The sequence below is a fragment of the Mus caroli genome, unplaced genomic scaffold (genome assembly GCF_978045245.1).
Source record: "Mus caroli unplaced genomic scaffold, Mus_caroli_1 scaffold_17, whole genome shotgun sequence".
NCBI lineage: Eukaryota > Metazoa > Chordata > Mammalia > Rodentia > Muridae > Mus > Mus caroli.
Window position 1 is genome coordinate 22628994 of NW_028227272.1, and position 240801 is coordinate 22869794.

A 240801-nucleotide genomic window follows, 5' to 3' on the forward strand; every position below is an offset into this window, starting at 1 on the left:
TTCCATTACTATCTGGAGAAACAGAATAATTAACACACACTCCCCAGCTTCCCCCCTCCCACACACACACACACTTTTCAAATGGTGAAAATATCACCAGTGGTTCTTTTTTTTTTTAATATTTTTATTACATATTTTCCTCAATTACATTTCCAATGCTATCCCAAAAGTCCCCCATAGCGCCCCCCCCACTTCCCTACCCACCCATTCCCATTCTTTTGGCCCTGGCATTCCCCTATATTGGGGCATATAAAGTTTGCAAGTCCAATGGGCCTCTCTTTCCAGTGATGGCCGACTAGGCCATCTTTCGATACATATGCAGCTAGAGACAAGAGCTCCGGGGTTCTGGTTAGTACATCATGTTGTTCCAACAATAGGGTTGTAGATCCCTTTAGCTCCTTGGGTACTTTCTCTAGCTTCTCCATTGGGAGCCCTGTGATACATCCAATAGCTGACTGTGAACATCCACTCCTGTGTTTGCTAGGCCCTGGCATCGTCTCACAAGAGACAGCTATATTTGGGTCCTTTCAGCAAAATCTTGCTAGTGTATGCAATGGTGTCAGCGTTTAGAAGCTGATTATGGGATGGATTCCTGGATATGGCAGTCTCTAAATTGTCCATCCTTTCATCACAGCTACGAACTTTGTCTCTGTAACTCCTTCCCTGGGTGTTTTGTTCCCAATTCTAAGAAGGGGCAGGACCTGAGACTGCTTTGGTTGGGGAGGCAGAAATCCGGCCTGAGTAGGGCCACAAGCCTCTTCCAGTCAGAAAAGCACCGGGGTAGCTAGGGCACAGGGTCAGCTGACACTCGCCAGCTACCCACAACACCCACCACAGGATCTTAAGACTTCTGGTGAGTGGAACACAGCTTCTGCTCCAATCCAATTGTGCGCGGGACCTCAGACTGCATTAGTTAGGGAAGCAGAAAACCGGCCTGAGTAGGACCACAGGTCTCTTCCAGCTGGACCAGTACCGGGGTACCGCCAGCTACCCACGACCCCCGCCACAGGATTTTGAGACTGCTGGTGAGTGGAACACAGCTTCTGCTCCAATTTTTAAACAGTGACAACAACAACAACTAACCCCAGAGATTACCAGATGGCGAAAGGTAAACGTAATAATCTTACTAACAGAAACCAAGACCACTCACCATCATCAGAACCCAGCACTCCCACTTCGCCCAGTCCAGGGCACCCCAACACACCGGAAAAGCTAGACACGGATCTAAAAGCATATCTCCTGATGATGGTAGAGGACTTCAAGAAGGACTTTAATAACACACTTAAAGAAATACAAAGGAACACTGGTAAACAGGTAGAAGACAGTAAAGAGGAAGCACAAAAATCCCTTAAAGAATTGCAGGAGAACACTGCTAAAGAGTTACAAATCCTTAAAGAAAAACAGGATAACATAATCAAACAGGTAGAAGTCCTTAATGAAAAACAGGAAAACACATCCAAACAGATGATGGAAATGAACAAAACCATACTAGACCTAAAAAGGGAAGTAGACACAATAAAGAAAACCCAAAATGAGGCAACACTGGAGATAGAAACCCTAGGAAAGAAATCTGGAACCATAGATACCAGCATCAGCAACAGAATACAAGAGATGGAAGAGAGAATCTCAGGTGCAGAAGACACCAGTGGTTCTTAGCATTCCCTTAAATAGGCAGTGAACATAAAGTATTTAGTAAACTACACTGGGTTTGTTTACCTTTATGTTGCAAGTATAGAAGGACAGGGTATACTATCAAGAATATTTTTCGTGGGCATTTAAGTAATACTATTTTCCAGAATAGATGGTCTCGAGTCTGGGTCGATTATAGGCCAGGATGACTAGTGATGATTAGAGGATATGATTTTGAGATTGATTTCTACTCTGATTCTTGGTTTTCTCAAGTGACACAGAGTTCATGTTCCCACTTGTCTCTGCTTCAACTTCGATAAAACATCACAAGGCTGAAATAAGCCAACATCCTAGAGGGTGTCCTAGAAAATGTAAACTACCATAGAAAGTTTTATCATTTTTTTAAATTTATTTTTTATTAGGTATTTTCCTTGTTTACATTTTCAATGCTATCCCAAAAGTCCCCCTTACCCACCCCCCAATCCCCGACCCACCCACTCCCCCTTTTTGGCCCTGGGGTTCCCCTGTACTGGGGCATATAAAGTTTGCAAGTCCAATGGGCCTCTCTTTGCAGTGATGGCCGACTAGGCCATCTTTTGATACATATGCAGCTAGAGACAAGAGATCCGGGGTACTGGTTAGTTCATATTGTTGTTCCACCTATAGTATTGCAGTTCCCTTTAGCTCCTTGGGTAATTTCTCTAGCTCCTCCATTGGGGGCCGTGTGATCCATCCAATAGCTGAGTGTGATCATCCACTTCTGTGTTTGCTAGGCCCCCGACATAGTCTCACAAGAGACAGCTATATCTGGGTCCTTTCAGCAAAAACTTGCTCGTATATGCAATGGTGTCAGAGTTTGGAAGCTGATTATGGGATGGATCCCTGCATATGGCAATCAATAGATGGTCCATCATTTCGTCACAGCTCCAAATTTTGTCTCTGTAACTTTTTCCATGGGTGTTTTGTTCCCATTTCTAAGAAGGGGCAAAGTGTCCACACTTTGGTCTTCATTCTTCTTGAATTTCATGCGTTTACCAAATTGTATCTTATATCTTGGGTATCCTAAGTTTCTGGGCTAATATCCACTTATCAGTGAGTACATATTGTGCGAGTTCCTTTGTGATTGGGTTACCTCACTCAGGATGATGCCCTCCAGGTCCATCCATTTGGCTAGGAATTTCATAAATTCATTCTTTTTAATAGCTGAGTAGTACTCCATTGTGTAAATGTACCACATTTTCTGTATCCATTCCTCTGTTGAGGGGCATCTGGGTTCTTTCCAGCTTCTGGCTATTATAAATAAGGCTGCTATGAACATAGTGGAAGATGTGTCCTTCTTACCGGTTGGAACATCTTCTGGATATATGCCCAGCAGAGGTATTGCGGGATCCTCCGGTAGTACTATGTCCAATTTTCTGAGGAACCGCCAGACTGATTTCCAGAGTGGTTGTACAAGCTTGCAATCCCACCAACAATGGAGGAGTGTTCCTCTTTCTCCACATCCTCGCCAGCATCTGCTGTCACCTGAATTTTTTATCTTAGCCATTCTGACTGGAGTGAAGTGGAATCTCAGGGTTGTTTTGATTTGCATTTCCCTGATGATTAAGGATGTTGAACATTTTTTCAGGTGCTTCTCAGCCATTCGGTATTCCTCAGGTGAGAATTCTTTGTTCAGCTCTTAGCCCCATTTTTTAATGGGGTTATTTGATTTTCTGGAGTCCACCTTCTTGAGTTCTTTATATATATTGGATATTAGTCCCCTATCCGATTTGGGATAGGTAAAGATCCTTTCCCAATCTGTTGGTGGTCTTTTTGTCTTATTGACGGTGTCTTTTGCCTTGTAGAAGCTTTGCAATTTTATGAGGTCCCATTTATCGATTCTCGATCTTACAGCACAAGCCATTGCTGTTCTATTCAGGAATTTTTCCCCTGTACCCATATCTTCGAGGCTTTTCCCTACTTTATCCTCTATAAGTTTCAGTGTCTCTGGTTTTATGTGGAGTTCCTTGATCCACTTAGATTTCACCTTAGTACAAGGAGATAGAAATGGATCAATTTGCATTTTTCTACATGATAACTGACAGTTGTGCCAGCACCATTTGTTGAAAATGCTGTCTTTTTTCTACTGGATGGTTTTAGCTCCCTTGTCAAAGATCAAGTGACCATAGGTGTGTGGGTTCATCTCTGGGTCTTCAATTTTGTTCCACTGTCTACTTGTCTGTCACTATACCAATACCATGCAGTTTTTATCACAATTGCTCTGTAGTACAGCTTTAGGTCCAGCATGGTGATTCCACCAGAGGTTCTTTTATCCTTGAGAAGAGTTTTTGCTATCCTAGGTTTTTTGTTATTCCAGATGAATCTGCTGATTGCCCTTTCTAATTCGTTGAAGAATTCAGTTGGAATTTTGATGGGGATTGCATTGAATCTGTAGATTGCTTTTGGCAAGATAGCCATTTTTACAATGTTGATCCTGCCAATCCATGGGCATGGGAGATCTTTCCATCTTCTGAGATCTTCTTTAATTTCTTTCTTCAGAGACTTGAAGTTCTTATCATAGAGATCTTTCACTTCCTTAGTTATAGTCACGGCAAGGTATTTTATATTATTTGTGACTATTGAGAAGGGTGTTGTTTCCCTAATTTCTTTCTCAGCCTGTTTATCCTTTGTGTAGAGAAAGGCCATTGACTTGTTTGAGTTAATTTTATATCCAGCTACTTCATTGAAGCTGTTTATCAGGCTTAGGAGTTCTCTGGTGGAATTTTTAGGGTCACTTATATATACTATCATATCATCTGCAAAAAGTGATATTTTGACTTCATCTTTTCCAATTTGTATCCCTTTGATCTCCTTTTGTTGTCTAATTGCTCTGGCTAGGACTTCAAGTACAATGTTGAATAGGTAGGGCGAGAGTGGACAGCCTTGTCTAGTCCCTGATTTTAGTGGGATTGTTTCCAGCTTCTCACCATTTACTTTGATGTTGGCTACTGGTTTGCTGTAGATTGCTTTTATCATGTTTAGGTATGGGCCTTGAATTCCTGATCTTTCCAAGACTTTTATCATGAATGGGTGTTGGATTTTGTCAAATGCTTTCTCAGCATCTAAGGAGATGATCATGTGGTTTTTGTCTTTGAGTTTGTTTATATACTGGATTACGTTGATGGATTTCCGTATATTGAACCATCCCTGCATCCCTGGGATGAAACCTACTTGGTCAGGATGGAGGATTGTTTTAATGTTCCCACTTGTCTCTGCTTCAACTTCGATAAAACATCACAAGGCTGAAATAAGCCAACATCCTAGAGGGTGTCCTAGAAAATGTAAACTACCATAGAAAGTTTTATCATTTTAAAATTATTCTGCTTTCTGGAGATTTTTTGTCTCCTTATGATACTTATCTCTAAATTCCTTTAAACTTTGAATACAAGTAATTTTCAAAAATAGGAATTTAGAAATGTTTCTTGTCCTTTGTTTATTTTTATTTATTTATTTTATTTACTTACATTCCAAATGTTTCTCTGCACCCCAGTCCCTACTGCCAACCTTCATTTTTTTTTTAACTTTTTAAAAACTTTTTATTAGATATTTTCTTTATTTACATTTGAAATGCTATTCCTTTCCTAGTTTCCCCTCCGAAAATCCCCTATCCTCTCTCCCCTCCCCCTGCTCCTTAACCCACCCACTCCTGCTTCCTGTCCCAGGCATTCCCCTATACTGGGGCATAGAACCTTCATAGGACCAAGGACTTCTCCTCCCATTGATGATGGACTAGGCCATCCTCAGCTACATATGCAGCTAGAGCCATGAGTCTCTCCTTGTGTTTTCTTTGATTGGTGGTTTAGTCCCAGTGAGCTCTGGGGTTACTAGTTAGTTCATATTGTTGTTCCTCCTAGGGGGCTGCAAATACTCCCAACCTTCTTATCCCATCCTCCTCCCCTTTGCTTCTGAGAGGCTGCCCTTCCCTACCCCCATCTGTCTTCTCTAGGCCATCAAGTCTCTATAGGATTAGGTAAATTCTCTCCCACTGGGGCCAGTCTGCTATATATGTGGAGGGGAGGTGGCTCTAAGACCAGCCCCTATATGCTCTTTTGTTCCTGTATTAGTCTCTGGAAGCTCCCCAGAGTCCAGTTTAATTGACATTGTTAGTCTTCCTATGGGGTTGACATCCCCTTCAGCTCCTTCAATCCTTCCCCTAACTCTTCCATGGGGGGTCCCAATCTTAGTTCAATGGCTGGCTGTAAGTATGTATATCTGTCTCAGTCTGCTGCTGGTGAAGCTTCTCAGAGGATAGCCATGCTAGGCTCCTGTCTGTAAGCACAACATAGCGTCAGTAACAGTGTCAGGGGTTGGTGCCCACCTGTGGGATAGGTCCCAAGTGGCCTGGTCACTGGTGGGCCATTCCTTCAGTCTTTGCTCCATTTTTGTCCTTGCACTTCTTTTACACAGAAGTAATTCTAGGTCAAAAAATTTGAAGGTAAGTCGGTGTCCCGATTCCTCTACTGGGGGTCCTGTCTAACTGCTGGAGGGAGCTATTCAGGTTCCATCTCTGCACTGTTGGGCATTGCGATTAAAGTCATTGAGCTCTGGGAGCCTCTCACATCCCAGGTCTCTAGGAGTTTCTAGAGGTTCCCCTGACCTCCAAATCCTAAGCCCTGGCAGCTTCATTTTTCCATTCATTCTGGACCTCTGGCCTTCTTACCTGTCTGCCCCATATCTGATCCTGCCCCCCTTTCTCCTGCCCCTCTCCTCTCGCACTCACATCCTTCCCTTGATTATTTCCCCCCTTTTAAGTGGGATTGAAACATCCTTATATGAGCTTTTTTTCTTGTTTAACTTTTTATGGTTTGTGGGTTGTATCCTGGGTATTCTGTTTTTTTTGGCTAATATCCACTTATCAGTGAGTACATACCATGCATGCCCTTTTGGGTCTGGGTTATGTCACTCAGGATGACACTTTCTAATTCCACCCATTTGCCTACAGAAATCAGTATGTCCTCATTTTTAATAGCTAAATAGTATTCCATCATGTAAATGAACCACCTTTACTGTATCCATTTTTCAGTTGAGGGCCATCAGGGTTGCTTCCAGTTTCCAGCTATTATAAATAAGGCTCCTATGAACATAGTGGAGCACACATCCTTGTGGTAGGTGAACTATATTTTGAGTATATGTCCAGGAGCGGTATGGCAAAGGTCTTCATGTAGAACTATTTCCAGTTTTGTGAGGAACCACCAGATTGATTTTCAGAGTGATCATAGCAGTTAGCAATCCCACCAGCAAAGGAGAAGTGTTCTTTCTCTGCATCCTCGCCAGCATGTGTTGTCACTCGAGTTTTATTTTATATTTTAGCCATTCTGATTGGTGTAAGGTGTAATCTCTGGGTTGTTTTGATTTACATTTCCCTGATGACTAAGCATGTTTGAGATTCCTCTGTTGAGAATTCTGTTTATCTCTGTATCTCATTTTATAATTGGGTCCTTTGCTTTGCTGGAGTCTAACTTCTTGAGTTCTTTATATATTTTGGATACTAGCCTTCTATCAGATGCAAGGCTAGTGAAGATCTTTTTCCAATCTGTACGTTGATGTTTGGTCCTACTGACTATGTCCTTTGCCTTCCAGAAGTTTTCCAGTTTCAAGAGGTCCTTTTTATCAATTTTTTTATCTTCGAACCTCAGTTGTTGGTGTTCTGTTCAAGACTTGTCCTTTTTTGACAGTTATCTCTATAGATACATACTGTTTTTCAGGACTCCATATACTAGAGACATAATATTGCCACAGGCTTTGTAATACTCAAATCTTAGCTCATACCTATCTTTCTCCTGGGCAGAAATACTAGCCTTTATGATTCCACCCAAGAACGATACTGAAGCAACAGGTACAAATGAATGTCTATCTGGAGTGAGGACCTGCTCCAGTGGTCTCTTGGTTTCACAAAGACAATTAACAAATCTGCATTCTCTTCCTACCAACAGCTGAGCTTCATGGATGCTAGCAAACACCTTCTTACCTCATAAGTACTAATCAGGCACCATTTGCCCCAGACCAAAATCCCAGCAGGCAAATTGGCCATCATTCACTCAGAGGGCTGTGCCACAGCTAGTCCTCCTTATTCACTCACTTTTAATGACTTATTGATTTTTAATTCATGTGCATTCCTATTTTGCCTATATGTATGTGTGTATGTGGGTACTGGATCTCTTAGAACTGGAGCTACAGACAATTGTGAGCTATCATATGGATGGTAGAACTGAATCTTCCAGAAGAGCACCCAAGGGATCTTAATCACTTCACTGAGCCATTTCTGTCTGGCCCTTTTCAGTTTTTCTTTTTCCTTCATGAACATTTATTAGAAAATACATTGCAAGGGAGATATAACACAAATGCAGTGACAAAGACAGGAGCACTACAATATGTGGATAGTTTACCTATATATAAATGGGCCATGGAGGACACCAATGTATAAAGATAATACGTTCCATTCCTTTGACTTCAAAGCTTAAGCTATATAAAGGAAAAGAAAGTCATTCTCCAGTGCTCTGGGAAGCACTTAGAGACAAGGGTTGGCTCTTAGTGATCTGGCTGCTCTTAGCAGCTCCCAACACACTGATGCACACATAGAGGAGACCCTCAAGAAATATTTATCCTGGTGGTATGAACTGGCTGTTAAATAAATGAGCACCCAATCTGAGGGAGGCACATAAGAACCCCACTGAAATTCATGTCATATCATGACATCATCCATGGTTAGTGATATACAGTGAGCAAACTGATAAGCACTAGAAACTAGATTAGATTCAGAAACTAGAAGTTCAGCTCCTTAGGGTAGGAATGATTACTTTCAAAGTCTTTTCAGCAGATTCTGTGTATGTGCACTTGTATGTGTGTGTATACCTGTGCACACATGTGTGTGAAGGCTCAGGTGGCACTTCTCAGGTGCTGTCCACTCCCCACCCCACCCCACCCCTTTTTAGAGTGAATCTCTGGCCTGGAGCTCACCCAGTAAACTAGGCTGTCTGCCAATGAGTCCTACAGATCATCTTGTCTCCAGATCTTTAGTATTGGGGTTACAAATGTCTACATTCATGCTCAATACTGGGTTCTGAAGACCAAACTCAGGACTTCATAACTGCTAAGCGAACCTGACTGAGACATCCCCATATCCTGCAGTCAGGTTTTGCCTAACCTAGCACATGTTATACATAGCAAAAGCCTAATATATTACTTTGATACAAAATCTTGTAAAAACCCACTTAGTAGATCACAAATTCAAGACACATACAGACATTCATGTTGAATATTTCAGAAGAACTACTCTCTGATTTTCTTTTATGTTTCTTACCTATGCTGCTTATGTGGACTATTGATTTAAGCACTTACCTATGCATATTTTTAATTTTTCAAATATAACATACAAAATTATATAGACTGTTTACTGCCTTAATTGTTTTTCCATGTACAGTTCAGTCAAGCTAAATATAGATACAGTATCATATAACCAATCACAAGATTTTCATCTTGCAAAACTGAAACCCAATACATGTTAAACAACCACTTCCAACCCACCCCTCCTCCCCAGATTCTGGTAGCACTGTAAATGTATTTTTGCAATCTCTAAGTATTTTATAAGTTCCATTTTCTAAGGCAGTGATGTTAAATAGCTAGATATACACATGGGTCAAACATCTAAATAGACTATTCAGAAATTAATAGCCATAGAATCTTGGACTCCTGAAGTTGAAAAGAAGCTTTCATAGGCTTTTCTGCTATTGTGTCAACTGGAAATTCAGCAGACAACCCTAATGTTTGTGGCTCCTCACAGGGTTTGTGTGCCTATGTCACCCAAAATTAAGATAATCTCTAGTCTACATGTTCTTCTCAAAACAACTATATCATATATAGCATATGCATAATTGTTCATTTATATTATACATACATATATTATATATACTGAATATACATTATATGTATTGTGTATATATATGTGTAAATATTTATACGTATATATGGTGATAGAAAACAATTTGAGTTTTAAGTAAATATTGAAGCCACTGATTTTCCTGTACTATTTTGTACTCCTGATTAAGTAGCCCATCGATATTTCCCCACCAATTCCTAAAGTGAACATCAGCCTGAGCCTACAGTGACACCACACAGGGGGACCTTGTTCAGCACTCATTCATTACACCAGGAGGAACTGCAGTACTTTAAATATCACAAGCAAAACTGAAAACTGCTTGTATGGGTCTTTTTGACCCTAATCTAAAATTCACCCTCTTCAAATTGCCATAGTGTGAGTCTTCAAAACCCATCCCCTGGCCTTTTTCAGGACCACAAGGGAGGAGAGAGAGGATGATGTGGAAACAAAGTAGAAAGGGACAACAATGTAAAACGATGAGAATTCAAATATTTCACAAGTATATACTGCATAGAAGTATATGACATTATAAACAACCTATAGAGGAACTTCCTGACATCTTGGAAGTTACTGTGAAATTTTTAAAATGATCTGCTTCTCAGAGCTTTAAATTTGGAGAAAATTCACTGGAGGGATTTTAAAAGCCACACAATTCACGATGAGTGTGATGTATTGAGCCCCGTTTTCATACCGTTTCTGCCCAAATCAAGTAACTGAATCTACTCAGGAGGAAATATCCACCAAAAATTAAACTAAGAAACTGGCCTGCCATCTTTCCAAATAACCGCGTCTCAAAGCAGCTGAAGAACCTGTTCCCAATGAGAAAATGACTAAACAGGGAAATGTGTGAATCAGGATTTTCTGTCACTCTACAGGCATAATTGGCAAAACAGGCAACTTGAAATGGACGCAGAGTAGATATTTTGTGGATGTGCATTTTGTGGTTTCTATGGTTGAAGCGTGATTATGTAAGAGACTGCTTCCTTTAGGAAACACAGAGAAATGTATAGAGGAAAGCTACATCTTGTTTTGGATCTAACAGATGCTTCCGGAAAAACAAATCTGGGCAGTACCAAATAAGGACTTCCTGTGTTTCCTTATTTATCTCCCACTCACGTGGACTTTGAGCAAAGGACTGGTGGGAGTGAAGAGCGTCCCCCACACAGCTGTTCGGGTATGTCTGGAAGAGAAGCCCACCCACATTGCTTTTGGACACTGGGTGTGACTTCGAGGGTATCAGGTTTGTCTGTTAGGGAACCTGCCAACCTTTTCCCTGCCTAACTGGCTTCTGTGTTTCCTTACATGCTCCTGAATCAAAACTCCCCCATTCATTGGGACAAACCCCTGAACCCCTTTTTTTCTCTTCTGAATAGACTCTGTTCATTAGTTTAGCTATAAATGTTTCCATGTGATGGATTGCAGGGCCTGCAAGAAGCTCAAGGTCAGATCAAGAGACCATAGCTAAGTCTGCAATGTATATGCTTCTTCAGGAAATTATCACTCCCTCACTACCAGTACATGAATTCTGGTTCTCCCTTCACCCTACCTAGATGTCAGCACCTTGTGCCCCATACTTCTTATAATTATTACAGTCTGACATCTAGGTAGAATAAAAGTAGAGCCAGAATTGATGTCTACTGATAGTACGACCCTCTTCCAAGGCAAACTTCAGTTTCATCCTCGATGAATAGAAACTGTGGTCAAAATGAGTTCGGTGCTGAAGAATGTTAAATTCAACTGTGCCTTTTTAGTGCGCAATATTTGGTACATTTACTACCTTATATTCTAGAAGGTTCCATTTTGGTTTGTATAATCGGGAGTGGTATAAGCCATATTGAGCTAAACAAGATGGGGCCTAAGGTCCAGTTGCCCTGAACTCAGCTTCTCTGATAAATAGTGACCACAGTCACAAACTGTAATGGCTGAGGGAACACACAGGTCATGAACTGTTCATAGTAACATCTGTTTTACATCACCCTACACTTCCTGTTCTCTTCTCGAATGGTAGAATTCTTTCCCTATCCAAAGCAGGAAAATGATGATAAAAGTTTGCAGTCTAGACCAAAAAGTGCATAAATAATAGCAGTTGTGTGATACATGTCCCCGATTTCAGGGAGAATTTCTGTGCTGAATACTTGAGTCAGGCTAAGCATGTTGACTGCTCAAAGTGGAGAAAGAAGGCATATTTCTTCCTGGGACATTATGCCAAGAGCTCTACATACTAACCATTATCGTTTCTCTGAAGTCTTATTTCCTGCTTCCTACAAAGCAAGTATGTTCACAAGCATCTTTCAGACTTGTAGGTTGGAAAGGTCATTACCTTCTCCCGCATGTCCATGTTAGTGATTCTACAATACTTTCTGACCAAGAGACTTAAAACGCTCAGAAAAATGTCCAACTAGTATCTCAAAAGAATAATGTACACACTTGAGAAGTAACTTGAGTGGCTCAGAGCGGTAGGATGCAGCTATGAAGCAGGTAGAGTCGTTGCCACTCATTTTCCCAGGTCATGGATGCTCACATGCTCTAATGTGTTTGTCATCCCGAGGAGTTTGATTTTCTCCTTTAAGTCAAGTTAACTCTGTTTATTAACTAAGTAGTGGGAACCAATAACATTCATAATTAATCCATTGCCACCTAATAATCTGCCTTCTGTAATATATATATATATTATTTTCTATAACAACTGCTGATATAATGGCATATGCTCTAAATTATTTTAAACTTAAGCCCTTTAAATTAAATTCTAAAACTTGTAAGTGAAAATATGTATGAAGAGTACTTGAAGACTGATTGTGTGGAAGTCCATGACGTTGAACCATGATATAAAATACTTTGACAAGTTCTTTCTTCTTTTCAGCAAGCACTTAATTATAAATACAAGGCGAAAGGTGAGCTCAGATCTTACCACTTCAGATCTGGTACTTGGGCCAGCCATCCTGGCAGAGTCATCCCAGGGTTAGAAATGTAATCTCAAACCCCACCCTGGAAATAACCAACCAGATTTTGCACGGACAAGAATTTCAAGTGACTCGCGGGTTTATTAAAATTTAGGACACTCTCCACTAGAGATCCTAGTCCTAGTCTTTCTTAATTTTTCACGATTGAGGACTGAACGCAGGGCCTTTTCCACATGAAACATGTGCTTTGGCACTAACTCTATACCCCATTCTTGTGTTTTGGGGGACAGCTTAAGCTGCCTTTGGCTAGGAGATCATTCTTTCTATGCCTTCAGAGATTCATCTCACAACTAAGAGTAGACAGGCCCTGTGTGATGAAACTCCCCCAAGTCCATGGCCATAAGAAATTGATTATTCTCAATTTAAGAACTTTGTAATCAGGTCATCTGTATTTGCTCAGAGGAAGAAAGCCAAACACTTGATTCCAATGAGCAAATCTATAATTAATTAGTGAAATGATCTTTGCTCAAGTTTAACATTTTTTTAGAGCAAGCTGTCAGATTTGGCTCAAGCTCAGGCCGGCATGTGTGTGAGTTTCACAATTCACAGATGTTAGACACGCTCAGTCTGAGTTAAGGAAGAGAATGTCAAGTTTTAAATAGCTTCTCCCTGGCTGGAACAACAAATAAAACATCTTTATGAACACATTTTGAACCAGAATTTCTTACAGGAAAATGTCAGATTTCTCTTCAGCTTGTCTCACAACTTTGACATTTTCTGATGTCACTAGTTTGCAGGTGTCTATGGCTGCGGCATGAATGGAGATATGTACGTACCATGTCAGTGACACTTGGGCACACAGCTCTAGTTCCCTCTTGGACTCTATTCTAATTTAGCTTCTGAATCATATTTCATTCAATTTCTAAATCCACAGAACCAGGATTGGTTTACAGCCTACATTCAGAAAGGAAGCAAATTCATTATCATGGAGACTTTGCCTGATAATATATAATTCTTTACAATATAAAGAATGTCAGATTTTATAGTAAAGTAGGTAGGAAACTAAAAGCAGTTAAAAGTGAGGCATAATAGAATGAGATAGAATGATAAGAGTTTGAAATAAACTTTATTTTTCCCCATTGACAGGCCATCTGAAATAATTTTAAATAAATATGAAAACAATAAAACAATTAGGAAACATTGTAAAAGAAAGTATTAACTCCTATTTTTATATCACTTAAAAATCCTATTACTTATATCTGTATGGTTAAAAAAATCATTGCAGGCTATTTTCTATTATTTGGGACAGAAACTATTTCTAAATACATAAACAGGAGATATTCTCTCTCTCTCTCTCTCTCTCTCTCTCTCTCTCTCTCTCTCTCTCTCTCTCTTTCTCTCATTGAAATGAAGAGTGAGTTCTAGGTTAAATATAATCAAGGAATTTCCCTGTCTTTGCTATTTGAGATTGTGACCACAACAGGCGGTTGGCTGAAAGGGAGGCAGAAGGGGGTGGGGGTAGGGCAGAGAGAAGCCGGAAAAAAAAAAAAAAGTCTCCTAAGCGTCTCTGCAAAACATTCTAGCCACAGCAGCACTGACAGGAGCTCTCAAATCAAGTCAGAATACAGATACAAGGAGATGTTATTCAGTTGGAACAAGGAGGACATTTATTAGCTCAGTGACAAGTCCTGGCTTCTGTGATTAAACTCTGATGCCATTCATACCAGCACCCAATCACGAGCAAGATCAGAAGTTCAGAGATGCCTACAAATTGCCAACAAGTGTGGCCACTCTACGTCAAGGGCTCTAAAACTGTGGCAGAGAGGAAGAACAGCTTTACAGAGGATGCCCAACTGGTAAGAATCGACGGTTTATGATGCTCTGATCACTTGAAGACTCTCATTGGCTGAAAGGAAGAAACGCCCCGCCTCTTTGCAAATCTGTGTAAAGGGGGGAAGTGTCTAAACTTCTATGTCTGATGGCATTTGACCCTATTGCTTTCAGCCTCCTGGCTACATACCTAGATATCCTCAGGTGTATATGTATATTTTATAGAATTGCTTCCCATCTGTTGGTATCAAAGAGAGTTGAAGGAAATGAATTTTGAAACTTCACGGTGTGCCACCCTACAGTACTGCCCCGACCCTTACATCCAGCGGTGAGTTTAAATCTGACCTGGCGTCTGTCAAAACTGAACTGGTGTGCCTGTGTATTCTGAGTGTTTCTGCTGTGTACTAAAGAAGCCCTCCTTGTTTAGCGAGCATAATAATACTACTTTGGACTTTGTATGGACTTAACGTGGTTTGTAGATATCTTTTCTACAGTTATCTTATTATTTCTTGAGTTACTAAGTGACAAAGTTTGAAGACATCCATTTTTTAAAATTTGTCACACTACTGTACTCTATAAGGAGAGAGAGAGAGAGAGAGAGAGAGAGCATATAGCAGGGGTAGAAGATGTGGGAGGGTCAGGGAGATGTTGGAGGTTGGAGGAGGGGGATGAGATTATCAGAGAATTAATTAAAATATTACTTAAAAATTGTCACACCATTTTAAAATGTTAAAAAATATTAAAGTGTACCACTTGCCATGCTCAGTCCCCACCCACCCAAGAAAAAGAAATTTCATTGGACAGGGATATAATAATCTATTGGGCAATTTTCAAGTCAAAAGAAACATTGGGAATTTTGATTTTTGTCTTAAAACTAGATAGCCATTGTTATGTGAAGCAGATTGTGGCTTGTCATTTTAGCTCTAAAGAATATTTTCTCTTTGATTTGTTTCTAAACAAACATCATCTTTTGACAAATATGACTTCTAAAACCTGTGATGAAACTGAATTTTGCTTGTGTTTGTAGAAAAATATTTACCTTGCACTGAGAAGGAATCTTAGCAAGAGTTCACAATAGTATGCCTCTGTCAGGGGAGGAGACTGTTTCAAATTAGAGTTTGCTATTTTTAAACTGGTAAATGAAATCCGAAGAGCGTTTCCCGTGTAAAGTTATGGGAGACATTCACACCATACAAAGTACTGTGATGTTGTTAATTTAACGGCATGAGATTTGAATCTGGAATTTGGTACTTTGTAAGACTTATGAAAACGGCATGGTTAGAAAGGGGTTAAAGTGACACTTGCCACCTGTGCCTACTGGAGGCTCACACTAGAATCTGAGCCCTGGCTCTGGGCAGGACTAGGTTAGCATAGCATTGCCTTGGATTGTGAAAGGCTATTTATTTTCATCAGTATAATTCACTCTCTTGTTGGCCTGACTCTTCCTCTTCCTGTGAGGTTTCTGGTGGGAAAAACAGACGAGGAAAGATACATGAAATGGGGAATACAGAAAGAGAAGACAGACTACAAATTCAAAGGAGAGCGACCCAGCCAGATTGTTAATATCTCCCAGGTTGAAGTGTGAAATGTGAATGGTCTCTTAACTCGTTCGTCCCTTGTTTTCTCTACAAGTGTCCGTCTTAGGCAAAACAAATGGACCCAGAATCTATCTTCTTAGATGACCTAAACAAGAAATTTAGTTGGAGCTGTGGACAGGAATGACAGACAATAAAGTCCAAGTATTGAAATCTCAAAGACCTTCCTGCAATCACGAAAATCACTCGTTCCATTCACCAGCTTCGGAATCAACATTTCTAAGAACCCAGCTGTGACTCAGCAGCAGCCCTTACCATGTCTCCTCCTGGCCCTCTCCTGAGGACTGCATTGGATTCACAGCAGCATTACAGATTCCTAGCTTATGGACTAGTGAGCTCCTTCCCTCCTATACACATCCTTCTGCAGGCATTTCTGGTGGTGGACCACACACACACATGTGTATGTATGTATGTATGTATATATGTATATGAATGATTTATAAATTTATAAATATATATGTATAAATTTATATATATATACATATATATATTTAAATGATTTTAAATTTTAGAGTGCCTTTATTTCAGGAGCCTTCCCAACTTGGGAGAAGTCACAAGAATAAGTACAGAGCTGTGAGACTGGTTTAACATGGTCTTGGAAGATTGATAAAAAAATATTTTCTGTAGCCTAAACTGTCTCCTCACTTATAATAAAAATGTAACCATAAAACAGCACAGAAAGAAGGAAATGCAGATACGAACCCTCCTTTGGAAAGGTGCATGCATTCAAAAGTTCATGAGAATGAGAATGTGGTGGCTCATGCTTGTATTCCCAGTGCTCAAGAGGCTGAGGCAGGAGAATTGCAAATTCTGGGCCAGTTAAAGAGATGCTGTCTGAAAAGAAAAACTATCCATTGTGTTCATTATTGACATCTGATTATCAAATTTACATATTTGATATTCAATGACTCCTTAGGCATTTTAACTTTTATATAGATTAGCTTCTCACAGGTTACTATTACTTCTTAGTGAATCAAAAAGGAAGTGAAATATTACTGGGGAGAGAGGAATTGGAAAAGGGGGAAACATAATCAAAATACACTGCATGAATATGTTTCTTCAATAAAAAAAGAAAACCATATATCAGCACATGGAACCCAGCACTGTTCTCTCTGCTGTCCAATGGGTGAATACTGTGAGTTGATTTTTTTTTCTAAGCAGACAACGCTGGTAGTTCTCAGTTTACAAAATCTATTTTAAGAAAGACCAAATTTAATCATTCCATAATCATAGTCATCTACATACTTACACTTGTCTTTGCTGACCTTGCCTTTGAGAGAAGCTCAAAGAAGACTTTGGATGTTATTGTTGTATTAAGGATAGGGTAGGCTGATACTTTTAACTCCATGCTATGGTAATTCATGAATTTCTTTTTTGTATAGAATAGAGCCCACAGCATGCTTTTATGGCTAATTGATGAGTACCAAAAAAGAACTGTTTAAATATACATTTTATAGTACTATAGTCTACTAACAATTTCTCAGGTTTTTTTTTCTTTACATCAGAACATATTAAGGACTTGGTTGTGTTCTGAATCAATTTTAATTTACATCAGTCTTTGCAAAAACTCTTCTGAAAAAAAAAAAGGCATCCATTCATCCATGGGACTTATTATATTTGCATTTGGAGATATTGGTGATTACAAAAAACAAGAAAAGGTGGATTAAAGGACAAAGTCTGTCATTTCATTCTCCATCCAATTTTTAAAAAGATCCTAGAGCAAGAATAAATGGTGCACAATCAGCAAATAAGTCAGTGGATTAATTTCCTAATAAACAAACCTTCGCACAGTAAGTCTGTCTGCTATTTTTCAGATGAAGACTCAAGACAAATGTAAAAGCCAATATCTACACTCGAAGTTGCTGTTTGTGGTATAAATTGTGTCCCTCACGTTTACTTTTTCTAATAATTAGCATCTAGCTTGTTAAATACACTTTGATTCCACTCTGTGACACATTCGTTTCTTTTGAAATATCTTTTCAAAATTTAAGCCTGTGACAATTAAAATAAATAAATAAAGACTACATTTTGAAATATTGTGATAATTGAAGTAAAAAGAGGTAGACATCATTACAATATGATCCATTTATACAATATTTGTACTCCTTCTCTCAGTCTCTATTCAAAGGCTGAGGCTAAAACATCAGAAGAGTGTTTCTCATATAAATCAGTCTTTTGTTTGTTTGTTTGTTTATTTGTTTGTTTCTGCTTAAAGGTTAACTTTATTAACCCTGCTTTATAATAGATCCTAAGTGGAAGGGTGGTGACAGAGCAGGAACAGAGGAAGACCACTTCCTTTGTGTGAGAAAACTCATATAAAGGCAGAAGTGTTTCTCGCACAGGCATCGCCATTTGGCCTCTTCTTGCACGGGCACCCTTCTTACTCTGTGACCAGGCAAGCTGGCTTCCACGGATGGCATTGACACTTCCTCTGCCCTCAGGCATTTGTATTAATATCAAGCAATGAGAACATCAGGAGGAGAGTCAGAAATCAGAGTGGACCTAGGCTATACTTTCTCTGATGTACTTCTTGTTGAGCTTCCTACTAAAGCATGCAGGCCTTGTAAGAAGATCTTCCCACAGGCTCACATTTTTGAAGCCAACGGCTGTCGCCTTTTCTTGAGTGTTTCATGTAATGAGTAGTTGTAGTCACTGCTAATTCCAGGGAGTCACAACAGAGCCATTACTTCTAATTACAGTTAGATTTAAAAACAAAGATGAAAAACTCTTTGTGTGTTCTTAGGAAGACTGCCTAAATAAATAATACATAATATAGTTTCTAGTGTTGGATAACAAATATGTCTGTATCTTTTGATGGGGAAATCAGACTTGGGCTTCTCTAATGATTAGCTTTATCTTGCTGACAGTCTGTAAGAAGTTCAGCATGTTGCAGTTTGCTTATATTGTCCAAATTCAGTTCTTATACAAAGTGAGACCTAGGACAGGAACAAATAGACACACTTCAGTTGAAACCTAATATCAGGTACAGTTAAGAAGAAGTACTACAGTTGCTTACCACCATGCTATTATAATTCCCTGTGTTGCTTTTTCTGGCACATTTGAATGTTCTGGGGACAGGGAAATTTATCAGCAAAGTGTGTATATACCATGTGTGAAAGATCTGATTTATAGCTCCACCTTTAAGATCATCTTATTATATGACTGTCATGAATTTCTTAAACTGTCTGTATTACAACTTCTGGGAGTTGAGACTGTGACCTTCAATCTATAGCTCCCAAGGACTCTAAACTAAGCATAAGCCAGTTCAACTCTAAAAAGCACCTCATTCCTGCACGGTTCACTTCTGCTATCTTGTGTGTAGTGATAGACTGTTCCTGTCCCACAAACGCGTGTGTCCTCATCATGGACACAATTCAATGTATAGTAACAATCAAGGACATTATACTTCACATGTCATTTTCCTCCTTATCAAGTGTAAATTAAGAACAAGGATCAGGATCATTATAGGTCTTAACATTGTCTCATCCCTCTGAATGTTTACACTTTAGAATGAAGTACACGGACCTTAGAGGGGCTGAGTTGCCTGTCCCCAACAAAACACTAGCAAAGACAAGATGAAAATGTAATAATATTTTGTTCAAATTTAAAGCTTTCAGATCAAAACCATATCTACCAATAACAAGATCATAGTATTAGATTCATATAAAATCTTACAGTTGACTGGTTTCTCAGTGTATCTGATCCACTTGGAAGGTGGCAGGGTGATGGCCTCTATAAGAAGCTATATCCTAATCTCTAGAATATATGAGTAGACTATATTATATGTCCAAAGGGAATAAGACAGCTACTAATTAGGGATTCCAATTAGCCAACTTTGAAAGAAAGACTAATTTGGATTACCTATGTGCATACAGTGTGATCATAAGAGTCATCAAAGGTAGAAGACTCAATGTGATATAATATGAAAAAGACAACATAACATAAGCTAATCGATGGCTTTGAACGTGGAAAAAGAGTCATAAGGAAAGATAGACAGGCTGCTTCTGAAGGCTGGAAAAATAAGGAAACAAATTTTTTGCCAGTGGGAACTGAGCCTTGCCAAGACCTTGAATTCTAGTCAATATGTAAGGCTTCTGACCCACCAACTATAACATAAAATTTGTGTTGCTTTCCATTGCTAAGTTTGGAGTAACTTGCTACAACAGCTAGAAGAAATGAATCTACCAACTTCCAGATATTTTCCTCAAACCATAGATAATGAAACCATGTGTTGCTTTGGCTTACTTGACTAATGTAGTCTCTTTGTGTCAGTGTTTTTGCTGCAGAGTCAGGGAGGCAGAAGATCAATGAGACGCCTTGCCAGACTTCAGGGTACTTCAAGTAGGATGACCTGTGTGGAAACAATACAATAATAACAACAGAATCACATGTGTTTAAGGGCAGTTGAATGGCTGTCAAAGGGCAGAATATGAAGCAGCCATCTTTAAGAAGGACCAAATTGGAGTAGTGATTTTTCTTAACAGTGTTTGTTAATGTTTCCCAAATTGTTTTATGTGAAGCCAGACTTGACTTTTTGACAGTACTACGAATACTCTGAGGCCCAAATGTAGATTCAGGAAACACGGGGATATATGTGTTTACTTCTGATTTTCCCAAGAATGGAGAGAAATGTACCACCCATGCTTGGTGGCTGTGATGCTTAGGTTTGGCTGGAATCTTGAAATTGTTTACTAAGCCAAAATGATTTGACTTGCATAGTTATCAGGTCACACTTGAAGAAACAGCTCTAGCCCTTCCTGTGCTCTGAGGCTCCTCACTCATTTTAGATTTGAGATAGAGAAATTGAGCATGCATTAAAGGAATGCGAAATCGGCATTTTTATCAAGTACTTCAGATGCTTCTCTTGTTTGCACAGAACTACCTAAGGGGAAGAACCTGAGACCCAATTCCCTCAAAGAACCATATAGCCTGGGATGAATCTCCCCAGAGCCAGACTTCATGGTCTCACTTTATTTGAAAGGCAAAAAATGCAGTGTAAGATTAAAGCGGCAGTTTCAATCTGTGATGCAGGACAAGAAAGCAACGTTTCTGATTAGCTGGTTTGAAGCTCAAATTTGTCCCGACAGGGCTTCCAGCTCCTTTAAAGAGTTCATAAGGACTAGTCCTCCAGCAACAGTGATGGATGGATAAAGCACTGTAATTATGATCAAAGGCCACCAGCTCCTGCCTGGGTAATTACGCATTTCCCCGGCTTCTGAAAGTCACTTTGTTCCATTCAAAAGAAGATGAGAAACGGACACAAGTGATATGTGCTTATTGGTTAGTCAAGGTTTTGGAAATGACAGTTATTAAATTTTTTTTACCTTAAGCCATAAAAATTAGGGGAATAATTTAGATGGGAGAAAATAATTATGACTTCATTCTAATGCTTATTGGTGTTATTTACCTTCTCCAATCTCACTTATCTCTCCTTCTAATTATAATTTGACTTTCTGGAAATGAGATTGAAGCCACTATGGCTGAGAAAGAAGAATCTGAGGACTCACATTTTCCTGCCACTTTCCAATCTCCATTTACCTTTTGTTATTTTTGTTGCAAATGAGCAAATGTAATTTGGCTGGTTCAACAGCAAACTCCCATTCTCAAATTCCATTAACTCGTAGCATCTCTTATAATTGAAGGCAAAATTAGTGGCATAAAGATAGTAAGTCTGAGAAAGCCTTTTGAGTCAAGAAACAGGGAAGAGAAACAAGTGTGATAATTTAATTAGCCACCTATTTACCCAGAGGAGGCTTTTTAACATAAGCTTTTTATTAGATGCTTAATAGCGTGAGGTGCAATAAATGATAGAGCAATACAAATTTATCATGAAGGAACAGTGTGATACAGACATTAGCTTTTAATATTACATAGTATGCTACACCTCCAGTTTGTTGATTGCTTTTAATTAACCTGGAGCATCATCGATATAGTCAAGTTTTGGGCCATCTTTTAAAATAGCAAAGGTAACATCTTTTATTTTAAAACAAGCCTTGGCTTTTCTTTCTTCCCATCTTATCCTAGTTCGCAGATTCTTATGTTTTCCTGACCAAATTGAATAGTGGCATTTATTTCTTAATTATGAGTTAATGGATACAAATAAGTTTTCAGAGGGAGACCCTGCTTTCTCCCAGTTTTTCTAGGACATTGTGCCCATCTCTTAATATGAAATCAATAAGAGGCATGGTTCTTTCTTTTCTTTTCTTTTCTTTTCTTTTCTTTTCTTTTCTTTTCTTTTCTTTTCTTTTCTTTTCTTTTCTTTTCTTTTTTTGGTTTTTTGGAGACAGAGTTTCTCTGTATAGCCCTGGCTGTCCTGGAACTCACTCTGTAGACCAGGCTGGCCTCAAACTCAGAAATCCTCCTGCTTCTGCCTCCCAAGTGCTGGGATTAAAGGTGTGTGCCACCATACCCCGCTAAGGCATGTTTTTTTTATAACTTGTTTTTCTTCAGACAATGAATGAAAATGCATTATTTGATATGATTTCTTTTTTTCCAACTAAATGGTTAGCAATCACAAGACAGCTAGTAAAAATGAAGAGTGAACTAACATCTTCCCTGAAGAGTCTAAATGGATGGATCTTTTTGGTTGTGTGTGCTTTTCTTTTGTATCCTGGAGAGGCTTTTGTGGGTTCTGTTGGGATTTCTCATTACCTGGGGATATGAATGAATGACTGGTTGTCAGTGGGTACAGTGGGTATGTACACTGACGGTCAGTCAGTCTCACACAATCAGAGTGAAAACCTGCTGTGCTTCTCTGTTGTTGAGTGTACTACTGGTCCTACTATTTGGTTGATGAGATCTCACCTAGGTCTTATATATATTCACATATATTTTACTGTAAACTCTTCAAAAGAATAGACTAAAACCTTTTCTATTTGCCCTCATTTCTCCTTTATGACCTTTGCTTAAACTAATGGTTTTTGTTTTGTTTTGTTTTTGTTTTTGTTTTTTTTTTAATTTTTAATATTTTTATTACATATTTTCCTCAATTACATTTCCAATGCTATCCCAAAAGTCCCCCATAGCGCCCCCCACTTCCCTACCCACCCATTCCCATTCTTTTGGCCCTGGCATTCCCCTATATTGGGGCATATAAAGTTTGCAAGTCCAATGGGCCTCTCTTTCCATTGATGGCCGACTAGGCCATCTTTCCATACATATGCCGCTAGAGACGAGAGCTCCGGGGTTCTGGTTAGTACATCATGTTGTTCCAACATAGGGTTGCAGATCCCTTTAGCTCCTTGGTTACTTTCTCTAGCTTCTCCATTGGGAGCCCTGTGATACATCCAATAGCTGACTGTGAACATCCACTCCTGTGTTTGCTAGGCCCCGGCATCGTCTCACAAGAGACAGCTATATTTGGGTCCTTTCAGCAAAATCTTGCTAGTGTATGCAATGGTGTCAGCGTTTAGAAGCTGATTATGGGACGGATCCCTGGATACAGCAGTCTCTAAATGGTCCATCCTTTCATCACAGCTACGAACTTTGTCTCTGTAACTCCTTCCCTGGGTGTTTTGTTCCCAATTCTAAGAAGGTGCACAGTGTCCACACTTTGGTCTTCATTCTTCTTGAGTTTCATGCGTTTAGCAAATTGTATCTTATATCTTGGGTATCCTAAGTTTTGGGCTAATATCCACTTATCAGTGAATACATATTGTGTGAGTTCTTTTGTGATTGTGTTACTTCACTCAAGATGATGCCCTCCAGGTCCATCCATTTGGCTAGGAATTTCATAAATTCATTCTTTTTAATAGCTGAGTAGTACTCCATTGTGTAAATGTACCATAATTTCTGTATCCATTCCTCTGTTGAGGGACATCTGGGTTCTTTCCAGCTTCTGGCTATTATAAATAGGGCTGCTATGAACATAGTGGAGCATGTGTCCTTTTTACCGGTTGGGACATCTTCTGGATATATGCCCAGGAGAGGTATTGCTGGATCCTCCGGTAGTACTATGTCCAATTTTCTGAGGAACCGCCAGACTGATTTCCAGAGTGGTTGTACAAGCTTGCAATCCCACCAACAATGGAGGAGTGTTCCTCTTTCTCCACATCCTCGCCAGCATCTGCTGTCACCTGAATTTTTGATCTTAGCCATTCTGACTGGTGTGAGGTGGAATCTCAGGGTTGTTTTGATTTGCATTTCCCTGATGATTAAGGATGTTGAACATTTTTTCAGGTGTTTCTCTGCCATTCGGTATTCCTCAGGTGAGAATTCTTTGTTCAGTTCTGTGCCCCATTTTTTAATGGGGTTATTTGACTTTCTGGAGTCCACCTTCTTGAGTTCTTTATATATATTGGATATTAGTCCCTTATCTGATTTAGGATAGGTGAAGATCCTTTCCCAATCTGTTGGTGGTTTTTTTGTCTTATTGATGGTGTCTTTAGCCTTGCCGAAGCTTTGTAGTTTCATGAGGTCCCACTTGTCAATTCTCGATCTTACAGCACAAGCCATTACTGTTCTATTCAGGAATTTTTCCCCTGTGCCCATATCTTCAAGGCTTTTCCCCACTTTCTCCTCTATAAGTTTCAGTGTCTCTGGTTTTATGTGAAGATCCTTGATCCACTTAGACTTGACCTTAGTACAAGGAGATAGGAATGGATCGATTCGCATTCTTCTACATGTTAACAACCAGTTGTGCCAGCACCATTTGTTGAAAATGCTGTCTTTCTTCCACTGGATGTTTTTAGCTCCCTTGTCGAAGATCAAGTGACCATAGGTGTGTGGGTTCATTTCTGGGTCTTCAATTCTATTCCATTGGTCTATTTGTCTGTCACTATACCAGTACCATGCAGTTTTTATCACAATTGCTTTGTAGTAGAGCTTTAGGTCCGGCATGGTGATTCCACCAGAGGTTCTTTTATCCTTGAGAAGAGTTTTTGCTATCCTAGGTTTTTTGTTATTCCAGATGAATTTGCAGATTGCACTTTCTAATTCGTTGAAGAATTGATTTGGAATTTTGATGGGGATTGCATTGAATCTGTAGATTGCTTTTGGCAAGATAGCCATTTTTACAATGTTGATCCTGCCAATCCATGAGCATGGGAGATCTTTCCATCTTCTGAGATCTTCTAGAATTTCTTTCTTCAGAGACTTGAAGTTTTTATTATACAGATCTTTCACTTCCTTAGTTAGAGTCACGCCAAGATATTTTATATTCTTTGTGACTATTGAGAAGGGTGTTGTTTCCCTAATTTCTTTCTCAGCCTGTTTATTCTTTGTGTAAAGAAAGGCCATTGATTTGTTTGAGTTAATTTTATATCCAGCTACTTCACCGAAGCTGTTTATCAGGCTTAGGAGTTCTCTGGTGGAATTTTTAGGGTCACTTATATATACTATCATATCATCTGCAAAAAGTGATATTTTGACTTCATCTTTTCCAATTTGTATCCCTTTGATCTCCTTTTGTTGTCGAATTGCTCTGGCTAGGACTTCAAGTACAATGTTGAATAGGTATGGAGAAAGTGGACAGCCTTGTCTAGTCCCTGATTTTAGAGGGATTGCTTCAAGCTTCTCACCATTTACTTTGATGTTGGCTACTGGTTTGCTGTAGATTGCTTTTATCATGTTTAGGTATGGGCCTTGAATTCCTGATCTTTCCAAGACTTTTATCATGAATGGGTGTTGGATCTTGTCAAATGCTTTTTCTGCATCTAACGAGATGATCATGTGGTTTTTGTCTTTGAGTTTGTTTATATACTGGATTACGTTGATGGATTTCCGTATATTGAACCATCCCTGCATCCCTGGGATGAAACCTACTTGGTCAGGATGGATGATTGTTTTGATGTGTTCTTGGATTCGGTTAGCAAGAACTTTATTGAGGATTTTTGCATCAATATTCATAAGGGATATTGGTCTGAAGTTTTCTATCTTTGTTGGGTCTTTTTGTGGTTTAGGTATCAGAGTAATTGTGGCTTCATAGAATGAGTTGGGTAGAGTACCTTCTGTTTCTATTTTGTGGAATAGTTTGTGAAGAACTGGGATTAGATCTTCTTTGAAGGTCTGATAGAACTCTGCACTAAACCCATCTGGTCCTGGGCTTTTTTTAGTTGGGAGACTATTAATGACTGCTTCTATTTCTTTGGGGGATATAGGGCTGTTTAGATCATTAACCTGATCTTGATTCAACTTTGGTACCTGGTATCTGTCTAGGAACTTCTCCATTTCATCCAGGTTCTCCAGTTTTGTTGAGTATAGCCTTTGGTAGAAGGATCTGATGGTGTTTTGGATGTCTTCAGGATCTGTTGTTATGTCTCCTTTTTCATTTCTGATTTTGTTAATTAGGATGCTTTCCCTGTGCCCTCTAGTGAGTCTGGCTAAGGGTTTATCTATCTTGTTGATTTTCTCAAAGAACCAGCTCCTTGATTGGTTGATTCTTTGAATAGTTTTTCTTGTTTCCACTTGGTTGATTTCACCCCTGAGTTTGATTATTTCCTGCCGTCTACTCCTCTTGGGTGAATTTGCTTCCTTTTGTTCTAGTGCTTTTAGGTGTGTTGTCAAGCTGCTAATGTGTGCTCTCTCTAGTTTCCTTTTGGAGGCACTCAGAGCTATGAGTTTTCCTCTTAGAAATGCTTTCATTGCGTCCCATAAGTTTGGGTATGTTGTGGCTTCATTTTCATTGAACTCTAAAAAGTCCTTAATTTCTTTCTTTATTCCTTCCTTGACCAAGGTATCATTGAGAAGAGTGTTGTTCAGTTTCCACGTGAAGGTTGGCTTTCTATTATTTATTTTGTTATTGAAGATCAGCCTTAGGCCATGGTGATCTGATAGGATGCATGGGACAATTTCAATATTTTTGTATCTGTTGAGGCCTGTTTTGTGACCAATTATGTGGTCAATTTTGGAGAAGGTACCATGAGGTGCTGAGAAGAAGGTATATCCTTTTGTTTTAGGATAGAATGTTCTGTAGATATCTGCCAGATCCATTTGATTCATAATTTCTGTTAGTTTCACTGTGTCCCTGTTTAGTTTCTGTTTCCATGATCTGTCCATTGGTGAAAGTGGTGTGTTGAAGCCTCCCACTATTATTGTATGAGGTGCAATGTGTGCTTTGAGATTTACTAAAGTTTCTTTAATGAATGTGGCTGCCTTTGTATTTGGAGCATAGATATTCAGGATTGATAGTTCCTCTTGGAGGATTTTACCTTTGATGAGTATGAAGTGTCCCTCCCTGTCTTTTTTAATGACTTTGGGTTGGAAGTCAATCTTATCAGATATTAGAATGGCTACTCCAGCTTGTTTCTTCATGCCATTTGCTTGGAAAATTGTTTTCCAGCCTTTCATTCTGAGGTAGTGTCTATCCTTTTCTCTGAGATGAGTTTCCTGTAAGCAGCAAATGTTGGGTCTTGTTTGTGTAGCCAGTTTGTTAGTCTATGTCTTTTTATCGGGGAGTTGAGTCCATTGATATTAAGAGATATTAAGGAAAATTAATTGTTGTTTCCTGTTATTATTGTTGTTAAAGTTGGCATTTTGTTCTTGTGGCTGTCTTCTTTTAGGTTTGTTGAGGGATTACCTTCTTGTTGTTTCTAGGGCGTGGTTCCTGTCCTTGTATTGGTTTTTTTCTGTTATTATCCTTTGAAGGGCTGGATTCGTGGAGAGATAATGTGTGAATTTGGTTTTGTCGTGGAATACTTTGGTTTCTCCATCTATGTTAATTGAGAGTTTGGCTGGGTATAGTAGCCTGGGCTGGAATTTGTGTTCTTTTAGTGTCTGTATAACATCCGTCCAGGATCTTCTGGCTTTCATAGTCTCTGGTGAAAAATCTAGTGTAATTCTGATAGGCTTGCCTTTATATGTTACTTGGCCTTTTTCTCTTACTGCTTTTAGTATTCTATCTTTATTTAGAGCATTTGTTGTTCTGATTATAATGTGTCGGGAGGTATTTCTTTTCTGGTCCAGTCTATTTGGAGTTCTGTAGGCTTCTTGTATGTTCATGGGCATCTCTTTCTTTAGATTTGGGAAGTTTTCTTCTATAATTTTGTTGAAGATGTTTGCTGGTCCTTTGAGTTGAAAATCTTCATTCTCATCCACTCCTATTATCCGTAGGTTTGGTCTTCTCATTGCGTCCTGTATTTCTTGGATGTTTTGAGTTAGGATCTTTTTGCATTTTACATTTTCCTTGATTGTTGTGCCGATGTTCTCTATGGAATCTTCTGCACCTGAGATTCTCTCTTCCATCTCTTGTATTCTGTTGCTGATGCTGGTATCTATGGTTCCAGATTTCTTTCCTAGGGTTTCTATCTCCAGTGTTGCCTCATTTTGGGTTTTCTTTATTGTGTCTACTTCCCTTTTTAGGTCTAGTATGGTTTTGTTCATTTACATCATCTGTTTGGAAGTGTTTTCCTGTTTTTCTGTAAGGACTTCTACCTGTTTGATTATGTTATCCTGTTTTTCTTTAAGGATTTGTAACTCTTTAGCTGTGTTCTCCTGCAATTCTTTAAGGATTTTTGTGCTTCCTCTTTATTGTCTTCTGCCTGTTTAGCAGTGTTCTCCTGCATTTCTTTAAGTGTGTTATTAAAGTCCTTCTTGAAGTCCTCTATCATCATCAGGAGATATGCTTTTAAATCTGTGTCTAGCTTTTCTGGTGTGTTGGGGTGCCCTGGACTGGGCGAAGTGGGGGTGCTGGGTTCTGATGATGGTGAGTGGTCTTGGTTTCTGTTAGTAAGATTATTACGTTTACCTTTCGCCATCTGGTAATCTCTGGGGTTAGTTGTTATCGTTGTCACTGTTTAAAGATTGGAGCAGAAGCTGTGTTCCACTCACCAGCAGTCCCAAAATCCTGTGGCGGGGGTCGTGGGTAGCTGGCGGGTGTCAGGCAACCCTGCGCTCCCGCTACCTGGTGCTGATCCGGCCGGATGAGGCCTGTGGCCCTACTCAGGCCGGTTTCTGCTTCCCTAACTAATGCAGTCTCAGGTCCTGCGCAATTGGATTGGAGCAGAAGCTGTGCTCCACTCACCAGAAGTCTTAAGATCCTGTGGCGGGTGTTGTGGGTAGCTGGTGAGTGTCAGCGGACCCTGCGCCCCAGCTGCCCTGGTGCTTTTCTGACCGGAAGAGGGTTGTGGCCCTGTGTAGGCCGGATTTCTCTCTCCCCAACCAGAGCAGTCTCAGGTCCCGCGTGATTGGACTGGAGCAGAAGCTGTGTTCCACTCACCAGCAGTCCCAAAATCCTGTGGAGGGGGTCGTGGGTAGCTGGCGGGTGTCAGGCAACCCTGCGCTCCCGCTACCCTGGCGCTGATCTGGACGGGTGAGGCCTGTGGCCCTACTCAGGCCGGTTTCTGCTTCCCTAACTAATGCAGTCTCAGGTCCCGAGCACTTGGATTGGAGCAGAAACTGTTTTTGTTTTTTTAAAGCTTGGTGATACAAATGTACATTAAATAGCGGTAAATGTCAGAATAATTGTAATCAATTCAAGCTTTAATTTGCAAATATAAAACTGCACCCATTTCTTTTTCTTTTTTTTAATTTAAACAAAATTTTAATTTATTTTTTACACTCCATATTCCATTCCCCGCCCTACCACCCACTCTCTATCTGCTCCATATCCCACACCTCCTCCCCACCCCACCCCACCTCCATGAGGATGCCCCCACCCCTCACCCCACCTGACCTCTAAACTCCCTGGAGCCTCCAGTCTCTTGAGGGTTAGGTGCATCATCTCTGAATGAACACAGACCTGGATATCCTCTACTTTATGTGTGTTGGGGGCTTCATATCAGCTGGTGTATGCTGCCTGTTTGGTGGTCCAGTGTTTGAGAGATCTCAGGGGTCCAGATAAACTGAGAATGCTTAGCATCCTCAGCTTCTTTCAGCCTTCCCTAGTTCAACAACAGGGTTCAGCTGCTTCTGTCCATTGGTTGGCCACAAATATCTGCATCTCCTTCTTTCAACTGCTTCTTGCGTCTTTCAGAGGACAGTCATGCTAGGTCCCTTTTTGTGAGCACTCCATAAACTCGGTAATAGTGTTAGGCCTTGGGACCTCCCCTTGAGCTGGATCCCACTTTGGGCCTGGGGCTGGACCTTCTTTTCCTCAGATTCCTCTCCATTTCCATCCTGTAATTCTTTCAGACAGGAACAATTATGGGTCAGAGATGGGACAGTGGGATGGAAACTTCATCCCTCACTTGATGTTGTGTCATCTAGCTGGAGGTGGGCTCTATAAATTCCCTCCCCCTACTGGTGTTTTATGTAAGAACCTTCCCTTTGAGTCCTGGGAGTCTCTCACCTCTCAGGTCTCTGATGCATTGGGGGGGGGGTGGTCCCCCAACCTCCTATTCCTGAGGTTGCCTGTTTACATACTTTCTGCTGGTCCTCAGGGCTTCAGTCCTTTTCCCTCACACAATACCAGATCAGGTTTCCTTCTCCCCTCCCCACCCAATACACTCTCTCCCCCACTTCCTCCACTTTCCCTCCCAGGTCCTTCCCTCCCTACACACTTGTGAATGCATTCTTCTGTCTCTCAAGTGGGACTGAGCTGTCCTCACTTTGGCACTTTAGCTTGTTCAGCCTTTTGAGTTCTGTGGACTGTATTTTGGGTATTCTGTCCTTATTTTATTTTTATTTTTTGCTAATATTCACTTATTAGTGAGTACATACTGTGCATGTCTTTTTGGGTTTGAGTTACCTCCTTCAGGACAGTCAGACAATAAAAAGAGATCAAGGGGATACAAATTGGTAAAGAAGAAATAAGGGTATCACTAACTATTTGCAGATGATATGATAATATACATAAGTGACCTCAAAAATTCTACCAGAGAACTTCTCCAGCTGATAAACAACTTCAGCAAAGTGGCCACATATAAAATTAATTCAAATAAATCAGTAGCCTTCCTTTATACAAAGGATAAACAGGCTGAAAAAGAAATTAGGGAAACAATTCCCTACACAATAGCCACAAATAGTATAAAATATCTCAGGGTAACTCTAACCAAACAAGTGAAAGACCTGTATGACAATAACTTCAAGTCTCTCAAGAAAGAAATCGAAGGAGATCTCAGAAAATAGAGAGATCTCCCATGCTCATGGGTTGGCAGAATTAACACAGTAAAGCTGGCCATCCTACCAAAGGCAATCTACAGATTCAAGGCAATCCCCATCAAAATCCCAGCACAATTCTTCAAAGACATGGAAAGAGTAATTCACAGATTCATCTGGAAAGACAAAAAAACAAAGAATAGCAAAAACAATTCTTAACAATAAAAGAACAGCTGGGGGAATCACCATCCCTGACCTCCCGCTTTACTACAGAACAATAGTGATAAAAACTGCATGGTATTGGTACAGAGACAAACATGTTGATCAATGGAATAGAATTGAAGACCCAGAAATAAAGCCTCACACTTTTTGTCACTGGATCTTTGACAAAGACACCAATATACACTGAAAAAAAGAAAGCATCTTCAACAAATGGTGCTGTTTTAACTGGCTGTCTGTATGTAGAAGAATAAAAGTAGACCCATATTTGTTACCTTGTACAAAGCTTAAGTCCAAGTGAATCAAAGACCTCAATATAAAACCAGATATACTAAATCTAGTAGAAGAGAAGGTGGTAAAGAACCTTGAACTCATTGGCACATAGGGGAATTTCCTAAATAGAATTCCAATGGCTCATGCTCTAAGATCAACAATTGATAAATGGGACTTCATGAAACTGGAAAGCTTCTGTAAGGTAAAGGACATAGTCAATAAGACAAATTGGCAACCTACAGATTAGGAAAAAATATTCACTAACCCCACATCGAATAGAGGACTAATATCCAAAATATATAAAAAAACTCAAGAAGTTAATCACGAAAAAAACCAAACAACCCAATCAAAATATGGGGTACAGAACTAAGTCAAGAACTCACAACTGAGGAATCTTGAGTGGCTGAGAAGCATCTAAAGAAAAGCTCAAAGTCCTTAGTGATCAGAGAAATGCAAATCAAAATGACCCTACACCAATCAGAATGGCTAAGATCAAAACCTCAGGTGACAACATGTGTTGGAGAGGACGTGGAGAAAGAGGAACACTCCTCCGTTGCTGGTGAGATTGCAAACTGGTACAACCATTCTGGAAATCAATCTGAAGGTTCCTCAGAAAATTGGAAATAGATCTACCTGAAAACACAGCTATACCACTCTTAAGAATATACCCAAAATATGCCCCACCATGCCACAGGGGCAGATGGTTCCACTATGTTCATAGCGGCCTTATTTGTGATAGCCAGAAGCGGGAAACAACCTAGGTTTCCCATGACAGAAGAATAGATACAGAAAATGTGGTTCATTTACGCAATGGAATACTACTCAGCTATTAAGAATGAGGATATCCTGAGTTTTGCATGCAAATGGATGGAACTTGGTTGTTTTTGTTTGTTTGTTTTTTATTGGATATTTTCTTTATTTACATTTCAAGTGTTATCCTCTTCTGGGTTCCCCCACACACAAAGACCCCCTATCCCATCCTTCCTCCCCCTGCATCTATGAAGGTGTTTCTCCACCCACCCACCCACCCATTCCCACCTCCCTGCCCTCAGTTCCCCTACACTGAGGCATCTATTGAGCCTTCATAGGGCCAAGTACCTCTTCCTCCCATTGATGCATGGCAAGGCTATCTCTGCAACATATGAAGCTGGGGCCTTGTGTACTCCTTTGTTGATGGCATAGTACCTGGGAGCTCTTTGGGGGACTGGTTGGTTGATATTGTTGTTCATTCTCTAGGGTTGCAATTCGTTTCAACTCCTTTGGTCCTTTCTCTAACTCCTCTATTAGGGATCCCATGCTCAGTCCAATTGCTGGCTTTGAACATCCATCTCTGTAAGGCTCTGGCAGGTCATCTCAGGAGACAGCCATATCAGGATCCTTTCAGCATGAACTTCTTGGCATCCACAATAGAGTCTGAATTTGTAACTGTATATGGGATGAATCCCCAAGTGGGACAGTCTCTGGATGGCATTTCCTTCAGTCTCTGAGCTACACTTTATCTCCATATTTGCTCCTCTGAGTATTTTGTTCTCCTTTTAAAACGGACGGAAGCACCCACACTTTGGTCTTCCTTCTTCTTGAACTTCATGTGGTCTGAGAATTGTCTTTTTACTTAAAGATGGAGGTGTTTTTCCAGTTTGCTGGTAACAGTTAGAACTGTGAGGAAAAGGTATGGTGTAGAAATGAGATCTCTTGGAGATGAAGAAGCAGGAGAGCTGTTCTTAAAAATATTTCAGGATGGTCATCAAAAGGAGGAAATTTTTGTTCCAAAGAGTTGGAGAAATCTGCTGTGAAAAGGGAAAGAGGCTGAGTAGGAATGACTTGTCTACATAGACTTAAGACAGATACCCTAAAATCTAATAACTGTTCTAACTTTTGAGAAGAGATGAACTTTTAAAATTGTTTGCATAGCTCTAGGGATTGAAACCAGGGCCTTGTGCATGCTTGGTAAGCACTCTAACACTAAGATAGAGGACACAACCCCAGCCCTAGAAGAAGGAGTAATTTTCACTTAATATAACAACACAGATCCAAAATTGAGGGAAATTATCTCTGTATAGAGAATAAAAGTTTTCATCTAAATAACAGAGACCTCCCACACAGAGCTTGAATTTTCAAAGCCAGGAATTACTTAGTTTGGAAACCTGGGGCTGATTATTTCAGAGGCCCCCTTTTAATTGATTTTTAATGCAATAATTTTGCTCCCTGTCAATTCCCAAATCCTATCTGCTAACTTCAGATTTTGAAATTTGCTGAGTTCTCCATACTGTAAATCCTATCAGATTAATTTCACTTCCCTCATTTTCTCTTCATCAATGTGCTGTTTTTCCCCAGTACAGTAATTTAACTGAGCCTAACAATCAGAAGAGGTTTATTTCAGAAAAACTTCATGTTTTCAGGATCCACACAAGTCACATTCGCTTACTGAAGCTCATGGGAAAAAAAAAAAAAAAGAAAACCTCTATAATACATTTTTCTGTGTTGGGTCCTCCTCAGCGGGTGGTGGACAGGGGGCAGTCCTAGGTACCAAGTTCTCAGCCTCGGGCATCCCAGACACCGCTGGACACCTAGAAGAGCTGAGAACAGAATGGGGGCGCTGTGTCGTCCCCATTCCAGTCCTTGGCGGGAGCACATGAAGGTCTTCTGGTGGGAGGTTAGAAGCAGCTCCTTAGGGGAAAGCCTATCCCTTCGTTCAAGCATGGTGGGCCTTGATGAGCAGAGACAGTCTATGGTTTTAGGGCTTTATTGTAGAAAGGAAAGGGGAAAAAGAGAAGGTAGAAAGAGGGAGAGAGGCCAGCCATGGCCGAAGGAGAGTGGGGGAAAGAGCAAGAGAGGAGGGCTAGAGAATAAGAAAGGTGAGAGCTTAGAGAGAGTGAGGAGGGGCCAAGCAGCCCCCTTTATAGTGGACTGGGCTATCAGGTAACTGTGGGGGTCGAGCATACCTGGCTATAGTCAGATAACTGTGGGGGTGGAGTCTAGCCAGAATGCCAGAAGTTTAAGACATTGTCTGAGTGACTTATAGTCACACACCTCTCCTGCAGGGGCTATGGGAGTGGCAACTTCGACAGGAGTCAGGGGTCCGGGAGACATGATCGAACACCTTCCATCCCATGTAGGTGGAAATCATCACCCATCAGATCTTCTGGGTCTCGAGACTTGTGTTCGACTGGAGACCAGGCTGTCTGTGCGCAGCCCACTGCCCCACTCAGTTGTACTGCTTCTTCAGCGCCAAAAGATCTTATACCTACTCCATTCCTATTACTGTAAGATCCAGCTGTTATGAGCAAACTTGAAAAACGTCTCCATCTTTAGTGAAAAAGACAAAGCTGGGACTCTTCCCCAGGTGATGGATGAGTAAAGTCTAGAGGTAAAGTTAGGCAAGATTTCTATCAAGTAAAATAATGACAGTGTGCCTTGCAGAAAGAGAACCTGTTGCTCTGAGACTTGAGAGCCTTATAGTTTATACTGGAGATTAAAATACAGCCAGGCTGATATGAGCCTTTAGAGACAAAACTGTATTCCTTTCTAATAGTTTTGCATACACACTGAACACAGTGTCATCATGGAAGTGAAATCTCAATTTCTTTTTAATTTGAATTTCTTTCATGGACAATGAGATTGAACATTTTGTCATGGAATTATTATTGTCCATTTGTGTTTCATCTTTCACAATATGTTTATTTCATTAGTCTGCATCAGGTACATTGTCTGATTTCTTGTTATTTGGTTATTTAGTTCTTTGAATGTCCTAGATATTACTCTTCTAGTAGATATATAGATGCCAAAGATTTTCTCATATCCTGTAGACTAACTGTTCACTAGATTAACTACTTTCTGTGAGAAGCTTTTTATTTTATGAAATCCCATTTATCAATTTCTGCCAACATTTTCTAGCAACAAGAACTCTACTCAAAATGTGCCCGAATATGCCTATATAATTAAATATTTTCCCTTCTTTTTCCAGTAAACAGCTTTTGAGTGTTAAATTTTTATATTGACATTTTTGATCAATTCAGAGTTGAGTCTTATACATGGTGGAAGACAGTAGTTTTATGCCTATACTAATAGATATCTACTTTTTACAGTATATTTACCAAAGATGCTATCTTCCCTCTGATGGATATTTTTAGCATCTGTAATAGTTAATCTAAAATGTCAACTTTACAAAATCTAGAGTCATTTAGGAGACAAACTTCTGGGAATGTCTATGAAGGAGTTCTTTAATATTCTTGGTTAGAGTAATTTTTGGGAGGTGAGAATTAAGACTGAGATGATGTTTCTGATTTCTTTCTTCACATACTTGTTATTGGTGGGCAGGCTTGCATGCTACTTTAGTATTAAATCATTATACCACAAGTGTTTATCAGATATGCAAGTTTTCTATTTGGGGGAGCATCTCTTTTTTTTTATAAAATCATATCAATTTCAAATAAAAATACTTTGTCTCCTTTCTTTTTCATTTGTATCCCTTTTATTTTTCTCTCAGGGTGCCTTGCTTTAGTTAAGACTTCAAGGACCATACTATTAAAAGTAGAGGAAATAGTCACTCTGAATTATTCCAGATTTTAGTGAAAATATTCTGAGCTTTCCGCCATTTACTATAATTTTGGTTAGAGTTGTACGGTATAAAGTCTTTAGTGTTCCTTCCATGAAGGTATATCGGTTTTGCCAATAGGCTTCCCTAAACCTACTGAGCTGTAAAACAATTACTGTCAGATTACCTTTATTGATTTACATAAGTTGAACTGTACTGGCATCTTTGGAATGAAGAGTGTTTTCTTGGGAGAATTATCTTTTTGATTTATTCTTGAGTTCAGTTTAAAAGTCTTTTATTCAGCATTTTTGCATTTACATTAAAAACATATCAATGGGTATTTTTCATTGTTTGTATGACTTTATCTGCTTTTGACACCAAGGCTTGACAAAAGGAGTTCAGTAGTGTTCCATTGTCTTTCCTTTATGGAATAGTCTGAGAAGAATTGGTGTTTCTTCCTCTTTACATGATTGGGAGAATTCAGCAATAATTGCATCTGGGCCTGGACCTTTTTAGTTGCCAGACTACTATTATCACTGTTTCAAGCATGTTGCTTGTTTTAGATCTGTTTAAGTTGTGTATCTCATGTTGGTTTAATTTTGATATGCATCTAGAAACTCAACCATTTCTTTTAGATTTTTTAGTTTAGTGGAATCAAAGATTTTAAGGTATGCCCTAACAATTTTTTGAATTCCACTGGTATGGATTATAATGTTTCCCCTTCTGCCACTAATTTGCTTGAGACTTCCCTTTCTGGGAGTTTGGCATGTAAGCCTTTTCAAAACAACAACAACAGAAGCAACAGCAACAACAACAAAACAGTTCTTTGTTTTGTTGATGCTTTATATTGATTTGTTGTTTTGTTTCGTTTTTTAAAAAAATATTTACTTTTTTATTTATATGAGTACACTGCAGTTGTCTTCAGATGTGCACTAGAAGAGTGCATCATAGGATGCCATCATAGATGGTTTTTGAGCCACCATGTGGTTGCTGGGAATTGAACTCAGGACCTCTGGGAGAGTAGTCAGTGCTCTTAACCAACAGCTGAGCCATCTCTCCAGCTCCTGTTCCATCAATTTTTGTCCTGATCTTACTTATCTCTTTCTGTCTCCTAATTGGGGTTTTGGTTTGTTTTTGTTTCCCAGTGCCTTAGGGTATATAGCTAGTATTTGAGATAACTCAGGTTTCTTAGTGAAAGAGCCTATGGCTATGAGCACTTACTGCTCTATTTTCATTGTATTTCATGTTTTTCTTTGTTGCACTTTCATTTTGATTGAACTCTAGGAGTCTGTGTTTATATACTTCTTTCTTTCTTTCTTTCTTTCTTTCTTTCTTTCTTTCTTTCTTTCTTTCTTTCTTTCTTTCTTTCTTTCTTTTTTGACCATTTCACCACTGAGCGACATCTTGTTGAGTTCCCATAATGTCCTATATGTTATATACTTTCTCTTGCTATTGGTTTATAATTTTATTCAACTGTGGTCATTTAGAACACAAGAAATTATTTCAGTTTTGCTGTAGTTAAGAATTATTCTGTACAAGGTTATATGATCTGTTTTACAAAATGTCAAATGAGATGTAGAGAAGTAAGTATGTCTTGAGTGTTTGAATGAAATGTCTTATAGGTGTCTGATAGGTCCCTTTGATCTATGTGTCCCTATTTTTTTCTTGTGATTTTAATTAAATTTGTTGTTGTTGTTAACAGTGGTTAGGAATCAGGGCACTGAGGCCAGCCAATATTGTTATGATGAATTAATCTGTGCCTTTATATATAGGCATGATTATTTTAGCAAGCAAATGCACTAATGTTCATTGTTTATATGTTTAAAATTAAAATTTATTCTTCCTGTATTGTTTCCTTAATAATGATCTCCACTAATTTTGACACAAAGTGAAGTTCATCAGATTCTAGCTGAAGACATCTGCTGGACTTCTTGTTTCATGTGCTTGGCATACAATTTGTATTCTTTTACCCTCAGCTTGTGTCTGTATTTGATGATGTGCTGTGTTTCTCAGAGAAAACACATGGATGAACTCTACTTTTTAACCTGATCTGCTGGTCTATGTTTATTTGTTGGTATCTTGAGATAATTAATATTCAGGGTTATTAACAAAAATATGTATTAGTTTCTATTAATTTTCTGGTTGTATAGTGTTTGATATTTTCTTATTCTTTTCCTTAACTGCTCTTGTTTGTTTGTTTGTTTAAATATGGAACACTGCACGAATTTGCATGTCATCCTTGCACAGGGGCCATGCTAATCTTCTCTGTATCATTCCAATTTTAGTATATGTGCTGCTGAAGCAAGCATTTAACTGCTCTGCTAATATGACTTATTAGTTCATTTATTGTCCTTGGAGTGGTATCAATGCCTAAAAGTTTCCTTTTTAAGGATTATCTTTTGAGCTGTCTAAATAATGACAAATTTCTCCAAGCTCTTTTTAGCATGAAAATGTATGTTGCTTCTTTAATTGTGACAGGCAGTTTTCTGTATATAGTGGTATAGATTGGTAACTACTATCTTTGTGAGTATGAAATATAACTTCCCAAGTCCTGATAGCTTTTAAAATTTCTGTTAAGATTTCAACTGTTATTCTGGTGGGCTTGCCTTTGTACATGGCACGACGTTATTCCTATTACTGTCAATATACTTTGTGTTCTGTATACTTAGTATTTTTATTTATGATGTGATATAGGGAAATTTTTTCTGGTCTTAACTGTTTAGTTATATTGGAATGACTTTTTATTTTTCTACTATTGTTCCCTCAAGCATCCTTTCTTCCCATGACATATTGTTTCACATCCCATTAAAATAACAAATGTAAAAAATAAGAAAGATGGGACCTGATCTATTGACATCTGTTTCTTCACAACAACAAAAATACATCTTATAAAATGAAGTTTAAAATGGAAGTGGGAAAGGTGAATGAATCTTCTTTTGAGGTTAGAGATGGTATCTTGGTGCTTAATTTTTGGTATAGTTAGGTTGCCAGATCAAAATAAGTAATAGTAAAAGTGTTGGACACTGGGGGAAGCTTGAGTTTGAAATGGGTTTTCTCCAGTCACGTGGGAGTGTCATGGTTGTCACTGCTCAAAGGATGCTATTCAGTTTCAACCAATGATAATTTTGAAATAGACTAAATAACTAGTGTGACTTCTGGCCGAATCATCTCCTTGATTCCTTTGTTGAATATAGGCTTTTTCACCTTCAAGAACTCAAAGGGCTCCAACAAATAGATTCCAATTTCTTTGTCAGTCTTCGGGTAGGTAGATTCTCATACACAATGGTGAGAACAGTGACCCAGACACAAACATCAATGTTTGTGTCCTTCAGAGTAAGATGTTAGGCTGACAATGGCTGCCCTGTCAATCTAGTCTTTTCTTTATTAAATCAAGGCTTAAATCTGTAGGCTTCACTGAAATACCAGATTTTCCTGAAATTGTGAAAATCTGCATGTAGGCAATACCTATTTTACATTTCTGATTTTGATGGGGGACAGTTTACCAAAGTTATTAATAAAATCCCTACATTAATAACTTTACCTAGAGACAGTCCAACTCAGCAGGTCTTCCTATGGTACATAGGCTACACACTATGGTCCAGAGGCTGAACAGAAAAATGATTAATAGTATTTTCTTGGAAAACCTTTGAAAATTCTATATGACTTGTTTTTAAGGACATGGGAACGATCTCTCTGGAATTCTAACTTCTTTTATTTCATTTCCTGTATCTCTCAAACTGCCTGGTCATTATGTATTATGATGCCTGTTGAGGAAGGTTTCTTGGAGCTAATAGGAACATTTTTAGGGAGCAAAATCTAACTGCAAATATTATTGGCTGAATATGGCACAATGCAACAATGGCTGACAGCTATGTTTTTTATTTTCTTTATTGATCTAGTTATAGCTGATACTCTGAATCAGGCTATAACCATATGTATGCAAATTGGTACTGCAGTAGAGACCCTATAATCTGAATCTACATTCATTTTAGTGTTGCTTTACATTGACTGGTTATCAATATCATTTCCAATAACCCAACTAGTTCTTCCTTCCTTTTGATGGTTGAATATATTTGACAGACTTGACTCTGGATATGAACTGTTGTCATTCTGACTCTTTGGTGTCATAGTCAGATCCATAAAGTGTTACTTATAAAGACTTATTGTTGGTTCCAAGTTACCATGAGTATATATATCATCACAATGAGTTTTCTTCTAAAATCTTCATTAAGTTATAACCCAAAAAAACCTGCTTAATATAGACTAATGGAATGAGAACAGTATAGTTTTCCTTTGAAGTCACGTCACTGTTCATCACTCTTGTTTTCCATCACAGTTCTCTAGCTTTCTGAGTCTCTGTTACCCCAGTATGAAACTGTACCTTTTGTGGTTGAATGGTAGCTATGCTTTTTAAGCTCTAGTAAGGAAGCAAACACTCTTTGCCTGTTTGATTTCTTTAAAGGTTTTTGTTTTGTCCAAGCATGTTTAACTTTCTTGTCTGTTGCTCTAAGATCTTTTTGTTGTTGTGGCTCTAAAATCTTTATATTTTTTTATGGAACTAGAAGCACCAGAACATTTTGTTAGAGAGAAGCATCTCAGGCTTTTCCTGTAATTCTTTGTGCTTGAGAGAGAAATTCTTAAATTCCCATGATTCTTCCAGTAGGGTGGAAGAGATTAAAGAAGCGAATGAGTAGCTCCTGTCCTGAATGTTAATGCTATTCATATGTAACATTGATTTAATGCTATTGATGTTAATTCTATTCATATGTAACATTGATTTGGGAGACAATTTTGTTCCTTTTAGCTAAAACTGAGAAACTGTGTCCTACTTGCTAGTAATATATTTTAAGTTTAAAACTTAGAGTTAACTCCTAAAATACAGGAAATTAATACTTAGCTAAGAAAAAATGTTAATGTAATATTTCTTTATAGTCATCATTCCAAACACTCAAAATAACAGACAATGTGGCAACGTGACAAATACAGATTACAAATCTGCAGTGGATGTGTAAGAGAATATAGTGTATTCTCTTCTATGTGCTATAGTTCAATAAATTTAATTTAATTTTAGCTTAAATAAATATTTTGTTCTCTGGCTTTGGTATTAGAGTGCTAACAATTTTATCTCACCATGTCAAAAAATCAATAAAAGATAGAAGCTATAAAAACTTTTAGTATATTTTTTAAAATATCTCTGCATGACTTCTAGAAGCTGCTTTTCAGTTGCATATTTATAGAAGAAATATACCATCGATTAACTTGAGCTTCTTGGGTATTCCAATATCACAAAAGGTATTTTTCAAAAATCTCTTAGTATCAATAAAACAAGCTAAACAAATGATCAGTAGACCAAATGGAAATATCTAATGTCTTTCCTGTATCTACTGTTGACTTAGAAATGTAGCTATTTCCTGTAAACCAAAATGCCCTTCTCTGGGCTTTCAACATAAGATCTCTGGGCTCAATTCCTCCCTCCCAAGCCAGACCATCCTATTTTACATTTTTATACCCTCAGTGAATTCTATGTTCATCTTTGTGAGCTGGAAGAGATTTTAATCTAAGAGTCAGTGTGAAAAAGCCAGACTTTAGCTTTTGCATTTTATTTGGAATGCCTGTGTAAGAAGATCATGTACCCATTTTTGTAGGTCTTAAAGCTATAATCCATTAGTCTGTTCTGTAGTGATTTGAGCCCTTGCCTAGGAGCAAGAGACAATGCCAGAGTTAAGTACCCACAGGATTGGGAGACTGAAAATAATGTTTCTGGTTCCCTTTTAACTACTTTTAGCCTTTGGAACAAAGTGCAAGTGGACACAGTGTAAAAATCTTTGAAAGCCATTTAGAGAAAGTGCCAATTTAGCCCAGGTTGTTGTTCTCTGTCTTACACAAAGACACAAGTAGAAAAAAAAATCAGTTTTTCTTAGACCCAGCAACTACTGACTTCTGGTCTTCTTTGAAGTATTTAATCTTTGGAGACAAAGATAGTGGCTCTGACTAATATCTGAAAATATCAGTGTCACTGTTTGAATGCTTCATTCAAGCTCTGTTTCACAGTAACCTTTTAAAAAGTGGAAATGGAAGCTCTGCAGAGCTACTGTGAACCACAAGAGTTCATGCTACCTGCATCCTGGTTCATCAGTAGAGAAAGTGATGCAGGACATCCCAGAGGAGTAGATTTATAGAAATACAATCATAACACATCTTAGAGGCCATAATCTGAACTTCTAGTATTGATGTTATCCTCTGAAGTCCTCAGAGCCCCGTTGCAGTTGCATTAGAATGAGCAAAGTGTCTGTTCCAGGCCTCGGTGTTTTACTCCATTCTTTCTTTCACCCATAAATTACTTCAACAATAAGTTTCCTGTATTTTTTTTCAAACACAAAATTAGGTTCATTGGCTATAGCAGCGAACATTAGCTACTGTCTCTTAAATGTCTTGCTTGTTTACAGCTCAATTCATCTTCAAAACAGTTTAATGACCTAAAACAAAGATCCATTAAATGAGAGGTTAAGTCACAAGTCTAACCCTCTGTATAGCTTTGAACTTCAAACTTACTTAGACCTAACTGACTTCTAAGACCATATTCCTTACCTCCTCAACCACACCATAACATCTGGCCTTAAAAGACATAGGGGTTGAGGGCATGTGAGCAGCAACTATGGTCCAGCACTCAGAAGTGTTTTTCATGCAGCCTGACATCATTTACTGAAGGATGATGTTATTAGTAGGCAGTTTTAAAGTTGGATTTATGAAATGCACAACTCTGATTATTCTTTTTCCTTTTATTTCTTCTCAATCTCTCTTTGTCTATCTTTCTCTCCCCCTTTCTATCTCTCCCTCTCTCTAAATTAGGTTTGAGATAAAAATCATTGACCAATAATAAAAAGTTCTGATCCTACAGCTTACTGAAAATGCCATTTATCAATATAAATTTTCTTCACTCATGTTTAAGTTCTAATAAAATTCAGTAAGAAGGATATCTTTCCTTATTTTTATTTGATGAAATATTTTGGCAATTCTAGGTTATTTCGTTTTTATTTCAACATTAAATATACCAATATTTCATGTCCTTTTATAGTGAATGTAATAGTTATATTTATTTTTCCAATGCCTAAAAACACTTTAATCCTTTACATGTATAAATAGTTTAAGAAGATACATTTTCTAGAACAGACATGTGATACCTGGTGGAGATATACCGGTGAGCTGGTGCTTGGATATGCCTATCTGGCAACTTAGCACTACAGTTTGAGGAATTTGGCAAATGAGTTTTGAAATATAGTCATTATTATAAAAATAATTTATATTTGACTTAAAATAATAAAACAAAGATATCTATAATCAAAACTTACCTCTTATATTCTCTGCATTCAATGATAACATTTTCCTGATTTAAAATTGGCCATCGTTGAGATATTCATAAGTTAGATGTTTGTAAGTGATACAATTCAGAGATCTTTCCCCTAGGGATAAAGTTGTTGAATGTGTGTCAGCATATGCTAGAAAAAGGAACCACAGTAAGTGTTGATCTGTAAGAGCGACCCAAAAATCTGCCTTCGTTGGGTTTTATTGTCTTCTATTTATTTATGCTTAGGAGGCTGATTTTGTACTAATCAGGTCCCAGCTTTGTATACTTTGTGGAAACTACCAAGTGGGCTACAGTCTCCGTAACTGAAAGTAAGGCTAATGGCATGATTGCAATCATTGTAGTTTTGGGGTTTTTTGCAACTGGTGGGCTTTCCTGAGGACCAGCGTCAACATGCTGAGGATGGTAGAGAAGGAAGCTGAGAAGAACTTGGGTATGCTATTGAATTAACCATTTCTAGAATCACACTTCAAGCATGTTGTCATGTGAAAGACATATTTTAAAGCCACATTTAATTGGGGTGTATATTTCTTGTAGCTGAAGGTAACCTGACTAATATACCAATTACCCTTTTATAGATAAAAGTCAGATAATTTCTACAGCCAGGACAGTTAGGAAAGTTCACATAAGGTCTTATTAGCACTTCTATTTTCAAAGCTGGTCTTTTATTTTTAATCTTAAGTACAACTTTGAATTAATTATAGCTTCCAGTATATGAAAGTGTTTTTTGAACCTAAGTCCTTTATGTGAAATGGAACCAGAAAGGAACTGTTTAAAGAGTATGAACAGTCTGACTGTATGTTCATATAATTATGGGTACTGATGACCATGTTGAATACTTAATATAGAACATAAAGTAAATAGAATTCTCTTTAGCAGAGGAAGTTACATTAAAATTCAGCCTTAAAAATGTGTGCATAGTCCATTAATTTTGGAGGTTGTTAATACCATATTTATAAAATATATCATCAGTAAGTATATATCCAGTTAGAAACAGATGAGTCACATTTAATTAAACATTATCACTATAATTCCTTAGACATTCTAGAGGTTGTAGAAGCAACGCAAATGATACCTTAGTATGTTATTATCATATGATTCTTTAACATAGAAACACCATGCTGTTGAATAGGAAAGAAGGAGTCATTGACTGTAATTCCATAGCCCTAAAGATTGTTACAGGAGGCTCACAGCAACTAGAACCAAAACAGTGACTGCAGGTGCCATTTTTGGAGGACTGAGAACTATGGAGGAGATTATGGTTGCAAATATAACAGCGTACATTCTAGCAAAACCCACCACACTTGAAGTGTTCAAAGTCAGCCTCTGCCCTGAATTTAAGTATTATTCTAATAATAGGAGGCAGGAAAATATGGGTGAAAGATAAAACCGAACAACATTAATACGCTTGTCTTATTTTTAAGATGCAGCTTCTCCAAGGTGCAAAAACAACTTCTAAAATAATTGAGTCCAATGTTAGATGACATGCATATGATCACAAATATATATCCCTCTGCTGTCCTTTAAAGGTATTAAATCCCCATCTTTGCAAATGTACATGATTTTGAAGGTGCAGAAGCATGAAAATACTTTATATAGACAAGGTACCAAAGATGGCACCATGCCCATGTCATTGGAAAGAGAGCCACCTAGGTTGTTTCATTACCTTAGGACAGTTCAGCATTCTGTTCTACTGAGAAGCTTTTCATCTAGGAACTAGCATCTCATCTGGCAAATGGGCCAGTACCTCAGCCAGTATTGTTATATTTGTTTATAATTGTTATATTTAGTTTACTTAATCACTGAACAACATTCATATATATATATATATGGATTATAATATAGTTACATCTTTTCTCTTCCATTTCTTCCATCCAGGCCAACCTATATACCCCTTCTTGCTGCCTTTCAAATTCATGGCATCATTTTTTTTAAATAGTTGTTACATGCATTTACATATATATTTAAATATATGTAATATGTAAATATTTTCACATCTGTGTACATATATGCATGTTTATACAATATATTACATATCACATGTATGTGCATAAAATATATACATACATATACATATGTACATACATACATATACATATATGTGTACATATATATGTACATGTATATATGTGTGTGTATATATATATATAAATTTCAGAACTATTTTACTGTTGATCAAGATTGTCTAAAACTTTCTCAAACATTACATCCTATTGCGTTTGCCATTGGTTGGCCCCTAAATGTAGAAGGTAAGCCGCTGTTCATGAGGACAGCATCCACTTCAAATACAGGGACTAGACACCTCTGAACTAAAATTGAGCTGAATGTGAACTTACTGATTGCTAACTTCCATGATACCAGAAAGCACCATGCAAACTCCCAAGGGAGGGAATCCTACTAAATTATGATAACCATTAACCATATCAATAACCAGTATGGCATGATAAACCTAAGGGTATAGTAATGGCATGCACATTTTGGTAGTAACCAACCACTCCATAATTGAACTTAAGACCTGCTCAACAAGAGGGAAATCATGCCTGGTACTAGTAATTAGCCCAGGGCTAGTGAAGTCTTGTTCTTGCACAACAATCTATGACCATTACTTTACTAAAACAGTATACTCCCTAACTAAATTTACCTATACATTCAAGTTAAATATTTTTTAAAATTTCTATTGAACTGGTATTTTGTATCTGGTAACAGTATGAAACGTACTATTTAGCTATTGCATTTTGTTATATATTTTATGCTTTACATTTGTCTTCTTAGATGTCTCACCTGTCACATAAGATGATATTATTCTTTCTTATATTGAGACTGTTAAGAACTTCTCTAAGTTTTTGTTTTCTAAGTATAACTTTAGGCTATGTCAACATCTGTTTTTCTTAACTTCATTTTTCTTCTCTTGTGCAGTTATTTTTTTATTAAACTAATACAATGTATTTTAAAATGTACAAGACATTATTGACTTTTCTAAGTCATCAAAAATTTATAATAGTTAAATACTTCTTCAATATATCTGATATCTTCTGAAACTAAAGATAATATGCACTCAACCAGTTTTTAAATTGTATTTGGAATATTAAGCATGATAGAAATAGAAGAAAATCTCTATGAAATGAAATTGTGACAAGTTCCATCTCCAAGGGAGAATATGCAGCAAAACTGTGGCTTCATGGAATGAATTGGGTAGTGTTCCTTCTATTTCTATTAAGTGGAATAGTTTGAACGGTATTGGTATTAGGTCTTCTTTGAAGGTCCGATAGAATTCTGCACTAAACCATCTGATTCTGGGCTTTTTTGTGGTTCAGAACATTTTAATGACTACTTCTATTTCTTTAGGGATCATGGGACAGTTCAGATAGTTTATCTGATCTTGATTTAACTTTGGTACCTGGTATCTGTCTTGAAAATTGCCCATGTCAGCCAGATTTTCCAGTTTTGTTGAGTATAGACTTTTGTACAGAATCTCATGTTTTTTGCTTTTGTTTTCGTTTTTGTTGTTGTATTTGTTTTTAATTTCCTTGGTTTGTGATGTGTTGTCTTGCTTTTCATTTCTGATTTTGTTAATTTGAATACTGCCTCTATGCCTTCTGGCTAGTCTGGATAAGGGTCTATCTTGTTGATTTTCTCAAAGAACCAACTCCTGGTTTTGTTGATTCTTTATATAGTTCTTTTTGTTTTTACTTGGTTGAGTTCAGCCCTGAGTTTGATTATTTCCTGCCATCTACTACTCTTGGGTATATTTGCTTCATTTTTTCAGGTGTGCTGTTAAGCTGCTAGTGGATGCTCTCTCCAGTTGCATTTTGGAGGCACTTAGAGCTGTGAGTTTTCCTCTTAGCATTTCTTTCATTGTGTCCCATAAGTTTCAGTTGTGCCTTCATTTTCATTAAATTCTAAAAAGTCTTTAATTTCTTTCTTTATTTCTTCCTTGACCAAGTTATCACTGAGTAGGGCATTGTTCCACTTCCATGTATATATGGGCTTTCTGTTGTTTTAGTTGGTATTCAAGACCAGCCATAGTTTGTGGTGGATGCATGGGATTATTTCAGTCTTCTTGTACCTGTTGAGGCCTGTATTGTGACCGATTATATGGTAAATTTTGAGAAGGAACCATGAGGTACTGAGAAAAAGGTATATTCTTTGTTTTAGGATGAAATGTTCTATAGATATCTGATAAATCCTTTTGGTCCATAACTTCTGTTAGTTTCAATGTGTACATTTGGTGTTTTGACAATTACATGATGGGAAGACATTCTTTTCTGGTTCAATCGATTTGGAATTCTGTAGGCCTCTTGTATGTTTATGGGCATCTCTTTCTTTAGGCTAGGGAAGTTTTCTTCTATAATTTTGTTGAAGATATTTACTGGCCCTTTAAATTGGGAATCTTCACTCTCTTCTATACCTGTTATCCTTAGGTTTGGCCATCTCATTGTGTCCTGGATTTCCTGGTTGTTTGGGGTTAAGAACTTTTTGCATTTTGCATTTTCTTTGAACATTGTGTCAATGTTTTCTGTGGCATCTTCTGCACCTGATATTCTTCTCTCTGCTAGCTCTTGAATTCTGTTGGTAATGCTTGCATTTATGATGCCTGATCTCTTTGGTAGGTTTTCCATCTTCAGGATTGTTTTCCTTTGTGATTTCTTTATTGTTTCTATTTCCACTATTAGATCCTGAATGGTTTTGTTCAATTCCTTCACCTACTTGGTTATGTTTTTCTGGAATTCTTTAAGGGATTTTTGTGTTACCTCTTTAAGGGCTTCTACCCGTTCACCTGTGTTCTGTATTTCTTTAAGGGAGTTATTTATGTCCTTTTTATAGTCCTCTATCATCATCATGAGATGTGATTTTAAATCAGAGTTTTGCTTTTCTTGTGTTTTGGGGAATCTAGGTCTCACTATGGTGAGAGAACTGGATTCTTAAGATGCCAAGTAGCCTTGGTTTCTGTTCCTTATGTTCTTGCCCTTGCCTCTTATCGTTTGTTTATCTCTGGTGTTAGCTGGTCTTGCTTTTCCCTCCTGCAAGCCTGTGTGTCAATACACCTGGGAGATGAGTTCTCTCCTGGAGGAACTTGGGTATGGAGAGCTGTGGTACAGGGTCAGCTCCAGGATGCAGAAGGAAAGGGGAAGAATCCTGTCCCAAGCTGTTCCTTGGGTCCTGTGTCCTGGGCTCCTCTTGGGCCAGGGATTTGAACAGAAGTGGTGGTCTTACCTGTGCTCACAGGCATGTCAGCACTCCTGGGAGACCCACTCTTTCCTGGTAGCATGTGGATATGAAGCGCTGTGACACAGGATCAGCTCAGTCTCAAATGGAAACCAGATGGCCAGTTATTTCTAAAAATGTTTATTGGTGTGATTTAAATATCCTGGATTTTGATACTGATTTTGAAAAATGTAGATTTTGTCAAACATAAAGCTGAATTACCATTTGCCAGGAACTTATATCAGCTTAGATGCTCTTCACTGGGACACATTAGCATTACTGCAGGGTGCAAAGTGTTCTTGACTATCTTTAACTGTGAGCACCAACTCCTCCTGTGGAGATTTTCAAAGGAGAGCTTTAAGCTTTAATGAGTAGGTGTAACCTGGGCTTCACTCTAGAACCAGAGTCAGCAATCTATGGCCTGTGGGTCAAAGCTAGACAGACACCTGGTGTTTTGGTAATTAAAGCTTTATTAGAGCATACTCATGCCCACTCATTTATGGATTGTCTACAGAGGCTTTGGCACTGCAAAGGCAGAGCAGGGAGATGCAGAAGGGGTGTATGAAAAGAAGAATCCAAAATATTTTCTTTTTGGCTCTTTAGAAAAAACAAGGCAAACATGCAGGCCTCTGCTCAATCACAAGGTCCAGGTCTTACTTGGGTCTCAGCTGAATGCTTGGGCGTATTCAACTTTTCCACTGTGGCTACACTGAAACATCATGGTCTCCCAGAACTGTGGAATCTTGTCTCTGTTTTCTCAAGTCTGGAATATATGATTATTATTTGCTTCTAATAATTTTTTCTTGAGTTCAGCAAGTTCAGCTCTTACAAAGACACTTGACTTGAATCAGTTTAGGGCAAACTCAGGCTATGGTGACCCACTGTATATGGGTGCTGGGAACAAAATTCTGGTCCTGGAAGAGCAACACATGCTGTTAACTACTGAGCATCTTTTCAGCCTTGAGTTAAAATAGCTAACATGAAAAATACATACTATTGTCAAATATTCATTTAGTGTTTACCAATAATTGATTACATTCTGGGCTCTAAAAATTTCAGTACACTTGCAAATATTGAAATCATAAAAAAATATATCCTCTAACAAAGTGATATAGTTTATAAAGCAGAATAATGTGATTTAAAGCTCCCCAAATATTTGGAGTGTAACAACAATTTTAAAAGTAACTTATGGATGAGGAAAACAATCATAGAAGAAAAAGTGTTTTGAACTAACAGAAGATGAAAGAGGACAGACATTTGAGGATGGAACCTGTACAGTAGTGAGGAGAAGGTCATGTTAAATATCTGTACAAGAAAAAAAGGAAGGCTTTAAAAATGTTGCAAATTCTGAAATTAAAATACTGCTAAGAGTAAATTAAGGATTCAGTAAGCAAAATAAGAAAAATTAAATAACAACAAAAATGGATGTTAGAGAAATTAAACAACAACCAGTGGGTGAATATTTCAGTAGAATTAAGGAAATTGGTTAAGCATCTAGCAAGACAAGCCTCAAGTAAACAATCTATATAAAATGGGCAAACTCATGAAAATATAACTTACAAAATATAACTTACCAAACATAACACAGAGAAAAAAAATGATCTAAATTTGTTAAATATATTGATTTGTTAACAAAAACTTTCAACCCAGAAAACATCAGGCCCAGGTAGGTTAGAACTTCTATTTGAAAAGTTAATCAAGAGCTGGTATGTCAGGCTTACGTGAATTATTTCAAAATATACAAAATACTTACCAACTCATTTTCATAAGCCAGTGTGGTAGTCCAAAAGTAGTGTGCTAGTCCTTGCTTTCTCTTGCTGTGATATACACTAGGACCGAATCTAGTTGGAGAGGAAAGGGTTTATTTCAGGGTACAACTTAAGATCCATTTTCTGGGGAAAACAGGTAGCTTGAGGCAGCAACCTGGAGCAGAGACCATAGAGGAGAGCTGCTCACTGGATTGTTCTTCATGGCTTGCTCGGCTTTCTTTCTAATACCACTAAGGACCATCTGCCTAGGAGTAGTACCACCCATAGTAGGCTGGACTCTTCTGTTTCAATTATTGATCAGGATTAATCAAGAAAGTTGTAGAGGAAAGTTTATTTCAGCTTACATTCCCCAGTCCCAGTCAACCCTGGAGGGAAGTCAAGGGAGGAAGAGGAGGCAGGAAATAAAGCAGACACCATGGAAAAGTACTGCTTACTGGCTTGATCCTCATAGCTTGCTCATGGGACGGACCCACAGTGAGCTGATGACTCCCACATTAGTCATTAATTAAAAAATATAAAATATACTCCTGCAGATTTGTCTATAAGCCAATCCCTCTGCACAGATATGTAGAGGTTTGTGTCAAGGACACACACACACACACACACACACACACACACACACAGACACACACACAGAGAGACACACACACATTGAGAACCAGAACTGGTAGATGGGGTGGGTCTGGAAACTGAAGATCAGAGGGCAACATGCAGGAATTGGCTTTCTCCTTTACCAAGTGACTTCTGGAGATCAAACTCAGGTTGTCGCCCTTGATGGCAGAAGCCTTTAACAGCTGAAAAACTCCCTGGCCTCACTAGTCTCCCCCTTTTACTTAGAGGCTAGGGAGTCTCCTGGAACCTGAGCTCGTTCTGCTTCTTTGCCTCTAAAGTGCTGAGATTATAGGCATTCACCACCCTGACTATATCGTATCGCCCAAGTTAATGTCTGAATTTACCTTTTTCTTCTTACATGGCCATGATCTCAGTCATTTAGCTTGCGTTTTAAAAGCTTCAATGGACGACGGCATGCTTGCGTCCCATGGGACTATGCTTGCGTCCTATGGGACTCAGCTGGTCAGGTTTCATTACAAAAAATGCAGCTACAGCCACTGTTGGCTGAGCGCAAATGCTACCTATTTACAGGGCTAAAGACAGAGGTTGGGTTCTAAGGTAGAATGCATTCACTGCTTGTTAGCCACTTTTGAGGAACGGAAATGGAATGTCTTTCCACAGTCCTTTTCGCCAAGATTTCTGTGGCCATGAATTTACTCACCCAAAAGAACTCTAATGATTTGAGGCTAAATGCCCCCACAAGCTCATGTGTTTGAAGAAACCAGTTGGTGGCATTCTTTTGTGAGGTTGTGGAACTTTGGGGATGTGGAGTCTAACAGACAGGCATATGCCACTGGGGACAGATCATTGAGGGTTACAGCCCTGTCACCTGCTTCCAGTGCAATCCCTGCCTCATGGTCTAAGGAACAATGAGATGAAACAGCTGCTAACTTTCATACACACACACAGTGAAATCATCCTGCTTGCCTGCCCCACTACTCTGTGAGCCTAATAAAATGGATTAAGTTGCTGCTGTCAGATATTTTGTGACAGAAAGGTGAAAAGTAACTGAAAACTCTGAAAACAATAAGAAAAAAAATCATTTTTGAAGGCTACAGGATGAAGTGTATGTTTTCCATGTGTAGCCCAATTAAAGAAAATATATTGTTATGTGAGTACTACAGTCAAAAGACAGCACCCATCACTCCACAGAGCTGCCTTTTACATATGCAATGAGGTTTAAGAAGCATCCTCAGAAACTGCCAAGTATGGAGCAGGGAACTCTAAGCTACTCTACTCTTACTATACTTTTTCTCCTTGGACCTTCCTCCCGCTTAACTGAAACTTTGCCCTATTTCTGCCCATCTCTCCATTTCCTACTGTTACATTTTTGTATCTTCCTTACTTCACAGTAGAGCTCAACCGTCCTAATGCTGTGAACCTCTAACACAGTTCCTCGGGTTGTAATGCCATCCAGTGATAAAATTATTTCTTTGCTATTTCATAATTGTAAATTTGCTATGGTTATGAACTGTAATGTAAATATCTGATATGTAGGCTATCTGATATGCAATGCTGACTTAGCATATTGTTTTCTACCTTTCTCCACATTGTTTCATGTTATAAGTCCTTTTTAATGGTAGATAACACATATTTATAACAATATATGCATAGCATCTTCCTCATTGATTCTCCACTGATGGACAGATATTAATCTTGAGTCAATAGCTATTGATAATGATGTAGTGAATACTGGAGCACAGACGTGCTCCCAGATGCTGGCTGCAGTTTCTTTGCATATATAACCACACCTGGTTGCTCCATTCCGTGCTAGTTTAATGTGTAACTCCTTGATGCACTTCCATGTTGGTGTCCAGAATGGCTGTCATAATTTACATCTTCCTTCCCTATGTGCAGGCCTTCTCTTTTCTATATATCTTTTCCAAAATTCACTAGCGTGCATTTTTCCTGTTAAGCTGTCAGCTGAGTGAAGAGATTTTAGTTTAAGAACACTTGTAAATTTTCTACTGAGAAGTGTTTGTTTAAGAGCTTTGTCCATATTTTTAACCAGGCTATGTTTTTTTTTTTTTGTTCTATTTAGGTTTGTTTTTTTGCTAGTGAATTATTTTGTCTCATGTGTGCATGAGTGTGTGTGTGTGTGTGTGTGTGATATGTGTGTGTGCATGCGTGTGTGTATTTGTTCATTTGTATGAGTGTGGGTATGCATGAGGATATGTCAGAGAAAACTGCAGATATTGGTTTTTACCTTTCTCCTCGTTCTGTGGCAGTCTCTGCTGTTCATCACTGTATCTGACAGACAAGGTGCTCCAGGAGCATCTGCACATGGCACCTGACATTATAGCCTCCCAATTCCTTATAAATTCACTGGGGTTGGAGACACATATTACTATGCCAAGCTCTTTACATTCCAGGGATTCAAACTCCGGTCAGCATCCTTACATAGCAAGCATTTACCCACTGAGCCATCTCCCCAGCCCCAATTGGCCAAATGTCTCACTGTTGGTTAAAAATATAGGAAGTCCCCCACGTTACTACTCAAAAATGTAAAGAAATAAAAGAAGCTTGAATCTGAAAGCAGGGATTTCATGAAAGGATTAAATAAAACCACTAATTTTTTTTTTAGGATATTTGGCTATTGTCAGCCAGCATTACACTAATAATTCCAAAGGTATTTTAAAATTAATGAGTAAATAAAATAAGAACTTGACATCTTTGAGTAGAATTACAGAAATGCTGCAAAAAATTCTAGTGAAGGAAATATAAGATAATATCACAGGCATAATACACATGATCAACAGAAGAGAGAGCATTTGACAGTAGACAATATCTTCTAATGATACAAATGTCAACACATTTATTAGAGAGGAAAAATTCTTCAACTTAATAAAGGCTCATAACAATGCAAGTACATACAGTTTTTACAGAAATGTTGGCAACACATGGAACTCATTTTCTTTAAAATTGGAACAGGAAAAGGATGACAACTTTTCTAGGTCTATTTTAATTTTCTTCTCCATCCTTCAGATGTCTTCGCATTCCTTTGCCTATTAAGAATTTGATCATCATGTATATCAGTGAGTATCTCATATGTATTGGGCTTGAATTTATTTCATCTGCATCTAAAAAGCCATTTTCTTCTTCACATATAAGAACTATTCTATCTTTTTAAATTTATTTTTTATGTTCTTTTTAATGTGCATTGGCATTTTGCACACATCTGTATGTGAGTGTTGGATCCCATGGAACTAGAGTTACAGAGATTAGTAGACTGACTTGTGGGTGCTGGGCAATAAGCCCAGGTCCTCTGGAAAAGACACCAGCACTCCTAACTCCTGAGCCATCCCTCAAGCTCTGAACTATCCTGTCTGTAAATAAAAGATTTCTTTGCTTCTGTCTTAGGATTTTAGGATGTGTGCTCTTGCTATGGCTGAGTTTTCATTATGTTGAAGAATTTTCCCTCCATAACAAACTTGCTGACTTTTCTTCTTTATCATCAGTGGATATGGTATAATGCTGAATGCGGTGTCTTTCCTTGGTCATGTGTAGTGTTCTTTTTAATGTTTTCTTATATTTACTTTTGTAGAACTTTATTGAGAATTTTGAATTCTTTTTAAGCAGTACATATTTATATGTCCTTCTTTCCACTCTTCCTCTTTCCCTCTCTCTCCCCTTCCCTACTTCTCTCCTTCCCTCCTTTCCACCCTTTCTTCACCAGATGCTGGTATTTTATTTGATTCCTTATGGGGTATCAGGTTTTAGGATGGTTTATGATCCCTGGAACTTTGATTGATGGATACACTGTTACATACATAAGACCCTCTTATGTATAAAGTTTGTGGACTATCTTTAGCTAGAAAAATCTCTTTTCCATTCAGTCTATCCAGGGACTGTAAGTAGGCACCCACAATTCTGTGTTGGGCTTGTTACTGGAATCTTTGGGAGAGGTGCTTTGTGCTTGTTTGATGAAATGACGAGGCTTGTTTTTTATACCACAGGCATTTTCCTGGGGTCTGATTTTCAGTGGCAGATCTAGAAAGCTTGGACCCCACAGAGAGACCTCTTAGTGCTATAAAATGACTGGCCTGGAGCTTTGGTCCACTGGAGTGGACTGGTGATATCTGTGAAGATGTACCCATGGCCTATGTGCTGATGCTATAATGAGGCATGAGTCTAAGGGCATTCAGCCTATAGTTGGTCCATCAGCATAACTTGTATAGCCCACATAGTACCAAGTTAGTATTGGAGCTTCTCTTTCAAGATTCCCATGTTCGAAGATCCTGGAACTATGTAGTGCTAGGATGTATTAGGGTTGATCTGGCACTTGGGTCCCCAAACAAGCTGAGGGTTCCCTGTCCCTTAATATGCATGGTATAAGTTTCTACAGTGGCCTTCCAGTGCCTGACAGGTGGGTAATACTGGAATTGTGAAACTTCCCTTCTGAGCTCTCAAATGCATTGTTCTATCCTTAGTGCTTCATTTAGGAGCTATACTCTCTCACCTGCATCCTTTTCTCCCCTGGAAAATGCTTTTCTGTGTGAATAGCTGGTTGCATTGTGAGAAAGTAAGACCTGACTTCCCTATTTTGGCACTTTGCTGATGTTATGCCCATTAATGTGAATTTTAAAGCTTGTAATTAGTTAGGAACATACTAAATATTTGGACATTAATAGCATTCACATATATATCAGAATTACACTAAATGATTTGTGAGAAATACCTTTTTTAGAGCAACAATATAAAGTAGAAAAAAATAAAACCACAGTACAGTTCTCTACAAGATGCTCATGGCCTGGAAGTCTAGACACATCACCAGAATTTTATTTTGATCTTATAATTTTGGAAGAATAAAAGAGATCAGGAGAAATAAATGGCCCAGAAAAAGAGTTGAAAAGTAAAAATTAGATTTCTCCTTATCAGATATTAAAACACATTACATTTTATGATAATAAAAATTGTAAAGTAGTATGAGTAACAGAATAGATAATCCCCCCCAAATTGGAGAAATATCATAGGAATCCAAAGAATGAATTCTAAAGTTTGGTGCTGACATCAGAGTGTGGAGGAGGGATAATTAGTGCTCTGGGTCAATGAGAAGAAGAGAACCAAAGGATGAAAATGAAGCCTAGTAGCTCTATGTGGATTTTCATCAAACTTGAAATGTTCATTACACATAAAGACAAAGAGAGAGCTATAGAAATGCTACCAATTTATTTAGTTTGTAAAATTCTCCCTGCCTAGTGTAGATTATGGATTATTAAAATTTTGTATGTATTAATTAATGCAGGAAAGTAATTAGGCAACAATTATTCATTAACCAGCCTTCCCCAAAAGCTAGGTAGACTCTCAGCTAGCTCATCTGAGTTCATCCAACTGCCTTGCCCCAGCCAGCCAGGTGGCTAGTTATACCTCCAATAGTCATGTCTGTCTCCTCTCATGTCTCCTGGCAAAAAGTGTTTCCTCTTTCTTCTTCTCAGGGTACCATTTTCCCTCTCAGAAAGTCCCACCTTAAACTTCCTGAAGGCTAAATGGTCATTACAGTTTTTAGTAAAACCAATTGAAGAATGCCTTAGGATGGTGAGGAAGGATAGAGACACACTTTCACACAATATACCCCAACATTCTAGAATTTGAAATAATACCCTCATGAAGAAATTAAAAAGCATACTGGGAAAATATTTCAGCCCATGATAGAGGGTCAATATGTCCTAACATATATTTGAGCAAATATAGCAAAGCATAAGATCTCAGGTCCCAAGAAAATTCACCAAGACAATTGATAAGTAATTCCTCCAGGGAAGAATGCAGGTGACAAAAGCATATACAGAACACTCAATTTTACCAATAATTGAAGAGAGCAAAATTAAAAGCAACCTGTCATTTTCTGATAGATAAATTGGTACCTTTATTTTCTCTTTGTACTGTTAATAGCCACTGCTGTGTAGAGGTATAGAATTTTAAAGTGTTACATCCTTCCAAAGGAAAATAGGGTAACATTTTGCAAAAGGAAAAAAAAATCACAATGGGGTTGGGGGTTGGTGAGCTTTCTTGGCACATACTGAGCCTTGAGTTTCTCCTCCCCAACAAATTGATTGTTTAGAAGTTTTATTTCCTGGAATCTGCCTTAAAGATGGAAAATGGTTTAGACTATTTACGGTGTTGTTCACAGAAGCATTATTTATAAAGCCAAAGATGGCCCAAGGAAATCAACGATTAAGTACCCTTTGTGGCTTTTAGCTAATCTATTTGCCACTTCTACTCTGAAATCACCTACTCCAAATACACACAGACATCATTCCTACCTGTGTGCTTATAGTGTCTACTTGAAGAAGGCCCTTTACTCTGTTACCCTAAGACCAAGACCCTGAGTCTATGGCTTGCACTTGAGTGAGACTCTTTTTTTTTTTTTTTTTTTTTTTTGGTTTTTCGAGACAGGGTTTCTCTGTGTAGCCCTGGCTGTCCTGGCACTCACTTTGTAGACCAGGCTGGCCTCGAACTCAGAAATCCGCCTGCCTCTGCCTCCGGAGTGCTAGGATCAAAGGCGTGTGCCACCACGCCCGGCTGAGTGAGACTCTTAAAAGGAGTGAGCCTGCATTTTTGTAAGCCTGGGGACTGAATGACTCATGGAGTCAAGGATACTGTGGCACACTGAAATTCATCATGGTAGGCCCTTCCCACCTACCATATTACATTTTAGCTAAACAAAAATATTATCTATAGTCCCTATTCTCCAGATGAGAAAATTGAATTAGCATTTAAATTGCCTATGTAGCTAGCAAAGAGTAAATGTGAGGTGTTAGCCACATCTGTGTTAGTCTGTGAATAAAACATTTAATGATCACAAGGACAGTACCTAAAAGACTAACAGTGGCTAACTTATATTAGACAACCATGTGCTAGACTCATCAGTAAGTGCTTTCTATATATCTCCTTCTTTATACTTGGCAACAATTCAATGAGCAAGACACTATTACTATCTCCATGCACAGAGAGGAAACAGGTATGAAGCCCTTATATAAGAAACCTCAGGCCTAAGTTCTGTAAGTATTAGAGAACAAACAAAGCCATATCAATTACACTTTCCTGAAATGTGGTACCTCCACTGCAGATGGGATGGTTTTGTAGCATGTTACAGCCTGCACTTCATTTATTCATGCCTTTTTGGAAACAAACCTTTGTCAACCCAATTGCTAAAGTACAAGATACCAGAGCACCAGACACACAGTAGGCAGTGTGACCAAATGTCATTTCTAAAACCCGAGAGCTATGTCTCTTTCTTAGTTTCCGGTGACTCAGTCTCACTCAGCCCCTATCATGTTCCCCATATTGAATGTCCCACTACAGAGTCAAAAGATCTGAGTTTCCAGACAAAGCCAACATGATGACTTCACCTGCTGTTTCTTTGTTGGGAACTGTGTTTCCTCTTTTTGCTTGCACATGATGTCATCATGGTAGCCTGCCAGTCTTAACCCTACTCACTGCTTTTGAATTTGTAGAATTTCTGTCTTGAATGTCTTGGAGTAACAACAACTCAGCACCTGTTCTCACCGGGGTAAAGTGTACAGTGTTCTCACCAGAAGGATATCTGCAGAATGCAGACATGTCACCTATGATGAAAAATGGGCCACCCAATGTTTTACATTCAAAATCGAAAGATTTGATTACATCCTAGCCATTTGCAGCTTCAGCAACTGCCTGAAGACAGTTGGAGAAAATATTACTATAACTGCAATATGGGTGTAACCAACAAACAAAAACCCATAGTGTTTTATAGATTCTGTAAAGTTCATGTCACTTGATTTCCCAGAAGAAACTTTTCTTGCATCCTTTATTCTTTCCTGCAATAAGTCAATATTCACTCAGGAACTCCAGTAGGCCAGGCACTATGTTATATGCAGAAACAGTGAGCTCACCCTGCTACATTTGTTGTATCAAAATACTTATGATCCTATCAGGAGAGATGATGGATTCCAATGTACCTGGTAAATAATGTAATGGCCAGATGGACGGAATACTCTGAGGGTGGCACTCATACAATGACTGATTCTACATTGCAAAGGTGAGAGAGCTTAGAAAGGGAAACGTAGAAATAGATCACTTCATGCAGATATAGTGATGTGAACAAAGCAGACTGTTTGAGAACTTGGGTCCATTACCATGGCTGAAAGTGAGGGTGAAATGTGAGACTAGATTGAACTGGCATCATATGGAGGACTTGAAATTTTAAACTATGTATTTCTAGGTATTTGCTATTATCCCCTTTCAGGAAGAAGAAATCTATAGGTGTATATAAAAAATTAATGATGTTAATTCTGAGAAGGATAGAAGCATAGATAAAAGGGTAACTTGTATTCTATTCTGTAATTGGTGCCTTTCCATTTTTATAGTGGAAGAATATATATCTATCTATGTATATATAGATATATAGATAGATAGATATTCTTCCACTATAAAATATATATATATATATATATATATATATATGTATATAGTGAGAGAGAGATAACTAGACAAATAATGTGACATAGACTAGTATAGTAGACAAAAGAATGACAAGAAAGTGTGACAGATCCCAGGGAAAGTAGAAACAGGAATAAATGGGCTCTAGTGAAAATTCTGACATTTCCCCCTAAACATATGTCATTATTTTAGATGTGTCCAATAAACAGTGTCAGAATCAGCCAGTTGATCATCCCTATTTGTAGGGACCTTCTTAAAGGTAAGTAGATTATAAGGAAATGGATAGAAGAAAGTTTGGATGGGAACTGTTCATGCTTAGAAGACTTGATGTTGGGCTCTTGCTTTCTCTTGCTCCTGCTTCCTTACCCTTGTCCCCTTCTCTCTCTCCGATCCCCTTCCCCCTCCCCCCTCCAAGTGCTCATGGCTGGCCTCTACTTTGTGTTCTCTCTCTCTCTCTCTCTCTCTCTCTCTCTCTCTCTCTCTCTCTCTCATCCCTCAACTCCCCTCCCCATGTCCTGAACAAACTTTATTCTATACAATAAAAAAAAAAAAAAAAAAAACAAATACTTGATGTTGTAAAAATCTAGTCAGTGACCTGGAGGTACTGATTTTCAGTCTCTTTGTAAGTTTAACTTTTTGTTTTTGCTTCACCTCATTTTGAAAGGTTTCAGCATTTTCCTTCTTGGTCATCAAGAAAGAATGTTCTTGATGTCTGCTCTCGCCCCACCATCTGTTCCCTCGGGCTTGGCTTCATGGTTACCTAGCTCTTCAGTCTTCTGGGAGCACTCTGTTCCCCAGGGCAGGCCATAAGTCTTCGTAGTACTTTGGCAATTCTGTAGGAGTTGCTCTGAACTTACCAGAGTGCCCCACTGCCTACGAGCGCCAATGAGCCATGGGTGTCTTACATACTTCTACAACTGGCTGACAGTCAGTCCTCCATAAATATGTGTTCAATGGAGAAAGTAAAAAGGGTTGGAAGGAGAATAAAGGAAAAGAAATTGCTTTTTCAGGTGGCTTCTTCTATAGAAAAGGAAATGTGGAGCACATATTTCAAGCTATATCTTTGCATTCATCTCATCCTTAAAGGTCAGAAAGAGGAATCAAACTTCAATTATTTCAGTTGTTCTCCTTCTTCCTAACACTGAAAACCCTTAATACAGTTTTCCATATTTTAGTGTTTCTTAAACATATATTTATTTTTGTTGCTATTTCATAGTAAATTTGCTACTGTTATGAATCACAATGTAAGTATCTCATACATATATGGTAATAGGCAAACCCTGTGAAAGGTTCGTTCAACCCCAAAGGGATCAAGACCCACAGGTTGAGACCTGCTGAAATATTTGTTCTTCACAAAACAGCGAGCCTGGCACTCTAAACTAGCTGGCACACGAATGAGCGATGATGAGGACAAAGCCACATGACCAGCGGCCAGACATTGCCCTCAGCAGCAAAGGGCGCCTAGAGTATCCATCCCAGACTCCATAAGCTACAGTTTCTGTTCCTACAAAGTGAGGAGTTGGAGTAGGAGTGTGCTAAATGGTTTGGTTTTTTTTTTTTTTTGTGAGGAAGAGACAAGGAAAGAGGATACCTAATGAAAGGCAGGGGGACTGTGCTCTGAGCTCTGAGTTCAAAGTCAGACTCCATCTTCATAGTACTTCACAGAAATGTCACTACTGAGTTGTATATTTAAAAAAATTTTTTAGTTTAATAAAAAAATTTAAAAAAGAATGAAAAAGTACATATTTATAAACAGAGGTCACAATGCCTGTCTGGGGAAATACTGATTCACAGTTATTAATGCTATTACAGAATAGAAAGGAAATCTGTTAGTGAGGTCAGCATGAGGAAACCCTGAACAAGATGCCCTTCGAGTGTCCTTTACTTCTAAAATCCTACTAGAGATCAACCTTGAGTCTTGTGTTCCTGCTACCCCTAGCTTCTTCTCCACTACAAACATCTTAAGATGTTTTACAACAGTGCTTGGGAATGTAACAGACATGTAAAACAATACACATTTTAAAACTCAATGAAGATTAAAAGGAGTTGGATACCTAATGGGAAGGGTTATTAACAAGACAAGACTGTGATGGGGTTTTTTATTTCCTTTTCATTTCAAAGAAAGCTTTGATGCCTTGGTGGCTAGAGAAAAACAAAACAAAACAAAACATCTCTGGAAATTTGTCTCCTGTGCTATATAATTCCAATGGAATTAAGGGGAGGCAGTGATTCCAAAGCTATAGTAAGAAAGCTCAATGTCAGGCTCTTTAATTAGATCAGAGAGCTTCTCTCCTCCCAGTTCTAGAAACAGCCACATTTCCTGCAGTGACAGCCTTATCCCAAGATATAGTGGTGAAGGTTGGAATGAATGGATTGGGTTACCAGGGCTTCCTTCATGTCTGGCAAGATGGGTATTGTTGCTATCGATGCCCTCTTCATTAACCTTAGCTATGTGATCTACATGTTCCAGTGTGACTCTAACCATGGCAAGTTTAATGGCAGAGTCAAGGCAGAGAAGAGGAAGCTTATCTCTATTTTCCAGTAGCAGGAACCTGCCGATATCAAATGGGGTGATGTTGGTGCCGAGTGTGTTGTGGAGTCTATTGTTGTCTTCACCAACATGGAGAAGGCTGGGGTCCACTTGAAAGATGGAACCAAGAGTGTCATCATCTCTGCCCCTTCCCATGTTTGTGATAGACATGAACCATGAGAAGTATGACAACTCCCTGAAGATTATCAGCAATGTTTCCTGCACCACCAACTGCTTAGTCTCTGTGGTGAAGGTCAACCACGAAAACTTTGGCATTGAAGAAACCATTGCCACAATCCATCCTATCACTGCCACCCAGAAGACTGTGGATGGCCCCTCTGACATGATGGCCATGAGACATGATCACTGCATCCACTGCTGCTACCTTGGCTGTGAGCAAGGCCATCTCAGAGCTGAACAGAAAGCCCTGTGGCATGGCCTTCCATGTCCTTTAGAGCAATGTGTTTGTTGTGGACCTGGCATGCCACCTGGGGGAGAGCTGCTGAATGTAACCACCTCAAAAAGGTAGTGAGGCAGGCTTCAGAGGACCCACTAAAGGGTACCTTGGTGTGGGACGCCTGACTCGCCAGCAAGAAAGACACCACAATAGGATCCTTCTGTACACGTTTATTGGGCTGCGCATTGACTGTGTAGGCGAAAGACCCTGAGCCCTGGGCCCCTCACTCTTATATACTATCAGTTCCCATCCACTCACAGCAGGCCACATCGCCTCACCAGGTACACAGCTTCAGCTAATCAGGGCAGCAGGGGCATATCTCCACCAAAATGGCTTCTCCAGTAACCTGGTACACCTGCGCAGCTCTCACGATGTTTGTGGCTTATATGAGGAAGTCAGGTGCAAGTCATACGACTTAGCTGCAGTCCCTGGCGCCTTCTTGGGACTGCTGCCACATCTGCTCCTCACATCTTGGGCTACACTGAGGACCAGATTATCTCCTGCAACTTTAAAAGTGACAAACACTCTTCTACCTTTGATGCTGGGGCTGGTATTACTCTCAATGACAACTTTGTAAAGCTTATTCCCTAGTCTGGAACTGTATCTGGCTATAGAAACAGGGCAGTGGACCTCATGGCCTCCAAGGAAGAAGAAGCTGGACCACCTGCTGCAGCAAGTACATTAGAGCAAGAGAGAGAATCTCAGCTGCTGAAGAGTCCTTGTCCCAAGACACTGACCATCTCCCTTGAAATTTTCAACCCAAACCCCCAGAATAAGGACAGGGGCTTAAAGAGCCCTAATCTCTTGAATACTATCAATAAAGTAACTGTCCCTCAGAAAGGAAAACTAAAGATCAGAAGAGTTGTATTTCAAGAGGAACATTAGAGTTAAGAACATAGCACTAAGAGTAAAGTCTTCAGCATCTAAAACACCTCCTGGCTGAGGCTGTCCATCTCCCCTCCCTCATAGACACTTGTGGCTAGTGAGTAACTTGAGACCTTGAAGACAGGTCACAAACTTCAGAATTGCTATGGGCAAAAGTGAGGCGAGGCTGTGATTCTTCTCTAAGATCTGGCAGATTTATTCCAGTGCTTTTGTGCCTGGGGAAAGGTCCTCTAGCACAAACAGACGCTTCTTGCTTAAGAGGATGCAGTTCACCGGCACTTCTGACACTTGACAGTATTGGCCACCCCGCCCCTGTGCCTGAAAACAGCTGTTCTGTATCCTCTGGCTCTGAAACTACTTCCTGCCTCTTTCTCTTCAACTCCCCCCTGAGACCTTATCACTGTGTTTTACTGCAAGAAGAGATGTGGCTGCTGATAGGGAGCAAGCCTTCAAAGGTTTATGGCCACTGGCCTTGGGAAGAAACTGATGGAAACCCTGATATCCAGAGCATTATAGTGTGTGCATCCTCACCTGCCATGCCCTAGGACTTAGCTGGGAGCGCTAAATTCTCCTACCTATGTAGGCATGCTTAGAAGGATCCTAGGAGGCTTCCATTTCAGAAAATAAGCCAGTCTGCTTCTGACTGCTTATTGCGGAGGCTGCCATTGAATTACACATCTTACTCTCCCTTGAATTAAGTATCTTCATACACCAGAACTAACGAGTGCACAATCTGCTTTTCCCTCACTTTAAACTGTAGAAACTAAGTGTTAAGTAGTGGGAATAGACTCTTTAAGTCACAGTATCAGGCACCTAACTTGATGAAGAGCATTCATGGAAGCAATGTCAACCTGCTCTGCAACAAACATTTCTGTATCTGGAGAATTTGTTGTTCTGTCAAGAATTCTAGATGTTTGTGGATCATATTTATGTGGTGACATCCCCAAATTGTAGGCCAGTTGTGTACATGCTGGGACCTGAGTTAATTTATATCCTTTTCTGGGTCTCAGATTGTTCATCTCTAACTCGTGGAAGTGGGTTAAGAAAGATCCTTTCATGATAATCTGCAGTTTGAATGTTCTTAAAACAAAATATTTCCTGAATGAAATTTTCGTTAGTTGTGTCAAGCAGAAATATAGCTGCAGATTTACAAATGGCTTGAAACAATAGTTTCTTTACTCATGTTTCTTGGTCGCCATCTGAAAAAGGAAAGTGTGCCTCCATTGAGGAGACTAAACATCTGTACTACTTCCATAGTGTGTAGACCAGCAGTCATTTCTGTTTTGGATATTTCTCTGTATCCTACTGTTGTCCTCTGTTTTTTTTTTTTGTTTGTTTGTTTTGTTTTGTTTTGTTTGTTTTGTTTTTTGTTTTTTGCCATTGGCTGTATACACAAGCCAATGTCTCAGTCAGATGTCTAACCAAACAATGCAGCAGTGTACCAAGAATGGAACCAATCATTTGATTAGGTTATTACATCACCTGGCCAGAGATGCTTGGATTCAAGGTGTCATGAAGTGTGGGCTGTTCAATGCCATATTGGATAATGATTGAACTAAACTTTGGGATCCCTAACCCTTCCTTTTCTGCCTCATCTCACACACAGTGTGCTGTTAGTATTGGCTTTGAAAGCAGCTGTGGTCTCACCATGGAGTGACTCTAATGCTTATCATCTACTGGGGGTGCAGCAGCACTGACTCCCTCATGAGCACCCTTGGATTCCTTTCTACATGAGCACCATCTTGTAGGGACCTCTACAAATACATAGAGCCTTGGAAAGATGTACTTTGCTTTTAGACTGTGTGCTTCTGTTTTCCTTTGCACATTGGTATCCCTCTTTCTCCTTCCGGTTTGTTTCTTTTTCCTTCCTTGTCCTTTGATCATTTCTCCCGTATGTTTCCTTTCCTCCCCCTTTTCTTCCATTCCATTTCAACAAATGTTTCCCTTTGAAAGGGACTGTGATGTAACTTGCCACTCAATAGGCTCTGTGAACTGTAAGAATGGAATCAGAGCTAGAGACCCTGCATGCAGAAGACACCTGGAAGCTCAGAGCAGTGGAGGCAGAGTCAGCAAGGCTGGGATCCCATCTCAGAATACAATGGACTTTTGAGAGGGACTGGGCCATGACTTGGCTTTGGAGCAGAAACTCCTTCATTTTACATGAGTTTACATTGAAATATCTCTTGGGCTTCAATAACCAATTCTTTCCTCTCTTCATTCTCTTATTTCCTTACTTTCTTTCATTTCAATCAGAGGGTGTAGTCATTCCTTCCCTTAAGACAGAGGTTAGGGGGTTAAACCTCCAAAGGGGGTACTACAGAGTAGCTACTGGTATCTTCTTATTTACTAGTAGGTATGTGGGATAATATGTATGTGTATGCTTGTTCGTGTGTATGAATGTCAATATAGGTATGCCAAGCTACACATCGGGATGTCAGAGGACAACCTTCAAGGTCTCTTTGTAGCTACATAACCAAGGCTAGCTGGCCTATGGGCATCTAGACATTCTTCTGCCTCCATACCCCTCTTCTCATAGGGATGGTCTGGGATTAGAGATGCCATTGTCCTCAGCTTCTATGGGAGTTCTGGCAATCCAAACTCAGGACTTCCAACTTGAAGAGCAAGTACTTTTACACACAGAAGCATCTCAACAGCAAACATGTTACAGTTTCAAAGCTTGATATGTCTGACTTTCCAAGCCAGCTGTACTATTTAATGAGCTATGAGACCATATACTGATTACCTTTTTATTTTCTGTATCTATAAAGCAGCTAATAATAGACTGAGTTCTTTGAGGACTAAGTATGCTAATGTATGTGATGTTCTTAAAAGAGTATCAGCATGTAGTAAATTATATAAATATTATTATTTATAGCTTCATATTTCTTTGTACTTTATTTTTTACAGTGCAATAAAGGTCTACTGATTTTCATTGAAATGATCACTTAAAGTCATTTTTAGAAATATATGAATAGTTATTTTCATTTTTACTTAGAGGGCCATTATATTATGAAATGTAAAGTAGTCGTTATTATGCATATCTCACATAAATTATATCAGAATAAAGAGGAATGACTGATACTCACAGTGATGAGTTCCTCTTGATTGCCAAGTTGACTAGAATAAGAAATAGCTCGATTAAGAATGCTCACCCAAAGTGAGTTCCAGGACAACCAAGGCTACACAGAGAAACCCTGTCTCGAAAAAAAAAAAAAAAAAAAAAAAAAAGAATGCTCACCTCTGCATATGCCTGTGAGGGCACCTGTAAGAGAAGTTATACTTGGTGGGCAGCAGCATGCCATAGGCAAGGTACCCAGACACAGAAAAGGAGAAGGCTCATCAGTACAGATGATCTTACTCTGCTTCCTGGACAGAGCAATGTGAGCTGTCTTTTGGCATGATGCTACATCTACCATACGGCTGTAGGCACACAACAGTACAATGGACAACATGGCTCCAGCTTACACAGAACCTACTCTTATAAACATGAGGTGCCAATTGTCTTGCCAACTCTTCTTGTAACACAATAAGTATCTCCTCTAACCAAAGTTTACCCAGTTCCTTCCTCATTTTAAGACTACAGTAACCCCTTGGAGCTGCTCTTAATCCCTTTACTTTGCTAGTGAACATCCTAAGATGTTTAAATTTGCTTCATATTACAAAATCAACCAGTCCCCTTCTATGTGTTAGCATGCCTTCTTGTAAAATATTTATTAACTTTCTGTATACAATTTGAATTAAAAATCGAAGTAATAAGTTCATACCTGATGCTGGGTACTTAAATGACTGATAGGGCATATGCTTGGTATGTCTGAGGCTCTGGGTTCAATGACAAGGAAGGTAGTCATATCCTTACTATTTTTTGTTGAAGTCAGAGATGCACCAAAAAACAAGATGCAGATGACTGTAATGCATTGGATTTTAATGCAAGTGTCATGAGTTCATTGCTTGTTGTCAAATGTCTCTTCAAACCTAAAAGGTAAAATGTCCAGAATGAGTTAACGTTAAGAAAATCAGACTTATCTGCACTCAGTAAACACAAAACTTGTAAGTTTCATACAAAATGAGAGCACTAGTTTATGTACAAAATAATAAGCCCCTAGCATTTGTAAACTATAAACATGGGTATTCTGATATCAATGGATTCATACCAGCTTTGATTTTTATTGAAAGTCATTTCATGATTATTTCAAATTAATTCTTTCTTTGACTTAAAAATGTATAAAGCAAACTTTCATATTTAAATCCTAACATGATATAGCTAGTAATTATTTACACAAATGTTTACCAACTCAGACTTTTAGTTATTAAAGTTTAACTTTGTTAGCTAGACTTTGGCTCTGTTTTTTTTTTTTTTTTTTTTTTTGAGAAACAAGGGTTAAGTGTGGTGGTGAGGAATCACTTGTCTGATTGCAGGGCTGGGTAGATAAATTGTCCTGTACTTTTTAGAGGCTTTTACCATTTAATCTGTGTTGGACATTTGAAGTGTCTGTAGTGAGCCTGGTAATTGGTGAATCCACAGGTTGTGTAATAGCTGGAGGTGAAATGCCTTCCCAGAGGCTTCCTAATAGGATTCTTTTGATTTTTTGTAATTGAGGTTGTTAAATCATGCTGGTAAGGCAGTCTGTGCTGAGCAAGAAGAGTAACAGGATGGGTTTTTTATGTGGCCCCACATGGAGTAACTCAAATATGAAAACATAGTACCTTTTCTTTAGGAGATGTTGTCCAACTGGTCATTACTGAATACCTCTCTATGAAGCAGGCCAATACACTGCCTCATTTGGGTTCTCACTGTAGCATGGTCTCCTAAGTACTAACTGTTGGCCCACAACTATAGTTAAGAAATAGAAACACTCATGGTGAAAGACAACACAGCACACAGCAGATGTCTAGTAGAAGTACAGTAACTCTAAAATCAGATAGGTATAGGTAGACAGATGCCATACAAGAATGTGCCATGACATTCAGACTATAGACTCCTGGGTGTGGGCAGTTGTAGTACAATGAGATGACAATGCCTCTGACAGAAGCCTAGCATGTCTGTCCTCTGAGGGGCTTTACCAGCAGCTGACTGAGACAGATGCAGATACATACAGCCAAGCATTGGACAGAGGTCAGGGACCCCTATGGAAGAGTTAGGGAAGGGATTGATGTATCTGAAGGGGATTGCAACCCCATAGAAAGACCAACAGTGTCAACTAACCTGGATCTTTGGAAACTTACAGAGACCAAGGCACCAATCAATCAAAGAGCATACATGGACTGGTCTGTGCTCCCCACTCCCCCCGTCATATTTGTAGCAGTGGACTGCCTTGTCTGTCTTCAGTGGGAGAGGATGTGCCTAATCCTGTAGAGTCACAATGCCCCAGGGAAGAAAGACGGGGGAGGGGAGGTGAAGTGAGATGGGTGGGGGGGAGAACAACCTCTCAGAGGCAAAGGGGAGGGGAGATAGGGTAAAGAATTCTGGGACAGTGGACCAGGAAGCAGGGAATAACATTTGGGATGAAAATAAATAAAATAATTAAAAACTATTTTCTACATTTCAATGTAGAAAATAAATATTAAACTGTTAGTATAAACTTAAAACAATATTATTGCAAAATCTAAAAATAAAAAACTATATTTAGAAGCTGAAATTGAAAAAAGAAAAATATGTCAATTCCTCATTACATGTTCAGGAGAAATCTTCCATTTTCATCTTTGTACTGAAGGTGCTCTACCAGAGAGAAGTGACACACAGAACTAGAAACAAGTAGCTAGATGTTTGGGCCCTTGCTTCTTAAAGTTGTTAGCCTCTTTACATTCTCAGATTTTTCCATGGGTAAACTTTGGGATGATTAAGATGAGGGTAAATCACAATATCCTGTGTTGGGAAGATATTAACGTTTGTCAAATCTTGACAGATACATCACAGAAATGCTGTCAATATATAAGATTGAGCTGATTATCCCGACCTGCCCAAGCAGGAAAGTTTGTGGCATATGAGGGAGTTCCATGGTTCCTAAAACAGAATATTTTAAAAATAAAGATTAGAATTATGTTTAATAACAAGATGAATTTAGGGACTCTTCTCTTTTCACATCAGATGATAGAAGTCAGATAACAAAGCTTTTACTATCAATAACTTTAAATATAACTCCTGTTCTCTCCTGCTACCAGCTTGCAGCTCCAACAACTTTCACAACTTGCCACTCTCTAGGGCCTTGTTTCCTAAATAGGAAAAGGAGAAAACAAATTATATCCTCCTTGTAGTTAATGTCATTGTTAACTGATCAATTATTTATGAGGCATTTTGAGACAAACCTACAATGTCTTCGACAATGATGTTGCTAGCTCTTCTTCCTGGACATTATTGGTTTTTTTAATAGTTTTTGTTATATCACATTTCAAGAAAACCATTGACGTCAAAGATGTCTGTCCAATTGTGATCTTTAATACCCAAAAAGATTTAAAAAAAAAAATCTGTTTGTGGATGGAGAGACGACTCAGTGGTTAAGAGCACTGGCTGCCCTTTCAGAGGTTCTGAGTTGGAGTCCCAGCAACCACATGGTGGCTCACAACCATCTGTAATTGGATCCAATGCCCTCTTCTGGTGTGTCTGAAGACAGCTACTGTGTACTCATATAAATAAAATAAATCTTTTAAAAAAAAATCTGTTTGTGTCAGGCTATGAAGCTTATGGAAATTCCTCTGAGGGGATTCTGGTGTCACAATAAATGGAAAGAAATTACAATGGAAATGAGACATATAATTCGTGAATAAGAAGCCAGAGGAACGACCTAAACATTTAAAGCCCTCCTTTAAGAGCCTAGAGGTAAGGATGTATGAGAGTGGAGTTTAAGGAAGGCCAGGGTGAGATGTTCTTCTAAAGCTGAGTAGACAGGAGAATAAGATGCAGAACTAATCCCCAAGGGCAAAGAAGGAGGGCTAGATCTGCAATTGCCTGTGTTGAGCTCTATCCTCCATTGCCAGGCTTAAGTGGCTTTGGTGGATGCATGACCTCTTGTTTTGTGTTCTGTTTTGTACAAGCAAGGTGATAATACATGCCACATGATGTGTCCAATAAGCCTTCTTGGATGTACTTTTGAATCTGAGGTAACACTTCTTTGATTTTTTTTTTTGTCTAGCTTTTTTTTTTCCTTTTACTTCTTTTCCCAGGTAAATAAAGACATACCCCACCCACCAAGGACAGCCTAATCTTAGCAAGTTGGGTTTGTAACTTTTCCACAAGTCTGGAATTTCCAAAGGCATGGGTAGTATCTCCAATGGCCTAAGACATCTTTCAGAGCATTCGATTCACTGTGGCGGCTGTTTTGACTATTGGACCAGATGTATGGACCTCTTAGGGTTCTTGGTTCTGAAGTGAGCTGCATCAGTGGCTTAGTGACTAAACTTCTAGGTGACTTTGGTTGTTCTAGAAGTTTCTTGGTGGAGGGATTGGAGGAACTACATGTTTTAATTGAATGTGACCCATCAGATAGAAATTGCAGGGGATATTTGTTGAACTAATCTTAAGTTTCCAAAGTTAATTTGAAATCAACTTCCTTCTAAGCTCAAATGATTCAGACGTAAAATTCTTAGTGGTAGTGGTGGTGGATGCTCTCTGCAACTTTAGGGCTTTAAGGAGGGTTTTACTTGCCCTCATAGATTATCTCTCCATTAACCTATTGGGGGTGAGGTTGATTGGTAAGTCACCTCTTCCCCAAGGCCTGGAATTCTTTCCCCATTCAAAGACTAAGTCAGAATCTCACTGCATTCTACAAAGTATTCTCCTTCGCCTGGATCTCAAGGCAACCAGTCAGGGATTTGATGAGTAGAATATGCCACAGGAAAGAAGGCTGAGTCTTTCCATGGGGAAAACTCTGCAGGTGGTTGCCATGGCTACTAGACTGTTTGAAACATGGTGATGAAGCAAGACAGAGGAGAGAGAAAGCAGAGACCTGTGTTTGAATCTTGTCTCTGTCCTTTGAAAGCTAATCTTGGGAACTAATAGTACTTTCCCATGTCCTCTGCCACAAAGTGACTGAAACAAATTCTTCCTTGGACTATTATTAACACTGTAAGAAATAATGCCTATTAAAGAGGAGCAAGAAACTAAAGCATACACCATCAGCAGGCAGTGTGCGCTGACTATTGTGCTTTCTGCACAGTCTTACATCTACTCCTTTCTGTCTATGGAGTAGATGCCATCATCACTTCCACTTTGAGGGGACACTTAGGTTAAGTGAACGTTACTCCCAGATCTTTGAGTGCTACAGCAGAAGGATCATAACAGCATCCATATCCTGCGTCCAGAAACTCAGTTTACTGGTACAGAGTTTTGGATATCAGACCAAAGTCTGCCCAGAGGAAAAGTAAATGAAGATGCAAGTAGCTGCCAGGGAGGCTGAGGCATGAATGGAGGTATGCCTGAAAGAAGAGAGAGAGAGGCCTTTACACTTTCAACAAAAATAACTCTCACACTCCAGAACCTTTGTACTAATTCAGAGAATGCCTGAGAGGCACACTAATACTCCATATGTGGGCCAATCATTGCCAGCGCTTTGGGAAAGAATTTAGAGCATTGCCCTTCCTGTAAAGAGAAGAAACCAGATGATCAGAAGACGGACAAGACTGATTTATCCGGATCCACAAGTTCTTAGAAGAGCTGAGGCAAAAAAAAAAAAAAAAAAAAAGTCCCTTACACACTGGCCAACTAGTTTTGCACCCCTCCCCCATTTTGGCTTCTTAGAGGGGCTAACTGTACTTGGCTGGAGAACTTCAAGATCTCTAAGAATACTTCACTCAATAGGCTAGAATTTTACATATGAATTAAAGGATATTCGTGGTGCCTGTCCCAGAGCACAGTGAGTTCACATGTGGACCACCAACCCATAGAGAAGCGATTCTATTTACTAATCAGATTTATGCTCATGTTAGCCTAGTCATCTGTGTAAAATAGGTGATAGAAACTAAAATGTCAGCAAGCCCAGGTAGATTAGAAACATCAGACATACATGGACAGGACTTGGCAGGAGACATTCATCTGGTGAAATATAATCTAAGGTGGAATAGTTGTGTATGTCTGCATGTGTGTGTTTATGTGTTTATATTTATGAGTCTGCATGTGTGTGTGTTGGGGGGGGTGCTGAACTTATAAAGAGTCTGTGTGTGTGTGTGTTCTACTCAAACTTAAAGAGGTGTTAAGGGCATATTGATGTACGCTATTTTTCATCCAAGAATGTTCTTTTTTTTTTTTCTTGTTCTCCACACAATATTGAATTACCTTTTCAACCTCCGGTTTCCACTGCTTCCCTTGTGAAGCCACCCATAGCTTACAAAGTAGTTCCCCAGCTTCCTAGACAGCCTAACACTCAGATAACATCTACTTTTTGTTCAGAGCTCGGTTTAAATGTCACCATCTCAGAGAAACACACCTTGATATGAGGCTTAGGCCCCTAATAGATGCTGTCTTTGTCCCTTCTATTCTCTCCTCCGTGCACTTGTCACAGTTCCACGATGGTAATTGCTATGCTTGACTGACGTGAAATTTGTTTCCCTCAAGCTGAAGAAAAGACAAGACTCTTTGTCCAAGCTTTCCTTACTCAGGGCCTAGTGGCTCACAAAGCCAGCCTTGGGTAGATTCCTACACTGAATAAGCAGCTGTTGCTGTGTGCTCTGTAGAGCTCTCACACTGCTGAAATGTCGTCTGAGTTCGTTCCTTTAGAGTTTAGCAAACTGTTGGCAACTTGGAAGTGCAAAAAAAAAAAAAAAAAAAAAAAAGAAAAGAAAAGAAAAAAAAAATCAGATGAGTAAAAAGTGTAAAATCTCTCATCCGTGGAAGTTTTGTAAATTCTAATAAATCCAGCCAGCCAGCTAGAAAGATTCATATTTTCTTATCACTTCTTTCTCCTCAAAAGGCAGAATATAAATTCCCAGAAATGTAGTACTCCATATTTATAAAATGTTATGACTTTAAAATTATGTCTACTCAGTTGTATGACTTCCCTCACGCATTGTCCAGATACACATAATGTTTCTCTACATGCTGCCATCCTTCCCTCAATGTCTGGCAACAGATATTCCCATGCCCGAGCATGATGGGAAGCCAGGAGGTGGAGACACAAATGGCTGGGGTTTCCTGAGATTGGCTTACACTTTTCTTGAAGAATCCTTCAGGAAAATTGAGAATCTGCTTACCCAGGTGTTAAGTAATTATAATAATAAAATCTACCCCACAGACTTAACAGAAATGCTCAATAAAATAAAATAGAGTATGTAGATTTTAGTATGTGTTAAGTTTTTAGCAGAAACCAACAACAAAGAGGGTCTTGTTATCTCAGGATCTCAATAAAATATTGTCACAATAGCACAAATATTATTCATGGAAGGATTCATGCCTGGGGAATTGCTCAGAGGAAGATCATGTCCACAAAAGAAAATAGGTTCAATTTCCAGTACCAATAAATAAACAAATGAACAAATAAGATAAAAAAAATAATACTGTGGGCTTTTTCATAGTTTGAGGGGAAAAGAGCAGAAACTATGACATTAAATAGATTTGTAAGTCTTGACAGGTATTAAGGCATTACTTTTTGTGTGTTAATTAAAATTGTACTAAATACCACATTTCCCCACAAATTAATTACATACCACAAAATTCTGATTTTTAGTGTAGATATGAAGACTATATGAATGGCATAATCACTTCCAGTTAGATTTGTATATCTGGAAACAGCCATCCACGCATGGCCAGGAATGGGACAGAAATGATTAAGGAACCAGGGACTTCCATTTATCACTGACACTGAGTCCTTGGCCATGGCGGTGGGCCTCGATCATTCTGTGGAGGAATAGAGATGGTTATTTGGGCTATGACATCTATCCTCTTATTTGCTTGAGTGCTTTTGGTTCCACTGCAGACTAGGACTGCATGTAGTGGACTAAGTTGTATACTAGAAATCAGTCAACTTAAATGAGTATAGCTCAGCTGCTGTCTGTGATCTTGGTGGCTAGAGAAACAGGTGAAGTAGACAAGATGCACACTGAAGTCCCTGTGGCCTCTGGGAACCTGGGAACCTAGAGATTTGATTCTTGACAAAACAATTGTATTGTGTAGCAGTGTTTGTGAAAAAGAGTCACGTTCCTACCCAAACTATACACATTCTTTTTGATTCAGTGTGTCTGGGGTACAACCATTGCACTGGTAATAGTCGCTCTGGCCTTCCAGGTAACTCAAATGGAAGAGTTAAATAATTATGCACAAAAGACAAATAACTATGACATTTCTTACGCACAGCCCTTCTTCCATCTGTACCATGGGAATTTAAAGGTTCATGGTTTAAGTGCCTACTGTAGTTGTGAAAAATGGTTAGAAATATTTAAACTTACATGTAGATTTAAAAGAAAGTCATATACCATAAAGTATTCAATTTCATAGAAATGTCAGTCTAGATGATTCTTCTTTTTCCAATTGGAAAATTTCAGTGTTTTTCCTTCTTAGGCTGCTTGGTTGGTGATATCTACATAACAGATATCATTCTGGTACATGGAATTGTATCTTAGTTCTTAGAGATCCTGCTCACCAACCATGGGCATGGCTCACATTCCCATGTAAAGTTAGACACTGAGGGAGGTGGCAAAGGATGTTCTTAAAACATGTTCATCGTATGATACACTTTGTGTGCTGAATTCACGATGCTTGGAAGAGGCATTGTCTCCTGGGTGTAATAGAAATCCAAGGTGTGTAGCCTTTAATTCTCAAGTGATAGAAGAGACCACCAGTTCAGATCTGAAAGGGGATCTGATGCCCCTGTCCTAAGAAATTAGTCATGTTGAAAAGAACGTATTTGTCCACTGTGGATTGGGGTACAGTCCTCTAACAGAAACTGGAACACTTTATAGCACTGGAATAGTCCACACAAAGGCCAAGGCTGACTGCCATTTGATACCCTTTCTGTAAAAACACTATCTTCTCCCACCTTGCCCACACTACATCTTAGCTACTGAGAAAGTCTCCATGATAAATTATAAAATGCCACAAATGCTCATTCTTTCTTCTCAGCCCCTCTAGCTTTCTCCTACACATAATATGCACATAACAGAACTATAAGAAAAAGCATTAATTCTTTGCTGAATACAAAAGAATTCAATTATTAGTGGACAAAGCTTGTCCTTGTAACCTAAGTCCATAATTATATTGTTTTGTTTTGTTCTTATCCATTATTTGTTGTATTTTGAATGTGTTTTCTATCTTTTGCCTGTGGTGTCTCTGTCTCTCCATTTCATTAGCTCCAATCAGTTCTCACATTAGCTAGATCCTACATACCTACCTAGGTAACAACAACAACAACAAAACCAAGCTCTAAAGCCAGGTCACATGCCATCAGCAGCTTTGCTAGATAGCAACAGCCAGACATAAAACTAGGAATAGTCTTAAATTGAGTAGTGCTCACTCCAAACCCCTCATCCACAAATGGAAGTCACCACACATCCAGAAGGAAGGATCTTAGCTGTACTGATTAATTTCCTCTCTGTGCATAAATTCTTCATAATATATCATTCTTGCTTTTATTTTTAAAGTTACAGTTCTTTGAAATGATTCTTTTGCTAGGTCTTTCATAGGACATTAGTTGTACATATTCATATTAAACATTTTACCTTCACTGATAATTATTATGAACATTGATTGCATTTTAGAAGTATGTAATCATATTTAATAGCTATATCACATTAGCTAAAAAGGTAGCTTTAAAAAAAACTGCTTTATCATTCAGGCATATTAAACTCTTCTATTTTCCTGTTTCCTTCCAAAGTCTAGTTAGATGCTGGTATTCTTGTGTATCTGTAATCAGAGAACAGATAAAAAGCACATTGCTTTAATGCATTAGAAACACATTTTCTGAATTTAACACTGTGATATTAATCTCACATTTAATATCATCTTGTATGGATTTGTCTGAATACATTAAGCCAGTATTCTAAAATCAATATTTGATGTGCAATCTAGGACAGTAAAATCAATTTTGTTATTGTTAATACATATATAACCATCTAAGTACAAATGTATACTTTGTGTTTTTTAAAGATTTGCCTTTGTAGATAATCCCAGATTTGCTATGTCAGATGATAAGAATGTATTTGTAGCTATAGAATAATGACATTTTTGCTCTTTTACATATTTTATAAAATTTCATTTAGCAAAAAATTAGATCATTATCCTAGGAAGTGATTGCCTTTGAAAACATATCATAAATATTAATATTAATACCTTAAGTACTAAAATCATCATAATGCATTTAAAATCAGGAAGGAAAACTTAGAACCTATATTTAAAACTTTTAAAATGGTCTCGCGTCAAAGACAGAAGTGAAGTCAGTTGACTCGATGAGCCATGCTTATAGGCAAAAGAGTGGATTCTAGCAATAGCTTATCTTACTCCAAGTTGACAGTTAAACCATAAAATTTCCATGTGTGATAGTTTTTTCAGCTGAAAATATCAATATGAATTTATGGTCCAGAAGATCCTTTCAATGGAAAACCAAGAAAGTCTTTCCTTCAGCTCTAAAAGACCTCATGCCACCACTCTTGGCTTGCAAACTATGCTATATTGTTTTCTCTGGTGCCTCTATGTGAAATTTGCATCACATTGCTTTATAATTGGCACTGTGTATTGTCTCTGCTGCGTAGTATAGAATTGCCTTGTTAAAATGTTTAGTAGTAAAAACAGCATTGGTAATTATCTGTGGGTTGTTTTATATTTGTGTGTTAGGCGATAAGTTTCTTATGTGTGTTATTTTGTTCATTGCTAAAAGCTATTGCAAAAATATTCTGCCAAGCTGATATTACAGTCAACAGTTTTGTAAATAAAATTTTGCTTTTGAGGACCTGGAGGAGCTACTCATCAAGAGAGTCCTCATTGGGGGGGGGGGGGAACTTCCCTTGGACCCCAGATTAGATACAAATCATATCCCAAAACCTGTCTCCATAGGGAGAACATGTATTGAGCAGGGAAGAAAATTTAAAGTAGCTACTCTCTGACTAAGGCAAACAAACAAACAAACAAAAAATCAACAGTAAATGGTCTTGCGGGTATAATTTTTATGAGGTTGAAAAGAGGGTGTCTATGTTAAAATGAGTTAAGATGCAGTGGGATATTTTGATTGAGTAAGGTAATTAGTTGAGCCAAAGGAGGTTTTTGATTGACGGACTTCAAGACTTTGATGGCTGGACTTTGGTTCTCAGCCTCAGGAGGAAGAAATGGCCAAATAAAGGAATAGACCTTAGTGGCTAGCTTAAGGAATGTAATCTAATGGTTTTTAGCAAGGCAGAGGGGATGAGAGAGAAGGAGAAGGCCTGCCAGAGCCACGTGGGCTGCTCAGAGTCCCTTTAACCCATGTGCTTCGTAAGCTATCGATGTAAGGCTAAAGCCCAAATCTGTTTGATCCTTTATGGTTAGCAAGTATCCACACCCTTTTTCTGCATGAACGGCTGTGGGTCTCCACCACAACATTCCTGATCATATGATCTAGTTTAGCTAATGAGATGTTAGTAGAAGCAGAAGAGCAACAGAAATGCGTCTGCATGCTAGAATTGCCTCCCTTGACCTTGAACTTCCATCATAGAAGAAACCCATGGTGAGCAAAATTGAGCATATCCTGTTATTCCAAGCAAGAGCCCAACTTATAGCTGATTCTCAGACCTGCAAAGTAAAATTGTGTTCCTCTATGTTAATTATATTTGAGGTAGATATTAGTTTTTATATGGAAGCAATATTGTTTCAATATATGATCAATATGCTATCATTTTATTCTGTTGTATCAATCTACATGTAATATTTGCATCAGATTGAACAACTAATATTTTCTTGAATATCTTTTGTTTGATTTGAGAAGAACCTTCCATGTTGAGTCCACCCTATATATTTTCTATATCCTGCAGCTTAATTTGAAGATTCATTAAAAAGTTTCAAAAATAAATAAAATGGATTTATGTAAGCTTGTTCTCAATTCAAAATAAAATTTAACTATTTTTTAATTCAGGTTTCTAATATTATAAATAATTAGCTATAATATAGATGATCTCTGCTTAGCATATACAATTTTTAGATACAGAAAAACAAAACACACAGATGCCTAGATTTACAAATAAATCCCAGACTTTCAGAAGGTACTACACACAGTGGCCTCTGGTCCAGCCGTCCTGCTATAATGTGTTTTATCCTGTCTCAAAGGCATCCATTGCTGTTTTTATGGCTTTCCTCTTTGTTTCCAAAGCTGCCAAGTTGCTTTCGTGATCTGGATCAACAGATTGAGAAGTAGACATAAAGCAGGCGTGACAATATCTAGTGCTTGTGGAGTGTTTACCAACATTGACTTCAAATGACTGTGTACTATCTTTCAACTTCACATTTGGAGCAAACATTTTTTTTTTTATTTTTGCCAGTTGTCGTTGTCATGAGGAATATATCCACTTACAGGAAGCAACCTGTTGTTTTGAACAAAAAATATACAAGAAAGCACAATCTATCTTTGTAATGTTTTCCTTTTGTCAGCTAAAGCTTGATTTTTTTTTCTTAGTGTTCTGACATCCATATGCTTTATTCTGAAATGTAAGCTCTGATGGCACACAAGAACATTCAATCAGAGCAGGAAATTTCACCTCTGGCTCAAATAATTTTAACTTTAGAGGCAAAACCCAAACAGCAGAACATGCCAGTATTTCTAGCAATGCTTAGAAGAAACTCAGAAAGTATGCTACCTTATCACAGTAAACAAGTCATGGATGGAAGCATGTATAAGTGAAGTGTTTATAATTTTTAATTAGAGTGATTGGTTGTATGTGGAGGATGTATATGTCATGTCATGGCATATGTGGGGAAGTCAAAGGAAAATGTGGGGGAGTTGGCTCTCTTCCTTCGCCAGGTGGAACATGTGAATTGAACTTAGGTAATCGGGACTAGTGTCAAGTGTCTTTGCCTGCTAAGCCATCTTACCAGCTCTGTAAGTGTACTTGAGTGTTGTAAGCAGAGGTGTAAATTACCTAGAAACTTGGTGCTCCAAAAAGCAGGATTTGCTCACTGAATCCTTCATTATATCCTATTTTATTAGGCTCCATCATTTAGAAAAAGAATAAGAAACAGAAGGAGAGCTTTCTATTTCCATAATTCTTAAATATAATTCCACGTTATAGACATGTTCATAGTCATAGACGGCTCATGGAAGAGGTTCTAGTAGAAAGCTTTACATTGTATGTAAGTGACTTTAGAGTATATATGTCAACAGAAACACATTTCCTAAATAGTTAAGGCAATAATTAATCTTGTTTTAACTGAAAACAAGAGGAATCAATATTATTTATTTCTGAGACAGAATCTTGATATATAGCTCACATTGAGCTAAACTTATCACCTTTTTCCTGAGACACTTGAATGCAGAAATCACAAGTATGAAGAGGCAAGCTCCTATTGTTTTTAAATGATGTGTAGGCATGTATGTCTAAGGCAGGAGGTACAGACCATTATGAACTGCTGGACAAACTCTGGTCCTTTAGAATCGCAGCAGCAAGTGTTGTAAAGCAGTTGAGCAATCTCTCCAGCCCTACTGGTTCTTAGGAAGGATTGTGAATAAAATGTTTGTGTGCTTTCTTTGAGAAATACAGATGCTTTTAAAAGCATGTTTTCCCTAATGAATATTTCTATGGATCATTGCTCTCTCCTCTGAGTTATAATTTTAAAGATGACACACTTAAGAGAGGAGGTGCACGTGCGAGCTATTTACCAGAGCAAAGCTACTTTAAGGAATGACACATCAAGGACTGTGGTTCTCTTTAGATGTAGGCCTTACAACTTAGCCTTGTTTCCACTTTCTTTGTTCATAAGACAGAAAGTGTTTACTACTTATATTTCATGGCCATATCATATCAATGAGGAAATATATGTATCTATAAATATGTTAGATCATTTGAAACAAAGACAAAATAAGATTAGTAATAGCTCAAAAAAAAAAAAGATGTGTTGTAAGGCAACCAATTATCAAGTATTTATCCTATTTTTCAAAGGTATGTTTTTCTTTCTTCCTTTCTTTTTCTTTACCTTTCTTTTTGTCTTTCTTTTTTAAAAATTGATTTAGAATATCTACTTGTGTTATGGAGATCTGTCCACGTTTTAGGGAAAGGGCTGCTGAGAAGAGAAAATATACCCAGAGCATCCTTGCAGGTAGAGTTTGTGAGGGGATTCTCCATACTTTGGGGTGGTTACAAGGAATGCAGTAACTTGTTTAAATCCTGAGATCAATTCATGAACAACCTAGGATCTGAGTCAAGCTACAAACTTCAGGACCCCAGAAAAGTTTCTCAGCTTTCAATCTGCTGCTGTGGAAACTTCTGTTTACAGCTAAAATAGGAAAGGGTGGAGCTAATTTAATTAAAATAAATGATTTATAACATTAACCAAAGAGCTTTCTTTTTAGCTCCTCTCAATGTTTCCATTTCACTTTTAGCTGCTGGTTTGTATCATGTCTTATTTTATCTTCCTGGTCTATCCAAAGGCAGTTCCCGGACTTACAAAAATATACTTGCTAAAGACAAGTTAAAGGGCAAGACGGATTTCAGTCTCTATGTTGTTTTATGTGATTGAAATGTTCATCTCAGAGAGTGAGTGCCTGCTTCTCCTTGGGCTGCAGGAAGGTGAAGGAAGATGGGCCGCTTGATGAAGTTAGGGAAATTCCAGAGGATGGGGGTTGCCAGATCGCTCGCTGCCTCTGGACTGCCAAGCTCCTCCTCCTGCTCTTTGTGCACAGCTGTGGGCTTCATTAAATTGTGATGTCTACAAATCACATCTGCGTTAAAATGCAGAGCAGGGGGAATTCCTGAACACTGGCTGCTGCCAAGTTCCTGGAGTTTTAACAGCACTCTGATCAGACTGCCTCCCTCTCCTTGGAAACTATAAATAAGTTCAATATTAAGAGTGTTTTCATCAATCATAATGTCTATCCATTCACTCGGAGGGTTTGGAATATGTGTGAGGACCAATGATGGCGCCCCTGTCTACAGCACTATGGTGTGGACATGGGTTGTCAGACAGTAGAATTGATATAATGATTTTTCCTTTGGGTGAGAACATCACTTAACCTTAGAAGCACAGTTTTGTTTTTGGTTTTATTTTCTCACCCCAATTTGATTTTCAAGAAGTACCTTGTGGAATTTAGGGCTTAATGATTTAGTTTCTTCTCTGCTTGGGCAGGGTAACTCAACAGGCATGTGCATTTTGTTCATCCTATGGAGAGTTTGTATTTGAAAGGTCCAGGGCTGTGTTCATCGTGACAGAAGATGTGAGACAAAGTTCACGGGCATGAGCAGAGACACAGGATGCTGGCTATGAAGAGAATGTCCTCGGGTTGTCATAAGGATGCAGTGGGAACACAGAGAGAGCCATAAAGTCCATCAGGAGTGATAGGAGAAGGTTCAAGAAGGAAATAACCATGGCTCTAGGCTTTGAAAAACAGGTAGTTGAAAACAAACCTATGTACTGCAAGAGAAGGGAAACATGAAACAGAGGTATGAAGAATAAAGGTGGTGTATAGAACATTGAACATGTGTGTTCCTTGTGTTGAAATCGTGCTGTGATCACTGGAAAGCCACCATTCATTTTCTTCTAAAAATTAAAAAAAGAAATAGCTTGCTTACCTCCCATGGGTATAATGTCTTCAGTGACACTGGTTAGATTCTTACACTGATGTTGGATAACAGAGGAAGAACCAGGTGAATGGGTGGGACATCCATAATAGGAAACTGTCCGGCTGGCTGGATAGGGCATCCTTCCAAAATGGGAAGCTGCCCTGCTGGTGCTGGTGGGCAGACATGGGAAGAGTGGTTTTGGAAGAACTATAGACATGGGGGTCTGTAAGTAATGGAAGAATCAAAGAAGAGAGAGTCTAGAAGGTCTGCCCTCCTCTGGGAAGCTTTAGTGAGCAGTATGGAAAAGGGAAACAGAATAGTTCAAACAGGCATTTTTTTCCCAGTCCATACCCTCCACAAACACCATAATAGGCCACAGCAGTTACTGACACACATCATGCTTCCTCTGCTTCAAGCTACGAGGAAGGCCAGAACATAAATATACAAGTACTGCATGAATAAAAGCCAGTCAGAGCTCCGCAGTAGTGTGGTGAAAGACAGATCTAGTTTTGACTAGAAAGAAACAAGAAATATTCTTGGAACGACATTCACTCTAATGTCAGATGAGACTTAACCGTGTTATCAATACTCATCTTCTGCCATCCAGGGCACTGTCACAAAATGCAGCAAGACCACCTTCCTTTTCAGTTTTGGAACATGGGAAGACTGAAGTCAAAATCATAGACTAGTCTGGTTAGGGATATTCTTTTTTTTTTTCTTTTCTTTTTTTTTAGATGGCAGCTTTTTGCCGTGTCCTCACAGTGGAGAGACAAGACAGCTCTCTGCAACCTCTTTTTGTAAGGGTACACCACACACGCACACATACATGCACACACACATTTATAGCACTCTATCTTCATGTTTTAGTTGAAGAAGAGACTAAATAACTACTTCACAAATGAAGATACAGATGGGAGTAAGAGTTCCTGGTGATCTGGGACTCAGATTAGTTCCTCAAGTGTCTGCAGAGTAACGCGACAGGTTTGGATTTCCAATTCGATAATGAACCATCTCAAGCACAGAGTTACTCTGGCAGCCATTCTGTAAAGGCTGGTGGGCCAGGGGAAGTGGTTCTCTGTATCTTTAAGCTGCGACAAAGAGATAGCTTTGCCATGCTAGTGAGAAACTGGATTTCAAAAAAATAAGATGGAGCCGGGCCCACCGTGGTGGTGCATGCCTTTAATGCCAGCACTTGGGAGGCAGAGGCAGGCGGATTTCTGAGTTCGAGGTCAGCCTGGTCTACAGAGTGAATTCCAGGACAACCAGGGCTACACAGAGAAACCCTGTCTGGAAAAAACAAACAAACAAACAAACAAAAAATAAGATGGAACGGTACAGAAGAAGATGACTAAAATCAAATACCTATGGATTCATGTAATGCACGCATGTGCACATACAAAAATAGAACAAATCAAAAATCTAAAACTCACAATTCTCCCACTCATTGGGAAAGTCATTATGAGAAAGACAATACTGTATATTTTGTTTGGCTTTGATTTGGTTTCCTTTAGGCATAGCCATCATCCTATAGCTTCCCTTGAAGTCAGGCATGGCCAAATGAATAATGTTCAAGGAGTTCTTCATGCTTCCACCAGACTCACTCCGAAAAGTACCTAAGATCCCTCCCTTGCTCTCTGAATTATTTTTCTTAGCCCCTTACTTCCTTAGCTTCCTCTTCCTTATTTCTTTGCCTATAGGCTGGATAGAAAGAAACCAGAGGAAATCTTAAGGGCAGCTAAGCAGTTGATAAAAGGATTCTGATATCTCTGAGATGCTTAGGACAACTTGACACAAGACAGATGCAGGCAGGGAATGTCCTCATGAGACTTGGTGTGTGTGAGGAGTACAATGGTGGGGTGGGGTTAGAGTTACAACCTTTATGTCTTATACTTGTCTTATACTTTATGTCATCTTTATACTTGATCTTAGTGACAATACCAAGACATGACTAAGTGCAGTTCAGTCTGAATATGAAAAATGTTGGCTGTGAACAATTTTTTTCTGATCTTCTTGGGGATGAAGTTCTTGGGAATGGCTCACCTGTTCCTCTATAATGAACTATTTCTCTTCTCTGAGGAAATACGTTTCGATAAACACAAGACCTCTTAGGTGTATCCATGTCAGCAAATTGTGATTATAATTGCATACTGGTTTTGATATCAAATAGTTAGAACCAGGCCACAACTAGTGAGTCTGGGACCACAGCTGTGGTTTGTGGGACAGCCACCATGGGCTGTAAATCTGATGCTAAAAATTAGAGCAGCTAGTACTGTGAGCAAGTGAAAACATAAAAAAGATTTCTCTATTCCCAAACGGTAGCAAGAAAAGTGGCAAAGAAAGTCCCCAAGCACCAGAGGGAGGGGCCTATTCACAGAAACCAGGATCGGGGCTATTTTCATGGAATTTGGTTGACTTGTTCCTCAGAAATCCAGATTACTTCTGGCTAGCACAGCTTCTTTTCATCTTTAGACGGAAATCATCTGTTTACAGACTGACCTGTAGCCAACTGAGAAGTTGCGTTCTGTCCTCAGTGAATTCCAGGTCTACCCTACAGCCACATGATGTCAAGGACCTGCCCTTCCTTCCCTTATGGCTGCTTTTAAGTCCACTTATCAGAGATCATCTTACACTAGAAAGTGACATTTATTAACATTCTAGCACACCAACCAGTGTATGTTTCTGATAAGTCGCTCTTGTATGCTTTAAACAATTCTGAGTATGAAAATTTAAGTTTATATTTTAATCAGGGTTAATGAATTTCTTAAAAAGTCTGACAACTAATATGTTTAGTTTTATAGCCCTGTGGCCATGCTAAGCACAAAACAGCTAAGCACAGAGCAGTTTCTGGAGATAGAAGTTTGTAGACCCTTGTGTAAGACAGACTTCCATTCTTCCAGCAGCAGATTTGCTTTGACAGTCTTTTTTAAATGATATTATGTGTCCACTTTTATCCATAACGTTAAAAAAAAGCGAAAACAAAAACAAACAAACAAAAACAAAGCAATAGATAAATTTCTTTAACACCGATAAAACACTGAAACACTTTGAACTGTGGAGTATCCTTGACTGAAGTGGTATTGTATTTATACAGTACAGGAAGAAAAAGAACAAAACTTTTTGAGATGGTCGTGTGTTATGTGTCTGGAAACTACTAGAGACTCTTACAATGTTTTCTTTCTTGTGTTCTTTCTCCTCCCGAGACACCCAGACATGATCCATTCCTCACTCCTTCAGAAAGCCCTGATCCAAATCACCACCCTCCAGCATATGAACCCCACCAATTCCCCATATTATCCCCACTTGTTTTCTCAGAGCCCTAATTTTAGTCGAAGGACATTAAGCTAGACTTCCCCTTACAAAATGTGTCCTTCGTCTTGTCTCTCCTCTCTTCTCTAATACAGAAATCAAAGAATCTTAGTCACTGGAAGGCTATGAAAAGCCATAAACACTCCTGTCTTTAACTTCTTAATACCATCAAATACTGTCTTTCTTATCACTGTTGGCTTATGTTAATTTATTTGCAAGTAAGGGGGAAAAAACCAGTATTCATGCGCAGTTTGCATGGTTGAGAGGTCAGCCATTTCCAGCCTCATGTGGGTAGTGCCTCTCTCTCAGCCTTGTAGACCAACCCACCGGAACCTCTCAGGGAGGCAAGCAAGCAGAAAGTTCCCTGCAGCTGAGGTGCATAGTTAATTACCCAGCGTGCATCAGTGGGTGGCTGAAAGGAGCCGATGGAGTGTACAGCACAGGCCCCTTGAGCCCATTCATAAAGTCGTCTGCAGGAGGTGAGACACCCCTAACTGCAAGAGGAACTGCCATCAAAAGGAACTGTCGTCGCTGTGCCCTAGGTTTTCGTGGAGAGTCAGGTTTTACTCACAAAACAGGAGCGACAGTTTTCGCAAGTGGGCAGTAGGAGCAGGCAAGTGGGGAAGTTTGGCAGGCTTTCGTCCAGCAGGTGGTATAAATTGCTTGTTGTCAGCTGAAACAGAAAGAGCTTTTGTAATAGTGAGGGATGATGGGGGTTGTAGGCCTTAAAATAGCAGAATAAAGGAGTAGGGAAGGCATGGGCATTATTTACTAACGTAGTAACCTTTACACCAGGGGATGGCATTTAATGAGGCACAGAGATTCCCATGATCCCCTTGTCAGGTGGAACACAGAGACAGAAAATGTGCTCCCTCACTGTCAAAGCTGGTGCCTGCAACTGAGGCAGTTGACATAAGCAACCTTGAGATTGGTGGGAAGAGGTTGACAGGACAGTGCTGTGACAGGCCTTAGACATTCAATTAAGACTTCTTTTCTTCAAGCTGCCTCTGAGAGGCTGAGAAGCTCAGGTGTATTTACTTCGCATGCTCAGATTGCCCTCCCCAGAGGAAGGTTGGCCCACCTGACAGCCTGATTCTTGTCTGATTCCCTCTGTAGGGAACTCACCACAGCTGGGTGACAGTGCTTCTCAGCTATCCCAGATCCTAGCAGTGCTTGAGGAATGCCAAACTTCTACTTAAAACCCCTTTCCCCGGGTTCCACTCCAAATCAGGGTCAGGCTCAGCCATCTTCCTTTTAAGCATCCCAAGTATTCTAAGGTTTGAGAAATCAGGGCTAAGGGAAGCCTGGAGGTTGCCCCTAGAGTGGAACAATGGCAAAAAGGCAGTAGTTAAAAAGGACAGGCAGGAGAGGGTGCTACGGATGAATTAATGGTGGGGTGCCCTGTTGCTTAAAAGAGGAAAGGAGCCTGCCAGGGGCTGGTGCATTCCAGGGAGTGTGATAGTTCTGATCACGATCACCTCAGGTGACCTCACTGTGGGAAGCAGGTTAAGTTAAACCTACAGAGGCTAGAGTGAACTCCTTGAAGACAAATCAACCCTCTCTCTAGGGTGCAGGTGCATGGGGTGTATGTTTCTCTCAGCAAGAAGGGATGACAATGTGAAACGACTCCAAAAGGAGTCCTTTGGACTGACCGATTAAAATAGCAGTGATAGTAATCAATAGGGCTATGTGTGTACATGTGTGTGTGACTGCCTGAGTTTTAATGTGAGTGTGTGAGTTATACACAGTTAAGTATGTGTATATGTGTATGATTTTGTGTGTGCATATGTGTGTGAATGTATCTGTGTATATGTGTATGTGTGTGACTGTGTGAGTGAATGTGTGTGTGTGTGTGTGTGTATGTGTCTGCAGGAACCATTGGATTCTAGTTGATGTGATAGCACAGTAAAGTAAATGCTAGAGTCTCCAGACCAGGGACCATAGAATCCAACTTACATCTCTTACTCCTTTCATTGAGGGTGAGCTTGATCCCCAAAGGATAGAGACTTGCCAAAGACTCCAACCAGTGACAGCCTCCATCAGGGCTGTAAGGGTAGGAACAAATCTGACCTGTGTCCAAGCCTCTATGTGGCCCTTGACTAGAAGAGTCAGCTGCATAGTGTGAGACTTGGGTCACAGGCTAGCTCACTCAGTTTGAATCTGTTCCAATCACGATGCAGGTATCCTTATATGGACGTTGCTTAGCTGTGCGTGACATCATTTCTTCAACTTAAGGTGGAGATTAGAAGAGTGAAATGTTATCATAGTGTGTTGAAAGGATCAAACGAGTTTATGGCCAAAAATATTTAGAAAATGCTTAGCATGCAGCTCCTACTATGTGATATTGTTATTGTTGTACTCTGCTACTTTGTGTAAGGGCTGAAATGGCATCTGAGTACCAGGGCTGAGCATCATCAAGGCTCAGAGTTCAATCCCTAGTGCTGCTGCAAACATTTGAAAAGTGCTGTCAAAATGAACATGGCTGTGACACATTGCCTACTTCAGGATGGGCATTTAGAGAAAATTTCATTTTTATCAAGGCAGTCTGAACTTTAGTCTGAAATTTTGCAGAATTTGCAAGCTCTGAGCTTTTACACAATGTTTCTAAGTCTTATGAAACCTATTATTCATTTGATTGTTTATCTCTTGGTGCAGAACATTGCAGAACTGAGCTATACTCCTGATGTAGCTCTAGTCCCCTTTCTACCTTTATTTCAAAAAAATGTGTTGCTAATTTGCTCAGGATGCCTTTAGACTTGAGGCCCTCCTGCCTTCAATCTGCATATCAGGTCTGAGGGCCAGGTTAGGCTTCTAGCACATGACTGGGAATCAGAGCACTATAGGGGCAGGAACAAAACATTAGCATTTCCCAGAAAGTACTCTCCATGATTCTCTTCACCTTTGAGATGTGGAGTTTCTGCTTCTTACTAGAGAGGCCAAGAACCTCCTTAGCTTAGGCTTGGGTCTTTCCTTGCTCCTGAAGACCAACTCTCCCTGATTGACACAGTTAAGGAAACTGAGGTTTCAGTTAGTGACAAGAATGGTACTCTAGGGCCTCTGAAACCATGCCCTTGAGAACAACATCTTCCTTCTCTGGACTCACATATGACCAGACATACAGTATCATCTGTAAGATTTAAGAATGTTGGTATCTGCCTCAAAGGATGCTGTGAAATTAACCAAGGCTTTCTGGGTACATTGTAGGCATCTCCTTCTGGGAGCACTGAGATGTTAGCTGCTCTTTAGGCTCTAGCTGCTGGCACTGAGGCTTGTGGTCCATTGATTGAATGTGACAAGTATATTTGTCATCTCTGTTCTCTGTCAGCTACTGTGCTGAAAAGTGTAACCAGAAAGACTAAAGTCTCCAATGATTAATCCCTGGATCCTACTAAAATTTCTACTGCATAAGATATAATTCTAACCAGGAAAGAAAAAAGCCACATATGACTTAATGACAATGACATATAATATCCCTACTCCTAAAGGAATGAGGACAAAGAGGGGACTAAGCCCGTAAGTGCAGGCTCTGAGCTAGGAAAGGCTGGACGCCACATATGTTCCGAGTTTGAGAGAAGCTAGCCACAAGTGGAATGACCTTAGAAAAAGTGCTAATGGGATGTTGGTGGTGAGCAAAGAGAGCTGTAGCCAGGGAATAGACATTATCTTCAAGGTGGAAGCATTGATAATGAGAAGGGAAGCCAAAATGGGAAGGTTAGAGGCTGTGACAAGTGAGAGAAGAAAGGGATGATCTTTCATAGTGCACAGTTTCCAAATTGTCCTTTGGTGTATAGAACTAAAAGAAGGATAGGGTTGAATTACTCAGGAAAGGGTCATAGGAGAAGGGAGTGAAAAGAAATGGGCTTTAAGGAAACTTGTGTGAGGAAAAGAAAAGTCTTCTGAAAGTAAAAGGCAGCCACCAGCTACCATGGATGGCTGAATAGAGGAGAAATGGGCATGGGGGTGGGGAATTCTTCCTAATAGTAATCACTTTGGTTACAATAGTTATATGTAGGTGGAATCCCTTCAATTATGATGCTCTGTAGGTCAGAATATATTGAAATACATTGGGGCATAGGATATGCTACAATTGTTGTTCTAGCTTTGTTTGCTAAGAGTAAAGCTGCTGAGGGGTTCTGAATCAGAGTAAATGATGTGCTAAGTACTCATCCTGATAATCATGAATGAACACCTGACAGGGACAAGAGGTGACTGATTTGACACTTAGACTCAGAGTATCCATCATGCAAATCAGAATCCTATGGGAAAAGAACATGGAGTTGCCATTTTCTCTAAAGCTATTTGGCATTGTACCCTGGTAACAAGAGCATGTGGGACTCGATATTCTTCTTGGTGGACAGGACTAGGCACACAGGACTAGGAAGATGGTTCAGTAGGTGACAGACCTGGTTGTGCAAGTAGCATACAGGAAGACTAATAAATCTCCAGAACTCAGAACTCACATTCAGTTGAAGGTAGCAGCCTGAATGTATGTAATTCTAGCCCCTGGATGGCCAGGACAGAAAATATGCCTAGACTAGCCATATCTATGCACTCCAGGTTCATAAAGAGAAACTGTCTTAAAGCGTCATGTGGAGAACTACTGGGGAAGACCACCAGCATCAGACTTGGGCCTCCATGTATATGTAGACACACGTATACATACACTACACACATATGATTACATACATATGAATAGGTATACACATATATGAATAGCACACACACATATGCATATACACACAATTTAAGAGTTAAAGAAGAGTACAGAAAAAAATCAGCAAGCTGTAGCTCTAGGACACATCAAAGTAACCTACTTCTTTCAGCTATGTCCTACTGCATGCTTTACATTCTCCCAATAAAGCAATTATATTATGAGTCTACAAGAGATTAACCCATTGAATTGACAATTGACTGAAGACCCTTTAGACATGCTATCCCAGCCATACTTGGAGACATCTTTCACTGATCCCCTAAATGTTTATTAAGCCACACAAGTGTCAATCAAAAGTAACCATCACAAATGGAGAGAGAAGAGTACACTAATCATTGTTCAACATGATAGAGAATCATTGCCCTCTAAGGAAGAAAATATGTTCATGGCTTTACTTAGAGTACCTCAGTGATTGTCAAAGACAATGATTTTTATGCAATCCTAAGGATAAATTTATTCCATTTGGGACCTTTAGAGGCTAGACCATACAGCAAAGAGAAAATATGCCAAATGGCTTCATGATGTTCTTTGGCCTCCTTAAAGATAAATATCAATAATTTTATATCGCTAATATTAATAGTGCTAACTATTATGATCATGGCAGAGTAACTCAAAGATTTTAAGCGTTTCTGAATTTAAAATGTGAAAGGAATTCGGTGATCTCACATGCTTCAGTGACCAATCAGAAGACCATCTTATGGAAGAGCTAGAGAGATTGGTAAGAAGCTATCAACCAGTAATTCGATAACTTGGATGGATGGATGGATGGATGGATGGACGGACAGACAGACAGACAGAGAGACAGATAGAGAGGCAGGCAGACAGATGCTAGAATAAGAAATCAAGCTGAGACCTGAGAGTTGCGGAGACTCCCTGAGAAATTGATCAAAGTCTCTTGAGCATTAATTTAAAGACGTTGGCTGTATTTTCACTTTACATTCGTAGATTCTCACTCCTCACCACCCTTTCTCCCACTGAAATGATGCTGAGGTGTTTTGAATGCTCACAGGGCTGAGCTACATCCAGAGCCTCCCTCCATTTATTTGAAAGTGAGCTTCTGCTGGTGATGTTACTGGATTCATAAACTTGGCTTTCCTGTATTTCTAAGAATTTAGTGACCAAACTGGAGAAGTCAACTTACAACGTAGACAGATTGGAAGTGGAAAGGCTACTACTTTCTCTGTTTCCAGATGCATTTCATTTTTTATGCAGAAGACAAAACAAGACCAGAAAATACACATCTGATGGATTCTGCCTTGGAGAAAGGGGATCTGAGCTCAAGATTCTTCCTGTGCTGTTACAGATGGGGACCTTTCATTTTGTTTGTGCTTGAATGCAAGCTGAGAAAAAATGGAGTTAAAGTTCTTCTCCCAACCACTCTGAAAGAAAAAAAAAATCTGATTTTGTTGGCAGTGGTCCCCCCCACCCACTCTGGGCCTGGCAGAGTTCTTTATCTCTAGGTCCATTTCTCTGAAGGGTTTGGACTGTTCTTATCTTTTCTTGATAGTCCAGCTTTAACTCAGATGCCTCTGTGCCTATTAAACATACTTTGCTTGTAGTCTGATAGATGGAAAAGGTAATCTCTCTCCTACCAGAGCTTCTGTGTAGGGTATTGGATGGCAGTTACAGTGGCATCATGAGACTACAAGAGGGCAGCAATCTAGATATGTTACTCACTTATCATTACTAGTTTTTAATACCATTTCATGTCCATCCTGCTGGCATGCTTATTGTGATAAAATACGTTCAGTAGTTATTTTTTTTAGAAAAACATTAAGAATAATCTAAATATTAAAATTTCATGGTTCCAAAGTTTTATGGGGAATGAAAAGTAGACATTATATATGTAATTTAGTAAGGCATGACTTTGAAGCAACACAATCTTGCATTAAGTCCCAGCTTTATCTTTTACTGCCTGAGTGAACTAGAATAACCTGCTTCTCCTCTCTGAGGCTAGAGGGCCTCTGCAGAACTGGAAAAGCAGGCCCCATGCAGAGTGCACCTTAATCCACAGCAAGGCTCTGCTGCCAGCCAACAGACAAGCAGAACTGAAAGGAATGACCTGGGTTGGCTTTTTTCCCCTTCAGAAGGTCATAATCCAGTGGAGAACTTAGAAATTTGCTCACAAAATGTTGTGAAAAAGGGGGAAAATTGAGAAAAATTAAAGACACTTCATTAATCACATCCATGAGAAAAACTTTTGAGAAAGCCACGTTCATTTGCTAACCCATCAGCCTGGCTTCTCACATACTAGAGTGTCAGTAGATGGTTGCACATGAAGCATTTCTCCAAGTCTATTAGGTACATTATTTCAGTGGGATGGCACTGAATTCACAGAGAATTTTATTTTTTCACTAAGCCATTCTACCATATTTTCTTTGAAAATGCCTTTCAGGGACACTGATGGTAGATAGCAAGACAATTAAAAAGTGATGGGTTTTCCATATTTATTTTGGTGTATTTAGTAATTTAGTATAATTCTTGTTTCAACTGATTTCATAATGATAAGTTTGAATAATAGCTGTGAAGTGATTAACCATTGCTTGGAAAGTCCCAGGGAGTTTAATCTCCTGCTTTCAACAGCCAACACTGCAGTACAGTGATGAATCTCAAGGAAGTTGATGCTGCGGGAACCTCAACTGTGTTGTGATATTATTGAAGGGAGACAAACCTGAGACATCCTTCATGGCCAGGACTCAGGCATCAACACGTCCTTCAACCTATGTCAGTTCCCCTGTGATCCTAGCTGGAGAGGAGGGTCCTGGAAGAGCTGTTCTTCCACCAGTCACTGAGACCTGGTCAAGAGTGCTTAGAGCTAGGAAACCTGGCAGCAGCAATAACTTTCAGAGCTAGGAAACCTGGCAGCAGCAATAACTTTCAGGCTTGCCTTACTAACTCTTATCTTTTCTGGTTGCATCTTTGTGTAGAATCAAGCAAATTTCTAGGTTTGAATGTACATAGCTATATGTTCTAAGCAGAAATATGGTGACCTTATTTTTAAAATGATTCCACGATATATATACTATTGGGGAGATGATAAGAACAGCCGTGAAAAAAAGCCATAGGTCAGCCCAGGGGTGATTAAGACTTAGCATCTCATGTTCTAATTCATTTTTAAAGATTATGAGGGAAGAGCCAAGCATCACAGGGCAGGCCTGATTGTTGTTGTTGTTTGGTGTGGCATTTAAGTCTAGCCTTTCCATCTGGTAAATGAGCAGACTCAAGCTAGAAGTGATGCCTTGTGTAGGAACAGGAAAGCAAAAGCAGATGCCAACTGTCAACTGATAGACAGCCCTTGGTGTTTTACAACAACGTCTACAAAGAAAAGTGTTCTTTAATGAATTAATATAAAGAGTGAAGGATAGTTTGTTGAGAAAAAAAAAGCAAGCTGTAAAAAACAGAAGGAAAAATAAACAAACTTCAGACTTCCAGTGCTTGGGTGTGACTGGTTTGACAAAGACCTTTGAAGGGAGCCATTGTTGCATGAGTAATTGATACTGAGATTCACCCATAGGCAAAGACTGGAACAAGGGGCAAGGCTCACTTTACCCTTCCTGCCCTGTGGTACTGGGTGACCTCTCCATGCCCCTCCTCTGTAGTGTTTTGCATGCTGATCTACAGAACAAGACTTAACTCTTAACTTTACAAGGAGGATACTTGAACACATCCTAATGTCAACATTGACCTCTTTCCCCTTCCTCTCCCTTCCCCTCCCCTCTCCTCAGCACCACTCTTTTTCCTTCCCTTCATCTGCTTTTCCCTCTTATTTCCTCCTCTCCCTTTGGAAGTCAATATTTCATCAGGTCTAAATGTTTGTCTTTTTAGAGGTAAGATATCCACACCGTTTAAGAGGAAGGGTATTTAGCAAAGTAAAGCAAAGGATAACATACTCTCGAAGCAATGACTAGAGTCACATGTTGGAAGGGAGGAGTATGTGTCAAAAGATGCAGGTGCCTGCCCACTGGTTCTGCATTGTATAATTTAAAGAAATGTCTATGAATATCTTTGATATAGGTGACATAGTGCTAATGGAAAGTGACTCTTTTCAAATTATGGAGAGCTAGAGGACTGGATCTTGCTTTTTACATTTGGTCTTTTTTCCTTTTAAAAACTGATTTGTGTGTGTGTGTGTGTGTGTGTGTGTGTGTGTGTGTGTGTATCCTTGTATCATGTGTGTACACAAACCCATAGAGCCCAGGAGAGGGCATCAAATCCACCAGGACTGGAGTTACAGGTGTTGTATACGACCAGACAAGAGTGTTGGGAGGCAAACTTGAGTCCTCTGGAAGAGCACCGAATGTTCGTAACCACATAGCCATATCTGCCGCTCCATTGCTCCATTTTAGGGTATTCATGGCCAGGTTCTCTCACAAGGTTCATAAGAAAATGCTAGGGGAATATAGAGTCAAATTACATTACAGAGGATACTATGATTTTTGAGATTGGGTTTTTATTCATTTGTTTGTTTGTTTGTTTGTTTGTTTTAATCTAGATCCTTTACTAGTGTGTATGTGTGGCAGTTGGGGAAGTTCCCTTGTTATCTGAGTTCTGATGCAATTGGAAGAAGCTAACTACAGCTTTAGGAGAGATTAGTAACAATGAAGTGTTCTCAACATTAGAAAAAGTGCTTCTGAAGATAGACATGTGGTTTTTCTTGGTTTCCTCACATCTGTCTCCTGACCTACCTAGTCTCACATATACAAGACTACACCTATGACAATTTGTGTATAATTTAGAGTTTGAATTGTATAAATATTTTGTCTTCTTCCTGTTCTTAACTTGCCTGCTAACCACAATGTGCTAAACAATCTCTTTACGTCCTTCCACTATGCAATATCCAGACAGATCAGTACAATATATATTCTGATTGCATGATTCAAATTGTTTAACATATGGACATAGATACACTATCCTAAACAGTGAAAAACATGTAGACTTGAGGACATACAACACACACACACACACACACAAATATATAAATGACAGTGAGGATTTGGGAAAAGATTTGTGAATTTTATTGAAGTCAGTGCTCAGGCTATGATACTAGATGCTAATTTTTGTAAGATACTTCCATGAGGCAAAACTGGGTTAAAAAAATACTTAAAATCTTTCGTATTATCTATTGTAATTATTTATAATTCTGTATTTATTTAGAATTTTTTAAAGTTAATTTAAAGTGGCTTATAACGGAACTATTGAAATGGCTGGCTCATTGGCCCAGAGTCTGTACTGCAGAATTTGTGTCTCAATAAACATAACTGGAAGCTCACAACCACCTGTAAGTCCCTCTTCAAAAGATCCAATTCTCTGTTTTGCATTCTGCTGATCCCTGCAGTCATGCACATGTCCCTCAAGAGACACACATGTGTACACATGATTAAAATTAAAAATTAAATCTCTAAAGAATAACTTATCAAAAAAAGTAGCTTTCAATGTAAGTCCTAGTGCCCATGCTTCTGTTGACATAGCACCTAACTTCCATATCCTCACCCACTGCATAGCACCACACTCTGGATACAAATAATACATAGCCTTAACATAGAGATGCATCAGAACATTTCACCTGCACCAAGTTGTTGTCCACCTCAGCACTGCCTATTTGACTGCAGCCTGAAGTGAAGAGAAAGACTACAGGTTGACCTCATTGCTATTCCACCTTTTCCATGCATCGCCTCTTCCCGCTCAGGCTAATTCTCCTGTCACCCACTTGTCTCTTTCCTTTGGTCATGCAAAACTTACATCTCCTGATTTTATAGAGATGTTTATACATGTTCACTATGGATTTGTTTTGCTCTATTCTCCACCATGACCTCCCATAGGAGTGAGACAGTCAGACTCACTTTTTATTTCTAACATTTATATGCTTCTAGGTGAAAATGCATATTTTAGTCATCATTTTTATATATTTATCCTGAATGTGTTGCTGCGGTAGATTGGTAATCATTTGCTAATATACCCACTGTTGTGCTCTCCTACCCTCTGAATAGAATTTAGAATAAACATTTGAAAAGGGAAAAAGAAGATTATCCATGTACACTATTAATTTGGCTCTTCTTATATGAATATCAATGATTTAAGAGCACAGTTAATTTCATTCTGAGGTAAAATTAGCCAACTGATCATTATAGCAAATCACTACCAAGATTATCTAGACAGATAATGTTCAGATTTGGAGAATATATCAACTGAGAAAGCTAGAATTTCCCTCTAGATAAACAGAGGTGAAAGTTGAATTTAAAAAACAGAAAATATACTTGAGGATCTAGCAGCAAGATTAACAAATTGGGATAACATTAATTGGCACAGTACCCTGGTGTTTGTTTATTCCTTAGTTAACTGGAATTCTAACTCTAATTAAGCAGCTCCCCACACACACCATGGTAAGCAACTAGTGATTAAACAAAGAAAGCCATAGGGCCAGAAACTTGTGTTTATTGTCCTGGAGTGCTATGCTGAAATTGTAGTCATGAGAGAAGTTATTAATCTGAGGGTAAAATTTAAGTTCTCTGAAATCACTTCTGTATTTCAATGCTTCTTACCTGCTGGAGGCAGAATGAGCAGCTAATCAGTTGAGGCACTTATAAAATAGGTTTAATGATAGGTCGGAGTCGCCCTCAGACTTAATGAAGGGGTGTTTATTTTCTTTTTGAAATCTATGCTATGTTGGAAAGTGTAAGTACAGCCTACAATAACAATGCTATTAATTAAGAGAGATGAATTTGATTTAAAAAAAAAAAAGACTTGATTGTCTAGCATTGGAAGTTCTGTCTTATTTTAGGGCAGATTGTAGCCCATGCTGCTTTCTAAAGAAACATCAATTGTGAAACTTAGGAACTATGCTATGTATGTCTGTATGACTTTATAGACTCATTGATGTTTTTCAGATAGTTTCTGTTTTGGTATAATTAGCCAAGGTCATGAATATAGAAAATATAATCTTAGCTTCATTTTTTTTTTGTCCTTTTAAGTTTCATAGAAACCCCAGCTCATTTCTCGTGGAAAGAAAGTTATTACAGATCCGCCATGTCGCAGAGCACCCAGACAAGTGAGTTCCTCAGCCCAGAGGTGTTCCAGCATATCTGGGATTTTCTGGAACAGTAAGTATCAAATAATCAAGATGTATACCAGAACTGTTTAAAAATAAGTAAATGCAGCTGGTTAAAATATTATTTGCCATAGAATATGTCTGGATCAGTTTTTTAAAAAGTTAGTTTTGGAAATTTATTGCCTTCAATACTATCTCTCCATTGCAAATAAAGTAGTTTTCTTTCTTTATAGTTTCCAAAACCAAAAGATCATCATTATATGACTGCAAAGTTCACTGTAGATATTCTAAATGCCTCCCCAATAATCCAAACAGCTTCCCAATGTCTAGTGTCTATCACTCAATATCTATTCTTGCTTGAAGTCATACTCTAAGGAGGTGAGCCACTCTACTTCAGTAGCTGTTTTAAAATCTATGAGAAATGTGCATTGGTATTTTTTTATCAAAAACAGATTTTAGTCAGTTAACATGAAGATGGGAAAGGGAACTCTATCATGCTTACTACACACTGGTGAGCTTGTAGAATCGGAACAAAACACCCTCCCCTGTCTATCCATGTTAGCCAGACTATCTTGTTAGGTCATAAAGCAGGGATCATGGCTCCTACTTGAGAAATAGGAGTTAGTTTGACCTTCCTCAGATTTTATATAACTATTTAGTATGGTAAATGGTTGAATCAAGATTCAACCCGGGGTTTCTGATTGTAAGCAAGGCCTTGACAACCTTGAAACAGAAAATATCCATCATTACTAGTCATTTAAATATACTGCAGTCTCTTCCAATAGTAATTCACACCTTCCTCCCTCCTTGTGCTAGGCCTATATGCTCAGTACAGCCCATCGAGTTGAACTTTGTGGATGAACCTTCAGAAAATGGTGCAACCAACAAGATTGAGATTAGCATGGATTGTATCCGCATGCAAGACTCAGACCTCAGTGACCCCATGTGGGTGAGTGCGCTTCCTCTTCCTGTGTGGGCAAGACTAGTCACAAGTCAAAGTAGATGACTCTGATTGGACAACACCATTACAGAGAGAGCAAATGGAGCCCACTGGGAAAGGATTAGCTGGGGTTTTGTAGATTCTGGCTCTTTCTCAGCTTTCTGCAGTGGGTAGGGACAGAAGGTGGAAATGATTTCTTACCTTTTGTTGTTTGTATGTTTCTTTTCTGAGGTGTTATTCATGTTAAGACTAAATTAGAGAGGGTAATGTCACAAGGGTTTCCAATTCATAGAGAAGCAGACACTGGACCTGATTCTGCCCAGATCCATTCCACTGTTGTATATGTTCCATGCCAATACTCAGGAAGTAAAGCACAAGGAAACACACATGATACAGAAGCTGTATTTTTTTTCTTTCCCATGGTGTTGTTCATGTTGGTAGGATGCTAGGTCTCTGTTACCTCTTTATTAAATGGTGAAATCATACCAGTGACTTCCATCTCTGGCTAGGTTAGGAGTATTACTGTTAATTTTGAAACAGATCCTGTAATAAGGAAAACACCCTGATAATTCTAAGCAAAGGTGAACCTGTCTTACAGAAGTTGTGTGTTCTTGTACTCAAGAGATTTTTTTATTCTGACTCTTGGCTACTTAAGAACTGAAAAAGGTATGAAGTTCAAACTCACACGCCTTTAAATCTCTAGTCCCGGTTAGTATTGAAGTTCACACACTAATGGACTTGGTGTCCCAATGTTCCATAATGTTCCGTTGTCTCCTTTTGTTGTTGAACACAATCTCTTCCAAAGTACCACTTCTAAGCTTTTCTCCCCTCAGTCCAATTCCTGTCTGTCCCTCACTGCCCGCTTTGCCCTGCTCTCCCTTGGAATCCTTTCCCTGTCACTAGCTCCGCCCCCTGGAATTCAATACCATCCCTCTGAAGCAACCACGGGGAAAGCTTGTGTTATATTCTGCATTACACATCACTCGACTTATTTATTTCTCTGCCTTTTGGGGAATCAGGAGCTACGTTTTGTCATTGGAGTGCTCAAGAGCACATAGCAGCGATTCAGAATGTGGTGGGGTTTTGCCAGAGAAGAGGGGAAAAATAATAAAAAAACAAACCAATAAGGCACTTGGAGGCTGGTGTATTGGAACCCCATGAAAAGAGAGATAGAGAATGAATTCAATTAAGTAAAGATATATGCCTTTCTCTAGATCCCCTCTTTAGAACTGAAAAGAATTGACAACTGTCAAAATTATAGTTGAATATGAATTGTTAACGTTACCTTAGTTCTGTTCCAATACCTCCTTATCTTTAGCTCTACATACATGTATTTGGGTATGAATGGCAGTTACATAGATGGGGCCAAATTATAGCAGGCCTCAGCAGCAGGCATGGCAAAACACTGAGTTTGTGCAGGATGCCAGTAATTAGTGTTCTGCTGTGTAAATTAGAAAGTAGAGACTCTAAGATGCCCAGCCCCACTCAACTGCTGCACGGGTGTGTGGGGCTTTCCAAGGCTTAGTAGCAGACTTTCTCGTTTCCATTATAGGTTAATTGCTAAATACTTTCAAAAGTCTGCACATAAATTACTTTCCCCATCAATATAATATTTTAATAAGTTGGGAATTCAGCCAATTCCTTTCTCACTACACAAGAAATACAACTCTATAATGGGCATGAGGAGGCATGTCGAATTCTTAAGGACAGAAATTGAAAAATTCATCCTATAGATTTTCTGAGTTTTGATATGGCCAAGAAATGGAAGCGTGATGTTTTGGTCTTATTAACAAAGGAAATTAAAGTGCAGATGTATTAAATTGTAGATACTGCGTGTCTTTTAAATTAGAATGTGTTTTCTAATTATAAAATTAGTTCTGAATATTAGTTCTATTGGGGTAGTGAATGGGAGTAAATGAAATGTCTCAAAAAATCATATTTTAACTCTATTTTTCAGGTGCCTTAATGAGCCTTGATTCTGTTGTTTGATATGTTGCTGTATTTTTCAGATTTGTATTATTTTGGATCTGTGTAAGCATGTCTCTAATATGTTTGAGGTATGAATTCAATATGAACAGTTACACATTCTCCTCAGTGATGGATGCTGGCCAAGCAAGCATTTGCATTTATTTATTCTTTATCTTTCATGCTAAATTAGAATTTTCTTTAAGGAAACTCACTGGTAATTATCTAAAATGCCATGTATTTTTAAATCCTTATGGACTGATCTCAGATACATATAAGAAGTTTTCAGCTCTACATTAGTAAAAGACTGATATCAAGATGGGTGCATGTATGTATGTGTGTATGTATATTTATGTGTGTATATATTTGTGTTTGTGTGTGTTGTGTGTGTGTGTGAGAGAGAGAGACAGACAGACAGACAGAAACAGAGAGACACACACAGAGAGAATGTGTATATTTGGTAAAGACATAGGCCATAGCACCTGTGTTAGCACCTATTATAGTACTCAACGTATATGATCTAGATTTATATAAAAATTTTACCATGTTTATGAATCCAGACATACTTAGTTATATCTTGTTTCTTATGATACATATGAAGAAATCAATGGTTCTTCCCTGGAGAAGACCATAAAAGTTCAAGGCCAGCCTGGTCTACAGAGTGAGTTCCAGGACAGCCCCGGCTACACAGAGAAACCCTGTCTTGAAAAACCAACCAACCAACCAAACAAACAAACAAAACAAAACTAGAGTATTTAGGGCTTGAGAGATGACTCAGCCATTAAAAGCATAGATGCTCTTCCAAAGGACTGGGATTCTGTTTCCAGCACAAACCCTGATTTAAATTGAAAGACTCCACTGTAGCAGTTCCCAACCTGTGGGCCACAACCCACTTGAGGGTTGCATATCGAATACCTACTCATCCAATATTTACATTAAGATTCAAAACAGTAGCAAAACTACAGTTATAAAGTAGCAATGAAATATTTTTATGGCCAGAGGTCATCAGAACTTGAAGAACATGTGTTAAAGGGTTGCAGCATTGGGAATGTTGAGAACCACCAGGCTATAGAATGATCTTTCCTTTTACACATTTGGTAAAATGTACCAATAAAATCATCTAGGCCTTCTTGGAAACTAGAAATTAAATTTCCTTACAAGACTATTGATATTATTTTATCTTGGTCACATCTGGAGAAAATACAGTTTTTGAGAAAGTGATAATTGAATCATAGTTGCTGAATCCATGCATATAGAATGGTTTAGAATATTTCCTTTATATTCCGTTAATATCAGAAAGATATATAATTATAAATTCATTTATTGGATGGAAACGTTTCAGTACCAGAGACTTACTGATTTTCTTTAGCTTTCAGTAGAACATCTCACATTTTACTTAAACATTTTTTTCTAATAGTTTTCTCTGGCTAACCTCATTTTTTTTTCTGGTTTGCATTCCTACCTTCAGGGCTTTTGGTTTTATTTTGCAATGCCCACCCCCTGAAATTTCTTTTGTCTTCCTCCTCCATATCTTCCTATCTTTCTCTTTGCTTCTTTGTCTTCCTCCTCTTTCTAATTTCTCCATCTTTTTCCTCCTCTTCCTCCTCTACCATGCTTCTTGTTTTTCCCTCTTACCAACAGCTGTTACTTTATCAAAGCTTTAATGTCTAAGCTTCCTCAGTAGAAATTTGTATTATTGAGTTGATTATTTCCTTTGCTTTCTTCCTGAAGACTTTAGCATGACAACAAGAAATGTCCCAGTAGATCCTGCTTTAGTTGCATCCAAGAGGTGCTGATGTGATGAATGTGTTTCTCAGTTACTGTTTAGTTCTAAATATGTTTATACTTTTGGGGACTTCAAATTTGGTCCATTAGTGTTTAGAGTGTAGCACTGAAACATAAGACGGTGTGCTCTGCTTTAGTTGTGTGGAAAGTTTCCTAGTAGCAACTGGATCCAGTTGGATTTTGGAACTGTGGAGTCCCACATCCTTTCTATTCTTCTGTCTCCTGTTTTGATGACTACAGATTGCAGACATTTCCAAACAATAATTATGGATTGTATTAATGTATAATCCTTCTATTAATTTCTGCTAGTTGACTTTGTCAGTCTACATTGTCTTGGATAATAACTCAGCGAACTGAAGTTTCTAGTTATTTTCTATCTACCTGATGAGTCTTTCCTTCATTGTTTTACACTTATATCATTGTATTTGAAATGAATTTCTCTTAATAATATGTAACTGGATTCCTTTCACGCATTATGACAATCTGTTCCCTTTTTGCTGTGCACACCATTTATATATACTGGAAGGTGTGTGTTCTTTGACCGTAGTTGTTTTCTGTGCATTCATTGCATCATCCCTGTTCCATTTATTTGGCCTTTTTAGAATACTTGATCTCTATTGTAATTTTTTATTTTAATTTACCTATTTTTTCTTTGCATAGTTTAGTGGCGACTCTAAGAATCTGTTTTACACCTCTGTCATCCACCAAGAATTGACATAGAAGAAAACGTAGAATGGAATATGGAAACTCTTGGCCTCTTTGCACTGTAGGCACACATTCTGCATCAGAAGACAATGAATGTTACAGCAGAAAAGGGCATAGATTTCACGTTTAACTACCTAAGCATTGAACTCCAAAGCAAAATTATGGGCGAGTTTTGAGTATAATTCTTAACAGCTCCTGTGCTCTTGCTTAGGGAAAAACTGTAATTCTCATTGTGCATTGCTAAGAAAACGATAGAACTCCAGTCACTATCAGTTACAAGAATGGGGTTTTCAAGGTAAACAGCACCTATGCTTTTAAGCAGAGCAGTTAGATAGCCTAAATTCTCATTCAGAATCTTGAATCTTTCAGAATTTATAAATGACACTTTAATTTCTACTTTTCCCCCTTTGTCTCAGCTTGCAAGTGCACTTGCACACATGAATGCACTCACATAGAATGTAATTTGAACCACGCTTACTTTATAATATTAGATAATTAAGTCAGTATAGCTTTTGGTATATATGTTGTTTTAAGTCTTCCTCTGCCGTGTTTTATGATTTAAATATATATATATATATATATATATATATATATATATATATATATATATATATATATAAAGTATATACCTTCTGAAAAACATCTAATTTGAAGTCGCTCACAGAAATTACTCTGAGTAACTTAAATTAGACTGAGGAGTTAGTAAGTTACACACATGCCCTCTCCTTGCTTCAAAAAGTTCTGATGTGCTAGGCAAGAAGTAAGCATTTGTCCTTTGCTATGTGCCCTTGTCTCCTGGTTTCTAAGATGTGTAATATCAGCTGACTAAGCCTTGCACCAATGGGTAGAACTTCCTACAAGGAAAGTATCATTCATTTTCTTCTCTTCACTTTCTTGGCTTCCAGAAGACCTCTACAGTTCATTCCCTCTCCCACCATACCTCTCCCTCTTCATCCCTATCGCTTCCCTACAACACCTATCCACTTGTCTTGTCATTTAGGAAACTGATTCAATCAGTGTAGGTAGATTTGGTTAAAAGCATTGAAAAGTGTTCAATGAATATGATGCTATGAAGTTCTCCACCTTTTGTTGCTAAATTATATCATGGGATTTGTAATGAAAAAAACTGGTATTGGATTTGTCTTCAAAACTATAAAGAGGGTCCAGTAACATCTATCCATAAATAGGCCTGTCCTCCTACTCCAGTTCCTCCCCACCTCCTCTCCCATCCAGATCCACCCCATTTCTGCATCTCATTAGAAAACAAACTGGCTTCTAAAAGATAATTACAATAAAAAATATAACAAAAGCTAACATATCATATTTGAACAAAACAATCAAAGCAGATGAAAGCAGTCCAAAAGAAGGCACAGAGACCTATTCATTTACACACTCTGAAATCTCATAAAAACATTAAATGGGGAGTCATAATGTGAGTGCAAAGGACCTGTAAGGTAAAAAGAAAGAAGAAAAATATACAAATTAGATCATATTAAAATAAAGAATAATGCAATGAAATTTTACAATGTAAAAAGGAAGTGTCCTGACATGACATGAGACAAGCTACATCCAGCAAAGCCATTGACTTTATTTCTCGTTGGCCATTTATTGCTGAACAAGAAGCCTGCCCTTTAGTTTGTTACTCCAGTGAGACTCCCTAGGAGGAAACTCAATTTTCATTTGCAAGCGGTTATCATTTGGAGATTGGTTTGAGTGTTAGGTTAGGTATAGAAGCACATGTGTCAAATCTCCTGTCAACCATAGGACCCAATCTGGTACAGATCCTTGCAGGCCCAGTGCTTATTGCCACAGTCTCTGTGAATTTAATATGTGTGTTGATCTTGTTGATTGAGAGAGCCTTGTTTTCTTAATGACCTCTAGATCTTATACCTTCTCTGCCCCTTCTTCTGTGAGGTTCCTTAAGCCCACGAAAGAAAAGATTTGATGGAGATATCCCATCAAAGGGCTGAGTATTTCAAGGTCTCTCATTTTCTGCATAATGTCTGAAGGTGAGTCTCTATTTTTCTTTCCATCTGCTACAGGAAGAGGCTTCTCTGATGATGGCAGAGCAAGACACCAATCTATGAGTATTTTTATGGGATAATTTGAAGAATATTGACTTTAACTCTTCTTCGAAAGCCTGGTAGAATTTTTGTTAGAAGTATATGGTCTTAGCCATGGTCTTTGGTTTTGTTCTTGTGTTTCTTATCGTTGTTTTTTGGTTGGTTGGTTTTGGTTCTGAGGCTCCTACAGTATAAGTTATATGTCTCTTAAAATTGCTTATCTAGTTGATTTAAACTTTACTACGTAGTATGTATTGAGAAAATTATCTGTTTCTTTTAGATTTTCCCTTGGTGGAGTACAGAATTTTTAAAGCATGTCCTTATGATTCTCTGGATTTTCTCAGTGTCTATTATATCTCCTTTTTATTTCTACTTTTGTTATTCTGAATATTCTTCTTCTCTACCTTTAAATTACTTTGGATTAGGGTTACTCAATCTTACTGATTTTTCTCAAAGTATAGTTCTTTGTTTCTATTTTATTATTTTAATCTCTCATTTTATTTCTTTCTTTTTACTCATTTTGCATGTGATTTCTTCTATTTGTTCTAGAGCTTTCAGGGGTGCATTTAAATTGCTAGTTTGAGATCCCTCCAGATTTGTGTGTGTGTGTGTAATTATTTTTTTTTATTTTTAATGTAACAGTATTGTAGAACTTCCCACCTAGAGCAATCTTCATTGAGTCATATAAATTTTGATATGTTGTACATTAATTTTCATTCAATTTTAGGAAGTCTTTCTTAATTTCTGTCTTGAACCTTGTTTTATTTATTAGTGATTTGTTCAATTTCCAAGAGTTTATAAGGTTTCTGTTGTTGATGTCCAGCTTTCATCCATCATGGTCAGATAGAATGTACCAGTAAGCTGTTTCAATTTTCTTGTATCTGTTGAGATTTACTTTGTGTCTGAGAATGTGGTCAGTTTTGGAATAAGTTCCATAAGGTGCTGAGAAGAAGTTACATTCTTTTGTGTTTGGATAAAATGTTCTGTAAATATCCACTAACCCATTTAACTTATAACATTGATTAGCTTCAGCATGCTTCTGTTTCATTTTTGTCTGATTGACCAGTCTATTGGCAAGAATAGACTATTGAAGTCTCCCACTATCAGTGTATGCCAGTCATCATGTGATGTAAACCTTAGAGTGTTCCTAATGTGAACTTGCATGCCCTTTTGTTTGCTGTTCATATGTTTAGAATTCCAATATTCTCTTGGTGGAGTTTTTATTTGATGAGTTTTTAGTGTTCTTTCCTATCTTCTGATAAGTGTTTGTTTGAAGTCTATTTTGTCAGTTATTAAAATGGCTATACCAGCTTGCTTCTTAAGTCCATTTGCTTGAAACACGTTTATCCATGCTTTTACCATAATGTGATATCTGTCATTGATGTTAAGGTGTGTTTCGTGACTACAGCAGAAGGATGGATCCTGTTTTCCCATCCATTTGGTTAGTCTCTTTCTTTTTTCTTGGAGCAATTGAGGCTGTTGATATTGTGAGGTATCTCCTTCTTTAGGTTAGGGAAATTTTGTTCTATGAAATTTTTCCAAAAATTTTTTCAGTGCCTTTGATCTGTGTTTCTTCTTCCCCTATTCCTATTATTCTTAGTTTTTTTTTTTCACAGTGTCACAGATTTTCTGGATAATTTATGACAGATTTTTTTTTGATTAAGTATATTCTTTGACTGAAGTATCTATTTCTTTTATCATGTCTTCAATGCCTGAGATCCTCTCTTTCATATTTTGTATTCTGTTGGTGAGACTGATATGCCTATTCAAGTTCCTTGGTTTTTAATTTCCAGACTTCCCTCATTTTGCGTTTTTCTTGATTCAATTTCTGCCTTCAGATCTTGCTCAGCATTCTGCAGTTGTGTGTGCTATTGGTGTTATCACTGAATTTTTAAAAGGGTTTATTTCATCATTAGGAGCCTTTATTGTATTCATAAAGGCAATTTAAGGTGTTTTTCTTATGCTTCGACTGCTTTGCAATTCTCAGGATCTACTGTGGTGGGGTTCCTAGGCTCTAGTGGGAACACATTGTCCGGGATGTTATTCATTATATGTTTGTGCTGGGGTCTAGACATCTAGGTTTGCAAAGATTATAATTCTTGCTGATATCTGGTGTTGTTTTTCTTGAGTGGCTATTTTGTCTCCTTAGTTTCTGTTGCCCAGATTGGTTCTTGGGAGATTGTTATGGCTGTGTGCTGCCTGGTTGGAAATTCTTCTGGTATTCTGGTAGACATGGTCACTATGGGTTCCAGATAGAATGTGCTCCTGCTTCCCTATCTGGAGAGTCATAAACAAATTTTATAAAATCCTCTATTATATTTCTGTTATAGATCTTATTTACTTATCCTCATGCACGTGTGCGCGCACACACACACACACAATTGCTATAATACAGATTGTTCAGATTTACATTTCAACTTTTTTGTTGGTAGAATTCTTCTAGAAAATATTTAGATATGGATATTCTCTTATGATGGATATTTAAATGCATAGTTACTAGATAAAATTGTATACACAATGGGCTTGTTTCCATGATTTTCTTCTTTTATTATTGTTGCTTTCTGTTTACATTTCTGTTAATCATGCAGGACTGCTTACAAACTGGACATCATTTTGGTGATACAGTATCTTCTAGGGAAAATGCAAATATTTGTAGGAGACGAAAGTGTCCAGTGATTTGCATATTATGCTGAAATGTCTCCTTTAGTGGCATCTTCCTTTTTGGCCAAGTTATCTGTAGGATTCATAAGGATAGACATTTTGGCTGAAAAGAAGTAAGCCCTTTCAGAGACTGGAGCAGTTAATGAATGGATGGGCAAACTGTCTGTGATAGGGACAGTATGGAAAAGCCATGGTGGAAAGATCGTATGTATAGTGTTTAGCACTCATCCTGGGCACAGTAATGGCTATGTGCTTTTCTCCTTTTCCTCTAGCACTTCTTAACTTTCCTATCAAAGCTCTAGTAATCCACTCAGCCTGGTGGGCTGTATTCTGTGAAGATAATTAAGACATGGCAGCAAGGGAACATTTCACTAAACAAAAAAAGCCCCAGCAATTCCTATGGAGTCTGTGTGTAATTACCTATGCTGCTTATGGGGACGCTCACTCTACACTTAGTGTAGACGGAGTTCAGACGTCTCCGACAGCAGACTGTTTTTCTCTTTTCTTCTTTGTATGGCCTAGCCAATAGGAAGACATTACTTTGTTCAAGAGTGCCAAGGGAGCGACTTTACCTTAAACACACATATGCATTTCAACCTTGAACAAACAGGCTGCTTAATAAAATAAGGGCAAGGGTTTTCTTTCTTTTCTTTCTTCTCTAGAAATTCACAAATATCACTTGACAGCTGACAGCTCTTCCCTTACAAAAGAAGCTGTTTGCTTTTTGCTTTGGTGTTTGGGTAAACTGCAGCCCACACTGGCAGAGAATGTATTGCCTAAGGGAAGGTGTTTGCAGTCCCTGTGTTTAATCTGAAAAGAAACCCTTTTCCTTCTCTCCTTCCCTCTCCTTCTGCACGGGGAGAGTTCGAAATGATAGCCCGAGGGGAATAGTTTCCTTAACACCTGTCTGTGGTGTAACCTCAGCAAAGTTACTTAAGGCGCTGTGCTCAGTGTGTCCAGATTCACAATGAAGTTGAAAAGGACAGATAAACAGACAGGGATTTCAGCAGACGAGGGGAGCTGATGGTGACCTTGCATCTTCTCCAAACTTTAGCAGGTTGACATCCTAGCATGCTGACTCGCAAAGAAACAATACAGGCTCTCCTTCAGCCAGGAAATATAGTTCAATCTGAAAAGCTATATTAAACTCTTAAGAGATTAAGGGAACTTGGGAAATGCTCTAGTGTCTGGTACACTTTTCTACATTGACTAGACAGCTAAGAGCCAAGTGACCCTTAGGACATTTCTGATAAGTATGAGCTGGGAGTGACCCCAGTTTTCTGAGTTTCTAGATCTGGTCCCTTGGCGGCTGGGAGAAGCAACCTAAAGGGTTCAGCCTCTTGAGGTGAACAGTTAACTGTGTGCTGTTGATCCTGCTCTGTCATTGATAATTTCGGTCCTCTTAGAAAAGGTACAAACTGATTTTGAGGCTCTGTCTCCCAGGCAGCAGAAGGAAGATGCTGATAGTGGCTATTTGCAGGGGACAAACAATTTTGAAATGGCAATTTAGCACCTAAAGTGGTTAAAGCAATACTTTCCATGGTCAGCAGTGGGAGCATTTATATGGTTAAAATGGGATCTCTTTAAAAACTGAATTTTTAACCCCAAGTGCAGCAATTATTAATGAAGAAAGAAAATAATGGAAATTTATATATTCTTCCTTTTGAAAACCAGTGTTACTTGCTATGAAATGGGACTTGGCCATTCTTTCCTCCTTAAATGTAGACAGGGTTGGGTTGCGGGGTTTTTTTTTTTTTTTTTTTTTTTTTTTTTTTTTTTTAGCTTTGTTTGCATTCTTTTGCCCCCCTCCACCCCGCAAAAAAAACATGGCCAAAATTTCAAAATAGACAGATTTCCTTTGAAAATCAATATAGTGTTTTATATGTTCCGGTCCCAAAGAACTCACTAGAAAACACACGTTTCTTTTCTTCACTACTTTGTACACTCCTCCCTTGTCATTCTGGCTTTGCAGTAGTCTTTTCCAGTGGAGTGTTTAGGAACATGGACTTTAGTTGCTCGACACATAGATACAGCTGGGTTTCAGCCTTAGTATATCAGGGAAGTTAGTTCTGAATAGACCCAAGACATGGTTTAATTCTCCAAACATCCTCTGAGGACCAACAGCATCAAGATTACTCAGAAACTTAAGAGCTGGGAATTCTTGGGTATCACTCCAGAGACAGAGTCAGAAACTAATGGGAAAATGACACTGTCTGTCTTTCCACACACCCCATGGTTACTTATGACAGACAGAACTGCTTGGGCAAATATTTAATACATGTTTAAATATTTAATACATGTTTTTATAGGAACAAAACTCATTCTGTATGTGTGTATGTGTATGTTTGTATGTGTGTATGTGTGTGTGTGTATGTGTGAGTGTGACCAGAAAAAGATACAAAACTGCAAAGACAGAGAAGAAACTTATAGAGTGGTGTCTACTCTAAAGTGGGCTCTTCTGACGATGACTCATATTAAAACATGTACAAAGGTTTACTACATTATGGAATTTAGAAAATTAAGAGTAAATCCAGGCATGGTGCTTAGGGCCCATATGTGTAGTAGCAGCTATGTGGGAGGGGGGGACATGAGTATCCTTTGAACTTTTGAGTTTGAAACTAGCCTGAGCACTGAAGGAAGACCCCATATCAAAAAGATAAAGGCTAAGTGTAACTGTTGATAAAATGTATCCACTAGATTGACCTACATATGTCTTGTCAGAAAGAAGTAGATGAATTATATTACCTTCAAATTTATTTTTTTTAATTATTACGTTTTTAAAATTTTCATACAACATATTTCAGTTATATTCTCTTTATCTGCCCCCCCCCAGCTTTTGTTTCCTTAATAGTGCCAATAGTTCATTCAAATGTCTTCCCTGGGGGAGACCTAAAATGTCAATGCATGTTCTTACCTGAACAAGTGTGCAGTGATAGTCTACAGAATTCATGACTCCATTAGAGGTACTCAGAAAAGTATTTGCTGATTGAATAATGAGAAATGAATAGAAAAGATGAAAAGATGTGCTTCCCCTAGAGTAATAATTCAGTCATATACATGGACAGCTGTGGTTCCAGTGACACTCTTCACAAGGGACTCTAAGTGAAGAGTGTTTCCTGGCAGTGAGCATTTTAGTGGTCTGGTTTCAGACTGATACCTGTAGCTATGCTTAGTCTGCAAAATAATGGAATCAATGGGATTTAAAAAAATCTTCTTCCAAGGAACTTCCAAGTCCCAAGGAAAGGGACTCCTACAAACAACCCTCGTTGGGATAGAAAGGGCTCAGTACTGTGAGGAAACTCCACCTAAGACACCAGCAGGAATTCTGATGAGCTTGTTTCTATTGGAAAGCTGAAGAACTAGGAAGTCTATTTAAAAGAAGAAAAGAAAAAAAGAGTATTCCTGGAGACAGGAATGACTCAAGACCAGGATCCCAGGATTTAGCTTAAATACATCAAGCACTGAATGCAAGGTGATGAATAGCTGTGCCTACAAAGACTGGAAAGCTACATGAGTCACCTAGTGACTCAGATGACAATTTGGAGCCTTTCCTGGAAGGGGAGGGATATAGCTCAGGTGGTAGGACCCTTGCATAGAACCACAGCTCTGAGTTCAAGAGTAAGCACTTAATAAAGCAGGCATAACGATCTGTGCCTATAACGTAAATGCTCGGGAGGTAGAACTGAGAGCATCAGGCACTCAAAAGTCACTCTCACTTACATAGCCAGTTTGAGGAAAATATGAAGTCCTTGGGACCTTGTGTCTAAAACAAATTAACTAAAATCCCCAAAGAACACAAAACAGAAAAGCAGTTTCCTGGAAACTGAAACAGAGAACATACCGGAGGGCCATCAATGTAAAGCCCTGCTTAAGTACATTTGAGAATCAATGAAATTCACCCAAAAATCTACAAGCAAGGAAAAGAATGTGATAATGAACAAATAGCAGAAACAGGGGCAGGATAACAAAAAGAGTTATACCTGGAAGCTGTGTCCGTGCTGAGCTGGACATCAACTAGACAAGTGCAGGGAGATACATGGAGACTGCACGTCTGTGGTCTCTGTGGTCCTGCCCTCTCTATGGCTCATCGTGAAGAAGAGCCAGTGTTGGGGCCAATGATTCAGTCTGCCTTCCGAATTAGTCCCTGTTCATCTTGCCCATATTCAATGAGAAGAGACTCCTCAGGAAGCAACAGGGATAAAAATTCAGAGTTCTATTCCTTTCCTTTGCTTTCACTATCATGAGACGAACAACTGTGCACCTCACTAACTATTACAAAAAGAACCAGGGTGCTAGGAATGAAGGGTAAAACAAAGCTATGAAGGACCATTGGCTGTATTATTTCTGATTGGAAGGGTCACAGAGACCTCTCCAGGGCAAAAGAAAAACAGTAGATGTGTGTGACATTCACACCTTCCGTGTGCCGTGTACACACCTCCTAGAGAATTGTTCTAGAGCCCTCCACTCCCTTGATGCTCCACTTCCCTTGAGGACTCCCGGTGCCTACTGGAAGTAGCCTGCCTGCAACTCTATGAGTATAGTTGTCTCCTCTTTTGTCTGTTAAACTTATTCTTTGTGTTTAGAACAGATGTATGGTTCTTTTCTGTATTAAAAATCAAAATAGCAACACTAACAAAAGGAAACAGGTCCAGCTCCTTTGCGCTTACTCACCGTCCTGCCAAGAAGGTGAGCGCTCTTAATGGATATTACTTAAGTCATTTCTTGCCACACCTTCTTAAAGCAGTGAAAAATGAGCAGGTATTTTTCATGTGAGACTGTTGTGCCTGTGTGCCGCAGGAGAGCGAAACAGAAACTATATTATAAATAAAATTGTGATTTTTTTTCCTCTTCAACTTTGCCACTTGCTTCCCTACAAACCAGAGCTGGATGGCCTTGTAAAATGTGGGTTGGTAAAGTGACCTCTTCCTTAGATGTCTGGGCGGGGTAGCCCATTACTTGTGGATAGATGGAGCTTAACTGGGGTGATCCGGTGTGAGTGATGGCTACACTAGGTGAAAGGGATGAGAGGAAAGCATCTTAGCTGCTGAGTTAAAGACATGCAGCCAGCTCCCTATTTCACCATGCCATTAGAAACAGAGACAACTCAGATGCTTGAAATTGAACCAGTAGGGAAAAACTGAGGAGGGTTTGAGAAGCAAAATGATCCACTTCATGAGTAACTGATAAAGGAACAAAGTAGCTCAATTTGCCATCTCTGTTTCCTCAAAATAAAGGATTCATCACATGTAAGATTGAGCTCTTGGGCATGAGAAGGTTTTCAGTTTGAGGGTCGATAATATAAAGCATGCTTAAAAGTATATAATCCTCTGTAGTAGTCAAATTTAGGTAAGTAACTCTGGCCTGGGAGTTGTGAGTCTTGGTCTCCACCCTGCTGATACTGATGGTTGTCTGTTGAACACCATCAGTTCTCTCTCAGGATTTAATTTCCTTAGGGGTAAGTAAGATCACAGGTTCCAGCTGCATGACACTCCTTTCTCTCAAGCTTGGTGATGGCTACATTTGCCAGTCTTTGCTTCCAATTTCTGTCTGACTGGGTTACCTCTAGCGAGGTAGTATGGGCATGGCAGAACCTAGATGAACCATTACTAAAAGGAAAACCTCTTCTAAACAACACCCGCTTGGCCTAAAAATCTAAAGATCTTGGAATAACATCTCTCTTATTATTTATTTTTCTGGTGTGTGTGTGGGGGGGGGGGGGCGGTGTTTCAAAAACCTAAAACAAAAGTCACTTTTTTTCTCTCTGAGAAAATGCCTGGCTCCCTGTCTGCCTTCTGCAAGGGTATGGTGGGCTGCAGCCGATTGCCTTAGTAATGATTAGTCATAAAGTGAGTCCTGTCTGGAGTGAGAAAAGAGGTAGGTACCTTCTGTGGCTCTCCACTCCCTCACTGAAGCTGCCTCTATCTCCCTGGCCAGCCCCAGGCGGTGTTCCTTCCAAACAAGGACCTGTCTAACCAGTTCTTTGGAACGTCTTTCCACAGACTATCTCCTCATTCAGATTTCTTCTGAAATTGAAACACTCTAAAGACATAAATCACGTTGCAGTTTTAAGTGGTAAATGTTGCACACAGCAGTCTTCCACCATTGCGTTTCTTTTGAGGGCACAGATTTATCCACAAAGGGAAAGAACAAAGGAGAACATGAATAAGCCCTGGGCTGCCTTCTTCTGGTCAGAGACAACTTCTTTTTTGCTCTGTCTGAGGTTGTTCTAGGGGTGACAGGGATTAAGTCTTCTTGATGTATTCTTTCCCCCTATTGCACGCCTCGCTCTGTCCTTCCTCCTGCAGTCTATGGCTGGCTTTATGAATATATTTACTATGTTTTCTTCGCTGGTTGGTGCTTTGGGGTCAGCAAATTATACAGTGTGAAGCAAAAGCTCTAAATTACAATCATCATACACCAAACCATGGAAAAGTATGTAAAAATGTTTTACTCTGATAAACATCGTGCCTATAAACTCCATACTTCAAAACTCACCTTCAGTGACAGATGGCATTTGAAGCCATAGCTGAAGGATTGGTTTGTTTTTCTCCCCCTTTTTATTATCTGACTGGTTTCTTTATTTGATTCTACAAAGAATAAAGTAATAAAAGAAAAATATCATCTTGAGCAGTACTGGCTGAGATCGTTTTTTTTAAATATATCTATATATATTAAATATATATATAATATATATAATATATTTATATATAATATATATAAATATTATATATATAATATATCTCTATATATAATATATATAATATATTTTAAAAAAACGATCTCAGCCAGTACTGCTCAAGATATTTTTCTTTTATTATATATATATATAATAAAATATATAAAATATATCTATATATATTTAATATATATAGATATATTTTAAAAAAACGATCTCAGCCAGTACTGCTCAAGATGATATTTTTCTTTTATTATATATATATATATATATATATATATATATATAATTTTACCTGTTTTTACAGTCCAGTCATTATACCCCTCCAGGTATGCCCTCAGTTCTTTATCCCATGTCCCTTCCCCTACCCCTGGCTCCAAAAGGATGCCCCCCCTACCCCCCACCTTACCAGACCTCCCTACTCTGGGGCATCTAGTCTCTCAAGGGTTAGGTGTATCTTCTCTCACTGAGGCCAGAGCAGGCAGTCCTCTGCTGCATGTGTATGGGAGGGAGGGTTAGGTCGTGGTGGGGTCATATCAGCTTCTCCATGGTGCTTGGTTGGTGGCTCAGTGTCTGGGAGATCTCAGGAATCCAGGTTAGTTGTGACTGTTGGTCTTCCTATGGGGTCGCCCTCCTCCTCAGCTTCAAGGCAAAATCATTTTCTTATCCTGATTACATGTAGTTTTTTACTAAGTAGGGATGGTTTGTGTTTTATATATTCAGTGAAGTGGGAGTTGGGTTGGGAATCTTACAGGGGACCCAGGTTCAGTTCCTAGTACCCATGTGATGATTCATAACCATCTATAACTCTATTTCCAGGGAATTCAATCTCCCATTCATAGGTCCCAGGCATATACAGTACACATGCATATATGTAAGGAAAACACTTATACACATATAATAAAAATGAATCATACATGTTCTTTTCTAAAAGGGGAATGTTCATTTCTTGGTTTGTGAAGTAGAAATGATAGTTCAGTCTTATATAAGCTGAATTGATCGATTGTTCCTATTCAAACCTGAACATAGACAAACTAAAGCATTTTCTTTGCCAGATTTTGCTTTTCAAAATATCTTCAGAGCCTCTTGAGTTGCTCTGATTCTGTTTTGGTCCTACATATCTCTTGGTGTAGAGTCCTGATGCCAACTTTACCCACCAAGAAGATCAGCTCATGGCTAACAAATCAGGCATATTAGTGTCATAGATTATAAGTACTGACTAAAGGGCCCCCAAAACAAGCCTTTAATGGCTGACCTGCAAAAAACATCTTTAGATATAAGCGTCCTTGAAAGCAGACTGTGGTGCATGGGGTAAGCTGCAGCACCCATGTTCTGATTATAAAACCTCTAAGCATTTAACTGTGTAAGCTGTGAGCCCGGTAAACTGACTCAGGTCACTAACCCACTCTGATTTGCTTTAAATAAAGAATTGATATTGAAATCTAGATGAGATTTTTTCTAAATAATTATATGAAAATGTAAAAATACATATAGATGTTGATATTTTTAGTGAATTACATGGTATGTCAATATTAGATATTGATTTTAAGAATTAAATAGATTGAGCTCTGAGATGAAATACCCTGAGTATCATAGTAACTAACATTGAGTTTTAGGATATTACTCTCCTTTTCGGTGTGTGGGCATATGTTGTCATACACATGCCAACAGCATTTTTGAAAGTCCTGTAACGAATTGCAGGAGTCAATCCTTTCCTTCTGCCAGGGGATTGGACTCAGAAGTACAGGTATGTTTATAGAGATGAATGGAGGGATCCTGTTGTAAATTCAGCCCCAAAGCTGGTTAATGTGGCTTCTGGGGACCTGTCTAGTCCTGGTTTTCCACTTCTAAGTCATATGACATAAGACAAATTATGTCATCACCCCATATGGCTTCCTCATGTGTAAAATGGGATCATAATGCTCCATTTGGGGCTGATATATTAAATCAGAACAAGTATGAAAATGCTAAGAGTTGTACTTAAATAAGAAGTGTCTAACAAATGTTCTCTGTTTTTATCCTGTTGCTATGTGGGTATCATGTATGCATTTATATTCCATGCATAGGAGTTTGTGTGTCCTTGAGTGTCTGAATGCAGAGTGACGTCAGAGGAAGACTTAGAGTAGTTCTTTATTGTTCTGCACCTGATTGCATTGTAACAGAGTTTCTTGCTAGCTAAGCCTGGCCTTGCTTAGGTAGGCTAGCCAATGAGCTTGTAGGATCTACTGGACCCCACTTCTCAATGCTGGGATGACAGGCAAGTGCAGTCATGCCTGGCTTTGTTTGTGGGTGCTAGAGATTTGAACCCATGTCCTCCTGCTTGCACAGCAAATGCCGTTACTCGAGGAGCCAGCTCTCCACCTTTGCAGATATGTATTTTTATAAGTATCTGGTCTTACTACTCTAATAAGTTCTATTACCTTCCAAATCTTTGGTTCTGTGTAATGATCAAGTTGGATAACAGTATAGAAAGTTATTTTTGGCTAAAAGGAAAGAATTTTTCCTTAAGTTTATTGCTAATTAGTCTGTTTGAGAATATTGGATTTTAGAAGTCATTTATACACATCTGGGTGTGATTGATTTGTGAAAAGGCAGAGCCCTACCATCAATTTGGAAACTGTGGGCCTCAGGAATGTAAGGGCTTCATTGTGCTTGTTTTTCTTGGTCTTGACTGAGAAAGTTACTTCAAAAAAATTATTCTTTGGCCAGGAGTTGGTAGAGTAGTCTTTAATCCCAGGACTTTAGAGATAGAGGCAGTCAGATCTCTGAGTTCGAGGACAGGCTGGTCTACAGAACAAGTTCCAGGACAGCCAGGGCTACACACAAAGAAACCCTGTCTTGAAAAACTAAAAATACCAATACTAATTAATAATAAAACCCTTTGGCCATAATCAACCCAATAGATAACACTAATCTTGGCTTTGATTAATAACATGGTTATAGTAAATATGCATGTGTAGGTAGTTTGTAAGCACTGCAAAAACTTCATCAAATGAATGCAACTTTTATATGGCTATGCACATTTAAACTTCAAAAGGGTCTCTAAGAGGCTAACTCAGGCACTTACATTGCTTCAAAGTCTCTTTAGGCCTTACATCAGTGCAAACATATTATGAACATAAATTGTCCTTATTTTAAAGTTACTTTTTTTCCTGATAACATTACCCAGTTTGATTACTCAGTTTGGTGGAAAGCATTTTTTACAGGATGAAAATTTGTCCCCATTGACGATATCCCAGTGATGAATCACAGATTGATTCACAATTTGCAGCAGATTGCTCAAAGCTCCAGAACACAGAAACATTACAAAGCCTGGTACTTGGCAGTGCTTGGCAAATGTCTGATGAGTGGTTAGGGTTAGAGGGCTCATTGCTACCAAAAGTTGTTAACGTGTTCACTAAAGAGGTATACCTCAAATATTGGTGATGTCTCATATTGCTTGCAGTTTTTTTCTACTGTTCCATTTTGTTCCTGATTCCTACCACTGAGGCCTGAACTCAGGACTTCACACAACAGAAAGCATGCGATATCCTGCTGCTGACTATACTCCTCCTACCCCAGGTTTTCCTAATGTAAGTTTTAATGAGCATGTGTGACTTCAGTGATGGTTTGTGTCCACTTTTGGTGGATGTTATGCCATCCACATATGCTATCTCTTGCTTTTCTCTTCAGTTGCAGTGGGTAGACTCATTTAAAATGCTTCTTGGACAGCTATTGAACCATTTGTAATATAACCAAGCAGCAGAAGGGTGGGTATCTGGGTGCTTATCAAAAGGCATTGTGCCTAGAAGGCTGTTCTTTTTTTCTTTTTGATTTTTCTTTTTTAAGAATACTTTTCTTCAAATTTATGCAAATTTTAAGTGTCCAGTCCAAGTCATCATTGCCACAGATTGTTAGACAAGATGAAAAGTTTAATGTTGCAAGTTTTTTTTTTATTGAAATTGTGAGTCACTTCCACTGTACAAATTATGTAAGATGTCAGAAGTTTTCATTGGAATAAACTGAAGTTATTTGCAGTAAGAGTTTTAAGTGAGATGCAGTTTTAAAAACAAAGAAATATTTCATGTTTTTCTAACACTATGCATTTTAAAATTTTATTGTGTGTGTGTATATATATATATATATATATATATATTGCCATATTTGATATAATGTCCACTCTAAGGGCATAGTAACTATTTCTCCTCCTCTTCGCCTTCCTCTTCCTCTTCTTCCTCCTCTTCCTCCTCCTCCTTTTCCTCCTCCTCCCCCCCCCTCCCCTTCCCCCTCTTCCTCTTCCTCCTCCTCTTCTTTACTGGGCATCAAAACCTAGGGCTTAAAGCATGATAGATTAATAGTCTACAACTAAGTCATATTCTCAGCCATGTTTTTCACTATTTATTTTTAGGCAGAATCTGAATAAATTATCCAGGCTGTTCTTGAATTTGGATTCATGCTTCCTTAAATTCTGCTTTTATTGGTACTACACTCATATACTACCAAGCCAGAGCTACCTGAAGTTTTTGTTCAATTAAATGTTGGAAAAGCCACTTAACTCCATGCAGCATATATTTTAGGATTTATGATTAAATGAGAACTACTCATAGTATTTTGAACCTGTGCTATTTGTAGAAATATGGGTGTTGTTTTGGAGCCCCCAACTTAAAAAATTAAGATTTCAAAATACAATGTCTTTGTACTCTGTCATAGTATATTACATACTGGCAATGTTAATAATCAAACAGAGAAAGAAAGCAGGGCAAAAGTCTTTTGAGATCACTGGGTTGGTCTTAAAACTTTCACCATTGTAATTACTGATCTGACTGCTTTTTCTTAAATAACAGTACATATTTATATAAAACTCCTTGGTAGAAGACCAGCATGACCAAGATCTGCGGAAAGGTTTCTTTGGCTGATCTCTCGCTTATCTGCAAAATCCTTGCCCATGGGCGAAAGGTCTAGACATTGTCTGTGCTGTGAATCAGGTCAGCTCCCAACAACATCCGGGAAGTTTGTGAACTGCTTAACTTCTTTGATGGATAATTCCCTATTTAAAGTTTGTCTGCCTGCCTGTTGTTTTAGTGGGATGATCATGCTCAGTAGGACTGAGAGCACATCAGCAACCCAGTTTGCTTGAGTGTGATAGTGACAGATGTTGCTAGTGTTGGCATGTCAGATCGTAAGGGTTTGGAAGTACTCCTTTGATGTAGCAAGAACAGCTATTGAAGACAGTTAAGTAAACAAACTATGTAATAATAAGTCTAGGAATTCATTGAGATGCTCAGCTAATTTACTTCTGGTCTGTGACCCAAACTTTTAGCCTCCCAAGCAGAGCACCTATTTTGAATTTACTGGAAAACCAGGTCACATAAGCTAACCCTCTCTCTCAGGATGACAATGCCAGGAGGGAAGGGGAAGATAGCCTGGCATGTGAACTCTTTTTAGTAATAAAGACACAGATGCACAGTAAAGGAAGGGTGCAGCCCAAGAGTATCCAGCCAACCGATGAATGAGCCAGCCAGATGATCAGGTCTCTGAATGTAGGGTCTGTCCTTTAAAATTATGCATCTGTGTTTTATTTCTTAAAGCTATCCCTCGCTCAGCAATAATATGAATATCATACTACCAGTCATTAAAGCTATCCCTCGCTCAGCAATAATATGAATATCATACTACCAGTCATTTTGTAAGACCTTCCCTCTCAGATATTTAGTGTTTATTCAATGCTAAATTTGGTGCCTAGACTGCCGTGCTTCATGACAAAGTGCAATGAATCTCTGCTTCATTTCCAAGACATGGGCTGTAATAGCCGATTTTATATATATATATATATATATATATATATATATGTATATATATATATATATATATATATATATATATATATATATATCCATCCATCCATCCTTCCCCAGCCTTGGTGGTAAAATGATCTAGTTTTTTACAAGTCTGCCCCTTCAAGAAGGCTAAGCAGGGCATCAAATCCTCCCTTTGTAGTAAGACAGGGTGCCAGAGACATGATTGTTACTGCAGACAGAAGTGGACTTCCAGGGAAGAATAAGCAGAGAAGTGGATAACAAGTAGATAATAGTTTGGGTTTGCACTTGTAGTCTCGCTGAGCAGCTAAAGCTTGCTGTATCTTAAAGCATCAAGGCCCCTCACATCAGGGGAAAGCTTCGTCTCTGCTCATACTCAACTCCTGCTTTCCTGCTTTTTAAATGAGGACAAGATGTTCCAAAAACTACCAGCAGTGATATTTTTTTTTCTTTCTCTGGGAAGCTGAGTCAAAGTAAGATGAAGCAATACCTCTGAAAGTTATCTTGATCTTGATGTAATGTTTTTATATATGCACTTTCCTCCACAATGTGTAACTCGGGGGGGGGGGGATCAAGCAAACAAGAACTCTCAGTGTTAGCAAGTAAGGCATCCTGTATTTTAATTAATCCCCTCTTGTGTCAGAATCATTCTTTCTAAGTAATTCTCATTCTTGCATTGATTTATTTTTTTCACTCCTCCAAATTTTTCCTTGTGAATCTTATTTTCAGGGAGCCTTTAGACAGTAAATGTGTCAGACAGCTTCAAGCTACTGTGGCTTCAAGAAGTCATGGCAAGAGAAGCTGTGTTAGCAGGGTTGACCGACCTCATTAGAGATGCCAGAGCATCTTAATTTTGTACACATCTTAGAAATTCAAATGATTTGGATACATCACCAAACCAACAATTATTTCCTTATAGGTAGACTAGGACTCACAAATCAGAGGTCAATTCCCAGGAGAACTAGAGAACCCAGCCAGACCCAAATGTTATTAGGTCATTTGGTAAGTTTCCTCTTTATTTCACAGGAAGAGTGATTTTCTAGAGGCTAAGACATCGAACACTAAGGGACACTGAGATTAAAAACACTGCTTACTTATCATGTCCACTTATTGAATTTTGTTTGTTTGTTTTGCTAGCTCTGGCGAGTGAGTGTGTCGTGTGTGTCTGTATCTGTGTAATTATAGAACTCTTTGGGTTAGAGACGATCTCAAAGGTCACCAGATTTAACCTCCCCAGCATCCTGGCCTTTAACTCTGTAATTACTAAATAGAAGCTTCTGCCTTCTAATTCTCTTAGAGGGAAGCAAGGGGGAAAAATGTCATCCGGTTCATTCTCTGATCACAGGAAAAATGTCAAGCTGGGGAGGGGTTTGTTGGTTCCACAAGTGTGAAGATCTGAGCTTGATCCCCAGAAACCACCTACAAAACTGGCAGTGGTAGCATGTGCTAGAGATCTGTGCTGGGAGCCTAAAGACAGGACAGCCTTCAGGCCTCACCAGATAGCCAGTGTAGCCTGCCTGGTGAGCCACAGGCCAGTGGGAGCCACTTTCTCAAATAGAAAGTGTGTTTAGCCTAAGAGTGAATGACATCCAATGTTGTCCTCTAGTGTACACATACATACGCACACGTGTATACATGCATTATATTCAACATACATGAATATGCATACACATACAGAGAAAAGAAAATACATCACTAAGTACAAATAAACAAGCAAATAACATAATAAAAATATCTCATATGTGCCTAAATGCTCAGATTTTGTTTAAAGCAAACTGTTGACTTTTAATAAATATTTTCCTTAAAGCCTAAACTTCAGAGGCAAGGCTATACAGCTCAGGTACAGAGCTTGTGAACCACTGAGCCTGCCCCTAGACCCACAAATTCTAAAATAATCAACCAACCAACCCCCTCCTCAAAGAAAAACACACAAACAAAAAAAAACCCAACAAATAAAGCACATAACGTCATACTTGACAGGATATTTAATAATTATAAATACTAGATAATAGTGAGTCTTCAGGTCATCATTTATTGTAGCCAAATTCACTGTTTTGGGTTGGGGGCAACAAGGTCTCTTATAGCCCAGGCTCGTCACAAACATGTTGTGTAGCTGAGGATGACCTGTAGTTTCTGAGCCCCCCACTGCTGGAATTGCAACATGCCCCACCATATCTCTTTTAGGCAGTGCTGGGTATCAAACTCAGGGACTCATGGTGCATACTAGGCAGACACTCTGCCACTTGAGCGATAGCTTCAGCCCCCACCTTCTGTCTTGTGGCTCACAAGTGAGATAAAAGAACATATGAAGGAAATGGTGGCTGGTTTGCACTGGGGACAAGCCCGCAGTAAGGATGATATAAAGCCTATGCATTCCTGTTTGGGAAACTTCAATATATGATTGTGAATTCTAGTCTTGTCTGTTTTAATTTCTAGTTTAGAAGTGGTAAAATAATCCCCTTGGCAACACCCAGATTTATGCTGTAAGTGAGGTGATTTAAGTGGTGGCATCCTCTTTTCATACATGAGAGTACAAACTTCCCACTATCACAGATCTTACAGATTTGAAGGAAGCTCTTTAACTCTAGCCCATAATAGATGTGTTTCAAATACAGAATTGGGTACAGAGTCCTCATGTGCCACCCTGTTCCTCTACTCGATTTCTGTCATTTTGTCTTTTATCTCATAGTGCTCCTTGAGTCTAGTCTTTTTTCTTTTCTCTCATTTTATTTTTTGAAAAGAATGTTATTCTCTGATAACTCCATGCATGAATTCAGTCTCCTCCACATTCTTCTCTTGACTTCATGGCTTTTCCCTCTTTCTCCCTCATTTCTTCTTAAATTAAATGGCTTTCAACATGCTTGGGCACGGTTATACCTCTTTGTCTCTTGGCAGGCTCAAGTCTTCATTGTTTAATTCTATCTAATTCTCCATTTCTTAATTCCCTCGTGTCTTGTGCATTTTATAAGCCCCATGCATAGAACAAACAAAAAATGTTTCATCCAAGGTAAACAAAACTGTCTTGTACATTAGTATACTTAATAGAAACCTGTCCTAGACATTAGATCTTAATAAATATTGACAGTAGCATCCAAAGCAGATGAATTGGATGTATGACAAGGAACTGTGGTAGATAGTATGGAAAATATATAGAATCCCATAAATGAAAATGTTTGTGCTTATAGTTGATGTCACACACAATGTGATTCTTCAGATATGGGATATGATACTCAAACAGGCCATGTGACACCAGCACACAGTTACAAACATCAAGACCATCCCTTTGGTCTTCACTTTGCACTGTTCACCTGGAAGTGCAATCAATAGCTCAGATGTGTCTACAGTCCTCATTCATGTGACATCTTCTAGTTCCTGCCTTACAGAAATTTGGGGTCACTGTAATCATCACTATCTGCCATTTCCTTTCACCTTTCCCCTCATCTTTTGCCTTTGGAATTTCACAGTTCTCTGAGAAACAATGTAAGAATCCTTCCATGGTTTGCCATTCTTTTCAGAACAAAAGGAAGATAGCTTGGGTACTGAACTCTCATCATAACTATATCAGTTTAGAGTCCCAGGGAATATTGATAAGCAGTGTTGGTGAATGGGCATTTCATTGACTATACCAACAGCTCATTACTCCTGCATCCACAGATGAGTACCAATGAAGAAATGGGTCCTTGTTTAGATTTTTAAATTTACCATGAGAATAAACTCTTCCCTACTCTCTACTGGAGTAGCCTCTTCCAAGGCCACAGATATGCCAGTGGCCTGGTTTAAAAGTATCTGTTATGTCTAGAGGACTAGAGTTGTACTCTGGAATTGACCACACAGGTCAGTCTTTACAAGGCGTAGCATTCAGCAGTGCAGAAAGGCATCCTGTAGTCTTGTTTGCTGAGGGTCAGAGGGTAAATGCTGTTGTGACAGTTGGGTGGACTTGGTCCATTTCTTTGTGGAGGGTGAGAAGGAGATGAGGAGTTACTACTGATCTTGGTGATAGTCGCAGAGAAGATAATCCCTCATATCATGTAGTATCTCTGATATAATTTCAATTCATATGAAGATTTTCTATTGAAAAGAGGAGCTAGAAAACCAGTCATGGGAAATAAAGGTGATCTCTAGCACATGTTTTCTTGCAGGGATTTTAGCCTATCAAGTCTCTATGAGCTTAAAGTTACCTCGTGTCTTATACTGTTACTCCAGTTTTGCCTTGCTACACGATCATCTCTGTCCTATGAGCCCCAGGGTGCGATAACTTCACCTGCTTGTTTAGCTGCATTTTTGATGCTTTGATTTAGGGATCCTTCTCAGTCCTTCCCTCTTTATCTCCCTACTGGGAACCAGTCACACCTCCTTCTGTGTCCCATCGAACTGTGGCTTGTGACTTCATACTAACATTTACTTTAGCTATCATCCCTTTCATGGGTTTATGTAGAGATCTTTACTATCGGGATAGTTTTATGACCAACACTAGATCATATGGTTGCTTAGATCTTTTCATAGACCATATACAGGATAATATGTAGGCATCATTCAGCAGGCAATGTGTAGTGTGAAAATTTATGTTTGAGAAGAAATAACATTATCTCTAATTGATAGTCTCCTTTAAGACTTCCCATCCCCCATGTGTGTATGGTTTGATGTTATGATCTAATTAGGTCAATTAACTATAAACCCTGACTTTCACTTTTTGTCTGTTTCCTATTAACAAGGGGAAGGGAGTTGAAGGTTACACTGGCAGTTTGCAGCATTAAAAGAACCAATGCATTTGACTTGTTCCATTCTGGAGTGACCGCGGAGATCAACAGGAAACATGGCCTGTGTGCTGCTTGAGGGTCACATGCCAGTACCACTTCACTTGCTTCAGTGCCAAACTATTGGCCCTGACTAACAACTACTGTAGTTGCTAAATTAAAAAGTATAAAAAGGACCTTGTGAGATTTAAGGCAGCAGAGAAGATGCTGACTGTGTCTTCTAAATGGAAGCTCAGCCTGAAGTATCAGTGACCTGATTTTGTCATAATCCTCTAAGCCCAGCTGCAGTAGCTATACCATTAAGTCCACCCTGGGGCATTATAGTTCAAGCCTCTCATTCCAATAGAATCGATATGAACAAAAGTCTCCATGAGTAAAAAGCAATGATTAAAAACCATAAGTAGTAGATTAGAATGTAAGTAGTACTGCCACTTTGTCCAGTTATCAACTAAATTACAAATCATGGCCAACTGTAATCTTTCCTATTCTCTGTCTGTCCGTCTGTTTGTCTGTCTGTCTCTATCCATCTATCTATCATCTTCTCTCTCTCTGTCTGTCTTACACACACACACACAAAAACACACACACACACAAACACACACACACACACACACCCCTATCCTTTCCTGTCCTATCCATCTTTCTTTATCTCTTATGCTAGGAATAACAACCAGGGTCTTGCATGCTAGATGAGTGCTATATCATAAACCCTAGTGTTTTCCATTTTTCATTTTGCAAGATCAACCACAGTGAATATATGTGAGTGTGTGCATGTATGCATGTATGTATTTGTATGTACATGTATGTGCATGCATATGTGTACTTGTGTGTATGTATATCATGCATATGTATGTGCATGTATGTGTGCAAGAACATGCACATGCACACCCATATGAGCTTTTAGATTATACACACTGAAACCTGGCTTTCTCATTTGTTTTCTTCTATGATTTGAACACAACCAGAATATTTAAACTATTTCCATTATTTCCACTTAAACTATTTCATTATTCTTATAATTACTCTGTAGTCTTAATTTCATTTATTTGTTTCAGTTTGGGTGGATTCTTGTTTTTTTTTTTTGTTTGTTTGTTTTTTTGTTTTTGTTTTTGTTTTTGTTTTTGGTGTTTTGTTGGTTGAATACCATGCCACTGGGGCCCCACACATACTAAGCATGCATAGTACCATGGAACTATTTTTCCATTGCTATCCAATATGAGTGAGCCTGAAAGACCTTCCAGTCTTTTCTAGAAATTGCATATGTTCTTCAAAGGTGGCACTTCTCTTGTTGACTTTTAAAATCTCTTTCTGATAGAAATTTCCAGCTAACGATGGATACAGATAATGTTTTCTTACAAAATCAAAACAGCGTCCTCCATAGGCTGGAAGATCTGGCTCAGCCACCCAGTCGCCGAGGCACACCTAACTTGGTTGCACCACTTTTTAATCGAGCTGTGAATCAGAACTGGGAAGCTGGAAATAAGTCAATTTACTGTGTTTGTAACAGTAGAAAGCTCAGGAGAGTAATCTTCAGCAAGAGACACACTACTGAAAGGAACCGACAGGTTACGGAAGTCCGTTGTGTCCACAGGACCTCTCAGTTTCCCGTGCAAATCATGCAAACCAAATGTTACTTTTTCTGAGGTTGCATTCCTGCACCCTGTTGGCACACGTGCAAGACAGTAATCTCTTCGGTAATGAGCACTTGGTGCCACACAAAGTGAGTCTGTGAAGATGGAGCCAGCAAATCTGAGTTCTGAGCTCAGCTATAAGTGTAATTTATGTGTGAACTTCATTATGCATTTAATCCCTCTGCAAGCCTATTTCCTTATTTGAGAACTGAAGCAAAAGAAGGAAGACAAGCTTGTTTCACAAACCAGCCCTCTCTTTAGCAGAACTCATGCTGATTGGGACTTTTCAAGCTGCAGGGACTACAGACCTGACTGAGGCATGACCATTGCTCTCGAGTGCCTCTTCATTATAGAGTTCATAAAGAAGTGAATACAAGGTTCCATGATGAGATATGCAGTAACACAAATTTGACATAAAATTAGCAACTGGATACCTAGAGTAAAAAAGGAACCATACGTAAATAAGAAAACACAGCAGTATATAGCAAATAGCAAGTTTTGAAAGCACTAGAGGTGACATGTGACATGAGTGCTGGGTTATTTGAATTTTCCTTTTGGAGAAAACTATAGAACCAGTTGAAAGATTGTGAAACATAATACATGTGTGTTGTAAGGCACAATGTAAAATAAAATCCTAGTGCAATTATTAAAACTCTAAGCTACTATGTCCCTCTTTGTCAGCTAAAGCAGCTTCGCCCATAAGTACTCAATTGGTACTATCATAGAGTAAGAATTGATCATAAGATTATTGTTAAAACCCCTTCATATATGAATGTTTGGTCTTCTTTTATGAAAAGAATGCAAATAGCTCCTTTCAAATCTGCCATCATGGACCCTGTTGGTCTTTAGTGGATGCAACAAATTCATCAGTGTGTTCCACATGTGGGAAAGACAACACTGTACTATGACATCGCATTGAATTTATTTGATGTTTCTTCTTCCTGTGTTCTACTGCCAACAATGGAACATGGGGCAGCCTGGTGCTCTGTATGTCCTTCATTTGCTGGTCCTCAGTTCCATAGGGCACCATGGTTTGCCATGCCCAATTAACCTCAGTCCTCTGTCAGAGGCAAAATGGTCAATTACCTTGTCTTCACCGAGACTTCCAGTTCTCATTTTTCTGAGTATTTCAACTCTCCTTTTTTTTTTTTTTTTTAATATGGAGTTGACCTTATTTGGGGGTACACTTTCTAGTGAAAGGCTGATTTGAGCCACAACATCCATGACTGTATAGTTAATACTGAGGAAGTAAAACTGTCAGGACTATACTGAGAATTACTGATGCCCCAGGACTTAGCCATTACTGGATTCACCTGTAGAGAATCAGGGAGCAGACAGGCGATGCCAAAGGCAAGTAGAAAAATGACTGAGTAGACTATCAAACGTGTTTACATGCACCAGCATTTAATGCTTAGCATCCCAAGGTGGTTCAATCCTGAGTGGCCAGAAGAGCACAGGTGGAAACGAGGTGGCAGGGGCCGTGAGCCAAAGGTGGTGTATAGTTTGTGTAGAAGAGTCAGGCAGGATCTTTCAAATTTCTTCTGAGGGGTAAAGCTGCCACTTACTTAACCTGGAGCTAAGGTGAAACAATTTGAGGAAATAAAAGTGAAACCTGAAATCATCAGGCCTTAAGCTGGCTGGAAATTGATTGCCCAAGTTGCCTTAAGCGGGAGGGGTTGGGGGGAGGGCCAGAAGGGACAAATAGTTCACACTGGATGTTGTCTGTTTTCATCAATTATAAACTTTATGTCATAGTGAAATACATAAATGTAAGTCCCCAAATCTCAGGAATCCTAGTCACATTCAGGGTCAAACTGACAGTGGTGTTTACAGAACAGATTGAAGACTGGGGTGTGGAGAGGGAAGGCTTGTACTTGGCATAGTCACAAAAGCAAGATCCCTGTCCTATGTTCAGGGTTCTCTGGACAGAGATCTCTTATGTACAGTCGTTACAGGCAGGAAGGGTCAAGTTTTTCTATGGTTTCAGAATGAGAGACATGTTAAGCTTTAGTGTTGTATTGAGATATAGTTCAGTAGACCTAGAAAGCAACGTGGCATGTTTTGCAATTGTCCTAAATGAGCATTTCTCATCATCTGTTAACTAAAAGGGACTAGCCTACAGCCATGTAGGCCCCAGACCCTGGTTTCTGACTGAGACTGTAGAGCCTCCCTCCATGCCTGTTGGCAGTTTCATTGCCTGGGCTACTTAGGATGGTAGCATCTCTGCACACACTGTGGCATCAAATCAGAAAGGTAAGATAAGGACAGAGATACAATTATTAATCAAACTATTGAAACTTGAGACACTGTAATGTTTGAAAATAGGAATAGTATTTAGTAGCAAAACACGGAGCTGTGCACAGGAATAAATAATGATAGTTATATTTCGTAGAATCTATCATGCAAGCTACCAATGTGAAGCTAGGTAAGAGAGTTAAATATAACATCGCATAAAATTTTGATTTTTGAGGGGAAAGTGTTAAAAATGTTAAATAAATATAACTGATATTTGATGTGAGCTGGTTTAATGTGAAGACCTGCTGTTTGTAAACCAAACCAGTGGGTGTGGAGGTGAACCTGTTTATTTTAATGAGTAATACCAAGTTCCAAAAGGAGGAAGTTACTCACTTATATAATGAATATATAATGAATTAATGCAGTAGCTTTTCTATTCTGGAATCACATTAGAGTTCTAAAAATCTGTCAAGCTGAACAATCTAAAAAGGCAAACTTCTTACTTGAGATATTGGTAATCAGAGGGTTCAGTCCATTGTTAGTTGGCCCTGTTTTTGTCTGTCCTGTGTTGAGGCAAACTATGATAGCTTGAGCAAGTGTGAGAGGAACTCTCAGTTCACCCTTTAACACCTACTTCTTCCAACTCAGCTCCACTGCTAAGGCTCCAGGCCCTGAACAACAGCAGCAGCCAGGGAATAAATCTGCAACACATGAGCATTTGAGAACCATGTGAGATCCAAACGAAGCTATAATGCCTAGAGTACAGAGAACAATGGGTGGTAGCTATTAGCTTTGGGCATAGTGTGTATATATCTATGGCTTTTGTGTGTGTGCGTATGTGTGTGTGCGTGCATGTGCGCACACACACACACACACATATGCACAGGTGTGCATATACCACAGTGAGTATATGGAGGCCATAGGATAACCTTGTCTATCAATCCTCACTTTCCAACTTGTTTGAGAAAAGACCCCTTTGTTATGTGTGGCTTTGTACATCAGAATAGCTGACCCAAAAGATATCTTGAGGATTCTCTGGTCTTTGCCTCTCACATGACTGTAAGAAAACTGTGATGACAGACACCAGACATGTTCTAGTACACTTGACCTTTACATGAGTTTTTGAAATTACAAATCAGATCCTGCTTACACACTAAGCACTTTGCCCCATGAACTATGGTTCTACCTATGCAATATTATCTGTTAATTGAAATATTGAATTTATGCTGCTGTGTTTTACATAATAGCCTATTATATTGCTTTAAGGCCATAACATGAACAAATATACCTTTAATATTTAAGAAAATATATACAGTATGTGAATCATACATAGTGATATATATTTGTCCCTCTGGCAGAATATATATCAAAATTTTAACAAGGGATGCCTCTATGTTCTAGAAAATGTGATTATGTTTTATTCTGTGTACTCTTATTTTATATATTTTAAAATAATATGTTCATAATAGGAATAAGTAATACAAGTATTACATCCCAAAGAAGTCATTTTATTTATACAGTGCTCAGAATTCTTATGTCCATTTCTAATCAAGGGGGAAGTAACTTATTATTTGATCAGTTTTTTTAGCATTAATATCATTATAAATAGCGAGAACTTACCAATTCAATAGGGCGGTGTTGGAGGGCTGGCACCAGCTATTTTCAGAGCAATGAAGAACTCCTGGATGGTTTGATAGCTCACCCCTGTGATCTCAGCTCTGAGGATGAGGGAAGGACCGTTGCAGGATCAAGGCCGAGTGTGCACATTGCCCTCACCTCACTGCAAAAAGGTAAAGAAATGATGAGATACAAAGGACTAGTGGATATGGAAACACAGTCTCACCACTAAGCAAATAATCTATGTGAAAAGTAGAATTTCTTTTTCATTGTTAAAGTTAGAAGGATGTCTTATGGTGCTGTGATGGGTCGAGTCTTCTGAATGTTTGCGGACGATGTTCTTGGAAATTAGGATGATACTATAATCAGTCAGTTACTTAGGCCATAGCATTTGTCTCAGTACTTCCAGGTGTGTGACTCTCTACCAAGAAAATGGCCAAAATGAACAAAATGCTAATTAACAAAAGTAATATTGTATAGCATGTTAATTTTTTGCTGTACATAAACACAGGAGAATGCCAATGTTAATAATTGTGAGTGAAGTGCTTATAGTAGGCTTTTAAACATTGGTGTTTTCAGGTTTTACTTCTAATTATCAGATTACCCTTTAGTCTAATCTTCTATCATAATGAAGAATTATGTGAAAGATGATTATATCTCTCCATTTTTACATCTATTGAGATGTAGAAACCTTCAAAAGCCAAGCATTATCTAAAAGCAGGGATGTGATACGGTTTAAATGCGGCTATTATTATAATCACAGAGTCTGCTAGATAAACTGCAGGCTGCTGTGGCCATGGCATTGGAGGAAGGTAAACCAGAGAATGGGAGGAGATATGAAGCTGCAGTCTAATCATCCATCAGCGTTGCATGCAGAGTTGGGGGATCAAATTACAGATTTTTACTGTCACACCCGTCTCCTGGTACCTCAATGTCTTCATTTGTTAAACAGCATTTTCATGAGAATTAAATAAATTTTATATATGTAAATAAAACATTTGGAAGCATACTTGGCCCAGAAAAAGTTCCAAGACAGACAGAGAGACTGACAGACAGAAAGACACACACACACACACACACACAGAGAGAGAGAGAGAGACTTCATGCTCTCTATTATTTTACCTTTTCTAATAGCATTTATAAAAAATCTTCTATCTTGAACACAACTATTAGATTTGCACAGAATTTCCTGCCCCATCGGTGTTAGAAGGCATCCCCACCTTTCAGAGCCTCCATGGTAACCTACAAGGTAAAATGGGTGTGTCCTACTATCTTGAATTTGAATGCACCTTTAGATCAAAGAGGAAGTTGATCAGGTGACTTCAGCAGTTTATAAAAGTGTTCATTCTCGTCCCCAGTGTGGGCACAGAGGCAAGGAAACCAGTTAGCTGATGGAAGATGGGACTCTGAAGAGTTACTCAGTGTGCTCTGTCAATTACCCTTTAATTTGGATGGGAGCTGACATTTAAAGATGTGGTTGATTTGGTTTGCAGCAGCTTGGAAAGTCCCCACAGCTCGGAGCTTCCTCCCATGCTCTTAAAAACCCCAACCTCTTTTGGACTCTCACTGCCTTATCAAGCTGGTGGTTTTCCCTCTCCACAAATGATTATTAAGGATTTGAGATGTTGAGCTTAGATCGAAGTCATTCTTTTTCCTCTCTATTTTAATGAACTACTGTGCTGTGATTTTTCTGGGAAAAGTATTCCACAAAATAAGTGTTCATTTCATAATAAGCTTTGGGAAAGAATCTCGCTTCCACTCACTTATTCTTTCTTCTAGAAGGAAACTAAAATACAGGGTGAGAGGATACTAGACATGATAGGAATGAAAAAAATTTTCTAACTTCAAACATGTATTTTTTAATGAAGGAGTAAGTGATACTTTTATTGAAAGGTAGCATTTTACAACTGCTTTCATTGGCACTGTATAATGTAAAATTTTACTTCAACTAGGAGATTCAAGAGGTACCCGAAAGATAGTTTTAAAAGAATATCAAAACAAACACATGCATCAGGTGAACATTGAGTACAGATTAATGGAAAGCAGAATGAGAGAAGAAGGAGTGCCCAATGAAGAAGCTGACACGGGAGTGGGGCAAAAGGGGGCAGAAAGGGCCTCTTCATGAAGGACAGAGTGGGGAGGGTGAAGACCCCAGCAGACAAACCTGGGACCATATTTCAATGGGTTGAATGTCATTTGTAAATAGCTGTCTATCCTATTAGAATTGGGGTACCCTGTGAGTGCCCCCTCACTTTCTCCAAGGAAGGTTAAAAAAAAAAAGATGCCGGCAGGTCCCAGAAGAGAGAAGACACTGCAATTTGTCCCTTTTGCTGCCTTGCCCAGGTACTTTTTGGTTAAGACATAGAAAGATTACTAAACTTAAAACTAGATACACACTTCTTTCTGTGAGTTTTAAGCATTGCAATTAAAAACAAACAAGTTGCCAATTATTGGTTTCCGTTGGTAAATAAATAACTCCCAAGTCTTGGCTTCTAGTGTCCCTTGTCTTCTAAGTGAAGAAATGCAATTTTTTTCAGGAGGACCACTACCGGGTGTATGGCTATGCTTCCCAATGCTTTTCCCATCCAGCCTCTAACTCCAGCCATGGGACAGACTTACTGTTTATACACAAAACATGAGTGTATGTCTCATCTTCTAGAGGTCTTTCTGTGCCATGCTGCTCCCCAGTCAACTGTGCTGGGCCTGGGTTCAAAACCATCCAAACCATTGTGCTCCCAGGGAAAGCCAGCGCATGGAACTGTTACTCTCCTGTAACTACCAGCTTGATTAGTGCACAGTTCTTACATCCTGGATGCTAATTCCAAAACCAAACATTATCAGATATACTTTAATTAGCACTCTTACGAATATGTTTATGTTAAATTCAAATTGATATTGACAATTAGCTAATATTTCTTCCTGGAAATGTCCTAAAGCAACCATAAATAAACAACATGCGTTTTACTTCTTAATACATTGCTTCTTTTTTCTCTGTGCCCTTTAAGTATTTACAATTCTCCATGGCTTAGCTTCTTCATTTGTACAATACAGAGATAAACAAATTGAGGGACAGCTATCAAAGCAAAATGAGGGAACTCTGTGTAGCACTTCTCTTAATCCTAGGCAAAGACACAGACTTCCCTCTTTGTAAAGGTCTTTGGAATCCTGAGCTCTGACACACTGTCATTTCCCAAATGAGGAGTCTGTATCTAGGCTGGTTGAGTAACTTGCCCCTAGGACATGGAGCTGGCTAAAGCCAGAACTGGCAACACAACTCTTGTCTCTAAATCCCCTGTCCAGGTTCTTTTCCTCAGCTACCCAAGCTTCTAAAACAGCCATGGTACTTGGCTCTTAGATTCCTGTCTAAAATCTTGGCCCATGTCTGACAGAGACCACAGGCTGATCTGTTTGTGTGTTGATTAACACATAGAAGGAATGAGACTTTTCATCCCCCAATCCTGCTGGGAATCTTTTAACTTTGTTAAAAAAAAAGTTTGTTTATCATTTGATTGTATGTCATTAATAGCTCAGTTAAAGGATTCATATGATTGTACTGTCAAATTAGTATAAAAATTAATGCAGTATCAGATTTACTTTCAAACAGCTATTCTCAGGGAAAATTCTTTTGAGATTAAATGATAGGTTGAATAAAATTCCTTTGTTGAGCCTACAGCTCCTGGAGGATCCCATGCCAGGGATCCTGGGGCTGGGTCCAATACTGGCTTTTCAAAACATTCTTGCGATCATGCAACTTTTATATTCACCCTTAACCTGTCCCTGGAAATATAATGGAAAGATGGGGATTAAATGATTCTACTATATTTTTTAGTGCCCCCACCCGGTTTTGTTTGGTTAATATAAGGTAATAAGAAACATAATTCCTTTTCGTATTAAAGTGAGGAAGTGAAATTTTGTGTTAGATGGTTTTGCAGTATTTAAAATCTCATATTCTTGAATATTTGAGATTAAATTATATATGGGAGATTTTTCTTTACAGAAAAAGAAAGCTTCACTATTAACAATTATTCATGGGTCCTTCACTCCAATGACCGCTTCATCCTTCCCTCAATGAGGTTTAGAAATGCAAAATGGATGTAGACGGAAGGCAAATCCAAATTCATAAACATATTGCAAACACTAATCCTGGTATTGTGATATAGTAAAATATTATGAGATCTAGATTTTTTTTCCAGAATTTCAATCTCCTAAATTCTAGAAGAAATCTAACATTCACTCTTACTGGTCTTAGGCAGTTATAATTTTAGGTACATTAGAGAAAAGTGTGCTTCAGATTTCGGGAGGTTACTGTTCAGATACAAGGCTAGCTGAATTTTTAAGCCCCAAATAGTAATGACAGAGTGTGTTAGAAATTATGTCAGAATTTGGGCACATTCCATCTTTCCTACGTCTAGAAACCGAAAAGAGTTTATAAGAATATTCTTATGTGTTTATGCAAATCCATGCTATTATGTTCAAAGATAGCCTTTGTAGTCATTTAGATAGAAACATGACAGAAAATAATCGACAATCAATTTTATTATACGTGTATAATAAATATCTTCCGTGAAGCCTTAATAGAAACTGAATATAACAGAGAAAAGAAATATATAAATAGAGGAGGGTTGGGGGGGCATGGCTATACTTCCCAGGGCTTCTACATAACTATATCTTGCATGTATGTTTGTTTTATAAGTCTAGTAAGACTGATGGTTTGAGTTGCTTCTGAAACATATTTTGAACAGGCAGGTGGCTTACGTTGTTTGACATGAATCTGCTGGTATATGTATGATAAGAACATATTGAATACTTGAGCTAACAGGCAGTATCTTTGGGAGTTTTATATTGAGCAAATACACATGTAATTCTCCCTAATCTCTAACTTCATGTAATCATTCTTAAAAATCCAAAATGTAGGGGGTAAAAGTCTTCCGGAACTTTCACAGAACTTCTCTTTCTCAACTGGAAAGTGTAGGAACAACTTCGTGTCCTGCCTGCCTCCCTTCTGTGTGTCTGGTGGGGGTGGTAGGTTTGTTTGGGGGAGGTTTTGTTTTGTTTTTAGGACAGAGTGCACTTTCTTATGAAAGAGACAGGGAAAGTTTTACCTGTCTGTCTTCTGCTCTTTTTTTTTCTCTCTCTTTCTCTTTTCTTTTAAAGATTGGTGATAAGGAATTCTAACTACTTAATGAGATGGGAGAGGCCTCACTCCATTGGAGTGGAGGAGCCCAGGTGGAAGTTGATGGATTGGACAGGTAAAGTGAAGAGTCCCGCCCCTCATGCCTATAGTTGGGTATATATTAGTGAACCTTAAAGTATGTACAGAGAGAGAGAGAGAGAGAGGCACCTGAATTCTGTTATCTTCTTAGAAGATTCGCAGCGCAAGGCTCTCAGAGGGGGTGGGGGGGCTGGCAAAACCCTGGAAGCAGAAAAGAGGAGAGCAGCCTTGACCAGTCTCACTGCTAACATGTTGTACCTGGAAAACAATGCCCAGACTCAATTTAGTGAGGTAAGGCTTTAAGATTTTAGCCCTCTGCATAGAGATCCTTTTCTTCGCTTCTTCTTTTAAATAAAAACATACTTAGCTGTGGTTCTAGTGACCCAATGTAAATCTGTTTGCAAGTTGTATGTAGGAAACTGCTTTTCTGAGTGAATGTTTTCTGTAGTGGCTGTAAGAATTTCTTTTATTTTCTTTGAAATATCAGATGAAACAGTAGGAGAAAAGGGAAAACAAAAAAAAATTCCTGGGTGACATTATGTATTCGAAGAAACACAATATTCAGGATTTTACAAAATCGCTTTTCTTATAAGAACAGCAGCGGAAGTAGAGAAGACTCTGCTGGGAATACTGGTGGGTGTGAATGTACCAGTGATAGAAACGAATTGATTGTGTATTAACTGTTTAGTGAAGTTCTCCAGGCTTCATACTAAAAGGAAATGGATCTTTTTTTGTTTTTTTCTTTAAGTAATGAAGTGGGTTTGTTTAAAGCTAGCTCTTTGAGATGTATCAGTCCCAGGAGCTCATTTCAATGTAAAGGACCTTGAGTATAGTCCGCGCTGTGAGGTGACTGGGGAAGAAGTTTACTGTAGATGGACAGACAAGTTACTTCAGGACAGTATGCTATTAACCATTGATATGTTTGTCTCTGCATGTGTGTGTGTGCACGCGCGTGCACACAAAAGTGAGTATCAGAGCATTCAGGATTTTAACGTTGGACAGTCCTCTGCTTTCAGCAAGTTTGACTTAGGGATTTAAATCTCTGGGCTTCGGGGATAAGGGAGATAGATATAAACCGCTGGTCAGACTGGAGGGCTCTGAGGATGTGTCCTAAGGCTGGCCGGCAAGGTCTAACAACAATATTAGTTTACATTCCTAGGAAGAGGCAGCTGTGTTGACACTGATCTGATTGGGAGGGAGCAGGGGCTGCCTGTCCAGAAAGAGTCCGGTCTTTCCTTTCCGATGGGAACCCTCCCAGGTGAATGCTTGTTTTAAAAGAGTCTGAGGTGCGGGGAATCTAGCTCCTTAATAGTCAAAACAAATCATAGTACCCAGCTCCCACGGCAAGAGGAAGAGAAGGAAAGGGCCGTAGAGTAGAGCAGGGCCAGTGCTGTGTGACTGGCCATGCTGTTGTCTAGACACCTGAACTGTGCAAATATAACAGGGGAAATATCAAGTTATCTCAAGGAGGAAAAGGAAGTTCCTGCTTTCCTTTAAACCAGACAGGCAGACTTGCCTGTCCTTGCTAGAGGAACTCGAGTTTCTTGTTTTGCTTTACCATTGAAAGGGAGCTTATAATGTTAGCAAACAATTTTAAAGAAACGCTATAACTTGTATGTGCATCTGGCTCTTTTCGCCGCGTCCAATGTTGCTCAGTTTTCATAATTAAGAAACGATCAGTCTGTCCATCTAATTTCATTTGTATTTGTTAAGTTGTTTTGTGCAGTAATTTTCAAGTGTCTAGGAGCTGTCTGTGTGAATGTGAAAGAGGAAAAGCAAAGTTAATTCTAAGTTATGGGTGAGAATATTACAAGCCTAGCGCCAAGGTACAAAGAAATGTTTGTCTTAAAAAAATAGTATCAGAAAAGAAAAATAATTTTAAAAAATGACAATGGTATATATCTTTGGGAAAACTGCCTTTCATAGAAACGGTCATTTTTATGTGCAAGAATATGGCAGCCTTATCATGAAGGAAATACCACTACACAGGCTTTTCAAATGCTACACAGAGTACAGTGAGGGTGTCGGAGGCTGATGGGCCAGCTGCTGGAATGTTCTGCGCTGCATAGAAGACAGCTACAAAATAACATGGCTGAACTTCCTGTTGTCTAAATCATTTTCCTCACTTGCTTCACGGCCTTCTTCTCTTCCATCAGTGTATGCATTACATGGTAACTTCATAGCCAGGTCCTGTTACGACTGGCTTCCCTGTTTGTGCGGGCTTCTCATTAATATCTAGTGCTGCCTCTAAATATATAAAATATTTGGGTCCACCTGCTTCTGTGACTATGGAGTTTTAATAAAGAAGAAATTGCACTTTGATATTCATGTTCATTCGTACCCATCAACATAGAAATAGCAAAAATTGTTAAACCTGGATAGAATGGGGATATAAAAGGAATGTAATATCTAGCAAAGATTATTTAATAACTATAATGTACTCTGACTTAAAATAATTTTTTAAACTTAACTTACTGGGAATTTGAGTTGATAATTCAAAAATTAGTAAAGGCGCAACATGTTCCCTCCCTGTACTCTCTTCAACTTTCCAGTTATTCCCCTGCAGCAGAGCTGGACTCAGGAAAGCTGCTAATGAGCAGGAAAGGGTCCAGAGGGAAGAAGGCTATGGCAAGAAGTGACAGGCAGGGCTTAAAGTTGTGGCCTTGTGTGACAATGGGGAAGTAACAAGCCTGCACTGGGACCTAGTGCCAAGCTTGAAACCATCCCAGATTCAGATAAAGAGTGTCACAAGAAAGGAATTTCTTCCCAGATCAAACTCTACTTTCTAAAACAACAACACAACAAAAAGGAACGAACAAACAAAAGTCCTAGACTGTGCCCCCACCCCTGCTACAATAATACATCGGTTTCTCTGTGTGTGTGTGTGTGTCTGTGTATGTCTGTGTATGTCTGTGCAGGTTTATGTGTGTACATGTGTATGTGTGTGTCTGTGTATGGGCTCCTATGTGTATGTGGGGGTGGGATGGGGGGAAGGCTGGTGATAGGGTAGGGAAGAGAGAAATGAGAAGACAAGAGGGCTACTTTGTTTCAGAAAGATCTTTGCTGAACCAACCCTAGTTTGGAGAGGGAAAGGGACCTTTTTGTGAAATGATACTAAACAGAGTCCAAGACTCAAACCTCTCCGTTTTACTACTTGGAGTCCATTGTTTCTCATTTTGTATTTGACAGTGTTCTATGTATGCCACTGTGTAGTATTTACTACTTTGTATCTGGCACTGTGTGGAGCAGCTCTATACACTCTGTAGAGGACTGTTGTAACTCAGGGAGCTGCCCAGAGAGATTTCCATGAAGTACTTATGCAATGCTTCCGGGAAAATGCTGTGGCAGCAGGTAGAGCCCTGGGCAGGCCAGGTCACTGACCTTGGGGCCTGCATGGTCCAGGCAGGCAAGCTTTCCCTATCTCTGGCCTTTTCTAATGGCTGTATTTTAAATGGGGGGCAGTGTTCTACTTCTTTGTTAGTAAATGTCAGTCTTAAGTGTTCCCATGCAGGGCTTGAGGTAAGGAACCTTCTCCGACCAAGAACAGTGGCAGGCATCAGCTGTAGATGGACTACGGGTGTCAGCCACATCGTCACTCACGAGGCTGCCTTGCCCTACCTGTTTTCCAATTGGGTGCCCTCAAGCCCAGAAGGGACTGGGAGAAAGAGATCTTAGATGGCAGATCATAGATCATGCCTTCCTCGCTACTATTGGAAAAGAGATGGTCTGATAAAGAAACACTTATCCTTTATCTAGATAAGGGAAAGCTTGTTTGGTCTGGTTGTTTTTTAGGAGAGCAGTGATCCTCAACAGGGGTGTGTGTGGGGGGGGGGGGGAGAAGTATGAATGAATGTTACCCACAGCAGCCCGACAGAACTGGCTGTTCTTTCCGCAGACTACATTCATTTCTTAGACACAAATCGGCCACAAACGTTCCTAGGTTTGAACACAGAGGATTTAGAATGAATTCTGTACTCTGCCCTATTAACGAAGGCTGTGTCTGTGGTCATGAGATGTGGTTCATCAAGGAGGATTTGAGTGAAAAGTTTAAGCACTATGTTTCCACTAGCTTTCTTTGGTGTGCACTTAGGAGAAAGGAACATAGGATAAAAATATCTTCTCTTGCAGCTATCAAGTCAAACTCTTTGCCTTGTTGTTGGATGTTTTTCACCTTTTATTTTATATTGATGATAAGAAAAAATGGGATAGAGACAGCACTAATGATCAAAAGAGAACTCAGTTAAAAAAGAAAATCTTTTCAGAATTGCCATAAGGTTTCCTTATGGTTGTACTTGTTTTGAAGATGGCAATGTTTTCTAAACCTAGTGGACTAACCCCTCTCCTTTGATACCTGACGACAAGAAGGTTGGGTGATGGGCAAAGGTGTTCTCTATCATCCATTGCTAATTGTAACGGTGCTTATAGAGAGTATCCAGCAGAACAGGGGATTTGGGATTTAGAACACCATGTCAGAAGGAAAGGTAGCTATTCCAGAAGTCCATCTGATTCACAGTGGAAGACTTCAGTGCGGTAGGGAAGTGGAAGCAAAATGCAAAGTGTCAGAGCAGAATAAAAACCCCTCCTAGGACAACCAGGAGATCCCATATGTATATGCTGGATGCAGCTGAACTTGAAGGGACAGATAGTGCTCTCTTAAGTCTAGACTTGGAAGAAGGAAGGAAGATTTTTTAAAGGGAAATGATAAAACACAGAAGGCACACGGGTTGGGTGCTGACTGGCATGCTCAGAAACGTCATGTAGTTCAATGGAATAGAAAGTAAGGAGTCATTAGGACATAAGGTTAAAAATATTAGAGTGGCCAAGCAAGGTCCACGCTACTGAGAGGGGAGTGTGTTGACAGTGGTGTGGCAAATCGAGGATGAGCTCTGAGCAGAGAACTGTGCAGTCGGAACTCTGTGTGAGAGCTCCTAGGAAGGAAAAATGAAATGGCTTAGCCATGTACTGCAGGGAAGTAGAAAAATGCATTTCTCGAACTTGCTACACATTGGGCTTCCAGTTCTGTACAGTTCCAGTGAGCTTTGCTGTACCAGTTGGGATAGCAGAAAGGAACCCTTTCCCAGATCTCACTCAACTCATGTATGCTCTGCCCATAGCTCTCTTCAAGAGCTGGGGTTCCTGCCAGAGATAAATTGGGAATACTTAGTCTTGTTTTACCCTGTTTATATCTGCCTCTCCAGCAAAATTATTAATAGTACTCCTTTTCATTTGCAAAAGTCTTCTAGTTGGTATACAAATTATTTGATTACTCTAAAAATGGACTCTATTATTTTCATATTTTTCCTTAAATAAACTATTCTCAAATAAGAAGTGATATATATTTGCCAGTGGATCAGACATCAGCCACAATCCACACAAATGTTCTTTTTCCCATTAAAAAGAACATTTCTGTATGACCCAGTAAGCCCTGAAAACTAACTTTAGACACATGGACTGTTCTTAAAAGGGAGGCAGGAGTGAGTAAGTAGTAGCCACAGTATTTTGAGAATTTGCCAGCCTAGGAAGGACAGAATGTGCTCATAAATGATTCCAACATAAAACTAGCTTGAGAGGCACACTGTAGCTTCTGAAAGAGAGACAGACAGAAAGAGACAGAGAGGAGAGAGAACATAAATTACTTTTGATTATGTGTGAAAAATATTTCACATTAGAGCTTCTATAATTCAGCAGATAATGGAGGGTTGGAAATCGGTGTGCAAAGAATATAGGTATAAAATTAATAAACTAAGGGAAAACAGAATCAGTTCAAGGCATACTTATTTCAAAAGAAAGTATATTAATTTTATACACTTCTCAGCATTAAAAATGAAGGGCTTTCACAGAAACAGTGAGAGAGAACTACAAGGGCTTTTATGCTCTGAAACATGAATTCTGTTCACAAGTTTGAGACTGCTAACTTTGATGACATGCTCTCGGGTGCTAGGGGGCACACTATAGCAAAAGAGAAGAATTAGCCCACAGATGACTTGAGCTGGAAGGCATGGAGAATCACCTGCTTAGTTCCATAGACTTCAATGGAGATAGTGTCATTAGTTTATATGGAAATCAGAATTAGGGACAACGTTCAGATGGTTTTCTTTGTTATGAATTAATTATATTTTCTAGTCATCATAGGTCCAGGATAAACCTTCTATTCTGGCCTCTTCTCTCAATAAAAATTGCAATTCTAGAGATAAATATGGAAGACCAAATCCATCTGTGAGATTTGCTCAACATGTGAATTCCAGTTGGAAGGTTTTAGAACAGAGAGATATTCAGGGGGCAATACCATCCCACCCCACCACCAAGTTAAGAAAAACATACGCAACACATGTAGTCTTTAATTTCTCACATACATCATCTTACCCATGGCATTTTAAATTTTTATTTTTGGGGGGTTGGGGAACAATAAGCATCTGAAAAGTCATGTTGGAAAGAGACCTACCTTTGTCTGTAATACTGAACTTCCTTTCCACAATCCCTACCCCAGACGACCCCATCACTCTATTTCTCCAAGGAAAAGATGCAGACACCTGAGAGAGAAGTGTAGAACAGCGAGAGTAGTAGGACAGGCCATGGATGGATAGATGCTAATGGGGGAGTTAATGACTTGATATAAAGACAAAGAAAAGCCTGGTGTGGTGTAGACTTGTAACTCCAGCACTCTTAAGGCAGAGACCAGGACACTACAGTAAGTTTGAGGCTACCCCAGTCTACACTGCAAGTTCCAGCAAGTTCAAGCTAGAGTCTGATTTTTAAAAAATCAAAATGAAATAGATAAAAATCAAGACAAGTAGGGAAGGAGGGTAGGAAAGAGGGCTGAGCTCCATGATCAGTGGAGGAACACCCAGCTTGTCTCACTCCCCTTTCTCTTCCTTTCCCATATACTCGATTACACCAAACATTCCAAAAGTGCCCAAAGTCATCATCCTTTTAGCTCTGTAGACTTTAAGGCATACAGAAGAGTTTCACAAAATGCCATCTGTCATCCAGTCTCCTTTGAAGAAATAACTGAGTGAAATGTATACAGGGTCTTCACAAAGACAATGCCTTATAATTTACACTTGATTTTCTTACATAATCTGGAAGTGTTCTATTCAAAATAGCATTCCTCTCCATTTCAGACATGGGCCTTTCTTTGTTTGTTTGTTTGTTTATTTTTCAAGACAGGGTTTCTCATTGTAGCCCTGGTTGTCCTGGAACTCACTCTGTAGACCAGGCTGGCCTTGAACTCAGAGACGCTCCTGCCTCTGCCTCTGGGGTGCTGGGATTAAAGGTGTGTACCACTACCCACCTCTGCCATGGGTCTTTTAATTTCTAAACTTATTTGATGTTGTACTGTGACCAACTCATGAGCCCTAAGTTTTAAATGAAATCATTCAAAAAGAAGACAAAGTAATGTTGCATGACTGTAGATGTAAGCTGAGATGGCCTTCCCAGATAAAAAACTGTTTGTCAATTTAAAATTGAGCAGCTGGTGTTAAGATGAATCACACATTGATCATGGGAAGGGGATTAACTTTGAAATATTTTTGAAAAAAATTTGATATTTCATTCAAAACTTATAACCTGAACTTTTTTTTCTTGTTTCCTAAGAGACCAAAAAAATGGTGGTGGGGGGGGGGGGGGGATAAAATATGTATAAAAGCTGTGGTGGGTGGCCAGAGGAAAAAAGTCATGAACCACTCTCATCAGCGACTCTGGAAACACTACAAAGGAAATAGTTCCCCGTTCTTATTGGTGCAGAAGCCACTAATAGGTGCAGTTAGTATAATACCCCTCTGAGAATTACCACCCCCAAAGAGGGCTTGCTTTAGACAGGACTCTGCAACAGCCTTTTCTTTCTTCCTTTCAAGCTTGCGCAAAACCCCCACAGGGGCCATTTCCAACCAAGGCAGTGATCTTTCTGAGGCTGATTCTTTCTCAGATCACAGAGACAATGGGGAATATACTCTGTTTACTCAAATCAGTCTGGATTAGTGTCAGTCTATTGATGGAATCAGAATTAAGAGCAAAACCATTACCCCTCACAAAAGGCAACAACATTAGATGTTTGGGGGAAGGCTTGACTACTTTTAAGCAGACTATAGGAGACACCTCTCAGACTAAGATAGAAGACCCATCACACAGAGACACATGGCAATACCACGTGAGGTAAACGCCATTCTTCTAAGCATCTCAAGCGGGAAATGATCTCAGCAAGGTAGTGTCCATGCACTTAGAAGGCCAAAAACCTGACTGAGGAGGTGGAGGGTGAGACTCCTTTTCTTGCTTGCTATTTGTACCCCAGCCCTCACAGACCTATCTATATATCTCCAGATGGAGTCCTTTGTAGTCATTAATGCTCTCTGGGAGAACTACTCTACCCATGGAGTCCCAGGTAGCTGACATTCAGAACAAGAGTTCTGTCCTCCGAACCTGTGTGCACCACAGACTTTTACTCTGTCGCTAGCCTGACACCTCTCAAATGATAGGGAATGGGATATTTGCTTCTGAGTCCTCTACAGGGCTGCTGAACCGTTTTCTCTGAAAGGTTTGGATGGTCATTTGTTGCTCTGGCTTCAACTGGTATATTCAGATAGAAATGTGGGTTTTGGTATCTCATAAAAATAAGACTATTTTTAAAGCCGGGCGTGGTGGTGCGCTCCTTTAATCCCAGCACTCGGGAGGCAGAGGCAGGCAGATTTCTGAATTCTAGGCCTGCCTGGCCTACAAAGTGAGTTCAAGGGTAGCCAGGGCTACACAGAGAAACCCTGTCTCAAAAAACCAAAAAAAAAAAAAAAAAAAAAAAATTTTAAATGGCAGGCAAAATACTATAAATATGCAAGGTTTGTCCTTGGTATATTCTGTAGGTAACAGAAACACCTGGTTTTTCCTGATGTCTGGCAGGATATTTGGTTGTTTGATTGAATTTTGGGTTTCCTGCAGTATCGGGAGTTTTACTCACTTCTGTTAAAATTTCAAGCGGCAAGAAAGGTTTTTGAAAGATGGATCCGTCCCCGGGTTTAAGAATGGGTTGTACTCTTAACAGGTAAACAGGGCAGAGTAAATGCTACTTTCATATAATTGATTGCCTATGAGGGCAGAGAATGCGTGTGGTTAAAAGGGAGAGAGAGATTAGATTTCTATCTTGTATTGCAGTTAAAGTGTTTACTTGCTCCTATACTGGTTTCTTGATTCAGTCTGTCCCCTGTGTGTCTAAGGCTAATCACCAGAGATGTGGAGAGTTTAATGTGGGTGAATGAGCTTGGTGACTGGCAAACACCTTCCTCTGATTAGCTTCTATGCTCAGAAATCTTAAGTCATTTTGCTTAATCATGTCATCTAAGCCTTTTCCCTCCAAGACGCCCATGGTTGAGCTGGATGACAAAGGGCCACCTTTTGACTGAGGTCAATAAAGGGAGACAAGGAGCTAAGTGACCTCCAGAGTGAGGCAGGCCTTCGCCAGAGCTGCTAACGTCAGTTTTGTTTTGCAGGGAGCAGTGACAGGTTAGAGGAGGACCCCCAACGCCAGCTACGTCACACTGTCTAATTACAAAGTATAGTAAGGCATCGAAACGTTTACCTCAGATGAAATGAAATATGTAGCAATCAGCCAGCCAGGCAGCTGACAAGCAAAAGTAAATTAGAGGGCTAGCGCAGAGACCAGCAGCAGACCCCACATTTGATCCCTGGAGCTGAACCTCGAAGACAAGGAAGCAAAAATAGAATGAGAATGGGTGGCCCTGTGCTCTTCATTTGCAAGTGGCAAGACTCAGGAGTATACTTGCTTAGTGCTCCAGTGTCTACCTTGCAACTAAAGATTGCTGGGTAGGCCTCTGGGCATGTGGCAGGTAGATAGCCTGGAAGAAGGTCATGCACTGAGATCATTTCCAAGAAACAGATTATAAGTTTGATAAGCCAAATCTTGGCTCCTCCAAACAAACATTTGTAATTCGTTGATCCTGTCACTGTTCTGAAACAGAGTGAAAAATTCTAAAATTTTCTGACTATCTAGGCAGAAAATCATACAAGTCAGACGGGCTAGGCTAAGTCAGTGGCCTAACTATTAGAAACTAAAGGCATCTGTAAGCTTTTATTCAAGTAGTTTCTTTCCAAAGGAACCTATATTTGCCCATAATTGTCTTTAGTAGGAAGTAAATAATAAAAACAAGACCATCAAAATGGAGAATCTTATGGCTGACCTACATGCATTGAAAAGAAAGTCTAGACCATCAGGTGAAAAAAAAAAAAAAATCTCTACCTTGGCAGAAATGTGAGTATGTGTTCATTTTCAGGAAGTAGAGGCTCCTTATTAAGCTCCTTGGTTAGGTGTGAGCCACCAGCTATTACTCACTGTGCGTGAGTGACAATTCTGGCTCTTCTGCTGTGAGTTCCCACCAATGCTGAAGCTCAAACAACAATTCCCATCTACAGAGAGCGTAAAAATCACAAAGCAAAGGTCAGAGAGATTATAGGAGATGCCCTATATTCTCAGCTGACAGATGGGCACAGAGATGAATGCAGTGTGAATGCAGAGCTGCTTCAGGGTAAGCCAGGATAGCTTAGTTACCTTAGAATAAGGAAGAGATTTTCTGAATGTGACTTAAAGTTGAAGGATCCTGTACTTGTTTTTGAAAGAACAGATTCCTGACATCTACTGTGCCACAGACATTTCTTCAAGTAATAGAGATCTGTCCCTGACTACAATACATATGGTCTCCCATGAATTTATTGTCTGGTGGAGCAGACCAAAGTTTATAATATTTACTGACTGCAGTTGCAATGATAATTATGTAGTACCAAGAGGAAGGGATGTGAAAATGGGAGTCCAAGGTGGGCTCATCTGTCTGGGCAGTGAGACAGGGTGTGTGCAGAGGACATGGAAGCAGAAAGTTAAATACTGAAGCAAGAGTTCACTTCTGAAAAGTTGAAGGGAGGGTCATTTGCTAAAGGGAAGCTATAGTGACTACCTCTCTGGTCAGTTTAAAGATAATTTCTTTTTTATTTTAATTTTTATTTATTATATGTAAGTACACTGTAGCTGTCTTCAGACACTCCAGACGAGGGCATCCGATCTCATTACAGATGGTTGTGAGACACCATGTGGTTGCTGGGATTTGAACTCAGGACCTTCGGAAGAGTAGTCAGTGCTCTTAACCGCTGAGCCATCTCTCCAGCCCCCTAAAGATAATTTCTTAAGAGAATATTGATCTTCTCATGGGACTCACCATTCAGAGTTTAAGAGTGCCATGAAGAGATTTACACAGTTTTTCCCATGGAAGCACAAAAAGGAAGTTCCAAAGAGCTACTCTTTCTGTAATTATGGATTAAGTGGAGGAATCCTGAGAACAGGAAATGGCTTACTGGGAAGGGTGGAAGCCTTTAGCTATATGAAAAGATCACGTTCCTTAAATGTAAATTTAAGATGACTATTCCAGGCAGACATTCCCAGGCACACAGAAAGAAGGCCAATGAGATGATTCACTTCACTATCATCACACTGTGACTCTTAGTGTAGCATTGAGCAAATTATTTTAACCCACAAGCTCTAGTTCCTTCATTTTTAAAATAAATATAAAATGTGAATATCTATGAGGACACATGAAGACCAAGAATGCAAAGTCCTTGAATATTATAAAGCCCAAGATGGAGTGTTAACATCAATAATAGCTAATATCTTTCCGCAGAGAGGTTTGCATATGAATGCTAAACACATATCCCATTTTAGTGTTTACTATGGGCAGTCATCATTATTTATTGAAATCAGTGTCTTCCAAGTCATGTCACCATGAGCTATACATCTACTGCAATGTAATCGCCCTACTGTTTTATGTCATGTCATTGGATGTAGATGAAGCAGATGCACTGAGAATGGTTGATGAGTTCTGCAGCCACTGGATTGTATTTTCCATGTAGATGGCCGTACTCTTACGGAAGGTCTTCATTAGTGTGCACTGCCTTTCCCCAACATTACCACATACATAAATAGAGCTAGCAAAATATATGCTTACTCTGGACTTATGATGCCTTTACAGAGCAAAACAGAAAAACAAAACAAAACAAAACAAAACAAAACCAGCCATAAACATACTTCTACCTGAACTTTACTGAGTAGCTGAAAGGTTCAACACATTGAAGCTCTGAGTATCCTTCTCTAATATGTGTTAAGAATTATGAAACTAATTAAAAGTCTATATTTCTACTGTGCATCAAGCCTTCATTTTCTTAGTGTATAATGGTGTCAGACTTGAGATTCCTCGTGATTTGTACATCTCTGTCCTAATTACCAGGATGCATACTTTCTAAAGCCCTGGAGTTAAAATTTCCCTCTCTTAACTGAACTTCAGATATTTCTCTTTAGCTAAATTTTGGTTAAGTTTTCTCTTCAATGTGCTCCACCTTTTCTACCTCTGAAAACTCTCTGGGTAGTTTTTGTTGATATGTTTGTCCCTTTGACACCCAAACTTAATCTGTTTGTCTGACCTGATCATGGAGTTTTTAAGGACATCTCTCATATATCATAGAATTTTGGCCCCCCATGATTCTTGAAACTTTATGATAAAATATTCTAGTTGGTACTTTAGGTTTGTTTTCACTTAAATACTTTATTCTTTCATTTTGTTCATTATATGAATGGGTATGTTTTATTTTCAGTGACTCATTTTTTTATGATTGTATAGCAACCAAAAAGGCAAAATACCATTTTCTTAATAAAATATGGTTTTCAGAAAAGATGCCAGGACCTCTGTGTTTAAGGTAGAAAGATGGTGATCTAACTCAACATCCTACTATAAATATCTTCTTGATCTGAAACAGAAAGCTTTCAGTTAATTATGTTCAATTCTAGCATAAAGCAAACCATCATTTTCTGAAGTGGGACAGGTAGCAGAAGGTTGAAAAATGGCAAGCATTCCTCCCTTAGGCTGTATTTGTTGAAAAGCACTATCCTGCTAATATTATTGGATCAAAATGGAGTGCCATGTGCTAATGAGTGAGGAATGGAATGAAGGTTTTATGAAGCCAAGGCAGTGAAGAAACTGTTTTCTTTTCCCAAGACAGCTGTAGAAGGCTCACAAAGGCCCCTCGTTGAAGTCTGAGGCAAAAGATTATATCCGCTGAGGGAACTATGCCACTGAGACAGATTTTTCTTTTAATATTTATTTATATAGGGTTTGACCAGGCAAATCTTAACAGAGACAAAAATGATGACTCCATGCACCTGTTTTGAAAATAGGATCATAGCCTCATTTAAAAATAGTGTCTCAGGGGGCCTTACAGAGTGTGGGAGAATTGGTGGTACCTTTCCATTGTCTTTATGGTCTCATGCAGATTCTTAGCCCATAGGAAGCTGGGGTCAAATTTGCTCACCTTCCTCACCCAGGGGAAGAGCACATAGCTGGTAATGTCAAGACTTAAGCCCCTGCCGCCAGGACTCAGAGTTTCGTTACACTCGAAAATCCAAACAGAAATATGAGAAGCACTGAAGAGGTCTAATCCCCTTACCCAACAGTCATTCAAGAGCCAAAAATATTTTTTTCCAAAGGAAATACGTTGTTTATTTTTTTCCACAAGATCTCAAAGTATGTAGCATAGACGGCAATATCTAAGGAAGAGAGACTGGGATATTTGCCTTTCACAGGTAAATATGGGGACAAGATATGTCATTTGATTTTTTTTTCCACACTCAACTTAAGCCCCATTTGCAAGGCCATGTTCAAATGACTTGTTTTGATACTTTATTGGTGTTAATTTTTATAAGAAGGTGATATATTTTGAGCTTCTAGTGACTATACATTGAGGTGTTTAAGACAGACTTTGCTCATCACAACCCAGCTTATGTGGAGGGAATTCAGGTCTATAACATGTTCAAAATCTAAAATGGTCACTGAAGAAAGGAAAATAAAATGAGGTTCCAGGGGTTGTATTCTTAAGATATTGTAACAGATAAGAGAAATAAAACTCTAGTCTGATGCTCTCTTAGTCCTGGACATCCGCAATGAAGTTTAGTAGGATGGAGATCAGAGTCTATTGACAGCTGTAGATGCAGACCTTACATGGAAGGAAGAGAAAGAAAAACTTCTCTTCCTTTTATGTTGTGAGTACCAGTTCTTTGCCCATGATCAAAGCCAACAGATTTTTCAGCCGTGAGGATTCCTAGTTCTGTAACAACCATATCTGTGTCCCCCAACATTCTAAGGTTGTTCTGTAACATCTCAGAGGGTAGCCTATTTTTGGGAGCACATCCTTGCAGTGTGAAGATCAGCTCATTTGTGATGAATATGAATATGCTTCAGGGGAAAGCACCGGTGATACTTTGGGTCCAGTTAAGGAGTATTCTATTTACAAGTAACTTCTATGGAAAAGAAGCCTACTGGCTAAAGTCAGAGGAAATCAACTCACTTACTAGATGAGGAGTACATCAGGTAGCAGACAAATTGTGCCAATTTTCATGTTCAAATTTTCTGGAAAATAAAAAAGGCTTCCTCTTCTCTCAGATGTGACAGGACAGGCTTATAGACATTGACCTTCCTTCTTTCTTTTTGTGTGCACAGTATGTTAGGGAATTCTGAGATCAAGTAATTTTGTCATTAGAAAGAGAGACTCTCCTCTATATTTCATTTCAAATACCATGGCATTCTTTGTTACATAGGAAACACAAATGCCCAGTGAACTTCTTCCCAGGGCAGTGTTTGTGTCCAATGCACAAATGTCACCTCATAGTCTCTGACACTCTTCCTTGTCAGCATCAACAATCAGTTAGCATTCCAGCATAAGTCATTTCTTCTCTGTCTGCTCATGGGATGACTGAGAAGAAAGAAGGGGGCAGTATTGTTTCCTCTTCTCCACCAGCTTCACTTTGCTGGAAAATGATTCTTCTATCACCTACCAGTTTCAAAGAAAGATGGTTTATGCTAGGATTAAACACAGTTAACTTAAGACACTCCATTTGAGGGCTACAAGGAACATCTTCAAATGCCCCTGGGTATCTCTTGACTTTCTAAGATCAGGTATTACAAATGCTTAACAGTGGATGAAGAGGCCCTAAGGTTTCATCTTGCACTATGCACTAGAATTTATTTTCCAGTCCTGTCTGGAGAACCCTTGCAATTCTGAGAACTGTTGGGTGGTCCTTGGTCAGTCAATGTACACAGAAACTCCTCCAATCAAAGAAAGAAACAAGTGAGAGTTCTTAGATAGTGGGTATTTCAAAAGTAACTTCTATAGAACTATTTCCTGTGACTTTTTCTTTACTGATTTCTGATTTACTTACTGATTTCCAACAAACTAAGAGATGTGTCCAAGAAGGACGTATACATATATGTTTTTTTACCATGATCCCATGTTTGTTCATTTCTCTTTATAGACATTAGAAAAAATCAAAGATGTGTTTTTGTTGTCATCTAAGACCACAATTGGGAGTGTTGAAGTTATAATTTTTAAAAACTGAGACAATTGAATATACTACGTGTATTTAATTTTTTTAAAGCATAATTTGGGAAGAATGTAAATTATTTCAATTTTCCACTTTTTATTGCTGGATAACAAATAGAATGTATACAATACTGAAGACTCTAGTTTGATCTTAATATAGATCGAGGAATTCATAGGAACAAACCATGCTGTTTCTGGTCTAGGATTTTACTGAGCTGCATAGAACTTAAGAACATGACATCAGAAGCAGGTCAGTCAGCAATCACTGTGCTCTCAGTGACTTTTGGAAGACAGTTTCTTCTTTGGTGTCAAGTGTGTTCAGCCTTGCAGCAAGGGCAGGGCCTGCCTTTGAGATGCCTCTGTAAATGGAATTTTACTTTTTCTTCAGTCCTTGGAGAACTGATGTGTTTGCTTACTGGCTTTTAAAACTCGGCCCCCAACTTTTCTCTTTATATGTATTGGGGTGGAGGGGGAAATTCAAAGGGCCGGTGTCTCTTTGTTCTTACCCAAGCCCACAATTAGTTGATGTTTCTACTCTGTAGCTGGAGGGGAAGGGAGGGGTGGGCCAGCAGTCTTTTACTGCCTCCGAGAAAGTGTTCTGCTGGCTCCTTTGTCCTTTTTGTCAGGGACCACTGCCTCCCTAATTGTCCTGATGTAGGGAAGCACGTGCCCTTGCCAGCATTATCTGATTTCTACAGGACTTTCAAGAGTACTTTGTATACTGACCCTTAAGGAAACACAAATAAGGTTTCTTCAATCCCCTTCCCAAGCTGTGGCCCCCAGCTTGCTACCTAAGAGCTTTAGTTTAGCAGAATGTAGACACATTTGTACCTGTCTCTTTTTTTTTCTTTTTTTTTTCCCTGCTGCTCACGTTGTCTACCTATAGTTTAGCCACACCCGTCTGGAAGGGAGGTCGAGGATGAAGGGTAGGTAGGAGAGGGGTAGGCACTGTAAAAGTCAGAGGGGAGAGAAGATGAGACAAACAGCTGCACTTGTCAACATGGGGATAAGTGTAAATAGATTAATAGTTATTTACAGAGCAAATGGGAGGTAGCATTCAGCAGTGGAATGTGAGTGTCTGAATGGAATGGGCTGGGTGTGCGGCTGTGCGCATTGCAGCAGATGCTCTCTGGACTGAATGGAATGACTGAGTCCGTTTATCTTCTCCTGAGACAGAGTTAAGATGGACAGAATCATGCTATTAAACTCAAAGTTTAAACTGAAAAGCAAAATTCAAGCCTTCACTCTCTCTCTCTCTCTCTCTCTCTCTCCTTCTTCCTTTACTTCCTTCCTTTTTTTCTTTACTTTTTCTTTTTTAAATTATTTTTATGCTTCATTACTTTCCATAGCCTAAGTCTCTCGGGATTATATTTCTATTGAAAAACTAGCCTCTTTACCTCCTTTTAAAAAAACTCACCAACAGGAATGATTCTGTTCCCCTTCACTAGCTGGAAGAGAAAACAAGGCTGCCATGGCTCAAAAACATTGCCATCAAGAGAAACAGAACCAAAGGCTGGTGAGCCCTCTGGAAACAGGCTCAATGTGATTCTGATTAAGGGACAACTGACAGTCACTGTCAGAGGACTTAGGCAGTTTCAGAAGTTCTAGTCCATCTGAGGGGTAAATTATTTTTCCTTCTCTGATTATGAGAAAGTTGTTTTTCAGGTAAATAGGCAGATTTTGATGAATTTCATAATCATCTAGTGCAAACCAACTCTGTGCTTGGGAGCTACATGAACTATCAAGTATTTCTGAATTATGTCCACCACAGTATTTATTTATTTATTTATTTATTTAGGTTTTTTGAGACAGGATTTCTCTGCGTAGTCCTGGCTATCCTGGCACTAGCTCTATAGACCAGGCTGGCCTGGAACTCATAGGATCTGTCTGCCTCCACCTACCAAATGCTGGGATTAAAAGCATGTTCCACCACGCACAGCTCCACCACAGAATTTTATCTCTAGCTAACAGATGTAGAGCACAGATTCTTCAAAATTAGAGCTGGATAGCATGCTAGTATTGTGGGTTACCTTGTAATGCATGTGGTAAAGCTGACCGTGGTGGTTCAGGCCTATGAGCCCTAGCTCCTCAGGAGAAAAAGGCAAGAGGATGGCATAAGCGAGTTTGAATCTAATCTGAGAAGCATACAAAATATCATCTCAGAAAAGAAAGTCCGTGGTGGCATCTCCCTAACCATGCTCCCCATTTCACCCTAGTCATTTCAAGCTTGTCCCCAGAATGATCAACTGTCACATAAATTTAGATGTAATGCTACAAAGAAATTTTGCCTTATGTGTGCAACCATTTGATATTCAACTCTCATAAATCTATCAGTTGCTCTCTTTGCTTATGAATACTGTAGCAACATGAGAGCTAGAGTGAGGTGGTGGCTGCTGCTGCTGCTGCTGCTGCTGCTGCTGCTGCTGCTCCTGCTGCTCCTGCTACTCCTACTGCTCCTGCTGCTCCTGCTGCTCCTGCTGCTCCTGCTGCTCCTGCTGCTCCTGCTACTCCTACTCCTGCTGCTCCTCCTCCTTCTCCTTCCTCTTCCTCCTCCTTCTCCTTCCTCTTCCTCCTCCTCCTCCTCCTCTTTCTCCTCCTCCTTCTCCTCCTCTTCTTCTTCTACTTGTACTAATACTGCTACTACTTCCTATTCCTCCTTCTCTTCTTCCTCCTCTTCCTTCTCCTTCCCTTCCTCCTCTTCTTCCTCTCCCTCTTTTTCCTCCTCTTCCTCTTCTTCCTCCCCTTCTTTTTTTCTTCTTCCTCTTCCTCCTCCCCCTCTTCTTTTCTCCTCCTTCCTCTTCCTCCCCCTCCTCTTCCTCCACCTCCTCCTCCTCCTCCTTCAAGAAGTAATACAGAGAGTATTTAAAGTAATTTCTCAGCAGTATCATGCCCTGAGCACATTGTACCTGTTTTGAGTATGTACTCTATTTTCCAGCAATCACACAGTTGCACTGGGTGTTGCCTTCTACCACAGATGGGTGGCTTTACTTGGGACATGACGTGTTTGGGACATCAGGCCCAAATTTTTACAAAGCACACCAAATAATGCCAATTTTATTGAGCAATGAACTGTGGCTTGCATGACTAATGTTGGGGTGTCTGGATGTCTTTACAGCCACAGTACACGAACCTGGGGCTCCTGAACAGCATGGACCAGCAGATTCAGAACGGCTCCTCGTCCACCAGCCCCTACAACACAGACCACGCACAGAACAGCGTGACGGCACCCTCGCCCTATGCACAGCCCAGCTCCACCTTTGATGCCCTCTCTCCATCCCCTGCCATTCCCTCCAACACAGATTACCCGGGCCCACACAGCTTCGATGTGTCCTTCCAGCAGTCAAGCACTGCCAAGTCAGCCACCTGGACGGTAAGAGAGTCTTGCTCCGAGCCCCAGGATGGTTTTCACCGTGTCCCAGGATTTGTCCCTCTTCCGTGTTCAAATATTACTTATCCAATGAGGAAAGAAATCATCTCTGAACATTGAACAGTTATCCAGAATAGATGATATTCAATGCAAAAGTCTTTCCTAGTCTGACAAATAAATGTATTGGTTTTGACCAGTACCTAGTGCTATTCAGCCTCATTGTTCCTGACTGCTGCACACTCTTGAGAGGTGCTATGTATGCAGTTTCAGGAAAATACAAAGTGTTGGGACAATCAGAAGTATCACTGTCTGAGAATATAGACAGGTTCCAGGGTGTGCTGTGAAAGATGAAAATGGGTTAAAAAGAGAGTAACAAAATAAAATGAAATAATTTAAGGTGATAAACATCATTTCCTAAGAACAGTACATTTATGCATGTAGAGTTTATGGCATAGATCATATTTTGTGGATATATATATGATATATAATATGTATATGCATGTTATATATATTATTTTGAAATGCTTCCCCCAACCCTCATCACGAAGCACTATGACTTTTCAGGACCCTGAGTTAGTGCAAAGGGGCTCTGGTTTTAAATGTTGAAGAAACCAACTTACCATGTGTCCTGGCTATAGCTTTTCTAATGCTTATGCATCTGTCCCTGTACCTCAGTTAAAAAAAAAAAAAATGAAAGAGCCAGGGACCAGGAGCAGGGCACAGGCTGTAATCACAGCTACTCATGAAGCTCAAGATGGAGAGTTGCAGTTCAACTCCATTTCCAAGCTACACAGGGAGCCTGAGGCCACTCTGAGCAACTCTGGGAGACCCAGAGTTAAAGGAAAAGGCTACCCGAAAGTCCAGGATGCAGTTAAAGACTAGGCATGTATATGAAGCCCTAGGAAAAAATAGAATATTTATCTTCTCAGTTTACATTATACTACAGAATAACATGAATAACAGTCACATATAATGGAAGAAACCTAAGAGCTGCTTTTAACTGTTTTATCCAGAGGATGCCAACCATAGTGCCGTGTATATTTATCAGATCATTTACTGTTTATGGAAATCCTTCTAAATACCATTATTTTATTGAAAATTTGTTTTTAGAGCGTGGCTAGTTCTTTGCTACTTCAGCAAGTCCTACTCTCAAGAAAGTATCTCCTTCTACCTTCTAGAGCAGTGGTCCTCGATGTGTGGGTTTTGACCTCTTTGGGGGTCAAATGACTCTTTCACCAGTGTTGCATATCAGATATTTACATTATAATTCACAACAGTAGCAAATTACAGTTGTGAAGTAGCAACAAAAGTAATTTTATGGTTGTTGGGTCATTACAACCTGAGCTACTATATTAAAGGGTTGAGGCATTAGGAATAGTGAGAATAGCTGTTATAGATGGTGTCAAGTTGACTGTCAGCTTCACCCGACAGAGTATCTATCCATGGAGTTTATGGATAGCATGCATTTATGCACATTCTGGCATCATCTTGTATCTTGTCCTTCCTTTCATCTCTCTCATTTTACTAGCAGATAGCATGATTTTGTATCACTTGCCTGCTGTGAGAAAAGCTAGAGAACATGCAGATTAACACAAATGATCCTCTTCCTGATGTGGGTGGGACTAGGGTGTTTCTAGTTTCTACCTGCTCACTGGAGTGTGCTGTTGCTCTTTCTGGATTTCCAATCAGAAAGTCCCTAGACTGTCTAAAATTTAAATTTACTACAGTGTTCTCTCTTTGTGATTTGAGAAGGAACTCTGTTATAGCTCATATTTCAACTATGAATGCAAGTACCAGCTTAAAATGTAAACGTCCCTCCACGTCTTGCTTGTCAATTCTGTCAAAATCATTCATCCCATTGGTATTTACAATCCTGAAGGTGGATGAAGCAGTTGAGTAGATTTCCAAATGCACAGAGTTTCTCGGTGATCTTCTGCTGCCCACCATGCCAGCAGCCTCTTCTACAAAGACATGTGAGCCTAGGGTAGGAAGTGGTGGTTGGTACTCACGAGTCTCAGGATCACACATTAGTTGATTGATTCCGAAGTCCTGGGTCCACTTGTCTAAGGAGATAAAGGACATATAGAGACTATCAAAGAAGTACTGATTCCCTTCTTAAGTCATGTAGGAAGTATGAAAATGAAGCTTGATGCTTGGAAGAATAGACCAGTCTTCTCCTCTCTTTCCCTCAATATGTCTTCTCCAATGGCTAAAATCCCACTTGTACTTTCAACCCAACACCAAGCCATCAACCATGAAGAACCTTCTCTTCAAGAAACAAATTATCTCACAAAAAAGCACTGGAGTTCACTGCTTAAAGTATAGTTTAGGCAGGAAGAAAATTATATGAACACATATGCTAATAAAATATCCTTGATGCTACGGCAATATCAGAAGCCCAAGATTGGGAGTGGAAGGAATATGGGCATTTAGGTTTCAAAGTTCTGGATAAGAGCTAGAAAGTTTAGGTGGTAGTATGATTGTCAGTGTATCCTTAGCCAAGTCACATCACTCATCTGGAGTTTCATCATTGGGAGCTTTGGTGAGGATGAAGATGGTGACAGTGACTGTTGTCAGAGGTGAGGTGGCAGTACTAATAATCAGGACAGAAAGCTTTAGAGCAGACAGAGTTTTCATCAAGCACACTGCCTTATCATGGAGAAGTGGAGATTGTCAGGCAATTTGACATCTCTTGGTTGGCTGTGCAGTTAGTTGTCTACAATCTCTATAGAATGAGGATCACTCTAGTATATCTCAACTAGTTATAGTTTTATTATATTTCTTCATTTATTTATTCTTAAGTAGCCTCATTTCAAGGCTACTGTCATTTCTTCAAAATCTAGGTCACTGGAGTCTTTATCCAGGTACCTGTAGCAATCAACTTTGAAGACAGTATTTTTTGCATCTTATTATTTATATATTCTTTTTTTTTGTTTGTTTATTTCAAGACAGGGTTTCTCTGTGTAGCCCTGGCTGTCCTGGAACTCACTTTGTAGACCAGGCTGGCCTCGAACTCAGAAATCTGCCTGCCTCTGCCTCCCAAGTGCTGGGATTAATGGTGTGCACCACCACCACCTGACATATTCTTAAATTCATACACAGGCTTTGCATTTTAAAGAAAAGTTACTTAAGTATCTTAGTTGTGTCTGGTAACTAAGTCCTTTACCTCCAGATTTAAAAATGGGAAACCTCAATAAATAGACAAGATAAGCCATGCCCAAGAGCCCTCACTCCTGAGAGTATCCTCCCTATGTCCTCTAGTCTGTCACTCTTTCTAACTGACAAAAGGTAGAGGTACACTGAAGTAGGCCTGTCCAGTACAGAGCTAGTCTCTAATATCCTGATGCCCCTGTGTCCTATAGAACTGGCTTCTAATATGCTGATGTCCACCTGGGAAATGGGCATTTACTTACCAGGTATCTTTGCATTTAAAGCAATTTACTTTAAACAAGATGTTACATCTTGGGTCTGCCCACAAACTGGAAGTATGACTTAGCTACCTAGTCCTTCTGGTAACTCTATACGAAGAAGTTGATTGGTTTGGTTTAGTTTGTTTCTTTGAGCCTCTATATCATCTGTCATCATGATGTTCTTCCTCCAGAGTCTTCTGGTTTTACCCTTGAAATAGTATCAGCATATAAAAAAATGCTTGGAGCCCAGGGACATGCACCTTCACTTCTGCTCTCAATATCTAAAGTGACAATGATTCTAGCGCTGGCAAGGTATATGATTTGAAACACTTCCAACAAAATAAAGCAAAGTGTGACAACAGGTTCCCTTACTCTAGTTTACACACACACACACACACACACACACACACACCTCTCAACTAGAAGTTTAAGGTTTTGTTTCAGACCTTATGCTTTCCACAATTAGATTGACACTAGTTAGAGAGGCCTGTCACTTAATAATCTGTGAATGGTCCAATGTTTTAAAAGAGGCTCAGCAGGCAGAGGACACTAGAAATAACGTACTTAAAAGACATCAAGAAAGGCAAGTACAGATGTCATCTCTGTGACCTCCTGATTCAGTGTGGACTTGCCCTGAGACTCACCCTCTTGGAACCTTACTGTCTTTGCTTACACATATGGATATCAACACTTTGTTCTAAGGAGTATCTGATGACTAAATGTACCTATTAGTGCTAGGCTAGCCACAGGCACACACTTGATCATCATTTCTAATTTGGCTGAGTCTGAAGTTGTCAGGTGAATTTGAGTCTTTTTTTTTTTTTTTTTTTTGTATTGCTAACTTATGGTAGCTCTGCTGAAGGTAAAGTTACATAGCAGGTGGTAATTCTTTTAAAAGTCTTCACTAACTTTTTAAATGATTTTGAGACATTAACATGCATACTGCATTCACTAAAAGCTATAATGTTATTCCCCTATCCAAATACACAGGTAAGAGACATAGCATGGTAACAGGCTTTCCTGAACACAAGTTGTTATTGGTTTTCTTGCTTCTTCAGCATGCCCAAGCTGATGCAGCCTCACCTTGCCAACACATAGCATGGGTCCTTTCTAGCTGTAAAACATAGCCATTTAACACAGTTATTTTCCATTTTAAATTCTGCTTTATATATTAGGATGTTATTTCTTTCTTCTCTGTGTGGCCAGGGAGGCAATGTATGCTCCTTACTGGAGAGTTTGCTGTTGACTTTGAGTCAACTCTTAATGGATCTCACCAAAACACTTGGTAGCGGCACACTAGTTCCATATAGTGAGGCATATGTACAGATCTAAATGCTAGATGGCTATTAAACAGAACCATAGCTACTGGTGTGTAGTGTTTCATCAGAGGGGAGAGTTTACCATGAGAACCAAGAACAATGGGAAAGGAGCTTGCATCTGAAGGCAAAGGTTGTTTGTTTGTTTGTTGGTTTTCTACTGGACCAGAGCAAGGAGGTTGCCATCCACAGACCCAGGCTGGCTCTGATTATTGACCTTAGCCACATACCTTTGCTAGCTGTGACATTATTTATTTATTTATTTATTTATTTATTTATTTATTTGCTCACTTATTTAGCAGTCCATGACCAAAGCAGATTGAGTTCTCTGTGAACAACCTCAGGTTAGGTCTTCTCTATTTTTGCTTGACTGAACTATATTCAGACTAAGGTCATGACATTGCCCTTGGGATGAAGAATCATTTGGGTTCTTGTGTCTTCCTCTCTTTATAGATTTCAAAGCCTGTTAGGTAGAAACCTCAACCTAGATTGGATCAACATGGGGCACATGGTGGGTCCTTAACAAATACCAGGAAACCTTGCTCGTAGCATGTTTTGAGCCTTATCCTCTGGTTCTGAGACTTACTGTGAGCTGTTCATGGACCTGGCCCTTCTACCTTGGTCTAGGGTTTGTAGACAGCCTTCTTTCTTTGCTTTTCTTAATCATACCAGGTTCCAGTTATGTTCAGAGCTTTGAAGAATCTGCCTGGAGCCAGTGGGGAGATTAGGGAGGTGTCGTTTGAAAAGGGAACAACTCGTTCCCTGGCGAGTTCCATTGATCCTAGCAATTGAGTCTCTGTCTCACAGGCAGCCAGGCAGGCTGTGATGCGTGCCTGTGGCCCACTCCCTGTCATCAGGTTACCTGTAATGTAAGACTTTGAGAGAAAGGCTGCCAGCTCTGCAGAAATCAAATGCAAGCCAGCCGATTGCATGGTCCTCTGGAATTCAAACTCTTATGGCTAGCCCTTCAAAGGACATGATAAACTTCTCCACGTTGTCTGTGATTTGCAGATTCTTCTCATAAAGAAAATATTTCTGGGCTCAGTCCATGGCTCAGTGTTGAAGTATAGTGTTCATAAACAAGATTCTGGGTTCAATTTCTAACACACTCTGTCTCTGTCTCTGTCTCTGTATTTTGTTGTCTGTCTCTTTCTCTCCTCTCTGTTTCTCTGCCTTTCTGTGTCTCTGTCTTTCTATCTCTGTCTTTCTTTCTCTTTTACACACACACACACACACACACACACACACACACACACACACAATTTAAGCCTCAATTTGGCTTTAGTATAGTCTCACATTTAATGACAGTTAGATTTTATTGCTGGAGGAAAGGAGAGAAATTGGTAGCCTATAACAAGGTTATTTTTAGTTCTTGGCATAGCTGTTCTGTAAATTACCTGAGATACATATAAATGCATCTTTCTGTACATCAAACAGGCTAATGAGTTACCCAAGCTATTTCTTAGAACACAGAGTACTAAGTAAGAATGTCTCAAATAACATGCTTGGTGACTCTCAATGATGGTTACAGTGACTGCCTTTGGGGTTTGGATTTACACACATCCCTAGACAGGCATGCTACAGAAGAGATGTTCCTCAGTCCAGAGCATAATTATTCAGCCATTTAGCTGAGTCTGAGTTCATCTAATCTGATGTTTATCACACTCCTACTTTCTTCTTAGTGATTTGTAGGCTAAAGCATGGAGCTTCTTTCAAGACAATTAATGTTGATCTATTGAGTCTGAGTATAATAAGGACCATTGACCCAACAGAAATAATTTTTAAATTATTGCTTATACACTACAAAAAGAATCCATGTTTTTCTATATCCTTCTATTCTTTCTTTTCTTTCCATCCCTAAATCTCCATCCATTCTTCCCTGTCTTCTCTATGCTTTGTCTTCTTGTCTTTCTCCTCCTTTCTTAGTTATTACTCATAGTGGCCAACCAAGTTTTGTAAGGATCACTAGCCAGTGAGTATGCTGTTGTTGCTCTAGTTCCCTGGAATGGTAGGTTAATGTGAAGAAAACCTTGAGGATCCACCAGTGTAGGCTTTTCAAGGTCGGAAGTCAGACCCCTGAAACTTCAAATTTAACAGACCATTTGACTAACGATGGGCTACCCTAGAGTAGAAAGCTCAGACATATTGGTACAAGGAAGCCTACAGCAAATACTGTATGGAAATGGGTTGACGAGCATGCCTGCAGGGTCCCTACCTTACAGTCCTAGCCTCCTGTCTTAAGGAAAGCAAGGCCTGTCATGAAACAATTAAAGAGAAACTAGAAATGCTGATTTGCATGTAACACCTCCAGATCTTTAAATGATAGTGACATCTTGTTTTAAAATATAGTAAAATACTATCAGTCAAACAAAATAACAGACTAAGTTTTCATCCTGTGTAATGTACTGACAGAGACAATGGAATATTATTTGAAGTTGGAGTAAAATACCTGCAGTCCTCTAAGGTAGAAAGTATCAGTTACTGTCAGCTCTATTTCATTAAGTAATAATTCATTGTCCCTTTTATAGGAAATAGACATTGAAATGTTGTTACATGTAACCAAGTCATTGACATATACCATATACATATACCATATACATATACCATTGAAGTGTATACTTTATTATTTTTTCTTATAGAATTTTTTCTTTCTGCTTTCTCATATCTTAAAATTTTTATCTTATAAAACCCCTGATTATATACAGTGTTCTATACTTGAATAAAATATTTTATTTGTTTTCACTCTTATCATTAGAGAATTTATGGAATTCCTGTGCCTTAACACTAAAATTAGCCAAAGCTATAATCAGAAGTGGGCAGTGAGGTTGAACGGGCTTCAAATCAATTTTCTCAGCTAACTACCTGATAGTTTATTTTTAATTGGCACATACAGCATCTTCTGGAAGAAAGATCACCTGAAAATTGATGCATAAACAGAGAATAATACCAGAAGAATTTTTTAATGACTCAAGAAAAACATACTATATCATTAAGGTCACTAGAAATCCCTTAAAATGAATGTGTATTCAAAGTCAACCCTAAAGGACGTGCCTTTTACTGTGGGATATTTGCTGTTGGTACTTTCCCATATACAAACTTTCAACATTCTTGTTCCTGTCATCTCCTGGAGAACCATTTCCACTGAGTGCACAGTCTGTGCCCTAGCTCTCATCTGTCTCCCGAAGGACAGACACACATGCCTCCTGAGAGATACGCAGGAACCATTTCTCATGGGATGAGTTAAAGCAATTGCATTAAATACACCTCATGAACTTATGCCAACAACAATCAACATAGTTACGTTGATTACTTCCTAGTTTTTCATTGATTCTTTGCTCCTTTTTGGTTTTGTAGTGTTTTTATTCTTCATTTAATGATATTATTTGAAATAGCCAACTGAGATTTATAACTGTCACAAGTCCCTGGGTGTCCCCCTTTCCACCTTCCTGGAGTGGTGGATGCATGGAGATTTGAGATAACGTAACTTTTCTGCCCAGCTCCTCTGTTCTTCCTGCATCATAGAAGAAATGTTTGTAAACTAGGATGGTATCTCTTAGATTCTTTAAGCCTTGTGATGTGTCCTATACGTGGAGTGGTTTTTAGACCATGAAGTCCTGTAATTAGGCATAGTGGTACCCAATGAGAATAATTTTAGTTGGTGTCTTTCCTGTGGTTTTTAATAATGTCCTTAACCCTATCATCAAACTGAAATTCAAAATAAAATTTAAAGTAGTTCGAGAACATATATTTAATGTTTTTGAAAGATCGAGCATTTATCTCTGTATTTTTATGTGTGTATGTGTGTGGGCACGTATGACACAGAATGTGTTAAATTAAGGAGGGATTCTTCCTTTAGAAACAGAGTGAGCCATCTCATTTACTCTGAATTTATATTGAAGGTTCATGTGAACAAACATAACACTTGCCACTTCCTTGCATCAGGAGAAACTGAGTCTCCATAGGTTTTCTGTAGACTTAATGCTGAAAATGCTTAACCTCCAATCCCCTAGTCAAACAGGTTCTTCTTCCTTTGGTACTTTTTAAGTTTAGTGGGGGGTTTTTCCCCCTCTTGGGTCTTTTTTTTTTTTTTAGCAAATAATGAGAACAAGGATCAGTAGAAGGCTCAGTGTTGATTTGTGAAGTCATATGACAGGTCCCTGAAGAACAGAGCCTCTTAAGGAAAGCATGGCTGTCAGCAGGCCACTGTGGAGTACTAAGAAGCAAGACGAACTGGGGCAGGTGGTTTTGTTTTTGCCCATCTGTTAAATGGGTATTACAATATTTCCTTGGCAAGACGGCTTTGGGGTGTAATTAAGGTTTATGAAGTGCTTTGAGAGCCTGGGAGATTCTGTTCTCAAAACATAGCATGTTATTACCTCATGCTGGATTTCTGTTGCTTAGATTTATCTTCTCGAACTACAGCATTCCCATGTTTACACTGCAGGTAGTTTTCCTGAAGTTTTCCAACTCAGTTACAAAGACATGAAATGACAAAGTGTGCATGTTTAAGTGTTTAGGTATAATATTGAATGAAAAAAATGTACTTTGAAAAAACGATTTATTTTTAATCTACGAATATTGGCATTTTGCCTACATAATGTCTGTGAACCATTCACATGCCTTGTCCCTGTGGAGGCCAGAAGAGGGCATGGGGTCCTCTGGAGCTCGAGATACTGAAGGTTGCAAGTCTCTTCCATCTTGTTCTTTGAGTCCCATTCATTTACTTTCCTTTATAGCTCGTGTATTAATTTGGGGAGTATTTGTAAATATGAAGCTCTAAAATTAATGTAACTTGCCTCTACTCTGTTTTGTATTCTTGAGAAAAATCACATTTTCTCATTCAAACAATGTCATAGTTTTGGACTACAGTTCTGGCCAAGTAATCACCATCAAATAAATGGCATCTGTGACTAACAATATATCGTAAAAGCAAAGGCATTGCTGTCATAAGCACCTATACTCACACGAAATAGCAAAAGGATTTTCACAGTCTTAGAGTTTGCTTAACGACCTTATATTCCTTGACAGATGTGTTACGTTTAACTTGTAACAAAATTAGAAGTTATTTTTATTTGAATTCCCTATGGCTAGCTTTATCATAGTAAACATTTTAATTACTATTTTGATGTTGTTGAATTTTTCTACACTCATTAGAGTAATTTAAACAGCCTATTTTCTCAATATCATCTTCCAAAAGTTTAGATTTTTATGCAGTATGTAGAGTGGATTTGTTTTTTACTATATTTCTAAGGGTTTTACATAGAAGGAACAACCTTTTTTATTTTTTCTCTTTTTTACTGAATTTGAAAATATATTGATATGGGTCTTTACTGTCCCTCCTGACACCCTACTTTCCAAATGAGAGCAGTCTTTAAAAGATAAGAAAGTCTTGGGATACAGAGAGACTTCTAGTCCTTTGCCTTCTAATCCCTTGAGCAGACAGTAAAGTGAAAGATGAGAGAATGTATTAGACTTAAGGCTTATTTTCACACACTCAGTTTGTTGACTATACTTACCTTTTCAGTCGTTATACAATCTCTGGAACTAGCAGATGAGGCTTCTGGGAAATGTTAGAATGGTTTATGTGAAGATAAAGCATATTGACCCACAGAGAAGAAGAAATCTGGGAGAACTACTCTGATACTTTGGCAGTTGAAACAAGTGCTTAGAGAAGTTATCCATGGAATGCAGAGGAGCGATCCCTTTCAAGCTAATCGACAGCACAAAGCAGGCTGTCTTTTTATTGCCTATTCTCATACCTGGACAGTGTAGACTTTACACAAGTATAAATTAATACTGGCTGTTTTAAAGTGCTTTTGTTTAACTCCATTGCCTCCGAATGAAGGAAGAGAGTTGACAAGTAACTGTTTTTAATAATAATATTGCCCAAGTCAGTCTTTTCAAAATATGGTTGCCAGTTTCTAAGAATTATAACTTTGGTCCTTCTTAATCTCCTATTCTTCTCTCTTATGGTAACAGATTGTATCTAATGTTTGCCAGTAGTCACAGCCTAAAGTCTACACCTTTAAATGTAGATGGGACAAAAGCATATTTCAGAGATGCTTATAGTCTGTGTCTGAGAATCGTCATTTAATTTAATGAACACTCACCCATCACTTGTTTTTGTTACCACTCTATAGGGAATGACAAAGTCTAGATACAGGGAATCAGCTCACCGAGTAGCACAACCAATAGGAATTATAGGCTTCTCAGATAATTTTCTACTCAAAAAGCAAATGGGTATCGATTTGTGTAAGCAGCTGATAATAATCCAGGATAGATATCTTATCCAGCAACCACCATTTATAAGCTGCAAAGCTTTTTCTATACAAGTATGGGAAATATAGAGGTTAATGATTAATGTAGTGATACTGGAACACTACACGTGGAACCCTATTCTTCCTACTAGGCTTCCTTGACCCAACCCATAGTACCAAACCCATGGTTTGGCAGATGGCAGGAAGGTGGTACCTGTTTGACAGTAGAGGCTGTGAATAAAGCCTAAAGAACTGTAAGTAGAACTGATTTTGTAAAGAATGGTATAGTAGCCAAAGCAGATTGTCCTTGCTTGTGATGGCTAATATCACACAAAACAAGACAAACAACATCAGCAGCAGTAGTAACAAAAGCCAGCTAGTACTTTAAAGGCCTCAAAGTGATGACCTCGAAGGAAGAAGCAACTGCAGATGGCAGCATAAAAAATAAGACTGTCTGAAAATACACAGGGGCTCCAGTGTTCAACAGTAAGAATAGGAGAGGACAGAAAGCATAAAATGTGAAAACTGAAAAATGTGAAATCAGCAAAGGAGACCATCTGGAGCTATACTACCCCAGCACAAGTCTACAGGGGAAAGTAGAACAAAACGTCTACTGTTCAATTTGTACAGAAGTTAGCTGTGAGAACGAACACAGTTCCTTGAACAAATCTTTAATAGTCTTTTTCATTCCTGTGTTCAATGATCTTTACCAAAAACCTTTTACATTTAACTGTTCCAAAGCTTGCTTTAATAGGTATCATCCCTTTGGATAGTACATGCATGTTGTTATGCTAACACAAACAAGCTTTACTAGCAGGAGCTTGACAGCTTTTAATATTCCTCTCTTCCCTGAACTCCCACCCAAGAGTAGAGATTACCTCAGGCAGCCTGGGATTAGCAGTATGGCTGGGACAGGGGAAGTGGACTGTCTCACTAGAAACCTGTAAGTAGAGCCTTCTACCAAAGTATGAAAAACTCACATTGTGTTTGTTAGCTGATGTTTGCTAAGACTCAGTACCAGCTTTAATGGTCTATGTTTATGGTGTGCACTTATAATTTGGGGAAGAGATCAAGATGAATTCAAATGGAATGTGCAAAATCAACCTAATTGCTTTCTATCTTTAATTACTGCATTTGACAGTCTATTATGCATCTTTGCATTCAGATATGAGGACACACTTCTTATTTCTTTCACTTTTCTTCCTGGGAGAGTTGATTGAGCTATTTGGGGAAAGAAAAAGACAGGGAATAGAGAGGGCATATTCTCCTCCCCCCACCCCTATGGCAAGTCTGTTCCCTTTTGAGAAATGAATTTCTTTCAAAATATTGTTCAGCTAGTCTTAATGAAGAAATATGCATTCCTATCTACTTCTCTAACTTAACTATATATTTTCCTAATTTGCCTTGAAATTTCCAAGAAGAAGATCTCAGTCAGCATCAGCTTGAATTTAGAGAAAGCGGATGTGCAATCAAAGGTTTAAGACTCTTTGTTCTTGAGAAGTCTGGCCATTGGTTCAATGCTATAATTCATTGGGGTGAATTGTGCTGAGGCTGTGTTTTAATATGCTATGTAGGCTGGCCACAAGTTCCTATGCTCTAGTGGCCCTCCTGTTTTAGCCTTTACATTAGCTAAGATTATAGGACCAGAGGAGTGGAGTTGCCACCTTAAGCAGAACCTCTTTTCCTATAACATCTGGGTATTGTTGCACTAATTCAGAACACAGCCCGGTTTGATAGGATTTTGATTTGAAGTTAGGAGACATATTGCTTGGCTTCGAGTATCCAGTAACTCCAGTGGCCTCTCCTGTGGGGAGCAGGTGTGGCAGCAGTCCCAAGAAGGCGCCAGGGACTGCAGCTAAGTCGTATGACTTGCACCTGACTTCCTCATATTAACTACAAACATCGTGAGAGCTGCGCAGGAGTACCAGGTTACTGGCGAAGCCATTTTGGTGGAGATATGCCCCTGCTGCCCTGATTAGCTGAAGCTGCGTGCCTGGTGAGGTGGTGTGGCCTGCTGTGAGTGGATGGGAACTGATAGTATATAAGAGTGAGAGGCCCAGGGCTCAAGGTCTTTTGCCTACACAGTCAATGCGCAGCCCAATAACGTGTGCAGAAGGATCCTATTGTGGTGTCTTTCTTGCTGGCGAGTCAGGCATCCCACACTCTCCCTTCTAGAGTCAGTGAGAATACACATAAGGAAGAGATGGCCAGAGCTACACTGTTGTCTGTCTTGTTACTGGCATTAGATGAAGTCGGGACACTCATCATACAAAAGAAGCATTGGAACACAGTAAACCAGGAAAGGGGGAGTTAGAATGAGGGTGTTTACCCCGGGTGCTGCTCACACTGTAATATGAGCACAGAGAGTTCATATCCTGCTAAAGCTTGCTTAGAAGCATTCCCAAGCTAACAGATTTTCTTTAAAAAAAATGGCTTAAGAATTTGTTTTGAAGTTGTCAGTTGAGCATATGGCTGGAGGCTATGGACTCAGTCCTAATTTGTTGCTTTCATAATGTGTTTGACACTGGAATTTAGACTTCAGAACCGAAAACGGAATGCTTTGAATGAAGTGCTTTTCATAAACTCTTGATTTAAAATTAAAGAAAAAAAAAACCAATTATGTTCCTTGGTGAATTAAAGCGAAGCATTGGACAGCAAACAGCACACTGCTTGAATCTCTCTCTCTCTCTCTCTCTCTCTCTCTCTCTCTCTCTTTCTCTGAAAGATTCTGTGGTCTATCTGTGTCTTGCAAGACTGCACATTTAAAAGATTGTATTTGATACATCATTTTCCCACTCTTGCAAAGGAGAGTTGGTGTTTTACTAAAGGCTTAGAAGGCTCCTGGGATGTCAAGGAAGTAAAGAAGCAGAATTCACCTAGTGGGTTAGGCAAAGCCAGGGTCAAATCTCACCTTTATCTATTTGTCCTACGCAAAGCCCTGTCTCCCTAGCTTCATCTTCCCCAATATGGGGATGATATTATCAGTAGATTTTTAACAGACTAAATATAAAGTACATGGAGCAGCTTCTGCCGAGTGTTGAGCATTGTTAGGAAGGATTATAGATTTACAGTTAGAATTTAGGTTCAACTTGCCCAACTCTAGCTGCCATTGGAATTTATACTTGGAAGGTAACTCCATGGAATAGTTTTCACTTCTATCATGAAGCGTTCCATCATGCAGGAATAGCCTTTCCAACACCAAAATTAGACCACAGGGCCTGTGTGCTTTCCCCTAGGCAGTGCCATTCCACCCCACCAGACACTGTGTGCTCAAACACAGAAAACTGGGTAAGTGAAGTCAAGCTGGCGGTGCTGCCTGGGTACGTCAAAGCCTCTGAAATATATCCACAGGCAGTGCGCTGAGCATCTTGGGTACAATATTCCTTGGAAGCACGGGGATAATTATGCTCAGATCATAAGTAAAGCAAATTAATTCATTCCTGTATTGATGTAGAAGGGACAGATTATGAAAGGTAACAGTTGCACAAACACACAGTGGTGGGGCCCAGTGGTCCCTTGGGACAGAGCTCACTCTCTGTGGTAAGAGAGGTGGGAGAAGGCAGGAACAAAATGCCAAACTCACCATTTCTAAGGCTGGGCAGAAAGGAAGGAAAGAATAGCAGAGAGCCCAGAGAAGGTGCTAGTGGGCTAGCTGCCCTCTTCCCCCACCCAACAGAACGGATGTATAGCAATGGTGAGCGGCTGAGCTCCAGCTACGATCCAGGCAAATTACTTTGCCCTCTTAGAGCCTCAGTTTCCTCATCTTTAAAATGAGGATAATGATAATTCCCCCTCTGGGGTTTTCACGAGGATCACACAAGATAATGAGGTCTAAGTGGTTTAGAAACTAGGAAGTCAGTGTCCGTGTGAACTGTAGCCTCTGCCTTGAGAGGGAGAGGCTGTAAGTGAACTTTGCCATTTCCTAACTTGTTGAACTGAACCTCACATACGTATGAACTGAACCTTCCTCCTGGGGCATACGTATGAGGTGCTGCTCGAATGCAGTGATTCTTGTTCAACTTAGTTTAAAACTTTCTAAAACATTTTCTTCCTCTGCACCTACTTTTAAGAAAAAAATAATCCTGTTAGATATTCCAAACTTGACTCCCTTCTGCCTTTTCTCTTCTTCCTAAGGGAGAACCTGAGTAGTCTAAGTGGTAGAGCTGCTGCTTTCCTCCTGGAATCACTGGAATGACAGATTGTGGAAGATAGGAGGCCCTGCTGGAGGACTCGCCTAACTGGAGTATCCTGTGGATAGCCTTAGTCTGTCGGTTTCTTCATGTAGACAGCTGTTCTTACTGCCAGTGTGTTCACAGTATTTGATCAGCAACATTAACAATAGTGCCTAGGTCACAAGCCATATCTGCTGGAGACAGACTCTCTCTCCTTTAGAGCCCCAGCAAGGGGAGAGGCTCAGTAAAATTCTCACAACTGAATCATGGCCGTGAGCTAATGTCTCCAGGTTTATGAGTCAGCACTGGGCCAGGCACTGGTTTTGTAGGTATTTTACAAAGAAAAGCACAAAGGGCACTGGTTAGACTCCTCTACTGTCATTTGCTCGTAGAAGGCTAAAGAAAATCTCCCTGTCACTAGAGAGTGACATCTTAAAGATTAGATGTTCAGTTTCTGTCCCCTGTTGAAATATAGAGAAATCAGAGTTTCTTTAGGAGTCAATGAAAGTAGTAATAAAAAATCCTGTGATTGGGGGTGGTGGTGGTGGTGGTGGTGGTGGTGGTGGTGGTGGTGGTGGTGGTGTGTGTGTGTGTGTGTCTTCAGGCAAAGTGGGTGAAATGATGTGTTTGGGAGATGAATGTTCTTGTACTAGGCAAGACATAGCTTGCAGGAGAACATCTGGAGCCGGCCCATTCTGTATGGGATGGGGCCAAGACGTGTTTATGCCTAAGCGCCTGTTAGAACACGTCTAATCTTAAAATGATTTATAAGGTTTTAGAGGATTCCTCTTCACATATTATTTCCTTATATAACCGGCATATGTACTGGCAGCTTCATTAAAAAATACAAAGCAATGGTGGTTATCCATATGAAACAAACTTGAAGTGTTTAGAATTAGACTGACTATTCAATACTAGGGAGGCATCCCACTGAATTGATAGCATCAATATGAAATTTTGAATTATCATATTATGAAATATGAAATGAATGCTTAGCTCATAAATATACTAATCAGCAAAATGCAATACATATGTTGTACTTTCCTAGTTTTAAATTAGTCATAAGCTATATTTTGTAAGGATGAAAAAAGCTACCTGGATCTTTTGCTCTCGAAAGTACTAAAGTATTGCTGAAAACTTGACTTAAAAAATATGGGTCAGGATGGGAGAGAGACTTCAGCGCAAGGGAATATGTTTAAATTATGGTCAAATCAATTAAGCAGTGGTAATTTTAATTGTTCCTACCTCCCAGGACCTTTGTTTCTTTCAGATAAGGAAATATCCTGTGAGAATGTTATGAGGAGTTTCCTTAGCATCTTAAACAGACATTTTATGCACCTTTTTAGGTGCATGACAGTTGTGCATTCTCAGCACACAGTTCTGGGGGGACAGGAGAATACTTCCTTTGGGAATACTTAGTGTTCCCCACGAAGCATGCCTTTCTCGTTTGCTTGTGCTATCCTGCTCTCCTCTGCCCTGTCTTCTCCAGCTTGCGCCTGGCTTCTTTCTGTCAAGATAGAAATAAGTTACCAGTGAAAAAATAAAGGAAGGAAGAAAGAAAGGAAAAAAGAAGGGTGAAGTGAAGAAAATACTAAGGAAGTTTTAAATTAAGTAGTTCTGAGATGACTGATTCAAACTTCCTCCTGGCAAATTAGTATAACTATACTTTCTTTTCTTTCGCAACTCCAGTCTTTCTGTGTTGTCTGAGTTACCTGCAGGTGTTACAAGCACCAGTGGTGAATTTTGTCCTCTTCTTTGGAGATCATTGGAAGCATTGTATCACTTCTTAGAAAAGACTGCACCCAGACATTGAATTGATCTTTTATTTATATCCACTTTAAAGACAATTTTACAAATACCAGAATATTTAAATATGGGTCACTCTTAGAAGTACCTGCACACATATTTTTCATATAGTTTTTATTTCCTGTCATTCCAAAATATATGCAGTTTTATTTGAAGAAAATAAATAAAGCACAGTATGGACAGAAGTCTAGTGAAGTCCAGGTAAAAGTGAAGTGCCCTAAGAAAAAGGGCAAAAAGCATTTCTTTCTTTTTTTTTTTTTGGTTTATCATTTTTATTTAAACACATATAGTCAGGGGCTGGTGAGATGGCTCTCAACAGGTGAAGGCACTTGCTGCCTTGCCTGGCAACCCGAGTTCAATCCCCAGGACCCATATGGTGTAAGGAGAACACCAAACCTAGGTAGGTTGCAAAAAGCATTTCTTATCAACAATTTTTAAAAATAATGCTGTATTACAGAATGGAGATGGGAAGACCTTTAAAAGGTTCATTTAGTGTTTTTAAAGTTATATCTTCTTAGAAACTTCACAATTATTAGCCCCCAGACTGGCCTGCCCAGGTAGACATCTGAATGATCCTCAAAACATTCGTCAAGTCAAAGGTTCTAGTATTTGGCATGGGCACACGAGCAAAGTTGGATGCCCCATTTTCCTAGTCACAGCAGATATGACGCATTGCTCACAGAACTCTTAGTTTTAAAGAACATTTCCTGAGAGCCAGAAGGTATACTTGAAAGCGAAATCCTACACAGACAGAATGTCCTGCAAGTGACCAGACCACGCTACAATTCAACTTCCATTTCTGACAGACAGAAGTAATCTCTCATGAAGGTTATGGAGAGTTCACTGTAGAAAACCCATAGTCCAGGGCCTGCCCACTGAGCATGTCCCTGACAGATCAGCTAGTTATTATGAGGGCTAGCTGCTGTAGGGCAATCATATTAATACATAAGTTAGCCCTTCCTTCTTCAAAGGGCTCACAGTCAATCCTGAAGAACTGATAAAGCTAGCTATAATTCAGTGTGACAGGAGCTCTAATCTGTCTGGAATGTCCTTCTTGCCACTACTACCTTTGTTTTTCAGGCAGACTCCTGCTTATCCTCTTAAACTCACTAGAAGTATCAACTGTAGACAAACACTTCCTATTCTACTCCCCAACAGGCGTGCTAAGGAGGACAGAAAGAATAGCTCTATCTGGTCCTCGTATCTGAGTAGCAGTACACTCTACAAGTCTCTATGTTTGTTTGCTATTTCTTGTCTGAGCAAACAATAATAAAAATATTGATTTATCTAGTTGTCAGGAGAATCCAATATTTACTGTTGGATTTTGAAGAGATGTGCAGGACATTATAATGGTTAAAAAAAGACTTCCAGTTAGAGGAAAAATAAAGGTATGGAGACATGGATGCATCCTATACACCAAGGAATAGAGACAAATTGCATATACATGGATGAGAAAGTGTTTGAATCAAGAATATGAAGGTGGCAAGAAGTCCTTAGTGGTAGAATAATAAGGAACTGCAGTCATGGGATACTATCCCAAAGAACTCCATCTTGCAAGCCTGGGGAAAACTGTAATTGGTGAAGATGACACATCTTATTGGAGGAAGATGACTAAGGACAGCTGCTTGGAGGTAGGAAGATTGGGATAAAACGGGTAGGATGTTACCCAAATTCAGACCATGACAAGAGCAAGAAGTGTAGGAGAGGGTGGAATTATAGCCTGTGTTTCAGAGACAGACCCCCTCTTCCACAATGGGGGTTTTGACTCCTACTAGTGTAGTGTTTCTTAGACATATTTTGGAATTCTTTCTTGCCAAGACCATATTAGCAAACAGGAAGAATGATAGATTCCTCAAATATTTGATATTTCTACGTTTCGATTAACCATGGCTATTTATGCTATTTGTTGCTGTATACAGAGCCCAAAAGTATATATAGTTGGCGGAATAAAGTCAGACTATATATATGTGGCTTAACTGCCATTGGAATTATTTGAGAGGAAGTATGGTTCATAAAAGAAGGAGGAAGGATGTTGTAAAGAGATCCAAGCCTATTATGGCAGCCAGAGCTTCCGTTTTCTTAGTTTTGCAAGGAATAAAGGAGTAAAGATTTTGGCCTTCTTTTTGGGTTTTACCTTAGTTGGAATGAACACTTTTCATGAAAAGACTGTCTCTAATAGTAGCAACTTTTTCTTAGTTTTAGGCTTCATGAAAACAAAGTTACGTGCTATCACACAGCCATATCATTTTCAAAATCAGCAGTGACAAGGGCATCCACCCTCTGACCCGTCATCTTGGATGGTTGTTCAGTTAACTAAGTTATAAAATCTCTTTTCCTTTGTGATGAACACAGAGACCCCCTGGCTGTCTTACAAAGAGTATTAACTACTCACCTTCTTACTTCTACTTCCACAAAAAAAAAAAAAAAAAAGGTTCTGAATTTTTGTCAGGTATAGTATTACGGAAGTGAATTATGGAGCTGGACTCAGAGACCTCTAAGATAAGGAACCAAGAAGCAAAAGAGAAGACTCAGGAAGTTAAGCAAATGCCATCTCATTTTAGCTCCCAGAAAACGTTGTTTTAGAGTCTTTGATGCAGAGCCTGCTGTAATTAATAGTAAATTCAGTGCATATTAGAACTGTAAGTGTATATTCTGTGATTCAGACTCTAGATACAAGCTAGATGCCAGCTACCAACTTCCCAGGTAAGGGAAAGACCATGAGAGCCCAAGAAGAGCCCCCCTGTTACTGTAAAGTTAAACCTGAAGAGTATTTGGGAAAGCTTTTCTGAACATTACTTCCTTTCACTTCTATCTAAATTCAGCAACAAAGATTCTAAATCATTCTTAAGTTCCCTTGAGATAATTAGCATTTTAACTCTTGAAATTTCAAGTCAAATTATAACCTTAACTTCTTGCAATGAAGATATATTAATTTTCTGGAGTATATGTGAACTGACCTCACGGATCTACCAGTTGGTAACATGTGTTGTTCATTTACATTGTTATTGAAGGTTAGCCCCACTGTCAGACTTCCTTTTCTTAGGCTCTGAGAAAGACCAGCCGCCATTTCCTAGAACTAAAATTGAATATGGGGCAGAGAGAGAGGGCTTGTTAGGAGTCCTTAAACTGTGGTTACAGAAGGAGAGCAGAGGCAAGGCTAGAGCTTGGCATTTAGATTTGACTGGAAGGACCTGGTTTTCAATAAAGCTAGATCTTTCAAAACTGTAGTCAAGAGCTAGTCTTGTAGTAGTCTGTTCCAGCTTGTGATACACAGCACTGGTAACAAGGGGGAAACAACACAGAAATTATCCTCAATGTTTTATCATGCCATGTGGTTTCTTGATGAAGCTTAAGAGCAGATATTACTGTACAAACTTGACTCCTGGAAGTTAGCTGGTTATCAGTATATGTATTATTAGTGTGAAAAACTTTCAGTTGTGTCAAAGACATGTCCCGTGAGAGAAAGAGGAAGGGGGGCATAGTATACACGGGTTTTGTTGGTTTTGCTTTGTGAGATAGACTCTTCCTGTGTAGCAGAGTAGTGCCTTGAACTTGAGATCTTCTTGCCTTGGCATTCGCAGTACTGAGCAATCAGTGTGTGCCACCATGCCCAGGTGCAAGTGTGTAATCTTCTCGATGCTGCTATTTTTTCATTGTTCCTATCACCTGAGTCAAAGATGAATGAAATAAGATCTCTATTTAGAAATTTAGTGTTTTGTCACTGAGAACAATTGAAAGCCTAGAGGTATAATATATATATATATTCCTTCCCACCTGCTCCTCTGACACGGAGCACCACTTGGAGCACCACTACAAAAGCGCAAATCCTGTGATTTGGATGTGGAGCACAGGATAGTTGTTTTGATCTATTGCTCAAGATTTCATGAGTCCTAAGAGCTTTTTGTGCCTTAAAGTTCTTCCAGTTGAATTGATCACTTTCTATGCACCTGGTGAAAATATAAGTATTGATATTAAATAAGCAGAAAGTCTCCCGATTCGCTTTATTGCATTGCTTTTAAGTAATTGTTTTATTTGTATATTTTGTAATAATGTTTTTGTTAATTATTTAAAATTTTCATATAATTATTTTGGTCATATACAACACCTGAAACTCTTCCCCAATCCACCCTACTTTCCTGCCCACTCAACTTCAAGTTCTGTTTTAAAATAATTAAGTCCAGGTTGTATGCCCTAACTACTCTTGGGTGTCAGGCCTGTCCTGGAGCATGCTCAACATGCCAGGGGTCTCATTCTTAAAGAAAACAAATTCTCTCTTTCTGAGCATCATGCAAAGACTCCTCAGTTCATGTTGTGACTTTGGGTCCGCTGCCACCTTCTCCGTGCTGACATTTTGTCTGACTTGAGCTCTCTAGGTTCTTCCTCATGCAGACTGCCATGTATCATCATTAGTTTTCAACACTCTGTCCTTGGCATTGACACTGCTGCTCTCCTGTTGAGGATATGCAGTCTGCAGTGCATAAGAGGAGTATCAATCTGATTCTACAGGCTACAGGATTCTGGTTTTCTTACCAGGCATGTATTTTGCATTGAGGTTCGAGTCTGTTTCCAACTGATACTGTTTGATCCCCCACCCCATGTTGCCAATCTTGTTACCTTATTGTAGGAGTGCTGTATTAAAAGAAAGAACCTTTGGCTGAAAAGCAATGAGTTTCCATTCACAAAACATTGGGTTGGCATTATAACTGTTGGCCTGGAATTTTTTGTGCTATGAGAATGTTCTATTTTCTTTTGTCCCATTGGATTTTCCTGGTACCCTTCAAACAGAAAACATGTAAGTTTTCAGAGACATTTCTGCTCTGGGGTCAGTTATAGTGAGCCAGCCTCAGGTACTAGAGGATGGCTAGTTATTGGATTCAAAATCCTAAATCTAAGAAGATAGCTCAGGGCCATTGCAGTAGGCTGCATTAGGATAAAGTAGCCTCAGTATAGCTTGGGTGTAAAGCTGTAGCTCATTGGCTTGAACCAAATATCTCAGTATCAGCACAGCTAGAAAAGCTGAGAGTAAGACCTTTCCCCCTTCCATTTCCTAATAAGAAGCACACAGCATGGATTTGACTTCTAGAAGACAATATGGCTGTCTCTCTCTCTCTCTCTCTCTCTCTCTCTGTTAATACAGTCAGGCTTGTACAGCTTATGGGCAACTCTGAGATTTGGATGATGACGACACAACTGTAATCAGCACTTGCTGAACATCGAGCCAGAGAGTGTATAATGCATCTCACGTTGCTGTGACTGGCTCCTGCAAAACTTCTCTGACCTAGGGAAGCCATGTCCCCAGTTACCAGGGATACTTCTCTTCTTTGCCTCAAAGTCACTGGCAAAATACAAAGCTATGTTGAAGTCCAAAGGCGAATGGCCTTGAAGTTTTTTGTTTTTTATTTTTATTTTTTGCTTCTTCTAGCATTCTGACTTCCATCATTTCTCACCTAGTAACTGTTGTGGAGCTCCATTGGTGCCTCTCCAGTGACTTATTATGAGATAAAGAGGTCAGGAGTGGAGTCTATTCCAGGTCTTCTCGGGTTCAGCCTTTTACCGGGTTCCTTTACTTTGTCTCAAACCCCGAGGTTAGGAAGTAAGATGAGCTTCCCTATAATCTAAGGCTGCACTGCTACTGTCTTAATTTTCTTACCGTTTTAGCATTCCACAGAGAAGGAGTTATGTGTGGTGAGGGAGAATAGGAGTTAAGAGAGCCATCATATCAGGAAAGGAATGGAGTAGAGACAGAGTATGCCTTGGATCTAGACCAGGCTCGTCCCCCGGTGTGCAAACCCACCATGCTCTCAGCTCGAAAGCTGCCAGGCACATGTGTGAGTGAGTGCAGAGCTATAGAAGCGCAGCACCTCAGTAGCCAGTTGCCACGTCCTACCTGAGGAACACGAAGCAGTGTGCACAGCAGAAGTCAGTTCTGTCTGACAGAGGCATTTGCCCTGTAATGCCCTGCCTATGGGTTGAGAACAAACTCCAGAAAGCCCAGAAATCTGTCCACGTTGACAAAATAGATCTCAAACTAAACTCTTAACTCCCACTTCCTCCTTCCTTTGAGGTAGGCCACACTACAATTAATCTTCCATTGTAGGTAGCAATTCTGTCTCTGTCTCTGTCTCTCTCTCTCATTCTCTCTCTCTCTCTGACTTAGAAGGAAAACACATACTATATAGGAGATGTATTTGCATAAGGACACATCTTAAAAATGTGTTGTTATTGATAATTATTTGTGTAAGAAAATAAAAGGAGTCATACCTCTCCACCACTGAATTTGAAAGCTGAAGGCTCTACCAGCGAGAAACAGCTGGGCTTTCTGCCATGAAGAATGAGTTCAGAGGAGAAATTTTTATTTTGAAAGATATTCAAGAAAGATAATTGCTATTAAGACAGATTGGTCCCAATGTACCTAGCTATACATGTATAAGCAAACTCAAGAAAAATAGTGATTTGTGTGTGTGTGTGTGTCCGTGTCTATCTGTGTATGTGCGTATGTGTGCACATGTTATTAATGTGTGTGTGTGTGTGTGTGTACGTGTGTACCTGCGTGTGCGTTGCATATAAAGCAGAGTCTGAAGGCAGGGAGACATGACGCTGCTTGTCAGGTATGAGAGAGACAAGACCAGAGGCGCCGGGAAGCTTGACTACCGTGGAGTGTTCAGTTGAGACTTGTCTCTGCCCCATGGCCTGCAGCGTTTACGTAGAAATTGGGGATGCTTTTACCTGTTCCAAAGCCTTACCTGATCAGACTTGCCCAGGTCGGAGTTTGGGAAAAAAGTGTTTGAAGTAAACAGGAAAATTACTCACTGAGGCGCTGTGCTTTACTGGCTCTGGCAAAGCTTTGATTTCTTTTCCCCCCTTTTCAGTTTTGGGACAAGAGACTTGGTGGGGGGAGGCAGTCATTAAGGCACTGCTTGGGAAACAGAGCCTTGTGTTTGCCCTCTGCTACTCAGGGCGAAGATCTCGCCTTCAAACCATTTCAGCTGGTGGATTTGTCCTTTGTTCTAAAAAAGCATAACTCTGGAATTTCCCAGGAGGAATTTCAATTGAAAATTATGGGGGAAAAATGAGTGCTTCTACTGTGTGCTCTTTGAATTGTGCTGTGTGTGGCCATGGTGCTGTTTATAAAGGACAGTGGGCAGTGGGTTGCTCAGCCTGTACGTCACATTCTTCTAGATGCTCATTAAGACCATAAACTTGAACAATTTGTGCACTGGAAAAGAGACATACAGCGTACTAGATTTGAGCAAAACCAAACAAAACAAGAATGCTACAGAAGTAAAGGGGGAGGGAGAGAGTAACTTGTAAGTTTTGAAGGCTTTGTACAACAGTCTCAGATCCCTCCCCTTAGTCCTCTGACTCAGGAAGAAATATCTTGTACTTTGTTTTGTTTTGTTTTTCCTGGCATCCATATTGGAAAGGAATCTGGTGACCAGTAAGCTAATTCAAATGGAAGAATTCCCTGTGGTATGTGTATTCCCAGCTCTGGTGCCTTGGGCATCATATATAGAACAATAGAGCTCCAGTTTGGTCTTCCTGTGTGTGCAATCCCTGACTTCCCAGGACTTCTTGCCTACACTAGGGCAAAGCTGGGTTCAGACAATGGTGAGACACTCTGTATGCCCAAGTTAAGAAAGATTCAGATTCTTGATCTGATGTTCCTGCTGCTGGGGTCTGTATTGGAAGCCACTCGGGGGCCTGACCCTTTGGATTTTCTGCAGAGTTGTCTATTCTCAAGGGCGTTCAAGGACTTTCAAGACATCTTGCCCTTTGTATGCCCATATCCCACATTAAGGAAATGCCAACATTGAGAGAAAAGATGTTTTTGCTTAAGATATAAGACAATGGATCAACTGCATATGTACAACCTAGGAAGCTAAAGAACAGCAATTTTAAGAGTAAAAGATTTTTCCATCCCTTGGTGAATGTTCACAGTGTTGGAGGAAGGTGAGGATTGTCAGGAATCTTAATGGTAGTTTGTATGGAAGAGAAGTGAAATTGCTTGCCAGACACCTGAGAGTGCTACACAAAGTTGCCATCTAGAAGGTAGAACTCTTCTAGAAATGGGAGAGGAATTTTTTCCTTGTGATATATAGATGTTTTGACAGGGTTAGCTATATTTGTTCCATGATCTAGACACTTAGTTCTTGGGCCCTTGCTGACTTCATTTTACTGATTTGTTCTCAGTGTGCCTGTCTCACAACAAGCCCTCCTTATGGCTGCCACTGATCCAGCTCTTGTGAATAGTCCTCATTGCTTTTAGATATTTTTCTCTCAATTGTCTAACATAAGAAAAAAAAAAAAAACCATCCATCTACCATGTCTCTGATTCTAGCTAATGGAAGGCTCGTTGTACATTGACTTCTAAGTCTGTCACCTTTTGGGCAATGTTCCTTTTCAGGCTGCATTCTGAGTTACTAATGACAATCACATTCTGTTTATAAAATGCCTTAGAGTTTCCAAACACACACACAAATATGGCCACGTTGAATCCCCGTAACAGCCCTGCTGGGCTGGCAGGCATTTCCCTCATTTCTTTAAGAGAGAGTTATGTAACCTATGCATCAAAGCAGGGCCAGCAGCCCCACCTGTGTGAGCACCGTGTCCTTCACAGTGTGCTGGCCTTCTACTTAAACACTGTGCCCTGCAGCCAGAGGCAGCATTTCACTATGGCCACAAAATGACCTTTGATTTGCTTTCTTGTTTTATTCTTGAGTCTTTTGATACCTCATAGTCCCTCCACACTGTACAGCCTCCCAGCTCCCTTCCTTTCTAGGAAATAATACCAGTAAGATATTGTAAGTATTTAATGCAAATGATGCATCTATGGAGTTCCTTAAATCTCCTCCCTCCGTCCCTCCCTCCCTCCCTCCCTACCTCCCTCCTTCCCTTCCTTTCTTCCATCTCACTTCCTTCTTCCTCTACCCATAAGCTTCTTACTGTTTCCTTCCCCCTTCCTTCCTCCTTTTCTTTACTGCCTTTTTCCCTTTCTCCTTTTTTTGCCCTGCTTCCTTCCAAAATAGGGTCCTACTATGCTCTCAAAATTGGTCATGCGCAATCCTCCAGCCATAGATTCTCAAACAGAATGTCAGCCACATATTATCATGCTCAACTCAGCATGGAGTAACTGCTGTTTCTAGCTTACTTTGTTGTTTCCCTATTACTTCTGTAGTCATTGAGTATACTTTTATTTCCATGGAATAGCCAAGGCAGTCAGGTTGTGCTTTTTGCTGCCAGAGCTAACTAGAATATGGAGTTTAGAAAGAATGCAGACAAAGTGGACAAGACGAAGCATGTTGCCATCTCAGATGAACTGGAAAGAAATAGGAAGTAATGTGATGATTAGCTGCTGAGAGATGTTGCAGGTAAAGGGCAGTGTGTGAAGTCTTTCCCTTGCCTCCTCCTCCCTGACCTCTCAGACACTTACATAATACTGGTCCACATAGTACCTAATTATCAGTTAGGTTCTTCCCACATGTGGTATTTGAATCAGCCTACTGATGTTTTCCTTTCTTTCTCTACTTTTTTTTTTTTTATGTTCAGATTCATCCCATGAACCTATCACCCCACCCTAGTCAGAATAGTGGCTAAACCTAAGTCAAAATGAATCTCTAGGAATTTGGTTTACAAATGTGTTACGTCATTCAAACAATGGTTCTGCTTTCTGACCTAGCAGTATCAATATGATGAGATGGCAGCTTGCTCCCACACCAACAGTGCTTCCTCCTATGGTTCACACTAGGACAAGCACTGTGTGGCAAAGATCTCTCTCCTATACATCCAGATGGCTGCAGGTGATAATGTTATCTTTACCTTAGATAGAAGACCCAGATTCAACTCTGCATAATGTCACCTGGCAAAAGTCACCCAGGATGACATACCTGTGCTGTGCCTTGGGCAGGTCAGGATCAGAGATTTGTGGCTTGGGAAAGCAGGATAGAACTTAGTTTTTTTGAAAGTCTTGAGAATTTCTCTAAAGTGCAGTCTCGCTTCAGTTCAATAGCAAATGAGAAGAAATATATGTATCTCAGAGGTAATTATGGAACTCCTGTGCCATATGAAGGCTTGTCAAAGCCACTGTATTGTGCATCTGTTCTGTGTTAGTTGAGTGTATTCTGCTCACCAAACATGCCTCCAGTTGTCTAGTCTGTCTTATGATCCTGTTCCCAGTTGTTGTTGTTTGTTTGGTTTTTTTTTTTTTTTTTTTTTGGTTTTTCAAGACAGGGTTTCTCTGTATAGCCCTGGCTGTCCTGGAACTCACTTTGTAGACCAGGCTGGCCTCGAACTCAGAAATCCGCCTGCCTCTGCCTCCCGAGTGCTGGGATTAAAGGCGTGCGCCACCACGCCCGGCTCTGTTCCCAGTTTTTACCATACGAAAGGGGTGAGGGTTTTTTTGGGGAGGGTGGGGTGGGGAGTAACCATTGAAGTTCATTAAAAGGTATGGATCTCAATTTTTTATGCTCTTGCAGCAATCCTCAAGGATGTATATGTCTATCCCAAGTTCAGGATATGGATGAAAACCTGAAATTAGCAACTACACCCTTGTAGGAGTTAATCCAATTTTTCCCCCTGAATTTAGTCAGAGAATGTTATTGATGTACTGAAAACAGCTGAGAGGCTGGTAGAGGAAGGAGGGAGGGAGAAGGGAGGGCATGATAGAAGGCTGAACACAAATACACTTAGGGCTCAGAGGCCTGTGTTGAAGTTCTCACAAAGCTACAACCATGAGACATGTTAACAGTTCTCAGGTCTTCTCAATGCCTTCTTAGATTTGGAACTATGAAAACACTTCGGGATTCAAGTTTGATCACATTGTGTTTCATCCTCAGTTACAGTTATAATTTATTTCTGGTGAATGCCATGAGTAAATATGTTGGGTTTTGCTTTCCAAAAGGTAGGGGAGAGATTTACTCTGCATGTATTCTCACACTAGCAGGTGGTACAGTAACTTGATCATAGCAGGGATCTATAAATGAACGTGAACAATGGCATTGACATTGTGTGATGTGCTTATGTCGTATAAAGGTATGTATAGCTAATGCCCTGGATTCAAATCTGAATTTCTACCCTCACACTACTGTAAACAAAGTCTCTATTTAAACCTCTATTTCCAAGAGTTAAATAAACAGGGGACTGAAGTGATCTATAAACTGGTGAGTGATGGCACTTTCTGTGGACGCCAGTTATATGCCATTAGCTTCCATATCCTTGGTAATAATCACATATTTTCTCTCGTCTAAAGGGCTTATCCAGCTTTCTAATAAGAAAAGACAAATACCCCAGCAAATGGCCATGACTGACTCCTTTTAGAGTAGGTGTATGGACGGAAGTTCAAAGAAGCATTACTTCTACAAGGAAAGAGAAAAGTGCCGATGGTGACTGTAGTAGCATGTTGTTAGAAATGCCTGGGCTATCACACAGGAAGAGAGCTATAGATGCCTCCAGTGTCAAATGGTTTTCCAACCCATTTCTATTCCAAAGGATATTGTTCTCATTAGGAGGCAGAGACTGAGGACTAGTTTACCAGGAGGCATTTTAGAAAAGGAAGAGAGTATGCCTGTGTAAGCAGAGAGTTCTATTATAGCAGCATGGAAGGATAGGAGGGAAGCCTCCCACTTCGGGCGTGAGGCTTTGTCTTGGACTAGGCAAAAGACACGGCCCTGTGGCAGTGCGTGACCCAAGTCCCAGGAAGAACTTAATAAATAAAAGTGGCTTTCTTGATAAACTAAGGTCAGGCTGAGGAAAGAGAAGGGGCAAAAGGCTTGGGGGTTATTTGAGGTCACTTGGGAATCTCAGAGTCAGCCTGAGGGAAAGGAAGGACATTTTCCCAGCCTCTTAAGGGCAAGTGATGGCTAAGTGGGGAACAGCTCCTAAATCAGTGGATTCCAACTGCCATGACCCTTTAATACAGTTTCTCGTGCTGTGGTGATCCCCCAGCCATAATCTTATTTCACTGCTATTTCACAACTGTACTTTTGCTACTCTTAGGAGATGTACAGCATATCTGATATGTGGCCTCCAAAAGGGCCTGGATCTGAAGGTTGAGACCCATTGTCCTAGATGGCTGTGCAGCTTGTGTATGGAAGAGAAACAGTATGACTGACAGAGATGGTGGGATAGAGGGGGAGGTTGGGAGATGGAGGGACACAAGGAGGGAGGGAAGGGCAGAGAGGGGAGCAAGGCAAGACCTGTGTGTTTCTAGTTCCATGGAGCTTCCTTATCTGCCCCCCCCCCCCTGTCATCCTGAGGACTTACAGGTGTTTCACAGGAGACGATTATAAGGTTGCAAATGAGAAGTTGTGGGTTTTAAATTCTCACTTACTCCTTGTGTGATGGTTTCTCCGAGCCTCTCACTCTTTAGGGAATTAAACAGAATAGGTCCGGGGGGGGGGGGGGTGGGCGAGGTGAGAAGTAAAGGTTCTCTTCCCCTTAACACTCCAGAGTGGAAGAATTTCACTGTAGAAACCTGCTCTTCTCCTCCTCGCTGTGGTAAATACCTGGGATTGTTTTCTTGAGGAAAACTAGTTGCAAAGGTTTGGTCAGCACTGAGAATAGAGTCTTGCCAAACTTTCCTCTCAGTGTGTGAACTTTTAACTGCTCACACGGCAGGCAATTCACCTCTCTTTAGCTTTCTGGCCCTGGTGAATATGATTTGTGGTAATACGTGAAAACTAGCTAACTATGTAGTGAGCACCCGAAGACAAGTGCCTCCCCCAGTCAGCTTTAAGAAGGTGACTGTGACCGTGTCCCTGGCCAGGTCTGGCTAACATGGGAACACACTGGCCGTCGAGACTAGACAGAGGCCATTTCACTCTGCTGGAGAGAATGTTGCAAAATCACCAAGCAAGTATGTCAAATCTTTCTTAACTGGTTTTCCAAACTCATAGCCTTCGGCAAGTAGGAGGCTGGCAGGCGCCACCCCAGCCCCTGTCCCTGCCCAAGGCTGGTGCCAATATGCTTCCCTCCAGCTGGGAAGGCAGAGCTGTCTCCCCATTGGTGGGTGCCCTCAGACAGCCACAGAGTTGGCTATGACCTCCAGTCAAGTCCCAGGGCACGTTCCTCTCCCCGGAAGTGCTTCTACAGAATACATATCCAGTATCCCCTGATCCCCACCTGCCGGGCAGTGGACCCACTGGTTGGTCTCCAGAGTAGGGAGAAAGCAGACAGCCCACCTGCTTAATATCTGCATCTGCGGGTGAGGCCCGGGAGGAATGTGCCACTCCCAGCCTCAGCTCAGGTAATTAATCCCCACAACTGACAGGTGGCAACAGGCTGCCCTTTGGCTGGGGCTGTCAGGAAAAGTGCTGGAAGGAAAGATTTTTTTTCCCCCCAAACTATCAAGAGCACAATTCGTACATGTCTGGCAGCTAGACTACTGTGGCAGGAAGAGAGGTGGGGAGAAGGAGTCCCTGCCAGGTGGCTGTGGGGCCAGTGTAGGGATTTGTTCCAGCCTGACCCTTCCTACAGAGCCAGTAGATTATGGTAGCCAGGGATCTGCCTGTGTGAGCTCACTTCCAAAGCCTTTTTATCTCTGCTGTAGATAGAGCTTGAAGGTGGAACAACTCATATATTACTCAAGAAGTTGGGGTCCGAAGTGATCTTGCCCATACGATTCAGAAAGTCAGTAGGAAGGTAGAGAGTTTGTGACCTTGACTTCCTGTTCCAAATTCCAGAAAGGAAAAAAAAAATATTGCCTGAATTACCTAGGAGCATAAGTAGCTGCTTCTTGATGGATTTGTTTGTTTGTTTCTTTTGTTTTTGTTTTCTTTGCAGGGGGAGAGGGAGTTTAAAACAGGTTTCTCTGTGTAGCCTTGACAGTCCTGGAACTCACTCTGTAGACCAGGCCTACACCGAACTTACAGAGATTCACCTGTCTCCGCCTCCACTTCTGGTGTGTGCCACCACTGCCCAATTCCAGTACTCCAGCAGAGATAGACCGATCTCTGTGAGCTTAACTCTAGCCTGGTCTACCAAGTGGTTCCCAGAACATCCAGGGCTCCATAGATATTTTGAGTTTTAACAACACTTCTGATACTCCCTCTCTGCCGCCTTTTCCTTTCTGGTGTTTTGGTAAACAGTGCACCATAAAACACTCACCATCTTGAATCTTGTTTAAACTCTTAAAAACAAAATCTATTCCTGGATGTGTATGCTGTCGTACTGTTTCTCCAATGAGTTTTTAGGGAATACAGTCCCTAGTTTAATATACTCGTACACTCTTGTCACTCAATGTGGTTTTCTCAGATCGAGCCTGTGTGGCTGAGTACAGTGCCTTTGCATGTTAGTAAACCAGATGTTAGGATTAATTTCACAACCCCTGATGAAAACTTGTAGGTCGTCATGTCATGTATGTCCCCCTTCCTTCCATCTCAGTCTGCTGTGTGTGACTCTCTGTTATCCCACCACATACCAGCTCTTAATTTTCTCCTCCCTCAACCCTGTGTGGGTTCTGTGATTTTTTTCTTTTGTATTAATTCCAATTATGACTTTATCACATTCTTACCATTATAAATATGGCTGTTCTCAAGGATATAGTTTACAAAGGAAAAATGAATTGGTCACGGAGTGCAATCTACTCACCATCCAAGGAATGAAATAGACTTCTCTATTTATTGGTGCTTTTATGTATGCATTAGACTTCTCCTTTTCTTCAGATTCAGACACGTTCTCTGGGTAGGTGATTTGCTCCAATGTTAGTAAGGGAAAGGGTACATTTTTGTGTAGATTACCTCCCAATGGGTCATGATGTACATGGTATTACATTCAACAAGAATGTTAGAATATTTCCTTGTAGTAAAATACCATGACAGATGTAGGCTGATATAGAATGAAGGTTCTAGGGTAATTTTGACATTATGTATTGGCTCCCTTAAGAAGAAAAATGATGAGGTGGGTATTGATTAATCCTTGCAGGGAAGTCCATTCTACCCATATTGAGGTTAATATATTATATTTTTTCCTGAAAATAACAAAGGAGATAATATTATCATTTGTTTTGTGCTGTTTTGATATAGTTGGGGATGGAAGGTCTTAGCTGTGTCTGCAGGAAAGGGAGCTGCTGAGAGCACATACAGGTGTGTGCTGAGCTTAGCTGGCATCTCTGTGTTATACTGAATTACCAGTCTTGCAGCCAAGAGTGTGTAATATAGAATGTCACTGAGGCAGGTGCTGGCAGTGGGTCCTCACCACCGGAATGCATTTCTGGCCCTCCCTTCTATTTGCAACATATTATTAAGCAAAGGAGCTGAATCTGCCCTTGTTTCACCAAATCCCTTGGAATAATTTTATTTGAACATGATATTTGGCTTTAAGCAGATCTCCTCTCTATATGCCAAACCTGTCCCCTTCTTTCCCAAAACAAAACAAAACTTCAGCAAAGCTTCCCTTTCTATGTGGTCAGGGATATTGTATAGCATGAGAGAATTTAACTCAGCCACCAGCTATCCAGCACCTTGCTTCCAGGCCACTGGAGAAATAATTTCTTCATGTTGGTATTTAAACTCCAGTGATTGCCTGGGAGGGGTTTGACTGAGCCTTAACATGAAATCAGGCTCTTCCTTTCTGACCAAGGGCTGATGCTCCTTTAGCATGAACAGAGATTAGAATTACAGATGCCTATGTGTGCATTTCTGTGCATGCTGATTCCCAGTCTTTTGTGTGGTCCTAAAGTGGTTTTGCCAACATTTTATCTCATGCTTACAAGTCACTTGAGCAGTGCGACCCTGAAAACTGTTTTTTTTTTTTTTTTTTGAGATTCGTCATCAATGATAACATATTCAAAGTAGAATAACCACTGGCAACCCTGTTCAAACCACAGCCTATAAGCAGCTCCCAGAAAATTATAAATGGCCTTAAACTATTACACTATTATTTTAATCATTTTGTAATCCCGTACAGGTCTCAGGCATGAGCTTTGTACATGAGGATATATTGTCCCAATGGCAGAAAATTGTTATGCATGGGGTGGTAAGGTAGCTCGGTGGGTAAAGACATCACCTGCTCAAGCTCTGACCTAATTTAGTTGCCTAAATCCATGCAAAGGAGGAAGGAGAAAACTGGCCCCATAATGTTGTCCTCTGACTTGTGCATACATACTGTGGCACAGAGTTGAGTTCCATAAATGCATTATAAATACAATATAACAACAACAATAACAATAACAATTGTATATTTCTGCAAGATCGTCTCACTAAGTACCCTCATTTTTCCATCTGGATGACTAATTCAAAGTCTCAGGGAATTATGGGAGTTGTCTATACCTACTTAGGGTGTCACATGTTCTCGACTTCTTTGGGGAAGTCAATTACTTTTACTTCTGGGACCAAATTATTTCAAATGTCCTTTCTTCCTTTTCCCTCTGTCTTCTCTATGATAGCCTTCAGATGCAGGGTTTCATGTTAAGGCCCTCATAGAGAGCCACACCTGCTCTTGCTGCCTCACCTAAGTCTGCAACAGGATCAGCAGAAAGCAGCTGACTCATCCCAGGATCCGGGGAATAGGTGGTTCAGCTAGTGGTGGACATTTTACGTTATAGTTACTTTTGACTCCAGTTTGAAAATGTGCTTACATTTAGGGAATAAAAGTGCAACTCCCAGAAAAAAACAATCAGAGCAGCTACGTGACACAAAAGTAAATGTCAGTGTCCTTGTCACCTTCTGAAAGTTGATGATGTTTCTACAATATGATCTCTCAGCAACTGTCTAGCTTCGGTGCTCACGTGCTCTTGTAACTGTGTTTATTTAAATCCACTGTTATCAAACAGTAGTTCAAGCCTGGGCCTCCACTCTAAAGCTGTGTGATACTCAAGGAAGACCACTGGTCTGCAAGTCAAAGTCGGGCTGCCCAGGTCTTCTCTCTGGGGCTTCCACTTCTCATCTTTAAATCTAGTAGCTAGACCCAATGATCTGGTCCTGTTGCTCAAGACTGCCGGAGTGAACTTCCTAAGAAAAACTTAGCAAAAGTTATATCTGAAGTTGACAGTGCCTTGAGGTATGGTGGTTGAGTGGTAGAGACAGAATTGGGGGCCGACCTTAAAGATGCCATGCTGGCTCACGCCTTTAATCCCAGCACTCGGGAGACAGAGGCAGGTGGATTTCTGAGTTCGAGGCCAGCCTGGTCTACAGAGTGAGTTCCAGGACAGCCAGCAGAACACAGAGAAACCTTGTCTCAGAAAAAAAAACAAAAACAAAAAACAAAAAACAAAAAACCAAAAAAAAGCAAAACGGCATGCTGATTTTCCTATGGAAACTCTATAACTAGAGTATGGTATATAAATCTCTTACAAAAGTGGGGACATCTGCATCTACTTTCAGACGACCTGGGTTAGCCTCGGAATGCCTTTATTTCTTCCAGGTGGAATGTGCTGTCATTTGTACCTCTTAGAACATGTGTGAAAGTTGGAAAACTAATTTAATACCGTGTTTCCTTTAAGCCAAGTCCTTGATGGGAAAGGGTATTGCTACAAGACTGAGCTTGGTGCAGGGAACGTGCCTGATGCAGATCTGTTGAGTTAATGGATGAGCATTGCCTCTCTATGGCTATTTAATATCTGAAAATTAAAGGGAGAAGAAGGTTTGGACATAACACTATAATAATATTTCCTCCGGGCTCTGGAATATTCTGTGTTCTGTGGCTTCTGAAATCACAGGTCTGTCACAATTTTACAGGGTAATGATTCTCATCCTACCTTTACAGAAGGAAAATATAAATTAGGGGTCTGGAGACTTAGCTCATGGAAAAGCACAAGTTGCTGCATTTCATCCTCAGCGCATGCGTGTGCACACACACACACACAACTATATATTTAATACAATATGTTAGTTAACAGAATTAATATAAGCTAACATATTTAACATGATATCTAGAATTAATATTTTTAAATAATGTATCTAATAACATATATAGTGTGTTAATCATTTTAATTATTACTGTGACTTAATGTCTGACAGAAACATTTTTAAAAAAAGATTAATTCATGGTTTTGGAGGTTTTTCTCCATAATGGTAGGTAGTGCATCGTAGAACGTGTCACACAATTGTGGGCATGAAACAGCATATAGATGATGGGAAAGGGCCAGGGCAGATTAAAACCCCAGTGCCCCACTTCTTCCAAATGGATCCTGCCTTGCACAGTGCCACATCTATGGTCTATCCACGTGCCTCAGCACATTAAGCCTCCTTTAGACCAGAGCCTTCTTGCTCTAATGATGGTTACCAGTGTCCTCTCAAGCAGTTGAGGTGTGAGTTACTAATCCAGAAATTTCTTAACCAAGTCAAATTAACAATTAAAATTAAGCATCACAATTAAGATTTATTCCCATTTGCTTGTTTTTGGACAGAGTCCTTGTGTATCCCTGTCAGGATACACAAGTTGCCACCCAGCCGCTTCTACCTCCTGAGAGTCAGGAATAGGGTTGTGTATCACTTAGCTCAGCAGGAACCACTGTGAAGATTAAGAACAGAAAAAGCAAGTCACTTATGATGCCCAGGTAGTTTCCAGTATATTTAGCATTTTATGTTGCTTCACATCTTTCATTAAGTACCCATGTTATAAAGGAAGAATTTCCCCTTCTGTATCATGTCATCTGGTTTTCCTCCCTCCATTGCATTGCTAATGAGTGATGTTTGTGTGTAGGAACATGGATGCAGCTGCTTGAATAAGAGGTGGAAAGTGGGAAAAGGACTGTGTTTCCAGATGCATTTTAATCAGCTCTTTGGATGCATTTGCTGGCGGCTTGAATGTGGGTGGGTGTGGGGAGGTAAATGCAGTCAGAGAAAGTAGAAAAGGAAAAGTTCTCAGTGGGAGTGATCTTAAAGGTAGGAAAGAAAAAGTTGATGCCCAACTGCAGCAATTCAGACCGTAAGGATCAAGAACCAAAATTGGGCAGCGAAAGAACTGAAAAGATGGATAGATGGGAAAGAGGTGTGGACTTAGCACAGTACAGTCCTCTGTTTCCTTCATAAAAGGTATGCACAGAGCATCAGGAAATGTTATTTATAACAAGAGACGCTAACAAAAACAGTGACAGTTGCTTATTTCTCTTCTTTTTAAGTCAAATAGAATGCATAAACTGGCTTTCACACAGGGCCCCTGATACTCAGTAATCAACCAAGACCTGGCTCAGTCAATGGGGTCAGTGACAAATGGAGGAGAGGTAGGTTTAATTCTAGTTGAATAAAATAAAATAACATAAGGCAGCCCTGGAGTTAAGAAAGCAGGCTTGTGAAAGAGAGAAGGATCCAGTTCCAAAGCCAGGAAACAGACTCTTGTCTGACAAACAATTCTGGGCAACAATTACTGGATTAGAAGTCAAAAGACCAGCTTTAAGTCCTGCCTCTTCTGTTTATCCCATGTCTGTATGCAGTCGTGCAAGCTTTCACAAATAGAAAAACATAAAAGGAGGCACCCACATTAGCTCTGACTATATCTTAGTGTATTCTTGGAGGACAGTACATACAAATTCCGAGTCTGTAGGGAAACCCAACATTAACTAAAGAGAATCAAGATAAAACGTCAAAGAAAATATCTTAGGAATGCAAAAAAAAAAAAAGTATTTAGAAGGTGGCTTCTGTAGAAATGAATAAAATATAGGCACTAAACTGTTGGGGGAAAAATAATAAAGACAAGTCAGCAGGCTAAGAGGAGAAGAGGCTGTTAACCGAGATGGAAGTAGCATAAGGAATGGCATTATTTTTAATGCAGAAGAGTGAGATTAGTATCTGAGGTAAAATACCACAGAACTCACTCACTGTGGGAAACCTTACATACAGGAGAGAACACAGCAGAGAGCTCTCTCTCAAAATACTAACAAAAGGAAGAAACGTGCTCATGTCTTGAGACAGACAGTGAGGTGTGGAGAAAAAGAAGTGAATGGTTGGTGTTAATAAATGGGATAAAATAAGACCAGATTAGTCATCATGTTTTTAAGTTAAAACATAGGCACAGTACATTAAATTAATGATTTTTTTTCAGTACATTTCAGTTTATTTAAATGTTCACATACAAGGAAAAAGGTCTCTCAAAGCCTAGCAGGAGGACTCCTGGCCTAGACTTTTAACCTTTGGTAGAAGTAAGACTCTGTTTGCAGTTGCTATGATTGTAAGCTGCTGGAACATGTAAGTAAAGTTAGCAGGGTTCCACAGTACATGGCCAACCCAGAAAAATAAGTTATGTCACAAAAGCATAAATTCATGTCTCCACAATAAGTTGTGTACATAATTTATCCCTAGCAGAGAAAACTGGAAATAAGGAAATGATAAATAGCAGAATTCCACAGCTAGATAAAATAGAATATGGCATATGCAAATCCATGCACACTATTCAACAGTATCACTAAAGGACATTGTGTAATATTCTGCCAATTTGTGTGGAATTCCACAAAGGTGAAACTGTAGTGAGCAGAAAGCAAGCAGATGGTTGCTTGGGACTAGGGGTTGGGGGATAGGGTAGTCACAAAGGCAAAGAGTCTTTGAGAAGCCATGGGAGCTCTTCTCTATATAGAATGTGACTGATTATTCAACTCTGTACTCTTCAAAAGTCACCAAGTTAAACAGTTTAAAACTGCTAGAGTTTACAGAAAATGATATATCAGTAAAGCTGATTGATGAAAAAACATCTACATGGAAAAATTTTTAAATGAATAAATTAGGCTTTGGAGTTCAGAAACCTCAAGCCAGAGTTGAAGATCAAATTAGAGATTAATTTTGGAAATCCCAGAAACAAAGAATCATATTGAAAACAATGTATGTGTTCAAATTTCAGTTTTTGCCAACATGAATCACCATGGTGTTTAAAAATATTGACGTAAATCCACGTCCCATTTTTGCTATCTTGTATAAATGTGGAAAGCAGGGAAAGATGACAAGTCTATTTGCTAAGAGATAAAGGAGGAAACTAAGCCTGAGGGATTATTAATCACGATAGGTTAGAGAGACTGAGTTTAGAACCAGAAAGTCATACGGAAATCATGGTGTCATCAGGACTCATTTGCTAGCAGTGAAGGAAACGGAGGGATGGAGACTTGACTCTGCAAAGAAGCGTCTCTGCATTCCTACAGCTTCTGTACTGTGTGTGGGTCTTGGGTTCAACCAGATGCAGTCAACATAATGCAGCTGGCCCTGGTCAGATGGTTTGATTTGGTCAAAGAGGAAACTCTCTGAAGCAGCACTGGAGAATATGGAAAGGTAGCATCCCAGATGTGGGGCTATCTGGAGATCTCTAAATTGCTCTGGCAGAACGTAGAGAACAAAGAGAAAAGCAGATCATACCAGATGAGGAACAGCACACTTGAATTATGAGGGCGGACAGGTGATGTGCTTAAAGAGTTGGGTTGACAAGTTTGAATCAGAAGCTGGAGAGGTGGCTTGGAGGCTACATGGTTAAGAGGACACATTGCTCTTGCAGACAACCTCGATATTGGTTTCCAGAACCCACCTGGCATTTCACAACCATCTGTAGCTCATTTCAGGGGAATCAAACTTCTTCTGATTTCTGCAAGTGGTACACATACATATGTACAAGCAAAACACACACATATATACATAGAAAAACAGGAAGGAAGGACAGAAGGAAGGAAGAAAGAGAAAGAGAGAGAAAGAAGGAAGGAAGGAAGGAAGGAAGGAAGGGAGGGAAGAAGAAGGAGGAGGAGGAGGAGGAGAGAGAGAGAGGGAGAGAGTGAGTGAGTTTCTATTAGGCTGTTGGAAGTACAGTAGGAAAGGGCTGGGCTTTAGAGAGGTGAGAATTGGGTAGGCCAGATTACAAAGGTCCTTATAGAGTCCTTAGCAAGTCATGTTAGAAGAGACTTGGCTACCCTTGCCTTCCTCAGAGCCATAAGGCCACCAGTACTGACAGAAAGCCCAGATAGCCTTCTTCCTAGCCCAGAGTTTTTTCAAAACTTGCTTTCTTTGTGCAAGCACTGCAGTCAATGAATAATATCCTCTATGTTATCAGAAAATAACCCTTTTGAGCTCCAGGGCAATGACACCAGCAGTTGTATACATTTGAAGGTCATTCATAGAAGATCCCTGATGCAGTACATTAGAAACGAGTCAAAATCCATTTGCCCCCTTTCACAAGAGAATAGAAAGATGAACTGCTGTTACAGGAAAATGATGTGGAGCTATGCAATACCTGTATGTCCTCAGGCAAGGCTTTTCTTTGCCTTAATTTTCTTATCTATTAAATAGATGATGATGATGATAATGATAGAGGTCATTATCTCTTATCTGCAATTCTGAATTCAAATAGCTCTAAAAAGGAAACATGGTTTTAATCTGTGTTAATTTTCTAAGTTTGTAGGACAAATCCTCTGTAGATTAAATTCAACCCAAATTCAGAGGCTTAGAGGTCACTCCCTGGTCAGTGCGGATGTCGATGGTTTCCGCGGAGATGCTGGCATAGGTCATGGAGTGCAGGCCTTATTCCTTGTGACTGGTGTTCATGATAAACACTTCATGAACTTTCTTCCCTTTGTAATACCTGAACAGCTCTGGATACTGAATCCTCTGGCCCCAGGGACTCAGATAAGAGACCAGTAATCCCTTCCTCATAGTTTTGAGAAGAGATTTACTTTCTAATAACAGTATTCATTATTGAAAGTCAAAAGATAGATTGCCAACCTATACCCCCAAAGATGAATAAGGGTCTGTGGTTGACAAAGCCTTAACTTTGCCTTGCCTGCCCTCCCTCCCTCCCTCCTTTATTTCCTTCTTTCTCTTTCTTTTTTTGAGGGAGTGTCTTTGTTTGTTTGTTTTGTTTTAAAACAATTGTATCACCTATCCCAGGCCAGCCTCAAATTCACTCTGTAGTCAAGGATGACTTTAAAGTCTTGATCTTTCTACAGTGACTTCACATTCAGTTTCTATGTTGTTAGGGAGTTAAACCAGGCAACAAACTGATGTGGACCCCAGCCCCGGAACTCCTTTTTAGTATTATTTTGGACACTTTAGTCTTTGCGGCTTGGTTTATAGTATATTAATTACTACAGTGGATTGTCACTCTCAGGAACCTGTCCTGTTCTGAACAGTCATTGTTTTTACTTACAGCCCTCCAATGCTTGCAAGGAGACTTTGGTTACCTTTGGTTGTTAGCTGACAGATTTATTTATTTTTTCATGTTTCCTAAGGTTCATACTGTTTTCTGTAACACTCGCAAGGGTTACATAAAGTATTTCTTGCAACTAAAACACAAATAGATACGCAGACTTCTTTGGTGCTCTGCATGGACGTGAGTTCTTAATATGCCCTAACACAACATTTCTGTAAAGTCATCATTTTAGAACACAAGAGCAAGAATATTCATCTACATTTCATTCAGCCTTTCCCAAGAAGAAACTTATTGTGGTTGATTTTTTTTTTTTTTTTTTTTTGGCACACTTCCTTTACTTCAAGCTATGAAAAACCTTTTTACTGTTTTTAATCCCTGGCCTGTGGGCACGAAGGGTTGATTTCGCAATACTGTCCCAGCACTAAGAAATTTTAACTGAAAGTTTCATACGCTGAAATGCTCGGAAGAAAACCAAGTGTTATTTAAATAAATATTCTGTTTCAAAAGGAAGCAATACAGCACATTTAAATGGGATTTTTTTTTTTAAAGTAGGTGTTGTCCTTTAGTCAGGTTTGGGGTGGGTCATATAAAAAATGAATCTCTTTGTGGTTCGGGCTCTGTCCTTGTGTCTCTTTCTCTCTGGGAGGAGGATGCTGCCAGCTTAGGCCCACAACCTGTGGCCCTGTTTACCCTTGTTTGGATATGTGTTACTAGGTGCCCACTCTTGGCTGTGATTTCTAGTGCCTGGGTGGTTTTACCTCAGCATTGGAGTGAGCAGGAAAGAGACCACAAGGCTCTGGTCCAGGAAGCTAGGGTGATAAGGTTTAACATGCAAAGACGATCAGAAAAACAAAGTTTCTACTCTGATTCTGAGGTAGCAAAAGGAGGCAACACAGGATAGAACTTTTCCTCTTAGATCTTTGGCATTTTTCACCAGATGTTGCCAGTTCTAAACCAGCTGATCCCCAGGGAATGTACCCCTGAAGACAAATACCTATTAAGGAACAATTTCCTCACATAGGTTTGGACATATCTGTACAGCTGCCTCCCTTCAGAACCATGAGTAGCTGCTTCCTAATCCACTGGCCATTTCGGGGAGAAGACTAGATGCTTCCCTCTGGGTTCTGTGTGTGGTCTCTCTCTCACAGGAGAACCACACAGTAAGTTGAGAACTTAGGGGCAACTCTTGTGGTGCAGTGCTTAGCTGTGAATCTCCTCAGTCGTTGCCAGATAGCCCATCTTAAAAACAAGTTTCATGAACTCTAATTCCTACGAATCTCTTATAAGGACAAGGGAAATTATAGTCATCTAACCAGAAAGCTTGAAGCATTGTTTCCTGTTTATTTCTGGCACCCTGGTAAAGTTGTTCATAGTGTTATTATGTTCACTGATAATTTTATCCTAGAACTTCATACAGTGTTCTAATCACATACATTTCCCCTACCCCACCTTCCCCCAGATCAACCCAACTACCCAACTTCCTATCCCTCCTCCCTTCCATTAACATAGCAAGAATAATCAATTTGATTAATAGGTATAGCTTTCTATTACAAAGTTGACATGTGCCATGTTTGTATAAGCCAGAACTTAGCATATGGCTAGAAGGGCCTTCAAAAGTGGTTGTGTTTTTCTCCTTCTGATTTGAAATATTATCTCATATTGGTTCTTTCTCCCTTCCTGTGGGGCCCTCTCTTCTCTAAACAGTATTCCACTGAACTAAAGAAGCTGTACTGCCAGATTGCGAAGACATGCCCCATCCAGATCAAGGTGATGACCCCACCCCCACAGGGAGCTGTTATCCGTGCCATGCCTGTCTACAAGAAAGCTGAGCATGTCACCGAGGTTGTGAAACGATGCCCTAACCATGAGCTGAGCCGCGAGTTCAATGAGGGTAAGACCATCGGGTTTTCTGGGATTCTGTTCCTCTCCACTCACTCAAGCTCTTTGATGGCAAAGAGGCTGGTTCTGATTTTAGGCTAAAAATAATGGTAAATAAATGTGTGGCTTTCACAGTAATTGAACTACTTATTAATTTCCTTTCCCAGATGTGAGTTTATAAATAGACTTGCTTGGGAGTTGTTATGTCTGTCATAGCCTTTATCTTGGGTGCCTTTCCCAGAGTGATCTTTCAAGTTTAGAGGAATGGGAGGCCTGGGAAGAACAAAACAAGGAGCATGAAAGAATCAATGTAATGAACAAATGGAAAAGCAAAAGGAGAGAAAAAAGAATAAAATTTGAGATGGCAAACAATGAGTAAATAAAAAGAAAGCAAATGGATAGTGGAAAGGAAGACAGGTGTCTGGGAGAGGCCTTGGGGACCTTTTTAAAGTTCTGTATCCATGTATCATCTATACCAGACTCCGGAGCCCCAAATCCAACAACAGTGTTATAGAAGAGGTGAGAGCTTCCAAGGGTTTGAGAAGATTTTGCATAAGGTTTCCATGCATGAAGGGAAGGGAAGCAATGTGCACTGGAAGCAGAAAGGAATCTTCAGAGTGTTGGAAGTACTGAATGGGTTGTGAGTTAGAATGGTTCCCAGAAAATGCCAAAAGCATAGATGTCAGGAAGTAGAGAAAGTCAGAATCTAGGACACTGGTGAGACCACATGAAAATTTCATGGAGGAAGAAAGAGGTGAAGATTTAGAAGATAAAAATGGAACCAAACATCTCTGACAGATTTACACATTAATTTTTATCCACATTTTTGTGTCCTGCTTTGTGCTTAACAATATACCATAAAGAATATTCCATACATGCAGACATTATCATCAGTTTGCCTAAATGTCCATGTTCCATCAAAATGACAATATTTTTGGAGGTTTTCTTCATTTTTCACATAATATTGTTTCAATCAAAATAAACAGTGCTGCAGTGAATATGTTGGTATTCTTAGCTCTTCAGTTTTATGAAATAGTTTTCGTAGACTGGAACTTCATAGCCAAAGGGCAAAGACACCATTATGGTTCCTAAGTCTCAAAACAGTTTCTTTGGAGTGTTGCCAAACATCACAATTTTAGGACAGTGCCTGGGCTCTTTGTAAAACCTGCTCTCTTTTCTTGCCTTCAACCTGGGCCTTTTTGTACACAGTAAAGCCAGAGTTTCTTATATTTGTAACTAAGGCTTGGTCTAAAGATGGATAGGAGAGAAAAAAAAAAGGTCAATAGTGCTCACCTTCTGGTATTTAGCTTGTCTTGTCTCAGTGGTGGGGTTTGAACCCAGGGCTCTGTGTTTGGTAGGCATATGTTCTATCTCTGAGCTATGTGCTCAGCCAACTTCTTCTCCTTCTCACTTAGTACTTTTGCCAGTTGAAGTCTTAGACTGTGCTTGTTTGTTTCCAATTTTTGCAAGGAAACTAGGAATATTTGTGTTCAGTGAATGATGTCAGAGATGAGGCATGACTTTCTATGAGAGCTTGGATGGTTAATACCTTGAGCTGCAGAGCTTTGACCCATGGCCTAGACACTGATCATCATAAAGCTCTGTGCTTCTGTCAAGTTTCAGGTGTCATCCATGGTAGACACTGGCCACGAGGGGTGCCCTTTGCTCAAGGATGTGGGTTTCCTTTATGACACTAGACAGCTTCTTAGGCCACCGCCATTCCTTTCCACGCCATTTCATTCCATATTCTTGATTCCTAGGGTGTGTAAACTAACTAATCAGTCCTTTTCTGACCCACAGGACAGATTGCCCCTCCCAGTCATCTGATTCGAGTAGAAGGGAACAGCCATGCCCAGTATGTAGAAGATCCTATCACGGGAAGGCAGAGTGTGCTGGTCCCTTATGAGCCACCACAGGTAAGCAGGCAAACAGGGCAGAGGCAGACCTGCAGCTGGGCTAGCAGGGCAGAAGGCATAGCACAAATTTGGTAACATGTGGGATCTAGCATTTATCACTGTGTTCACCCTTGTCATCAAATACATACAAAGCATTCTTTTAATATCTCTTGTTCCCGTGTCACCGCTTTAAAGATCCTAAATGCGGGACTGGAGAGATGGCTCAGCAGTTAAGAGTTCTTGCTGCTTTCCCAAAAGACGCTGGTTCTGTTTCCAACCCCACCTCAATATACATGGTTCTGCCACATACACGTAGTGCACATATATCAAGCAAAATGCCCATACACATAAAAAAGTGAATACATCTCTTTTTTAAATCTTGAATTTAAAAAAAGCATTGAATTAGCTTGGTAATGGGGCTGTAACCATGCTGCCCTCCTCAGAGCAGAAAGTGATGCTTGCAAGCCCATTTTATATAAAGCATGGTTTGATCTAGATGACAGAGCATTGATAGTACATGTAAACAAATGCTATGGGTTTTGTTTTATATTTTGTTTCTTTTTAATAGTAGATGTGAATGGGAGAAGCTATAGCACATTGTTTAACTGAAGTTTGCCTGGTTCAATTACAAATGTGTGTGTGAAGCACAATAGACCTGTGGAACATATAGAGTAGTCACAGGACCACAGGAGTAACAGCTAATCTGCTGGAATTACCTAGATAACTATGGGCTCTTTGGCATGTGACTCGCCCTCTCTGGGTTTCACATGCCTTGTGTTTAAATGAATGATATAGATGATTTAATTCTGAGGGTGTTCTAGCTCTAGGATATTCTTCATGAAGATATACATTCAAACCTATACAATACTGTTTTATCTTCAAAAAGAAAATATTCCCCCAAAGAATTGCTGCTAATTTTGGCATATTTACAAAAAAAAAAAAAAAATCCCTCCTTTTCCAGAGATATCTGTGTGGCACTGAAGTGAGTAATTTGGGTGAGGTTGCAAAAGAACAGGATCAAAGAGCAATGAGCCAGTAGAATTCATATTGCCCGTGTTGGCCTTGTGTTAGAAACTTTAGTTTAGCCGGGCAGTGGTCAAGCACGCCTGTAATCCCAGCACTTGGGAGGTAGAGGCAGGAGGATTTCTGAGTTTGAGGCCAGTTTGGTCTACAGAATGAGTTCCAGGATAGCTAGGGCTACCCAGAGAAACCCTGTCTCTGGGAAACAAAAACAAAACAAAAAAACCCAACAACAACAAACAAACAAAACAGAAAGAAACATTAGTTTGAGGCTTTCTAGAAAGCAAGACTAAGAGAGCTCTCCAGGGGATTTTACAATATCCCTTCCTAGAAGGAAACATGCCATTTGAAGTGGAGTTCTGGAGGGCAGAGCAAAAGCCATGTTACATGTTACATCATGTATGGACATGTATGTTTCTTTCTCTCCTGTCTCAGGTTGGTACTGAATTCACAACAGTCCTGTACAATTTCATGTGTAACAGCAGCTGCGTCGGAGGAATGAACAGACGTCCAATTTTAATCATCGTTACTCTGGAAACCAGAGAGTAAGTGGCAGTGAGCAGAACTGAAATCACAAACAGCCAGAGGCCAAGGACCAAGCAGAATTCTTTGGTTTTTTGTTTTTGTTTTTTTGTTTTTTCCACTGCCTTTGCCTTTAGAAAGAGAAGACCCAGATTCAGTGCTTTGAGTTGCAAATCCGCTGTAAACACTGAAAGATCTGAGAAAGTGGAGACAGGGAAGGGGTGTGGGGGTAGAGGAGGGGACAAAAAAGAGCCAAGAGAGGCGGGTCATTCACTTCAGGCCCAAATTCTTGATGTTTGACTGGAATTGTTTTGGAGAGACCGCGTTTGTTTTCATGTGGCCACAAGGCATTTAACAGTTTCCTTGAGCAGTCTGAGCTGCCTGAGAGGGATTTTATCCAAGGACATCCCCTGGCTTAACTCAAGTTTCCTTCAAAATATGTAGCTAAATACAGCTGTTCAGCTAATGGCTTGGAGATTCTTTGCAGAAGAAATGGAATGTTCTTTATTCACACTGTTTGTGGCTTGCAAGCACTTTCCTGTTTTGCCTGGCGCTTTTGGGTGCTTGTTCTGAGCAGTTATGCTAAAGATGGGGGGTGGAGTTGCGGGGCAAGGCAGGGTATGCATAAGAAGGTCGGCATAAGGAAAAATTAGTGGGAGAACTCGAGGGAACCTTGACACCTGTAACCTTAACCTGTGATTCTTCTCTAATTTCCAGTGGGCAAGTCCTGGGCCGACGGTGCTTTGAGGCCCGGATCTGTGCTTGCCCAGGAAGAGACCGGAAGGCAGATGAAGACAGCATCAGAAAGCAGCAAGTATCGGACAGCGCAAAGAACGGCGATGGTACGAAGCGCCGTAAGTAGATGTAGTGGCCAGATGGGGCAGGGTCGAGTCTTCTCCAGGTGTAGGACTCTGCAGATAATATTAGGAAGGCTGCGTGAGGAAAACTGTGAGGTTCGTCAGTTAGCAGAGGTCACAGAGCAAGTAAGAGTATCCCCAGCAGAAGTGGATCTGAAACAATTTGCTTAAGCTACATCCTTAGCCAGAGGTCTTAGTATAAAATTCCTCAGAACCTGACTTCCACACCAGCAGCATCAGCAACATCAGAAAATTTGACACAGTCTCAGGCTAGCTCCAGACTTGTTGCATCAGAAACAACAAGTTTTGTTTTGTAAATCCTCCACCTGGGTTGAATGCTACCTAAAGCTCCAGGCATCGATTTATCTTTCAGCTATTCAGCAGAAGGCTAAAATGGTCCCTGCTCTCCTAGGAACTCTAAGGAACGGTACCATCTGAGAACACATTTCCTTAGGCATAATCCAGGGATGCACAGATGTGGTCTCACTAAGCCTTGCAGTCACATGTTGAACAGAATGAGGTCTCAGTTACCTTATCATCTGTTCTTAAAGTTGGATTCTAATTAAATGATTTGTAACAGGGCATTTCATGAAATGCAAAGGACAAAATCCTGGAAGCAGAGATGTTCCCTCTGGGAAAGGCTTGACTGATCCATGGTGTATGCGTCCACCTCAGTAGCTCACATAGGGTCCTGAAGGCCAACGGGCTACATCTGTTCTGTGTGTTTTGTGGGTCTTGTAGAAAAATATTATTCTAGAAAGCATTTTACATCCATGTAAGCCTAAGGACACTGCAATAAGTTTGTTTGGGTTTTTGAAAAAAGAAATAAAAAAAAAAGATTCCACTCCATACCCCAGCCTGACCTGGAGATCTGTATCAGGCTGGAGGTGTTGAAGTCACATCAACTCTCTCCCTTCAGTGGTCCCATGTTCTGGAATTTCAGGCATAAACTGCCATGCATAGTTTTCAACAAGTATTTTGAAGCATATACCTTCTTTTATAAGAAGGCCCTAATCTTATAATCTATTAGTATTCAGATGAATTAAAACTTGAATTGTTCTTTAAAGGATATCCTATCACCACTGACTTCCACCCGTTGAACACGATATGCTTCATCGATAGATTCCCCCTGTCTCCCGGATAATCCCTCAGATAGCTCAAATGTGTGATATACACATATGCATATTCTAACTTCACTTCTGCACCCACGGCTGGCAGAGAGCAGTAGCCCATTGAGCCTTGACTTCTCTCTCCCTAACAATTTAGTGATTTCTAGTACGAACGGAATATCTGAATGTTGTGGAAGGATCATTTTCACACCCAAGATCCTGATTAATTAGATATTCTAATTTAAAAACCTTAGTGATTTATCGATTGTTAATTCTGTTTCCCCTCCCCTCATTGTACTATTACCAACACAGTCCCATATACCATACACTTAAGTCTTTCTGAAGTGAATGCTCCAAAACATGATTTTTAAATTAATTAATTAATTCGTTTGTTTAGATCCCAAACACTGTTCCCCTTCCTGCTCCTTTCATCATCTAGGTCTTTCCCCCATGCCCCTCCCCTTCTCCTCGTAGAGGGTGTGATCCTTTCCTCCATGTCCCCCCACTCTGGCACATCCTCTCCCACTGAAAGTTTTACAAAGCAAAAAAAAAAAAAAACAAAAACAAAAAAAACAACCTTTTCTTTTCTCTTAACAGCATTTCATAGCCACACACAGGTAGCATGTAGTCAGAAGGCTCCTCCGCATTCTGGGTTCGCCTTTTCCTATTGCCTTTTCTAGCTCTCCTCTACTTCCTACTTTATATAACAGCAATGAGCATCGATTGCATGGTACTTGGCACAATCATCCTTCATCTCACAGGTTGCTAGGCTGTTTGTATTTAGTGTGTGCCCTTAAATATCAGATTCACTACATCACTCCTTCAGTAATTCCCCAGCATGAGACTTGTGTTTTTCTTCCTCCAGCTTTCCGTCAGAATACACACGGAATCCAGATGACTTCCATCAAGAAACGGAGATCCCCAGATGATGAGCTGCTGTACCTACCAGTGAGTCATGCTCGTATTCTCACGGGTGCTCCACTTGGCTTTCCTTGAATGCGCATTTATTAGATGGTCATCACCTGGTTACCTGGAGCAAGAGGGAAAGAACTCTCACACGGCTGGAGCTAGAACAACAAAGTAACTTAGATGATGTAGGTTGGGAGCTTGTGAACAGCAGCCACACATTTCTCCCAGTGCTGGAGGCTGGACGTGCAAGGTCAAGTTGCCTGTGGTCAGGTTCTGATGAGGGCCCTCTTCTGAAATGCTGCCATCATCTGTGTATTGTCTTTCACAGGATAGAAACTTCTCTTTGGCAATCGTTTACAAGCAGGCTAACCTCATCCACCAAGGCTCTCCCTTCACAGCCTAAATAGCCTGCTAATACTTTGGAATTTAGGAGTTAGCGTACTAAACAGACAATGAAATACATTCAGTCATAGTGGCGGAAGGATGCATAAAATAATGCAAAGAGATTTTTCTTCGTAAATCCTGAAGCTATCCTGTCTCTTGGAATATATTTATATTGTGAGCTAGTCTACTTACTCTTCCATTCTGTCAAAGCTGCCCTCATAATAGGACATTTTTCAATCAAATATCTAAGGTTAAATCACATGTCATTATTTGTGAGAGATAGAACTTTTTGACATAGCCTTGCCATTTTTTAATTTTTGTCATACGTAGTTCACAGAGTTGGTACTCCAGCAATTAGCTGTTCACCTTCTGGGGTGCTGTTCACCTTCTGGGGTGCACTGTGGTTATCTGATACATGACAATCACATGTAACAAACAGTTCAGAGCAATCAATGCATCCATCTCTTTAAACATTAATCATTTCTACATGCTGGGAACATTTGTCTTCCCTTAGGAAGTGTTATAAAAGAATCCAAACAAGGCAGAATCCACAGTCATAAGTGAAGTGCCAGGAGGCTTGGCCCAGTTCTTACATAAGACTTTCCATTGCTTCTACAGGGTCAAAAATGAGGTCACTTTATTAGATTATAGTTAGGGCTCATTGAGTCCTCACTACTCTGGGTCTTTGCCACCCATTGCTGTACTTCTTAAACTTTGTAAAATATTAGTGACCAGTATATCTCAGATGCCATCCAAGCTGACACAGGCGGCAGTGCCAGGAGCAGTGGCTGAGCCACTGCCCTGGGATTGGAACTTAGGCAGCTCAACAGGTTCGGGTGTGCATGCTTCCTTCGAAGCCTTCCCAGCCCTGGCCCCCAGGGCAAATCTGACAGGGAAGGAGCTGAGGTTCTCAGTCTTGTTACAAAAGCTCCTTACAGAAACTGAATTGTGACCCTTAGGAAAAGCATTACTCCTGCTATCCTAATATTTTATGGAAATCCCAGTGTGTGCGCGAAGGAGTTACTATGATGAACTGAATCTAAAAGTAATGAAAAATTAAACAAAATGGATCTTATGGGATAAAAGAAAAAAAAAAAGGAATCAATTTCTGCTGCATGACCAATAGACTGGATCCCAAGCAATGGGAAGGAAGTATAAAATTGTTTTTATCTTCAAAGCATTTACATTCTCTTAAGGATGTAGTTACAAGGTAATGAAATCCACAGTAGAGCAAGGCTCGGGAAACACAAGCATAGCAAGGACCTTGGAGAGTAGAGGCTCTATATTAGGGTGGGCTTCTTGGGGGAAAGAGAAGAGAGCAACGCTAACAACTGCAGCAGAGAACCTGGGATGCTCTGTCTTCTGTGCTCAGGCCTCTGACTGATGCAGCACAGACGTGCCTAAGGCCCAGCATGTGTTGCACACTTACTCCTGGGGTCCCAACAGTTCTCATGTGGTCTGCTGGCTTCATCCTATCCCAGCCTTCTCTTCATTTTTCAAGTTTTAAGGAAGCTATCTTAAAAAGAGAGGCATACTTCATTCCTCCTGAAAGCTGAAAGACAGTTTATATTTCATGGTTGTTATATTTTATAAAGTTGGAGCTGAAACTGAATCATTGCTCTTAAGAGAAACATAGTATTAACTTTCTATAAATCTCTGGTTCCAGCATGTCAATAGATGGATGGAGCATCTTGTTTTGTGTATATTTTTGTTTAAAGGTGTCATATTGAATATATGTTGTATATATAGGTTCATCCATCGTAGTCAACAGTATGGTAACTCATTCTTGGATAAGGTTTGTCCAACATAAGCATCTTCTCTGAATGGCACAGCACTGCCTCTTCGCCAATAGAGACAGTAAGCATCATTTTAGTTTGGAGCCCATAACAACAACATCATGAATAGAAACCACAAAAAATAGGAGCTGTACAGCAGTAAGACCACTCAAAAAAGAACAGTAGTCCACAGCATGACAGCTGAAACAGGAGCAGGACCTCTCCTTGTTAACCTCCAGCTGGGAACATGCCGATGACTAAACTCTTCTGTGCCTGTGTGTTTCTAACTGGCTGAAATGTGCGAGCTATATTGATATTCATGTTACAAATATGTATTCATGGGCAGGTGCACTGACCCATAAGGAACCCTCGAATAATGAGAGTTGGCTGAGCTTTGGAGAGCCGGCCACTCTTCATCTTGTGTTTCTGGCTTTTGCGCGCGTAGGTGAGAGGTCGTGAGACGTACGAGATGTTGTTGAAGATCAAAGAGTCACTGGAGCTCATGCAGTACCTCCCTCAGCACACGATCGAAACGTACAGGCAGCAGCAGCAGCAGCAGCACCAGCACCTACTTCAGAAACAGTGAGTGTGTCACTGTCCTTTCAGAAGGCATGAACAAGGGGGATTGTCTTCATCAGCAGTAGGTTAATGGCAGATGCCGTGAGACTACATATAGTCCATAATAGTTTAGACCGGCTGGTTTGGCACTTTTTTTTTTTTTTTTGTGTGTGTCTTGTAAACTTTCTCTGGGGAAGTTTCATTTGTGTTCTATTAAAAGCCCTAGACTTGTACTAATACTTACTAATGCTCTATTCTAACGATGTCTATTTCAAACTCCTTCACTCACCCCAGAGGATTGGCTCCCATATCTCCTAGTACATACACAATCCCATTTGGGGTAGCACCTTAGAGAAAGAAGACTAAGGAGGTTTTCCTACAAGAAGGTGACCCTATGTGTGTTGGCAAGGATTCTGAGACTTAGCCCTGTTCCTTGAAGGATGTCTCAGTGCAGGACCCAGTAGTAGCAAGTTTCTAAGTTTTAGCACCTTTGCTCTAGACTGTCTTTCAGTAATACACTTCAAATGAATGGGAAAGTCTTTGCAACCCTATTAGCATATGCATACAATCTATTCATATGCTAAGTTTTACCTTCCTACTTGAAGCTTTGATGATGTTAATTGTTTTGTAACTAGCAAGAAGAGAATGTCTCTTCTGAAAGGACGGCAGATTGGCCAATCAGAGCTCTGTTTATATGTATCCTTTGGTGCTTAAGTAGGATCACTTGGGAGTTTAATACATTGTACATTAGTACAGGTGTTGCCAGAGAGTATCAGTAGATAAATGTCTATACTACAATTTTGACCCACTTGAGAAATTTCAAACACATTTCAGCTTAAAAAGAAATGATATCAAAAACTACCTTGACTGAGAAAAGAGGTGATTTTCTTTAAGTTACAGTGGTAATTTATTCTAAGGTTCGACTGAAGATAATCTTTAAAATAGAAATGCAAATAAATGACCAATAATGGCTATTTTCTGGTATTGTTGGCTACTGCTTTGAAAAGCATAGTGAAAAGGGCTCTTAACTCTTCATTTTTATCAATACCAATGTTGCTAAGGAGGCAAGAATGCATCTCTAATAGTCATAGGCAACTTCTGCGTAGTGAGGGGCAGAAGATTCAGAAGTGAGCATGCCCTCTTTTTCAACTCAAAGCTGTTCAGCATTTAAGACCCTTTTAGACTAGAAAATTTCTTATCACATCTAAGGTAAAAGTTTTACAACCGGAAGCTACCATTTGTACTGAAGGCTGATCTAAAAAGTGAAGTGGGTGTTTTCCTGGGAAACACAGAATTCTCATGCTAATCCCAGGGATTCTTTTGTATATCTGACATCAATAATTGTTACTACATTCACGTAGAGAATGGATTTAGTTCATATGAAATAGATTGAAGGAATACAAAGTTGAAACATGGAAGACTGATCTGGGAGCGGGGAAGAGGGTGGATATCGAGGAATTCTGTCCTCAGACAGAAATTTCTGTTCCTTCTCAAAAACTTTGATTCTTTCAACATAACACCAGCAGTATTCCATTACGTGTTAATTCCATTAAGTGTTATGTTGAGCTAGTTCTGAGCCTTCAGCTCTGGACTTGATTTTTCTGGTTATTGGAAAAGAACAGTCTAGCCCAGGGACTGATACGCATCTTCATTTTCCTGTGAAGTATGAGAATTACGTATTTTAAGGCATCTTGGTGCAGATGATCTCTTACAACTCACCAGTTTTATGACTATATCAGAACACTAGTAGATACTAAATGAATGAGGGTGTCTGTCACATTAATAGCTTATTGTGGAGACTTGAACCTTGTATTTTATATCATTTTTCTCATGTCATGATTGCTATCTCCATGTTGAAAAGTGGAAAACCATTGGAAGCTCATGAGCCACATTATACAGCTTGCCAACCAATCTTGCAGATAACTATGTTGCTCATCTTCCAGTGTTCATTGAAATGAAACTTCTCCTTGCTAGGCTCATCAGAAAGCTAATATGCATATTCTAGAGAGAATATAAAATGTTCTGTAGTCAATATCTGACAGCAGCCTTCAATTGAGAACTCTCTCATCCTATGAAATCTAAGCATTTCTGCTTAGATATAATGCTTGTAGTGATGCAACTCCTTTGTTAGAGCACATTAAAATACTTGCCTTTAAAATTGAGGTAAGAAGACTATAGCTCCTGGCTTACTGTATTGTGAATCAAAAGATGACTTCCAAACCAAAATCCCTTTGGAATATTAAGAAATCTTTGCAAGTTTCAGGATTGTATAGATCAATGAGGCCATTCAAGGAAGCATTGGTAGATTAAAGGAGAAAGGAAATAATTTTTGTTTTACAGACTTTATGAATAAACTGGTTGAAATTTGGTCAGGGGCTCATGCTATCTGTGTTGGTATACATTGTGTAGATGAAAACGCAGAACTTGTATCTCTGTGTCAGTTTTCCACAGGTAGTTGATTGATTGACTTGAATTGCTCCAAAGGGAGTTGTTGTTGTTGTTGTTATTTTATTATCATCATCTATTTTTTATGGAGCAATCTATTCCACCTGATAAGAAAATATATGGCTAAAGTTATGCTAGAAGAAACAGTCTAAAAATTTTTAGGAACTCATTAGGAGTAGCTAAAGATGAACTGTGAGAACTTAGTTGCATAGCTCCTGGGTATTCATTTGAAACAATCGTGTGCATGGTTTTGAGTTGGTGTCTCACAGCTGTGATAGCTTGTGCATGGAAAGCTAACAGACCGCAAAATGAGATCTTTGCAAAATACAGATGTTTGGTACAATTCTGCCTTTATACTATTATATGTACATGGCTCCCTGATGATTGACATGAATCCACACAAGTTCTCCAGTTGCTACAGTCTTGAGCTGAGATTGTTTCTTTTTTCAGCTCTTTTATTTTCATGCAAATCTCTGAGAGAAGGAATGAGTAGACAAAAAACATGGAAATCTAATTTCCTGGCAATCATTTGAGAAGAATAAATCAACTTATAAAGTGTCTATAATAGTCCATGATTTCCTTTCTAAAATATACTACCAATTTAATTCTGGTAAGGAATCAAAAAAATTTTTTTAAGAATAGAATGGAAATTGGTGAAAAGCAATATGCTTCCTACAGGGTGGCAATAAAATAAGTTCAGTCTAATTGCTCCTTTAATTCTCCCATACTGTGCTTTCTCTCTGCTTGCCTTGCACTTGTGCATGGGTTCGTTCATTTGTTTGTTTGTTTGTTTGTTTGTTTATTTATTTATAATCCTTCATAGTTACCTTCATGATCATAGACTATATGAAAGCAAGATGTTTAAATTGAGTTGCTATGATTCAAGTCATTATAGATTTATGCAGGCTTTACACTGTTTAAGAAGAAATTATACTTCCATTAATATATCCATACAGGTATAGCCATAGACAGTTATGTTTATTAAAGCTGGAATCAGATGGAAGTGCAAATTGAATCAAATTACTGTTATTATTATTATTATTATTATTATTATTATTATTATTTACTAAATTCCACTCCCTTGCTGTTCCACAGGCATGGATTCTTAATGGTACACTGAAGTTACTTGACATCTGTTTTATCAATCCTTTGTTTTTAGATTAAAGACCCATGTAACTTGTATTTTTGTTTGTGTTTCCCTGTAATTCACCCTTCTTGCCCCTTCTGTCCTGGGGCCAGTGTGACTGTCTTTTGCACAACTCTCAGTTTTCTCTAGAAAACTACATTTTGTTTACTATGGTATAGATTCCATTAACTTATAGTATGCCCCATGATACCCTGAGATGCCCTTCTATAGTATGTCTTGATAATAGCTCCATAGTAACAGAAGCCAGATGATGCTGTGTCTAAGAAGCATCTTCAAGAGTGCTTCTAGCCTCTCACTCAAGGCAGGGAAAACCAAGCAAGCCCACACAGCAGCTAAGGGTAGAACATCTTTAGAACCAAAGCTCTTTGCCAGGCTCATGGATGTAAGGAGATGGTGTTTTCAAGATTATTGATGAATTTAGGAGAGAGTAAAAGGTGCAGATATACAAACTGATATAAATCAAAAATGTACTTCTAAATTAGATTGTAAGGTCACCCATTTTCATAAAGTTTGTTGGAACTTTCTAGCTCTATAGACTTGGAAACAACAGCAACAAACAGCCTGGTAATCTCATGGCATTCACGCCGACAACTATAATAAAAATCTGAATTTTTAGAGTTGACACAGGGCTACTTTTGAACTCTACAACAAGATTATTACGTGTTCAGGACAGGTTTACTAGCTCTGAATCAGTGATGTTGAAGAACCTCAAAGGTTCATTAAATCAATTCTCCAAATGAGCATATCTCCTTGTAGAACTGTCCTTGATTCTAGGTCTGAAAGTTTGATCCTATAGGGTGTATATAATCCTGTCTTCACTGGAACACTGATGTGATCAGTATGTGGCAATTGTATGAGGCTTTACTATCAGAGACATTCCATCCAAGCTTTAAACTTTTAAGCAAAGAAACCTGAAAGCCGAAGCTCTCTTAGGAATAGCTTGCTTCCCCCATGATGTGTGTTCAGGCATATATATATATATATATATATATATATATATATATATATATATATATATAAAGATACTAATTCTCACTGCAGATTGAGTGGGGAAATGTCTTTGTTCCTTTGAAGGTACTAAACAAATAGGATTCAAAGAGCCAGTCTGGGAAACAGTTCCCAAACAGTTCATCAGGTTGCATAACCTTTAGCCAAATAAAAGGGCTTATTCTTGGCATCCCATGGCATAATTGATTTCTTAATTATGCAAAAGTTGCTTTCATGAGTTTGATATATGCATTTATAGGCCAAGTTTGTGACTGAGAGGATTAAGGTATTTACCACCTCAATCTGGGCACACTCAAAATGCTCATTAATAGTTCTTTCCAGATGCAAGATGACGCAGCCCCTAACACTGATAAGATCATATTTCTTCAGACTTCAGAGTTTGGCTAGACAGACCAGTAATGAGGTATAATAATTGGGTATGTGACATTTTTACAGAGGATCAAAGTTTATTCTTGTTTTTGTATTCCCTTTGTCAATTAATTGAGTCCAGTATACCCATGCCAAGCCCTATACTAAACACTGGGCCTGCCTGTCACCATAATCCTCAAGTGAGTCACCTTGTATTAAGAAATGGAGATGACTGGGCCCCCAGCTAACCCTTAGACAGGACCTGGGAAAATTTATTTTGAAAAATATGATTCTGGTGTAGTCTGCTGATTAGCTGCCCTTTGCTTTGCCTTGCATCTTTTTTTACACACCTTGAGAATAGAACGTTCTAGATGGTTTTAGAGAAGTATTTTAAAAGGAAAGGATTTTAAAAAAATAAACGGCTTCTCCGATATTCTGCTCCATCTGCACTATGATCATGAAGGTAGGAGAAGGGTGTGTTTCTGTGTTCATTGGATGTGGATTCCTGAGTCCTAAGCCTTCATTCTCTTTCTCTGGTTCCTCTCTACAGTCTCCTTTCAGCCTGCTTCAGGAATGAGCTTGTGGAGCCCCGGGGAGAAGCTCCGACACAGTCTGACGTCTTCTTTAGACATTCCAACCCCCCAAACCACTCCGTGTACCCATAGGTCCCCAGCTATGTGTTTGAGTTCATGTGCTTGTTGTGTTTCTGTGTGCGTTTGTGTGTATGCATATGCGGGTTAGTGTTTCCAGCCCTCACAAACAGGACTTGAAGACATTTTGGCTCAGAGACCCAGCTGCTCAAAGGCACACATCCACTAGTGAGAGAATCTTTGAAGGGACTCAAAATTTTACAAAGGAGAGATGCTTTGTGCACATTTTGTATCTTTAGATCCTGCCTTGGTTGGACAGGAGCTGCGACTGTGCTTGTCTGTGAGCTTTCTATTGTTTTCCCAGAAGGGAGGGGGATCCATTGGGAAAGAGGCATTGCAAAGTTTATTGGAACCCTTTTCTGTTACCTTCTGTTGTGTTTCTAAAACTCATAATAAAGCTTTTGAGCAGGTCTCAAACTTTAGGTGTATTTTTAAAAAAATAAGAAAACAAAATCTGTCATTGTGCCTGTGCCTAAGCAAGTTGTGTTGACCGAGAGACTTGGGCCTTTTTAATGCTGGAGTAACATTGTCTTCCTACATGAGGAGAAAGTTCCCTAAGGCTTTTCCAGGTCTGATCTCTGCCACTGTATGTTAGCATCTGCTATGATAGTCTCCCTTGCATCGGGTCCTACTCCCCCATACTGTTGTTTAGGTGCCAAGGCTGGTAAGCTACTTTTGTGGTGTTAATGGGAGGTGAAACTACCAGGCAAATATTGCCCCCGGTATTTGCTTACCATTATTCAGTGCTGGGAGAGTTCAAAGTCTCCTCACCAAATCTATGATTAATGGGTTTAATTGGAGCTGCTAGCTCGAAACCCTGCCTACCATAAAACCAACCAGATTTCTCATTACTGTCCATGTGCATTAACTGGCAGGCCTCCTCTCTGAGCAAATGATGTCCCAGCACACAGGTGTTAAAAATCAATCAATACTTCTAGCTACAGATTACATGTAGAGAGCTAAGTTCTCTTTCCTTTTAAAGTAGTTTCCAAACTCAAAAAGAACTGACTGAATCCCTGTTTCCTTCTTCATCATCCCTGTCCCGTCCTGCACCAACTAGGTCACCAGTGCTTTGTTCTCTGTCACCAAGACAACGATTTCTTATGATTGAGGCTGCTGCTTTGTGGATGTGTGGTTTTAATTTTCAATAAACTTTTGCATCTTGGTTTATCTTGTAGTTTTTGTTTCTGTCTCTCTTGCTTCCCCAAGTAGAGTATAGTCCCAGAATTTAAGTGCTGCAAGTGCTCAGAGTGGGTCTACAAAAGAAGAGGGAGAGGGCCGTCACTGTGGCCCTCTTCCCATTTCTCTTGGGATTTTATTTAAGATACTATATCCCAGGTTAATGTTTTGAAGGTTAGCTATACCTTGAAATTCACAAATGAATTTCAAACAGATTTTAGCCCTGTGCATGATTAAGTCCTAAGATGCCAAAAGACATCTGAACAAGTCTTGAGTTTTGTTTCAAAGCACCAAATTTACTATATTAAGTTTTAGCTAAGTCCCAATTTATTAGATAATTAGGTTTATGTGTCATAGACTTTAGAAAACATTTGGCCAGAGTGGGACCAAAATCCAAAGGTTTTTTGGTTTAAATTTTTGTGTACTCTGAACTTCGTGTCAATGTAGTTAATATTTCAAAGGAAGTTTCTCTAAATTCACCAAAGCAAGTAACAGATTAAAAACACAAGACAAAAGTATATTGACATGAGATTAAAGTATATTGGTAAATGGAGATGCCTTTGCTATATTTCAGTTAGTAAATTTGAGCCACAAGTACTTGGGGAAAGGGCTTAGATTTTTGACATTTCTTTCAGAACTATTTTTCTCCTTTAGCCTATTCTCATGTAAAATTTTCATGTACTCCTAGTAACCTTTATATGCATGTTTATATTTAAAATGATAGAATATATTTTGATATTTTGGTTGGCCTTCTAAAGACCTCTTAGTGCCCTAGGTCTTTGGATGCAAGATTACCCAACGTTCAGGCCACAGAGAAGGGGCTATTGGGAAATGCTTAGAAGAAGTATAATTATTTTTCTACATCTTTTTTTAGCCCTCTTTAATATTCAGGATGTCCATCTTCAAAATTCCTTTCCTATTTCCGCATTCAGCATTCTAGAAATGGCTTGGAAAATACATCCATCCAATGTGTCACCAAATTTCAGCTAAGCATTTTAATTAGTATAGCGAAAAGAATTAAATCAAGAAAAAGGGGGCAGTAAGCATTTGGACAGCCATGGCTAGAAGCTGGCACTTATCATGAAGATTGTCCTTCCCAGCACAGCCTGGAGAGGTAGAAGCAAGTTGCCTAATTTCTAATTCCAGATCCTTTAAAGCAACATCTTACTTTCAGCAAAGCATACAGAAGTTTGTGGTTTTACTGTTAAGAACTAAGAATGGTGGACTGGGAACAATCGAAGTTGGTGGTTGAGAATTCGAAAGCACATTTCAGGACTTAGGTTCAATCGGCACCACTGAAAACCAAGTGGAAGAAAATAACAGCAAAAGGCCTGTGACTTGTCTTTACTAATAATACTTTCCCTCGAGACTAGAGCTACAGGAGACTTACCTGTTTGTATCTCTACATTTCTCAGTCCCTAGCAAACTCTATGGAAGTAAGCCTCTACAGAAATGCCCTCCAGTGGAAACCACAATACATTTTCCTGCAAAAAGCTGTTGTTACCACATTTTTGGTTATTTGACCTCTGGTTGGGGTGAGTGACAAGGACAGAGGGGACAAGTGAAGAAATCAATCAACATGGCATAGCCTCTGTTTTTGTTTTTACTGTGTCTGCTAAATTTGGGGGTCTGTTTATTGGCTTTGCACTTGTTATGGCCAAGGAGTTGACTATTTTTCAGGACCTTTGAATGGGATGTGACTTTATTCAGGATCACGTTTTTTCCTAAGCGTGTGATGGCTGTCCATTTCAGACACTGTAGCGTTAGTAATGATCACAGTATCATGACCTTTGCCCTGGTGCCTGTAAGACTCACTTTTGTGTTCTAATATGTGCATTCAAGATTTATGACCCTTGTGACATGATCCCAAATTATGTTTTATACTTACTCAAGTAAGAATCTGTGTCAACTTTGTCCACTTCTTCCTCTAACTTCATAAGCTGGTACCCTCCATTCCCTTTATTAGATACTAGAGCATATATTGATTTAGGTCTGTAAGGGAAGCGGAAAGGACCAAGATTCTTAGGTGTTTATAAGACACTGGCCATTGTCAAGGACTCTCACATGATCTCCTTCAGACTTCACAGACACCCTTGCAGAGCCCGAGGCTTGCCAGAAGAAAATGAGACTCAGGTGATACTAGCATCAAATCCAGTCACTTTATACACTCAGCTCCCATCTAGTATATAACAAATATTTTGATTGGCTCCAAAATTTGCATTCCTTCTCTGCTCATGGTTGTTCCTACCTCTCTTCCTAAATTTACATTGATTATAGTGAAAAATAATATTAGCTAACAAGGTAGTTAAAAAACAAAACAAAACAAAACAAAACAAAACACAATGACCACAAAGGTAATCGAGTTTTCACAGGGTGTAGAAAATAGCAGGAAAGTCTGAAAGTGCATAGACAAGTGTAAAGTTTGTCAGTGTATTTTTATCTTCCCAATTGTGGTTATTAATAGCTAAAACTATTTTTCTTATAAATTTTGACTGTATGTTCAATGGCTTGAGGAGATGGAAAAGAATAAATATGGAGTATATTCTAAATCTGGAATATGAATGACAAGTTCCTAGCTACCTTCTCACTGCCCAAGGCAGATATAGAAGCAGTAGCTGCTCACACCTTCCCACTACCGCGCTCTTGCTTTCCTAGACTGAGATATAGACTTATAAATGCTTCTAGGTTGGTCTGAATGTGCTGACTCCCTACCAGGTTCCTACCCATTGGTGGTATGGCATTAGAATGGCTTGGTAGCAGGTAGATTCCCGTTATATGGTGGTTGCTCCTTGTCTACCTTGGCCTTTCACATGTATCTTAATACTTCAACAATTTCTTGATCCTGCATTCTTGTTGTCCACCATCGTTTTATTTCTAGGGGCATGTCCCAAAAATCAAGAGAAAGGAAAAAGAAAAAAAGAATGGGCTAGGTGCCAGGAGAGTCATTTCTATCCTTAACCCATTCAACCAACGGGCTGTGGATACTAAACATTTGGGCATATTGTTCTCTTAAAGTTTCATATTTACTTCTTTTTCAAATGATAATAGTAATTTATTGATCATGTGCTTCTATGTTATGGCATGATATGCTCTAAGTAGTGGCAGTCAGTTAAACATGGGTGAAAGAGAGCCAGGTAACCTGGGGGGTGTTTCATAACTAGAAGGGTTTGTTGTATGATGCCTTTTGTACCACTTTAGAAAGGCTAGGGGAAAGAAAAGTTAAAGCATTGTTATAAAATGTAGTAGCTTCCCACAGTCCTTCTAATTCATACAAATACCACTAGAGTGTTGTATTGTTTTACCCAGGCTAGTGCTCAGCACTGATATAGAAAGCAGGCATCCTGCTTTCAGCAACTATGGGGAATTCAGTGCATCTTCAAAAACTACCTTAAGGACAAATAATTAAAGCCTTCATTTAAAAATTTTAAATATTTATTGAACGTTATATCGCATTTGTTTGTAACTTGCAGTTAGAAAGCATTCAATATTGATATCCCTCATCCACGCATATGGAAATAAAACTCACATGTGAATTTAAATTTGTCTGTTATTATAAATATGGGAATATGCATGTTATAGAAAGAAGGCAAATCAGAACAAATCAAAACATTGGGTTGGATGAGTTGTAAAAGAAAAGCTTTCCCACTCCAGGTCAGACACACACTCAAAGCCAAATCTCCACTCTGGCTATTACTGCAATGCTCTGATCACTACAGTTGGTCCTCATTATCTCCTTTCTAGTTTTCATCTCAGCCCCAGAAGGAATGAAGGATTTTTAACTCTCTTCGAACCATTACTCTGTCAGCATCTTAAAAATAAAAACCATTACATTTTTTATTTCCTGGCACTAACAGTGCAGCATATACAGCAAGCGTGCTTGGCTATATCTATAGTTACATAGCTATGTTTTTTATATAACTACTATATTTACGCTCGCGCGCGCACACACACACACACACACACAACTTGTAGAAATGCATTCCCATAGAGGCTTGAGTTCTAAGGTTCTATATAAAAGAACTGTTAATATGGACTGTGACCTCATGGCTCCTAACCTGCCGAGGAGATGTCTTTATACCTTGGGGGTTTCTGTGGGATAGTAGGATATGGTGTTAAATGCCTTATCAACTCTTTCATGTTTGCTGTGTATCCCAAATGGTCTGGACATCTATAAATGGAAGGCCTCTGTTGCAAATTAAGTTTAATGTCTTTCTATACATTATCAGCCTGTGTGCTTTGCTCACTTTTTTCTCTCCTTGCTGGTTTTTAAGACTTATTTAAATTGAAAATCAAGAGAGAGGAAAAGAAGATGGAGGGAAGAGTAGAAGAAAAGTAGTATATGAATTTTCCCTCACAAATGAGATGTTGAATACTCTACTATATACAGAAAATAGTGATTTTGTGATAGCTTTGGAGTCCCTTCCAGCAAGGAGAGTCTTGCATGGATGATAAATGAGTCTAGGTCATAAATTCTGAGTATTGGGCACATTCATCGTTCTAGACCATGTTTCAATGCAATATCTGTTAAAAATGACCACTCCAGTTTTTCAGTGTCCCATGTTGACCATCACTCCCTGTTTGTGTTCCTAGGACCTCGATGCAGTCTCAGTCTTCATACGGCAACAGTTCCCCACCTCTGAATAAAATGAACAGCATGAACAAGCTGCCGTCCGTGAGCCAGCTTATCAACCCACAGCAGCGAAACGCCCTCACTCCCACCACCATGCCTGAGGGCATGGGAGCCAACAGTAAGCACACCTCTCTTCAGCTGCCAAAGGATGAGCAGGGCTAGGACAGGAGAAGAATGCTGGAGGGTGACAAGGACACTCTTTCTTAAGCTAAGGACTCCATACTAGAATAGGTAGAGGAGCCCAGAATTTGCTGACTTTGCTTTAATGGTTAATCCCTCATTTTTGAGATAAGAGGTTTCATCACAGAATACCCTAGTAGAGGTAGATATGAGATGAGGGTAATCCCTTAGTAGGGATGAGGATCTCTGAAGCAAGAACAGCTCACTCCTAACAGCCTGGACAGGGACTAACCTCTGACCTCTTCTGACACCATATAAAAAGTCTCTGACATGGGAAGTAGCATGGTGTGCTAGGCTGAAAGTGTCAGAAAATTGATTCTCATCTGGACTTTTGCAAAATTATCTATGCAACTACAGACAAGTCGGTTTTCTGCTTGTGTGCAATGTCTCTAAAATGACCATTTCACAGATTTAGCATTGTATGCATCTCTAGATTTATGGCCTTACTTTAGTACATACACAATTGTAAGCAGGGACTCCATCTCTAAAGTGGTTTCTCCTTTACAGCTGCACACATGAATTCATAGTAACTAAGTGTGGGAAGAGAAGGCAGTGCAAAAACTGGGTCTAAGTAAATGGGGAAAAAAAATTGCATATAGATCTTCTATGAACAAGTTTCCCTTGTGTAGTATAAGTGGATCTAGCAAAGGGGACAGAGGCTTGAATGAAGCAAAGAATAGTAAAGACCCCGGATAAATGGCATTTCCATGGGTAGAGACAACAGAACACTGTATAGTTCCGAGAATCCTCTATGAAAAAACAAGGACCTGCCATCTGTTCCTTCAAAATCCCTAATTGTGACCAAACATTTCGATTTCTTTTTCTCTGGAAAGTCCAGTCTATCTAAAAGAAGCTAAGAGAGCCTGAGATCTGTTGTTCAGCAGCCCACGATCATGTTCAGTGCAACAGCCTGACAGCAGGGACTTTACCATGGGGATTTACAACAGTTATCACCATGATAATGCACCCTGAGGTCCCAAACATGACAGTGAAAGGAGAAGACATTTGGTGTTATTTTCTTTCTTGTGACATAGGAGCATCCCATCTTGCTCTAGGGACAAGAGAGTGGTTCTAATAACTGCATTTCACATTTAGACAGCTTTCCACTCACTTAGATTTTATTAGTAGTTCATAAGTCTCCTCTGATGTACTTAGGCAAGTCTGAGGGGAGCCTATGAAGAGGCCACAGGGTTGTGTTTTGCCTTGTGTTTTGCAGCTGCCTTCTTCACAGCAGGGGTCAGAGGTCCCTCCAACACCTCTGCCCCCCGACCACTCTTCTAGTTACTAAAATAGAAACAAATTACATTCTTACTTTCTAGATATATTATTTTTTGCTCCTTAACCAGTAAGCAAAATTTATTTCACACATTCTATTAGTCCTAAGTCTTGGGAGGGGTGGCAGAGTGGAGGAGAAATGTGTCGGTGACGGTTTGAAGCTAGTGGTATTGACAAATGCCTAAAGGGTTGGTGATATTGGTGAAGTCAGGTGTATTATACCCCGGAGTTTGAATCCTGGATTGTATTTTTCCTTGCTGAGCATAAAGCTCCCAGAATAATACTGTAGCAAGCCCCCCATGTCTCTAGATAGATCTTACACACAGATGTTTCTTCATATCTCTCTCAGTATAAGCTGTTGGGCATCTCACTGTACCAGGAAGTCGCCATGCCTGTAGATCCAATCTCTATGCTATAGGAGATAAGTATAGTGAGAGGAAACCAAAATACAACTCATTCTGACCAGAAGAAGGCGAAACATAGCAACTGAGTAGAAAAGAACAATTAGAAGAAGGGTGGGAAGGGTGTCCTAGGAGAGTAAGGGTTCAGAAATTTGTAATTATTTTGGAGTTCTGATTCTATTCTGCTTGATTAGGTATAGAATGCATGAAGGGATATAGAGAAATTAATTCACCCCTCCCCACAAACAACCACCACTACCACCAACACCAACACCAACAATACAAACAACAAAACCCCACAGGTTTTTGGTAATATTCAACAGGGTAAAGTAGTACATCAGGATGCTGTTGGTGATAATTAGTAACCCTTTCCATTCCTCCCGATTCTGTTCAGTTCCTATGATGGGCACTCACATGCCAATGGCTGGAGACATGAATGGACTCAGCCCTACCCAAGCTCTCCCTCCTCCACTCTCCATGCCCTCCACCTCCCACTGCACCCCACCACCGCCCTACCCTACAGACTGCAGCATTGTCAGGTGAGTGCACAGCACGTGCCCCCAGGGTCGGTCCTAAGCCTCTGTGGGTGGAGAGTAGACAACTGGCAAGATCGATGCAATAGTTGAGAAGAGAGAATGCTGTCTTGTGATTTAAGGAAGACGAGTCTGATTGGTAGGGTGGTCAGCATAGCTCTATCAAAAACTACAACCATTGTGGGGAAAGTGGAAGCATACGCACACAGGTTTCAGACCTGTTTCTTTGTCTTCAGTTATTCCCTTCTCTTGCCTCCTGTTGTTACAGGGCTATTGTGGCTCCTGAATTGGTGCTCAGGGCTGGGCTTCCCAGAGGGATGTAAACTGGCTCTGCTGCTCCCTTTTCTGCTCTCTGGGCCTCGAAGCTCTGGGCCACCATGGAACCATACTTTTGGAGTTGGATGTCTATAAAAAGTTTTAATATTAGTAAAAAAAAAAAAGTGCAATTTAAAGAAGCCTCTGCTACTCTGCTACGAAATGGGGACACTCTGGGAAAGGGGATGTCATATGGATAGAAGCTAACCAGGCCTAAAAGGTGTTTCTTACAGAGGCACATGTAGCCCCACAGTTTATGTTTAGTGTATGTCTCCTGCTTCAAGGGAAGCGTGCTTTATCCCTTTGGCCGCTGGTAGAGTATGTTTTGCCCATGTGCAACTTTAGCCCGAGAGACTGTGTAGTACCTGGTTTAGCTCTACAGAAATTGGCCCTGGGATGGTAGTGACATCCAGTCACAGGCCAGCATTATAAAGAAGAAAATCTCTGTTTTAAGGACATAAATCAAGAAGTATCAATGATATTCTGAAGTACTAGCCTATAATATTTTCACTACCTGAAACATCCTAAGAGACCCCCAAGCACAAAATAGCCAATATAGTGATTCATATCTCGATTCCCAAGTTCATGTGATCCTGGACTCAAGAGAATTGAGGGTCTGACCTCCCGACCCACCACCTGTACTCATTGCAATGGCCCCTGGTGCATTTGTACCAAACCTTAAGGTACCTCAAATCGCCAGCTGAAAAATCGGCACCTATGCTTGACTTGATATCAGTTTACCTAAAGCGTGTACTTATAGCACTCCTTGGACCTCAGCTCCAAGGCCCATCAGCTCTTCATTTGCTGCTAGTCTCTTATGCAGGGCATCCAAGGGCAAAATGTTGGGTTTTCCTTTATCTCGCCAATGCAGTTGGGGTGAACTCTCTTTTTCTGTTTCCTCCTTCCTCTTCCCTCCTCCCTCTGCAGCTTCTTAGCAAGGTTGGGCTGCTCATCATGCCTGGACTATTTCACGACCCAGGGGCTGACCACCATCTATCAGATTGAGCATTACTCCATGGATGTAAGTAACCTGCTAGACCTTTCTCTTGAGTACAATTTCTTTATTTTTTCCCCCCTTCTGGTACTTATGCCTTGTAGTTTCATCTAGGATAGATTTAAAATTTGTTTTGGGCATGCTTCTAATCTTCAATTCTGATGGAACCCATAAGCCTGTCAGAAACAACACTCTCCAGGTCAGAAGCTCGGCAATCAATATGCCTGATCCTTCAGCTCTGGCCCATTGCACCCAAGTATATGCAGATTGAGAGATAGAACATTTAATTCATATGATTGAGAAATTTTAATCTCAAGGCAGGTGACTGAAAACCAAATGGTTCGGAGACTGAAGCAGGAGGATCACTTTAGCCCAGAAGTTTGAGACCTGATTGGGCAACACAGTGAGACTTACTCAGAGATTGGTTAAAAATGTCCTTGGTAGTCTGTTTAAATCATCAGGCAGGAGAGCAAAAAGGACACAGTGTGATTCTCATTTAAGCATACAAATGACAAAATCATCATCGGCCATAGCACATTGATGGTGGAATCAGGAGGAGCCTGGCTGTAAATCTTTAGCCTATGACCCTGTTCATTGGGCTTTTTCATCTCTTCTTAAATTAAGGGTTTTAAGGGTGAGTCCACTCTTCTTTTCATTGCTGATCCTTCACTCATTTTTAATTCTGTCAGCCCTGCTCCATACCTGTATCATCAGGAATGATTTTAAGCCATGAGTTCACTCATGGGCACAGATTTTAGTTGCAGTGAAATTTGAGGCTGTTCCTCGGCCTCTCAGGCCCTTTTGTTAATCCAATTGAGTTAGAAGTCACTTCTTTCTGACTCTGATATTCTTTGAAACAAACTGCATGTGATGGAGCTTTCTCTTGCTTTCCACCCCATATCTTGATCTTTTGCATACGTGGGAGCTACTTTCTCTGCCACTTGCTGCAACCTGATCCTTCTCTTCCCTCCTCAGCCTCTCTCTCTCCAGCTCTCTTTGGCATTTAACATCCTCAATTCTAGCTTCCAGATGGCACTTTGGACTGATGGGAGAAGCTTGTCTCTGCCTCTGCTCCTGTTTTTGAAGCTGGGACTCCTTCCCCTCCTTGAGCACTGATGCTAGACATGTCCCTGCAGCAAGAGAGGGCCCCAAGCTCCAGAGGGATCAGGGTAGATGATGCTACACTACACCCATCCCCCACAGTCCAGAAGTCATCCCTGGTGCCTCCTTGATAGATCATATCATAGGTAAAAACTATAAAGAACTTTAAGAAGTTCTGATAGGACCTAGATAACATCAAAATCACCACTCTCCACTGATGAGAAAACAGAGTGGCCCTGTATTTGAGAAGCACCTGTAGTGGAGTTCTATGTAGTGGAACAGGAAGTGTGCCCCTTCCCAATGCCTTTATGTAATACTTATTACTTGTGGACTTGTTCCACATGAGGAGTGTCAGGATTCTCCTGGATCCATTCACATGCAGAAGTACTTTCCACAAACCTTTCTCTGTTGCCATCGCCCTGTGAATGGCGCTGAAATCACAAGAGGAATCTCATTATCCTTTGGGCTCATTAAGAGTTTCAGACGTATAGAGAGTGCATGACACAAAAGAGCATGCTAACCTAATCGATGTGTTGATTATCTTCTTTATGGTGGTTTTTCTTCTACTACAGAAGTTAAAGTAGCAGTGGTTGTCTGAAAACCCCTAGAATGGGACAACATGACAGTGTGTTGCCAGTTTCCCTGTTGGGAAATGTTAGAAAGCTATTTGGTTTTCTCATCTTCCCCTCAGGGTCTTCCTGCTCATTTCTGGTGTCTTTGCAGTACTCAGTTATTTTAGTGTGCCTTTCTGGTAGAGAAATGAGAATATGTTGGGTATCTTCAGAGTTAAAGCTCAGTTCATAATATGAAGATAAACATTATACTGTGTGTTTTATAAACTATAAAACACCACTATACCAGCTCTTGCCTATGAGTCCATAGTAATTAGAATGTAAAGATGTAATTGTATGCAAAACGTGTAAGTAGGAAACTAAGACCAGATTGCCATCTGTAAGCTGCTTTCTGCCTGCCATGCTAATTCAGTATATATACACGTATATTTAAACATATACATACATATTTTAAAAACTAATGCCAATAGGTGCAAGACATGCACATGAACCTACTTAAGATTGACCTACTGGAAAGGCCTTTTGTCCTTCCTGTAGTGCATAGATACAACTGCTGTGCATTTAATGTATTTTATTCACATACCATACACCGTGAGACCTTTTGCTCTACACAACACTTTTACGCTCAAAAAGTATTCCTGAGTTCATGATGTATTCGTCTTGTTATAAAACTTCAAGGCCTGTTAGCCTAACCTTCAGTTTTGCTCCCCATAATATAGATATAGGAAATCCAGCACTGATTTCAGGAATTCATAGGATTATGAAAAGAAACTAATCAGTTTGGTGCTTGGCATGCAGGAAACTCAATCCCCATTAGAAATATTTCCTTCTTTCCCCACTGTTGGTGATATCCTGTCCCAAAGATTTGAATCACTGAGAATCTTAGAGTTTTCCTTGAGACTTTTGCCTTCTCAGTTAACTGCCGTCTGTACTATTTTACACATGGTAAACTGAGGCCAGTGGAGAACAAGTATTGATAATAAATTCAGATCGTTTAAGCCAAAACACCAGAGAGTAAAACCAGTATGCGATAGAAATCTAGGTGTCTGCCTTCTAATACCTGGCTTCCTTCTTATTGTACAGGATTTGGCAAGTCTGAAGATCCCTGAACAGTTCCGACATGCCATCTGGAAGGGCATCCTGGACCACAGGCAGCTGCACGACTTCTCCTCGCCTCCTCATCTCCTGAGGACCCCAAGTGGTGCCTCTACCGTCAGTGTGGGCTCCAGTGAGACCCGTGGTGAACGTGTGATCGATGCCGTGCGCTTTACCCTCCGCCAGACCATCTCTTTTCCACCCCGTGACGAGTGGAATGATTTCAACTTTGACATGGATTCTCGTCGCAACAAGCAGCAGCGTATCAAAGAGGAAGGAGAATGAGCGCTCATTGAGGGGTTCTTCCTGTCTTCTTCCACCTCCCAGCCCCTACAGGGCATGCCTGCTTGATCCTCAGAGCCTTCTCGTTAGCTCTTCTCCTTCTCCTTCTCAGTCTGGTTTCTAAAGGGACGGAGAATTAGGAGGCTGCCTGTTACCTAAAGTCTGACCTGTCACCTGATTCTGATTCTGATTCTGGCTTTAAGCCTTCAATACTCTTGCTTGCAAGATGCATTGACATTGCTAGATAGAAGTTAGCAAAGAAGCAATAGGTCTCCTTAAGCAGTGGAGATCTCTCATTGACTTTTATAAAGCATTTTCAGCCTTATAGTCTAAGACTATATATATAAATATATAAATATCCGATATATATTTTGGGTGGGGGGTATTGAGTATTGTTTAAATGTAATTTAATGGAAATTGAGTTGCACTTATCATCCTTCTTTGGAATTTGCTTGTTTCGGATGGCTGAGCTGTACTCCTTTCTCAGGGGTATCATGTATGGTGACAGATAGCTAGAGTTGAATGGTCGATGTGAGTAACAATGATGTACAGGAACTCTCCTCATCCTTTGGATGGTTATTGTTTAGCACATCAACCCTGTGGATGCATCCAGTGTGTTTACCATTGCGTCCTATGAGGTAAAACTGTATATATGTACACAGTTTTCTCTGTCAGTATATTTTATGTTACTGGTATTCATTCCAGTTAGGCTGGTTGACTCTGTGGCTATGACAAGCCACATTTTAGGTTTGCGTTGTCACACACTATAAGACAGGGCATCGTCTCTTGCTTTTGTTTGAGAATGAGGAATGCAGTTGGGTTGTGTTTTGTTTTGTTTTATTTTGTTTTGTTTTCTGGAAACTCTTAAATGGTCCAAGTCAGCCATTCCAAATACCTGATGAAATGTAGCCCAATATAGCAGTAGCCCTTTGAAATTTAAGTCCTAACACCCTAGTATTTATTAGAAAAATAAACATTTGCTGTTGTTAGAATAGCCTTAAAAAATAAATTTCACTGCTAGATTGACTAAGTAAAATAGACATTTGCTGCTGTTGTGAGAATTTGGGCCAATTAAAATGAATGAACTGTGTCTAGTTTTCATGGGGAGTTGTAATGTCTATTAGGAAGATTCAGGAAAAGTAAGAATGATTCAGAAATACTGAATTTCCATGAAAAGGAAAAAAGAAAGCGATCCATCCCACCAAACTCTGAATTTAAGTTCCTTTTGAAGGGTGGAGAGATGCTTGGGAAATGGACCTTTTAAAGACTTTCCTATCTATAAGACACTGCATGCACAGGCAAGTTTCTCTCTCCCCAAGGGCTAAAATAAGAATAATGGCTTGGAAAATACAAACTTCGTAGTGTAGTTTTCACATAGCAGGAGCTGAACTACTGTTATTTTCCTCTTGATCATCAAAGCTTCATTGTTTTAGAAAGCAGAGGTGAAGACTCAGTTTTCCACCCGACACTTTCCAAGCTAGTGTAGACCAAGACCTGTCTACAAACTCACGACAAACCTTTTCACCAAAGCTGTTTAATCCATATCCAGAAAGACTTGTTTCATACTTTGGGAAAGCATGCAACAGTATTCCCCCTAGATGTTTTGGAAACATTTTGAGACAAGTATATATTTTTTTTCCTGTCTAAACCAAGTGTTGTTTGTATGCTAATGAGCTCTGCAATCTTCCCACACATTTTGTTAAATGGCTTTCATTGCACATGAGCTCCCATTTTTATTTTAAAGTGCAAATGGGCTAATAGGCCTTTGATGTGTAATGTATGAGTTTTGCCAGAAAATCGTATCTTTTGTATATGCGTGTGTGTGAAATTGCTTACGATGCTGGTTTTGTTTGTTATGGCTTTCTCTTTGGTATAGTTGGGTTTTCCAGAACCACAGATGAAACATTTTTTGTTGCTATTTTTATATTTTTGCAGAAACACCATTTAGTGAGAATTTAATGTCAAATAAGACATGATACCTTAATTGTAAGAAGAAGGTGGAAAGGGAAAGTTGGTTTATTAATTTTTAAAAAATTTTATATGCAAAAGCAAATGAGTCCTTAATTTCAACATTTTGTTGTGTTTAAATAATGATAAGCATCATTAACTTCTGTAACTAACTCACAGCTTTACAAATTCAATGGGTGGAGAAGAAAGCTGTGTCTTAGCCATGTTAGGAAGACAAATGGCTTCCTGTGTGTTGTGAGTATTTGGGCTGTTTCAGCACTGTTGGGGTGGCACAGGGGATCCTGTGGCATTTCAGCACTATTTAGGTGGCACTAGGGACTCTGAAATTCCTGTACTGTATCTGATGATTTTGGCAATAGCCATTAGCCATAGGTAGGCACAGTTTGTCTCCTCACACCAGTGTTTAGTATGTGAATAGCCAGAGCTGTGGGGAAGAACACAGAGAACAGACATCTGCTGGATGCCTCTCAGTGGAGAGCGGGATTCCTTTACTTGGTGGTGAAGCAGATAGGATAGAAAGCAGGATTCTCTTTGTTAATCCAGTTAGCTTTTGTTTTCTTGATATCCCCCCTGAATACGTTGAGTATGAGAGATATGTGGGGTTTTTTTATTTTTATAATTGTACAAAATTAAGCAAATATCAAATGTTTTATATACTTTATTAATGTTTTTTTCAAAAGGTACTTTCTTATAGACATGATACTTTTTTACAGCTTCAGTTGCTTGTCTTCTGGTATTTTTGTGTTATTATGGGCTATGGTGAGCCAGAGGCAAATCTATAAGCCATTTTTGTTTGCCAGGACATGCAATAAAATTTAAAAATAAATGAAAATACACTGAGAAATTGTGTTCATAGATGTGTGCCTGTGTGTTCATCCTTCTGACCTCTGGCCTTATTTCTCTTACTATAGAAAGGGAAAAAAAATACTTCAATTGAGTTCAAAAAGAATTTTCGGTCCAACTGGATGCTAGATTGCCATGTGTCTGAATTTCATTTTTGAATATTTATTTATTTTATCAAAAATAGATTTTTTATACAATTCTCATCATGGTTTCCTGTCTCTCCTGTACTTCCAGATCTTCCCTATCCAAGTCCACAACTTCTTTTTGTTTTCTCTCTTTAGAAAACAGAACAAAATATGCAGAGACAACTGACACACAGAAAACTCATTAAAACCCCACAAATAGAAACCACAACATGTCAGCAAAAGACCTGTAGGGTAAAAAATAACAATAATAAAATAAAATCCCAGACAAAGCACTATGAAACCAAAAATAGACCAAGATGCCATTGAGTGTGTATTGAGTTGGCAGTCTTCTGCTAGGCATGGGGTCTGTCCTTGTGTGTGGCTTGTATAAGCCAGTGAAATTTTATTGTAGAAAATAAAATTTTCGTTTACAAGAGATTGTCAATGGTAGATCATGTCCACTGTTCCTTCTCATGCTAGGACCAGTATCTTTCTTGGACATGTGCAGTCTTTGGGCATGCTGTCACAGTATCTCTGAGTTCATATGTACATCAGTTCTGTAAGGCACTCTTTGCTTGGTGTCTTCCCATCCCACTGGATATTGAAAATTTTCTGCCTCTTCTTCCCTGAGCTCTGAGGGAAGAGGTTTGATGGAGACATCCCATTTAGCACTGGTGTTCTGAGGTCTCCTCTCAGTCTCTGCATATTGTCCAGTTGTGAGCCTTTGTATTTTTTCCCTATCTACTGTGGGAGGAAGCTTCTTTGATGATGACTGAGCCAATATGTGTGTTCTATTGTTAACTATATGACCATCCCATGATGATTATAAACACCCTCCTCAACACTGAAGGAATAAAGTTCAGATCACCCTGGGTATGTGTTGCGGACTGTCCAGAGGCTCGGAGGAAAGGGGGTATGGCTGAAGAGGCAGACTTGAGCTGAAAGAGAAGGAACTAGATGGATGAGAGAAAGAATGGAGCTAAGTCAAGACTTTCTGATCAAAGCTCAACTTTAATGTCGGGGAACATGCCTTATAAAGAAGGGGGAGGGGGTATTCCCGCCAAATCATCCTTGGAGCCCAGCTGCAGGTGACCACGTGTAGGCTCCGGAATAGCTAGGCAGCAGGTAGCAGCAGCAGCAGTGGCAGAACAATAGAGTGATCCAGGGAGGCAGGCTCCACCCCAGGTGATCTCCTAGTGACAACAAGTCAAGCCTGGCTCAGCCTGCTTCAGGCTGTGGAGGGAGGTTACAGGTATGTGAGAGACACATTGCACTGAGTGGCCTCTGAGTGAAACAGACAAGGCACTGTCTTTCCAATGGGTACAAAAAAAAATCAGTAAAAGAAATGATTTCTGACAAAATGGTGTAATGATTTTTTGATAAAAACTTTTTCCTCTTGTAGATTGATGTAAAATGGCATGAAACCTAAAATATATCAAGAATTTTGCAAAATATTCACTATGTACATGAAGGACCAAGAATATACCAAAATCTGTCATGTCAATGAATGTAATTATGTTGTAAAAATGACAACATATAGCCAAGAGACATTCTTTACTGAAAAGTGGTGGCAGTTTCTCTAAAACAAAGTGATTGGTTTGTTAATACCTATGTAAGGAAGAGAAAACTCAATTGTGCAAATGATTCACACTCAATATACACCACACAACATTGGACACTGGTCTTGCTGTTGTTGTTGAAAAGTTGTAGGTGTGTACAATAGAACCAAATGTATTTTCTTTTCATAGTCACGTGATCTCTTAACCACTTTACAAACCAAAAGTATATATCGAAGGCATAATGATCTTGTTTCTTCATATCTTGAGAAATTTTCTTTCATGCTTTGGCATTATAGAAACTGTTCTATCCTTATTAATTGATTCTAACTATCCTCCTCTCCCACCAAAAGCCAAAAAAACATGTTTTTCTTTCTTTTATTTTGAGATTATGATTACATCATTTCTTCTTTCCCCCTTTCTCCCTCCAAACCCTACCACATACCCGTTCTTACTCTCTTTCAAACTCATGGCCTCTTTGTTCATTAAGTCTCACTGACATTCTTTTATTTAAAATGATTGAGCTCATTCTAGACTGTTCCATTTTATGTTAGCCACTGGGTATGTGTGACCATAGAGCTGTTAAGTGGGCCTCCTCAAAATGAGATCATGAATGCACCATATACATAAACTTCCAGAGATTTAGAGTAAAATGAATGTAAAATCATTGTCCATTATTTTGTGTTGATGACATGCTGAAAAGATGATAGCTTAAGTTGAATTTCTTTAATTTTGAAAATTCCCCTTTTAGATGCTCTCACACATTATCGTGGCCTCTTGTATTAACCAGCCTATAAAATGATCCAGTAAGATCATAGAAAAACAATGGCATAAATACACATTTACAAACATTCATAGTTTAATGCAGTGTTATGGTCCATAAATGGTCAAGAAGGTTTAGAGGAATACAAAGTATAAAACTTCAGAAGTTCGAATAACATTTTCTTTCTACAATGGTACAAAGATTAAAAGAGTCAAAAGAAGATAGTTCAGGCTTATTTAACTAGAAGACAAATATAAACACAATGGCGAAATTAATCATAAAAATCCACAGATTAAATCTTTATCTATGATGTCCGAAAGTTAGCTTCTTGAGCACAAAGTTCAGTACCTAAACAATTCAGGTCTATGAATAAAAATGATGACTTCATTTAGGGAGTTATTTGACAGGAAGAATTTAACCAAGGAATATTTTTGCAACCAAAACCTGGTATTCTCCTGTCTCTAGAGATTCCTGGGGACCAAAAATTATGGCATACTTTACAACTGCCCAAAATTCTTTACAATAGTTTCTAAACATAAGTCATGATTTCTTATTTTGGTACAAAATTTATTTTGATACAAAATCAAGGATTTCATTGGTATAAATTTCTTCTATTGTTACAGAAAAAGTAAAGTACAAGGTGTACACCTAGTCATTCTAACAGAAGGATATGACAAGAGTCCCTGGAGATAAGCAGTTAACTTTGAAATGAAAGGTCTAGTTGGCGTTTGCAAATCTAAAGCAAAGAATATGGACACCCTCCTCTCTTCCAAATGATAATCGAATAATTTAAAAATTTTAGATTTTCATGATGCAAATATTTGAATTGATGTCTATATATGTTTTTACAGTAAACAAAAGAGTTTTCTTTTTCTTTTTCTTTTTTCTTTTTTTTCTTTTTGGCTGCTAGGGAGATTATATGAAAACACTTGTTTTAGGGAAGCTTTGTAGTCCTGCAGGATAGCTCATATTCTTTGAATGTGGGCTCCACAAGAGTTTTGGGTTAATTATTCTGACATAACAGATTAAGAAAAAGCCGAAAAATAGACACATACGGTATTTTAGTTTACTTCACTTGTTTTGAATTATTTTAATTTTCAAAATGGTGGTGATTTTGAGTTTTATGTTTATAATATTCCTCTGAGGTCAAAATAAAGGTTTTTCTGTTACTGGCTCAAAGATATGCTGATTTGCGAGAAAGGCTTTGCCTTTACATATTTAGAAAAGGTGATTACTGTCTCTATACCTCTCAGAGTAATATGGATCAGATATGATGAAGGGAGACCCCCTGAAGAACTAGATTCCAGAGAATCAAAAAAAGTTATCTTCATGATACTAAAATTTTGTTTCAAGATATCTATATTACAGAATATACAGCCTTGGTGAGTCTCATTGTCAGACATGCTGAGCTGACCTGCTTTGAACTCCTTATCTCTTGAACTTTCAGCCAGATCCAGTCAAGACAGAGACATCAGAGACTAAAACAATCATTGGCGTGGCCTTCTTATGGCCATCTAACTCCCCCATTTTCCCTACCCTCAAAGATATCTCAATGCCCATATTCAGCTTGAAGATGTTATGAAGTCATCATCCCAGTTCCCGGGACTTTGGGGTTGAAGATGATTATTCTAAGATTGGCTTTCTGGGGAATTTAGAAATGGTCATAATTGGAACAGGGAGGAAATAGCTAGAATTGATTGTGTAGCCATAATCTCATTTGGTAGAATTCTTTATAATAGTTCCTAAACATAAGTCATAATTTCTAATTTTGGTACAAAATTTATTTTGATACAAAATCAAGGATTTCATTGGTATAAATTTCTTCTATTGAAAAAAAGGTAAAGTACAAGGTGTACACCTAGTCATTCTATAATTGTTATTATAAACTGATCTGAGAAGTTTAAGTCTATGAATCAAGGGCCAAATGGCAAATTCATGTCTCTGAGTTTATGATTAGGGTGTTTTCAGATAATTTAATTAAAAATAGCTGAGAGTAGTTAACTGACAATAATTGATTACTTTACATAAATAGTTGGTTTTCAAAAGCATAAGAAGTCCACAGAATGTAAAATTTAATGTTATTTATTCTTTTGTTGTTGAAACATATCTGCTCCTAGCAGCTCTCCTTTTGTAGATCCAAAGAAGAAATTGACCATCTCTACTTCCAGGTGAGTTAGTACATCATGGCTATGTGGCCAATGAGCAGAAATTGCCTACTCATCTACAGACAAAATAACTGTCCAGAAAAAGGACACACTATACGAAATAGTCAACTGATAATCTCTGCCAAGTAGGGCAATCTTAAATTTTCTACAATAAAGTTCTGTCAGATGATCCTGGGCCAGTAGGCTGAAGACGGACGCTCCAACTTCCTGACTTACAGGAGCTGTATGGGTAGGCAGCTGTCTCTATAACTTGTCTCAGTTCTGGAAGTTGAGTTAGGCTTCCTATATTTTCAGATAATGTTGGTCATTCTCAGATTTCTGATGGGGTTGAAAGACTACTTATAGTCTCATAGCCAAACCAGTCTATTTAACATTGAGAAAATATATTTGAGAAGATAGTTTTCAGATAGTATACAAGCTAAATCAGGACATAACATATAGATTTATAAGTCATTTAAGTTAGGATAGATGACAGTGTTCTATTTAATTGTCAAAGATAATAGACTGGATGTTAGGTGTATCTTATACTTTATAATTCACAAAATGGAAATAGTTGTGCTCAATTTAGATCTGAGATAAAAGAGCCTTTTAACTGGACAGAAAGGGGGAAGTATGGATTGATGTCTATATGCAAGTAAGGGCAGGCACAAGATAAGGTGAGAGCCTGTGACTGGTCAGTGAAAAAGGAAGGCTGGTGAAGATTTTTAGAGGAGAGAGAGAGAGAGAGAGAGAGAGAGAGAGAAAGGAAGGAAGATGAAAGAAGAGAGAGACAATCCAGCTTCTGTTTGGCTTTAATTAGCCACAGGTAGCTATGAATATCTCACAAGGGATGGATAATTACAGGACAATTTGTTTTATCTAGGTGGGCAATTTATATCAATATCAATTGGCTCTGAGTTCATTGTGTGGGCATTTTGTGGGGTGAGAATTTACTGATATAAATCTGACTTATAAATTACAAGCCTCTAGAGTTTTGGTTTTACTGAGTTACTGGGATTTGGGATGGCTGACCACAGGGGGGTGGATAGCTGAAAATGTGAACAAAATCCACAAGAGAAACCATGAGGTGGGTGGTCACTGCTTGGGGCTAGCCATAGATGCATCGGGATGGGATGGGGTAGGGGTGGGGTTGTTGCTGGGGCCTGAGAGTAGCTGGCAGTAGCACAGGATAGTGAAATCTCTTTTGTAATATTTCCCACAACACCAATATAAGGCATCTGTCCACAAGTATCACAATAACAGTCAGATGAGTGAGAAACTCCTATTCATAAAGCATGTTGCATGCCAGCTCACAGGCAATTCATTTCATTAAGATCAAGAAAATGAAAAATTAAGTTTTCTAGCTTGTTTTCTACTTGCCTTTAGTGTTTCGGTTCCATTTATAAAATTACTAAAATGTAGAGGACTGGGAAATGTGCTGTGAGATTGTGTCTCCTAGAAATGATAGGGATGGTGTCAGCTGTAGTACCTCAGCAATATGGCCATACAAACGACACTTGAACACATGCAGCACCAAAAGACATGCTGACTGGGAAGGGGAGAATCTTACTGGATGAAGCACTATAGGCAACTCAAGCATGCTGAGAGCAAGAAAATTAGTCTTCCCCAGAAATGAATCCTTTAACTGGTTATCAAATACCAATTGGTCACTCCTGAAGTCATATAGATTTAAGCAACATTAAATGGGTTCAGCTGCTTGAACATATCTGTTTATGCTCTTGTGTATGTATGTTTATGTGTCTGTGTATAAAATATATCATAAATGTAACAGCGACACAAAAAAGCCATTATGAATTTGAGAAAGAGCAAGAGGAGAGGGACTGAAGAGAGAAATAAGGAGGAAATGATATCATTATATCTTTACATTTTAAGACATATGAAAAATAGAGATTTTTAAAGCCGGAATATAATCAATCATAAAAGCTCTTAACATCACTTACTTAAAATGAACCATAAGTTATGGGGCCTAATTTTGAATACATCTTTTAGAACTATCTAAAATTTTCATAGGATATAGGTGATACAATCTTTAATTTAGCTTTATGTGATGTGCTTGTATTAGCTAAAATGATAACGCAACAATCCTAGATGGTATACAGGTATTCTTGTTAGGAAGGTAAGGTTATGCAATAAAAGACCACATTAACAACACTGGTACATGCTAGACCTGGAGAATGCAGCCAGACTCTTGATTTGAACATCAGGAAACTAACATAGGTGGTGCTCAGTCTCGCTTCAAATGTCCTTTTCATCCACATCTATTATTGTGACCAACCAGACAAATCAGAGTCCCACAGAGGAATCTGTACTCAGTATGGATTTTAAGCATTGGAAACTCATTCCTTCTTAAGAGAAACTTGCCACAGAAAGTGAGTGTCGCATGGGTATAGGTCAGACGTGTGCAGTTCATCAGCTTCGAGCAGTGTTTTAAAAGTCATGTTGGGTGTGTCTTTGAAATTTATGAGATTTGTAACTCCCCACACTAAGTCCAAGTCTGTGTTTGTGCCAAGTGGGTGGCAAGTACTGGCAGGTGAACTTCCCTTTCATGGTGTTTATCAGACTTCTCGACCTACGGCCTCCGAAGACCAGCATTTTGTAATCCAAATAAAAGTTAGATGTAGAGAGAAAGGGAACAGGAAGTACTTTCAAGTGGAGAGCTGAGATCAGAAATAACAGGAAATGAAGCATGCAATATGCACACGACTCCCCTGAGATTTGCTCTATGACATGAGAACACAACCGCTTTATCTCTTGGATAAACTGGGGTGATTTAATGTAAGGGGTAATTTCTAATCACTGGGTTCTATTGGTTAATCATTGTGCTCCTTTTTGTTTCGACTAAGTTACTATGAGCTGATCTAACAGCCTTCCAACTTATTATTGCCTTCACCATACTATGCTACCTCAGTAATAATTAAAACCCATAGAAAGCATGTGAAAGCACTTTTAATACTTAGAATGCTGAATGTAGATGTTTTAAAAGAATGAGAAAAAAAAAAAAACCACAGAAGACCTATGGCCAGATCCTCAGCTGCAAAATGAATAGAGAAGTCTGTCATGTCATTTCATGGGGCTTCCTGCCAAAGACACTTTGAAAATGATTAGGAACTTGGAGCTCAGAATTGTGGGAATTACAGCATCATCCAGCACCAACACCCTTGGTGTATTAATACAAAGGCTAACGCTTTGTTAATGTCCATAAGAGAGATCAGAAAAAGGATTGCCTGTGTACAATTTATTTTCCACTACCTTTGAGAAGGGCAACCCTATGTCCCTTACTTTTGCTTTTAGATTTTTCTCCAGACCCTTAAAGAATGGTGAGCCCAATTTACTCACTTCTCAACAACACAGAGTGAGTAAAAGTCTGTTCAAGTTCATTCGTTTTTCCTGATTCCCTTCTTTGACTCTGCAGAAGACACCCATGATATATTTCATTCTCCCCTCAAGCCTATAGTTCCCAGCTTAGCTGGTAGTGCTCTTTGGTGGATTTGATAGACAGAGCAAAGACACTATTTGCATATCACCATGTCTCAAACCTGACCTTGGAGATAGCTGCATGCCACCCGCTCCTTATAAATGCACACCTTCAGGTCCATGACACCTTCAAGGGTCACATATATAGTCACAAAAAGCTGTCCCTAAGCCTGGCCTCACCAAAGCTCAACAAATGGTTCCACAGTGTTCAGTAGCTGTTTAGTGTTTGGTCAGCAGTGAACAATCAGTGGAAGTTCTGTCTGCACCAAGACTGCCTAGCTTCTTCCCTTGGATAATATCCTATTCATCAGAGAACAGCTTGGCTGCCTTTCTCTCGGTCTTTCATCTCCTTCGCCTCATTACTTCTTGTCCTGCAGTACAATACCACAGTCTTTGCTCATCATCACAGCCTCTATAACACTTTGACCTCCCTTGGTGAGGGTGGCAGGAGAGTGAATGCCTAGTCTCTCCCATGATTGTAATGCATTCTTTCCCTCCCTGGGGAAAAGGTCTTCTCTGTCTCTTGGCTGAAAGATGATTTTCTTCCAGACTGCCCTCCAATTATTTCCAGTGTGCTTGCCTAATACCAATCTCTCTCCTTACGTTGAGTGGAATGGGTGTCTTCATGGTGAGGAAATCAGGGATGATGCATACTGGTTAAGTGTGAGAAAATGATGCATACATTGATCTAAGCCAAAGATTTGTGCATACGTGGTGTCATGTGGTCTTGGTTCTCTTTGAATTTCCTGTCAAAAACATGACTCAGCTTCTTCTGATACTTTGCAAAGCAGTTCATAGCAAACCAGCTGACTTGTATCTTCAACTCCATTTTAGAGCCAGCTCTCCTGACCTGTCCCTACTTTAAGCCTCTCTTCTAGGCCACAGCTCTTCCCTTGTTACTCTGTCTCCATGGGACTTGTCAAAGAAGACTTTGGAGTACAAGTGATTGCCTACTGCTGGCTCATTTCCACCTTCATGCTGGTTTTAGCCATAGACACTTGTGTCCAGGAAGCACTCTAAAACCCACATTACAGAGCTACTTGTGGATTTCATAGTCTTACTTATTTGTATCACCTCTTGATGACTCTGCCAGTTGGTTCAATTTTTTTCTTCTGTTTCTAAATGCAAAACAGATTGTTTGTTCATTGTACCTGGAAAAATGATGGGCAACATTGTAGGCTGCACCTGTAGAAATCAAACCCCTGAGTGAGTGAGTGAGTGAGTGAGTGAGTGAGTGAGTGAGTACGTACGTGAGTGAGTGCCTTTGCCTGTCTGTCAAGAATTCCTTTGGCATCATCCCTTCACACTAGTATGTCAAGAACCAGAAGAGGCAACATCAACAAAGTGAAAAACAAAGGAAAAGTTGCCTCTGTATCAAGAAATCTTTTTTTTAACAGAGATCTCTATGCATATCACTAGGAAAAACAGATAAAAACAAAAAGTGGATCTTGTGCTGGCTAGTTTTAGGTCATCTGAGAGGACATGCCCATGCCTTCTCACAGAACTTTCCATGTCCAATTACATTAGGGCAGCAGGAGGCCTGTGATTGGACATGGAAAATGGAGGAAGAGCTAAGAGCTGCAGAGACAGCATCAGAGAAAGAAGAGAAGGCCAAGATGGAGGCAGACATGAACCAGCGTGGCTTTAACCAGCCACAGGTAGTTATGACATCATAAGGTTAGAATAATTGGTATAAAGCTTTTATCATTAACAATTGGTTCTGAAATTATTGTATTGGCATCTTGTAAATTGGGAATTTATTGAAACATAAATCTGGTTGGTTAATTATAAGTTTTTTATGGTCTTTTTATTTATTCACTTTAAACAAACTGTTTATTTATTTTTTTGTTTTGTTTTTTTTAATTTTTAATATTTTTATTACATATTTTCCTCAATTACATTTCCAATGCTATCCCAAAAGTCCCCCATAGCGCCCCCCACTTCCCTACCCACCCATTCCCATTCTTTTGGCACTGGCATTCCCCTATATTGGGGCATATAAAGTTTGCAAGTCCAAAGGGCCTCTCTTTCCAGTGATGGCCGACTAGGCCATCTTTTGATACATATGCAGCTAGAGACAAGAGCTCCGGGGTTCTGGTTAGTACATCATGTTGTTCCAACAATAGGGTTGCAGATCCCTTTAGCTCCTTGGGTACTTTCTCTAGCTTCTCCATTGGGAGCCCTGTGATACATACAATAGCTGACTGTGAGCATCCACTCCTGTGTTTGCTAGGACCCTGCATCGTCTCACAAGAGACAGCTATATTTGGCTCCTTTCAGCAAAATCTTGCTAGTGTATGCAATGGTATCAGCGTTTAGAAGCTGATTATGGGATGGATCCCTGGATAAGGCAGTCTCTAAATGGTCCATCCTTTCATCACAGCTACGAACTTTGTCTCTGTAACTCCTTCCCTGGGTGTTTTGTTCCCAATTCTAAGAAGGGGCACAGTGTCCACACTTTGGTCTTCATTCTTCTTGAGTTTCATGCGTTTAGCAAATTGTATCTTATATCTTGGGTATCCTAAGTTTTGGGCTAATATCCACTTATCAGTGAATACATATTGTGTGAGTTCTTTTGTGATTGTGTTACCTCACTCAAGATGATGCCCTCCAGGTCCATCCATTTGGCTAGGAATTTCATAAATTCATTCTTTTTAATAGCTGAGTAGTACTCCATTGTGTAAATGTACCATAATTTCTGTATCCATTCCTCTGTTGAGGGACATCTGGGTTCTTTCCAGCTTCTGGCTATTATAAATAGGGCTGCTATGAACATAGTGGAGCATGTGTCCTTTTTACCGGTTGGGACATCTTCTGGATATATGCCCAGGAGAGGTATTGCTGGATCCTCCGGTAGTACTATGTCCAATTTTCTGAGGAACCGCCAGACTGATTTCCAGAGTGGTTGTACAAGCTTGCAATCCCACCAACAATGGAGGAGTGTTCCTCTTTCTCCACATCCTCGCCAGCATCTGCTGTCACCTGAATTTTTGATCTTAGCCATTCTGACTGGTGTGAGGTGGAATCTCAGGGTTGTTTTGATTTGCATTTCCCTGATGATTAAGGATGTTGAATATTTTTTCAGGTGCTTCTCTGCCATTCGGTATTTCTCAGGTGAGAATTCTTTGTTCAGTTCTGAGCCCCATTTTTAATGGGGTTATTTGACTTTCTGGAGTCTACCTTCTTGAGTTCTTTATATATATTGGATATTAGTCCCTTATCTGATTTAGGATAGGTGAAGATCCTTTCTAATTCGTTGAAGAATTGATTTGGAATTTTGATGGGGATTGCATTGAATCTGTAGATTGCTTTTGGCAAGATAGCCATTTTTACAATGTTGATCCTGCCAATCCATGAGCATGGGAGATCTTTCCATCTTCTGAGATCTTCTATAATTTCTTTCTTCAGAGACTTGAAGTTTTTATCATACAGATCTTTCACTTCCTTAGTTAGAGTCACGCCAAGATATTTTATATTATTTGTGACTATTGAGAAGGGTGTTGTTTCCCTAATTTCTTTCTCAGCCTGTTTATTCTTTGTGTAGAGAAAGGCCATTGATTTGTTTGAGTTAATTTTATATCCAGCTACTTCACCGAAGCTGTTTATCAGGTTTAGGGGTTCTCTGGTGGAATTTTTAGGGTCACTTATATATACTATCATATCATCTGCAAAAAGTGATAATTTGACTTCATCTTTTCCAATTTGTATCCCTTTGATCTCCTTTTGTTGTCGAATTGCTCTGGCTAGGACTTCAAGTACAATGTTGAATAGGTATGGAGAAAGTGGACAGCCTTGTCTAGTCCCTGATTTTAGAGGGATTGCTTCAAGCTTCTCACCATTTACTTTGATGTTGGCTACTGGTTTGCTGTAGATTGCTTTTATCATGTTTAGGTATGGGCCTCGAATTCCTGATCTTTCCAAGACTTTTATCATGAATGGGTGTTGGATCTTGTCAAATGCTTTTTCCGCATCTAACGAGATGACCATGTGGTTTTTGTCTTTGAGTTTGTTTATATACTGGATTACGTTGATGGATTTCCGTATATTGAACCATCCCTGCATCCCTGGGATGAAACCTACTTGGTCAGGATGGATGATTGTTTTGATGTGTTCTTGGATTCGGTTAGCAAGAACTTTATTGAGGATTTTTGCATCAATATTCATAAGGGATATTGGTCTGAAGTTTTCTATCTTTGTTGGGTCTTTTTGTGGTTTAGGTATCAGAGTAATTGTGGCTTCATAGAATGAGTTGGGTAGAGTACCTTCTGTTTCTATTTTGTGGAATAGTTTGTGAAGAACTGGGATTAGATCTTCTTTGAAGGTCTGATAGAACTCTGCACTAAACCCATCTGGTCCTGGGCTTTTTTTAGTTGGGAGACTATTAATGACTGCTTCTATTTCTTTGGGGGATATAGGGCTGTTTAGATCATTAACCTGATCTTGATTTAACTTTGGTACCTGGTATCTGTCTAGGAACTTCTCCATTTCATCCAGGTTCTCCAGTTTTGTTGAGTATAGCCTTTGGTAGAAGGATCTGATGGTGTTTTGGGTGTCTTCAGGATCTATTGTTATGTCTCCTTTTTCATTTCTGATTTTGTTAATTAGGATGCTTTCCCTGTGCCCTCTAGTGAGTCTGGCTAAGGGTTTATCTATCTTGTTGATTTTCTCAAAGAACCAGCTTCTTGATTGGTTGATTCTTTGAATAGTTCTTCTTGTTTCCACTTGGTTGATTTCGCCCCTGAGTTTGATTATTTCCTGCCGTCTACTCCTCTTGGGTGAATTTGCTTCCTTTTGTTCTAGTGCTTTTAGGTATGTTGTCAAGCTGCTAATGTGTGCTCTCTCTAGTTTCCTTTTGGAGGCACTCAGAGCTATGAGTTTTCCTCTTAGAAATGCTTTCATTGTGTCCCATAAGTTTGGGTATGTTGTGGCTTCATTTTCATTGAACTCTAAAAAGTCCTTAATTTCTTTCTTTATTCCTTCCTTGACCAAGGTATCATTGAGAAGAGTGTTGTTCAGTTTCCACGTGAAGGTTGGCTTTCTATTATTTATTTTGTTATTGAATATCAGCCTTAGTCCATGGTGATCTGATAGGATGCATGGGACAATTTCAATATTTTTGTATCTGTTGAGGCCTGTTTTGTGACCAATTATGTGGTCAATTTTGGAGAAGGTACCATGAGGTGCTGAGAAGAAGGTATATCCTTTTTTTTAGGATAGAATGTTCTGTAGATATCTGCCAGATCCATTTGATTCATAACTTCTGTTAGTTTCACTGTGTCCCTGTTTAGTTTCTGTTTCCATGATCTGTCCATTGGTGAAAGTGGTGTGTTGAAGTCTCCCACTATTATTGTGTGAGGTGCAATGTGTGCTTTGAGATTTACTAAAGTTTCTTTAATGAATGTGGCTGCCTTTGTATTTGGAGCATAGATATTCAGGATTGATAGTTCCTCTTGGAGGATTTTACCTTTGATGAGTATGAAGTGTCCCTCCCTGTCTTTTTTAATGACTTTGGGTTGGAAGTCAATCTTATCAGATATTAGAATGGCTACTCCAGCTTGTTTCTTCATACCATTTGCTTGGAAAATTGTTTTCCAGCCTTTCATTCTGAGGTAGTGTCTATCTTTTTCTCTGAGATGAGTTTCCTGTAAGCAGCAAAATGTTGGGTCTTGTTTGTGTAGCCAGTTTGTTAGTGCTTTTCTGACCGGAAGAGGCTTGTGGCCCTACTCAGGCCAGATTTCTGCCTCCCCAACCAAAGCAGTCTCAGGTCCCGTGCGATTGGACTGGAGCAGAAGCTGTGTTCCACTCACCAGCAGTCTCAAAATCCTGTGGCGGGGGTCGTGGGTAGCTGGCGGGTGTCAGCCGACCCTGCGCTCCAGCTACCCAGGTGCTGGTCCGGCTGGAAGAGGCCTGTGGCCCTACTCAGGCCGGTTTTCTGCTTCCCTAACTAATGCAGTCTCAGGTCCTGTGCGCAATTGGATTGGAGCAGAAGCTGTGTTCCACTCACCAGAAGTCTTAAGATCCTGTGGAGGGTGTTGTGCGTAGCTGGCGAGCTAATTATAAGTTTTAAGAGTTTTGGTTCTACTGGGTAAATGGGTGTTGTGATGACTGACCGTGGGGTGGACAGTCATTGTGTGGGGCTGGCGGCATCGATCTGCTAAGGGACTCATGAGCTCCAGCCCAGAAAGGCCTCTGAGTTGAGATCACCCAGCTGGGGCTATGTGGTCCACTGGTTGCAAGTAGCACAGAAAGCCACAACCTTCTTCTTCTTCTTTTTTTTTTTTTAATATTTCCCACAACATTCCTCAACAGAGAAAACAGTACATAAGATTGGGCTGAAGGCAAGCCTGTAGGGCAGTTTCTTATTTAGTGATTGAAGGGGGACGCTTTAGCCTATAGTGAATGGTACCACCATCATGGTAACATCCACCACTCAATGATATAGACACAGTGTATGAATAAATGTTTTATTTATGTACAGTTCATATATTCTGACTCACAGTGTTCACAAGAATTTCCATATAAATTACCTTCCATAATGCTATAAGACAGAAAGGGCAGACAGAAGATACAAAGGGACAGGAAAATGGAGAGCCTTTGAGAAATAACGTGAATGTCTAAGTCAGAAAGCTGGTAGAATCGGGCTCACACCAAATCTTTCTGATTGAGTCCCTAGCTCCTGTTCATGGTATAAGTGTCCTGAGTCATCTGATGACTTATCAGTGGATCATACCTCTGGACTAAGCACACATACACCTAGGAAACTGAAAGCCTATGCTCTTGCTTTAGGCAAAGAGACAGTATATTTTTAAAACCGTGTCAGTTATAGATTACATTCAATAATACCAAATGCCTCAGGCTCTAGGCAAACAGAAGACCCTCAAGGAGCTTCCATTTCCAGCAAGATGAAGCTTACCAGTGACTGAAGTCTACCAACCTTAGTACTGAAAAACCCATGCTATAATTCATTCTTCTCAGAGAATGGCGCTTTTGTGGTGTTCTCTAGTGGATGCCAACAACCATTTGTATAATGAACAAAAAGTCCTTGAATTTTCACTTTCATTTTGCATCTGCCCTGCCACTTACTTCAGCAGAATGCCTGGACCCAAAGCCGCTCATCTCAGTCACTGCCTCGTGTTTCATCTCTTAAGTGCACAAACATTTCCTCCATGCTGAAGGTCATTGATCCACCACAGAGGAC

The 240801-nt window shown here is 39.5% G+C and overlaps 1 protein-coding gene, 1 non-coding gene and 1 pseudogene across 4 annotated transcripts; 2 read left to right on the top strand and 1 right to left on the bottom strand.

Moving 5' to 3' along the window:
* Positions 1 to 38070: 38070 nt before the first annotated feature.
* LOC115029686 (U6 spliceosomal RNA) lies at positions 38071 to 38177 on the bottom strand. The gene has a single exon (XR_003835235.2). It is a non-coding gene; the product is annotated as a U6 spliceosomal RNA (small nuclear RNA).
* A 23413-nt stretch (positions 38178 to 61590) lies between these two features.
* Positions 61591 to 62813, top strand: LOC147000612 (glyceraldehyde-3-phosphate dehydrogenase pseudogene; annotated as a pseudogene).
* Positions 62814 to 96786: 33973 nt separating this feature from the next.
* On the top strand, positions 96787 to 225614 carry Tp63 (tumor protein p63). 3 transcript variants are annotated; one of them, XM_021185009.2, is made up of 13 exons: positions 96787 to 96875; positions 97640 to 97772; positions 153389 to 153643; positions 195352 to 195538; positions 197326 to 197441; positions 198876 to 198985; positions 199680 to 199816; positions 201794 to 201876; positions 204442 to 204578; positions 215922 to 216079; positions 218212 to 218356; positions 219593 to 219686; positions 222416 to 225614. In XM_021185009.2, exons 1-13 carry the CDS (start codon positions 96802 to 96804, stop codon positions 222710 to 222712), a joined length of 1926 nt encoding a protein of 641 aa, XP_021040668.2. In that variant the 5' UTR covers positions 96787 to 96801; the 3' UTR covers positions 222713 to 225614. The 3 variants fall into 3 exon arrangements, with proteins under 3 accessions (XP_021040668.2, XP_021040675.2, XP_021040670.1); XM_021185011.2 differs by lacking the exons at positions 96787 to 96875; positions 97640 to 97772 and adding an exon at positions 135026 to 135153; XM_021185016.3 differs by lacking the exons at positions 215922 to 216079; positions 218212 to 218356; positions 219593 to 219686; positions 222416 to 225614 and adding an exon at positions 210053 to 211273.
* The last annotated feature ends 15187 nt before the right edge of the window (positions 225615 to 240801 follow it).

What these genes read in the sequence shown, in the direction of transcription:
- Tp63 (XM_021185009.2), top strand. Translation starts at nt 96,802, where the DNA reads ATGTCGCAGAGCACCCAGACAAGTGAGTTCCTCAGCCCAGAGGTGTTC. An exon ending in CCAAGTCAGCCACCTGGACG is followed by an intron (nt 153,644 to 195,351) that starts GTAAGAGAGTCT and finishes TTCTCTAAACAG; the next exon opens with TATTCCACTGAACTAAAGAA. An exon ending in ACAGACTGCAGCATTGTCAG is followed by an intron (nt 218,357 to 219,592) that starts GTGAGTGCACAG and finishes CTCCCTCTGCAG; the next exon opens with CTTCTTAGCAAGGTTGGGCT.